Source organism: Molothrus aeneus, chromosome 27 (genome assembly GCF_037042795.1).
Source record: "Molothrus aeneus isolate 106 chromosome 27, BPBGC_Maene_1.0, whole genome shotgun sequence".
Lineage (NCBI taxonomy): Eukaryota > Metazoa > Chordata > Aves > Passeriformes > Icteridae > Molothrus > Molothrus aeneus.
The window spans coordinates 2,188,292-2,469,156 of record NC_089672.1 but is presented as its reverse complement, the minus strand read 5'-3'; the positions used below and the strand labels follow the sequence as shown (position 1 = coordinate 2,469,156).

The following is a 280,865-nucleotide window of genomic DNA, read 5'->3' as shown; positions in this document are numbered from 1 at the left end:
GGTTTTAGCCTGACTGTGGTCCCATCCCTTCATTAAAAGCAGTAATAATAAAAGCTTCAGAGGGGATGGCAGCCAGGGCACAGCCTGGTTTTGCCTGGCAAAAATTGTCACACCAAGTCCCTTGGCTTGGGCAGGGGGGAGCAGCTCATTGCTCCAGCAGCAAGGGAAAAGACAGAATTCCATTTTTACTGAAGTTCTGGAGGTGCAATTGGATTTTTTTCTCTATGAACTTCTGTATCCATCCCATTTTAGAGCAAATGGCTTTCCAGCAAATTCTTTTCCAAAACTGGGGTTACCTGCAGGCACAGATAATGTTGAAGTTTGGGTTTAAGTTTAATATTCAGAGGACATAGGCATGGCCTCTGAAGTGAGGTGATATCTAACATCAAACTAAGTAATTATACAGCCAAGAAATCCTAATTCTCCACTGCTTTTCAGGCTTTATAAATATGTATTTCACACACTACACTTTGCATATTGCATAAACAGCCTTTGCCCGCTCTGTGTTGTTTCAAAATCCATGAGTGTGCAGTTTTTAATGAGTTTTAAAAAAAAAAAAACCTCCTAAAAAGGAGTTTATGCCCATGACAGGCCCGGGTAAATAGCTTTTGTCCTGTTTTATTGATGAGAATTGCAGAAGAGTCATTTAATCATAGAGGCAGATAAAGGTCACTTATCATCTGCTGTGTCCTGGTGATGAGTCCTTGGCTTTGCTGATTTATGACAGTTGGGAGTTGGATGTTAATCTAGAGCATAATTTGGTGGGGATTTTACTGCGTGTATCTTTTTGTTGTCTTTGGGTGCTTTTAGGCTGTGGTTTTTTGGGGGTTTTTCCAGTATTTCCCACACCTATTTGCTGTAGACCATTTCACATGACCAAAAAAGATGTTGCAAGTCCTTGATGGGAAAGACACCATGAGCAGTTTAAGTGTGGAAATGACTCAGGTACAAAGAGACTCTTCTGTCTGTGGTTTCCAGCCTGTTTCCTCATCACATCCAACTTCTCCTCCTCTCCAGCTTCAAGTGGAAATTGCTGAAATATTTTACTGCCCTCCATGCCCTGTTATCTTCCAAGTCAATGTCCTGAAGTGCAGCAACTTGGGTTGAGTCACTTGCCACTCTGGAGCTGGAAATTTGGGAGTGTTATCAGAGCAGCCCTAGCCCAGAATAGCTCCCAGACACAGTGCCAGGGCTGGTGATAAAAGTGAAAATGATGTAACCTGTGTTGGGTAATTCAGATGGGCAGACAGGGCTGGTTCTGTTCAGCTGAAGGAGAAATTTCCACTCTCTGTGTCCACAGCTGCACGAAGAGATGATGGTAGGAAAGGAAAGAACCTGCAAATGGAAATTTCACTGGGCTGGTGTTCTGTAGGGCACAGGAAATCTGTGGCTGAGGTAAAGAAGAAGCAGCAGCCAGCCCATGTCTCACCAAACCTGTGCACCAGAGTTCCTACCCTCAGGGATGTGGTTGGACATGCACAAATTTGGAATATCACAGCTCCAGATACATCTGAATTTGTCCTGGGCCTTTGCTCTTATCCTGATGTTCTTTGTGAGAAATGAATTTGTAGAGAATTTTTAAAGCTTAATAAAAGGTTTACATAGTATGTATTTGTATGTAAACTTTGAGATAAGAAATGTTAACTTGGAAATGTTAGAGAATAAGACAGGCATTGTTGAGAGAGAAATAGAATTAGAAATTCTGAATTATAACACATGAGTGAATATATATATATATATAATATAGTGTGAATTATAATGTCTATATTGCCTCACCCTGCACATGAGACTGAAAATGGAATAAAAGTTTTTAAAACACCTCTCAGTTACCCCATCTATGAATCAGAAAAGGGCATAATCCAACAATTGCCTTGTGAGGACAGCTCTGCCCCTGCTGGCATCTCCCCCTGCCTTACTCATGTGAAATACCTGGAAATGTCAAGGGGAGGCAGAAACATGAAGGCATCACGGAATTATTTAAGTTAGAAAAGACCCTTAAAATCAGCAAAGCCAATGATCTAACACTGCCAGCCCCCACTAAACCTTGTCCCTGAGTGCCATATCTCCACATCTTTTAAACCCCTCCAGGAGTGTGAATACACTTCAGAAAAATTGACTTTAACCACAGAAGTAAAAATCTGTAACATCCCAGCACAGGCAGCCCAGGCACTGCTGTAACTCACCCAGGACCATGGGCTGAAGGCTTTCTGTGTGTTCTCACTGCAGATTTCCCAACAGGAACAAAATGCTGGAGGTTTTGGTCTTCCCCTTGAGGTCCAGGCTGTGTTATCAGCAGAGCTCGAGGCTGCTGAACCTGCAGCCCCCTCCTGTCTCCCGATCTTGTGGCACAAGGAGTGACAATCCAGCCAAGGCAGGCTCACCTGGGAAAGAAAGATACTGGACTTTTAATCAAGTGCTTTTATGTAATAAATTCAGATTCAACCCCATGTGAAGTAATAAGGAAAGAAATTCGTTTCTGTAATGTCTTATTTAGGTACATGGAGATAATGAAATATTTCACTCTATTGCCATAGTTTAAGTTCTGCATTGCATGAGGGATACATGACATAGGATTTAATCAGATATTCTATTATTTTGCAGCATTTTTTCACCAAAGCAGGAAAAGAAAATAATACAGATAGGGAAGAGACAGAGATAACTGCAACTCTAGGTTTAGACAATAAACTCTGTTTCCTATCTTACCTCCACCCCATTGCACTCCTTACATTTCAGTTTACCTTTTCTACACATTTTCATTCGAGTTAACATTACTTTCTGGAGACAAAACCATATCATATAAATATCACAATAACCCAAATGACCTGGAGGGGACACAGGGACACATCCAGGTGGGTTTGGGATGTCTCCAGACAGGGAGACTCCACACCCTCCCTGGGCAGCTTGGTCACCCTCAATGGAAAGAAGTTTTGCTTCATGTTGAGGTGTTTGTCTTGTGTTTTAGTTTGTGCCCATCACAAACTAAATTATTATTTATATATTTATATAGAATTTATGGGATCCTCTCAAGCTTCACCAAGGGAAATATAGTTTGGATATTAGGACAAAAGTTTTTTACAGAAAGGGTGATGAAGCTCTGGAATGGCTGCCCGGGGAGGTGGTGGAGTCCCCATCCCTGGGTGTGTTTAACAAAGCCTGGATGTGGCACTGGGTGCCAGGGTTCAGTTGAGGTGCTGGGGCTTGGTTGGACTCGATGATCTTGGAGGTCTCTTCCAACCCAGTGATTCTGGAATTCTGTGATTCTGTGAATTCTCTGTGAATTCTGTGAATTCTCTGTGAATTCTCTCTCAGCCCTCTCTTCTCTGGGCTAACCAGGCCCAGCTCCCACAGTCTCTCCTCATCACAGAGATGCTCCAGACTCCTCATCCTCTTTCACTGGATCCTCTCCAGTAGCTCCTTGTCTTTCTTGAACCATGGAGCCAGAACTGGACACTGCTCCAGATGTGCCTCACCAGGACCAAGGGCAGGATCACTCCTGCCCTGCTGGCCACACTCCTCCCAATGCCCCCATGGTCTGTCCAGGGCTGTAATTCCCTCCCAGGTGTTTCTCTGCAGAGTTTCTCTCCACTGGCTCACCCCCAGCCTCTCCTAGTCCTGGTTCCTTCCCTTTCCTGGAGCTGCTGGGGCCACCCTGCTCCTGTTCCTCAGCAAACAAGAGCCCAGTGGCTCCACAGGGGTTAATCCTGGCAAACACAGAGCCAGCAAAGGAGCTCTTTGAGCAGAGGCCACCCTGGTGCGTTTGCTATTCCAAGCTCAACAGCTCCCTGCTTGTTTATAAAGGGCTGTGCTGTGTTATCACCAATCAATAACAACTCTGAGCTATCAGCCCCCTCTCCTGCCTGGGGCAGGGGTGTCTGAGGACCACCTGTGCCCATCTCTGCTCTTCACCACCCGTGTGGAACCCTTTGGCCCCAGAACCAGCAGGGGATCGATCAGCAAACAGCACAGGATTTACCTTGGGAGTGATGCAACCTCGGTTTGATGGACAAGGACATGAAACCCAGCTCACCCCAGGTAATCTGTTGGCTCAGGGAATGGCCAAAAATAGATCTGGTGACTCGTGCCTCTTGAGTTAACCTTTGGGCTGTGCCCCTGGAGCTCTCCATGCTTCGCTGGGAATGACATTCCCCTTGTCAGCACAGAGGGCCTGGCTGAGGACCAGGGCAGGCTGGAGTATGAGGGTCAGGAATCTGAATTTTACAGATCTCACCAGCTTCCAGGCTGCTCTCTTCAAAATAAATTCACCATCTGAGTGAGAATTTGAGCCAGGGCCTGGTTGAGGACCAGGCCAGGCTGGAGAATGAGGATCAGGAATCTGAATTTTACAGATCTCACCAGCTTCCAGGCTGCTGTTTTGTCTTGCTCTCCAGAATAAATTCACCATCTGAGTGAGGATGGAGCCACCTCGGAGGGGCTGAGGAGCTGCAGGGAAGGCTCAGAGTGCAGGGAACAGCCAGCACAGCAAGAACTGGAGGTGCCTGGGCCAGAGGACAGGTTGGGGCTCCTGAGGCTGCCCTGGCCCTGCTGTCCTGCTCTGCTGGAGCTGTTTTACAGCTGCAATATCCCCCAGCTGCAGCCTGACCTTCTGGCAGCAGCTGCCCTAATCACATATTCCTTAGGTTTGCTCATCAGCTGGAGTGGTGTGAACCAAACTCTCCCCTCCCTGGGTGAGTGGGAGGAGGCAGAGAAGAATTCACAGGAAAAAAAAAAAAAACAACAATGGCTTGGAATTCTTGGTCTGCACCAGGAAAGTAGCAGGAATAATTCATTTCACAGCTACAGCTGTTTTCCTGACAGGATAAACAAAATCCTGGCTTTTCTGCAGCTTTATCAGCCAGGAACAACTGAGAACAGTTCCATGGATCCACCTGATCATAACCCTTAAAACCACAGTAATAAAGAAATCAATATACAGTGTTATATCCAGCTTAAACAAGCAAGGCCCAGGGAGGGCAGGAGATGGTGGAGCTGCCACCAGACCACAGGTTCTGATAATGAAGGGGGTCTGGACATCACAGGCAGAGCTTGTGCTGGTGGTGCTGCTTAGCTGTGCCCTTGGCTTGTGCTGGATGGAAAAAAAAGCTTTTGGAACACAAACCCTGTGAGGAACAACTGAGGGAGCTGGGGGTGCTCAGCCTGGAGAAAAGGAGACTCAGGGGTGCCCCCATCGCTCTCTGCAGCTCCTGCAAGGTGCCTGTGCTCAGCTGGGGCTGGGCTCTTTCTCCAGGCACTGACAGAACCAGAGCACACAGCCTCAACTGTGCCAAGGGAAATTCAGGTTGGATATTAGGAAAAAAATCTAGGTTGGATATTAGGATGTTGGTGAGATCTTATCCTATAGGTAGGATATTAGGCAAAACCTAATTAGGATATTAGGAAAAAAATATAGGTTGGATATTAGGAAAAATTCATCATTCTTTCAGTTTTTCATGGAAAGGGTGATGAAGTTCAGGAATGGCTGCCCGGGGAGGTGGTGGAGTCCCCATCCCTGGGTGTGTTTAACAAAGCCTGGATGTGGCACTGGGGGCCAGGGCTCAGTTGAGGTGTTGGGGCTGGGCTGGAACACAGTGGAACAGACCATTCCTGGTGTTGGCAACAACCCATTCTCGGGGCTGGGAACAGCCCAATGCCGGTGTCCGGCACAGCCCATTCCCAGTGTCGGGCACAGCCCATTCCCGGTGTCGGGCACAGCCCATTCCCGGTGTCGGGCACAGCCAATCCCGGTGTTGGGCACAGCTCAATGCCGGTGTCCGGCACAGCTCAATCCCGGTGGAACAGCCCATTCCCGGTGTCGGGCACAGCCCAATCCCGGTGTTGGGCACAGCCCAATCCCAGTGGAACAGCCCAATCCCGGTGTCGGGCACAGCCCATTCCCGGTGTCCCGGACACCGCTCCGGGCATTGACCGCGAGTAACCCGCGCCGGGGCGGGGGCGTGGCCTTCCTGTTATCGACAGCCGCCTCCTCCAATCGCGCGGCGATGCGTCTCCCCCTAATGGAGGGGGCGTGGCTTCCTCTCTGCCCACCACCATATTGCCCAATGGGGTGTTTCAAACTGACTGAGTGGGCGGAGCAATCGGTGCTTGGTCACGCCCCCCCGAGGGCGTTAAAGGCGCCGCCCGGCGGCGCGCGGGAGCCGCTGAGGGGCCGCGCGCGCTCCCGCCGGGCCCGCAGGTAACGCGCGGTCCTAAAGCCCGACCCGGCCGGGGCTGAGGGAGGGAGGGAGGGACGGACGGGGGTCCCGGCTCCGCACAGCCCCCCCTGGGTGTCCCCAGCGGCTCCTGATGTGTGGGGATCGCAGCCCGGCAGGTGCTTCTGGTGGTGTCCCGTTTGTGGGTGGGCGGGCGTGCGGACAGCGAGGGGGAAATTCTCGGTGGTTTTGGTTAAATGAACACAGCGTGCGTTGGAGGGGGAGTTTCCCCCAGGAGGTGGTCTGAGGAGAAGGAGTGTCCCTTCCCCTGTGCTGTGCGGGAACCCATCGTGAGGGACCGTGAGGTGACCTGAGAGTTTGGGGTCCTCTGAGGTGTCCTGAGAGGTGGGAATGCTCCAAGAGGTGACTTTGGGATGCTCCACGAAGTGATCCGAAAGTCTGGGATGCTCTAAGGTGTCCTGAGAAGTGGGAAAGCTCTATGAAGTGACCTGAGAGTTTGGGATGCTCTGAGGTGACCTGAAGGATCAGGGATGCTCCACGAGGTGACCTGAGTGTTTGGGGGTGCTCTGAGAGGTGGAAATGCTCTATGAAGTGTCCCGAGAGGTGGGAATCCTTCAAGAGGTGACTTTGGGATGCTCCACGAGGTGACCTGAGAGTTTGGGATGCTCTGAGATGTCCTGAGAGGTGGGAATTTACTCTATGAGGTGACCTGAAAGTTATGCTTTGAGATGTCCTGAAAATTTGGGATGCTCTGAGATGTCCTGAGAGGTGAGAAAATGCTCCTCTATGAAGGAGCTCTATGAAGTGAGCTGAGAACTGGGAATGCTCTGAGAGGTGACTTTGGGATGCTCCATGAGGTGATCTGAAAGTTTGGGATGCTCTGAGATGTCCTGAGAGGTGGGAATTTGCTCTATGAAGTGACTTTGGGGTGCTCCACGAGGCGATCTGAGAGTTTGGGGTGCTCTGAGTGACCCCAGAGCTCGGGACGCTCCTGTGCCAGCTCCCAGCCCTGCTGTGCTCCCAGGGGACACAAAGCCACGTGTGGCAGGAAAACAGGAATACAGAAAATACAGGGCCTTTATAGGAGTACAGGAACACAGAAAGCACAGCCCTGAGCTCTGCTGCTGGGCCTTTCCCCGCTGTGCACATGTGTGGGGAAGCAGTAGCTCAGGGAGGAGGAGCTCGACTGGATGAATTCACCTGAAAGAAACATCCCTGGAGGAGCAAGGAGCCTGCAGTGGAGAGTTCTGAGCTGTCTGCTGACCAAGCCGTGGTCAGTGGGCAGATTGGATGAAAGTTTGACAAGAAAGTCTCACAGATATGTTTGCTTCTTAGCAGAATGATTTTTAAATGTAGAGTCTGATGAAGGAATAGAGGTGGAAGCAAGTTTTGATAGAGAAGAAAAGAATTGCTGAGCCAGTCTTACTGGATAACCAAGGAGGCAAAGGGTGTGTTAGTTAGAAGGGGTTTGTATGGCTTACAGCAAAGGATAAACCTACTTTAAATAAGAAGATGTTTTTACCAAGCAGAAAGAGAGCACAGGCAAACAAGTCAGCAAAGTTGCAAGTAAAAAAAGAGTCGGGTGCCTGTCTGCACTGGTGACAGTCACTCATCATCCCAACAGAGGCTGAAATTACTTTTCCTCCTGCTTTCTCCACTGCAGCATCAGGAGGGCACGGGGCACTGCCCGGCACCTGTGGTCAGTGACAAAACCTTTAGCGCTCAGGAAGCTGCCTCTCCCAAAAACTGAGTTTATCTAAGAGGAAGAAGTGTGAGTCGCTCAGCTTTTGTTTCCTCGCTTAGCGACTCTTTAAAGGAACCAAAAGTGTCGAGTTTCGGTTTTGATGGTGATGTGGCGGTCGCCTGGAGCCGCTCTGGACGGGAGCAGAGCGGATGCGGTGCCTTTACCGCTTAAAAGAAATCCGACACAGGAAGCCGAGTGGGGCCGTGCTGGAAAATGTCAAGTGGCTGATAACGCGCTCGGTAATTTGAATTTGAAGTGGTGTTGTTGGAGCTCTGTGTGTGTTTTAGGTAAAGGTGTGTCCAAAGCCTGTTGGAAAAGGAAACTCCACTCCTACCCCCTTCACTGCCACAAGTTTGCACTTTACTCAGACCTTTATTTTGATTGGTTCCAAAGAAACACCCCATTTCCCCTTCTTCTGGGTCAGGCGCTCCCTCAAAGCAGAAGGAGTTTTTATTTAAATGATTTAAGATGTCAGACAGGCGTAATTAAAAGGGAGGTTTCTTCCCGCAGGTTTTTTGTTTGGGAGCGTGTCCTCCGTGTTCCTGAACACTGTGGTACATCACGGTGTGCTAATTCCTCAGGAAACAACGTGGGGTGGGAACATTTGGCGTCCAAGAGCTACACCGGGCTCTGGAGAACCATGAATGAAATGGTTTGGCTTGGAAAGGACCTTAAAGATCATTCCCTCCTAGCCCTGGGACTTGTGTGTTTCCCAGCGGCTGTGTTTGTAACTCGGCATCAGGGAAGAAAGGGCTGAGCAAAGCTAGGGAGGGTCTGTATATATTGGGAAATATTTCTTCTAACCTGAATTTATTGGCTAAAACGCGTGTCTGCTTTGGGAAGCTGCACAGATTGCACTTCAGCTCAGTGTGAGTGTACCCCGGGTTGGGCACGGTGAGAGCAGAGCTCAGGGATGGGCTCTGCTGGAGGAGATTTTCCCTCTTGGGTGCCTGAAGGTGATGCAGAAAACCTTCCATGGAAATGGAGCTGAGAGGGATGGAACATCTCTGCTGTGAGGGAAGGATGAGAGAGCTGGGATTGTTCAAGCTTTGGGTGACCTTACTGTGGCATTCCAGGACCTGAAGGGAGCCTGCAAGAAAATGAGAGCTAGAGAGACTATTTGAAAGGGTTGGAGTGCCAGGAGCCAGGCAATGGCTCCCAGTGCCAGAGGGCAGGGCTGGATGGGATCTTGGCAATCAGGAATTGTTCCCTGGCAGGGTGGGCAGGCCCTGGCACAGGGTGCCCAGAGCAGCTGGGGCTGCCCCTGCATCCCTGGCAGTGCCCAAGGCCAGGCTGGACAGGGCTGGGAGCACCTGGGACAGTGGGAGGTGTCCCTGCCATGGCAGGGGTGGCACTGGATGGGCTGTGAGGTCCCTTCCAACCCAAACCACTCTGGGATGCCACAATTCCCTGACAGCAGGAGTGAGGACACCTCACCCTTTCCCTTGGAACTTCGTTGCTGCACTAAGGCACAGTTGGCAAGAGAAACTCTGTAATTAGTGCAGAGGCCAAAGCCTCCCTCAGGGGTGCCCTGAACCCCTGGTTGTGGGGTGCTGGGCAGGAAAGAGGGAGCAGCACTGCAAAAGGGGTCAGGAGTGATGGCAGCTGCTGCCTTCCGTCCCTCCTGGGCCACTCTTGGGTTTTCCTTGGGCAAGAGAGGCCCTGGGGACAGCTTGGGGGAGCAAGAGAGGCCCTGGGGACAGCTTGGGGGGCACTGTGGGTGGGTTTGGGCTGCTCTGGGCCGGGCAGGGGAACGAGCTTGAGCTCCGGGTCGAGCAGGGGGAGCAGCTCTGGGCCGGGCAGGGGAACAGCTCCAGGCTGAGGAACGAGCTCTGGGTGGAGAAGGGAGCAGCTCTGGGCCGGGCTGGGGAGGGGGAGCAGCTCCAGGCAGGGGAACCAGTTCTGGGCCGGGCAAGGGGAGCAGCTCCGGGCCAGGCAGGGAACAGCTCCAGGCTGGGGAAACGAGCTCCGGGTTGGGCAGGGAACAGCTCTGGGCAGGGCAGGGGAACCAGGTCCAGGCCAGGGTGGGGAATGAGCTCCGGGCTGGGCAGCTCTGGACTGGGCAGGGGAGCAGCTCCAGGTCGGGGAGGGGAACGAGCTCCGGGCCGGGCAGGGGGTGCAACTCCGGGCCAGGCAGCTCCGGGCTGGGCAGGGAACAACTCTGACCTGGGCAGGGGAACGAGCTCCGGGCCAGGCTGGGGAACGAGCTCCGGGCAGGAGGAACAGCTCCGAGCAGGGGAAGCAGCTCCGGGAAGGGCAGGGAGCAGCTCCGGGCTGGTGAATGGCTGCTCCGAGCACGGGGCTCTGGCTCCGACACCCTCTTCCCCCGCTGCCACTGAACCCCTCTGGAGCTCCAGCCCTCCACGGGGGTGCGGCAGCGCCCGCCGCTCATCCGTGCGCTTCAGAGCTGGGTTTTTCGCAGACATCCCCCTCTCGCTGCTCGTGAATTAAACGATTTCTGGCGTGGTGACTCGCACGCTGTAGCGGAGCGTGGCGTGAGCAGCAACGTGTCCTTGTGCAGATGAGTAAGCGGAAAGGGGGACGTCCCTGAGCCTTCCCCCTCCCGGTAAAGGCAGGAGGCTGCAGCGTGCTCGGTCGCATTTATGACATAAAAGACTTTTTTTATAAAAAGACTTTCCTGTTCCTCGTGGAGGCGAACATGCCCCTCGCATCACACGATTTAAATGTGTCTGTCTAATGCAGGTACAAAATAGCAGCCTAAAATCCACTTTTTAGAGAGATCAAGGATAATGGGATTCCTCTCCAATCAGCTTGAAATCCCTTGAAACAATTAAAGCTCAGCCTGGCGACTCATAAGCACCGAAGGCTTTTGATGAGTGTAAACCTGAAATAAAACCAGCGTTTAGAAAACGATGAAATCCCCCAAAGACAAAGTGCTGAAAGCAGCGCGGGAGCCACCAAAAAAAAAAAAAAAGAAAGAAAGAAAAGAAAAACACAGTTGCACAAGGTTATTTTGATGCAAACAGGCTGAATGTGAGGTGTCCCCCCCCAGAGGGACCCGAAACCCCCGGTGTGCCGAGGCTGGCGGGCGGGTGTGGGGCCAGAGCCTCCTTAAGAGGCGGCGGTGTGGGGTGACGAGCCGCTTCCAATTGCGAGGCAGCAGCACATGACATAAGATGCTCCAGATCTGCCTCCTGGGCGCTAGTTTAAAAATAAAGGATATTACACGTCGGTGCGGAGCGGCTGCGGAGGGGAGGCTGCGGGACCGGCGATGCGCGGTGAGGCCGCAGGGAGATCGGGGGCTGCTATAGCCGAGCTTTTGGGACAGCATTTGGGGCAAAGGGAGCCTGGAATTCAAATGGTTCCGCTCGTGGTGCTCTCGGGGAGCTGTGGGTGCCTGGTTCTGCTGTGGGGTTTTGCAATGCCCACTGGTTTTCCCTGTTGCCCGCTGAATTTCCTGTTGTTTGGTGCAAATGCAGCCTCTTTGGGGTTGCCTGGCTCACGTCAGTGGAGCTGCTTCGCTGTGACGTGGGGCTGTATTTTAATGTTTCCAAGGTGTTTTCTTTCGCAGGGACAGTGCTGTGTGAGTCAGACGCCAGGATGGCACTTGCAGAACCGGTCTCCGTGGCTTATTGCAGTTCAGCTCTTCAAGGCAGCTGCGAGGTGGCAGGGGAAGATGTGCTGCTCAACTCTTCACCCAGGTTGGTCTAATTTAGGATTTTCTTTAGGATTTATTTGTCTATTTAGGATTTTGTTTACCTGTTGTGACCTGTGTGTATAGAATTGTATTCTACCATGCTTACTTTGATTAATTAAAATGATTTTGGAAGAGCCCTGCCTCCGCAGGGAACAGCTCATGTGCAGTACCTACACTGATCTCAAACTCCTGCTGGTAAGAGGCTGCTTGGATTTACAGACTAAAGAGCAGATTAGAGTCTGTATCTCACCACAGCTGGTTAAAACCTCTTTACCTAAATTTTTTGGGGTTGCATTGAGCTACATGTTGTAAGGGGGGAAAAAAAGATGACTTGATTGACTGCAAGGGAAATAGCTGGGGCTTTTCTGCTCATATTACTGGGTCATTTGCATGCTTTGATCATAAAAGCTGGTGGAGAAATGGTGCAGAACTATTGCAACTGAGGATTAATTTGTGCTGAAAAATGTTCTCAGTAATGAGGAGGGAGCATGGAGATGGGAACATCTCATAATTCCTTAGGGGGAAATAAAGAAATTATTTACTCAGCCCTGGTTGCTGGCCTGCAGATTAGTTCAGAGAAGCAGTTCTGCTTTAGAACAAGACATGTGATCAGCCATGTCAGATCCTCCCTGGGCCTTGAACCTCCTCATGTGCCCAAAGCAGTCATGGTTATGTATTCCCTAGAAATTCAGAATAAATGTAGATTAGAGGGAAGAGATTTCCCCTTACCCTGAAATTCACACAGTGCCTGTGCTGGTTGTCTTGTCTCTGGCCTGGTAGAAAGGAAATACAGGTGGGACTTGGTGGCAGCCCTGCCTGGCTGGGGCTGAGGAGTTTGTGTGGGCCCAGAGGAGCTCTGAGCTGTGTGCAGTGTGACTGTGATGGGCAGAATCAGGGCTCCTTTGTGCCCCAGAGCTGCCCCTGCAGTGTTTGGGGTTATTGTGATGTCAGGGCCCTCCTGGAAGAGCCTGGGCTTGGTGCTGCTGTTGAGAAGGGAAAACACCAGCCTGGGGGAACAACACCTGAGTGATGGGCTGAGGCAAAGGGCCTGGTAGGGCCAGGCAGGATGGAAACTTTGGGTCTCTGCAGTGAAACCTTAACTCAGCTAAAACTCAGACATCAATGGTCCTGGCAGGGCATTGCCCAGGGCAGGGAACAAAGCAGCAGCTGCCTGCTTGGAGGGTGGGATTCCCAAATCTCACTGGGTCTGGCCTCCAGCTCCTGCTCTCAAGTGGGACACGAGCCTTGATTGTCCCTTACCCTCCTCATTGGGGCTGTGAGCACTCCAGCTTGGAAGGGTTGGAGTAAGAACAGTTTTGCAAGCAGGCAAGGGGTGCTTCACCAGCTCCTGCAGGGCTGAAAGTGAAAGGACAGCTCAGCTGGGAGGAGTGGCTGGAGCACATGGGGATGAGCCTGTTTCTGTTTCTCCCCAAGCATCTGCTGGGAGCCCTGGTTTTAATGGGAATACCTAAGACCAAGATTTCCTGTTGAACCAATTTCCTGCTCTTTTACAGGAAATCTCTGTGGGTTTCCCTCGGGGTGACTGCAGAGTGTCCCCAGGGCCTCCCCTGTGGTTGGACTCACATATTGCAAACAGGAGATGAGTTCCAGACCCAAGTGTCCCTTCCTGCCCCCCTTCTCCTCCTCCTCCTCCTCCCAGCTGCAGACTCTTTATTCCAGGCACCTGGAGCAGCCTTTAGGAATTAAATGATGGCTGTTTTTAGGATGATGTTTATGCATTCTTCTGCAGCTTGTCTGCAATGAAAGCTGCAATTAGGACAATACTCATGTGTTCAAAACCAGCACAGGCAGAGCTTGCACACTCTGAGGGAGCTGTTCCATTGCTGGGGCCATGCAGGGCAGTGAATTAATAAAATCACCTGCAGAGCATCAGGAATCACTCTGACATCCAAGGACTGGCATTAAGGGATGGAGCAAAGCTGCCTGTGGCAGGCAGCCCTCAGTGTTCTCATCCAGGGATAATTCCTTTTGCCTTGCAGAGCTGCTGAGCCACACAACAGCGAGCCAGGGCAAGATTCCAAGACTGAGGGATATCAGGTGAACTCACTCAGTCCCAAAGGTGAGTGGATGGAAGTTTGGGGACTGTGGGGTGCCTGAAATTATTGTTGCAGTGAGAGAGGGATTTGTCAAACTGTGACAATGGAAGAAGCAGCTCAGGTTGCAGGATGGGTTGTGCAGAAGTGTCTGGAACTCAAGACTTTAAAGCACAGCAGTGCTTCAAGGGTTAAATAGGCAGTGTCAGTGCCTGGTGCTCATCTGCCAGGTACCACTGTCCTGCTTTCAGTCCTCCTTAAAAGAAAAAAAATTAAAAATAGCAGAGTATAAGATGCACAAAACTTTCACCATACCAGTACAGGAGCCTTAGGACAGCAGGGCAGGTTAGAGGGGATGTAAGTGGGAAATGTTTGACAAAACTTGAAAGTCCTCTAGGGCCTTTTAGTCTAAAATACTGGGGTTCACATGGCAAAATGGCCACGAAGAAAAGGTCAAAAAAGGGGTGTGGGAGGAGGTGTAACAATTTGCTTTCGTATGCTTGAGACTTGCATTCCTATTGCTGTTATGGCAGCAGGAAATTTGTAAGTCTGAGCTGCTGAACACTTTCCTTTCAAAGCAGCCTCCCCCTCTCCTGGCTCCAGTATGTGGACAACTCGTCGTGATGGAGAGGTCAAGCTGAGGATGGAAGAGCAGGGCCCTGGCAGCGAGGCCCCAAAGACTGTGCACCAGCTCCTGGAGGAAAGTGTCAGCAAATACAGTGACTATTATGCCCTTGCATCCAAAAAAAATGGCAAATGGATAAAGCTGACGTATAAGATGTACTATGATGAGTGCTGGAAAGCAGCCAAAAGCTTTCTGAAGGTAAGGGTTTGTGGAGTTCTCTTTGGCATATGCACAGAATCCTAAAAACAGCATGGTTGGGGTTGGAGGGATCTTAAAGCCCATCCAGTGCCATCCCCTGCCATGGCAGGGACACCTCCCACTGTCCAAGCCCTGTCCAGCCTGGCCTTGGGCACTGCCCACCCTCCCAGGGAACAATTCCTTCCCAATATCTGATGTAAATCTCTCTTCTTTTAATTTAAAACTGTTCTCCCTCTTCCTACCACTGTGTCAAAGCAAACCAAATGAAACACTGTGTCAAAAAACAAAGTCAAGTTTAATGTTCACTCATTTTAGTGGTGGAGTGGCTGCAGTCAAGTCTATCTTAAATCTGCAAATTCCCTGAGTGCAGATGAATCTTACAGTGACAGGGAAGTACCTGAACATGCTATGGACACCTTGGTATTTCATTTTTTTTGACAGTTGCTTCCACATTTAAGCACGTAAGGAAACATTTCAAGTGAGGTGTTTGAGGTTTATGTTAAACCTGGACACTGCCCCTCCAGAGGCTTGGAAAGGTTCATCTTTCTAAGAAAAAAAGGGATCTTAAAAACCAGACTTAAATGTCCCACATGGCCCAGCCTTTTGCTGCTGCTGCTGGGATTAGGAGACTTGGAGACAGAAACCAGCACTACCTGTTTTTACTGCTGGGATCAAGTCTTACCTCTTCAAGTTAAGGCCAGCCTGGTTTTACTCCTGTGCTGGGATCTTCCACTCTGGGACAAAACCAGAGTCTGGCTGAGGGAGTTAAAGACTGGGACTCCAAGAGCTGGAATTTCATAAGTGTGACTGCCACTGTCTTGGGACCTCTGCTGCTCACAGTGACCCAAGATGTGTTAGAAAGTCTCTTTTCCCAGCCTGGCAGTCAAAGAAGGAGTCAGAGCTCTTCATTTCACAGTCTCAAGGTTGTTTATTGTATCTTATCTATAAAATTTTTTCTTCTGTCCAGCTGAGGTCCACTCAGCAAGACAGAGGCACTCTGGCCACCCCCAGGGCAGGGTTATGTGTTTATACTAAAAACTACGTGTGCAATATTTACCATAACTTCCCAATATCCATCACCTATGTTAGACAGTGAGCTTCTACTCTAAACCAATCTGTGAGTGCCAACATCACAGCAGAAGATGGAGGCCAAGAAGAAGAAGGAGCAAGGCTGGACACACCCAGTTCCCTCCATCTTGCCCCCTGAACCCCCATTCCAAAAACCCCAAAATCTACTTTTCCACCCCATGATAACTTCACTGCTATTCTACCTAAACTGTTGTGGCTGCTGATCTTCATACAAGGTTGGTGATTTGCTCCATGGGTCACAATCAAACCCCCAGGTGTTCTGGGCTCTGTGCCAGGGTCTCTGAGCCCCTGGCAGGGCTCTTGGCAGTCCAGGACAGCCAGGGGGATGTTCTGGGTCCTGACACCACTGGAGCTTGTTGCTCTGGCCATTATTGATATTTGCCATTCCCAGCTTGTCCCAGATGTCCCAGGAGGTGCTGTCTGATGTCACCTCCTCATTCCCAGCCCAAGGAGGTGACTCCCTGCACTGCAGGTTGATATTCCTGTGAGTGAGCCTGGCTTTCCAAGGGCAGAGCTCAGCAAATCCCTGTTTTCCTGCCCTCTTACAGTGAGACAGTGCTGTGAAACTTTCCCTGCTTCCATGCTGGCTCCTGGGGGGTTATTCAGTGTATATATACATTACATATCATTACATTATCAATAGACTGCTAATGTCTGTGTTCATTGTGTAATTAATGGTTTTATCCACGCAGCTCCATGATGTAAATGTCCAGTAAATTGAGTCCAGTATTTTTCCAGCTTTGCATCAGTATGGGGGACATTGCACATATTAGAATTTAAACTGGGTGACAGGACCACAGATAAGATTTATTATGCAGGAAACATCAGCAACAGGATTGACATAAAAGACAAATTTTAATTGCAAAAATATGGCAACAACGTCTTGTAAAGACAGAACTACAGTTCATTTCTGGGCTGTACTGAATGGTGAACGTGTGTTGAGTTTGTCACATTATTTTGGGGAAAAACTGTTATAATCTAATGCTGAGACCACGAGCTGTTCCCTCAGTGCTGTGCCCACAGCAGGATCTCAGATGCTCCCTGAGCTTTGGCCAGAGGAGAGGGCAGGTTCCTGTGATGCCATCTCTTGTTTGCAGCTGGGGCTGGAGCGTTTCCATGGAGTGGGCATCCTGGGATTCAATTCTGCTGAGTGGTTCATTGCTGACATTGGAGCTATCCTTGCAGGGTAAGACTCTTGTTTCTGGCCATGCATTTTGCTTTGGCAGGCAGAGAGTGACTGCAGCATTCACATGAGAAGCAGGTTTTGATTCAAACCCCAGTAAAGCAAACAAAAACACCCCAAATCCCATTGCTTATATTTGGATTTAATGAAGGTAGATAGAAGCTGAACTATTTCATAATGAATTAATGAGACAAAAATGAAATGCTTTTCTTCAGGCAGCTGCTTCTCTCAAAATAAGATGACCAGTAGGTTAATCCAAAAGCATTCTTATGTACACAGTGATTAAGGAAATGCCAGAGAATCCCATGGCTGGATTGTGATATCTGCCTTCCACATGAGATATTTTGCTCCCTTGCTCTGCTCTTGACATTTCCCATGCCCCAGAACAGAATCTTTCCTCTTGGAATTAAGCTTTCCCCTCTTTGTTGTCATTTTATGAGATATTGTTCTTAAAGTTTTCTCTCTGAAATTTTGCCAGCAACTCTGCTTGTCCTCTAACTCTGTTTTGCTTTTCTGTTCTGTTTTTTTCCCTTTTCCAGGGGATTTGCTGTTGGGATCTACACTACAAACTCTCCTGAGGCCTGTCATTATGTAGCAGAGAACTGCAGTGCCAACATCATAGTGGTGGAAAACCATAAACAGCTGCAGAAAATCTTAGAAGTAATTATGTTTTTTAAATGGCTGGGGATTACAGCAACCTGTTGACAGATGTGGGAGGGTAAAATGCTGTGGGAGGGGAGTGCTGGGTCTGAGAGCAGAGATGAATTCCTTGCTGTGCTCCCTGCTCCAGCCAGGTGAGCTGTCACTGGCACTGTGTCTCACAGAGGTTAAGTGGTGCTTTCACTTCTTAAAAACCTCGGGCTTAAAATTAAAGAAGCCCAAATGAACAAGTGAGTGTCCTCTAGGTTATCTGGCACCATCCCAGCTCAAATGAGGACTGTTTCTAGTGAGGCAAACCCATTCTTTAGGGGCACAGATGGGATTCTCTTGGCTTTACATAAAGTGGCAAATCTGAGGAGTGTGCTAAGTGGGGTTACAGAGGCCTGAAAGGGACGAGCAGCATTTGCTCCTCCTCACAAATCTCCCTTCTTACACAGATTGAACACAGACTACCTCATCTGAAGGCCATTGTCCAGTATGGGGAGGAGATCAAAGAGAACAGACCAAAACTGTACTCGGTGAGTCCTGGGTTTCTTCACAGCTTCTGAGCGCTGGTTGTGTTCAGCTGATGGCTGCAAGTACCTGTCACCCTTCAACATCTGGTGGTGACATCCCTGTCCATGGCAGGGCCTTGGAATGAGATGATCTTTAAAGTCCCTGCCAAGCCAAACCAGCCTGGGGTTCTGTGACTGTGATCCCCTGAGCTGTGTTGGCTTTGGTGGAGGTTTCTGCTGTTGTGCAACCTGGATAATCCATGTTGTAAGGGGGCTGTGAGCTTACTGACCATTGCCAGACACCTTGAGCCCCACAGTTACTCCAGGGAGTTGCTACAGAGCTGTAAAGCTGCTGGGGGTGGGTCTGGCTCCTTTCTGCTTCTCCCTGTGTCAGCCAGGAAACACTTTAGGGTGACAGTGTGGGTGTACACAGAGGTCTGGACAGGGAGAACAGCTTCCTTCTCTTTGTGTGTAGCAAAGAGTTGTTGGGAAGGATGGAAGTTTGACAAAAGAAAGTCTCACAGACATGTGTGCTTGGCAGAAAGATTTTTGGATGTAGAATCTGAAGAAGGAATAGAGATGGAAGCAAGTTTTGATATAGAAGAAAAGAATTGCTGAGCCAGTCTCACTGGATAACCAAGGAGGCAAAGGGTGTGTTAGTTAGGAGGGGTTTTTATGATTTAGAGCAAAGGATAAACCCACCTCAAACAAGAAGATGCTTTTACCAAGCAGGAAGATAGCACAGGCAAACAAGGCAGCAAAGCTGCAAGTAGAAAAAAGGTCTCAGAATCTTCCACTGCAAGAAAACTGAAAAACAAGCTTAAACTTAATGTAGCTTAAACTGCAATGTACTAACTTTTAGTGATTGGAGAATTGTAACATGAATATGGTAATTATAGTAGTTATGATAGGCTATAGATAAAAGTTAAGGTATAGATTGGTTCTACTGTATTAAGATGCTCAGCAAAGAAAAGTCTATAATGCATTGTAACCAATAGAAAAGTCTAGAATGCATTGTAACCAATAGAAAAGTCTAGAATGCATTGTAACCTAAACTAAGGGTCTCCAGGCCTGCCTGCAGCTGGAGCTCACAGAGGTGGGCACAGGCTCTGTCACCCACAACCCTGGACTGCTGCAACCTCTTGGATGGACTTTGGAGAGCCACCTGGAGTCCCACATCCCTCATTTTGGCTCTCAAGTGGTGCCCAACATGAGGCACCATTAGTAAGAGGGACTGGTAAGAGCCTGAATGAGGGATGTGGGTCTCCAGGCCTGCCTGCAGCTGGAGCTCACAGCTGTGGGTGCAGCTCTGTCACCCATGATCCTGGACTGCTGGAACCTCTTGGATGGAATAAACTGCATTTTGGGGAGCCACCTAGAGTCCCACATGCCTCATTTAGGCTCTTAGAAAGAGTTCCATTGTTCCTGTGGGTGATCCCTCACAAAGGGGCTGAGCTGTTCTGTTCCCTGCAGTGGAGGCAGTTCCTGGAGCTGGGCAGGGACGTGCCGGACGAGCAGCTCCGCGCGATTGTCGCGACGCAGAAACCCAACCAGTGCTGCACCCTCATCTACACCTCGGGCACCACGGGGCAGCCCAAGGGGGTCATGCTCAGCCACGACAACGTGAGTGCCCAGTGCCACCCCAGGGCTGCTCAGGGAGAGCAGCCTGAGCTGGGAGGGACCCTCAGGTGTTGGGTTTGTGGGGTTCCCAGATGGAGGGAATGATGCATCTGAGTCCATGTTCTTAGAAGAATTAAAATTTATTGTTTTATTGAATTAATTATTTCATATATTAATAAAAATAATTAATCATTAAGATTTAATAATACTATTAATTAACATTTATATTATTTTTATGTAATTTATATAGTTATATATATAACTATATATATAAATATATATTCTATATATAAGACTATATATTATATATAATTATATGATATTATATATATTTATAATTTATATATATTTATATATAAATTATATATATATTTATAATTTATATATATTTATAGTCTTTATAAATTATTTATTTGAATAATTTTCTTTATATATTTATTCTTCATAAATACTTATATTATTTATATAGATATTTATCATATTTTGTTAATAATATTATTGATTAATAATATTCATCTTATTATATTAATTTAATTTATTATTTTATGATACTATATTATATTAAAGAATGCTATACTAAACTATACTAAAGAGTACAGAAAGGATACAGACAGAAGGCTAAAAAGATACTAAAGAAAACTCATGACTCTTAGCTTGGCACTGATTGGCCATTGAGCAAAAACAATTCACATGAAACCAATGAAACAATCACCTGTTGGTAAATAATGTCCAAACCACATTGCAGAGCAGCAAAACACAGGAGAAGCAAATCAGATAATTATTGTTTTCATTTTTCTCTGAGGCTTCCCAGGGGAAAATCCTGGGCAAAGAGATTTTTCAGAAAATATGACAGTGACACACAGGGATGATCAGTGCAGCCCCATCCCTGCCCAGGCACCCCAAGAACCCCACCCTGGGAGCTCCTGGAGCTCTGGCAGCCTTGGCACCATTCCCTGGGGAGCCTGGGCAGTGCCCAGCAGCCTCGGGGGGCAGAACCTTGCCCTGAGCTCCATGCCAAGGCCTGGCCCAGCTCCAGCCCTTGCTGGGCTCCTGTCCCTGTCCCAGAGCAGAGCTCAGCCCCTGCCCCTGTGCCTGCCCTGGGCAGGAGCTGCAGCCCCCAGGAGCCTCCCCTCAGTCTCCTGGGCTCCAGCTGAACCAGCCAAGTGCTGCTGTTGAGATCCCAGGGTGCTGTAGCTGAGCTGGGCTTGTGTGTTCTGTGCTGTCCCTCTCTGAAGCCCCTGTGGTTGCTGTTGCAGCTGACGTGGACGGCGGCGGTGGCCGCGCGCTTCATCATGCTGAGAGATGCCCGGGACAAGCAGGAGGAGGTGGTCAGCTACCTGCCCCTCAGCCACATTGCTGCACAAATGTGTGACATTTGGGCAGCCATGACCCTCGGAGTGCAAGTTTACTTTGCCCAACCAGATGCATTGAAGGTAAAAAAAACTAAGACAATAAACTTCCACTCATCCACTGCTTGAGCTGGGGTGGGTGCTGTCGCCGGCCGGGGGCTCTGTACAAATCACCAACGGGACGGGGCTGTGTGGAACTGCCTGGAGCTGTTTTACTTTCCAGCATCAGCCTCATTCCATGGTGATGACAATGGGAAGATGCCAGCAGCTCACATCCCAGGCAGCAGATGAAGAACTCAATGTTACAGCTCACTTTATAAGTTTTGTGACCAATCACACAAATCAAAAGCACATTGACAGTGGTTCTATCCAACCACTATAAGCACATGTACCTTTGGTTAAACAATGCTTGCTTATTTCAAATACAACATCTGCTTGTGAGCCTTCAAACACAATGCACAGAGCTCCATTATTAAGCTTCAAACTTCCTAATATCTTGCTAGATAAACTTTTCTGTAGCTTAGAGAGTTATTCTAGACAAGTGTTAATACACAGACTATTGTTCTATTTGTCCTTGCTTTTCTACAGTTTAAATAATTTTTCTGCTGACCAATCTCATGGCTGCTGCTTAGTTCTAATCACAGTTCTGCTGTCTCTGAGGCCTGCCTTTTGCAGCTTTCCCCAAACCCTCTGATTTTGTGGATTCCCACAGGTGCTTGAAATAAGGCTGTGTTATCTTGTGGCTCTGTCAGCTTTCCTATCTGGGTGTACTTTGCCCACTGACCAGCTGCCCCTGTTGGTTTGACTGAAGCCTGAGCTTTTGACTCAGTCACAAACTGGGAGAAGCTGACCCAGCACTTCACAACTGGGATCTGCTGAGTTCTTACCTGACACCTGGTGCCACATCAAGAGCTGGTTGAGCAACAGCCTTGTGTTTGCTCTGCCCACGTTGCACCATGGCCCCAGCTAAACCTGAGTCCTGAGTAAAGGCTTCTTGTGTCAGTGCTGGCACTGAAAGCACTGACCCTTGCTCCCTTCACAATTCCCACTGGAATGCCTCAGGGCTTCCCTTCTCTTGGTGCTGCTGCAAAAAACAAACAATTCATCAAAACTCGTGGCAGACTCCCAAGTTTTTGCTTGTGACCAGTACTGACCTGGAGTCTGCAGTGAATCACTTCTAAAAACTGTATTAAATCCTGCTTCTCTCAGGGCAGCTTGGTGGAGACCCTGCGAGAAGTGAGGCCAACTGCTTTTTTGGGAGTTCCTCGTGTCTGGGAAAAAATGGAAGAGAAAATGAAATCTGTGGGCATGAAAGCCTCAGCGCTCCGACGGAAAGTGGCAGCGTGGGCCAAGGGAGTGGGGCTGCAGACCAACCTCAAGAAGATGGATGGGTAATTATGAGCTACATCTCAGGGATGCTGATGAGTTTTTAGGAGAATCTTCCTGCCAAATCAGGGATTTTTTTCCATCCAGGGGTTATATTCCATCCAGGATTCTATCTCATGTGACAACTGTAGTGGTGTTTGCAGGGGTCCCAGAACGAGGGAAGAGATGAGAATGTTGACTGCATGTTTCAGAAGGCTGAGTTATTATTTGATGATATATATTATATTTTAAAAAAATTATGTATTAGAACTATACTAAAAGAATAGAAGAAAAGGATTTCATCAGAAGGCTAGAAAAGGAAAGAAAAGAATGATAAAATTTTGTGACTGCTCACAGCCTTGACACTGGTGGCTGTCATTGCTCATCAAGTAAAAACAGTTTCATGTGCTGGGTAAACAATTCTCAAATCTCATTCCAAAGCAGCAAAACATGGAGAAGCTGAAGCTTCTCAGGAGAAAAGATCCTAATGAAAGGATTTTTCATAAAATACGTCCATGACATTAGACCAGTGCAACTTGGCCTCGAGGGGGAGCAGCAAGGGCTGGAGGGGGAAATAATCCAAGATTTTACTGAATGAACTGAAGCAGGATGAAGATAAAAGGATGAGGGGGAGGAGTTCTGTATTTTTTATGTCCTGGAGTAGGGTGAAGATGAAAGGAGGAAGGGCAGGGGTTGTGAGAGTGTCCCTGTCCTGGTGCAGGTGCTCGGAGGAGCCGGTGAATTTCCGCCTGGCCAGGCAGTTGGTGTACAGGAAGGTGCGCAAGGCCATCGGGCTGGACCGCTGCACCAAGTGCTACACAGGGGCTGCTCCCATCACCAGAGAGACCCTGGAGTTCTTTCTGAGCCTGAACATTCCTGTGCTGGAGCTCTATGGCATGAGTGAGAGCTCTGGGCCCCACACCATCTCCCTACCTCACGCCTTCAAGCTGGGCAGGTGAGCGCCCTCCTGGGAGCAGGGCGGGGGGTTCTGCCTCTGGCACATCCAACTCTGCTGCTGCAGCTCATCCCCACAGCCCTGCTGGCTTTAAAAGGTCACTGGGGAGCCTTGTCACAGGTGATGTGTGAATTTACATGGGCTGGGTTCTGTGGGAGCTGGGGAAGAAGTGAGGGGCTGGTGGGGTGGAGGGAAGGTTGGTAACTCCACCCTATCCTTTGCTTTAATGGCAAATGACTAAAGGGTGCAGGGGGTCTTTGAGCAGCTTGTTCAGTCTGCACAGTGAAAGTTTGCTGCCAAGGACATAAATCTGCTCATTCAAAGCTCAGGTGTTGAGAACAATGAGTGCAAACCAGCAGGTGTGTGAGCACTGATCTCTGCAATAGCAACTCTTTCTGCAGCTGTCCTTACATGAGCAGATGCCTTTAAAGCTCTTTGCCTGGGCTCTTGTGCTAAAAAGCTGCTGGGCTTTGTTCAAACCCTTCAGCTTGAGAGGTGCTGCTGTAACTTCTGCTTGAATTTGGTTTAAAATAAATGAATCCTTGCTCTGTGCTGTGTTTCAGCTGTGGGAAGGAGCTGTCAGGGTGCCACACCCTGATCCATAAACCAGACAAGGATGGCATTGGGGAGATCTGCTTCTCAGGCAGGCATGTCTTCATGGGCTACCTGAACATGGAGGACAAAACCAAAGAAGCCATTGATCAGGATGGCTGGCTGCACTCAGGGGACCTGGGCAAGCACGACAAGGATGGATTCCTCTTCATCACAGGCAGAATTAAAGGTAACACATCCCCTGGCTTTGTCTTGGTGTTGTGCAGCACTGTGGAATCAGTGAGTTGTTGATGAGCCCAGCTGTTCCCTCAGCACTAACCCATGTCCCCAGCTGCCCCATCTTTTAAATCCCTCCAGGAATGGTGGCTCCACCACTGCCCTGCACAGCCTGTTCCAATGCTGTGAAGAAATTTTTCCCAATATCCAGCTTAACGTGGATATTGGGAAAAATCTAAACCTCCTCTGGTACAGGGGACGCTCTGCTGGTTGTGTGGCTGTGACTTGCACAGAAGAATGTTCACATTCTTCTCCTCCTGGAGTTTCCATTGAATGTGGCTGCAGGGTGGGAGGAGAGGGGCAGCCTCGAGCCAGGCTGTGTTTGCAGAGGGAGGGAGAAGCCCTCTGATTTCAGCCCCAGTGCAGTTAGTGCTTTGGGGGCTTGTTTTATCAGCAGCTCCCTCAGTTTCAGGAGCTTTGCAGGGTGGCCTCCAAGGAAAACAGCAGCTTAACACTGTTGTGCAAGTGCCATGGAGCAATGTGGCTCTTGGGACAGAGTTTGAGCAACCCCAGACAAAGCCAAGGTCACTCAAACCTTCAGCCCTCAAGAGAGAGAGGTGCAGCTCTGAGGAACAGGAGGCTGAGCAGGGGGCTCCCCTCTGCTCTGCAGCACACAGAGCAAACTTTCACTTCAATTTCTGATAATTTGGGTGCCAACTTAGGAGCTTTAGAGGCTCAGGGGTCTGTGCCAAGGGGCTCACCTGCATTGCCAGCACCCCTGGAGCACCAGGGCAGCTTTGGCTGGGCTGAGTGTGAGCAGCTCCTGCTCCTCTCTGCAGGCTGCTGCAGTCAGGGATCAGCACTGGGGCTGGAAAAGCCCTTTCAAATGTGCCACATCCCCACATTTTGGAACATTTTTGGGGATGGTCACCCTGTGACTTTCCCAGTCCTGGTGTGCTGCCTTCTCCAGCTCTGCTGACACAGACTCAGTGTTTGATCCAAAGGAGCAGTTGAGTTGTTGCAGATTGTGGGAAGGGGAGAAGCTCCAAGCATTAATCAGGATTTGATTGTTTTCCAGAGCTCATCATCACAGCAGGAGGTGAGAACATTCCTCCTGTTCCAATCGAGGATGCTGTCAAGAATGCTGTTCCCATAATCAGCAATGCCATGCTGGTTGGAGACAAAGCCAAATTCCTTTCTATGCTCCTGACACTAAAGGTAATGGCAAACAGGATGGGGATCCACCACCTGTGCTGCTGAATCTGAGTCATTCCAGGGAGGAAGAGTTACGCATTTTTAGTGCCTTGTGGAGCAGAATTGGCTGCAGCTGAAAGCACAGAGTTGTCACTTGCCCAGAGCATCAGGCCCTGCTGCTCTTCAGGGCAGCTTTTGCTGTGCCACAGAGGGCAGGAAGAAACAGAAGGAAAAGACCCAAAAGTGGGGCTGGACAAGGAAACCCTTCTGCTCTCCTCACCTGTTTCAGTCTCTCCCAGAGCAGTGAGGGAGATAAAAACCTGTCAGGGATTTCTTTGTCAGACTCTGGCTTTAAACTCCACCAGGACACATCTGTGGTGGCCTGTGCTGATTGTCAGAGCGGGAATTGCTCCTTACTGAGACCAGGGCCAGCAGCCTTGGCCTGGGGCAGGAGATCTGAGCCAGGCCCGGGAGTGGCTCTGCTGCTCTTGTCATGGCTGAGTGCTGTGTGTGACTCTGAGACTGCTGCTGCACAGTGTAGGGAAGTAAATTGTGCTCCAGAAAAGGTCTGGAAAGCAGAGATTAACTTTGGACAGCACAGGAGGAATTTGGCAGATGGGCTCCAGAACAGGCAGAGACCTGAGGGGTTTATCTGTGCTTTGTCCCAAGTTTCCATTAGGGTTGGATGAGAGCTGAGGGGCTGCTGGGGCTGCGGTGGGGCAGGGAAGGGACCCCAGAAGGGACCCCAGGAGCTGTGCCAGGGCTGGAGGCTCCTTGGTGCAGAGGGCTCAGGTGCTCAGCACTGCTCAGTTTCCTGCTCTGGTTGGCCTGCAGTGCGTTGTGGATGCAGAAACGGGGGAGCCTGGAGATGACCTCGCTCCAGAAGCTCTGGAATTCTGTCAGAGGCTGGGCAGCAAGGCCACCAAGGTCTCAGAAATCATCAGCAGCAAAGACAAGGCCATCTACACTGCCATCCAGAAAGGGATCTCTGCTGTCAATGAGGGAGCTGTGTCCAATGCCCAGAAGGTTCAGAAGTGGGTCCTGCTGGAGAAGGACTTCTCCCTGTTTGGTGGAGAGCTTGGTGAGTGTCTGGGCTGTGCCCTGTGCCCCTTCCCTGGCACTGAACATCAACACAACCACAACCCCCAATGCACAGAGCTGCCCCTGGCCTTGCCTCCCTGGGGCTTTTCCACTTCTCTGTTTGGGGTGGGATGAACTGGGATGAATTCCCAGTTGTGCCCAGCAGCACTGAGTGGAGCAGCACTTGCCTTGTGCTGTGATGCCTCTCACAGGGTTATGGAATATCCTGAGCTGGAAGGGACCCTCAGGGATCATCACCAGCCACCCCAACAAGCCCACCCTGAGCAGCCCTGAGAGCTCCTGGAGCTCTGGCAGCCTTGGGGCCGTTCCCTGGGGGAATCCCCTGGCTTGGGGCTGGGACCATTCCCCCTGGGTGCTGCTTTGGCTCACAGGGGAAGGGAGGGACATTCCATTAAACCCAAAGAGAAGTTTAGAACTTCTCTTAGGTCACTGTTCCCGTGTTCTGCCTCTCCCTCCAGCCCTGCTGGGTGCTCCCAGTGCTGCCCTCCCCTTTAACCCTTTGCTGGTTCCCCACAGGCCCCACCATGAAGCTGAAGAGGCCGGTGGTGGCTCAGAAATACCGGGACCAAATCGCTCAGTTTTACACGGACACCGAAACCCCCTTGGGGGAGCCCTCGAGCCGGCCATAGAGCCCAGCCCTGAAACCACCCCCAGGACACTCCCAGCTGCCCAGGAGGGATTCCCTGGATCCTGGTGAAATAAAGCAGCTCAGCCTTCAGGCCGTCCCTGGGCCTCGCTTTGCTGTCCGTGTCCTGCAGTGTGGTGAGCGTGGTCCTGCCCATGTTCTCCTGTGTCTTGTGTCCCTTGCTGAGATATCCCAAATATCTCAACTTTGTATTTTTTATTTCCATTTTTATAAGGGCAATATGATGTTTACCTTAAATCCACCTGACATGTTACGTTCTAACCAAAGTTTTCTTTTCTTGAGATGAATGTAAAACAGGAGCTGCAAATCAGGAGCTGCCCTTTCTCTGCTAAGGGAGAAAGGCAGATTTCATTTTCCAGCAGTGTCCTCACTCCCTGCTGCACGTTTCCCTGCATGCTGATGGCATCCTTATAATTTTAAATCTCCTTCCCCACAAACTATTCCTGTCTGAGATGACAAATGCTGTGACTACACACAGCAGTGGAGGTGGAAACTCACATGAACTGGGCTTGTCTGTGCAATATTTTGAGTTTGTTTTACCTTTTTGAGTTATAATGAAGCCATAAATTGTATTGTTGGAGTTGTATCCATGGCTGGTATTCTAAGAAGTGATTTACTCCAGGGATTATTTATAAGGCTGTGTACAAATGTGTGAAATCTGTCTGTGTTTTACAATTCAGGAATGTTGTAGTGTCTGAAGGGGGGAGCCCCAGAGTGGAGGCTGGGTGGGCTGAGCTCTGTAGCTGTGCCTGGGGAGAGGAGATGGGGCTGGGAGCCCAGGCTGCCTCTGCTGGGGCTCTGTGCTCGACCAGCCCCGAGCTGTGGAGGTGCCCAGGGTGGGCACAGCCAGGAGCTCCTGGTGCTCGTTCCAGGCTCTGCAGGCCCAGCAGGTGAAGGATGGCTGGCAATGGCTCAGTGCACACCAGGAACCCTCACCTGAGCAGGGAGAGCAGCCCAGCTCTGGTTCCCGGTGCCATTTCCCTGGTGTTAGAGCAGGGTGGGCTCAGGGGGTGAAACCCAGAACTGTCTCTGCTTTGGGTCAGAGGAATTCCCGTGCCCAAAGGCACCACTGGAACTGCAGCTCCCCCTGTGCCTGTGTGTGCTGAGCTGGCTGCAATTGCTGTGTCCAAGTGAAATAAACTCCTCTGTTTGTGTCTCTGAACTCTCACTCGTTCCTGGCATGGAGCAGGGCTGGGTTTGCCTCAGGCAGGGAGGGCTGAGCTGTGCCCCAGGCTGGAGCTGCTCCCTGGGCAGCCAAGGACAGGGACAGTCCCTCAGGGGAAGGGAGGGGACGGTGCCACCCTTGATCTGTGCTGAGCCCGTGCCAGGGCTCTGTCCTTGTGACAAGGGAGCAGTGGGGACACCTCAAATCCCATGGGAGCTGCCCCAGGCTAAGGCCTGCACCAAGGGCAGGGCCCCCTCACCTGAACAGACAAAGCTCTGATGGATTAAGGGGCACTGGAGTCACCCCATGCCCCTTAAAACAATTCCCTTTTCCTTGGCTTTCCCTGTCCCAGGCCTGAGGGTGTCACCTGTGCCATGAGGGGTTGTGGGAAAGCCCCAGTGCCATCCCTGGGGAAACAACAACTGAAAAACACTTCCAAGTTTTACTTTTCCATCTTACTTTATTTCACTTTTTCTAGAAAATTCCTCCATAGTTCCACAAATTTAACAAAAAGTTTAAAATTCAGGACAAACAATCCTGTAATGTATTACAAACATGAGTTTTTTTGTGTTTTTTCTTTTTAATCTTGCAGTTAAGTCTTGGCTCAGCTGCATTTCTTCCAGCTGAGTGAAGAACTTTTCTCCCAACACAACTTTTAAAATCCTCAGGTGCTGAGGTATTTAATACCTCGGCTCTAGGCAGAAATACAATTAAAAATTCTCTAGAAGTTGAAGTACTTACATTTTTCTTTAGGAGTGCAAACTCATCTTGTCAGTTTTTGATGGCTATTCCCGGCCCCAGGAAAGCAACAACACCCATCTGGCTCCTTTGAGCACTGATTCACCCGTCCCAGGTGCTCCAGGGGAGTCTCAGCATCACCAGAGCCCCTGGGCCAGCAGGGAGGAGCCTCCTGTGAGCAGAGCTGGCTCCAGCACATCCCCAATGGAAAACTGGAACTGGAGCCGCTCTGGGCTCTGCTCGTGGCGAGGCCCCTCCGGGAGGGACGTTTCAACCTCTCTCACCATCAAACACGGTCCAAGATCTGACAAAAAAACTCTTTCTGGATTGTTGCATCAATGCTTGGCTCGTTCTGATGCTCCCACCGCAGCCCACGATCCCACGGGTGGCAGAGTCATTGCACTTCCATGGATCCAGCCTGACCTCAGCCAGCCTCGCTCCCTCAAGCCGGGCTTTGCTGCCAAGCCAGCCTTCCTCTCCTCCCTTGGTGAAACTTTTCTAATGGTAATGTCAGTGACCAAAGCCTCAAGGCTCAACACAGGGCAGAGCAGGAGCCAGGGAAAGGCTCCTGAGCCTCCTGCAGGAGGGAGGAGCCGAATCCTGATTCCACCTCCAACTCGATTCCAACTCAGCAACTCGGGAAGCCCTCGGGCTGCCAGCACCTGCCTGTGCCAGCAGCAGCACCACGAAGGAACAGAGAAAAAAGGAACAGAGTCCTGTCCATTTTCCTTGGAAAAACCATTATGGCTACAAGTCAATTTGGGATTCTTTTTTTTTTTCTTCCTTTTTTTAACAACGCAAGCTACTACACATCCTCGAGGACCTGAAGCAATGCCCACAGCAGCACTGCCCCCTCCTTCCTAGAGTACAATAATCCATCCATGCTCTCAAGAGTGACACAAGAACAAACACTTTATCCACAAGAACCTGTACACGGCATGTTCAGAACAGCGTTCAGCCAGCCTAGAGGGGATCTACACAGGGAACTGCAAGGGGACACAAGATGAGGCCCAAATGTGACCATTCTTGGTTTGCAGTCACCCCTCCTGTGCTCCCCACGCTACCACATACCCCAAAAAACATCAACTCTGTAGAACAACTAAGTACTTGCAAAAACCTTTTAGTAACAAATCAGCATGTGCACACAATGGAGAGGAACTATTGCTGGGGGAACAATCCTACCTCGGGGTTTTCGGGGGGGGGATTATAAACAGTCTAAAAAAATCCATGTGTAAAATACTTCTTATAAAAACCAAACAAAATCCCTATCAATGCTCAGCAGACTTACCAACAAAGTCACTTCCAGGACAGGATGATGCCATGGCAGGCTCAGAACAGCCTCCTGCAGGTGCTGGGAGCTGTGGCCATGGGGTGCTGCCAGGGGCAGGGGCAGGACGGGGGTGGCACCTCCAGGGCCTTGAGGGGCAGCTCTGGAGCTGTGACAGTCTGGAAGTGCTGGGACTGGAGCTGTGGGAGGAGTGGGCAGCACTCAGTGGAGCTGGGGCTCGTCCTGGCCACCCCTGCTGCTCTGGGGATGGGACAATGCCACCAGCCCCAGCCCAGAGTGCCCAGTGTGGGCACAGAGCTGCCTCCCCCTGGCACAGCCCCACAGAGACACGAGGCTGTGACCAGTGTGGGTGTCCTGCTGCCACCTCCCACTCTGCTCCCTGCCCTGAACCTTCTCTGGCCTTTTAATCCAGCCCTGGCATCGTCCAGCAAGAAAGAAAAGAGCTGAGATCACTGGCGTGACAGGGTTTGCACCCGGCATGAGCTTGAACTTCCATATATATATATATATATACAACACATATATATATATATATATATACACACACACACACGACACATGAAAGGTGGTACAAGGACAAAATTAATGGGAATCGGGTCAACATGACCCAACTCAAACAAGCTTATCATCATATTGCCACTTCAGTTGATTAGTTGCAACATTTCCATGATAAAGAAAGGGGGAACCCAAAACAAGGGACAGCAAAGCTGGAGGGGTGCAGCCCTCCCTGAGCAGAGAGGCCCCCACGCCGCCTGTGCCCCATTTGGCAAAAGCTTCCCACAGCCCTTGGGAAACCAGCAATTCCTGGGCAAATACTGAATTTAGGGACCAGGAGTGTAACACAGCTTGGAGGGAGGGCTGGGATTTGCCCATGCCCACCTGGCCAACACTTGGAGGTCAATCCTAGTTTAACTAGAAAGCCAGGGAAGGGCTGCATTAGTGTTTCTGTTTGTGCCTTTTCCTGCACAGGCAGCGGGGTGGGAGAGGGAGGAGGGAACAAACCCAACCCCACTTTGTGTTTTACATCAGCATCTCCCAGGCGTGCCCAAAGACTGAAGCTCTCCCTTGTTTTGGTTTTCCCAAAGTACAGCCACTACTATAGGGGCCACTGTAAGGAGATTCCTCTTTGAGAACACAGAACAAAACCAATCACATGTTTTGGCAAAGTTATCAAACACTGACAAATGGAAAGACCACGGGTGAGCCCCTTCTGGAGCATGGGATGCCTGGAGGTTGCTGTCCAGCTTCCTTACACTACAAATTGTCCACAAGAGGCATTGAACAAACGAGTCAAATCTTATTAAGCGCCTTCCCCTGCCAGAGCCATAAAAAAACAACAGAAAAACACACCCTTAAGATCATAAGACCCAACTAGGCCCTTCTTATACATACAGTACATACATATATATAATATATATATATATAAAATATACAGCTTACAGTTTTGGAGTCCTATTACAGTTAAAGCAGACTGAAAGGAGTGGGACTTTGTTTAGGAGCTCAGATCAACAAACAAGACATCTCCAAAGCCCAGCAGGAGACAGCAGGTTCCAGAGGCCTCCTCAGCGAGCACAGAGGGTCCTGTCCCCACCGGGAGCCAGGTCACCAGACCAGTGGGTGATCCCAGCTGGGATGGAGCTGGGATGCAGCCCCTCTCCTCTGCAGCAGACCAGCAGGAGCCCAGGGAGCCTCCTGTTGTCCCCAGTGTCCCGGCCAGCTCTGTCAAAGCCGCTGTCACCCACGGGGCAGAGCGGGGCAGAGTCCAGGGGAAGGGAACAGCATCCACGCTTCTTCAGAGCTCAGAGATGCCTGGAAAATGTGCTCTTGAAACACAGTTGCTCCAAGGGAAACCAAAAAGGTCGCGCTGTGCAGCCTAAGTGCAGCACGCCTGCTCTGCTGGGGGCCTGGCCCACAAAGCCAGGGCTGGGGACAGGCTCAGCAAGGCGGGCGCTGGTTTGAAGCCTACAAGAAAAGTGCAGCTGGCTGAGCATTCCTAGAGCATGGCTGTTCTCTAAGGCAGTGCTTCTTCGGGTGAGGCAGGAGGATAAGAAGGCCTAGTTCCATGGGGTGGTGTCCTGGTACCAGTGGAGGGGATGTCTGGGTGAAGAGCAGAGCCAGCTTGCCAGGCCCAGCGTCATGTGGCCACGGCCTCCAGGTAGCTCTGCAGCTTGCGGACGGTCGTCTCATCCAGGGAGAAGAGGTCAAAGTCAAAGGTTGTGTTGGTGACGTTGAAATGCCCGGTTTCCTCAATGAGATTCACGATCTGGAGAAGGGGGATGGAGGTAAGTACAGCACAGAGGGTACAGAGCACATCCAAGCTCTCCCATCCCTTGGAGGGGCTCAAAGCAGGAAGGGAATCCTCTTCCCAAAAAAGCAAACCAGCTCCCCCTGCCTGCCTGACCAGCTCAGTCTGGACACTGGTGTGGAATATCCTGAGCTGGGAGGGACCCACAGGGATCATCAGTGCAGCCCCTGTCCCTGCACAGGCACCCCAAGAACCCCACCCTGAGCAGCCCTGGGAGCTCCTGGAGCTGTGGCAGCCTTGGCACCATTCCCTGGGGAGCCTGGGCAGTGCCCAGCAGCCTCGGGGGGCAGAACCTTGCCCTGAGCTCCATGCCAAGGCCTGGCCCAGCTCCAGCCCTTGCTGGGCTCCTGTCCCTGTCCCAGAGCAGAGCTCAGCCCCTGCCCCTCCACGTCCCCCCAGGAGGAAGCTGTCAGTCAGACCAAGCTGTCAGTCAGACCAAGCTGTCAGTCAGACCAAGCTGTCAGTCAGATCAGGAAATCCCACCTTTGGGATTGCTACCAGGATGGCAGAGTGAAGATGCCCACACCACACTCCTGCACCAATTCCAACAAAAACCTTGCATGCACAGCTGATTTTATTTCTCACTGGGTATTTTTGCTTTCAAAGCAAAGCAGAAGCTCTGTGGAAGGGCCTGGCTGAGCCCCTGGACCCCCAGATGCCAGGGCCAGCAGGGCCTGCAGGGTCTGTACCTGCTGGAGCACGTTGCGCTCCCGTAGTGCCATGAGCCGCCTGTGGAGCTCCACCAGCTCATCCGTGTAGGCCTGAAACACAAACAGGGACACATGGAGCTGCCAAAGGGACCTCCCCAGTGAGGATCACAAGAATTTGAGGTCCTTTCAGACATTCTCAAGTTTTCCCTACTTTTTTACTGCCTCCTCCTCCCTCTCAAGTACTGGGGCACCGAGGTCATCCCTTAAATACAAGTGCTCTGAAGGCCTTTTAGTTTTGATTTAATGACAGCCACACCTGTAACCAGCTCCAAGAACTGGGCAGAGCCTTTAAGGATCTCAGTGAGGTGAAGTTCACCTTGGTGACCCCTCACTGTGAGCTCCTCATCAGTGGGTTCTCCTAATTAACTCTAAATTACCTGAAAACATCATGTGCATCAGGGACCAAAACCCAGCAATCTACTGAGCAATGATCTGCATCTATGTAAGGCAAAATTCTTGGAGTGCACTGTATTCCCAGGTGGTTTTATCTAAACCACAACAGGAAATGAAGGATTGCTCACAGGCCCAACATGTTGATTGTTCTTAGGTAAGAGTGGTTTGGTTTTTTTCTTAATTTTAGGTTTCTTTAGGCAACGGGTCTGTATCAACAAAATTGATTCACAGAATCAGTGAATCACAGAATGGACACTGCTCTGCCCTCCCTGGAGGCAAGGAAGGAGGGAATTTCATTGAAAAAACAAAGGTTCCAACTAAACCTGCAAAGCAGAGCATCAAATAATCTTTAATTTAGAAGATGAAAGCCAGATGAAACTGCCTTTTAATGAAGTGGCCCAGCACTGCAGCAGTGACCAGGCCATTGGTTCAGACAAAGGGCAAACAAACACAACAATTTCAGCATTTTGCCTATGAACACCATCTGGGGCTCCAGCTATTTAATGTACACAATTTGTGCAGTGTCACTCTCCAAAACCTGTCCTTTCAACATCTGGTTTTTGTTAAACTCAAGCTTTTACCCTGCTGAGACAGAACAATGAACAGGCTGGGCTGATTCAGGTGGTTTTGTGCACAGTGAGGCCCAACCATCCTGTGAAGCTCAGCTCCTTAATCAGAGAATCCTGGGGTGGCTTGGGTGGGAAGGGACCTCAAAGCCCATCCAGTGCCAGCCCTGCCATGGCAGGGACACCTCCCACTGTCCCAGGCTGCTCCAAGCCCTGTCCAGCCTGGTCAGGAACATTTCCAGGGATTCAGGGCCTGCCCACCCTCCCAGGGAACAATTTCTGCCCCATATCCCATCTAAATTTCATTTTTTCAGTGGAAGCCATTCCCTGTGTCCTGTCCCTCCAGGCCCTCGTGGAAGATCCCTCTCCACAGGACACACCTTGTCATACGTTCCCTTCTTCAGGATCTTCTCTGGCTTGTTACAAGACTCTGGGCTTTTCCTTCCAGATGCCTGAGGGCAAAAGAAACCAACAACAGGACCAAAATGAGCTCAGGAAACATGGGGGTGTCACAGCAGAGAGCTGGAAAGGGAGGAATCACCTGTCAGCTGAGGACAGCAACAGGGAAAATGGGGTGCAAGGAAGAATTCCCAAGGCAGGGAGGTGGGGAGGTGGGGAGCAGGGGAGGAGGGGAGCAGGGGAGGTGGGGAGCAGGAGAGGAGGGGAGCAGGAGAGGAGGGGAGCAGGGGAGCAGGGGTTTCACACCTTGTTGTTTGCTGGGGGCAGCTTCTGCCCAGGAGGTGGCTCCCGGCTGGGCGGGCACGAGTCGGCGCTGTTGTCACTGTCACTGTCACTGAGGCTCAGTCTGAAAAGCCAGCAAGCAGCACAGAATGAGCAGCAGCAGCAGCAGCAAACTCAGCAGCAGCTGCCAGCTGAGCCACACAGAGCTGAGTGAAATTCTCTTCTGTAGCACAGACTGCTGCAGTGGCTGCTGGCAATCCCCAGTGAGCCATTCTTCCCCAGGGAGCTTCAGGTGCCACGTTAGAGCAGCAGTTCAACTCTGCCATTCAAAAGGCCCCTAGAACAGCTAAGCACCACCTCATTTCACAAACAGCAGCTGTTCAGGAATTCCTCCCAGTGTCACAAAGTACCTGCATGAGAGGCTCACTGATACTTCTACAGGCACAAAAAGGATTTTGTGTTGCTGCTGGTGTAACCTCTGAGATTTCCTATTTATTCTCATTCTCTTTTGGCCCTACAGATATGACAGGTATTCTGCCTGTGGTGAACTACACTGGTTATCCCCTAAAGGTCTACAAAAATACCCTTCAAATTCCCTCTGTTATTGTTTCCTTGATGATGACAAGTGCAATAATGGATATTTCTTTGTTTCGGTAACCACCACCAGAATTTCCAATGTGCAGCTGCTCTCTGGGCCAAGCATTTGGGTTCAAATATTCACTGAGACTCCAGGTTTGGGCAGTAACAGCATTTCCTGAGGGAAGAAGGTGAAGTTCAACTCTTTCCAGGGTGTGGAGCAGGAAACAGCTGTCACTGAGTGCAGAGAGTGGAGCAGCCAACACAGGGAGGGCAGAGAGTGACTCCTGAGCCCTGTCAGCCCCAGAGCAGCACACTCTGCCTGGCCCCACAGATGCCCAAGCTCTGCAGATCAAAGGTGTCACACTCCAGCAGCTCTGCAGAGATCTGAGGGTCACAGTTAGTGACTGCTTGAAGGGGCTCAGTCACTGACACCTGCCAGCTCTGCTCAGCACCTCCCAGTGCCTTCTCCTCTTTGTGCTCTGGAGCCAACCCTGCTGCCACCACTGTCACAGACATCTTTGATGGAAAATCCTTTCCTTAGGGCTTTTTCTCCTGAGAAGCTGAGAGGCCTCAGGAACACAATGTAACCAATGGTTATCTGCTGCTGTGGAATGCAACAGGTGCATCTGGGATTGGTCTCGTGTTGGTTGTTTGTAATTAATGGAAAATCACAGCCCAGCTGGCTCAGACAGAGAGCAGAGCCACAAACCTTTGTTATCATTCCTTCCTATTCTATTCTCAGCTGGCCTTCTGATGAAATCCTTTCTTCTATTCTTTTAGTATAGCTTTAATGTAATATATATCATAAAATAATAAATCAGCCTTCTGAAACATGGAGTCAGATCCTCATCTCTTCCCTCATCCTCAGAGCCCTGTGAACACCATCACCCACCACCTCTGTGCTGAGTGACCCCACACATCTGCCCTTTGATTCCTCCCTGCAAATGGTGAGCAGCCTGAAATGCAGAGGGTAAAAAGCAACCCAGCAGCCCCTGCTGTGGATTTGTTACCACCTGGAATCCCGGCTGACAGGGTTTGCTTTGACTGCTGCCTCCTCTCCCGAGGAGCTGTCGTCATCATCCGACTCCTCGGACTGCAGATCCTCCACCATGGAGCGCAGGGGGCCTGGGCACAAGGACAGGAATTCAGCACCAGGGCAGAGCCAGTGCAGATCCACCCAGCCAAACCCAGCCCAGCCCAGCCCAACCCACCACAGCCCCAGCTCAGCCAAACCCAGCCCAGCCAAACCCACCACAGCCCCAGCTCAGCCAAACCCAGCCCAGATCCACCCAGCCAAACCCAGCCCAGCCAAACCCAGCCCAGATCCACCCAGCCAAACCCAGCCCAGCCAAACCCAGCCCAGCCCCAGCCCAGCCCCAGCCCAGCCCCAGCCCAGCCCAACCCATCACAGCCCCAGCCCAGCCAAACCCAGCCCAGATCCACCACAGCCAAACCCAGCCCAGCCAAACCCAGCCCAGCCCCACCACAGCCAAACCCAGCCCAGCCCCACTCAGCCAAACCCAGCCCAGCCAAACCCAGCCCCACCCTGAGCCCTGTGACATGGGACTGGCAAAGGACACCCTGTGCAGGCAGCTGAAGCAGAGCTGACAAACTTTACAGCTCCCTCCCCTCCCAAAGGAGAACAAAAGGACATTTTTCATGCCTGTGGGGTTGATTTAAATGTCACTGGAGACAGCAGCAGCACAGTATTTGCTGCACTTGGAACATTTACTGTGTTGCCAGTTTCCCTCCCTGGGTTATCAGTGGAGGGATCTGAGGAAGGAGCTGTTACACACTGGCAAAGTGATGAATGGCACATTTATAATTTTTAATAAAACATAGATGAGATTGGAGGAGAACTGTTCTGGTGATTCTACAGATCAGGCAGCAGCAAGACATTTATAAACTGAGGCAGAAGCCAAAGCCAAAAGGGAAAGAATCAAATCCAGAGGGATTCCCTACTCATAAATTAGCTGCCAAAAGAAGAAAAATACTTGTCCATGATGTTACAACATTATTGCCTTTTCTTGCTGAAGCATCACAACTCCAACACATGGCTGCATGCAAGAAACTGTATTATTATAGTGCTGGAAAAGCACATTGAATTCTCCTGAGCATTTTAAGGTTACACAAGGAAGGTTTTAACAAACTGTTCTTGCAACACACCTTGACTGTGGTTCTGAGATGGCTCGAAATCAGAGTCAGAGCTGGAGTCGGAGCTGGAGCTGGAGTTGGAAGGGCTGGACTGGACAGACTTAACCCCCCATAAAAGGGAAACAAAAGAAAAAAAAATCTTAATCTTTCCAATCCAGAAAGCCAGAGCACAAAGCAATGTGAGGCAGGAGCATCTGAGCACTGTGCAGCATCCCCCATCACTGAGTACAGTTCTTGGGGTTACAGAAAAAACCAAATGTGAGGTGAATAAAAATAACATTTAGGGAAGTCTGGCAGGATATGGCTCAGCACTCCTGGGAGCAACATCAAACCCCTCCACACCCCGAGGTTCAAACCCCCCAAATGATGATATGGAGCACCTGAAAAACATTTAAATTAAAGCCCTTACTTTGGAGTGTGACAGATGAGCAGCACAGAACCTACAACTACCCAAACCCTCTTAAAAATTGGATTTATTGTACCCACCAAGGTTCCCTTGAACCTCAGACTGATCACTGACCATGGAGCACAGAGTTAAGGAGTGGGTTTGGGTTGGAAAAGACTTTAAAGATTATTTAATTCAAACCACTGTCCCAGGCTGCTCCCAGCCCTGTCCAGCCTGGCCTTGGGCACTGCCAGGGATGCAGGGGCAGCCCCAGCTGCTCTGGGCACCCTGTGCCAGGGCCTGCCCACCCTGCCAGGGAACAATTCCTGATTGCCAAGATCCCATCCAGCCCTGCCCTCTGGCAGTGGGAGCCATTGCCTGGCTCCTGTCCCTGCAGGCCTTATAAACAGGGATATAAAAATAAATAAAACAACAAAAAAACCCCTGCATCTTTCCTGCAGGCTCCTTCAGGCACTGGAAGGACACAATGAGGTCACTCCAACACTTCTCCAATGAACAATCCCAGTTCTCTACCCTTTTCCTCACAGGCATGGAGATGTCTATCTCAGCTAGATCAATGACTCCAAAATTAATTCTAAATTATTATTATATCCTAAACCCAGCTGTTTACACCAGCCTGAGTGATCCACTGGCTCTGTTTAACTGTGAAAACAGAGACCAACTCAACCCTTGTGACCCAACTTGTGTGCCAGCACTTGGCAGAAACAACAGAGGATCCTGTGCAGTAGGAGTGAGTGAAGAGTTAATGAACTACTGGTTCAGCAGCCAGGAAGGAATTTTAGGTAAAATTGGGAAATTTTAATCACAAATCCGATACTGGCAGCAATCACTGCAATACCCTTGGGAACCGCCAGAGGGCAGAAGAGGCCACAGCAACTCCCTCTGCCCCCAAGCAGCTCCTAAATCCCCTAAAATGGGGTTTTTTGCTACTCACACGGGTTCTAGTTTAAAGATTCTCAAAGTACTGTAATATCTTGTCTTTTTAAAAGTAATTCCCTGGAAATCAGCATTTCAGTTTCGCTCTTTTGTTCCTAGGAATCCACTTACTACTCCTGATGCTGAAGAATCACACATAGCCACTGATAAATAATTTGACACAGGAAGGGTTAATACTATAAAAATCTTGAGACAGGCACAAAGAGGCACAATCCCTGCCCTGGGACTGCTGGCCACACTGTCAACCAAACATTGGCAAGATTTTCATTATCTCACTGTAAGATGGGGGGGAAATGTGTCAAAAATGGTATTAGAACCCTTGGGAAGGGTTCAGGAGCAAAGGAGAATCATTTAACAGTTCCAATATCAGGTCTACTGGCACACTGCAGCAGCCCTGGCTGTTTAGGGAGATTCCAGCATGGAAGTGGAGAACAGAGAGAACAGGGTGTGCAGAGGAGCCCTGGCAGTGCCCAGGCCAGGCTGGACAGGGCTGGGAGCAGCCTGGGACAGTGGGAGGTGTCCCTGCCATGGCAGGGGTGGCACTGAATTATAGTTAAGGTCCCTTCCAACCCAACCCATGGTGGGATTTTATCAGTATTTTCAAGCTAATTGAGCACAGCTCTTGCATCTGATCCAGAGCTCCAATCCTACATCCCTCATTCCTGGTAATCTGCAGGTCCTCCCTTAAAATTCCTTAAAAATCCCTTAAAATTAACTTAACAGGAGCTAAGCAGCAGCTGTTGGAGATAACCAATCTCTCCTTTTGCCATTAAGGCCATCAGCTCTTTGAGAGGAGGATGCAGATGGACACACTCAGTGACTGTCACTGGGATGTGACCAAAGCAAAAAGCAACACTGCCTCCCACCCCTGCCTCCCCCTTTTGTCAGCACTGAGGCAGCCAAGCATGAGGCCAGTTCAGGGAACTGCACTTGGTGGGGGAAGGAAAAAAAAAAAAAAGAAGTTAAAAAACCCCAAAAGAATAAAGGCCAAGGAGCTGAAAGAGCAGGAGAAGCTCTGCAGTGTCCCCCTCTGAGCAGGGCTGCTCCTCTGCAGAGATGTCAGCTGGGAGGCACCGTGGAGCTGCAGCCCGGAGCTGTTGCACAATGCCCTGGCTGCAGCAGCAGAGCCGACTGAGGAGTTTCCAGCCCAAACCCTGCTCCACCCCCAGCTGCTCCCTCACTTGAGCGATGTGGCTCCCACGGGGCAGCGCCAGCAGAAACCCTGGGGCAGGAGCCAGGAGCCAGCGCTGGGGACAGGGACAGCCCCCAGGGTGCAGAGGATCAGAGCCTGGGGCTGCTGCCAGGGCACTCTGCAGCTGTGCCTGGGGCTCGGGTTCCACAGGAGCCTCTGCCACCACTCCCTGTCTGTCACACACACTGTCCCCAGCAGCCAGCAGGGGCTAGGCCAGCGAGGACACTGGGGCAGGACACTGGGGCAGGACAATGGGGCAGGACACTGGGGCAGGGGACACTAGGGCAGGGCACAATGGGGCAGGGGACAATGGGGCAGGGGACAATGGGGCAGGACACACAATGGGGCAGGACACACAATGGGGCAGGACACACAATGGGGCAGGGGACACAATGGGGCAGGGGACACAATGGGGCAGGGGACACACTGGGGCAGGAAACAATGGGGCAGGAAACAATGGGGCAGGGCACACACTGGGGCAGGGCACACAATGGGGCAGGGCCACAACGGGGCAGGGCCACAACGGGGCAGGGCCACACTGGGGCAGGGCCACAACGGGGCAGGGCACACACTGGGGCAGGGCCACACTGGGGCAGGGCCACACTGGGGCAGGGCACACAATGGGGCAGGGCACACACTGGGGAAGGGCACACAATGGGGCAGGGCACACACTGGGGAAGGGCACACACTGGGGAAGGGCACACACTGGGGAAGGGCACACAATGGGGCAGGGCACACAATGGGGAAGGGCACACACTGGGGCAGGGTCACAATGGGGCAGGGTCACAATGGGGCAGGGCACACAATGGGGAAGGGCACACACTGGGGAAGGGCACACACTGGGGCAGGGTCACAATGGGGCAGGGCACACACTGGGGAAGGGCACACACTGGGGAAGGGCACACACTGGGGAAGGGCACACAATGGGGCAGGGCACACAATGGGGCAGGGCACAATGGGGCAGGGCACAATGGGGCAGGTGCTCAGCCCCACTGTCACAGGCTGTGGTTCCAGGGACAGCCTGGCAGCACCACCAGCTCACACTGCTGGGACCAGAGGGGATGGGGACACCTCAGGGACAATGAAGGACACTCGGGGATCTGCACAGTCACAGGTGTGCAGGCAGGGGTGTACATCTGGAATTGCAATGTGGGCTTGCTGAGCACTGCTGCACTTTGGTAAAAGGCTGAAAGGACAGAGGAACCGCCTCTTCTTAATGCTCCATGTGGAAATGTATCCATCTGGGAAGTCAGAAAATCCCAGAATGGTTGGGGTGGGGAAGGACCTCAAAGCCCATCCAGTGCCAGCCCTGCCATGGCAGGGACACCTCCCACTGTGCCAGGCTGCTCCCAGCCCCGTCCAGCCTGGCCTTGGGCACTGCCAGGGATGGGACTTCTCTGCAGAGTGGAATTAACACTGCCCAATAAACTCCTCTACTGGGAGTCCTGCAGGAAAAACCCTTCCAGATAAACACAGCAATATTTGTATCACAGTGCTGATGAAATCATAATACAAACTGTCCCTAGAAAATTCATCTTAATAAAATAAACCTTTCTTAAAGTGGTCAGGAGGAACCAGTTCCAGAATTCCCATGACATTATCCTGTGAACCCTATTACAAGATATACGGCTCCTTTTTAACAAATATACAAGTGAGAAGTAGCAAGAGTTTGGATTTGTCTGTTCCTTCTTGCATTTTTTTGCCTTCTTTTGGAAAACATTTTTTAGAAAACAGAGGATGAGGAATGTTCTCAGTTGTAAAAAGGAAAAAATATTTAGACAGCTTTTAAAAATAGTAGTACAAGAACACAATTTGTTTTATGTTTCACAACACAACTTATTTAGATTTAGTGGCATGTGGTTGTATTTTGAGCTTCAGCCAATGGCACATTTCTTACAGGCCACGGCAGGAAGAGGGGCTTTATTTACATTTTAATACCAGGTTTTTTTCATTACCAAAACTGAGATGGTTTCCTTCTTTTCTGGAGTAAGATCCCATTCTAAAACACTGCCATCATGAGCAGGCAGAAAGTGTCCCTGTATCTCTTGTGGCTCTGTAGATGTCACTGCAAGGGATCAATGAGGGACCACAACCTTAAACTCTGACTTTCAGCTGACTGCCTGCAGATAAATCTCAGTAAATCTGTATCTGAAACAGGAGCTAAACCACACAGGAGGAACAACATTTCATATTGACTGGAGTTTCAAAGAAGAATTTTATTTGAGAGGCAACCCAGCCTAAGCATTTACCAATCTGCTGCTCTATCTTCTCTGAGAGATTATTTTTAACATCTTTTCCAGGCAGGGATTTAACACCATCCTTCCACACTCTGGTAAAGAATAAATCCCTACTCACCTCTGACTTGAAAGAAGTTTCATCCTCTGAGTTTGACTCTTCCATTTCCACAGGCTTTTTGATCTCCTTGGCCTCGCTCTCAGATTTTACCTTTTCCACTTTGGCATTCATCTTCTCCTTGGTTTGTTTCTTCTCTGGATATGAGGAAGACGAGGTTCTGGGAGATGTCCCCAGGATATTCTTTACCCCTTTGGAGCTACTCTTTTTTTGTTTTTTGGCACTAGGCTTTGGTGACTCCACATTGGAGGGCCTCTTGCTGGAAGACTTTAACTCCGGCTGTGGCCCCCCCTTGGGAGAGGTGTTCTCCAGTTTGGTCTCCTTCACGGCCAGTTTTGGTTCCTTGAAAGCAGCTTTTGGAGGTGCCTTCTCCTCCTTAGGCAGTTTGTTCTCAGTTGGTTTTCTGGAGGAGTCCTTCAAAGGCTTGTTCTGTTCTCTCTCAAGGTCTTTGGAGGAGTTTTTGCTCTCAGAGTCTTTCCTTGGCCTCTCCCTGTGCTCCTTGGTTACTTTATGTGGCTTGGATGCTTTGCTACTTTCCTTGTTTGCATCCTAAAATTCAGCAACAGAAACATGCAAGCTGGGTATGAAACTGCAGCTCTGCACAGAATGATAAAACACATCCCCATAAATCACATGGCAATGTTTGTTCTGTGCAGAAATCCACCCCCACATGCCCAGGTAAACATCCCCATTTCCCTCAAGCTGCTGCACACAAACTGGCAGTGAGCACTTCAACATTTAGGAAAGGATGAAACATGTTCTGCTTCCTTCCAGGCTCTGTCAAAGGTCTAGAAACATCTCCAGATGTTTAATTCAGGTTTAACCTGAATGCAAACACAGATGCAGCTCTCAGGGCACCCTGGAGGAAGGGAAGCAGGAGAATGTTGTCTCTTTAGCAACTGGCAATTTTCACCAGAGCTCATCTCAGAGCCCTTTATTTCTCTGCTGTATTTTCCAGGGTTTAATTCCTGACCAAAATTAAATCAGCCACTAACAGGTAAGTCATCTTCATTCTGTTTCATAACATCAGAAGGCAGAACTGAAGTGCCAGAGTGTTCAGGGCCCTGAAGAACGTGGCTATCAGAATTGAATTACACTGGGAAATGAACTGTTGTTAATACCTGTGACTGTTCAGGCTGATACAGTGCATGTAATCTGCTCCAAAACACATTGCTTGGGGATTGTTTCCCCCATGCAGGACTATACAAAAATAGCTTCAGTACATAAGGGAAAAAAAGAAAAAAACTTGAGGTTCTTTGGAAGTCTCAGGCCCTGGCTACTGCTGGACACAAACACCCAGTGAAGCGTGTTTGATGTTCTCTCCAGCACTGCCCTGAGGACAGGGAAGGGCTGACTCTCCACTCAGCCTTCCTGCCAAGGGGTGCAGGGCATGGCAGGCAGTGAGAGAGCCCCAGAACCCACCCTCAGCATCAGGGACACAAGCAGAACCAGCAGAGAGGATTTCATCTGCCTTTAAGGACGATCCGATTCACCAAAAATTCCCAGTCTGGCACATTTAATTTTCTTTTCAAAACTTCCCTGGAGAGAAGTCTATCAGATCATGAAAAAGCCTCCTAGAGGCTTGGGAAGTTCCAGACCATTAACTACTGAACTGCAGAGTACAAGGAGGTTCAGAATTAGCAGCAGCCAGGAACAGCTGCTGAACAAGCTCTCAGCAGCCTGGCCTGAAAGACTCCCTCACCTCAGGCTGACCCAAACATGTGCTGCACTGACCTTTGACCCATGGGAGGGTTTGGTCTTCTTGGGATCAGAGAAGGCAGAGAGAGGTATTGTAGGCAGCATTGGATAATCAGGACTTGGCCTTGAAACAGTCTCTGCTCCTTCTGGCATCACCATTACCTGGGAATAAAGAGGAGGGAAATTATGTCTGCACAAAGTCTCACGGACTATTAACTATTAACACATGATTATGTTAAGCCACTTGCTCAATTAACACACCATTCTTCATCTTTGCAATGTTTTTTTCCTTGCCTGCTTAAAGGCCATAAAAAGATATTGTCTATGGAATGCTCAGTTTCAAGGCAACTCCTCAAATACAGAATATTAAACCCACAAAAGTGAAAGGCAGCAATGCAATATCGAGTGTCTTTCCCAAAGGGAATGCCAATATTCTGAGCACAGGCAGGCAATAAAGCTCTGGACAAGAACTGTGTGTTCTGCTGCAAATGCTCTTCCCCTGAAAAAGGCTAGGGAGATAAATCTGGAAAGAATGAGCAAGATTTCCTTGGTTTTAGGAAAAGCTCAATTCACTGTTTCAGGGGAAAAAGGAAAAAAAAAACAAAAACCCAGGGCTTGGGTCTCTGCCTTCACAAAATCTTAACACCAAGCACTGAGCTCCATGGAACAATTCCTTTCTGACCTTCCCTATATTGTCAGGATAATTCTGTGCAAAATTGCCACCAGAGAAAAGGCATCAAAAGTGATTAACAGCTGAAACACCTCAGTACACAAGGACTAAAATACCATACTGTGAATATCCTAGAGAGCAGATGATGTTCCAGCCATCCTAGGGCTGAAATGAGCACCTTCCTCTCTCTGCCCAGTACAGGAAAGCACTGGCACACAGTGAACAGGAATTGTGGAGTGATCAGGGTTGGAAAGGGCCTTAAAACTCATCTTATTCCACCCCCCTGCCATGGGCAGGGACAGCTCCCACTACCCCAGCTTGCTCCAAGCCCTGTCCAACCTGGCCTTGACATCCTCTGGCTCATTAAAAACTTCTTGCACTTTGTGGTTTGCACTGATTTGCCCAGATCCTGCAGTTATTTGAGGGTCATCCTTTAGTCTAGCACTATTCATTACCTTCCCTGGGTTCAGCTCCTGCAGCAACCCATACTCTACTGGGCCTTTTAGAGAATATCTTCTTCCCTCCCCACCCCAGCCTGTTTTCACTCTATATTGTCCAATTTTTCATTAATTTTTTTTATTATCTAAGCCACAAGTAGCTGATGCCAGGTTTAGAGGTCATTTATTGCCCAGGAAGCACCAACTACTAAGTTAAAAAAATCATAATAAGGAATCTCTCTTTCCTTGAGCTCTTCTGTACTGACCCAGCTCCTGGCACCAAGGAAACATCCAGAGCAGATCCCACTTTCCAAAGGGGTTTTCTGCTTTGATATTAATGCTCACATTTAAATTGACAAAAGAAGTGTCACCAATCACACACCAACAAAGGATTTGTTCTGCTGCAAGTGTTGCAGCCCTACAACCACGAGTCAAAACTGGCTGGGTCATCTTTTAAATGAATGCAGAAAACTGCTTGAAGGCTGCTGGCCTTAAAGAAACCTCAGAGCAAAACAAGCCCACTCCTTTCAGGACCCCAAACTGGGCACTTACCCCTCCAGCCCTGATGAGTTTGCGCCTGAATTCCTTGGTGGGGTTGTTGAAAGTCAGTTTCTCACAACGAAGGTGGTTCACAGGTGGGTTCCCCTCCAGATTTAGGAACAGGTCATATGTGAAACAAACCTTTTTGGGCTCCTCCTAAAAACAAGAAAGGCTTTGGGAAACTGGAAGAAGCTTGGCAAGCACACTAAGCCTGGGGATGCGAACAGTCACTCCTGAAAATCCCAAATAAACCACCAAGTGCTGCATTCATGGAGTTTTTCACCATGAGATCAGAGAGCTGGAAATTAAAGTATTTGTGCTTGAGGTTAACATTGCTCATCAGGAAGTCAGGCATGAGGCTTCTCATTGCAAAAGCAATGCATGGACACAGATTTTGACTGAAAATTGTCTGCTTAAAGCTGTTCAAGTCTCCCCAGAAAAGCAGAATCACAAGCTTTATGCACTACTGTTTTCACCAAAATTCAGATCCTATCTCCTTTGGGAAACAACTCTAAGTATCAATATTAAGAAAAGCATAATCCTTTTTGAGAGAAGGAACAACTTCTGAACTCCCAGCATCTCTGCAGGCACCGAGAAAAGATGAAAGGCAATGGGAAAAGGATGGCTTGGTTTGTAAAATCCTTTTCAATATGCATATTGCAGGGGCTGAATGGGAAGATATCCCAGGCTTTTGAACTTTGCAAGGGCACTTTCAGCCAAGCAATCCAGAGTTTGTTTGAGTGCTGGGGGGATCATCTGCGCCTCACTGCCTCTGTTCCACCTGCTGCGTTTGCAGCACAGAATGGAAGAAATCCCCCCTCTTTTTCCCTCCACCTCCAAAATTGCAAATACTCTTCTTGTGTATTACAAATATGGACAGGCAGGACACTGCCTGATGTTTCTTGCAGTTTGAATTTCCAAGCTGGAAATTCAATGTGCTGGGAAGCCCAGCGAGGCCAGCAGTGCCCTGCACATTTCCATCAATGCATCCCACGTGCCTCATTCCCCGTGCAGCACTGAGCAGCTGCACAGCAGTCTTTTCCAGAATTCCCTTCCAGCAGCTCCATTTCCTGGTGTAGTGGCATTGTTGGATGGGAACAGGCACTGCAGGCTCCCAGCTCCAGCCATTAGGTTTGCTGAAAATAGGTTGAAACAGCTTCAGACCACCCCAGTTCCTGCTGTTTGCTGCAGAGGCCATTCCTTGGACAAACTACACCTCTAACAATGCAAAGGGTGGTAGCTACACCTGGTTTACATCAAAATCAGTACCCTGAGCTCATCTAGGGTTTCATCAAGGAGTTGAGGTCTTGGATCCTCACCCTCAAACAGGGGCAGGCATCCATAGACACAGAGAAGAGTCTCAGATAAACGTGCTGCCAACACCAGGTATTCAGACCCTCTTTTGATAAAGTCCTGAGGAATCCACATGCTCCTGAAAGGAGTTTACTAAAACAGATACATGGGAGGAAAAAAGAAAAATCCTTGCAAAATCCAGTGCCCTGTCATTTGCCTGTTTTCCATGCCTGTTCTCATTAACTGAATCATTAGCGAGCTCTGCGTGTGCGCTTGCTGCAGTTCAAACAGCAGCTGCACAGGGTCCCTCAAAGCCTAATAAACTGAAATGAAGGATGAATAGAAATCCAAATGTGGCCTAATAATGGCTTCTAAAATGCTTTCCCTGGTTTACAGCAGAGTAAATAATCTTGGCTCTATCAGCAATCGCAGGCTTTGGTCAGGAGATGTTTTGCCATCCCATTACCAGCTCTGCTTTGTCATTTGCCCATTTGCTTTCCAAGCAGGAGGGAGGCAGCAGATCCCTTTCCCTCTCACCTTGGATATTCCATTTTTTTGGTGCTTTTTTTTTCACAAGCACCAGAATATTTCTCACGTGTCTGTTGAATTTTTTGTAGAATTAAGACACTTTTTTAATGTGATATCCTCCAGCTCAGAGATCACAAGTGCCCTGGGAATGAGCCCCAGCAGAGTGCCCTGATCATTAAAATCTCCTTTGTATCCCCCAGGCCATAAGGAACCCCCCACCCCCCCAGTGAATAGCTGAGATTACAGCACTCCTAAAAGAGCCACCACAAAACTCTCAAAGCAAAAAGCTGCAAATAAACATTCTTTCCTTTACTGCCCTCACTGCCCAGCTAATGATTACAGCTCAGGCCACTCCAAAGCTTAATCCATCCGGTCCTCCCTAAAAGGTTCTTCCCCCCAAACAACCATCAAGGGGAAGAAGGGGGGGAGAAACCCAAGGAAAATCTCTCTCAATTGACCCAGACCTACCCATCCTCTAACTTTAAATAAAAAGGCTGAGTCCACAGTGCCACACTTCAAAGCCTTTCTCAATAACATGTTGGGATCCACACATCCTGCTGCAACTCACAGGAGGTTCTTTCTCACCCTACAAACTTTGTTCAGCCAATCCTACACACCCTTCATCTGCTCCTGCTTCAGCAGCAGCTACACAAACAAGGCAAGCTTTGCTCTTAGAGAATTTCAGCTTCTGATGTCAAACAAACAGAAAAAGTGACAAGGGAAGAGACTTGGCTGCTCCCAAGACCATAAGCTTTTCTAAAGGGCCCTATATCCAAGAAAAGCTTTAAAAAGCGTGGTTCCCAGCTATTTCTAACAATTCCCATTTCTAGATGTGAATTGTTCAGATTCAAATTCAGTGGCTCACTTGGCCATGAAATGGTTAAGCTGGTGCAGGGATGTCTCAGCAAGGCACCTCAAAACCTCATTTTGCATCTGCCCCTTAAATGCAGGATGCCAGAGAAGTAAACTCCAAGTGAGCAGCACAAAGCCAGGGCTTTTATTTGCAGCTGCTGTAAACTTCCCTTCATCCAGTGAATCCCCCAATTCCACCTCCAATCTCCTGAGCTGGGTACATTAGGTTTTATTTTTACTGCTTCCTGTCTGCACCGCCTGCCACTGAGCTGTTATGAGCTCTGAAGCTGCTTTATTTTTCCTTTGAGTTCTGAAGTAATGGGTTAAAGTTCCTTCGGCACTTTTTTGTAAGAGCAGGAATTTTTTAAAGTCTTTTGTTAAAATTTCCTTGTCTTGTTTTTAAGGCAGTGTGTGCCCTTTGCCACTTAACACAAATCAAAAGAATTTCGCTGGTAGCGTGCGCATAAAGCTCATAAATCACTTTTAGAAAGCCATAAACCAAAATTATCTCCAAAAATCTAGCACACCAAGGAAGCAGGCTCATGGTTATTCAATAACTACAACATCTACCACCACTTCCCTTTTGCCATGGATCCAGCCTGACAGGGGCATTGATCCAGAACGTCTGGAGAAATGAAACCCCTGCCCAGGCTGGTCCAACCCGTCTGACTGGTCCTGGAGCAGCTTCCAGACAGGGCATTGGAAAGGGAATAGCCCAAAATTCAGATTTGGAAAGAATCAGCCTTATGTTCCACTCAGGAATCCATGAATCAATCTTCTCTTTTGGGAGATTCTTCAGGGTTAAGCATTTAGGACTTTCCTCCATCAGACACTTGTTACTTAGCTTGAAAATCAGATTTTCCTAATATATATTTTATTATATATATATGTATATAATGAGTACAATAATTATTTGAGTATAAATAATATAGATTAGTGTAAATACATCTCTTTATCTGCTCACTTAATAATCTTCTAACTCTTACAAATACATGACATGAAGCTGGCATGGCTGATAAAGCTTCTGTCTTTGCAAACACAGCCTTGCCACACACTGCAAATATAAAATATAAAATAATATAAAATATAAAGTATAATGTATAATGTATAATGTATAATGTATAAAGTATAATGTATAATGTATAAAGTATAATGTATAAAGTATAATGTATAAAGTATAATGTATAAAGTATAATGTATAAAGTATAATGTATAAAGTATAATGTATAAAGTATAATGTATAAAGTATAATGTATAAAGTATAATGTATAAAGTATAATGTATAAAGTATAATGTATAAAGTATAAATATAAAGTATAAAATATAATGTATAAATATAAAGTATAAAATATAAAGTATAAAATATAAAGTATAAAATATAAAGTATAAAATATAATGTATAAAATATAAAGTATAAATAGATATATGTATGTATTTTCAGCATCTGGAGGTGCCTATGGATGTCCCATATTGAATGGCTACTCAAACACAGCCAGCCCAGGGTTTGGCCCTGCTCAGATAAAAGAATGGGTAAATGAATAATCCAGCCTAATTTCTGACAGAAAAAGGTAAAAGCAAAGATAACAGCAGCAGGACCAAAGGAATTGCTGCAGGTTTGGGAAGGAAGATGGTACAGGACAGAGCTAAAATGTTTCCCTCAAAGGGCAGACCAAAGGACCAGGTTCACTCCTCCTTGCCCAACTTTCAGCAACACTGAGTAAACTCCAACAGGCTGAAGCTGCTCAGCCTCTCCTGAAACCTGTGCACATCCTGCCCAAAATGGCAATTTCAAAAATCAAATGTCTCCTGCAAACACAGGCTCTTCAACCATCCTCAGGAGCAGCTCCCTGGCCAACACTTGCCCCAGCCTTCCCCAGGGGCATTTCCCAGGCCAGTCCCTTCCTGATGGCACAATCCTGACACCAGTTGTAGCTGATCCTGTTTCACCTCCCCTGCCATATGTGCAGCCCACCACCAACGTCTCCGCTGAGTTCCTACTCTGATACACAAATAATTCTCCCCTTTTCCAATATTTCTCTCTATTTGTTTTCTACATCACCTCTACAAAGGTTGCAGAAGGGGTAAAATATGCTTATTTTTCTTTTGAACCACAGTGGAAAAAATCAAACGAATTTCTCAGCTTTCTTTGCTTATCTCCTTCTCACTAATAGGAAAAGCCCAAGTTCCATGTATCCATTATGTAAATCCTGGAAGGCTTTTATCTCTAGCATTAAAATTAGGAGGTAGCATCTTTAAAGAGACTTTAATACAACATCTTATCCATGTTGCATTAATATCATCTGCCTTATATCAGAAGAACATGAAAATCTACTAGACCTTGAGCTTTGTGGGGAGGATTGATCTAATTTGATTAGGATGCAAAAAATGTCACAGGGAATGAATACCAAAGCCAGACCTGTATTACAGCCTCCAGATTACAACGTGTACCACTAGAAGAGATTTATTTGGAGACAACAATGAAAAAAAAAAAAAAAAAGCCTCCAGACTGTTGAAATTGAGGGGGAGAGGGAAGGGGAAGAGCAGGAGAAAAACAGCAACGCATTTGTTGTACCGGGTTTGTATCGATTCGAGCAGCAGAAGCCACTCACAGCAGCCCTCGTTCCAGGAACACAAAGGATTTCAAAACAAAAATAGCACACTAACATTTCCAGTCCAAATGATCTGCTGTCATTAGCCAGCTCGACTTGCAAAAGCTTTATCAATCAACCTGCTGAGCCCCTGCCATTTGTTTTCCAGGATCAGTTACAGCAGCAAAGGCTCTGCCAGTGTTCAAGGAGAGCACGAGTGCTGTGGTTGCTCAGAGCCCCCAGCTGCCCAGGCTCGCTGCAATATTCCCAATTTATATTCTGCAATTCAAATAGCAGAGCTGAGAAAGCGCTGCTCATGGAGGAGCTGGATTGCAGCAGAAGGACAAACACAGGCCAGCAATGCTCACAGAGGATAAGAACAGGCTCTTACACCTTTTTCACACTCTGCTGATGCTTCCCCACCCAACAAAAAGGCACCGAGTCTGCTGCTCCAAACACACACAATGATAACAAAAAGGGAGTTCTCCAACACAAAGAGTCAATGGGCAATTTTATGCCAAGCTGGTTAAAAAAATCCCTGATGAAGTTAATTAAAACAGTTCTTAGTAAAGCTGCTCCTTCCCAGAGCACAGGTTGGTATTTCTTTAGCCAAAGCAAAGAGCACACGGGCTCTGACAGCCAGCATTTGTCATCCCAGTAACAAATCAGAACAGGGAAAGGAAATGGCTAAGAAAGGAGCTTAAACTGTGGAAAAAAACCCATTTCAGCCAACCATGGCAAAGATCAATCTCCACAGCCTGGCTCACTCCCTCTTTAAATCCTTTCTCTTCTCACCTTCACAAAGCTAAACATGCATCAATAAACAAATCCCAAAGCCTCTGCAAGTCTGGCTTCAGCTGAGGACACACATCAACAAAAATGTGTCAGATTGTGAGGAACATATGGCCTCCAAACCCACCCAGCTCCCCTGCCCAGTCACCTCCAAAGAGCCTTTTCACCCCAATCCCAGAACCAATCTATACCATGGACTTGAAGAGAATCACTCAAGGATGAGTCCCCAGTGCTGCAATCAATTCACAATATCTGCTGCACTCCCAGCAGCTGATCCCCACCAGTGTCAACAGGTTACAGCAATCAAAGTGAGAACAAGGTCTTGAAGTAATCAAGACTTTATTTGGTGTTTTAACACCATCTTCTTTCATCCAGGAGAACACAGGCTGTATCCTAAACCTTTGCTATTCCTCCTCCCCTTTCCCTATCTTGTTAATTTTTACTATATCCCAGTCTTTGCACTCCTGTCCTTGTAGAAGTGTTTACCTCTTATATTTCCTTCAACTCCACTTACAGAAAATGATCAGAGCTCTTCAAACTCCCAGATGGCATCATCACTGGGCAGAGGTGGACAGAGGAGCCCAACTGAATATCCTGAGCTGGAAAGGACCCTCAGGGATGATCAGTGCAGCCCCATCCCTGCCCAGGCACCCCAAGAACCCCACCCTGAGCAGCCCTGGGAGCTCCTGGAGCTCTGGCAGCCTTGGCACCATTCCCTGGGGAGCCTGGGCAGTGCCCAGCAGCCTCGGGGGGCAGAACCTTGCCCTGAGCTCCATGCCAAGGCCTGGCCCAGCTCCATCTGTTCCTGAGGTCCTGCTCAGCCCCTCAGCAGCAGCTCCTGAGCTCCCTGCAATCCTAAGTTAATTCATGGCTGAATTTGAAAACACATCTTTGTTCCAATGATGTGCTGGAAGATGGAACCTTTTTCTACCTTTTCCCTCAATCGCTCCTTGGCCCAATTAAATAATGAGAGGTGCTGCCTGAAACTCCTTAATTAGCAATTGGTTAATCAGCTTAAAAATGGAAAAGAACTTCTCCAGCAAACATGCAGCTAAAAAACAGGGCATAAATGAGTGTTTTGAAGATCTGTAGCTTTGAAAACAAGTCTGCAAGTCAACCTGTTCTCCTATTTATTTGTCATGTTTCTAAAGACCAAAATGTCAGAAACAAAGAGCCTTCTCCTAAATTAACAGCTCCTTCCATTGTTTCCAGGGAGAACAGAGCCCACCTATTTCCCTTATTTATAAAAGCCACCTCTCTGCTCAGTGCTGGGGAACAACTCTGCAGTCACGTGTGTGGAGAAACAATGAGGAGTGATGACCCCAGTGGGTGTGAAAGCAAGTTCTAGTCAGAAAAGCTGCCAGCTCCATACTCCACGAGGAACACAGGAATATGAGGGACAGAGGGAAAAAAGCAAACACAGGAATGCAGAAGATGTGAGCACCTCTGAAAAGACAGAAATGAGGGAGACCTGAGGATCTGTGAAAGAAACCATTGGAGAGCTGCAGGGAAAAGGGAAGAGTGGGGAATGGCTGGGTGAGAAGAAAAAGGAAGGGTAGAACTAAACCACAGTTCACCCCCCCCAGGCATTAGAGGTTCCACTTTTAAGGAATCAGCCTGGAGAAGTTCACATTTTTTTGGTCAGGAGTGTAAAGGATCTTGAACCTGACTTAAGCCAACATTTAGTGCAGATGGAGAATTTTCTGCTTCCCATCTAAAACCTCAGAAAAGCCACCAGAAGCAGAACTACTTCAAGCTTTTGAGGTGTTTTTGTTGCACTCCAGTGGTAGTTTGCAGTGTTTGCCAAAAAAGCTGCTTTTATCAACAACATTCACCCCCAGCCCCTCCCTGCCATTCTTCTTGCCAGCCCTTTGGCTTACCCTACCCACCCAAAAAACAACTTGTGAACAAAAAAACACTCCCAGGTTTAGGAGGCCACTCAGTGTTGGGTGGCTCAGTCCCATTATCTTGGCTTATTCCTCCAGCCCATACAGGGGGGTCAGAGCAGTGTGGTAGCCAAGAAGGCAGCCCAAAATGCTGATTATTTCCAGAGTGACACTGCCAGGAGAGCATCCTGGGCTGGACTGGGGACACAAGGGAAGAGCAGACAGATGTTTGTGGCAGGGCCAGGGAAAGGAGGATGGGAAATAAATAGAATGAGGCTGCTCCATGTGTCTGCTGTCAACACACCTGGGGTAAGGGCTGGTGCTCAGGAACTCAGGGGGTGGGAGAGCACAGATTACAGGGATGGGGCTCAACATTTTTGGTTTAGTTTACCTCAGCTCCCTCTTAGGGATCATAAGCAAAACATTAGTTTTTATTTTATGATTTAAGCAGTAATCAAAGCCAGAAACATCCATTATTCATGTTTAACAAAACAATTTAACTGAAACTGAGGTAATATGAACACAAGTGCCCAATTCCCTGTTTTCATAACCTACAGCATGTGACCTCTGTGGTAGACTTAAAGCAAGCAATAAATCCAAATTTTAACTTGCATATACTTGCTGGCAATGCATCTTAAGACTTAAAATATTTAGTGTTTTCTTTCTGGAAGAGCACTGAGTAAGAACAAGGATATCTTTAAGACAGCTCTAAATATTTGTGCTACACATGCAAATGTTTGTCTTGGGCCTCTGCAGATTTCATACCTATACAGTTAAATTTAATAAGCTTGCAAATTCAAAAGCAGATTTTTTAATATATTGAGAATCAACACAGTGTTTACAAATATTTATAGCATCAGTGTCTTATGTTTATTTACTTCCATATGTACATAAAATATTTTAAATGGCTTTAATATCCTCCATGCTAAAGAAGCTACAAGTGGCACAATCTCTGCTCAGAATCTCCAGGACCATCCACTGTCCTGGTATCACCTTTCTATCCAATTCCATTTCTGCCAAAAGCTTTCTTTTGAAGTCTGGCAGGAGCTTCCAACTCCCAGTTAAATTCTATTTATTAGACTAATAAAAAACACACACATAAAACAGTCACATAATTTAGAGTCTTTCTGTCAGGCAGTTTCAGGCTCTGGCACAGCTCAAAACAATTAGAAGACCAGAAATCAGATTCTACCTTGTTTTTGAAGTGCACTTCAATGGGCATAATGAAGCCAGCGTAGCCAGACTCCTCCACCTTGTAGGGGGGCTCCTTGCACACTGAAAGAGAACAAATAAATGTGAGCTTGGAATTCAGCACAACTTTATTTGAGGCAAAAAGAAGCTGCAAGAGGAGAGCTGGGCCTCTGACGACTCAGGGCACAGTTAAACACTGACCTTTGTGGAAAAACCCACACAGAATAAGATGGTGGCCACAGGCTTAGTTAAGAACATGAAATCTGTTCTTGGCTCCTCCCATGGAACGGAAACATAAAACACTCAGAGAGCTCCTTCCCCTCCTGTGCACCCAGATACAATTTCATTTCTGGGCAGGCCCACAACAATGCAAACTGCCAGTCCAAAGTGCCTGGCAAGGAAAGGCCAAGACCCAAAAGGTGGAACAGCACAGAGAGGTAAACTTTACTTTGATGCCCATATTTCTGAATTAAAACACTGCCACACACAAGCAGGTGATTATTTTTTCCTTGAAACACTCCCCAGTGCTCACAGTTGGGTAACAGCCACGCTGCAGGTGAACAAACCTGAAGGGCAGGTGAGCACTGCTATTTATTTCACACACAAGGAAACACGAGGAGGAAGGTGAACCAGTTTGCTGTTCAGGTCAGAGCTGCTTAGTGCAGAAACAGCAATTAGAAAAGTTAATTGCTTTTCAGAAATTAATCTGTATGTCCCTGCCTCAGCTCCCCCTGTCCCGCTATCTGGTGTGGCTTCATGCTCCTGAATTCTTCCTGTTATCCATTCCAGGATATCCAGTTTGAAGGATTCCAGGATCATTTCTTTGGCCATGAAGTAGCAGCACACACACAGCAGCTGCCAGGAGAAACATGAGAGCCACACAGATATTCTCCCTCTCAGGAACCGGATGCACTCGCATATAATTTATGCACTACAATATATGTAAATAAAGTCAATTAGGTAATTAGAGGAATTCAGTGCAAATCTTTTGAGTTTCTCTTAAGAATTCCAAGTAATTAATATGATTAGGAAACAGTACATCAAACCTAAAAGCACACAAATTATTGTCTTTTAATGTAGCTGTATTATCCCCTCCCAGCTCTAAGCACTTCTACCATCATTAAGGTGCTGGAAAGCAGCACTCCAAATACAACTGAGAAAAAAGGGCATCCTTAAAAATAACAAAAACCTCTAGACTTGCTTTAACTTGAATTTCATATAAGAACCCTGTCATTTAGAGGGAAAAAATCCCAAACCAAAGAGCAGTGCCAATATGGCAGCAGGAATCTTAAGCCTATCTGCCAAGCAGCCTTTGTTCCTCTGCCACTCTATTCTGACAAATTCCAAGGGCTCCAAGAGCAATCTGCCAGCAGCACGAGCCCACCTTCAGCACCAGGATCTGCTCCAAGAGGGCACCATCTGAAAAAAAAACCCTTCAAATACACTCAGGACTAGGAGAGGCACTTGCCACAGCACTGAGCTACAACCCAGACACGCCTTGGTCAAAGGCACAGTGGCAGCAGGAGCAAGCTCAAGGAAGCTTGGAAAACTCAGGGACTGGGAGAAAAGAAATACCCTGGAAAGGCAGATGATACAGCAAGTGACTGAGCAAAGGCCATGGTTTTGTACTGCCAGAGGGCAGGGCTGGATGGGAGATTGGCAATCAGGAATTGTTCCCTGGCAGGGTGGGCAGCCCTGGCACAGGGTGGGTGCCCCTGCATCCCTGGCAGTGCCCAAGGCCAGGCTGGACAGGGCTGGGAGCAGCCTGGGATGGTGAAGGTGTCCCTGCCATGGCAGGGGTGGCACTGGATGGGCTTTAGGGCCCTTCCAATCCAAACCATTCCATTATTTTATGTACTACCCCAACACAGTTATTTGTAATAAATGAATTACACTAGAGGACAGGAACTGTAACCCACAGGTTGCATTTTTATTCTATAAATCAGCTTTCAGCTCAGTCCAGCACCTGCTTGTCACACAGCAGTTTTAACAGATCAGTTTGAAGGAGATTTTATCAACACACAGAGCAGAGTCACACCCTTGTGAACGCTGAGCACCTCTCAGTTCCTTTCCACTGTGGACTCCCACAAATCCCCAATGTCACAGGCTGTCCTAAGGCACCCTGAATGTCCTGTTCCTGAAGCAGTATTGTCAAAAATGCCCATTTCAACAATTCTCAGGGGCAGCTTGTCTTTCTTAAAGCACTAATGCTGCAGCTCCAGTTACACAATCCTACACAGAAGTGACTGCACTGCCCCTGAAAAGGGCAATTCCTGCTCCTGCACCTCAACCTCATGAGCTCCTGCTGCCCCATGCCAACAGCAAGGTTCAGTTTGCTACAGAGTCAGAAAGCAAAGTCAGAAAATAACACTCCAACCCAAGCACAATGACTGCACTGGGCTTGCAGGGGGAATGTACAGCAAAGACATCATCACCCCATGGCAGCATTGATTTCTGCTGGGTTAAGGCTGCCTGAACTGGCATCTGAGACTAGAAATTGCAAGAATCTGCAAAACTCTCCATAGCCAGTACACATCTGAGCCCGGTATTAGAGCATCTCTCATGTGCTTCCAGCTTTTGCTGGTGAATTCCAACAAATCAAACCCATCTTTCCCATTGTGTAACATGAATTATCTTCTGCTGTCACTTGTGTCTTGAGAACCTGCACACACTAATGCTTAAATAAGAGGAGAAAGCAGCTCACCTCCTGCCCTTTCAGCAGAAGAAAGGTCCCATTCTCCCTGACCTTCCTCAAACACAGTGGGGAAAGGTTCAAGCTGGAGTGCACGGCAATGGATATTTCTCCTCTTTTTAAGGAGATCTTTCACAGCAAATTGACAGTTCAACACAAGCTCTTTCACACAGATAAAGCAAGCCCAGCCCCTCTGACCTCGCTTGGGTTTTGGGAAGCTCTCGTGCAGCCGGAAGACGACGCGCTCCACGAAGTGCTGGATGTCGCACTGCTCGGGGCCGCGCACGAACACCATCCAGTCATGGGTGAAGCCTTCCGTGGTCGGCTTCTTGCGCAGCTGGGCCCGGTGCCCCAGCTCCAGCTTCACCTGCACCGTGCACTGCGTGGGGACAGAGGCAGGAGAGTCAGCAGAGAGCACAAAACCATCAGCAGAGAGCACAAACCCGTCAGCAGAGAGCACAAACCCGTCAGCAGAGAGCACAAACCCGTCAGCAGAGAGCACAAACCCGTCAGCAGAGAGCACAAACCCATCAGCAGAGAGCACAAACCGCGCTGAATCCCCCCAGGAACTCAGCAGCCCCCCTGTGGGGATCGGCCTCAGGCTGCAAAGCGCTGCTGTGGATGGCAAAGCTGCCACAAAAATAACTGCCAGCACCATTTCATACCTATTTTCTTCCTAATATTAAGATTGCAGAGAAAGCAGCTCTAAAAGAGGGATTGGTTTCTCTGCCTCGCTTATCAGTGAAATTGTCAGCAAAGTCCTAATTGAGGAATCTTTATTTCTAGAAAGTGTCAGAGACAGAACTTGATGTTCACAGCTTACAGAATTCACAGCACTGACAGAAAACTCATCTTGAAACAGGAAAAATCAGATCGTGAATTGGTGGTTTATGATATTCTCTAGAATATATCACTCACCAGAAGAAAATGATGTTTCCTGTATGGTTCTAAATATATTTTATTATCTCACTTTCAAAGACCAAGTTAACATATCTGCTTGCACCATGTCCAACACTGAACTGACCTAATTCTGATTTGCACTCCTGAATCCTACTCTGACCACTGAGTAACAGAGAAGGTGCATTCCACATCAAGCTCAAAGCAGAAAAATCCCATTAAGTGCCTTAAAAACGAAATGAAATTAATGGTGAAAATCCACATAGTATTGCAGACTTCACAGCCAGGAGAAAGGAAATGAATTAAACAGATGTAGCAGAGAAAAGGCAAATGGGATTCAGACACAAGATAAATCAAGGAAATCTTAGAGCCACGTTTGCAGACAGAGAATAACACTCAAGGTACCCAACTTTTGTGCAGATTTGTTACACAAACCACAGCAGCAGCAGTGATTTCAAAATCACTAAATCTACTAAAATCCAGCTTTAGCACAAGGAGGCTCATAGAAAGAGGCTGGTTTTAGTCCCTACCCCATTCTTCACTTCAGGCTTGAAAATAAGTGTCTTGCTCTTCCTAGCAAATCCCAATTACCATTGGGAGAGGCAGCATTATTTGTCATTACCTATATTAAATGTTGACCTGGAGCCAAACCAAGGGCATGTTGGACAATGAGCAGGGAAAGAGAAAGCTCCCTGAGCTCCAGACAAATGTTTAGGGAAAGTATCATCCTTATTTTCCCCCTGACAAACTGCAGCAAGGAGTGTGATCACAATTAATGCTCACTTTGCATCTCCAACCCGAGATTTTTTTCCCAGAGCATGGTGAATACTTGCTGGAAAAGCACAAGTGACTCCATCTCAGCCTTCTTGTCTTTGTAAAAAGCTCTCACAGGAGGTCTGCAGAGCACCAGGCATCAAAGCCTGACCTCCCAAATTGCAGTCCAGTTCCAATTTCAACCATAAGCCTTAACACACTCTTTCAGGCAGTTTAAATCTTTACAGCAAAATACCTCCAGCCACTCAACACATCAATCCTAAGGCGCGGGGACAAACTCATCTCATTAATTCCTTCACCATTATTGCTACAGCATTTCTTTGGGATACCTTCCTCTGCAAGTTCTCTTGGCAGGCCATTTTTTCCCTGTTCTTAAGGCTTATCTACAGCAGCTCCACCTCGTTTCTGCGCTAAGAACCAAGCCCAGGGCCGGCTGCTCTTTCATGTCGCATTAAGGGCTGAGAAGAAAGGCAAGGTGTGCTTCTCTCCGAGCACAGCAATCCCTCCAACGCTGCAAAAGCATTGTGTGGAGCCAGCCTGCCGAAATCCTCAGCTCCCAGCTCCCATCGGAGCGTGCCTGCAGGCCTGCTTTATCTGGGATGCTTCCCACAGCGCTCACATCCCCTGAGCCAGCCTGTGCCGCAGCCTCACGTTATCGATTCCGTAATTACCCTTTAAATCCTGCTACTGTTGCCAGTTACTACCCCTCTCCTGAGAAGTGCAAATGACTGTCAGGCTACAAAATCTGCCTTTCCGAGTTGAAACGGCTGAGAAATTGGAGCTGAGAACCAGATGGGGCTGTGTGGAAGAGACCGAAATTAAACATAAAAGAGAACTGTTTAACTGAGAGCGAAAGTTGTACTTGCTGCACTCCTCACACCCTGCTCCAATTAACAATCGCTGTGAATTAAGCCAGAAGTTGAAACACATTTGAAAATAAGATCTCCCAACATAACCAGCATCCAAAGTTACTCCGCTGAAAATGGAGGGTTTTTTCCCTTTTTTTTTTTTTTTTCCAAGCGTGTCTCTCAACAAAGGGAAATCAGGATCCTATTCAAACAATTTGTAATAATACAAAGGAGCCCGCTTTCAACTTCTCAATAAACATTCTGAAGGCTGCTCTGGTTTTTGTTTGATGTGCTAATTGCCTGAAAGCCATCAGCAGCTCCCATTCCCGCTCCTGCGGGTGATTATCCGGGATAGCGGGGCTGGTTCCGAACCTCAGCCCGGGAGGTACCTGTTACCCTCTCCCCGCACACAAAAGGTTCCCAATCCCCATCACCTCAGGTAAACTTCCCGCACGCATCCTGGAACCCCCCCCCTGGCCCCTAGGGACTCTCCGGGTGGCATTAACCCTTCCCGGTGGCATTAACCCTTCCCGGCGCGGCTCCCGGCAATAATCCCAGGCAGGAATTTGCGGGAAATGCTGCTCACACCCCCCGCCGCGGGCGAGGCTGCAGCGGCCGCCCACGGAGGGGAGAGGGCTGAAACCCCCCCCAGAAGGGTGTGGGGAGGTGTCCCCCCCATTCAATGGGATAAGGACCCCCAAATGCGGGGTGGGAAGGAGGAGTCCCCATCAAATGATGTGCCCCACAAATGGGATTGGGGAGATGATGTACCCTCCCAAAATGGGGGGTGTGGAGGAGGTGTGTCCCCCAAATGTGGATTGGGGAGGAGGTGTGCCCCCCCAAATGGGATTAGGGAGGGGGTGTGCCCCCCCAAATGCTGGGTGGGAAGGATGAGTCCCCATCAAATGAAGGGTGTGATGTGCCCCCCCAAATGGGATTAGGGAGATGATGTACCCCTCCAAATGGGGGGTGTGGAGGAGGTGTGTCCCCCCCAAAATGGGATTGGGAAGGAGGTGTGCCTGTGCTAAAGGTATGGAAAGGAAGAGGTGTGCCCCCCAAATGGGATTAAGGAGACGTGTCCCCCTAAAAGGGGAGTAGGGAGAAGGCGTGCACCCTCCCCAAATGGGGAGTGGGAAGGAGGAGTCCCCATCAAATGATGTGCCCCCCAAAATGGGACTGGGGAGATGATGTACCCCCCGAAATGGGGGGTGTGCAGGAGGTGCGTCCCCCAAATGGGGCGTGGGGAGGAGGTGTGTGTCCCCCAAAATGGGATTGGGAAGGAGGTGTGCCTGTGCAAAAGGTGTGGGAAGGAAGAGCTGTGCCCTCCAAAAGGGGAGTAGGGAGAAGGCGTGCATGCTCCTCAAATAGGGGGTGGGAAGGAGATGTGACTCCCCCCAAAATGGATTGAGGGGATCTGCATCCCCCAAAAGGGTGTGGAAAGGAGAGGTGCCCCCTAAATGGGGGTTGTAGGGAGGAGGTGAGCCCCCACAAAGGGGTGTGAGGAGGACCTGTGCCGCCCAAACGGGATTGGAGAGGAGATGTGTCCCTGCAACAGGGTGTGGGTAGGAGGAGGTGTGCCCCCCAAATGGGACTGACGAGATGTGTCCCCCCCAAAAGCGACTAGGGAGGAGGTGTGCCCCCCCCAAAGAGAATGGGGAGAAGGTGTCCCCTTTAAAGGGTGTGGAGAGGACATGTACCCCCCCAAAATGAGGGGTTGAGAGGAGGTGTGCCCCCCAAAGAGGGTGTGAGGAGCAGATATACCCCCCCAAAGGGGGGCGATGCCACCCAGCCCCCCCTTCCCGAGGACAGAGGTGCCCCCCCCATTCAGGGCCCATTCCCGGGGGTCCCTCCCCTACGTGCCCCCCTCTCTGAGGGGGGGGCGGCACCGCCCCACCCCTCCGGCAGCGCGGCGCGGCCGCTCCCCTCACCTGATTGTCCATGGCTGGGCACAGCAGCGCCGCGGGCCCCGCTCGCTCGCTCCCGCCGCCGCGGCGGTTTCGCTGCCCGGTCGGCGGGGCGGGGGGGGTAGAGAATATCTTCCCCCGCTCAGTCCACGAGCGAAGCCGCTCTGTCCGTCCCCCCCACCCCCCTCCCCACCGCCTCGGCCGCCGCCTGCTCGGTCGCGGCCCCTCACGGCCCCGCCGCCCGCCTCATTGTGTGTCACTCACAGGCAGCGCCAGCCCCGCGCCCGCCCCGCGGAACCGGAAACCGCCTCAGCGCCACAGCGGCCCCCGCGCGCCGCCAATGCCCGCGCGCCGCACGCCGCGGGGCGCGGCCCCGCCCCCTCCTCTTGATGGACAGGCGTATCCACCAATGAGCGGCGGGCGGGATGCGGAGTGGGCGGGCCCGTAGGCGGGGCCGGCGCGGTGGGTCAGGCGGGGGGCGGGAGCGCGGTCCGGCCGCCCCCCCCCCCCCCCCCCCCCCCAGCCCCGTGTGGGGCGATGTGTGGGGCGATGTGGCGGCCGCTCCGCTCCGGCCGCCGTCCCGGTGCTGTCCCCGCTTCTGTTCCCCCCGGTGGTCCTCTTAGTGCACAGCCAACACGGGGAGCAGGTGTGTGGGCCTCGCCGTGTGCTCCCGGCCGCGCCATCCCGCCCCTTCTCCTCCCATCCCGCCCTCGGTCCACGTTTCCCCCGGCGGTGTGTTAATTCCCGACACGAATGAGGTGGGAACAAGGGGGAACGAGGGAAGCCGCAGGTCCCGATAGCCCAGGATGGCCGGGCAGGGCTCGCCTTGTTCTCCGCAGCCTCGCTCCTTCCTGCGCCTTTTTTCTCTCCTTGTCTCCGTCACGTTCCCCTGTCTCATTTTTCCCCTCGTCTTTCTTTTTCCCTCAGCGCTCCCCTTTTACTCCTGCCTATCTCTCGTTTCCCCTCAGTTTCTCTCATTTGCTCTCGATCTCCCCCGTTTTCCCTCACTCCTTTATTCTCCCTTGTTCTCCCTCATTTTTCCTTTGCTCTCTCGTTTCAATTGCCCACCCTCTCATTTCCTTTCAATTTCTTTCCTTTTCCTCTCAGTCTCCCTCATTTCTCCCATCCATCTCCCACATTTTCTTTCAGTTTCCATTTTACTCTTGGTGTTCCTCCTTTTTCTTTCTGTTTTGCTCCTTTCTCTCTTTCACTCTTTTTCCCTTGGTCTCCCTCATTTTCTTTCAGTTTCTCTCATTCCCCCCTCATTCTCGCTCCTTTTCTCCTCAGTCCCCCTCATTTTCTATTTTCCTTGCAGTATCCCATGTTTTCTCTTATTTTCTCCCTCAATCTCTCTTTCAGCTTCTCTCCTTTCCCCCCACTCTCTCTCATTTTCCCTCATTTTTTCTCATTTTCCCCTCATTTTCTTTCCTTTCCCCCCTCAATCTCCCACATTTCCTCTTAAGTTTACATTTCCCCCTTGTCTCGCACATTTCCCCCCCGAAGTCTCCCTCATTTCCCTCAGTTTATCTCCTTTTCCCTTTGGTCTTCCTCATTTTTTCCCCTCAGTCTCCCAGATTTCCCCCCTCAGTCTTCCTCATTTCCTCTCTGTCACCCTCATTCCCCTCATTTTTTCCCCTCAGTCCCCTTCATTTTGCCCCTCAGTTTCCTCTTTTCACTGTCTCTCATTTTCCCCTCACTTTCTCTCCATTTTCCCCTCACTTTCCCTCGTTTTCCTCTCAGTTTCTCTCCTTTTTCCCCTCACTTTCCCTCATTTTCCCCTCAGTTTCTCTCATTTTTCCCCTCACTCTCCCTCATTTCCCCCTCACTTTCTCTCCATTTTCTCCTCACTGTCCCTCATTTTCCTCTCAGTTTCTTTCCTTTTTCTCCCTCATTTTCCCCTCAGTTTCTCTCCTTCTCCCCCTCATTTTCCCTTCAGTTTCTCTCCTTTTTTTCCCTCATTCTCCCTCATTTTCCCCTCACTTTCTCTCCATTTTCCCCTCACTTTCCCTCGTTTTCCTCTCAGTTTCTCTCCTTTTCCCCCTCATTCTCCCTCATTTTCCCCTCACTTTCTCTCCTTTTCCCCCTCATTCTCCCTCATTTTCCCCTCAGTTTTTCTCCTTTCCCCCCTCACTTTCCCTCATTTTCCCCTCAGTTTCTTTCCTTTTTCCCCTCACTCTCGCTCATTTTCCCCTTACTTTTTCTCCTTTTCCCCTCATTCTTCCCCTCAGCCTCCACATTTCCTCTCAGTTCCCATTTCCCCCTCACTTCTCCCCTTTGTCCCTCATTCCCCTGCCGTTCCCTTCCCGCCTTCCTTCCCCCTCTCCTCCCTCTCTCTCCCTCCCGGGGAGAGTTTTATCCATTTTTTTTTTTTCTTTTAGAATTTTAAACGACAACTTACAGCTCTCAATTTTACCAGCCCTAAAACAACTCAGCAAAATCTTTACAAACGCGATTGGTGACCGTTACCGAGCGAACTCGCTCGGAATTTTTCTCCGCGCAACTTTCCCGTTTGAAACAGTTTGTTGATCTCTGCGAGGCAGCCGAAAACCCCCCCGTGTTAGCCAATAACTCTTGTGTGCCGCTGCCTGATCGCCACAGGCAAGGATTAATCGGTTCCCAAATCGTTCTAAAGAGCCACTTTACCTCATCAACCTGAGAGAGGATATTAGCCAAGCAAAATGCTTCATCGCTTCAGTTAACAACAACAACAACAAAAAAAGAGCCTGATTTGGGTTGCTTGAAGTGCTCTGGTTTTAATTTTCCATGTTTCTGTCTGATGCAGTCCCAAGAGACATCTCCTTGGACAGTGCCTTTTCTTCTCCACTGAGAAAGGGCCTCTTTCTCTGGGAGTTCTCATTGATATCTTTAATTGTGGACATTATTCCCATGCACGTGACTCTCGGGTCTAAATCTTTTTATTTTCTACCTCCACATCTTGGCTATTCACTCACAGCCTCATCACAGTCCTTGGTGGTTACGTGCTCCCAGGGCTGAATATTTCCTGGGAATGTCTTCATCTTTCCCAAGTTTGCTCTTGCTCTGCTGAATTTCCACCTTGTGCAAGAGATGTTGTTCAGACACACCAGAACCGTGAGATTTTCCTTGAAAAATTCCCTGTTTCTTCCTCTGAAACATCATTAGAATTTGCTTTTTGTTTTAATTTCCCTCAATGGAAATTTTTCCATGCTTTTATTTTTGCCCAGCCTGGTGTTGATGGTTGTTTTTGTGCTCTCCCTGAGTGCAGGACACAGCTTCCATCCCACTTCTGGTTTGGACATGGGTCACTCCTCCAGCTTTCAGGGGCAGGATCTGAGCAAGAGCTTGGAGACACTTCCAAGATGGGAAACCCAGAGCCAGGTGCCTCAGCTTCTCTAGCAGCCCAATAATTGGGCATTAAACCACATTTTTACTGAACAATTTGGGGTGTCCCATTTGGGGTAAGCACCACCTGGTGCTCCAAGCACTCTCTGCAGCTGGGACAAGCAGTTGGAGCTGGACTTTGCTGATCCCTGTGGATCCCTTCCAGCTCAGGATATTTGATGAAGTGGCGTGAACGGATTCATTTCAAATGTGCTGGGGTGGCTCTTTACATTCAACTGCAAAAACACTCAAGGAGAGAAATTCCTAGAACCAGCCTTTGCTCTGCTAGCAGTTCCCAGCCTGAACTCTTTCCAGCACAAGCACTGATCAAACCCACCCCGATTTTCTTTTCAAGCTCCCCTCAAAAAGAAAAAAAAAAGAAAAAAATCGCAGCCAAGGGTAGAAAATTTGCCAGGCTCTTTGGGAGTTTTGGGGATGCCAGAGCCAGCAGCCATCCAGGCTTCTCCAAACTCCTCATTTTGCAGGGAGATCTCAAGCTAACGAGCTGTCAGCCGAGTGCCTTCGCACCCGAGGCAGCCGTGGGCTGAGCTCCTGGTTCTTTATACCTATTCCAGCAACTTCTGGGCTTTGCAATAAGCGTCTGCAAATCCAATTAGCGTTTTTCTTTGTGGCACTGGATGCTGGCAGAGATCTGCTGTACTGCTGCCATCTACAGTAGGGCCAGTGCCAATGGATAAGAAGCAGCCCTTATTTGCATATTCAAATATGCAAATGAGACACGACAGCTCTCCTTCATTTTTGTTTGGGTGTTTTTTTTTTTTTTAATTTTATTTTCCTTTCCAGAGTCTTGCCTCAAAGATCCTTGTCTCAGACTGAAAGGTGTGTGTTTAATCTGGCTTGGCCTATGGTAGGGGACCATGCCAAGGGCTGGTTCTGTCCCGTGAGAGTTGGGGATGATGGAAAATAAAGTGGAAAAAAGACTTTGCACTGCACTTATCCCTGCCTTGGCCAGGGATGGGAAAGATTTCGGGGGTGTTTTCCCAGGTTCCAGCCCTGGGAAAGGACAACACATTCTTTCTCTCTCCTGCCTGTGCACACTTGGATGCTTGAACGTGGCTGTTCCTGGGGAGTGTGAGCAAAGAGGCAGCAACTGGAGTGCTGAGATCAGGTGAGTCCTGGTGGGTAAATTCCTGCCAGAGCAGGCCACACTCAGGTGTCCCTGCAGCCACCAGACTGGCAGAGCCCACCCAGCTCTTGGGACCATCTGAGCAGCTGATGATCTTTTTCCCTCCTGCCTGTGCACACTTGGGTGCTTGAACATGGCTGTTCCTGGGGAGTGTGAGCAAAGAGGCAGAAACTGGAGTGCTGAGATCAGGTGAGTCCTGGTGGGTAAATTCCTGCCAGAGCAGCCCATGCTCAGTGTCCCTGCAGCCACCAGACTGGCAGGGCCCACCCAGCTCTTGGGATGATCTGAGCAGCAGATGATCTTTCTCCCTCCTTCCTGTGCACACACAGGTGCTTGAACGTGGCTGTTCCTGGGGAATGTGAGCAAAGAGGCAGCAGCTGGGGCACTGAGATCAGGTGAGTCCTGGTGGGTAAAGTCCTGCCAGAGCAGCCCATGCTCAGGTGTCCCTTGTGCCACCAGACTGGCAGGGCCCACCCAGCTCTTGGGATCATCTGAGCAGCTGAAAACAAAACTGCCCCTCGAGGCATCTCTTGCCTCCCCTGGCTCCTTTCTCTGCAGGAACACACTGAGCCCCTCACACACAGCCCCCACCCTCCCCAGCAGCCCCTCCAGACCATCCTCATGCAGCCCAAGGTGCCTGAATTGCTCCTTTTCCAGCAGAAGTTCTCTCCTGTAGGTTTAACATCCCTCACTGTGAGGTGGGCTGTACATCAACTGTACATTGACTGCAAGTCCCTGTCATGGTTTCATATGTCTGTGCTTGTGGCTTGCCCTTCCTGTCTCTGGAGAAACAAGTTTGTTTCACTGTTTTTCATCATTCATTATTATTTTCTCATTACTAATTTAGTTGCAGCCTTCTCTGCTTCCACTCTTGCACTGAAGACCACGACTTCTGTGGTCAGACTGGGCTCTGAGTGGCTTGGACACCAGCCAGAAAACAAGCAAGGCTGATTCCAGCACGGAAAGAATCAGGCAGTGCAGGAAAATTATCATCTTGTAATAGCTCTAAAGGATTTAGAGATTAGGACACAAACCTCACATTTGAGCAGGGTTTGTCTGAGAAAATTCACTCTTCCACTTTGTGCAGTATGCTTGAGTGGAAAGATCCTCAGGTTCTGGATATGTCAGTGACTTCACTGCCTTCTCTGACAGCTGCAAAATGATTACAGTGGCCTTCACCCACTTCTGCAAAGCACCCCCAAGAGCCAAGTGCTCTGTGGTGTTCCCAGGATGAGCAAATCTGCAGCTGAAACCCAGAATTGGTGATATCTAATTAAGAAGGGGCAGAGATCTTTCTCCTGGCGTGGACCAAGGCTTTGCCCACCACAACAACACCTCCTTGTGTGCTGCCTCTGAAAATGTCCTGAACCTGAAGCTGAGGGAGGATTTGGTTTCTCTGGGGGGACCTGGGTGCTGCTCTGCTCTGTGTCTGGCACAGGGTCACCTCAGGGTGACAGGGAGAAGCTGTGAGTGAGGGCTGCAGCCACGCTGGCTCCTGGTTTGTTAATCAACACTGGGATCCCTGCAGGGAATCCTGTTTCAATCAGCTGTGAACCCCAGCAGTGTTTATTCTTCTGAAAAATGATTTTCTTTTGCCTGGTGTCTGCCTTCCCCTTCTGCAGTTCACACTCCACACTGCAGCGTTCACAGAACATATTTAACACTGGTGGAGTGTAGCAAAAGCCCAGATTGTTAATAACCAAAAACTCTGATTGCCAAAAAGATACTCCTAGCAGCTACTAGCTGCATCTGGGAAAAATTACAGACAGCTTGGAAATTCTTTAGCTCCTTATTAATGAAGGACTTTGTAAAAAAAAACCCAACCCACACTGTAATGCAGTTTAGCTTAACTAAGTTCTTTTGTGCCCGAGGAAAATCTAAATTATAGCATGCTATAGCTACTGAAAAACGCAGAAGGATTTAAATGTACAATAACCCCCCGAACCAGAAGGAAGAGGGAAAATTTTCTTAGTAAGTGGGAACACAATGAGAATTTATTTTATTCTTTCTGGGTATTTAGTGCTGGTGAAAAGAGCCAGATGAATAGTCCCAAACACATCACATCCCTTGCAGATGCAACATGGGCAGCACAAGCGTCCTGGAACTGCCCCATCAACGTGACCCAGTTCTGAATGAGCAGCACCAGCTTCTCTGCTGGGGGAGAAAGGAGCCTGTCACTATTCAGCCCCTGACCCCTCTGCTCCAGGCTCTTAATGAAGGGGCCTCATTAACACCAAAGGTGAGCTTGGCATTATAATGGGCTGCTGAAGTGACACCCATCAATCCTTGCCTGCTGGCTATTGAGGTGAGGCCGCCTTCTGTGGGAACCCAGGACATCCCCCTGGCTGTCCTGGACTGCCAAGAGCCCTGCCAGGGGCTCAGAGACCCTGGCACAGAGCCCAGAACACCTGGGGGTTTGATTATGACCCATGGAGCAAATCACCAACCTTGTATGAAGATCAGCAGCCACAACAGTTTAGGTAGAATAACAGTGAAGTTATCATGGGGTGGAAAAGTAGATTTTGGGGTTTTTGGTATGGGGATTCAGGGGGCAAGATGGAGGGAACTGGGTGTGTCCAGCCTTGCTCCTTCTTCTTCTTGGCCTCCATCTTCTGCTGTGATGGTGGCACTTTGGGATTGGTTTAGAGTAGAAGCTCAGTGTCTAACATAGATGATGGGTATTGGAAAATAATTGTAAACATTGTACTTGTAGTTTTTAGTATAAACACATAACCCTGCCCTGGGGGCAGGCAGAGTGCCTGGACTGTCTTGCTGAGCAGATCTCAACAGGACAGGAGAAAGAATTTTACAGATAAGACACAATAAACAACCTTGAGACCGAGAAATGAAGAGCCCTGACTCCTTCTTCGAGTGTCAGGCTGGGGAAAGAGACTTTGGAGCTCTTCTTGGGGTCACTCTGAGAAGAGCTAAAGATCCCAACAGCCTTCCCCTGGTGCTCTGCACACAGGGCTCAGCTTTGGCCAAGTGATGGAACAGCCTGGTGCTGCCAGAGCTGGCCAGACCTGCCACGGGGAGAATCTCACCAGCTGGATTTGTGCCAGGCTGAATACAAACTGCTGGCACCGGGATGGACCCAGGCACCTCATGTGGCCCCTGGAGCAAACACAATTGTGGGACAATGGCAGGGAGGGAGGGAGATTCACTGCTGAAATCCCTGGCTGCTCTGCACAGGGCTGCCAAAGTCTTTGAAAGGTGCCCATGTGCTGGGAGAGAGGCCACCTTGTGACTGGGGACTGTCACCCTCGGCAGGGTAACCCTTCAGGCTACTGAAAAATACCAGATGAGGGAGAAAAAATAGCTTGAAAAATAGTACATGACAGAAGGAGATCAGTAGAGAAGTCTGACCAGCACCACAGTCTAACCAGACCAAAGTCTAACCCTGTTCTGAGCTGTGTTCTGGGCTGAAGAGCCCAAAAAGTGAGTAGGGATTGGCTGTGGCTGCCCCATCCCTGGAAGTGTCCAAATCCAGTTTGGGTGGGGCTTGGAGCAACTTGGGACAGTGGGAGGTGTCCCTGCCCATGGCAGGGATGGCACTGGATGGGCTTTAAAGTCCCTTCCAACCCAAACCATTCCATGATTCTACAAATACAGAGCCAGAACCTCTCCCAAGGCCCTCCCAGAGCTGGCAGTTTCCTGGGGCTCTAAGGTGGCGCTCCAGTGGCTGCATCCTCATGCTTGCCCTGCTTCTGGGCATCCTGAATTCTTCTCATCTTGTGTGGAGCCTTTTCCTCTTGGCACTGGTGTTTCTGCTCTTTCCAGCCCCAGGAATTCAGCCTGGTGGCTTTGAGAGCCACTGGTGTTTTCCAAGGGCAGTGGATCCCCAGCCTGGTGCTGTGTGATGCTCTCTGCACTCAGAGCACATTGTGAGACAAAACCAGAGCTCCTGGAGCTCTTCTTCAGAGCCTGTAGCATTCCAAACCTCAGCCTGGAGAAAAGGAGGCTCAGGGGGAACCTCCTGGTTCTCCACAACTCCCTGACAGGAGAGTGCAGCCATGCAGGGGTTGGGCTCTGCTCTCAGGGAACAAGGAACAGGGCAAAAAACAGCCTCAAGTTTGCCCAGTGGAGGCTGAGGTTGGATATTGGGAAAATTTCCTCACAGAAAGGGTTGTAAAGCATTGGAATGGGCTGCCCAGGGCAGTGGTGGAATCACCATTGCTGGAAGTGTTCAAAAAACTTTGGATTTGACTCCTGGGGACATGGTTTAAGTGGTGGTGCTGCTGGGTTAGTGGCTGGACTCAATGATCTGAGCCATTCGAATAATTCTGGGATTGAATGAAATTATTAAGAATTTCTGATGTTTTTAGTGGGTTCTGGGTCATCTGCTCCCATAATAGATTCCACTAAACTGTTTTTTTCTGGAATGGTGTAAAAAGAGCTTTCACCTGTCTGCACAGCAACTGCAGGAGGGGTTGCCACATATGCAAATGCATGCAAATGACCCCTGCTCTACCTGGCTCAGGTACCGTGCCAGCTCAGATAGTGCCCCACGCTGCAGTGGGGGCTATGCCAACGTGCTGTGACTCAGGGCATTTGGCTGGCACTGCCATGCTGAAATTCAGCCCACTGAAACTTCAGCTTTATCAGTGCCATCGTTACCTGTGAGACAGGAGTGCCCCTGATTGCAGCAAAGCCATTTTTTAGCAGCGTGGCACATCTCAAACACCCCGGAGCTGGATTTTGTTGCATAAAAGCACAGCCAATGCAGTTTCAAGGGAGTCAGGCTGGAATATAAAGTGACAAACACATGTGACAAACCCTGTTTTGACCAACACAGGGAGGATTCAGAGCTGTCACTGTGGAAGCAAAGCTGTAACAAATTCTTTCCCTTTGTTACTCAGCCATCAAATAAACCAGGTAACACCCTCCCATGAGTGGATCCACTGCACTTATAAAGTTATAAACCATCAATATTTAAGCTGGATGAAAGCTACAATCCATTTAGACCCATTTCACACAAGTTTTGGAAGTGCACTCTGCAAACACTGCAGGTGCAGGCTGCTCGGTTTGGGTGCCTGGGCATTTTTATAGGCCAGGAGATCTATTTTAAATCCGTGTGAAATGTGTCACAAAACATCTGACATATGTGGGAAACATATTCCTGCACAGTCTGAGCAGGGTGTGAGGTCGCTGGGGAACAGCTTGAAAACAGCAATCATTTGCATATGGATATAAAGTTTTTTATTTGGTGACACCATCCCAGGGGAAGAGGGGCATGGCCCAGGTCTCTGTAGGTCACAGGCAATGTCAGGGGTGTTGAACTTGTGAGGAGTAAAATTATGAGGGCAAATCCAAACGGCTGAAGTGTTTGTGGCTGGAAATTTTTATTTGATCCTCATAAAAATGTTTTGTGGTGGGTAAGAGGCAGAAAGAAGAAAATTATGGTATTTTTGACCCTTTGCTCTGTGATATTTTAAACACTAAGATTCATAGAATCACACAATGTCCCAAATTGGAAGAGACCCACAAGGACCATGAGTCCAACTCCTGATTCTGCACACACACCCCAAACATCCCACCCTGTGCATCCCTGAGAGAGTTTGGCTCGGAAGGGACCTTAAAGATCATCTGATTCCAAATCTTAATTGGAATTAATCTGTATCTTTGTCTGCCTGTAAGGATGGTAAATGTTATTTAATGTTACATGGGCAAATCGTGAAGCCTGATAGGATGATTCATGATGAACAACACATGCAACTTGTTGCCATTTTTGCTCTGTTTCACAGATTTGGGGCTGATTTCACTTGTCAGTGCTTTGGTGGAAGTTAATACTTGGCAATATTAGGATAGCAAACAGCAAACTCTCACATATATTAATTCCTGCATTTTCACAAGACAGATCTTCATTGATTAATTTTTAAATTGGTCCCAGAAAGCACTTAGTGAGATATTGAAATTTGCACTTTATTGGCATTACATGGCACTATTCCTTGCTCCAGCTCAGCAAAATATATTCTTAAGTGTAAGTGCCATTGATATCAATAGAATTATTCATATTCTTAAAATTAAACATATGCTTAAACATTTCAGGAAGCTGAGACAGCTGGTCTCTTGTTGAAGGCCTATCTAAATAAATGCAGCATCCACAGCAGATTGTGAAATTATAACCCCATGCACAACTTAATGTTGAATATTTCAGCATTTCAGGTAAATCTTTACCTTTTGTAAAATATTGGTGCCAAAGAAGCAAAGTGGGACATTTCAGGACAGTCCAGTTTTATGTTTGAACACATCTGTGAAGAACCTCTGCAAAAATAGGGACAGAAGCAAATGAATGTTCATAGAAAGTGAACCAAAAAAAAAAAGTGCAGACTGACCCTAATTGAAACCACATTTTGAGCTGTAATGGGAAGGCACAGAAAAATTAATCCTGCCATTTTAGGTATTTTGATATTCAAACCACTTTGCCAGACAGAAGGGAGCTGCTTGTTTTTCTTCTGCCAGCAGCAGTGAGAATGTCTTCCCAAGTGGAACCAAACCACAGGGGTTTATAGAAACAGCTGAAGAGATTATTTGATCTTTTGATTAAAACCTCATTTTTTGGTCAGCTGGTTTATTTTCCCAGGTAATGGCTGTGCTTCTCCTTCCCCAAATCTCTGTGATCCCTGGTCAAGCCCAGTCCTGGCTGTGGGTGCAGATCAGACAGAAGGACACCCTGCAAAAACAAAAAGTGACAGAGCATTCCCTGGAATATAGTGACAATATTCCCTGTCAGCTAGTCAGCACCTGATAGCTTCCACCTGCCCAGAACAGCCAGCAATATCTATGAAATCCTGTAATTTATGGTTCATTTTGTCAAAGGAGACAGCAAGGATGTAAGGAAAACAATGAGGAACCAAAAAAAAAAAAAAGGAAATCCTGTGTCAAACCTCCAAAGTTACACTGAGAGTTGAATGGACAGGACTTTTAAAAGTAATAATTCTTGGAGCTTATCTCTTTCCTTCCTGGGTTTCTCAGCCCTTTGTGTTCAAACTTTTGGCTGCAGCCGTGGGAGATTAAAACTAAACATAAAACCAATGTTGGTTTCACCTGACTCTAAGTCAGTCCTGAAGATTGCCAGGCTGGCACTAAAATCCCAGGACTTTGTGACATCCACTCCCTGTTTCAAAACTACCCTGTCCCTTCTCTCTGAGACACTTTACAAATAAAGATCTTTTCCAAAAGGCATAAGTGACACTCCAGTGAAGCAATTTCTTTTCCTGGCACTGCTAAGAGCAGGGACTGAGTTATTATTAATTACTTTTGCATTATTTATGCAGGTTCTTGAATGTGCAATATCTTTTACAGATAAATCACTCTGCCTTGAAAAGTTTCCAGTCTGCCAGCCAAATCCTGGGAATCTGAAACAGCAGGAGGCAACTGGTGCAGCAGAACAGGTAAATGTTAATCCTTGATGCTGCAGGACTGGTGCCTTATCAACGTTTTTCTTTCATTTGTTTTGCAATTCCACCAAACAGACTCAACTGATGCTGTTGTTTCCCAACCTCTTTAATCTGGCATCAGCTGACAGGAGCAGCCTCCATCCTCTTCCTCATTCCCACTCCTTCTCTTGCCTCTCTTTTTTGTGGTTTATGCTGCAGTGGAGAACCAAAGCAGGGACATGATGTGGCAAAATTAAGGAGAGGTTTCTTTTTGGCCAGTCCCAGCCCAGAGGTTTGCAGGTCCTCCTGTCCTGTGCTCAGCTGGTGTCACGCCTGTCACACCCACATGGCCCAGGGAGCCCTCACAGCTCCCCAGGGTGTCAAGAAGGGCCCACTGCAGCCTCTCACCCCCTGAGGAGCTCCTCATTCATAGTTCTGGCCATCCCTTGTCCCCCTGCCAGCTTTTAGGGGTGTTTGTCCGCTCTGCCCCACAGACTGCAGCCGTGCCTCCCTGGCAGGAAGGACAGAGCATCCCCAGCAGCCTGGGGGCATTTTGGAGGTGCAAACCCAGCCTCAGATAACCCTGTGCAGCTCTGGGGATGCCCAGACCACCGTCACAGGCTGCTTTTGGGGCTGCTTTGCTTTCTCAGGCTGCAGCCCTGCTCGGAGCAGGAGGCCCAGCCTCGGGCACTGCAGCCCTTTTAAAGCTGCTTTGTGGGTTTCTTTTCTTTTCTCTCTCTCTTTTTTTTTTTTTTTTTTTTTTTTTTTTTCCCTTCCCGCAGGTTCCCAGGGCTGGGGATTCAGCTTCTGGCCTCATCCAGAAATCCCTGAGGGTTTCAGATCCCCACGAGGCCTCTCAATGTCTTGATCTGCTTGAATAGGCATTTTTAACGCGGCCCCGGCTGTCATCGGGGCCTGTTACAGTCACTCAACTGCAGCAACATTGTTCTCCCGGCAGACACCTCCCTTATTTCCATACTGCACGGGGGGATTTGGCCACTGAGGCCGAGCATCCCACCGGGGCTGCCTGGCCGGAGGTGGCCAATTAGCCCTGCTCGCCCCTGGCCCAGCCCTTCATCCCCCAACCCTTCATCCCTTTCATCCCCCAACCCTTCATCCCCCCAGCCCTTCATCCCCCAGCCCTTCATCCCCCAGCCCTTCATCCCCCAGCCCTTCATCCCCCAGCCCTTCATCCCCAACCCTTCATCCCCCAGCCCTTCATCCCCCAACCCTTCATCCCTTTCATCCCCCAGCCCTTCATCCCCCCAGCCCTTCATCCCCCAGCCCTTCATCCCCCAGCCCTTCATCCCCCCAGCCCTTCATCCCCACAGCCCTTCATCCCCCAACCCTTCATCCCCCAGCCCTTCATCCCCCAATCCTTCATCCCTTTCATCCCCCAGCCCTTCATCCCCACAGCCCTTCATCCCCACAGCCCTTCATCCCCACAGCCCTTCATCCCCCAATCCTTCATCCCTTTCATCCCCCAGCCCTTCATCCCCACAGCCCTTCATCCCCCAACCCTTCATCCCTTTCATCCCCCAGCCCTTCATCCCCCCAGCCCTTCATTCCCCAGCCCTTCATTCCCCAGCCCTTCATTCCCCAGCCCTTCATCCCCCAGCCCTTCATCCCCACAGCCCTTCATCCCCCAGCCCTTCATCCCCCCAGCCCTTCATCCCCTTCATCCCCCAGCCCTTCATCTCCTTCATCCCCCCCAGCCCTTCATCCCCTTCATCCCCCAGCCCTTCATCCCCTTCATCCCCCAGCCCTTCATCCCCACAGCCCTTCATCCCCTTCATCCCCCCTGCCCTTCATCCCCCAGCCCTTCATCCCCTTCATCCCCCAGCCCTTCATCCCCACAGCCCTTCATCCCCTTCATCCCCCCTGCCCTTCATCCCCCAGCCCTTCATCCCCTTCATCCCCTTCATCCCCCAGCCCTTCATCCCCAGCCGCGGGGCTGCTGGCGCCCGTCCATCCCTGCGGCTCCTGCCGGAGGTGAAGGTGACCCCCTTTTCCTGTGCCAGGGGCTCCCTGGCAACGCCGCCTTTCCTTTGGAAGCAGCTCCTCCACCCCCTGACGGGGCTGGGGGCTGTGAAAGCCCCGCTGCACTTTTGAACTTGCTGCCGGCGCGTTCAGGGCCAGCGGCGGCGGCGGCGGGGCCGGGCCCAGCGGGGACCCGGTGCAATTGCCCAGAAGTTATTAATAGGCTGGGGAAGAATGTGATGATGGGCCGGGGAAAGGGTGAGGAAGGGGGAGAGAGGCAGGGAGGGTCAGCGAAAGGGAGACGGGGTGATGAGGGGAGAGGTGGGAGTGGTGGCACGCAGGGGAGACAAAGAGGCAAAGAGACTGGATGGGCACCAGGATGGGCAGCCAGGGGCATGCACAGGCTGGAGATGCGAGGTCCCAGTGCCCTGCACCTTGTGCAGGTGTCTGAGGGGTGGCCGTGCTGCAGGAGGGGTGTCTGACTATCGCTGGCCAGGGGCTCTTTGCAAGTCACAAACGGGACGGGACTGCTGTGGAACTGCCTTGAGCTGTTTGATTTTTCAGCCTCATTACGTGGTTATAACAATGAGAAGATGCCTTTAGCAGCTCTCACATCTCAGGCAGCAGATGCCTTTAGCAGCTTTCCCAAAACCCTCTGATTTTGTGGATTCCCATATCTAAACCCAGAGAACAGAGGGACCAGGCCTGGGAGTCCAGTCCATGGCAAGGTATTTCTCCCCCAGGAAGAAATATTGCTCGGGGTTCATGAGCCAAATTTGCCATCTAGTGGCCCTGGGGACCATTGCAGAGGGAGCCACGAGGCGGCCGCAGCCGTGGCAGAAGGCGCTGCCCCTCACTTTCCCCCCGGAGATAAAATCCAGAGTGCTTCTGCTGTTGCTTTACTCGCCAGAGCCCAAAAATGCTGCCTGGAATGACATTCCCTTGGTGTGGCTGCTTTGCAGGGAGCCACCCTCAGGGACAGTCCCTGCAGGCTGGGCCAGGACCCAGACCCAGCATAAGGCTCAGCCTGGCACTGTGAGCAGCAAGGTTTAGGGAACAGGAGAGTGTCCCATGGCTGAGAGAGCAGCAGCAGGGACAACCTGCAAAGCACAGCAGTGTCCTTCTCTAAGGCTCTACATCTCTGTTCCTGCAAAGGTCATGACAGTTTTATCTCATGTCACAGAATCCCAGAATATCCTGAGCTGGAAGGGACCCTCAGGGATGATCAGTGCAGCCCCATCCCTGCCCAGGCACCCCAAGAACCCCACCCTGAGCAGCCCTGGGAGCTCCTGGAGCTCTGGCAGCCTTGGCACCATTCCCTGGGGAGCCTGGGCAGTGCCCAGCAGCCTCGGGGGGCAGAACCTTGCCCTGAGCTCCATGCCAAGGCCTGGCCCAGCTCCAGCCCTTGCTGGGCTCCTGTCCCTGTCCCAGAGCAGAGCTCAGCCCCTGCCCCTGTGCCTGCCCTGGGCAGGAGCTGCAGCCCCCAGGAGCCTCCCCTCAGTCTCCTGGGCTCCAGCTGAACCAGCCAAGTGCCCTCAGCTGCTCCTCAGCCCTTCCCCAGCTCCGTGTCCCTCCTTTGGCCACTCTCCAACAGCTTTGGCTCCTTCTGATCTCGTGGTGCCCAAAGTGCCCCCAGCACTGGAGGTGAGGCTGCCCCAGGGCAGAGCAGAGTGGGACAATCCCCTCCTTCAGCCAGCTTTGACCATCCTGGCTCCTTGCCTCATCCTGCCCCCACACAGCCCTTCCAGAAAGCAGAGGAGTCTCCAAGTTACCTTTGTGGCCTCTGAGGACTCAGAGGAGGGGAGGAACATGAGCCACTGGGGTTTGAGGAAGGGGAAGAGCCTGGGGCAGGGCACCCCAGGACCTGGGCCAGCAGAGCCTCTTTTGGCTCTCATCCAGGATGTCTCTTTATGAACAGCTCTCCCTCTCTCTCCCTGGGTCAGAGAGAGCTTTGGCCACCCTGTCTGTGGGAGTGACTGGCAGACAAGAGGATGTGGTGCAGTCAGAGGGGAAAAAAAAAGGCTTCAGTATAAGTCAGTGTCCACAGCTTTAATGCACAGCTGTCCTGAGTAAAACCACATACATCAATAAATAGAGTTAATAATAATAATTAGAGCAGCCCCAACAAACCCAGCTGCCACCAGTTTGGCTTCAGTGTTCTCCGCTGTGCCCTTGTCAGCGAGGGGTGCTGGTGCTTGACTAACACAGAGGACACAGAAGCAGCACCGTGTCCCTTCCCCCTCGTGGGGCTGTGCTGGAGGAAACCTCCAGCTCCCTGAACCCCAACCTGGGCAGAGCCTCCCGAGGCACCTGTGGGCTCCCACCTTGCTTCATGCCCAGCATCACGAGGCCTCAGCTGCTCCCTGCCCCTTCCACGCTGCCCCTGCCTGAGGAACAGGAGGAACACAAGCGAGTGTGAGCATCACACACAGCCCGTGCCCAGGGAGGCCTGAGGGCACCCAGCTCTAGCACTGCTTGTGGGGCTCCTCCAGGGTGACATAGGGCACCACAACAGGCCACGAGTCGCTGGGCCAGTATTCCAGCTTGGGCTTGAACGAGGGCATCTCGTAGCTGACGTCGAAGTAGATGACCAGAGGGCAGCAGTACAGCAGGGACAGGGCTATCAGCACGTGCCTGACAAGGAAACCAGAAATGTCTGTTGGCCAGAGGGTCATGGCATGGTCACCCTGAGGCTGCAGCCCCCAAAGGCCCCACCAGGGCTGCAGGGAGTGTTGTGTCCTGCAGGGTTTGTGCCTACAGGGAGATCCTGGCAGGGCTCTGTGAGCTGGGCTGGGGACAATTCCTGGTGCAGCAGGGCTGGGGTGGCAGAGGGGACTCATTCCAACCATTCCTCATTTCCTGGCTGCATTGTCTGTCCCAGCCATCCCAGTGCTTTGTGGGGATGGATCTGGGTGTGCAGCACTTGCAGCCCCACCTGGGCAGGCACTGAAATGTCAGCTCCAAACAAAGCCCTGCCTCTCAGTTTGGCTGCTAAAAGAAGCCTGAGGATGTTGCACTTCACACAGCAGCCTGGGAGCAGCCACAGCCCTTTGAGAGCCCACCTGGAGGGATTTCTGGAACCATTTCACTTGCAAAACAGTGTGGAAGTGGAGAGGGACATTAAACAGTGAATCCTTGGGCTGAGTGAGGAGAAACACCAATAGTGACAGGAAAGGGGGAGAGGGTGGGGAAATAATTTTTCTATTTCTCTGCCATGGACCTTTCAGGCCAGGAAATGTTTGGGCTGGGGTTCCTGGAGCCCTTACCAGAAGCTGTGGAAGTAGGGGAAGTTGATGGCCTGCCAGAGCCAGCAGAGCCAGCGGTCACTGATCCAGCTGGTGATGGCCAGGGCCCACCACATCACCATGACTGCAGCCATCCGGTGAACCCGCTTGTCATTGCACCTGGAGGACACAGGGAGGGACAGGGAGCACAGTAATCATGCTGGGAGGAAAGGGGGCTGTAAAGAGGGCTGGTTCCTGCCTGCACATGCAGCAGTGCAAACCCCAGCAAGCTCCTTCTGGAGAGTATTCCACGGGAACTGGAGAAGTGTGGCTCTGGGGAGAGGATTTCTGACTTTCTGGGGGTGAGGATGATGCTGGGAGATGCCAAAGCACTCCTGTCTTTCTCTCCAGACCCTGGTGGGCTCTTCCAGCCCCACACTAGTTCCCAAAAGCCCCACAAAGGGGAAGGAGCTGCAGAGATGGCAGCCAAGGGGGAGAATCATGGACTCATAGAAGTGTAAAAGTTAGAAAATACCACTAAGATCATCATGTCCAGCTCTTAACCCAGCACCACCTCCATGTTCAGCACAAAACCCTGTTCTCAAATTCCACATCCACAGGGCATTTTTGAAACCTTCCAGGGATGTTTTCAAAAATGCCCTGTGTTTGAAACCTTCCAGGGGTGATGACACCACCACTGTCCCATGGGTTTTTAAAAACTTTCAGGGGTGATGATTCTACCACTGTCCCATGGGTTTTTAAAAACTTTCAGGGGTGATGACTCCACCTCTGTCCCATGGGTTTTTGAAAACCAGGGATGATGATTCTACCACTGTCCCATGGGTTTTTAAAAACTTTCAGGGATGATGATTCTACCACTGTCCCATGGGTTTTTAAAAACTTTCAGGGATGATGATTCTACCACTGTCCCATGGGTTTTTGAAAACTTCCAGGGATGATGATTCCACCACTGTCCCATGGGTTATCCCCATTCTGCATGGCCACCTGTGCCAGGTGCCCTTCCTGTACCCCACTGCCCACTCAGCCTCTGCCTGCTCCCTCCCAAGTACACGTGGCTGGTGAGGACTTGGGCTCAGGTCACTGTTGAGGACGGAGTCACTGCCCAGCAGGAGCACAGCTGGAGCTGCAGGTAACCCCTGACCCCCTCCTTACTTCTTGAGCTCCTTCCAGGTCAGGTACAGCAGGTGGAAGGCGATGCAGTTGAGAGCGTAGGCATTGAGGGTGGGCTTGACAAAAGACATCAGGGTGCTGATGATGGTGGTGATACCAGTCAGCCAGAAGAAATGCCTCCTGAGGGGAATTGGGACAGAGTGTCAGTGCCACCAGGGCTCACAGGATGGGGAAGGTCCTGAGAGGGGCAAAGCTTCTCCAGCACCTCCCTTCTGTCTGCATGTGGCTGACTCAGTGTCTGTGGGGTCCTGGCAGGGAGGGTGAGGTGGCAGCCCCCAGTGGGTCTGTGACAGACCCCGGGCACAGCCCAGAGGCAGCTCCTGCACTTTCCTGGGGTGAGGGTGAGGCACGGGCAGGGAGCTCTGCACAGGGAAGGGCTGTGCAAACACCGCTCTGGGCTCCCTGAGCAACAACACGGCTCAGAGGGGCCTTTCACATGCAAATCCCTTCCCAAGTCCCTCTCTCTCCCCCAGCTGTGTCTCCTCTGTGAACTCCTGGTGACCTCCTGCTCGGCATGGGAAGAGCAGCCTTGGAGCAGGTCCTTGCAAGGAGCTGGGCTGGCTCAGAGGGCTCCAGCCAGGAGGGGACATCCCCTGAGTAAAGCCCTGCTGGGTTCCCACTCTGCTGGTGTCTCAGACATCTTCTATGAAAAATCCTTTCCTTAGGGTTTTTCCTCTTGAGGAGCTGAGAGGCCTCAGGAACAAAATGTAACCAATGGTTATCTGCTGCTGTGGAATGCAACAGGTGCATCTGGGATTGGGCTCATGTGGTTGTTTCTAATTAATGGCCAATCACAGTCAGCTGTCTCAGGCTCTCTGTCCCAGACACAAACCTTTGTTATTCATTCTTTCCTATTCTATTCTCAGCTGGCCTTCTGATGAAATCCTTTCTTCTATTCTTTCAGTATAGTTTTAATGTAATATATATCATAAAATAATAAATGAAGCCTTCTGAAACATGGAGTCAGATCCTCATCCCTTCCCTCATCCTCAGACCCCTGTGAACACCATCACAAGCTGGTCCATGCCCTCCCAGTGGCCCCATCCTTTCTGCTGGGCTCCTCCTTGAAATGAGGGCTGTGACCATCTTGTCCTATGGGAAACCCCCTCAGCCTTGAGGGAAATCTCTCTGTGGATGACAGGGGATGCTGGAACAGATTGACAGCATGAGTAATTGAATGTTAATGTTCAGGAATGTTTCATTTCCTAATTAATTTTGAAATTCTCCATGCAAAGTTTCCTCTGCAGTGACACAAACAGCTCCAGCTGAGAGGAGGATTTTGACTTTTCCTCTGTCAGCACCATAAGGAGGGCCTGATCCTAAAGCCCTTCAGGTACCTCAGAGCTGACCCCTTGCAGGGGAACTGGGGGATCTGTGGGTCACTACACCTCAGTGTCAGTGTCCCATCCCTCCCCTCAGAGCCTGACCATGCCCCTCAGGTCATACCTGGTCTTGATGCACTTGGGGAAGTAAGCCTGTGGGTACCAGAAGGAATAAGCCACAGCCAGTGTCCAGAGGATGGAGAGCTCATCCAGGAGCTGTCCCACGTAGCTCAGGGTCATGTGGAAGTACATGGAGAAGAGACCTGCAAGGAGCAAGGGCACCTTGGGATGACAAAGCTCCATCCTCCTCCCACCAGCCCTGGGAGGTTCTTGGGGGCTGTTCCTGAAGATCCACCATTCCTGAAGATCCACCATTCCCCAAGATTCACCATTCCTGAAGATCCTCCATTCCTGAAGATTCACCATTCCCGAAGATCCACCATTCCCGAAGATCCACCATTCCTCAAGATCCACCATTCCTCAAGATCCACCATTCCCGAAGACCCACCATTCCCAAAGGTCCACCATTCCCAAAGATCCATCATTCCCGAAGATCCACCATTCCTCAAGATCCACCATTCCCGAAGACCCACCATTCCTCAAGACCCACCATTTCTGAAGAGCAGGGTGTGGATTTTGCTGTTCAAGGGGGCTGGACTGAGTCAGTCCAGTCACACCATGGGGATTACAGGGCTGGAAGCTGCACATCCACAGCTGGCAGCAACCATGGGCTGCAGGCTTCAAACACACCTGGCTGCTTGGTTGCCCATCCCAGTTTTCCCTTTGCTTTGGCCACTGAGACCCTCCAAAGGTCTCATGTTGGGTAGTCTGGCAACCTGTCTGAGTTTTCCCACAGTGCTGGCACCCACCTACGAGGATGAGCAGCCCTGAGACAAAGTAGAGGGGCACAGCCTTCTTCTGGCAGTACTGCCTGTTCAGGTACAGCAGGGCAGGGGACAGCAGAAAGAAGCTCACATTGCTGATCTGAAAAACAAGAGGCACACTCAGCTCCTGTGTGACCGTGCTCACAGGGTCTTGTGTTGAAGGAAGAGATGAGGATCTGACTCCACGTTTCAGAAGGCTTGATTTATTATTTTATGATATATATTACACTAAAACTATACTAAAAGAATAGAAGAAAGGTTTCATCAGAAGGCTGGCTAAGCTAAGAATAGAAAGGAATGATAACAAAGGTTTGTGGCTCGGGCTCTCTGTCTGAGACAGCTGGGCTGTGATTGGCCATTAATTAGAAACAACCACATGAGGCCAATCCCAGATGCACCTGTTGCATTCCACAGCAGCAGATAACCATTGTTTACATTTTGTTCCTGAGGCCTCTCAGCTTCTCAGGAGGAGCAATCCTAAAGCAAGGATTTTCCATAAAAGATGTCTGCGACACTCCTGGGCAAGCCCCATCCCACCACGTGGCTCAGTGTCTCTGTGTGTGAGGAGGACCCTGATCTCCAGCAGGAAGCAGGGGTTGTTCTTGGCACAGGCAGAGGGCAGAGGTGTTTCTCCAGAAGCCAGGCTGGAACTGGAAGGGCAGCTCTTGCTGTGGCAGCCAGCAGTGGCTGCAGACACCTCTGCCCTCCCTCAGGGCCAGCAAGCCCAGCGTGAGCTGCTGTGTCCCTTTTGGGTGATGCTGGTTTATCTTCAGCTGCCTGGTGCCTCCAACAACTCCTCTGTTTTCATCCATCTCCCTCTCATGTCAACCCAGACCCTCCAGGAGCTGCCTGGATGGCTCCTGACCCTTCCAGCCACCCTGTGAGGGGTTGGGAGGGTGTGAGGAGCTCAGCCAGCACAGCAAGGCAAGGTCAGCAAAACATCCTGACCTGGGAGTGGGTGTGGTGGGAGCAGCAGGATGAGCAGGACATCAGTAGGTGGGAACAGGCAGGACTGAGGTGACATCCTGTGGTGTCAGGTGTGAAGCCACTTGGCCTGGGGAGGAGAGGTGTTCTGGACACTGGTAATTACATGAGGTCATCAACCTCCTCTAAACACACCTGGCAAATGAACACAGAGGAATGATTCTGCTCTGGTTTCCAACTCTGCAAAATTCCTTCTTTGACCGACTTTGATTAGTCTGGGGAAGAGGGGATGGTGCTGGGGAATAGAGGATGGTGCTGGGGAATAGAGGATGGTGCTGGGTAGGAGGGGATGGTGCTGGAGAGGAGGGGATGGTGCTGAGGATGAGGATGGTGCTGGGGAATAGAGGATGGTGCTGGAGAGGAGGGGATGGAGCTGAGGAAGAAGGGATGGTGATGAGGAAGGGGGATGGTGCTGGGGGGGAGAGGATGGAGCTGGAGAGGAGGGGATGGTGCTGGGCAGGAGGTGATGGTGATGAGGAAGAGGGGATGGTGCTGGGGCTCAGCCTCTTGCTGGGCTGGCTGAAGGTGCCAGTGCTTTGCAGAGAGGAGACGCTGATGGGCAAAATGTGGGAGCTGGGGAGGAGCAATGAGTGCCCAAAGCCTGGACCTGTCTGCTGCGCCAGGCCTGCTCCACTCTGCAGCACAGGGAAGGGAAATCTGAACTCATTTAATTACCCTCTGTGGGTTCCTACCTTGCCTTTTTCACCTGGTTTTGCAAGCTCAGGGAGGGGATGTCAGCGGGAAGCATGGCCTCCCCGGTGAAAATGGTTTTTGCTTATGAAAGGTTGGGATTGTGGTGCTGCATTTACCTGCCAGACAGCTCTTTGGGGCTCTGCAGCCATCTGCTCAAGTGCCATTTGGCAAAGCACCAGCGTGACTTTTATCTCAGCCTCACAATCCTTTTCCTTTCATCTTCCAGCTCCACGCTGACCCAGACCCCACCCATGGAATTTGGCATCCACAGCTGGAGTCTCCCCCCCTCAGCAGCACCAGGTAAACTGCAAAATCGGTGCTGGGATCCCCTGGGATCCCAGTTTATGGTAAAAGGGCTGCAAATCACCAGGACGTTGTCATTTCTCTGGAACACACCCTCTCCTATTCCAGAGGGAAACACAATTCATGCCTAATGTGAGGTCTCTATTCCCTTAAACACCGGAGATTCATCTTGATTTTCACTAAGGCTTCCATGAGACAAGTTGATTCTCCCATTAGCAGCAGTTCTCGGGGCTGAATGGATTTGTTTTCCATAGGTGCTTAGAGCCAAACCCAGGCCAATTCCCACTCCAGCCATGAAAAGAGAAGTGCTGCTCCCACTTGCACCCTCGAGGTCAAATTGTTCGGAAACGACTGAGAAATCAAACCGTGTGTTCAAGCAACAGCCGCGCTTCAAACATTTCTTTTCCCTTGAAATGATTAAGGAGGCTTTTGGAAGGCAAGGAGAGGGAAAACGCTTTGGGGAAAAGGCAGGAGAGTGCAAGTGCCAGCACGAATTCAGTGAGGAAACTGAAGAGAGAGGAGAGCCCCGCATCCCCGAGCACCGGGCATTGCAACAGCGCCATTAATTACATGATAGCTGCGTTATCACTTCATTAACCCGGGACGAGATGTGCAAGATCTGATAGCAGAAGGGAGGGAGAACCGGGGGAACCGTGCCAATAGGGTCAGAAAGATAAACGGGATTCCTTGCAGAGCAGCCAAGCTGGGAGTTTAGGGAACAGCTCCCACCCCCGTGGGGGACACGAGGTTTTCATCACTCTGATTTGTAAATGCTGACTTTCTGTCTTCCCTCTGGGATGTGGCAAGCTCCATCTCAGATGTGGCTGGGAGGGTTCTGCTCCCAGGACAGCCACTGGAAGTTTTCCTGGAGTTTCTGCTCAGGCTGGGAGCCCCTAGCACAGCTTCTGTTTCAACCTCTCTGCTCACACTGGCCAGGAGCAGCAGCTCCCCCTGTCCAGGATGTGGTTTTGGAGCCAAGGTGTGACAGGACATGTGAGAGTCCCCCTGCCTGAGCTCCCACTCCCCAATAAATGTGAGTTATTGCCCCAGGTGCCTCAGCTGAACCCAACTATTTGCTGCTTCTCCTAGGAGAGAAGTGAGGCTGGGATCAGCAACATGGCTCAAACCCTGGTGCATGAACAGGATCATTGGGAAGAGCCCAAATTCTGCAGCTCCAGCCTGAGACAGAGGGACAGAACCTTCACCTGTGACAGGTGAGATCAACCTCTGATGGGGATTGAGGCAGGAGGGGCTGGTTTAAGCACAGCAGCAGAGGCTGCTCCTCACTCACAGAATGCACAGAATGCACAGAATTCACAGAATGCACAGAATTCACAGAATGGATGCTCCAGCCAGGCACTTTCTGCAGTGGAAGGAGATTCCTGGCGGGGAAGGACTCGTGGCAGGGAGCTCATTCTCACTAACAGTGAAGCAGCTTCAGCTGCCAGAGGAGCCCACAGGGCCAGACACAGAAGGGAACAGCTCTGGGGCTCTCCAGGGCTGTGCAGCAAGTTCCTAAAGCCAGGCCTGTGCTGTAGGGGATGAGGCTGCAGGTGCTGACATCACAATGCCTCTGCTTTGGGGTAGAAAGCAGCAGTTTGGGGAGTGCTTGCATCATCCTGGGCACAACTTTCTGGGCAGGCAGGAGAGCCATGGGATTAGTGAGAATGTGAGTGGGCCAGGACACCCCACACACCCTTCTCTGATAGATCTGCACCCTTTATTTCACCACTCCATGGAGCACCCAGGAGTTCTGGGTGTGAGCAGCATCAGAGCTGCTGCAGAGACCCTGCTGGTGTCATTGCCAGCATCTTGGATCAGTCATTTCAGCAAAGAAACCAGGGTAGAAAGACAAATCCCTGACTGATGACCCTCCTGGAGCACAATTCTGCTCTCCCCTGAGCAGCCAGAAGACAATAAATGTCTGGGTCACTGAGTCACTATAAATAGAGTTTTGTGGCTGAACTGCATCCAGCCATGAGCCACCATGTATCATTAGGTACTTCAAGGTACTGTTTACATTCTTTTCTCATACCCCTGGTGCTTATTTCCAATAAAAAGCATCCCAGCCAAGCAGGCCTGAGAGAGTGTGGCTGGCACAGAGCAATCCCCAGCAGCACAGAACAGCTCTGCTCCAGCCCCAGGCAGGCCTGGCAGGAAGACATTGAAGAGGACGCTCTGTGAGCAAACCCTGCTGATTTAGTGAGGCTTGGCTGGGCTCCCAGCTAGTCTAAAACTCCAGAAAATTGACACTGAGGTAAATATTGGTACAATTAATTCAGGGCAGTAACAATTGCAGCAACCTGAATGTGGGGAAAAATGAATGGGGAGATGAAGAGAAGATGCAGGCTGGTAGGATCACAGCTGGGATGGTGCCCTGTCACAGGCATCTTTTATGGAAAATCCTTTCTTTAGGATTTTTCCTCCTGAGAAGCTGAGAGGCCTCAGGAACAAAATGCAAACAATGGTTATCTGCTGCTGTGGAATGCAACAGGTGCATCTGGGATTGGTCTCATGTGGTTGTTCCTAATTAATGGCCAATCACAGCCCAGCTGGCTCGGACTCTGTCCCAGACACAAACCTTTGTTATCATTCTTTGCTATTCTATTCTTCGCAGCCTTCTGATGAAATCCTTTCTTCTATTCTTTTAGTCTAGTTTTAGTGTAATATATATCATAAAATAATAAATCAAGCCTTCTGAAACATGGAGTCACATCCTCATCTCTTCCCTCATCCAAGAACCCCTGTGAGCACTGTCACAGTGCCCTGAGCCCCAGCTGGATCTGCAGGATGCAGGCAGCAGGGATAGCTCCAGATCTCAGCCTGGCCAGATTTCTATAACCCTTTCTATAATCTAGATTTCTACAATTCTTTAGGGCACATCACAAGGAGCCTGATCCTGGGGGGATCCCAGAGCAGGAATGGGGGTCCCTGTGCTGCTGCAGGGGTGAGACCCAGGCAGTGCCAGCCAAGGATGGGACCAAGGCAGTGCCAAACAGGCTGAAGGAGGAACCCAGGCAGTGCCAGCCACGCTGTGCTGGGTGAAGAAGGGTCCCAGGCAGTGCCAAACAGGCTGTGCTGCTCAGGAAGGGCTGATGCCCATGTCAGTGATGTTCCTGCCCACCTTTGGTGCCAAGGTCTGGCCCTGAGCACAGCACAGCGTCAGGGCTGTTGTCAGATGCTCAGATAATGGCAGATTTTAGGGGGGTTTGCTCCTCTGCCACCCCTTGTGTGGGCAGGGGTCGCCAGCCAGCCCAAGCTGACATGGCAGGGTTGGATTCCTGCTGCTCAGGAATCACATCCTAACACAGAATTGTTCCCTTCCTGCACTGGCATTTTGCTGTTCTCCTGAGCCTGGCAGAAAGGACAGCAGTGCAGGGACCATCAAAATCTCTTTCTCTGCTGAGGAAAAGGTGCTCAGTGTCTTACAGAGGAGAACAAGGGCAAGTCCCACCACCGGGAAAAAATCCTGCAGGGTTTGCTTGTCCATATCCCTCCCTATGTCATATAAATACAGACATTGCCCTCTTGCAACATACAATTATATGGATTCTGCCTGGGAATTCAGCATTGAGGGATCTTATTTTCTTTCTTAAAAAAATCTCTTCATTGTATGTTAATATTTGCCTTGGTATTGAAATCAGACCCATTTCTGTTGGCTCTGTTGGACCACTTCATCACACAAATATCACTAAACTTTTTTTATCAGGTTGGAAGTTAAATTCATTAGATCTTCCCTTTTTTTGACCTGCCTCTTCACTGCTGCTCTTGCATCTCTGAGTTGCAAAATTTCAAGTTCTCTCTCTCCCTCAGTATCACATTCCTTCTTATCTGCATTGAGACATGCATTGGAGAGCTTTTCCTCACTGTGCCTGTGAGAATTCAGTGAGAATTCATCCCAACAAGCCCAGTGGTGTGCATTGGGAGCCTGGGATGAGGCTGTGCCTGGCAGGGGCCTCCTCCAGGACTGGGCACCTGGGTGAGATTTTCAGGAGTAGCCACAGAATTTAGAAACCCGTGCCACAAAATGAGCCAGGCAGCTGAGAGTTAATGTTTTATGGGAATTACAGGCCTACAAGAATTAGTCATGCATCTGGCCACACCAGCTGGTGTTCAGCAGAGGAATCAGACACTGAAGTGCTTCTGAAGAGCTCCTGAGATAGTTGTTGGTGTGATAAGGAATCTGAGCCACTTTGTAAGCCTGGTGTCAGTGGTACCTCAGCTCCAAAGACCTGCTTAAAAAATGCTGTCTTGTGTCTCAAACTGGGACAAGAGGCAAATTTACCTCCTGGAAGGAAGGAATTCACACCAAAACCAAAACCTTCTCTCTCAGGCTTTATGCTCTTGGTGGAAATCAGCCCCTCTGCAGTGTTAGCAGCCACTCTCTCCAACCCAGGGGCTTTGGGCACTTCCAGCTGCATTTAGAATGGTTTGGGTTGGCAGGGACCTTAAAGATCACCCCCTTCCACCCCTTGCCATGGGCAGGGATATGTTCCACTCACACAGGTTGCTCCAAGCCCTGAAATCTGAGATGCTGATGTGAGTGTTGAGTGATTTCTCCATCTCCTTGCTCATTTCCCTGCTCTGCGCCTCTGAGCCCATGCAGCAGCAAACAGCACAAAACACCCAGCTGGGTGCCACAGGGAAGCAGGGTCTGGTCTGGACTGGCAGATCTTTCTTTGCTGAGTGCCCCAAAGGGCAGTGAGCACACACAGCCCCCTCCTCTGAGACCCTGGAGCCTGCAGGACTCGGGCTGGGGAATTATCGTTATTACAGGTAATTTATTAAAAACAGGAAATGCTTTAAAAAAAAAAAAAGAGGAAGAGCCATTTCCATGAGAACAAGATCTTCTAGTGTTAGGCAGCAATTGCCAAAAGCTGTAAACAAGGCCTGTGGAAGGCTGTAAATCCACATGCCTCACACCCCTGGGAGCTCTTTAATTGCTCTGAGGGAGCAGGACATGCTCGGAGAAGCTGCTTATCTCCAGCCCTCTGCAGGCAGATATGGATGCTCCAGCCAAGGCACTGGCACTGGAGGCAGCCTGGGTGATAAAGGATCACAGGAGGTGAAACTGGCTCATGCTCTGAGCCGAGTTCCGTGTTCCCAACCTGCCTGACACGGTTCATGGAAGTGCTGCCTCTCATTTTGCCACTCCTGTACATTTAGCTGGAATATGTGAGCCCTGTGTGGGACTTAGCCCGGCTGGCAGCAGAGCTGCAGGACTGGTATAACAGGATCTCACAGATCTGGGCTGTGAGGGAGCTCTGCCAGAGTTTTCTCACTGGGAATCAACCCCACACACACAACACAGAAATGCCCCTGACCCCAGCAGGTTTCAGGGAGCAACCATTGCAAGCAACAAAACTCCCCTGATTCACCTGAAGCTCAGAGCACACTCCCCACACCAGCACCCTCCAGCACCAGGAAGTTCAAAGGAGCGAGGAGGAGGAAAGAAAGCAGGGATGTCCCATGCTGTGTGGGTCCCCAAAGCAGCTCCTGGGTGCCTGGAAGCAGCCCCAGCCTCCCCAGGGCACTCACGGTGTTGTAGTACTCAGCGATCACCGCCGAGCGCACGAAGTTGCTCTCGCACCAATCCACCTCGGCACTCTGGTAGGAAAAAATGCTCGGCATCCTCAGCACCCTGGGGAAAAGGAGAGGAGCAGGTCAGTGGTGGGCACAGGGGAGGACAGGGCTGCACACCCAAAGGGGACCCTGCTCCTCACACGTGTGGCTGCAGCACAGCGCCTTACCCAGCTACCAAGGGCTCATCTTCTCCCCAACACACATCTTACTGCTCAGCAGTTCCTATTTCCCCTCGATGCAGGAGCTGCAAATTGCCCCAGAAAATGCTCTTGGACTCTGAGGATAGTCAGCAATCCATGGCATTAACATCTCTTGCCAGGTGCTGTTGCTGTCACAGGACTCTTCCCCATTTCAGCCCAGTCCTGGTCACCTCATCTTCTCCCTTCTCCTCACTTTCTTTATGACTCAGACCTTCCTGCCAGGAAGACTTCCCTGTGCTCTGTGAGTTACCTCTGGGGAGTGGACAGCCCTGAGAGGTTGGTGCTCATTGGCTCTGTTCTCCACTGCTGCTCCTCAGCATCTTCCCAAGGGCTGGAACTCGGCTTGTGGGAGCTCAGGCCTGGAGCACCAGCACAGACCCTGGGCATTGCTGGAGTCCTGGGGCACTGGGAGCACTGGGAGGTGCCTCTTTCCTCTGAATTGGGTTGCACTCGGGGTGCACTCCCAGGCAAAGTCCACCCTGGTTTACCAGTGAAGGGGTTGGAGTTTGACACCTCCAGCGGGTTCTCCACTGCCAGCCCCAGCCTCTGGCAGCACTGCAGCTACAAATGGGACTCCAAACAAAAACAAAGTCTCACCTTCTGCCTGTTTTCCCCCCCATGTTAAAGACTTTCCTGTCCTCGTTGTTTCTCAGCACTTTCATTAATTTGAAAAAGCAGTTCTGATCTTATTTTCATCAGAAGTTTCCTATTTGCTATATTTTTTTTTTGATCCTTGAGACTTTAGAGCTGTTATTGAAGACAGGTGCCAACCTTAGAGGCATCTGGAAGCACCCCCAAACCCATGGTATCTGGATTTTTGGTACAAAACAGAGACAGGAATTCCCTGGAGCTGAGCAGTTCAGTCCCTGGATGCTGTGTGGGACTAACCCAGCCAGCTGTGCTGCTCCAGCCCTGCAGAGTGAGCAGGTTTGGGGTGACACCAGGCAGGTGACACTGCCTCAGTGGCATCTCTAAGCTCCTGAGACACTGGTGGCAAACAGCTTTTCTTTGAAAACCTTTCCAGCTCTAATGCAGGGAAGGGAAGTTTGTTTCAAACCCTCTCATCAGTCGATGATGTCCTTGAGGAGAAACTCCCCATTTGCAGCAGGGTGAGCTGAGCCACCACTGTGTCCACTGGGTGTGCAGCAGGGTGAGGCTCCCACAGCTGCCTCTGCCTCCCTTCCCAAGCAGTTCAAAGGGAGGGAACACAGGAGTGGAACACAAACGAGCTCTTCTGCAGCTCCTGCTCCGACCAGACCGACCGACTCGAGGCTGAGCTCCACTCTAACCATGGCCTCTCCTTAATCCAGGCTGGCTGCTCCCCAGAGCAGCTGAGATCACAGCCACAGGAGGCCAAGAGGTGGCAGGCAGAACGGTTTGAGGGCTGACTCTTCCCTCTGCTGGGTTTCCATGTGCTCCTTCACACCCCAGGGACTCTCTCCTCATCCCTCATCGCTTCTACAGCAATGCAAGGTGAAAAAACAACTGGAGCCAGGATGACAAATCCCAGCTCATGGATAAAGGGATGTCAGTAGAGAGGTGGTGAAGGGATGGAGAGGCAGAAGAAGGAGAAGAAGGAGGAGAAGGAGAAGCAGAAAAATGGGAGCAGTGATGGAGTGCCCAGCACTGGCTGCTGGTGTCTCCTCCCAGCCTGGCTTACCTGTGATCCCTGGATGGACCAGCACTGCTTCCACACGCTCTGGGAGCTCCAAGGTTTCCAGCAAAGCTGGAGCAGCAACCTGTCCTGCCTCTCTAGCTCCGGAGGAATGCCCACAGTGTGAGCTCACCGCCAGCAGCCGCCGGAAAATCCCCTCTCTCTGTCCCTAGGGAAAGAGTTGGGATGGGACAGGAGTCATGTGCACCCTCCAGGCAAAGCTGGGTCCCCACAGGAAACATTTTGGCTGGAGGGGTTTATATCCGTGCCCCCAGATGGGCAGGGGCAGGGAGGCAGGGCAGGGAAGCGTGAGCTGGAAGGGTTGGAGGAGCAGGGGTGGAAATGCAGCCTGAAATCATCCCAGTGCCCCCGGGCAGGCTCCCTGCGCAGGCGCACGCACCTGGACCTGGCCCTGCTTCTCCCAGGGGAGGGAACATCCACAGAACATCCACACAAACTGCCCTGCACAAGGACAAAACCCAGGGCAAGGGTTTCCACCAGAAAGTGTGGAGCGAGGTGGTGCTGCCTATTTCAGGATTTAAATTCAAGCTGCTTCTCAGCTTCATCCCCAAATGCTGTTTTATTATTATCAAAAAGAAGGTTGTTATCAGATCTCACTTCTTCTAGCAGGTTTATTTTGTTGTTTAGTTAAAGAACTATCAGAACAGGACACCTTTGGGTGACTGCTTTGCAAATATTTTCCTCCTGGACCTCATTCAGGCGTTCAAGAAATTTGGCAGCAATTAAACTTTTCCCCCCCAAAACAACATTTTTTCCCTCCGTGTAGAGCTGAAAGAAGTATGTTGTTTTCTTAAACATGAAACTTATTATTTGGCCACTGCTTCCTGGTGGAGACACCACAGGCAGGGTGAGACCAAGCTCTGAGGTGTCCCTGTCCTTGTCCCTGCTCCTGTCCCTGTTCCTGTCCTCGTCCCTGTGCTTTCTGAAGAGTAGGGATCAAGCCTTTGCCATGGGGAGAAGCTCTTTGGGAATTTCAGCCATTTATTTTGCTGCTCCTATGAAAAAGAGCATCCCTGGGAGCCCTGGGCTGTGCCAGGGCTTACAAAAGCCTCACAAATCCACCTGGCTTTGGAAATGAGGGTAATTAGCACAGCAGCAGCAGCAGCTGGTGTTGCACCATGGTGGAGCCTCCGTTACCTGTCACCAAGGCCAGGCTTAGTGTCCTTCTAGGACAAGCTTGGAGCAGAGGATCCGAGGGGATCCCACAGAGCTGCCCCCACCCCTGGATGGTGAAGGGATCTGGGATGGATCTGCTTTTTCTTCACTTGGAACTCTCAATGGACTCTGCAGGCACCGAGCTCCCAGGCTGAAAGGAGCTCCCCAGTTCCTCAGGGAATCTTCTCACAGACATCTTTTATGCAAAATCCTTTCTTTAGGATTTTTCCTCCTGAGGAGCTGAGAGGCTTCAAGAATAAAATGTAAACCATTGATTATCTGCTGCTGTGGAATGCAACAGGTGGATCTGTGATTGGCCCATGTTGGACGTTTCTAATTAATGGCCAATCACAGCCCAGCTGGCTCGGACAGAAAATCTGAGACAGACCCTTTGTTATCATTCTTTTCTATTCTATTCTTAGCCAGCCTTCTGATGAAACCTTTCTTCTATTCTTTTAGTATAGTTTTAATGTGATATATATAATAAAATAATAAATCAAGCCTTCTGAAACATGGAGTCAGATCCTCGTCTCTTCCCTCATCCAAGAACCCCTGTGAACACGGTCACAGAATCTCAGTGAGAAACAAGTGCTGCCTTGCCCATCCCACTGGGAAGGTGGCAGAGATGGATTTGGGAAGGAGATCCCACACAGGTGATGCCTGGTCTGTGTGAACATCTTTGAAAAGAATGAGTTTTCCCACCCCAAAACCTCTGGGGTGAGTGAAGCATCCAAGCATCCCTGCTACATCCTGTGCCAGCAGTGGGTAAATAACTGGGGAGGGTGTCATGGCTCTGCACCTCCCCTGATTATCAAGAACTAGGTCATAAAGGGAGCTTGGTTTCCTGCTGAGTCCTCACTCCACACTCCTGCTAATGTTTACATCCTCCTGCCTGTGGTCAGCAGGGCCTGGGATGCTGAGGATGCTGAGGATGCTGAGGATGCTGAGGATGATGAGGATGATGAGGGTGGGCTGGGGACAGGAGGGTGCCCAGGGAGCACAGGGTGAAACTTCTGGGCCTTGTGAGAGTAACACAGAGACCCCACAGTGCTGGCTCTGCTGAGGCCCCACCTCAAACCCTGGGGGGAGATTTGGGCTCCTCGTGACAAGAAGGACCTGGAATGTGTCCAGAGAATGGAACAGAGCTGGGGAAGGGTCTGGAGCACCAGGAGGGGCTGAGAGAGCTGGGAAGGGGCTCAGCCTGGAGCAAAGGAGGCTCAGGGGGGACCTTGTGGCTCTGCACAGCTCCTGCCAGGAGGGGACAGCTGGGTGGGGGGGTCAGGCTCTGCTCTCTGGCAACAATCAACAAGAGGAAACAGCCTCAAGTTGCTCCAGGGGAGGTTTAGATTGGAAATTAGAGGCTTTTTCTTCACAGAAAGATTGTAAAGCATTGTAATGGGCTGCCCAGGGCAGTGATGGAGTCACCATCCCTGGGGGTGCTCAAAAGTAGCGTGGATGTGGCACTTGGGGACATGGGGCAGTGATGAACTCAGTGGCAGCGCTGGGCTGAGGGTTGGGCTTGAGCATCTTAAAGGTTTTTCCAGCCTTAAGGACTCTGAGACTCTAAACCTCCCTGTATGTGAAAATTCTTCCTTTTAAAGCTTCCCTGGAGTCCTCACTCCTTGCTGGGCCCTGCTGCCTCCCCCTCACCTGGCTCCTCTCCTGTGCTCAGCTCTGTGCAGCTCAGTGACACAGGGACTGTCCTGTCCCCTCAGCTGCTCCTTTCCTGCTCCTGGGCCTCATCCAAGCCCCACATCCCAGGGTTTAACCTGGGCAGCCTCATCCAAGCCCCACATCCCAGGGTTTAACCTGGGCAGCCTCATCCCAGTGAGACAGAGTAGAGGAGGCTGTGCAGGTTAAGCCCTGTCCTGTGTCACAAAGCCTGGCACACGGCCTGGTTGTGTCCCACAATTTACTAAAGATTCTATTTGCAGTTGGTGACTACTTAAAGATCACATCTTACTAGTGATGGTCTGCATTTTGTTTTATTTTCTGTAGAAATCTGTTTTATTTTTTTATCATATTGGACAGTAATTAAGGGTTTTTTTCTGCTTTCTTGGATTTCTTTCAAGATCTTTAGTAGGTCTTGGTGCTTAATTAATTGTTGTGGAGTTTTTGGCTATCTCTGCAAAACACCAGCTCCTTTTCCTCTCTGTCCCCCCTGGGGCAGGCTCTGGGTACCAAGGTTCTCACTGGGACAGCTGAGAGCAGGCAGTGGAACCACAGAATCCAGAGGGTTTGGGTTGGGAGGGACATGAAAACCCAACCAGTGCCACCCCCTGTGCACCTTCCACTCTCCCAGGGTGTCCCAAGCCTTGTCCAAGCTGAGGGATGGGGCAGGAGCTTCACAGGAGCTGGACCAGCTCAGGGCCCAGCTGGCAGCTGACCATTTAATATAATATATATATATGTAAAAATATATATATAAAAATATTTTATATATATATATAAAATATATAATATAATAATAAATATATATATTTATTTTTATATATAATATAATACATATTTATATAATATAAATTAAATATTTAATCCATTTAAATATCAGGATATTGAATCAATTTAATTTTATTGCTGTGTGCCCCCAAGCCATGCTGGGCAGGCAGTTCTGCTGCTGCTGCTGCCAAAAACTGGGACAAGGGGACTCTGGCAGATGAGTTTGGGAAAATCCAGTTGCTTAACTCAAGGCTGGTCCTACCTGCTCCATCCTGTGGCACTTTGGATTGAGATTTCCACCCGAACTGCTGCTGCTGCTGAGGAGGGATTTTTTTAAGAGATACCAACTACAGCCACTGTGGTTCAGGGCCACGTGTGTTTATTTATTCCTTGGCTGCTGTGGGCAGAGGGGCAGCAGGAGCAGGGCGGGGAGGATGAGGCTGGGAGTGCTGGCATCCCACATTCCCACTGCTGTTGGCTCAGCAGAGTGAGTCAGAGCCCCGGGGTGGATGGAGACAAATGACTTCGCTCCATCCTCAGAGGGCGAGTCAGGAAGGGAATTCGGGCATTTGGGCTCCTTGCTGCCCTGCTGCAGCACTCTGTCCATGCCCAGGGAGGCCCTGGAGCTGCCTGGACAGGCTCCATCCCACTGCCATCCTCAGCTTTTGCTGCTTCAAATCCAGAGCTGCAATTTCCTGCTTCCAGGTACAAAACCACAGGCAGGCAACCTGGGAGCTTTGCTAATGCTGAACAGTCAGATAATCCCTCTCCTTGCTGGCTCCAAAGGGCAGGAATCTGTCCTCTGCCTGGCTGTGGGAAGCTGTTTCACAAATTGTGGTCAGGATGAAATAACAAGAGCAGCAGGAGAGGTGCTGCTGCTGGATGTGCCAAATGGGAACATTTGCCTCTTTGGCTGCCTCAGAGCCCCTCAGGAGCAATGTCCCCACTCCTTTCCCTTCTGCAGAGCTGCAAATATCTCTGTGCTTCCTCACCAGGCTCCAGGCAACCAAAATCCAGCAGCAGCAGGAGCAGCAAAGGCAGGAGCACCCCACGCCAGGTGTGGCTTTGGAGCCTCCAGTGCCTGAAACACCTGCTGGGCGCAACCCCTTGTGCAAGTCAGCCTCCACAAGCCTTGTCAGGCCCCACAGCGCTGCTCTCAGGGCCCAGGAGAGATTCCCCAGCCATCCCTCAGCACTGAGCAATGTCCCTGAGCAATCCTGCACTGCAGGCAGGATGCCATACCAGGCAGCCCAGGAGGCTTTGTCAATCTGAGCACCCCGGGCTTGTTTTGAAATCCTGGCGGGTTTCAAAGCAAATGCCATAATTGCTGATGGTGACAGTGAGAACAGGAGTGATTAAAGGACATTCTCCCAGTGCTGTCATCTGTCACATGTGCCTCCAGCACTGTGAGGTGTGAGGAGAGGCTGGGCCTTGTGTAACTCCCTGGGAGCTGCTGGGCCTGCAGGGGCTGAGCACAGCCCTGCCCCACTCTGCTCCTCTTGGAGAATAAAATCTCTAAATCAGGAGATTTAATCAAGAATCACCTTATTCTTGGCCATGCACAGCCCTGCCCCACTCTGCTCCTCTTGGAGAATAAAATCTCTAAATCAGGAGATTTAATCAAGAATCACCTTATTCTTGGCCATGCACAGCCCTGCCCCACTCTGCTCCTCTTGGAGAATAAAATCTCTAAATCAGGAGATTTAATCAAGAATCACCTTATTCTTGGCCATGCACAGCCCTGCCCCACTCTGCTCTTCTTGGAGAATAAAATCTCTAAATCAGGAGATTTAATCAAGAATCACCTTATTCTTGGCCATGCACAGCCCTGCCCCACTCTGCTCCTCTTGGAGAATAAAATCTCTAAATCAGGAGATTTAATCAAGAATCACCTTATTCTTGGCCATGCACAGCACAGCCTGGGCTTTCTCAGCCACTGGGCTGCCTGGAGTCCCAGAAGGTTTTGGGTTTAGCAGCCACAGATTTTTGGAGTCCCAGAAGGTTTTGGGTTTAGCAGCCACAGATTTTTGGAGTCCCAGAAGGTTTTGGGTTTAGCTTGCCCAGGGATGCTCTCATTCCAATGTTTCTCCTGCAAAAAAAACAGGATATCAGAACAAACTCTGTGAATTAGGGGCAAGTGTAGCTCTGACTGAGCAGTGCTGAGGGAGGCTCCTCTCACCAAACCTAACCCCTGCAGCCAGGAACTTCTCACCTTTATTACATAAAATCCTCAAAGAGTTTGAGTTGGAGGAACCTTGCAGCCCATCTCATCCCCATGGGCAGGGACACCTACCCCAGGCTGCTCCTGGCCTTGAGCCCTTCCAGGATGGGACATTTTCTGGAATGTTGTTTTAGGGTGATGTTATGATGCTTGTATCCCCATTCATGTGTTCTGTTTATGCTGGATGTTATCTTCTGTGCCTTTAAGAGTGGCTCTGAAGAGTGAAAGTTTTGTTTGGGTTTTCTTATCAGCCTGGTGGGACACAGAGGCAGGGCAGTACATGGTGCTGCTTTTGCTTTTCTGCTTTTGCTTTTTTGCTTTTGCTTTTCGCTTTGCTCTCTCGCTCTTGCTTCTGCTCATTCATTAGTTTAGCTAAACAGTCCAAATTTCTTCCTGGACTGTTTCTCCTTTCCTCTTATGAACCAACTTGAGCCTGCTCTGGACTGGGACCTGAAAACACCGAGAGTTTGCCCCTTGTGGCTGCAGCAGCTGCCCCAGCGCCGGAGGGACTGAGAACAGAGCGACCACCCCTGAGAGAGACTTTCTGAATTTGTCATCTTTGTCAGAGCAGTGTCACCCAGTCTCGGGTTGCTGTTTGATAATTGCTGTCCCAGATGTGCAGGATGTCTCTGCTTCAGCCTGCACAACTGAAGAACGAGTCTGGACTCTTCACTTTTTGGTCTTGAAGTTGTTTATTAATTCTTATCTATAAAATTTTCTTTCTGCCCAGCTGAGATCTGCTCAGCAGGGCAGCCACAGGCACTCTGACCACCCCTGAGGGGGTGTTGTCTTTTTATACTACAAACTACGTATAACATATTTACACTTAATTCCCAATACCTATCACCCATGTTAGACAGTGCATTTCTATTCTAAACCAATCCCAAAGTGCCAACGTCACTGCAGAAAATGGGGAACAAGAAGAAGAAAGAAGAAGAAAGGCTGGACACACCCAAGTTCCTCCATCTTGTCCCCATAACCCCCATACCAAAAATCCTAAAATCTACATTTTCACCCTGTGATCATTTTATTATTGTACTATTCAAACCTGTGTGACTTTCATGTCCTCATACAAAGCTGGCAACTTGCTCCAGGGGTCACAATCAAACCCACAGGTGTTCTGGGCTGTGTGCCAGGGTCTCTGAGCCCCCTGATGGGGTTCTCGGCAGCTCTGGACATCCAGAGGGATGTGCTGAGTTCCAACAATCCAGTATTGTTCATTCTGTGTGCTGGGGGGTGCTGTGCCTGTTAAATAAACAAGTTCTTTTCACTTGTCTCCGAAGAATTCTTCCTGAACCAGTTAAAGAAAGAGCAGTGTAAATTTGCTTACTAGAAAAGCCCCCCCACTTTAGAGATTCTCCACCAAATTTGCCCTAAACCAAGACAAATGTTAGCTCTGAAGAGATGTGAAAAAATGCAAGGGGATGCAGAGAAAGTTCCTTTTTGATGCCAGCAAGGGGGGCTATTTACACACACGAACGAGATGGGGCTGCTATGGAAAGTGTTTCAAGCTGTTTGTTTTTCAGCATCACTCTCATTACATGATTATGGCAATGGGAAGATGCCAGCAGCTCACATTTCAGGCAGCAGGCTAAAAAACTTAATGTTACAACTCACTTTATAAGCTTCTTGACCAATTACACAAAGCAGAAGCATATTGACAGCAGTTCTATCCAATCACCAGAAGCACACGTGCCTTTGGTGAAAACAATGCTTTCCCCAAAACCCTCTAATTTTCCCTCTAATTTTGTAAATTCCCACACCTTTTTGCTCGGGCTGAGCCTGCAGCTCCCCACCCCAGCTGGCAGCAGCTCAGAGCAGGAGCTGTGCTGTCCCACGCTGCAATCCCAGAGTGGTGCAAAGATCTGGCAGGAGACCCCGGTGGTTTGTGCAAGTTCTGGGAGAGGTTTGGTAGCAGAGCCTCAGCAAGCAGCCCTGGGAACCAGAGACTTCTTCGGTCAGGGCTGTGTCTGAGCTCTCAAGGAGGAGCCCCCAGCCCCTCTGTGCTCCCTGCTCTGCTGGGCAGAGGGCAGGAGCTGCTGCCTCTGCTTCAGGAGGGGATTTGGAGCCCGAGGAAGGCAGACACAGGTTTGCCTCCTGCCCCATCTTCTGGTGGTCAGTGATTTAGTACTTCCTTAGCTGGAGGTCCTGGGCCATCCTCTATCCTGTCAGGATAGGCCAGTCCTGCCCACGCTTATCTGAGCCTTTTAAAGATTATTTTTGTGGTCATACTCTACAGCAGCAAGGTTGTGTTTAATTAGGTGCTGGCTGGAAAAGCACCTCCTCTTAGAATGCTGGATTGGTTTGGATTGGAAATGACCCAAAAAAGCTTCCAGTTCCATCCTCCTGCCATGGCAGGGACCCTTTCCACTGTCCCAGGCTGCTCCAGGCCCTGTCCAGCCTGGCCTTGGACAGAGATCCAGGGTCAGTCACAACCCCTGATACCCTGTGCAACTTGTGCCAAGGCCTCACCACCCTCACAGGGAAGGATTTTCCCCCAATATCCCATCTAACCCTGCCCTGTGGCAGTGTAAAACCAGTGTTCCCTTGCCTATCTGCTGCCTGACTGGGAGCCCTTCCCTCCTGGAATGGGAAATCCCAAGAAGTGTTCCCTGTTCCCATCTTCCAGGCCCCCCAGTGCATCCCCTGAGCCTCCCTGTCACAGACATCTTTTATGGAAAATCCTTTCCTTAGGATTTTTCTTCCTGAGAAGCTGAGAGACCTCAGGAACAAAATGTAACCAATGGTTATCTGCTGCTGTGGAATGCAACAGGTGCATCTGTGATTGGTCTCATGTGGTTGTTTCTAATTAATGGCCAATCACAGCCCAGCTGGCTCGGACTCTCTGTCCCAGACACAAACCTTTGTCATGATTTTCCTTTTCTATTCTTAGCCAGCCTTCTGATGAAATCCTTTCTTCTATTCTTTTAGTATAGTTTTAATATGATATATATTATAAAATAATAAATCAAGCCTTTTGAAACATGGAGTCAGATCCTCATCTCTTCCCTCATCCTCAGACCCCTGTGAACACGGTCACACCTCCCCATCCCACCCTGCTCACTCCCAGTGCACATCCCTGAGCCTTGGGGAGTTTCCCATCTCTGTTCAGAGCAGCACATCCCATCCCAGCTGCTTTCCAGCTCTGTCTCCCTACACAAATAAAGGAAGGTGGATATTTGGGACTCTCTCCTTTTTGGATACACAAGATTGGTGTGAGTGCCTTGAGGGCACAGAGGGGCTGCTGGGACAGGGACATGGTGACACCTTGAGGAGCCACTGGAAAAACCTCTTGGGAGAGTTTGTCACCCAAAGTGGCAAAGCCTGAGGAGGGCAGGGGGGTGCAGGAATGTCCCTGGACATTTCCCCTTTGTGCACATTCCATAGGAAGGTCCTGATGCCTTTTCCAGGTTTGAGCTTTTCTATTTTTCAGGTTCTGTGCTGCTTTAGTCTGTGGGTCTGGGTTCACATGAGGGGATGCTGAGCTCTGTGCACAGAGCAGGGAGACAAAACAATTCCTGCTCCAGCTGGGGACCAAGGACAAATGATCCAAATCTCAGCCCCAAGAGCACAAACAACGTGGGCTGGAGAGAGAAAAACAAGGATGGGACTGCATGGGCTGGGGCTGGAACTGGACAATGAACTCCAAGATGCAAATGGAGCAGAACTGATCAGAGTGAGAGACCCTGTGACTGGTTGTGCATTTTGTGACCATTTTGGTTCATCTTGGGTGCAGCTCTGGCTGGGCTCTTGTGCTGCCCAGGGTGGATCCATTGAGGCCTCCTAATAAATCCCTGCTTTATTCTTTAGCTCTGTCCAGTCTCTGCTCTAGGTCAGCCCTCACAAGGCACCACTCCAGAGACACTGGGGATCACCAAACAGGAATCACAGAGTCCTGGGCTTGGAAAAGCCCTCTCAGGCCATCAAGTCCAACCACCAACCCAGCACTGGCAAGGCCACTGGTGAACCTTGTCCCCAAGTGCCACCTCCACAGGTTTTTTGAACCTCCACAGGTTTTTTGAACACTTTCAGCCATGGTGACTCCATCACTTCCCAGAACAACCTGGACACCTTTTCCATGAAGGAACTCTTCCTAATACCCAATTTGAACTTCCCCTGGTACAATTTGATGGGCCAACAGGTGGAGATGGGCCAGACTCTGTGGAGATGATGTTTGGGAGCACTCCTTTTGCTGAACATCCACCCTGGCCTGCAGAAATGTTTCCTTCCTTTGTTTAATAACTTCCCAATTCCTCCCTACCTTGTAAATCTTTTAATTCCTGCCTCTCCCTGCGGGAACTAAAACCCATCTCCAACTAATAAAACAAATTAACCTTGTCCCCAAGGGCCACCTCCACAGGTTTTTTGAACCTCCACAGGTTTTTTGAACACTTTCAGCCACAACAACTCCACCACTTCCCAGGACAGCTTGTTCCAGTGCTGGGACACCCTTTCCACAAAGGAACTTTTCCTAATACCCAATTTGAACTTCCCCTGGTACAATTTGATGGGCCACCAGGTGTCTGATGGGCCAAACTCTGTGGAGAAGGTGTTTGGGAGCACTCCTTTTCCTGAACATCCACCCTTGCCCTGCAGAAATGTTTCCTTCCTCCATTTAATAACTTCCCAATTCTTCACTACCTTGTTACTCTTTTAATTCCTGCCTCTCCCTGCAGGAACTAAAACCCATCTCCAGCTAATAAAACCAACTAATCCCAAGAGTTTGAGTCTTCAGGCAACTCCTAGGTGAAGCTGAAGGACTCAAAATAACCCCTGGCTGCTGCAACTCCCTTGATTTCCCGCTTGCATCAGGATGGAGTTTGGCACCACAACAGCTCCAGGGTGTGAAATCGGCCCTGAGGAGGATGTGCCCACCCCATGCCAGCTCTGGAGGGTTACAGGGGAGACTGCAGAAGGTGCAGGAGGGAGCCTGGAGCTGTTTCCCAAGCCCAGCTGGACCCTGAGCAGCTCCTGCCTGCCAGGAATTCTCCCACACCCTGGGAGGGAAGGCAAGAGCCTTGCACAAGGCTGGTGACAGAGGAGGAGGAGGAGGAGGAGGCTGCTCTGGCCTCCAGGCTGAGCCTGTGCCTATCTCCCCTGTTGTTGAGACTGGGAAACTGGAATGGGAGCTGGGAGAGGGAGCCATCCCACCCACAGTGTGCCTCTCCCTGTGCTGCTCTTTCCCAGAGACAGAGGTTTCCCAAATCTTATTTTCATGTCCTGAACTCTCAGTGCAGGCAGGGAGCAGAGCACAGCAGCCCCCTCGTGCTCTGGGACCAGGGAGGTGATGAGGAGGAGCTCCAGCTCGCCCAGGGATGCTCTCACTCCAATGTTTCTCCTGCAAAAAACAAGATATTAGCACAAAATCTGTGAGTTAGGGGCAGTGCTGTGGGAGTGTCTCGGTTTGGAAAGACAGGAGTCTGCTAAGGAAGGCAGAAGCCTCCCCTGAAATGGAGAATGTGAACCCTCCACACCCCTCCAAATTGCTATAAATTTTAAATTAAGGGGGCTCTCAGGCAAAAAATATGGGAGCAGGAAATAACAGTTCTTTAATAGGGAAGGAAAAATAAAAGGATAAAATAAACAATGCAGCAAACTAAAACAACACTGCCAGAGTCAGAACCCAACCTGACACCCTGTGGGTCAGGGTGTTGGCAGCAGGGCCATTGGAATTGTGGCTCAGCCCTCCTGCAGTGTCAGGGGTGGCTCTGCTGGAGCAGGGATCCTGCAGAAGGGTGGAATCTTCCTCTGAAGATCCAGTGGCAGAGGCAGCTGCTGTTCCTCTGGGAAATCCAGTGGAGAAGCTGTGCTGGTGTTCCAAAATCTCCAGATTATATCCAGGCAGGAATGTTTGAAATCTCTAGATTATATCCAGTTAGGAATGCTCCCTCTGGGCTCTCATCTCCCAGTGGGATGCTGTAGTTCTTATCAGCCATGCAGGGACATTCCATGGCTGTTATCAGCAGTGTCCCCTCCCCAGGGAGGTGTGAATGTGGTCACTCAAAGAGAGAGATAAGGCAAACTGCCCACTTGACAAAGGTAATCTGCCATACAGATGGTAATGGAAAGCATCTTGCATTGCAATCTTCAACAACAGGGAGCAAACACAGAAATCCTGATTTTTTCCTCCCTGTTCGCAGAAATTCTCCAGACAAGTGCAAGCCCAGGCCAGAGAAGGGCAGGACCTCAGGGTTCAGCTGTCCTTGGCCGTGCTGAGCTGAAATGTCACGAGCTGGCTGAGATGCAGCAGGAGCACAGCTCAGGTGGCAGCAAAGTGGTGCAGGACAGGACAGGGTGATGCGAGTGCTGCTTCAAACCCCATTTGAGAGCTGTAAACCCCAAAGTGGGGACATTGAGGATCCTACAGACAGAGAGCTCCTGCCTGTTTGCTTGAATGTGCCATAATCCTGGACTGAGGTGCTCTTTGGGGTCCCTGGAAATGCCATCCCAGCAGCTGCAGCATTCTTTAACCCTAATCAGGGGTTAAAGAGGCACCTGGAATCCATTTCCCACCTGTGTGAGCTCCTTGGGACGGGGATTTCTCTGTGTTGTTTCCTTTACAGGGGATCCAGAGCCCCTTGGCAGGAATTGCCATTGTGCTTGTTCCTGCTGTTACTGTCTGGCTGAGCTGAGGGACATTGCAAAATCAGTAATTAATTATTAACTAATCGTTGCAAGTCTTGCAAACGGCCTGGAAGGTTCTGGGGGAACAGGAGGTTTCTCTGTGTTGGTTCCTGTACAGGGGATCCAGAGCCCCTTGGCAGTGCCACCAGGAATTGCCATTGTGCTTGTTCCTGGTGTTACTGCTGGGTCTGAGGGACGTTATAAAATCAGTAATTAATTATTAACTAATTGTTGTAAGTCTTGCAAACGGCCTGGGAGGTGCTGGGGGCAGCTGGAGGTGACAACTCCGTGTGCAGGTGAGGTGGGGACAGTGCTCTATCAGTGCCCCTGGGCTGGCACTGCTCAGGTCCTGGGGACAGTTTGGGCTCCTCATGACAAGGAGGACACTGAGCGGCTGGAGAGTGTCCAGGGAAGGGTCTGGAGCACCAGGAGAGGCTCAGGGAGCTGGGAAGGGGCTGAGCCTGGAGCAAAGGAGGCTCAGGGGGGACCTTGTGGCTCTGCACAGCTCCTGACAGGAGGGGACAGCCCAGGGGTCGGGCTGTGCTCCCGGGAACAGGGACAGGAGCAGAGGGAACAGCTCAGGTTGGGCGAAAAGGGATTGGGGTATGGGGAAAAGGGGATTGGGGTACGGGGAAAAGGGATTGGGGTACAGGAAAGGGGATTGGGGTATAGGAATTGGAGTACGGCTAAAGGGGATTAGGGTACAGAAATTGGGGTACAGAAATGGGGTTGGGGCATGGGGAAAGGGATTGGGGTTTGGGAAAAGGGATTGGGGTACGGGGGAAAGGGGATTGGGGTACGGGGAGGGGGATTAGGGTACGGGGAAATGGGATTGGGGTATGGGAATTGGGGTACGGCTAAAGGGGATTGGGGTATGGAAATTGGGGTACAGGAAATGGGGTTGGGGTATGGGGAAAGGGATTGGGGTATGGGAATTGGAGATTGGGGTACGGGGAGAGGGATTGGGGTACGGGAAAAGGGATTGGGGTAGAGAAAAGGCATTGGGGTATGGGAAAGGGGATTGGGGGGCAGGGAAAAGGGATTGAGGTATGGGGAAAGGAGATTGGGATACAGGGCAATCCAGGTACAGGACAATCCCATCCCACCTCTGCCATGGCAGGGACACCTTCCACTGTCCCAGGGGAGGGTCAGGTTGGAAATGGGAAAATCCCTTCCCAGGAAGGCTGGGCAGGCACTGGCACAGCTGCCAGGGCAGTGCTGGAGCCCCCAAGCCTGGAGATGCTCAAAAGCAGCGTGGAGAGGGGAATTGGGGTGCTGGGAAAGGGGGAATTGAGGTACATGGGGAAAAGGGGATCTGGGGATGGTGGCACTTGGGCACAGGGCCTGGTGGTGACCGTGGTGGTGCTGGGTTAATGGTTGGACTCTACAGCTCCTGTTTGGGGACACTGGTGCCACCCAAACCCTTGGGGCGCCTCCGCCTCGTCCCGAGTCACAAAAAGGCACCTGAAGGTTGCACATCCCACACTGGCAGTCCCCAACTGTCTCCACCTGTCCCACTTATTTCACCTGTCCCACCTGTCCCTCACTTGTCTGCCCTGTCCTCCACCTGTCCCACCTGTCCCCACCTGTCCCCACCTGTCCCCACCTGTCTCCCCTGTCCCCACCTGTCCCACCTGTCCCGCCTGTCCCCACCTGTCCCCACCTGTCCCCACCTGTCCCACCTGTCCCCACCTGTCCCCACCTGTCTCCCCTGTCCCAGGTGCATCTCCAGGACCCTCCCATGTCCCAGCAGTGCCCAGTGCTGGATGCCACCTTTGGGGAGGCTGGCGCTGCCCGCTGGGCACACGTCAGTGCTGGGGAGTTTGGGGGTGCCTGGGTGGGTTTGGACGGATTTTAGGGGATCCTGATGGAGTTTTGGGGTGTCCTGAGAGGATTTTGGGGGTCCTGATGGGATTTTGAGGGGTCCTGGGGGGGGGTTTTAGTTTCCCTTGGGTCGGGACCACCCGTGCTCAGACCCCTCCTGCACCCCAATTCCCGCACCCCAATTCCCCCGGGACCCCCGGGATCCCCGGGACCCCCCCAGGGCCCGGGGCCCCTCCATGGCCGGGCTGGTGCTGCCCCCTGCGGGTGACGGGGCCGCGGTGCAGGCGGAGAGCGGGAAACGGGATTGGGGTGCAGGGAAAAGGGATTGGAGTATGGGGAAAGGGATTGGGGTACGGGAAATTGTTTTGGGGTACGGGAAAGGGAATTGGGGTACAGGAGAAGGGATTGGGGTACGTGAATTGGGGGTTGGGGTACGGGAAACGGGATTGGGGTACGGGAAAGGGATTGGGGTATGGGAGAAGGGATTGGGGTACAGGAAATGGGATTTGGGTACAGGGAAAGGGGATTGGGGTATGGGAAAGGGATTGGGGTATGGGAAAGGGATTGGGGTATGGGAGAAGGGATTTGGGTACAGGAAATGGGATTTGGGTACAGGGAAAGGGGATTGGGGTATGGGAAAGGGGATTGGGGTATGGGAGAGGGATTGGGGTACCGGAAAATCCAGGTACAGGACAATCCCATTCCACCCCTGCCATGGCAGGGACACCTCCCACTGTCCCAGGCTGCTCCCAGCCCTGTCCAGCCTGGCCTTGGGCACTGCCAGGGATGCAGGGGCAGCCCCAGCTGCTCTGGGCACCCTGTGCCAGGGCCTGCCCACCCTGCCAGGGAACAATTCCTGATTGCCAAGATCCCATCCAGCCCTGCCCTCTGGCACTGGGAGCCATTGCCTGGCTCCTGTCCCTGCAGGCCTTGTCCCCAGTCCCTCTGCAGCTCTCCTGGAGCCCCTTCAGGCCCTGCCAGGGGCTCTGGGGTGTCCCTGGAGCCTCCTCTGGTCCAGGTGAGCACCCCCAGATCTCCTGAAGGACACAGAACCCCTGGGGGATCCTTGTGGCTGATTTTAGCACTGGAGAGCTGTGCTGGGCAGCTCCTTGTGGCACAGCCAGGGCTCCCCAGGGACTCTGAGGAGCCACCGGGCCAGGAGTGAAGCAGTTAAACTCCGTATAAAACACAGCCCGGTGATGTTGTGTTGTATAACAGACAGATAATACGGTTTTTTTTCCCCAGCATCTGTGCTCCAGCTTGCCTGAAAAGCTGCAGACCTGAATTTCAACCCCTGTCAGCAGTTCCAGTCCAGCCTCGCAGCGCTGTCACTGCAGTAAATTACCGGCTTGGGTTAATCTGCCCGAGCACAGAGAACCGAGATCCCTGCAAATGCATCTCCCAGACATCCCCTGCGAGCTGCAGCTTTAAAACCCATCCGGGGGTGTGGGAGCATTGGGGGTGAACGGTGGGGATGGACGGAGATGAGAGATCTCTGCAGCCAGGTCATGGAAATTGCATTTATTGCAAAGGGCCTGGGTGCAGGGCCCTGCTGGGAGCTGCAGCCACAACTCGGAGCAGGCCTGAGAGAAGGCAAGAGCTGGTAAAGAGATGAGTAGGAAGAGTAAAGAAGGAAAAGAGAGAGTAAAAGAGGATGAGATTGCTGTTACAATACATTAAATCTTCTTCTGGTCGTGGAACTTGGGGTTTATTGCAAAGGGCCTGGGTGCAGGGCCCTGCTGGGAGCTGCCAGGCACAGCTCAGAGCAGGACTGAGAGAAGAGAGGGGCAGAGAGGATGAGAGGGTGAGAGAGTAAAAGGCAAGAGAGCAAAGTTCCCGTTACAATACAATAAATCATCTTCTGTGTTGAATATTCTAATTCTCACTAACCAATCTAGTACAAGATACAAATCCTGTAGCATTTCCATACAGCCTATAAGAATCATTACATTACCATACCGTGTTACATTTTAAACCCTAAAAACTCCTCTTTGGGCCCCTTCTGCCAAGCTAGCAGGGTCTGCTCTGACCCTTGGAGCTGTCTGCAAGCAGAGGGTGTTGTTCCATCAAAAGGGGATCACCTTCAGCTGGCCATGCCATTGTTTTCCCGTTGTTCAGTAACTCAGGGATCTCAAAGCTTGCTTTCATTTCAATCTCGCTTATAGTTTCTATATTCTCAAAATCTTTTGCCAGACAATCATATTTATACGGCTTTCCTGTTTCATCTTCCCCAACACGGGGGAAGCAGAGCCGGGGTTTTATTGGAAGGCAAAGAGAAAAGCTCAGCTCCCGAGGGAGCGCGGCCCAGGGGAGGGGAGATAAAGCCACCCCGGCCCGGGGAGGGGGGGACAGGCCATTGTTCGCTACAAAGGACAGGAAACGAGCCTCAAAGGGGACATGAAAGAACCTTCAAACAAATGCAGATCAGCGAGCGGGGATGGCTCCGAGCATCTCCCGCCTGCGCTGCTGCGGGGCTCGGGGCGGGGACCGGGGACACCTCGGGTGCTGGACCTGCCTTTCCCCCAGGATGGAGCCCTAAAGGGTCGGAGGAGCCTGGGATCACCCCGAGCCACCCATTGTGGCCGGGCTCGATGGTTGTAGAATCGTCACATCAATTAATGGTTTGGGACGGGAGGGACTTTAAAGTGCCACCCCTGCCATGGCAGGGACACCTTCCACTGTCCCAAACTGCTCCAAGCCCTGTCCAGCCTGGCCTTGGCCTCACCGTTAGACTCGTTGGTCTTAAAGCTCCTTTCCAACCTAAAAATTTCCATGGTTCCACCCCCATTCCCTTTCAAATCCTTTCATTCCCTCGAGGTGTGACTGAGCTGGGCAGGACACTCAGAGCTTGTCCTGATTCCAGGCTTGGGCTGCTCTCCTGCTCCTTCAGTGCCCCCAAAACTCATCCCATCCCCAAAACTCATCCCATCCATCCATCCATCCATCCATCCATCCATCCATCCATCCATCCATCCATCCATCCATCCCAAAGATGATCCCATCCATCATCCATCCATCCATCCCCCCATCCATCCATCCATCCATCCATCCATCCATCCATCCATCCATCCATCCATCCATCCATCCATCATCCATCCATCCATCCATCCATCCATCCATCCATCCATCCATCCATCATCCATCCATCCATCATCCATCCATCATCCATCCATCCATCCATCCATCCATCCATCCATCCATCCATCCATCCATCCATCATCCATCCATCCATCCATCATCCATCCATCCATCCATCCATCCATCCATCCATCCATCCATCCATCCATCCATCCTCCATCCACCCCAAATCTCCTCCATCCCCTCTGCCCAGCTCCACACAGCCCCAGACCTGGGTGGGTTTGGGGTCTCCTTAGGGCCCCCAAGGAGGGGGAGCTGCCTCGGTGCCTCTCTCTGGCTGGAGAACCCGAGCTGTGCTCAGCCAGAGCAGTCACAGAGGTGCCAAAAATGCGTTCAAGGCGATTTTTCTCCTCTTTCAGGGCAGATAGCCCTTATCAGCTCTGACAAAGCCTGGGTTTGGTCCCTTTGGAGCTGAGCCCCTGTGCTGGACGTTTTGCTCCTCCCAGTGACAGCAGGCTGGTGGCCCACAAAGCCATTTCCTGCCCTACAAGGCAGGCTGGTGGCCCTGTGCCAGAGGGGACAATGAGGGACAGTGGGGCCTGGCCTGGGAGCCCTCGTGTTCCTGTTTACTTGGATCAGAAACATTTCCCTGGCTCCTTTCTCAGCGACTTGGGGTGCAGGGACAGGCAGCAGCGCCCAAATTCTGCAGTAATGTGGGGTCCCTGGCACTGGTGGCTCTGTGTCATCAGTGGGGACCTTCCCCAGCCCTGCAGAGGGGTCCCACCAGCTCTGTCACCCCCTGGAGGGACAGCGGGGCTGAGGTCACCTCCTGGGCCAGGGGCAGTGACAGCCCTGCCTGCCCTGTCCCTGTGAGGCCAGCAGCGTTCCAGGAGGGACAGCCGGGCTCCGAGTGGCCCTGTCACACAGGGAAGGGACAAACAGGGAGGGAGGTCCCGCTGTTATCTCGTCCTTCCTGCAGCCAGAGCCCGACACACACCCTGCCCTTATCAGCCCTGCCCGCGGGCAGGGAGGGGCTGGGACAGCGACAGGGACGGGGACAGGGGCCCGGAAGGGGGACAGGAAGGTGGCAATGGGGACAGGAACGTGGCACTGGGGACAGGAACATGGCACTAGGGACAGGAATGTGGCCCTAGGAATGGGAATGTGGCACTGGGGACAGGAACATGGCTCTGGGGATGGGAATGTGGCAGGGGACAAGAACATGGCAGTGGGGACAACAAAGTGGCACTGGGGACAGGAATGTGGCCCTAGGAATGGGAACGTGGCACTGGGGACAGGAACATGGCACTGGGGATGGAAATGTGGCACTGGGGACAGAAAAATGAACTGGGGATGGGAAAATGGCCCTGGGGGTGGGAATGTGGCACTGGGGACACCAAAGTGGCACTGAGGACAGAAACATGGCCCTGGGGATGGGAAAGTGACACTGGGGGCAGGAAGGTGGCCCTAGGAATGAGAACATGGCCCTGGAGATGGGAATGTGGCATTGGGGACAGAAAAGTGGCACTGGGGACAGGAACATGGCACTGGGGATGGGAAAGTGGCCCTAGGAATGGGAATATGGCAGTGGGGACAAGAACATGGCACTGGGGACAGAAAAGTGGCACTGAGGACAGGAAAATGGAATCAGAGAATTGCTGAGGTTGGAAAAGCCCTCTGGGATGATCGAGTCCAACCATGACCCCACACTGCCAAGGCCACCACTAACCCACGTCCCCAAGTGCCACATCCACGTGTGGCTTGACCGCCCCAGGGATGGTGACCCCAGCCCTGCCCTGGGCAGCTGTGCCAGGGCCTGACCCCCCTTCCTGTGAAGGAATTTAAGGAATTTCTCCTGATCTCCACTCCAAACCTCCCCTGGAGCAGCTTGAGGCCTTTCCTCTTGTGCCTTGGACTCAGGAGAAGAACCCAACACCCAGCTGGGTCACCCCAGGAAGTTGCCAGAGGCACCTGGGGGTGGGAGCAGGAGCTGGAGAAGGGATTGTGGTGCCTGGGGGTGGGAACAGCCCCTGGGGACTGGGACATGGTGCCTGGAGGTGGGAATGTGGCTCTGGAGACTGGAAACACCACGCCTGGGGATGGGGACGCAGTGCTTGAGGATGGGAACGTGGCTCTGGAGATGGAACCATGGCTCTGGAGAAGGAACCATGGAATCTGGGAATGGGAATGTGGCTCTGGAGAAAGAATCCTGGTTCTTGATGACAGGAACATGGTATCTGGAGATGGAACCACGGAATCTGGGAATGGGAATGTGGCTCTGGAGATTGGAACACAATGCCTGGGGATGGTAGCACGGTGCTTGAGGATGGGAACATGGCTCTGGAGATGGAACCATGGTATCTTGAGATGGGAACATAGAATCTGGGAATGGGAATGTGGCTCTGGAGAAGGAATCCTGGTTCCTGAAGATGGGAACATGCTCTGGAGATGGAACCATGGTTTCTGGGAATGGGAATGTGGCTCTGGAGATTGGAACACAACGCCTGGGGATGGGAATGCAGTGCTTGAGGATGGGAACACGGCTCTGGAGATGGAACCATGACTCTGGAGATGGAACCATGGTATCTGGGAATGGGAATGTGGCTCTGGAGAAGGAATCCTGGTTCTTGATGATGGGAACACAGCACTGGAGACCGGAACACATTGCCTGAGGATATGAATGTAGCTCCGGAGACTGGAACACTCTGCTGAAGACTGGAACGCGGCACCTGAGGACCGGAACGTGCCACTGCAGCTGGCAGCAGTGTCTGGGGACACGAACATGCCTGCGGAACGCGGTGAGCCGGTGGGCAGCGCCCGGTGAGCGCTCGGGGCCGGCTCCGTGCGGAGCCGGGACTCGAACCCGGGTCCTTGGGGACGGTCTGTGTGTATGTGCGGGGCGCTGCCGGCAGGGGGCGCTGTCGCAGGGCTGCGGCGCGCGCGCCTTTGTTGCCGTTGGCGCCTCTTCCTGCGCCGGGCGGCGGCGGCGCGCGCGCGGGCGGGGGCGGGAGCGGGAGCGCGGCGGGGCCGGGAGCGGCGGCACCGGGAACGGCGGCACCGGGAGCGGCACCGGGAGCGCAAGCGCGGCTCGGGCTCGGCGGAGCGGAGGGAGCATGGAGATGGAGAAGCGCTTGACGCTGGAGCTGCGCAACAAGAAGCCGAGCGAGGTGCGGCGGGGGAGCGCGGGGCGGCACGTGCTGCGGGCGGGATGAGGGGTTGGCGGCAGGGGGAAGGCTGGCGGTGGCGGAGCGGCCCGCGGGGGTCCCGCACGGCGGGGACCGGGCGGGTTTGGCGGGGTGGGGACGGGGCGGTTGTGGCGGGAGCGCTCCCGCCGGGCCCGCAGCCCCGGCATGGCGGCGCGCACGTGCGCGGCGGGGCCCGCCCGCACCGGGGCCGCGCTGGAGGCGGCGGTGGCGGTGGCGGGGCCCGGCCCGGCCCGCGGAGGGGGCAGCGGGGAGCAGCGGGACGGGCAGCGGGCCGGGCCGGGCCCCGCCGCGCCGCAGCCAGCGGGCCCGGGGAACGGGGCGGCCCCGCGCGGCCATGGCGGCTCGGCCATGTTAGCGGGGCCCCGCCGGGCCCGGAGCGGCTCCCGCGGGCTCCTCCGCCCGGCGAAGGGCTCGGGGGCTGCGGGGATGAACCTTTGGGTGCCGCCGGGGCCGCCCGTTCCCCTCCGCTGGCGGCCGCGGGGCCGGGCCCAGCGCTCCGCACCCGCCCCGGGGCCGCCTCATTCCCGGGGCCGCCTCATCCCCGGGTCTCGTCCGGCCGCCCCTTCACGGATCTTCCCTTTTCCTCGGGTCTCCCCTGATCTCCCCTTTCCTCGGATCTCCCCTTTTCCCCCGGTCACCCCCCTCACTTTTCCCTTGATCTCCCCGCTCTCTTTTCCCCGGATCTCCCCGTTCCCCTTTCCCCTGGATCTCTCCTTTTCCCCTGGATCTCCTTGTTCCCCTGGATCTCTCCTTTTCCCCGGCTCTCCCTTTTCCCTGGATCTCCCCATTCCCTGTTCCCTGGATCTCCCCTTTTCCCCGGATCTCCCCGGTCTCTTTTCCCCTGGATCTCTCATTTTCCCCGTATCTCCTTTTTCCCTGCATCTCCCCATTCCCTGTTCCCCGGCTCTCCCCGCTCTCTTTTCCCTGGATCTCCCTCTTTCCCGGCTCTCCCCTTTTCCCGGGCCGCTCCGCCGGGCCGTGCCCGGTCCCTCCCTGGCCCCGGGGACACTCGGTGGTGCCGTGGCACCGAGCACGGGGGGGAACGGGCGGCGAGCGGGGCTTTGGGTGGAGATTAAAGCGGCTCCGTGCAGGGCCAGGGGATTTGCAGGAGCAGAACGGCTGAGCAGGAGGAGCTGCGGGCGCCAGGAGCTGCAGAGCCAGCGGGGTCAGGGCTGGGTGTCCCTGCGTGTCCCGGGACCTGCTGAGTGTCCTGGGACCTCAGAAAGGGCCCGGCCTGGGGTAAAGCTGGGCTTGGCTGGGTTAGGCTCTGCTGGGGCTGCCCCTGCATCCCTGGCAGTGCCCAAGGCCAGGCTGGACAGGGCTTGGAGCAGCCTGGGACAGTGGAAGGTGTCCCTGCCATGGCACTGGATGGGCTTTGATGTCCCCTCCAACCCAAACCATTCCGGAATTCCATGATGACCTGCTGGAGTTCAGGCTCACCTCTGTGCCCACACCTCACAGCAGCAGCCACCCAGGCCTGGCCTTTGCCACCTTTCCCCTCACCACAGTGACAGTCCCACTTTGGTTGGGGCACATCAGTTTTCTGACGTGTTGGGGAGCAAAACAAACTCTGCTCCAAAACTTCGGAGAGCCTCACCTCAAACCCCCGAGCAGCGATGCCACTTGAGGAGTTTGAGGTGATAATTCATTCTGAGCTTGTGCTGTGCAGGTGGCAGAGATGGCCCTCAGCCCCAGGCTCTCTCTCTGGGAAGGCAGAGTGTTTAAAATGACTCTGGGAGCTGGCTGGTGTGAGCAGGAGAGGGAAAATGGGAGCGCTGCGAAGGAGGGATTTGGAGAGCGCCACAAGCCTTCTGGCCAAGGCTCATTTTTGCATCTTGCTGTCAAGAATGTGTGGGGTGAAAGCAGGTTTTGGGAGTGGTTTGTGAGAGCTGGGGCTGCATCTGGGGAGACAGGGGTGTTTCCCTCCAGGACAGTTCTGTGCTGGTGCTTGGTGGTCCTGGTGGCACGGGGGGGTTGATTCCTTCGTGTGCTGAACCTCCTGGAGGCTCCTGGATGTGGAATCCATGCTGGGCACAATGTTTGGTGCCATCAGTGGTCTTGTGTCACCAGCCTGAGGCTGGGCTCGTGTGCTGAGCCCTGCCCAGGCACCTGTGTCACCTCACTGTCACTGTCACAGCGAGGTCAGTCCTGTGGGGACAGGTTTCCTGGCACCCCAGGGGTGTGGGGGGACAAAGTGGGAGGGGACAAACCCAGCTGACCTCGTTTGGCCCCTCGTTAGCAGAGCCTGAAGCTGACTCTGAAAGCTTTATTGATGCGCAGGGAGCTTTGGGATGTGACCTCGTGGTTCCAAACCCCTGGAGGTGGGGACTTGGTGGGGACAGCAGCAGTGTGTTGGTGGCTTGTGCTTAGAGGCTGAAACCCCAACCACGGTGAGGGACTGTCACCAAAAGTTGTTTGGTTTTAAGGTCCTCAATTTGAGTGAGGAGGACCTGGAGGTTCAGTGCTCTGGGTGTGTTGGTGATGTCACCTCGAGGCCAGGGGGACGGTGGCAGCTGTGGTGCCAGCTCTGGGTGTCCCTGTGCAGGTGAAGGAGCTGGTCCTGGACAACTGTCGCTCAGAGGATGGCAAGGTGGTCGGCCTCTCCTCAGACTTTGAGAACCTGGAGTTCCTCAGCATGATCAACATCAACCTGCTGTCCGTGTCCAACCTCCCCAAACTCAACAAGCTCCGGAAGGTGAGTCAGGACTCTGCTGCCATCTCCAGCAGCCCTTGGCCTTGTGCTGCCCCTGGTGGCTGTTGGTTTTTCTGTATTTGCCAGAAAATATCTTGAATTTTGCTCCTTGTGTGCTGAGCAAGTGAGAGGGGTCGGTTTTAACATGCAACAAAACCCTTCTGAGCTCTTCAGGTGTTTAGTGCCCTTCCTGTCTTGCTTTTCTGCTCTTGGGCTGCTGTCAGAACGTTCATGACCCCATAAATATTTTGGATTTTGCAGCACTTACCAGCATGGGGGTGGCTGGCAGAGCTGTGCCCCTGCAGGAAAGGGTTTTTAAGGGCAAACTTGACCTGCTGCTCTGTGAGCTGAAATTTGGGTGCTCGTTGTAGCCCAGTTCTCAGTGCAATTTCCTTCCCTGTATCACGAGCTGAAACACTTGGTGACCATGTGATATTCCCTCCCTTCAGCTGGAGCTGAGTGATAATAGGATTTCTGGTGGCCTTGAAGTTCTAGCAGAGAAAACTCCCAACCTGACACACTTGAACCTAAGTGGCAACAAGATCAAAGACATCAATACCCTGGAGCCCTTGGTGAGTGGAGGCTGTGCTGGAATCCCAGGGATGGCTTTTCCTTTGGGGATTGGGTCTGTGCAGCAGGAATCCAACGTCTTGGTCACTGTTCCAACAGCACTTCGTGGTTCTGATGGGAACAGATTTGATCCCAGTTTGAGGCTGGGCCAGTAGTTAATGGCTCCTCAGTCTGGAAAAGCAGCAGCCAGTTGCTAAAAGAAGCGTGAAATGGGGCTGGATGAGTAAAACTGTGGATGCTCAGTGCCCAGCTGAGAAGGGACCGGGAAAGGGTCGGAGGCAGTTGGAGGTAGGTGGCACCTGGGGTGTCATGGAATGAGGTAACTGGACAGCACTGAGGGCATCTGTCCCATCAGCCTGAAGGTTCTGCTGTGCCAGCACTGCAGGGCTCCCATTCCCATTCCCACAGTGGTCAGTGAGGCTGGAAAAGGCCTCTGAGGCTCCACCTGAGCTGCCCCAGGAATGCTGTGAGGGACAGGTCTGACACAGGGCATGTGTCTCACTGGCTGTTTTGTCCATCCATTCCCTCCAGAAGGAATTTGGGATTGTTTTGCTCCTCCTTTCCTTGGCATGGTGCCCGCTGTGACAGCCTGAGCTGGGCTGTGCCAAGGGCACCCAGGCTGCAGCTCTCCCTGAGCTCTGCCTGATCTTTTGAGCAGGATGAGTCCAGCTCAGCTGCTCCTGAGCTTGCTGGGCCTGCTCAGAAGCAAGAAAGATTTGCAAATACACAGAGAGTTTGTTCCAGAAAGGGAAGCCAGGACAGAGGAGCTGGACAGAGATTTCTTGTGCCAACAGTGAGAGGAGCAGTGACTCCTCTCCATCTGAGGAGCATTTGTGGCAGAACCACTCTGTGCTGGACCTGGGCAGTGCCCCAACCACCCTTCCTTGCCTTCTTGATCTTCAGACAGCACTGTAAATAACCTTAACAAATGGATTTTTTGCAGAAAAAGTTGCCAAACCTCCACAGTCTGGACCTGTTCAACTGTGAGGTGACGATGCTCATCAACTACCGGGAGAGCGTGTTCGCCCTCCTGCCCCAGCTCACCTACCTGGATGGCTTTGATGCTGATGAGCAGGAAGCCCCTGACTCAGACCCTGAAGCAGATGGGGATGCACTGGAAGATGATTATGAGAATGGGGAAGGTGAGGGTTTTTTCTCCTCCTGGTTTTCCTGCTTGGTAACGACCCCTTTTGCACTTTAGGGTGGGTTCCAGCAATGGGGTTGGCACTGCAGGAGGGGCTCTGTGGGTCTTTACCCTTTCTTCCTCCCCCAGCCCACTCCTGGGAGGGAGTGGGACATGTTGGGAGGTGACAGGGCTTGTTGGGAGGTGACAGGGCTTGTTGGGAGGTGACAGGGCTTGGTGCTGTCCCTCCTCATCCTCTGTGACCCCTGCCTGCTGCTCACACAGCACTGAGGGGTGAGAGGTGCCTGGGTTTGGGAACTGGGGCACTTCCCTCCCTCCCCCTTTTTGGTAGAAGGTGAGGAAGAGGAGGATGACGAGGAGGAAGATGATTTGGATGAAGAAGTCATTGATGACGAGGAAGATGAAGACGATGATCTGGAAGGTGAAGAGGAGGAGGATGGAGTAGATGATGAGGTGAGGCTGTCACCAGGTCGCACGTGTGTCCCTTGTGTGGTGACCCAGGTGTCACAGGAGCCTCTGTGGGGGCAGATCTCAGGAGTTTGCCATCCATTCTGGCTTCTCCCTGCCCTCTGGGCTGCTGAGAGCCACAAACTGCAGGGAGTTTCCAGTTCAGCCCTGGCCTGGCACTTCCATGGCTCTGAGTGATGGATCATGCAGCTCCATCCCTGGCATGTGAGGAGCTCTTGGAGATCCAGAGCTTCTCCTGCCACCCTCAGGCTTCAGAGGGGAGCAGGACTGGGATTAGTGCTCAGGGAATTGGGGTTCTTGCTACAAACCCTCTTGTTTTCACTCCAGGAGGAAGATGAGGAGGAGGATGGTGAGGAGGATGAAGAAGATGAAGCTGAAGAGGGTGAGTTGAGTCCTAACAATCCAATTTCTTGCAGAGCTCCTTCAACAGTCAAATATTTGGTGTTTTTGGAGCTTCCTCAGCCTCAGTGCTGTTGTTGCTGCAGCTTTTCTGCCCGAGCTGGTGCTGAGCAGTGTCATCATCACCCAGGGTCACACAGGGAGGGAAAGGGATGAAATTCCAGCCATGCTGGGTAATTCTGGGAAATGTGAGAGGTCAGCTGCTCAGAAAAGCACTTCTGGGAACTGATGGGCCATGCAGGAGCAGGGCTTCTGTCCCAGGAGGGTCTGAGGGAATCTCTTGGGGGCACATTCCTCTCTCAGATCTGAGCTTGGGGCCAGGCTCCTCTGGCTGTACAAACAAACACCCAGATGAAAGCTGGCAGAATATTGTGGCTGGTGTGAATTCAAATAATCTTGGATGAATCATGGAATTGTTAAAGTTGGGAAATCCCTCTAATACTGAGTCCAACACCACCATGTTCAGCTCTGACCCCTGTCCCCAAGTGCCACATCCACATTTTTTTGAGCAGTTCCAGGGATGGTGATTCCTGGGCAGCCTGTGCCAATGCCTGACCTCCTTCTCCTTGAAGGAATTTTTCCCAATATCCCATTTAAGCCTCACCTGGTGCAACTTGAGGCCATTTCCTCTTACCCTGTCTTACCTTGTTACCTGGGACAAGACTGGCTGTCCCCTCCTGGCAGGAGCTGTGCAGAGCCACAAGGGCCCCCCTGAGCCTCCTTTGCTCCAGGCTGAGCCCCTTCCCAGCTCCCTCAGCCTCTCCTGGTGCTCCAGACCCTTCCTCATCTCCATTCCTTTATCTGGACATGCTCCAGCCTCTCAATGTCCTCCTTGGAGTGAGGGTCCCAAACCTGCCCCAGGATTTGAGGCCTCAACAGTGCCTGAGCTTGGTTAGGAGTCCCTGATTTCTGCAGATGCTGTGGTTTTGAGGGTGCTCAACAACAGCAACAAAAAAATCCCATTTTCAGCTGTTGTACAGGATGCTTGGAGGGCAGAGAAAGTTGTTGGTGTCTCATGTGAGCCCAGGCTTTTGCAGGAGGGGCAGGGCAGGCTGGATCTGCTCCCAAATGGTGCCAGTCTGTCCCATGGATGTGCTCCCAAATGGTGCCAGTCTGTCCCGGGGATCTGCTCCCAAATGGTGCCAGTCTGTCCCGTGGTTCTGCTCCCAAATGGTGCCAGTCTGTCCCGGGGATCTGCTCCCAAATGGTGCCAGTCTGTCCCATGGATGTGCTCCCAAATGGTGCCAGGCTGTCCAGGGGATCTGCTCCCAAATGGTGCCAGTCTGTCCCATGGTTCTGCTCCCAAATGGTGCCAGTCTGTCCCATGGTTCTGCTCCCAAATGGTGCCAGGCTGTCCAGGGGATCTGCTCCCAAATGGTGCCAGTCTGTCCCGGGGATCTGCTCCCAAATGGTGCCAGTCTGTCCCATGGTTCTGCTCCCAAATGGTGCCAGTCTGTCCCGGGGATCTGCTCCCAAATGGTGCCAGTCTGTCCCATGGATGTGCTCCCAAATGGTGCCAGTCTGTCCCATGGATCTGCTCCCAAATGGTGCCAGTCTGTCCCATGGTTCTGCTCCCAAATGGTGCCAGTCTGTCCCGGGGATCTGCTCCCAAATGGTGCCAGTCTGTCCCGGGGATCTGCTCCCAAATGGTGCCAGGCTGTCCAGGGGATCTGCTCCCAAATGGTGCCAGTCTGTCCCGGGGATCTGCTCCCAAATGGTGCCAGTCTGTCCCCTGCCAGCTCAGCTGCTGTCCCTGGGCTGGGCTGGAGAGTGAATCCCCCCTCTCTTTGCAGACCACCCGTGTGGGCAGAAGAGAAAACGAAGTCTAGAGGATGAAGGAGAGGAAGATGCAGAGGACGAAGAGGATGATGAGGATGACTGATGCCAGCGAGCCAATCAGTTTTACAGACTCTGACTGTGCTTGTCTTAACCTCCCCGTTGTGTCTGTGTGAGACTGTAAATCCCTGTCTCCCACTCCTCCTCCTCCCCCTTTGTAATGGCTGCAGCGTCCACAATATATTTTTTTAAGATTTAGAATACTGTAGGCATTCAGGGGAATCTTCCATACAAGGCTCACTTTTTTTTCTCACAACTATCATGACCAAAGGCTTTTCTCTGTTCGGTGGTTTGTGCAGCAGCTTAAAAAAAAAAAAAAAAAAAGGCAAAAAAAAAGCAAAAAAAAAAAGCCAAAAAAAAAAGAGGAAAAAAAAAAATCTCCTCCTTAGGGTATCTGTGTGTCCCAAATCAGCTGTGCCACACTGGACCCAGAGCTCCAGCTGTCACCCTGCCAGCACAGAAGGCCTTTGCCACCCTCGTGCCCTCAGCCCAGGGCTCTGAAGACGCTTTTTGAGCCACCTCGGGTGCAAAATCTGGTTCATCTGCGTGGACTCACAAGGATCCTGAGGGTGTCTCAGATCTGAAATCATGGTGATGTGATCTCTGGACATGCTTGAAGATGCTTTAGTGCTGGGGATGGGGGTGCCTGGGGTTTTGGGGGAGGGAGGGAGGGGCTGCTTGCATGACCTGGTACCTCTGCGATGCACCTTGCAGTAACCCTGCACTTGCTTTCCTATTTTTATTTTATAAACTGGAACTGGCCACTCAAGAACCATCCCTTGGGCTGTCCCAGGTGAGGGGGGTTCCTGTGGCTGTGCCTGTGCTGTGGGAGCCCTGCAGCAGCTTTGGGAAGGGATAGGGAATGCAGGTGAGGGGGTACTGCTCCTCCAGCCCTCATTTCACTCTGCACAGCCCTGTGCAGCCACCACCATCACTGTGATCCATGCTCCTGCAGACCGTGTTAGCCTGGAAATTCTCAGGGTCCTTCTGCCAGCCAGTGCCACCTCTGCACGGGCCCCTGGTGCCAGCCTGGCCTGGGCATCCTCCTCTTCCTCCTCCTCCTCCTCCTGCGTTCCCAGCAGGGAACAGAGCTCCAGCCTCGTGTCCCCACTGTGGGGGTGGCACCCTTTGGTGGCTGGAGGGAGATTTGGGGGAGCCAGGCAGGTTCATGCAGCATTCCCAACCCCATTGCCACCTTCCCTGCCATCCCAGAGGCGTCCAACCAGCGCATCCCTGGGGAGAAGGGAGGGAGGGAGGGACAGACAGAGGGACAGCCCGGGGGTGCAGACAAGCACTGGCACTTTGTGGCATTCCCACTGGGGGCTCCGTGTGTCCCCGGGGCCGAGGCTCCAGCCCTCCTCTCCCCTCCTGGGGGTGTGTTCAGCAGCACATCCCCCCCTCCCTGCCTCGCTTTGCTGGTGTCTCTTGCATTGTACAGTCGCTGTGACCATTCGGAGAAGAACTAATCCTGTAAAATGCAAACTGAGTAACTTATAAATGTTTTAAGGAATTTAAAAAAAAAAGAAAAAAAAAAGTCAGAGCAGCAGTTACTTCTAATTTTTTTTTCCCTGCATTTTTAGCAGATTGTATGGATTTTATATTAGCCTAGTAACTGTCAGGTTTTGATTGGTCAGACTAGTCCCAGAAATAAGGATCTCCAGCCCTTTTGTATCTTTTGTTACAAAATTTGGATAAAACTTTAATAAAGACTTCAGTTTTTAAAAATCCATTGCTATGGAGCTTGTCTTGGCTGCCTCTGCCTTGGGACCAGCCAGGAATGCTCGGAGTGGGGGCTCTGGGGCAGGTTTGGGTTTGTGCTGGGAGCAGGGACTGTCCCCTGTCCCCAGCAGGGCTGGGTTGGGCTCAGCCTGGGCTGGCAGGGACAGAGGGGGGCTCTGCTGTGGGGTCTGCAGCACCCCCTGGGCCAGTGCTGCCCTTTGGGGGGGCCTGGGACAGCCTGGGAAGGGTCTCCCTCCTGCCTTTGGGGTGGCACTGCCCTGGAGGAGCAGGGCACTCACCTGTGCCAGCTGGGCACGGGGGCTGAGCTGTGCCCCCTGCCCCTCTTTGGGACCTCGGGGTCCCTCCCTTTGGGGTGCTCTGTGACCCCATGGCTCTGATGAGCTGCCACTGTCAGCTCTGAGCAGCTCAGGGACACTTCAGGGTGTCCATCAGGGCCTGAGGGGACTGGGATGGACTGGGGAGGGCACGGTGCCAGCTCAGGGGGGGCTGCAGGAGAGAGCCCCGGGGCATCCCAGGTGCTGCTCATCCTGTGGGGGATGGCAGCAGGAGGAAGGAAGGGGTGGCAGGAAGAAGAAGAGGAAGGGATGGAAGGAGAAGGGAAGGGAAGAGAAGGGAAGGGAAGGGAAGGGAAGGGAAGGGAAGGGAAGGGAAGGGAAGGGAAGGGAAGGATGGCAGCAGGAGGAAGAAGGGATGGCAGGAGGAAGAAGAGGAAGGGATGGAAGGGAAGGGAAGGGAAGGGAAGGGAAGGGAAGGGAAGGGAAGGGAAGGGAAGGGAAGGGAAGGATGGCAGCAGGAGGAAGAAGGGATGGCAGGAGGAAGGGATGGCAGCAGGATGAAGGGATGGGAGCAGGACAAAGGAAGGGATGGAAGGAGGAGGAAGAAGGGATGGCAGGAGGAAGGAGGAAGGGATGGCAGCAGGAGAAAGGAAGGGATGGCAGCAGGAGGAGGGGATAGCAGCAGCAGGAGGAGGGGATAGCAGCAGCAGGAGGAAGGGATGGCAGCAGGAGGAAGGGATGGCAGCAGGAGGAGGGGATGGCAGCAGCAGCAGGAAGGGATGGCAGCAGGAGGAAGGGATGGCAGCAGGAGGAGGGGATGGCAGCAGCAGCAGGAAGGGATGGCAGCAGGAGGAAGGGATGGCAGCAGGAGGAGGGGATGGCAGCAGCAGCAGGAGGGGATGCCCACCCCGCCCAGGTGGCCACTGAGCCTTTCCGAGCCTCTGCCGGTGTTTGTGGCCCCTCCCAGCGCTGGCAGCAGAGCAGGGCTCCCCTCGTCGGGAGCAGAGCAGGGGCTGCCGGCTCTTCCCTCGCTCCCAGCCCTCGCTCCCAGCCGCGGGCACCGGCAGGTCCCAGCACGCCTCCCCTCAAACCAGTTTGCAGCAAACTTTTCACCCCGCTGGGCTGGGCTGGCAGAGCGGGGCTGGGGGAGCCCCAGGCTGCTCCCACGGGGGGTGCAGCCCCCCAGGCTGGCACCTGGGCCCGAGCCCCTCCCAGTGGCTCTTCTGTGCCATTCTGTGCCCTCCGTGTGCGGCAGGGCTGGGACAGGCACGGGGGCTGCCCGGGGCCGGGGGTCCCACCCTGCTCTGTTGTTGGGGTGCAGCTGGCAGAGGCTACAGCCCTGAGTGATCTGGGATGGGCTGGCAGGGGGCAGGGGCAGCACAGGGCGGCCCTTCCTCTTCCTCAGACCTTCCCCAGACCTTCCCCTTCCCCCTCCTCAGACCTTCCCCTTCCTCAGACCTCCCCCCTTTCCTCTTTCCCAAACTCTTCCCTTTCCCCTTCACGAATTCTTCCCTTTCCCCTTTCCTAAACTCTCCTCTTTCCCCTTTCTCAAACTCTTTCCCCCCTTCCCAAACTCCTTCCCCTTTCCCAAACTCTTCCCTTTCTCCTTCCTCTTTTCCCAAACTCTTCCCTTTCTCCTTCTCCCTTTCCCAAACTCTTCACTTTCTCCCCTTCCCAAACTCTTCCCTTTCTCCCTTCCCAAACTCTTTCCCCTTTCCCAAACTCCTTCCCCTTTCTCAGACTCTCCCCTTTCTCCTTCCCAAGCCAGCCCCTGGCAGTGCCAGCCCAGGAGCACGGTCTCACACCCCCTGTGTCCCCATGTCCCCCTCCTTTGGTTTTTTTTGGGGGCTCCTCAGTGCCAGCCCCGCTCCCCCTGCCCCACGGGGACTGACAGAGCCTCTCCCGGCTGCCACTCCTGTACAATTCCCATTTATTTTTCTGAGATCTCATTCCAGAGAAGTCCACTAACTCCTGAGAACCTACCGGGCTCCCTGCAGAGCCCCCGGGGCTGAAGCAACAAAACCTTTCAGGGGGAGGGAGAAACAGCGGCTCCGGCTGCTGGAGAGCTCCCGAAAATGCAAAGCAAGGGGAGAGGAAATTCCAGGGGAAACATCGGCCCCTCTGCTGCTCCTGTCCCAGCTCAGGGCTGTGCTGTGCCCCTGCCCGGCTCAGGGGAGGTGCAGGAGTCCCTTGGGAGCCGAGGGCATCAGAGCTGGGAGTACAGGGAGTTCTCCATCTCCGGCGGCAGCTTGGCGTGGAACGGGGCCAGCCCCACCCCGAAATCTGCAGGGAGAGGGAAGAGAATGTCAGCACCTCGTGGGGAGGGGGGCACGGACCCCCAGGGGCATTGCAGGGGTTGGGGGGCACAGGGAGGGCATTGGGAGGGCACACAGAGACCCCCAGGGGCATTGCAGGGGTTGGGGGGCACAGGGAGGGCATTGGGAGGGCACACAGAGACCCCCAGGGGCATTGCAGGGGTTGGGGGGCACACAGACCCCAGGGGCACTGAGGGGCTGGGGGGCATGGAGAGGGCACAGGGAGGGCACACAGACACCCCTAGGGGGATTGCAGGGGCTGGGGGGCACTGGGAGGGCACACAGAGCCCAGGGGCATTGCAGGGTTTGGGGGGTGCAGAGAGGGCACAGAGACACCCCCAGGGGCATTGAGGGGCTGGGGGCACAGGGAAGGCACAGACACCTCCAGGGGCATTGAGGGGCTGGGGGGCACTGGGAGGGCACACAGAGACCCCCAAGGACATTGCAGGGGCTGGGGGCACTGGGAGGGCACACAAACCCCTCCCGGGCACTGCTGCAGGTTGGGGAAGCAGGGACTGGAACCCGGCCAGGCTGTGCCAGGCCAGAGGGAGCAGGATGTGCCCTATCCCTGCCACCCCCGGGGGCATCCCGTGCCCTATCCCTGCGGATCCCTGCCACCCCCGGGGGCATCCCGGCAGCCGGGGAGGGTCCCTCCCGTACCCATCTCTGCCTCCAGGCGCCCGGCCGGGGGGTTCTTGCGGTGGTCCTCGGTGTGCAGGGTCATCTCGTCGCGGGAGGCGGTGGAGAAGGGGCACTGCGTGCAGCTGTAGCGGCCCCGCGTGTGCTCCCAGACGATGCGGCTGGCGGAGGAGTGCCCTGCAAGGACGGGCGGGCAGGGAAGCACAGGGATCGCCCCGAGCCGGGGGCCGTGGGGGCTGGAGCCCTTCCCAAGGGAAGAACCCCGAATGTTGGGAGCAAAGGGCCGGGCTGGTCAGGGCACGGCGGGTTCTGGGGGCACTGGGGGCACTGGAGCTGCTGCTGCCCCTCCTCCTGCTGCTTCTGCCCTCGGGGCCAGGCTGGGGGGTTTTGGGGGGGTGCAGCCGGTAACCCCCCCTGCCTCGGAGCCGCATCCCCTGTCCGCGGGGCTCCCGAAAGGAGGGAGCCCGCCCTCCCCCTCTGCCCTGCGGGGAGCACCGCGGTGCCCCTGGGGCATCTCCCGTCCCCTGCGCCCCCCCGCCGCCCCCCAAACCCCCCAGTGACAGAAAGCAGCCCCCACCCAGCAGGTGCCAAACTAACCTGGAGTCACTCCTGAGCCAAAGCATGGGAGGAGTGGGCTGACACTCACACCTGCGGAGGGAATCGAGGCCCGAGACAAGCATTAGGTCTTCCCCTCCCTTGGGGGGGGGGACTCGTGGGAGGGCAGCCCTGGCCCGGCCCCCCCAGCACGCCGGGGAGCAGCAGGGCTGGTTGGGACAATTTGGAGGAGAATTTGGAAGCGTTTTTTGGTGCTTTTGCTCAATCGAACATCACACAGGGGATGGCACGGGCGGGACGGGGCTTTTTGTTTGGGGTGGGGGGGATGGCCGGGCCGGAGGGGATGGAGGGGCCGGATCCTCTGGTCCTGCTCGGGGAGCTGCTGCTGCTGGTCAAGGCGGGAGCAGAAGAAGGTTTGTCCCGCACGGCTCCGTGCTCTCACCTTGGCTTTTCTTCCAGACGGCGTTGGAGACGCTGGGGGGGCCGTGGCCCGGCAGGAAGGGCCGCAGGCGGTGCTGAGCCGGGGGCTGCGCCAGCCCGTAGGGCGAGGGGGGCACGTAGGACAGGAACGGCCCCGGCACCGAGGACGGGGCTGGCCCCGAGAAGCGAGTCAAGGACGAGGGCCCGAACAGGGCGGGCTCCAGCAGCGGGAAGGGGTGCGGGGCCCCCGGGAGCAGCGGCTCCAGCGAGCCGGGCAGCGCCGCCGGGGCTGAGTCCGCGCCCGCCGCCGGCGCTTCCTTCTCCGGGGGCCGCAGCGCGCTCGGCGGCTTGGGCAGCGCCTCGGGGGGCTTGGCCGGGGGCTCCTTGTCCGGGCTGGAGGGAGCGGGGGGCAGCACCGGCCGGGGGGGCGGCGCGGGGCCGCTGGCGCTGTCCGAGCAGACGTGGAGGTGCTTGAAGAGCGAGCGGTGCGTGCGGAAGCGCAGCAGGCAGTTCTCACACCTGGGGTCAAAAAGAGCCGTGAGAGGGACCAGGAGGGGATAATGGGCATGTGGGGATGGTTCTTGAACAACATGACATGTCTGTGACACCGAGCAGACGTGAGGTGCTTGAAGAGCGAGCGGTGGCGTGCGGAAGCGCAGCAGGCAGTTCTCACACCTGGGGTGGGGAGAGAGCTGTGAGAGTGACTGGGAATCGATAATGGGCATGTGGGGACGGTTCCTGAACAAAATGACATTGGCTCAGTGTCACAGACATGTGACACCGAGCAGATGTGCAGGTGCTTGAAGAGCGAGCGGTGCGTGCAGAAGCGCAGCAGGCAGTTCTCACACCTGGGGTGGGGAGAGAGCCATGAGAGTGACCAGGAGGGGATGATGGGCATTGGGGATGGTTCTTGCACAAAATGACATTGGCTTGGTGCCACAGACATGTGACGCCGAGCAGATGTGCAGGTGCTTGAAGAGGTGCAGGCAGTTCTCACACCTGCAGTCAAAAAGAGCAGTGAGAGTGACTGGGAATCGATGATGGGCATTGGGGATGGTTCTTGCACAAAATGACATTGGCCTGGTGCCACAGACATGTGACATCAAGCAGACATGCAGGTGCTTGAAGAGGTGCAGGCAGTTCTCACACCTGGGGTCAAAAAGAGCCGTGAGGGTGACTTGTGGCAGCTCAGTTGCTTTTTAATCTTAGCTTGGATAATTCTCTTGGATAGCATGTGACCACTCTTTACGCTGTTATAAAGTTAATTTGGGTCTCCTGTATGACGGCGATGGCTGGCACAGGATTTACCAACCCTAGATTTGCTATGGCTAAGTCAAGTTTACGCTCATTGCTTAACAGTAACTACTGCTGAGTACCCATGGGGGTGTGGCAATTGCAAGGCGTTTTGGGCTATGGTCATGGTGAGCCTGATACCCACTCCTATCTACCCAATTGAGGTGTCCAGGGCATCTACACTGGAGTGTGGATACTTGCATGTGTATACCTAGCAAAAACTAACAGTAAGTTAGTTATTGCATGGGCATGTGGGGATGGTTCTTCCCCAAAATGACATTGGCTCTGTGTCACAGACATTGTCCTGCACCCCTCTGACCTGAGCTGGGCTTGCAGAATCAAAGTTGTTGCTACTCCTGGTGTAACTCAGAGATCTGTTGGGGTCCATGTTTATGACATGAGTTGTTGATATTAATATTTTTTGTTATGAGGAAACATTAGAGTAAAAATAATGTATGTAGTGACAAGAAAGAAATTGATTATTAAAGAAATTGATAATAATAATAATATCAAAGAAATTGATAAAAATAATAATATCAAAGAAATTGATAATACTTAGGAATTAAGTAGATTATATACTTAATTAATAGATATTAAATTATATCATTATTAAGTTCTATACCATTGAATTGTTATTTTAGAGTTTGTAATAGTTGTTAAATTTTAAATTAGTAGAGAATTTTAATTTAAATTTAGTAAATTTAGGAATTTTAGTAAATCAATCACATGCAGGTGCTTGAAGAGTGAGCGGTGCGTGCGGAAGCGCAGCAGGCAGTTCTCACACCTGGGGTCAAAAAGAGCCATGAGAGTGACCAGGAGGGGATGATGGGCATGTGGGGATGGTTCTTGCACAAAATGACATTGGCTCGGTGTCACAGACATCTTTTATGGAAAATCCTTTCCTTAGGATTTTTTCTCCTGAGAAGCTGAGAGGCCTCAGGAACAAAATGTAAACAATGGTTATCTGCTGCTGTGGAATGCAACAGGTGGATCTGGGATTGGTCTCATGTAGTTGTTTCTAATTAATGGCCAATCATTAATTTTAATAATAATAATAATAATAATAATAATAATAATAATAATAATAATAATAATAATAATAATAATAATAATAATAATAATAATAATAATAAATTAATGTCCAGACTGTCTTGGTCAGTCACAAGCCTTTGTTATAATTCCTTTTCTATTCCTTGCAAGCCTTCTGATGAAATCCTTTCTTCTATTCTTTTAGTATAGTTTTAATATAATATATATCATAAAATAATAAATGAAGCCTTCTGAAACATGGAGTCAGATCCTCATCTCTTCCCTCAGCCTGAGACCCCTGCAAACGCCACCACAGCTCGGCACGAGGCTCCCATGTGGATAAGCCCGGGGCTGGTCCCAGAGCTGTCACTGTCCCTTCCTGCCTCTCCCACCCCAGCATGGTCCCCAAAGCCCCCAAACATCCCCCCAGGTATCACCAGGATCCTGCTCGTGTCCAGCCCACAGCAACTGCAGCCAAAATCTGCCCAAAACTGGGGGAAATTCCTCCCCAGGAATTGGAGGAACCGAGGAATTCCTCCAAGGATCCTCCAAGGGGATCCCCTGCAAGGCACAGGGATTGCTGGAGCTGCTCCTGCTCCCAGGGCTGGGGGGCTCACTGGGAGCTCCCCTCAAAATCCCAAAGGGTTTTCCAAGCCAGGAGGAGCAGCAGGTCCCACTGAGTGACTGGGAGTTGATGATGGGCACATGGGGACAGTTCTTGCCCAAAATTACATTGGCTTGGCATGAGGCTCCCATATGGATAAGCCGAACTGGAATTCCCAGTGAAAATCATCTGGAAAACCCCCCAGTCTGGGAGACTTCTCTGTAGTGTCTTAATGTTGGAGTGAGAGAGAAAATGGTGATACTAATGCTAATAAAAAATAAGCAATGATGAAAATATGGACAAAATGGTAAAATAAAAAGGATAAAAGAGTAAAAATATTTATAATAATGCTGATAATGCTGATATTGATAATAATGACAATAATAACAATAATATCAGTGCTGGGGCTGTGCAGTGAGCACTGGGTGATGCTTCCCCAGGAGCTCAGTAACTCCTTGGTGATAATGCTGATATTGATAATAATGACAATAATAACAACAACAATATCAGTGCTGGGGAGGTGAAGTGAGCACTGGGTGATGCTTCCCCAGGGGCTCAGTAACTCCTTGGGAGATCTCCCTGGGGATCAGCTCTGCTGGCCAGGTGTCCCCAGAGAGGACAGGAGGGGACAGGGAGCATCAGGACTCACTTGAAGTAGCGGTTGGGTTTGTAGTGCACCTTCATGTGGGCCATCAGGTCCTGCATGCTGGGGAAGGTCTCACTGCAGCCCAGGGTGGGGCACTGGAAGGTTTTGCCTGCAGAGAGGAATTCGGGGAGAGATTCAGCACCAGCCCAGGGGGGACAGCCTGGCCAGAAAGGCTGCGGCACCTCCCTGCTGCCCCCACCACAAGCCCTGCCTCACTCTGAGCCCTGCTCTGCCCCCTCCCAGCCAAAAAAGGGCCCGTGGCGTGTCCTGGCCTTACCCTCCAGGGACTGCGTGGGTCTGTAGTGGACCTTCAGGTGGTCCATCAGCTCCTGCATGCTGGGGAAGGCCAGTTTGCAGCCGTAACTCGAGCACTGGTAGTGTTTCCCTGCAAGGACACAGATCCGTCAGTCTCGTCCCTGGCCCGGATGTCGCTGTCCCCTCCCCGGGGCGGGGCTGGCCTCACCTGGGACAGGTCTGCGCTTCAGCGGCCGCAGCTCCGGGGCCGGGGTCCCTCCGCTGCCCGCCACCGGCATCGGGGCACCGGGCAGGGCTGGGTCACTGCAGCCTGCGGGGAGAGGCTGGGAGGCTCGGACCTGGCAAAGCAGAGCTCTGCTCTCCCCATCCCTCGGCCCTGCCACACCACCCCTCTGCTCTCCCCATCCCTCGGCCCTGACAAACCAGAGCTCTGCCCTTTCCATCCCTCGGATCTGGCAAAGCAGAGCTCTGCTCTCCCCATCCCTCGGCCCTGCCACACCATCCCTCTGCTCTCCCCATCCCTCGGCCCTGCCACACCATCCCTCTGCTCTCCCCATCCCTCGGCCCTGCCACACCATCCCTCTGCTCTCCCCATCCCTCGGCCCTGCCACACCATCCCTCTGCTCTCCCCATCCCTCGGCCCTGCCACACCACCCCTCTGCTCTCCCCATCCCTCGGCCCTGACAAACCAGAGCTCTGCCCTTTCCATCCCTCGGCTCTGCCAAACCAGAGCTCTGCCCTTTCCATCCCTCAGACCTGACAAACCAGAGCTCTGCCCTTTCCATCCCTCGGCTCTGCCAAACCAGAGCTCTGCCCTTTCCATCCCTCAGACCTGACAAACCAGAGCTCTGCTCTCCCCATCCCTCGGCCCTGCCAAACCAGAGCTCTGCCCTCTCCATCCCTCAGACCTGGCAAATCAGAGCTCTGCCCTCCCCATCCCTCAGCTCTGCCAAGCCACCCCTCTGCCCTCCTCATCCCTTGGACCTGCCAAACCACCCCTCTCTGCCCTCTCCATCCCTCAGCTCTGCCAAACAATCCCTTTGCCCTCCCCATCCTTTGGCCCTGCCAAACCATCCCTCTCTGCCCTCTCCATGCCTTGGCCCTGCCAAACCACCCCTGCCAAACCATCCCTCTCTGCCCTCCCCACCCCTCTGCCCTCCCCATCCCTCTGCCCTGCCAAATCCCCCCTGTGCCCTCCCTATCCCTTCAGGACAGGGAAATGGGGCCGGGGGTCTGGCTGGAGAGCCGGAGCCCCCCAGAATGTGAGGGCTGGGAGGGGCTGTGCTGGTGCAGGTGAAGCCTGATGGTGGCTGGATCACGCTGGGTGATGCCACCTGCGCACCCAGGCACGCCCTGGCACACCTGGGCACATCCCCGTGGGCGGAGTTCACCCAAAGGGACCTCCCAGCCACAGGAGCAAAGGTTTCCCCTGCTCCTGCCCCCCTGAGGGCACTCACCTGCCCCCTCCGTGCCGAATTTCCCCCGCAGGGAGAAGGTGGCCACAGGCTCGTCCTTCTCCGTCTTCATGGCCTGGCCGGAGCTGGGCACGGGCACAGGGACAGGGACAGGGCGGCTCCTCCCGGCGGGGCTGCACCGGGAGCAGGAGGGAGGTCAGAGCCCAGCCCGGGGCCACAGTGACTCCCTCTTCCTCCTTCTCCTTCTCCTTCTCCTTCTCCTTCTCCTTCTCCTTCTCCTTCTCCTCCTTCTCCCCCTCTCTTCATCCTCCTCTCCTATTCTTCTTTTCCCTCCTCCTCCTCGGTGCCCCATGGTTGTGGGACTGACCCTCCCACCCGGAGCTGATCCCAGAGCTGTCATTGTCCCTTCCTGCCTCTCCCACCCCAGCATGGTCCCCAAAGCCCCCAAACATCCCCCCAGGCATCACCAGGATCCTGCTCGTGTCCAGCCCACAGCAACTGTAGTCAAAATTTCCCCCAAAGTGGGGGGATTCCTCCAAGGGGATCCTCTGCAAGGCACAGGGATTGCTGGAGCTGCTCCTGCTCCCAGGGCTGGGGGGCTCACTGGGAGCTCCCCTCAAAATCCCAAAGGGTTTTCCAAGCCAGGAGGAGCAGCAGGTCCCACTGAGTGACTGGGAGTTGATGATGGGCACATGGGGACAGTTCTTGCCCAAAATTACATTGGCTTGGCATAAGGGTCCCACATGGATGAGCCAAACTGGAATTCCCAGTGAAAATCATCTGGAAAACCCCCTCAGTCTGGGAGATTTCTCTGTAGTGTCTTAATGTTGGAGTGAGAGAGAAAATGGTGATAATAATGCTAATAAAAAATAAGCAATGATGAAAATATGGACGAAGTGGTAAAATAAAAAGGAGAAAAGAGTAAAAATATTTATAATAATGCTGATATTGATAATAATGACAACAATAACAACAATAATATCAGTGCTGGGGAGGTGAAGTGAGCACTGGGTGATGCTTCTCCAGGAGCTCAGTAACTCCTTGGTGATAATGCTGATATTGATAATAATGACAATAATAACAACAATAATATCAGTGCTGGGGCTGTGAAATGAGCACTGGCAGATGCTTCCCAGGAGCTCAGTAACTCCTTGGGAGATCTCCCTGGGGATCAGCTCTGCTGGCTGGGCCACCCCATCCTTCCCATTAACATCTGCTCCAGAGGCATTTCCCCAGCTTTTGGCTCTGAGGGCTCTGGCCCAGAGGGGCTCAGCCTGGCTCAGCAGCTGCTCCTGCAGCACCCAGCACACTGGGATCACAGCCCAGCAGGAAATAAATCAGGGAGGGGGAAAAAATCCACGTGGGATTATTCCTATGGCTGCCCCTGGGCTCCTGCCTTTGTCTGGGGGTTGTGGGGCCTTTTTTTGTTGTTGTTTTCTCAGCTCAGCAGCCTCAGGATGGAATCAGCCAGCCATGGAGGGGGGTTGGCCATGGAAAAGGGAATCTGGGGCAGGGCTGGGGCTGCTCATGGCCCAGGAGGGGAAATTCAGCCCTGGATGGAAGGGATGCTCCATCTCCATCCTCCATCCCTGCAGGACATGGGGAAAACATGGAAAGCTCCCAGCAGCTTTGATGGAGCTTTGTTTATCAGGTGGAAATGAGGGGTTTGGTGGGAAAAAGGATCTTGGGAATCTTCTTTTTGGGGGAGACAATGCTGGAAAGATCAAGGCAGGGCTGTGCCTGCCTGCCCAGCCCCTGGGCAATGTCCCTGTGGCACTGTCACATTTTGGTGTCCAACCCTGAAGTGTCAGAGCTGGAACCACCGGTGCTGGAGAGTGCAGTGAAGCAAAATTCCTGCTGCCTGCTGGAAATGCCCCTCTGGATCAAAGCTGGGTGGCCCAGCCTGGGCTCAGCACCCCTGGCAGAGCCCTGGGACTGACAGGCTCCAGATGAGCCCAAAGGGAGCAGGGCCATGGCATTGAGAGCTCAGGGGCAGCACAGGGAAGTTTCCCCAAGAAATCAGGAAAATTCTTCCCCACCAGCACTGCAGCAGGGACAGGAGCTCCTGGAGCTCCAAGGTCAAAGCCAGCAGTGCCTTGGGGTGTTGGAACCTCCGTCCTGTCCCTCTGGGATCACAGATGCCACATGGAGAGTGGCACTCCCTGTTGCAGCATCCCAGTGATGCCTTGTAAGCTGATTTTTTTTTTCTCTGGAAAAGCTGGGAAACCTCTTGAGCAGATTGTGTGAGGGCAGGCAGGATGGATACTTGGCCTATGGCCCCAGTGTTTCCCCACAGGTGACATGGCAGAGGACACGGTGGCAGAACTGTGGCATCACCCTGTGCCCAGCCAGGTTTTTGGAGAGCAGGTGGCACCTGGATCATCTTGCTGTCATTTGTCACCTCCCATGGCATGCTGGCCAATGCTCCCCCTGCTCCAGGACTGTCTGTTCTGCAGCCTGAGTGTGACACCCTGGCCCAGGTGCTGCTGAGCTGCCACTGTCCCCATCCCCAGTGACCTCCTCTGGTCACCAGAGATGTGACTGACCCAAAAACGTGACTGCCCCACAGGTGTGACTGCCCCAGAGATGTGACTGCCCCAAAGATGTGACTGATACAGAGATGTGACTGGTCCAGAGATGCGACTGTCCCAAAAATGTGACTGCCCCACAGGTGTGACTGCCCCAGAGACTGACTGTCCTAGAGATGTCACTGATCCAGAGATGTGACTGCCCCAGAAATGTGACTGTCCAGAATCGTGACTGCCCCAGAGGTGTCACCCCCCTGGTGACACAATTCCTCCAGAGACAGCCCCCCCCAGAAATATGGCTCCCCCCAAGATGTGACCACCAGTGCAAAGCTGCCCTGGAACCCCAAACCCAGCCACCACTGTTGCTGTCATTATCCCCATTATTATTATTATTTCCTGCCACCCCAAAAAGCTGCTGGCACAAAACTCCCTCATCCCAACCCCTGTGGGGTGAACAGGGACCCCAAAAACCCTTCCAGGGGCTGCCAGCCATGAGGGTGGGCAGGATGTTTGCAGCTGCCCATGACCCCGAGCAGGCTGTGCTGCTGATTCAGTGAATAATTAACACAGCTCATCCCCCTCAAACCACCCGGGGGCTTTATCCATACCCCGAGGCTTTGCTCATCCCACCCCGCGAGGATAAATGGGACAAATAATCGGATTTGAGCATCTCTGAGGCCCGAGGATGAGGAGGCTGCCCCCAAACGCGGCTCCTCGGCGCAGGAGATGAGACAAAGGCTCGGAACAAGAGGCTCATGTGATCGCGCAGCCGGCGAGCGCCGGGGGAGGCTCCGCTCCTGCCAGGGCCACCAGCCCCGACTAAAACACACCCTGAGGGTTCTCCTGGAGCTTCAGATAGCGCGGGGAGCCCTCACAGAGCTGGGGGGTGATGGGGGGGATGCTCCGGGTGTCCCAGGCAAGGTGGGTGGCCCAATCCGGGCTGGGGCAGAGCTGCTGTTGGGGTGCCACTCCTCCCTGGGGGGGTTCCCTGCTTTCCAATCAGGATCTGCCTGCAGAGCCTGAGGAGTCCACCCCAAACCCCGGGTGGGCATCCAGAGGGGTGAATGCTGAGCCCCGTGCTGGCCTTGGTGTCACATCCACGGGGCAGCTCAGCCCAGGCCTCTCTTCCCTCCAAAGAGAGGGTCCCCACTGTCCCCCAGATCACTCCAAGCCCTGCTGCCATCTCCCCACATCCCCACACCACCCCGGTGCCCACCTTTACCTGCCCACGGGAAAAACCCCACTTTGCCTTCAGGAGCCACCTGGGGATGTTGGAGCTCCCTCCCTGAGCCTGGACAAAGCTGAGCCCAGCTCCAGGCGAGCTCACCCCATGGCCAAGGCCAGGAGCCCGGGCTCTGACAGCCACAGAGCGGCTCCAGGAGCTGTGGGAGGATGGAGGGAGCACGGCCAGGTTCCGGCAGGTGCATCCCGGGATGTGAGAAGGTCCTGCTGCTCCCACAGGCCACACACCTGTCAGGACCCAGGGCTAGTGGCTCCCTGTCAGCCCCACAAGTGGCAACCCCAGGGTAGCCCCCATGGCCACTGGTTTTGGGGCTGGTAGCCCCCCCATGGGCCACACACCCAAGACTACAACCCAGGGGGCAGTGACACCCACGGCCACCACCCCATGGGCAGTGGCACCGTGATCCGGAGCCCCTGCGAGCAGCGGCCCCGGGGCTGGGGCAGGTCCCGGCTCCCTGCAAAGCCCCGGTACCCCGGGCCCTGCTCCGGTACCGCTGCTGTCCCCGGTGCAGCTCCAGCTCCGGGGCCGGTCCATCGTCTGGTACCGCTACAGCCCCGGTGCTGGTTCATCCCCGGAACCGGTACAGCCCCGGTACCGCTACAGCCCCGGTGCTGGTTCATCCCCGGAACCGGTACAGCCCCGGTACCGATCGAGCTCCGGTGCCAGCACACCCCTGGCCCGGTACATCCCCCGGTGCCAGTGCTCCCTTCCCGGTGTCAGCACCCCACCGGTGCCGGGGTACCCTCGACACCGGTATATCCCCGATACCGGTACAGTCTCGATACGGGTACATCCCCGCTACCGGCACCTCTCCGGTGCTGATACGGTCCCGGTGCCGGTACATCCCCGCTACCGGCACCTCTCCGGTGCCGATACGGTCCCGATGCCGGTACAGCCCCGGTGCCGGTAAAGCTCCCGCTGACCCCGCACCCCCTGTGCCAGTCCATCCCCGGTGCCGGTCCATTCCCCGATCCCGGTCCTCCCCCGGTCCCTCCCGGTCCCTCCCGGCCGTACCGGGGCTGCGGCGGGGCCGGCGCCGTCCGGGTCGCGCATCAGCGGCGGGGCGGCCGCGGGGCCATTTTCTGTGCGGAGCTGTCGCGAGAGCGGGGGGAGGAGGAGGAGGAGGAGGATGACGGGGGGGAGGAAGGAACGTGCGGAAGGGCGGGCTGGGGCCTCGGGGGGGGGACCCGGCTCCGCCCCGCCCCGTTCCCCCCCTTCCCCAGCTGCTTTTCCCGGGAGATTCTCCGCACCCCGCATCCCAGCGTCTGCTCCAGCATCCCGGAGGTTTTGGAGCATCCCAGGGGTTTTGGAGCATCCCGAGGGTTTTGGAGCATTCCAGGGGTTTTGGAGCATCCCAGAGTGTTGGAGCATCCTGGGGTTTTTGGAGCATCCCGGGGTTTTTGGAAGATTCCAGGGGGTTTGGAGGATTCCAGGCGTTTTGGAGCATCCCGGAGTGTTGGAGCATCCCAGGGCTTTTGGAGCACATCCCGGAGTTTTGGAGCATCCTGGAGGTTTTGGAGTATCCTGGGGGTTTTGGAGGATTCCAGGGGTTTGGGAGGATCCCGGGGGTTTTGTATTATCCCAGAGTTTTGGAGGATTCCAGGAGTTTTGTAACATCCTGGGGATTTTGGAGTATCCTGATGGTGTTGGAGCATTCTGGGATTTTTGGAGCATCCTGGGGTATTTGGAGCATCCCGGGGTTTTTGGAGGATTCCAGGGGGATTGGAGGATTCCAGGGGTTTTGGAGGATTCTGGCATTTTGGAGCATCCTGGGAGTTTTGGAGATTCCAGGGGTTTTGGAGCACATCCTGGGCTTTTGGAGCATCCCAGGGTTTTGGAGTATCCCAGGGTTTTTTGGAGCATCCCGGGGTTTTGGAGCATTATGGAGGTTTTGGAGAATCCCAGGGCCCTTGGAGCATCCTGGGGTCTGGGATCATGTCAGGGGCTCAGAGCATCCCAGGGCCTTGAGTCTCCTGAAGGCCTTGAAGCATCCCAGGGCTTTTGGAACATCCTGGAGCCTCCAGGGAGTCTGCTGAGTGCCCCAGGAGCTTTGGAACATTCCAGGGCTGATGGAGCATCCTGAGGCTTTGGGAAATTATGGGGGGGCTTTGGAGCATCTGGGACTCCTCAGAGCCTCCTGGGGCTTTGCAGAGTCCGGGGGGCTCCAGAGCATCCTGGGCTGCTCAGACCCTGAGTCCTGGGGGAAGTGCTGGAGCTCTTGGAGCATCCCAGGGCCCTCTGAGCACCCCGGGCTCCTGGGAACACCCCAGATTTTTAGGAGCACCCCTGATTTTTCGGAGCACCCTGGATTTTTAGGAGCACCCCAAGCTCCTGGGAAACACCCCAAGCTCCTGGGAACACCCTGCATTTTTGGGAGCACCCCAGACTCATGGGAGCACCCCGGATTTTTGGGAGCACCCCAGGCTCCTGTGATCACCCCGGATTTTTGGGAGCACCCTGGACTCTTGGGAACACCCTTGATTTTAGAGAACATCCCGGATTTTCGGGAGCACCCCTCCAGCTCATGTGTGCCCCGAGGAGTAGCCCAGGCCCCTCCAGGATCCTCACAGCAACAGAAGCCCCTGAGAGACGCCCAAACCCCCGGGAACCCCTTTGGAGCACCTGGAGCCCTCTGGAGCAGCCCAGGGGTGCCTGAGCTGGCCCAGCTCCCACATTCCTGCAAGGCTGAGCAGGGACACCCCCCTGACAGCACCCACTGCCCCCCATTCCCCATTCCCCAGCCCCAGGAAGGGCAGGAAGGAGTTTCCCAAATCCCCAGATTTTCCAAAGCCAATATTTTTCATTAAAATAAAATCAGACACCTCCCTCTTGCACTCTGCAGTGCAAGGACTCCTAAAAAGCTGTGATTTAAAGGGAAAATCATCCCGAGGAGTACAGGGGCTGAAAAACCCATAATAGGGGGAGGGGGGACCCACAATTCCCAGATGGGGCTGTGAGGAGTTTGCAATTCCATGGGGAACTTCCCACCCCAGTGGGGATCTGCCTGCTGTTAATCCCTCCCTGAAGGACAAAGGGTGTCCTGAACACCGCTGGACCCCAAATGGGTTGGGGAGGAAGGTCTGTGTGACAGGGGAGCAGCTCCAGTGCTTGGGAGGGAGGGAGGAAGAGGAGGGCTGGGCTCTGGGATCAGGGAGGAAGAGGAGGGCTGGGCTCTGGGATCAGGGAGGAAGAGGAGGGCTGGGCTGTGGGATCAGGCCAGGCTCTGTGGGATCAGGAGGAAGAGGAGGGCTGGGCTGTGGGATCAGGCCGGACTCTGCGAGATTAGGCTGGGCTCCGTAGGATCAGGAAAGGAGGAAGAGGAGGGCTGGGCTGTGGGATCAGGGAGGAAAAGGAGTGCTGGGCTCTGTAGGATCAGGCTGGGCTCTGTAGGATCAGGAGGAAGAGGAGGGCCGGGCTGTGGGATCAGGGAGGAAGAGGAGGGCCGCGGCCTGTGGGATCAAGGAGGGAGGAAGAGGAGGGCTTGGCTCTGTGGGATCAGCCTGCCGTCACTTCCTCTGGCGCAGGCCTGGCGGGGAGGCCGGACATGGGGCCGGACATGGGGCCGGACATGAGGCGGACATGGGCCGGACATGGGCCGGACATGGGGCCGGACATGAGGGCGGACATTGGGGCCGGACATGGGGTGGGCATGGGCCGGACATGGGCCGGACATGGGGCCGAACATGAGGGCGGACATTGGGGCCGGACATGAGGCGGACATGGGCCGGACATGGGCCGGACATGGGGCCGGACATGAGGGCGGACATTGGGGCCGGACATGGGGTGGGCATGGGGTGGACATGGGGCGGACATGAGGGCGGACATTGGGGCCGGACATGAGGCGGACATGGGGCCGGACATGAGGCGGACATTGGGGCCGGACATGAGGCGGACATTCCAGCCCTGTTCCTCCCTCTCCCGGCTGAACCCTCCTGGGGCAGCCCCGGGTGGGGCTCAGCCCCCAGCCCACAGCCCAGCCCGGCTGCGCCCCTGCCACAGAGGGTCGTGGCTGCCACACCGAGCGTCCCTCAGGGATGAGACCCCACAAGCTGCCCCCGAGCACCGCCAGGAAAGGCAGTGACAGCTCTGAGGGCTTTGCCTGAGGGATCCTCGGAGCTGTTCCTGTGCCGAGCCAGGCACGGCAGCACCGCACTGCACCTGCTTTGCCGGCTGTGTGAGGGATCCAGAGCCACAGCGGAGCCTGGAAATGCCTAAACTGGAGCCTGGCAGAGCTGGTTGATGTATTCAGCATTTTCTGGAGGGTTCATGGTGGGAGGAACGGGGCCGCCTCTGATCTGTGCCTGCCCACGTCACAGCTTTTGTCACACAGCCACAGTGGGTGAAATACAACCCCCAAACTCAAAATGTGAGTCAGCTTTCCTGAGTCTTCTTATTTATGGACAAAAAAATTATGAACAATTCTATTGATATCACAAAGAAGTTTTAAAGTCCCTGGGTACTAACAAGCAGCCAAGAGCCTGTCCTTGCTGCAAGGTGCCCCCACTGAAGGGGCTGTGGGATCCAGCCCCTGGCACCGGCATAGTCTGGGGGGCTCTGAGGAAACGCTCATTCCGTGCCAGTATCGGTGGGAAAACTTCACTGTTTGGAAGTTTTTGTAAAGTTTTGAACTTGGTAGGAAAACTTCACGGTTTGGAAGTTTTTGTGAAGTTTTGAACTTGGTAGGAAAACTTCAGGTGCCCTTGGGCCCAGCCTCTGGAGGTGCGGTGGGAGGATGGTGACCTCCTCCTTTTCCTCCAGCTCAGATCCTCTGCACATAATTCCCAGGGAAAAGCCCTTCTTTGCCGTGCAGGTGGCCTTTCCACCAGCCAGAAGCATCTGGGGAGGGAGAAGACAATCAATCAATCAGCTGTGCTGCCAGCAGGGCAGGGAGAGGAGGCGGGCAGGGCAGGAGCCTGGTACCTTCCATCAGGATGTCAATGACATCCCCCACGTTGAAGCTGAGCTCGTCCACGTCCTGCCCGATGTACTGGTACAGGGCCCGGCAGCGCGGCCCCTCCGCCCTGGGCTGCGGCTTGGGGCGCCGGGCTGGGGGCGGCCGCTGGCCCACGCTGCGGCGGCGCTGCACCCTGTGGGCGGGAGGGATGGGGTCTGCACCGGCAGGGCACCGGGATGGCATGTGCTGCTTCCCCTGCACCCACACAGCCATGGGATGGCATGTGCTGCTGTCCCTGCCCACCCTGCACCCACACAGCCATGGGATGGCATGTGCTGCTGCCCTCTGCACCCACACACCCATGGGATGGCGTGTGCTGCTGCCCCCTGCACCCACACACCCATGGGATGGCATGTGCTGCTTCCCCTGCACCCACACACCCGTGGGAGGGCATGTGCTGCTGCCCCCTGCACCCACACACCCATGGGATGGCATGTGCTGCTTCCCCTGCACCCACACACCCGTGGGATGGCATGTGCTGCTGCCCCCTGCACCCACACACCCGTGGGAGGGCATGTGCTGCTGCCCCCTGCACCCACACAGCCATGGGATGGCATGTGCTGCTGCCCCTGCCCACCCTGCACCCACACACCCGTGGGAGGGCATGTGCTGCTGCCCCCTGCACCCACACAGCCATGGGATGGCATGTGCTGGGGCAGGATGAGCTGCCCACCCTGCTGCCCCACACCAGTGGGATGCTCCATGCCTGCAGGTGGATTCTCCCAGTTCAGGGATTGGGGGAACTGGGGCAGGATGAGCTGCACCCTCTTGCCCATCCTCAGGTGCTCTCTGCCTGCAGCTGGGTGGTCCCAGTTCAGGGACTGGGAGGACTGGGGCAGGATGAGCTGCCCACCCTGCTGTTCCCCACCCATGGGATGCTCTGTGCGTGCTCTCCCAGTGCAGGGACTGGGAGGACTGGGATGCACAAGAGCCTGGGAGATGTGTCCTGCCAGCAAAGCCAGGGCGCATCCCCTGTCACCGAGGAGGGGACACATCTGGTCCCCTCCTTAGAGGGAAAGCATCTTGCAGTGCTGGTAGCAGTGCGAGAGGAGGATGGGGCAGGGACAGGGACGTGGGACAGGACCTACCCGGCCACGCCCTGGTCGGGCACGTTGAGGAAGTCCATGTTGTGCTCGGATGGGGGCCGTGCCTTGGGCTGGTGGCCGGCGCTGCGGGCGGGAAGCGCCGCGGCCGGGGGGCCCCGCGTCTGCTTCTGGGGCATCCTGTAGGTGTCCCTCTGTGCCCGGCCATCCCCGCGGGGGATCTGGGGACCCCCGTTCCTGCAGGCTCCTGGAACGGCCCATCCCAGGAGGGTGCATTACAGGGGGGCCATGCACAGCCTGCACCCCCTGTATCCCCCACCCCGTACCCCCTCCTCACCTCTGGGTGCTGATGGGGCACTTCGGGAAGGTGCGGGACACCTGCTGCCACCTCTGCCCTGTGCTGCTCCCTTCCTTGTGGGCTCTGGGGGGACACAAGCCCCCCGTTACGTGACAGTCCTCACAGCCAGCTGTAGGGGCTGTCCCCCCATTTGAACCCTGTTCCCCGAAGGTCCCATCACCAGAGCAGAAATGGGGGAGACACAAACCCCACAGGGTACACCCAGCTCACCCCAATGCTCCCAGGCCTCCAGCTGTGCCCTGTGACCCCAGTGCTCCTGTGTCCCCCCTCTGCCACCCCCCAGTGCCCGGGCACTCACTGGCATTCCTGGGGAGCCCATCCCCGATGCTGACCGTAAGGGTTTTGCCTCCAGCTTTGAGGGCGGCCACGTCGCCCTGTCCTCTGACGAAGGTGACGTTGCGGGTGCCACCGCCGCCCCAGCCCTCCTTCTTCACCCGAAACTGTAGTCTGGGGGCAAGACAAGCCATGAGGCTGCGGTGACAGGACCCTGTCCTGCTTTGTCACCTCTCCTGGCCTCTATCCTTACGTGTCCTTGAAGGAGAGGGGCAGCTTGGAGCGGGTGATCTCCTCGAAGCGTTTGCACAGGAGACTGATCAGCTCCGTCTTGAAGATGGACTCCAAGAAGTTGTCGGCATCATTCTCATGGAGGATGAAGAAGTCGTCCTGCCTGGTGCTGGAGGAGCAACCAGGGGTGTCAACCCCACCAAGGCTGGTTCCACCTGGGCTGGGGGGGATTTGGAGACCCCACAGGGCTTGGGTCCACCCCAAGGAAATTTGAAGGGCGATTTGGAAAACTCCCTGGCTTCCCAAAGCACCCATGGGGAGCCCCCTCCTCAGGGCTGCATGAGGGACTGGGGAGCAGCAGGGCATGGAGAGAGGGGAAGGCCAGCCATGGGGAGAGCCCCTGGTGAGGGACACACCTCAGCGAGACGCCGCTCACTGCCTGCAGCTCCACCTTCTTCTTGAGCACCTCCTTGATCTGCCCCTTCTCAGGCCCCTTCTTCACCTTCTCCCGCCCGATCAGGTAGAAGTACTTGGGGGTGAGAATGAAATCCCGCTTGATGGGCTGGGAAAGGGCAGGAGAAAGGGGGTGAGGGGGCATTGCTGGCGGGGCACAAACCCCACAAACACACATCCCACCTGAGGGAAGCCACCAAGAGCTGCAGCAGCCCCAGGTGTGTCCCTGCACCTTGAACCTCCGGTCGTATTTGGTGACGGAGTCGGCGAAGTCGATGCGCTCCCGCTTGGCCAGGAACTGCCGCAGCTCCGGCCGCTCCTCCATGCCCAGGTAATCCCCCACGAAATTCCTGTTGATGCTGTTCCTGCGCCTCTCTTTGAAGTTGTAGAGGATGCTGGCAGCTGGGAGGGACCCCAAAGAGGTGCACGTCTGACATGGCTCTGTGCTGGTAGCTCAGAGCCCCCCCAAAACGTGACACGAGTCATGGCAGCAAGAAATGGGGCTTGTTTTATGCCACGGGAGGAATCCCAGCTGCTTGAGCTTGGCTGGTTTTGAAACCCATTAACTGCCTTCAAAAAACCTCGTGCTGTGGGAGGGAGGGATGGACCCTGCTGTTTTCTGGGTTTTCCTCCTTGATTTTTCCTGCTTGCTTGGGAGGGTAGGAAAACTTATGATGGGGTCAGTGACTTGTCCCATCCTTTTGCCATTGTGGGAATCAGCCTCTTCCCACAAACACCAGCTCACCCCAGTTACTCCCCTCCATCCCTGTGCAGGCCATGAAATGCAGAGTGAGACAGCACAAGGCTCCCAGGGCTGGAAATAGGAGCAGGAAATCCGTGCTCTCCTTTCAGACTGGGGAAAAATTCCCAACAACTCACAGGCCGGTTCCTCCATCACCTAATCATGTTAGTGCCATGATTAGGAGCCAGGCTGCTGCTCTCACAGCTGGGCTGTCCTAGTGTAAAAGCACCCTAAAAGGGCTGCTGGGGTGGCACTGTCCCCGTCCTTGTCCAGCCTTACCCTCCTCTCTCATCTGCTCGTATTTGCGGATGGCCACGTGCCGGCGCCAGGCCTTCTGGATCACCCGGGCAAAGCTGTCAAATTTCCTCTCCCGCATCTCCTCGAGCAGGAAGAGCTGCGAGGGACAGGCAGTGCTGAGCCAGGACACCCCAAAAACCCCTCCCCAGTGATGCCCAGCCACGGGCAGTGCCCCCCAGGAGTCAGGGCCACCCACCGACTCGGGGTTCTTGACGAACACCTTGCTCCTGCCCATCTGGTACTGGTCTGGGTCCATGTTGACCGAACGCAGGAGGTGCTGCACCCCTTGGCGCTCATCCCCGCGCCACGACGGCCACGTCTCGGGGGTGAGGATGGCATAGCTGTGGGGACAGAGCAGGCTCACAGAATCCTACAATAGTTCAGGTTGGGAGGGACCTTAAAGCCCATCCAGTCTTGCCATGGCAGGGACACCTTCCACTGTCCCAGGCTGCTCCAAGCCCTGTCCAACCTGGCCTTGGACACTGCCCTGCTGTGGGCATCCTGTGCCAGGCCTTCCCCACCCTCCCAGGGAACAATCCCTTCCCAATATCCCATCCATCCCTGCCCTCTGGCAGTGGAAGCCATTCCCTATGTCCTGTCCCTCCATGCCTTGTCCCAAATCCCTCTGCTGCTCCTTTTAGTCCCTGCAAAGGGGTCTAAGGTCTTGCCCAAGCCTTCTCTTCTCCAGGTTGAACACCCCCAACTCTCTTCACCTGCAAAGCTGTGCCAGGGCCTCCCACACCCTCCTCTCCTCCTGAGGAGGTGCTGTGGGCTCTGCCAGCCCCGTGCCAGTGGCCACTCACCGTTGCAGGAACTTGTGGAAGAGGCGGCGGTAGGCGAACCCTGCCCGGCGCACCCGGATGTTCTCCTTCAGCCCCAGGTACTCAACCTGGTGCTTCACCCTGTGCAGCAGGGAGGGACAATGTGGGATGATGACAGGTTAGGAGGGCACCTAAAGGTGCACCTAAAGAGGACAATGTGTCCCCACTTGTGCTCCCTGGGTTAGTGGACAGCTCAGAAGAACCAGCACAGGGCTGCAGTTTTTGGAGGAAAGCTGGTCCTGGCCACATCTCTATGGCTGGGTCCCATTCCTGGGCTCTGTGGGCTCCCTGTTACCTGCTCTCCTCCCAATCCCGGGGTTTCTTGGTCTCATTGGGTTTGATGCAGCGGATGTAGTGTGGGGTGCACTTCATGAGCGTGTTCACCAGGTCATTGGCCTGTTTCTGGTGCAAGGATTGACCTCTGTAGCATCAAAGGGGGTGGTGGGAGCACTGCCCCTGCCACCTCCCCAGAGGCAACTGCTGCTCTGCAGCCCACAGGACACACCTTGATTTTGGAGCCTGCCGTAGTCGGCCGTCCCTTTTTGTCAGAATCAAGTTTTTCTGGGAAAAGCATCCGGATGAAACCACTGGAAGGGAGGGGACAGTCCCCAGGTGAGAGCTGCCAGCATGGCCTGGGCTGAGGCCAGCTGGGAAATCCTTTACAGGAGGGCTGAGTGCCATGTTCCTGACCACCCCCAGGAGCTGGAGCAGGAGCAGGAGCAGGAGCAGGGGCACGGGCAGGAGCAGGGGCAGGGGCAGGGGCAGGGGCAGGAGCAGGGGCAGGGGCAGGAGCAGGGGCAGGGGCAGGGGCAGGAGCAGAGCTGGTGGATGACCCTGCTCTGCCCAACCCTGCAACCCTGGGATGTCCCTGATGCCCATGGAGCCATGCAGGACTGAGCACCCCAACCCACAAAGGCAGGACCAGCCTTTCAGATCTGCATGTTGAGGACTCTGCCCTCTTCCCCAGCCCTTTTGGGGTGCCCCAGCACTGCCAGACTCACTATTCACTGCTCTGCATGAGCTCAATCAGGTCGGTGAAAAGCACGTCCCGGTTGCGCTCGCAGAAGCCGTTCACATCGTAGGACACCTGAGGACAGGAGGGGACCTCAGCTGCGGTGGGTGGGGCTGTGGGGTGTAGGGTGGGGGCTTTGGGGTGCCCTACCCACCTTGCCAGCATAGTGGTGGATGACAAAGCCCGAGCTCCAGCTGTTGAAGTGCTCGTGGGTGCCCACGGCTGCCTGCAGCTTCTGCAGCAGGGTCTGGTCGGCGCCCTCACCCGTGGCGTGCATGGTGGCACACACATCATCCAGCACACTCATGATCCCAGGAGGGTTCTGCCACAAGGAAAGGGGAGCCATGGGTGTGGCAGGGCCCAATCCTGCACCTGGTCACAGCTGCTTCATGCTGAGCCACAGCTTAGTGCTGGTGCCCTCACATGGGTGCTGGAAGTGTCCAAGACCAGGCTGGACAGGGCTTGGAACACCCTGGGATAGTGGGACAAGATGATCTTTATGGTTCCTCCTAACCCAAACCAGTCTGGGATTCTTTGCTGCTTGGCACCTCAACAACCCATGCAGCCCCTGTCCCTGGGTGCCTCTGCTCCCCAAAAAGCCTCCCCAGCAGAGGGGACCCCACTCACCAGCTTGTTCTCTATCAGGTCACACACCACCTTGTTGTTGAAGTACTGGATCTGCGTCCACTTGATCCCCTCCTGCACATATTCCTCCTGGGGAAGCACAGGGAGAGCTGGGTGGTCCCCGAGCCCCTGGGATGTGCTGCAGACTCCCTGTTCCAGCTGTGGTGCTGGGGAGGAGGAGGGTGCAGGAATTGGGGTGCTGGCACAGCCCCACAGCCCAGAGCCCCATACCTGCTCTGCCTTCAGGGTCAGCTCGATGAAGATCTGCTGCAGCTTCTCGTTCACAAAGTTAATGCAGAATTGCTCAAAGCCATTTTTCTGCATGAAAGATGGAAGAGAAAATGGTGCTGAGTTGTCCTTTGCTCACAGAAACACAGAATCACGGAATAATGAGGTTGGAAGAGACCTCTAAGATCATGGAGTCCAACCTATGCCCTAACACCTCAACCAGACTATAGCACCAAGTGCCATGTCCAGTCTTTATTTTTAAACACATCCAGAGATGGTGATTCCACCACCTCCCTGGCAAGAGCATTCCAGTACTTTATTATTCTTTTGGTGAAAAATTTCTTCCTAATATCCAACCTATACCTTCCCTGATGTAGCTTGAGGTGGTGTCCTCTGGTTCTGTCAGTGCTGCCCAGTGGAAGAGACCAACCCCACCTGTCTCCAACCTCCCTTCAGGAAGGTGTAGAGAGCAATAAGGTCACCTCCTCTTCTCCAGGCTAAACAACCCCAGCTCCTTCAGCTCCTCTGCCTCATCATGGGGACCCCAACCAGCAGTGCTTGGGTGCTACTCCAGGCACCCTTCTCAGGGCCACCTGACCCAGGTGCTGTCCTTGCTGTGGGAGCAGGGCAGGACATTCCCAGCCACACACACCTGGAATATCTCAAAGCCGTAGATGTCCAGCACCCCGACGCTGTACTCCTCATTCGGCTTCTGCATGGCCCTGTTGATGGACTGTGGGGACAGAGGGGACAAACTGGCTGCAGGGCGGTGGGCTTGGCCATTCCTGGGGCAGGGGGTCACCATCCCCTCTGAGGCCCACACACCTCCACCAGGAAGTCGAAGACACGGGCGTAGAGCCCCTTGGCCAGCGCGTCCCGCGTGTAGGCCGCCTGCTCCACGTTGAGGGTGACGGTGATGGACTCGGAGCGGCCGCCCCACTTGCTGTCCATTTTCCTGCTGGTGACCTTCTCGTTGAGGCGCTCCTGGTCGACCCCCAGCAGGTAGGCAGGGAAGGCCAGGGCTGGGCAGAGTGGGGCTGGTCAGGGCTGTGTTGTCCCCACCTGGCTCTGGCCATGGTCGAAACCCTCGGCCCCATCCAAGTGTGAAGGACAGCAGTGGGACAATGACAGGGAAAAGTGACACCTGTCCCAAAGCAACATCTGGCATCTGTCCCCTGGCTAATCACGCTCTGGCTGAGCCATTTACTTGCTGCCTCAAGTAAAGTTCGTAGTGAGTTGCAAGCTCATTGATGTGCATTGGTTATGTACCGGAGCCTTAGGCAGAGGCCTGTTGGTTAGGGCATTTAGCTGTTACCTACAGTATCATGGGATCAAAGCCCATCTGTCTAGTAAATTGGAAGGTCCTAGCTTAATTAAAGCACCTGAGTTGCATTTAGGGGATGCAGGGTAATGGCCTGTGGACTTTAGCAGAAACTAGAGGGTTTAACTCTTGTTTAAGGCTTTGAAGGCCTTCGGTTTAGGTCATCCTAAGTTTCATAGATAATGGTAAGGATTATAGGGGAGATAGGAAGGAGGATGATGGACATGGTGGTTAAGATAGCAATTACAATGCCTGGTGCTGGTGCTGCTTCCCTCCTCTGCCAGGGGATTTGTCACACAGCCAGCTTGCCACTCATTCCCGAGGCTCCCCCCAGCTGTCCCCTGCAGCCCCATGGCTACTCACAGTCAGCATTCTCCACCCGGGCGTAGTTGCCCTCCTCCCTGAAGCTGATGTTGCCCAGGTGCAGGATCCCTGCCACGATCTGCAGCACCAGCTGCTGGTCCTCACCACGGATGCCAATGACCTGCATGGCATTCTGGGGGTGCACAGACCCCGTGAGCCCCCACCCGGCCCCAGAGCTTTTGGGGACTCCCCTCCCTCCCAGGCACTCACCATGGTCTCATGGAAGTCGCTGCGGTCATCTGTGCCCTCCACCTGGTAAGTGTCTGTCTGGTTCAGGTAGAAGTAATAATCTGGGCTCATGATGCCCAAATTCTGCCTCTGCTCTTGGGATGCGCCTTGGATGAGCTGGGAGGGGACAGGGGGCTGTGGTCAGCCAGCTCCTGGTCCCCCCTTGCAGCCCTGGTGGCTCCAGGCCACCCCCATACTGTCACCATGATATTTTCTGAATAATCCTTTTGCCAGGATTTTTCTCTTGAGAAGCTGAGGGGCCTCAGAAATGAAATGTAAACAATGATTATCTGCTGCTGTGGAATGCAACAGGTGGGTCTGTGATTGGTCTCATGTGGTTGTTTTTAATTAATGGCCAATCACAGTCCAGCTGCCTCGGACTCTCTGGCCAGTCACAAGATTTTATTATCATTCCATTCCTTTCTATTCCTTGCCAGCCTTCTGATGAAATCCTTTCTTCTATTCTATAGTATAGTTTTAATATATAATTTTCTTTTAATATCATATAAATCATAAAATAATAAATCAGCCTTCTGAAACATGGAGTCAAGGTTCTCATCTCTTCCCTCATCCTGGGACCCCTGAGACCACCACCACATTTGGTGACCCCAAGTGAAGAAAAATTCCACATTTGGTGACCCCGAGTGAAGAAAAATTCCACCCCATACCTGGTAGTAGATGTGGAAATTCCGCTCGCACTCGTTCTGGCTCACCACGCGCGACTTCTCCAGCAGGAAGTTGGAGATCTTGCCCCCATCAGGTTCTCCGCCCCGGCTGAACTGGATCTCAAAGTATTTCCCCTGCTCCAGCACAGATCCTGCTCAGAGCTGTGGCCCTGCCTCAGGGGTTCCTCATTCCCCCCAAGCCCTTCCCCACCACAGCAGGAGCTTTGTGGGGTGTGCAAACCCTGGCTGAAGGCTTCATGGTTTATGTGGAGACCTCATTGCCCCCTCAACTGCCCAAAAGGAGGTTGGAGCCCCATGGGGTCGGTCTCTTTTCCCAGGTAACAGGAAACAGGGTCAGAGGAAATGACCTCACATTGCCCCAGTGGAGGTTTAGATTGGATATGGGGAAAAATTCCTCCACTGAAAGGGTGGTCAGGCACTGGAACAGGCTGTGCTGGAGTCACCATCCCTGGAGGGATTGAAAAGCTGGATGTGGCACCTGGGGACACTCAAGGCAGTGTTGGGGGAATGGCTGGAGTTGATCTAAAGGTCAGCCTTGAACCCAACTGGTTCAATGATTCTGCTACAGCGCTGCCCCCTGCACCTGCCCCGGTGTCACAGACATCTTTTATGGAAAATCCTTTCCTTAGGATTTTTCCTCCTGAGAAGCTGAGAGGCCTCAGGAACAAAATGTAACCAATGATTATCTGCTGCTGTGGAATGCAACAGGTGGGTCTGTGATTGGTCTCATGTGGTTGTTTCTAATTAATGGCCAATCACAGCCCAGCTGCCTTGGACTCTGTCTGAGCCACAAGCCTTTGTTATCATTCTTTCTTATTCTATTCTTAGCCAGCCTTCTGATGAAACCTTTTCTTCTATTATTTTAGTATAGTTTTAATATAATATATATAATAAAATAATAAATCAGCCTTCTGAACCATGGAATCAGATCCTCATCTCTTCCCTCATCCTCAGACCCCTGTGAACGCGGTCACACCCTGGCACTTACGAAGCGGCTGGAATTGTTGTTCCGGACAGTTTTGGCATTTCCAAAGGCTTCCAGCAGCGGGTTGGACTGCAGGATGATGTCCTTCACATGCTGGGGACAGAGGAGGGCAGGGCTCAGCCCTGCTGTGTCCCACTCCAGGCCTGGGGACACACCTGAGCCTTTGTGTCCCCAGTCCTGGAGCGGCTGCTCCGTGTGCCACCACTGGCCCCCATCAGGGGGATTTTGGGGACCAGGGTGGTGGGGATCAGTTGGGGGGTGAAATGATGAGTGGCAGGGGGAACAACAGACCCACCTGGACTTTCTCCCCACCGCCAGACACTTTGGAGATGTAGCCCATGATGTATTTTGCTGCCACCGTTTTCCCAGCTCCGCTTTCTCCGCTGTGCAAAGGGCAAAGCAGAGCAGATGTGAAACCCACCAGAGCCACCCATCCCTTGGGGGGGCTTTGGGGTGGGTCCTGGAGCAGGACCAGAGGATGACAGTGAATTCTGGGGACTGTGCCATCCCCACAGTGGGTCTGTGGGGAATCTGGGATGGGGCTGCCCAGGGGGATCAGTGTGAGCAGAGCGTGGCTCGGTGAGGAGATGTTGAATTTGTTGTCACCGGGTTTAGAAGTGGAGGAGGGGGACTTGGGAGCCTCAGAGGGAAGTCTCCAGCCTTGCCCCACATCCTGACCATTTCCCTTGCAACACTGCCCTGCAGAGCTGCATTGCACAAGGCTCTGGGGCTCTGTCCCTGCCTGGGACACCCCTGGTCACAGCCTTGCCTGGTGCTTGTGGCCCAGAGGGTCCCTCCAGACACCCCAGAGCCCAGGAGCCAACTCTCCAGCTGGGAAACCCTGGGCTGGGGTGAAGGGCTGGTGGGGACAGGTGTCCCCAGGGGCAGTGCCAGGCCGGGTGTGGCCCAGTGTCCCCCAGTACCTGATGATGACACACTGGTTCTCCCCGTCGATCAGCATGTTCCGGTACATGTTGTCAGTCAGGGCGTAGATGTGGGGGGGATTTTCATACTGGGCCTAGCCAGGGGACAGGGACAGCAGGGCTGAGCACAGGGCAGCCCCCAGCTCCCCTCCCCAAATCCCCTTCACTGCCCACAGGGGAACCAGCCCCTTCACAGTGACCCTAAACAAGGGACAAGGACAGCAGGGCTGAGCACAGAGCTCCCGAAACCCCCTCACTCTGCCCATGTAGGATCAGCCCCTTCATACTGACCCTAAACAAGGGACAAGGACAGCAGGGTTGGGCTCAGAGCAACCCCCAAATCCCCATTTTCCCCTCACTCTGCCCATATGGGAGCCACTCTTCACACTGACCCTAAACAAGGGATAAGGACAGCAGGGCTGAGCACAGAGCAACCAACAAATCCCCAAATCCCCCTCACTCTGCCCATGTGGGAACCAGCCCCTTCACAGTGACTCTAAACAAGGGACAAGGACAGCAGTGCTGGGCACAGAGCTCCCCAAATCCCTCTCACTCTGCCCACGTGGGGATCAGCCTCTTCCCACAAACACCAGCTCATCAGCAGCGAGTCTGGTGATTTTTAACCCCCCCTCCTCCTTGGGAAGGGCTGGGGCAGAGCCACTCCAGCTGCATTTTACCATCTTTGGGTTTCTTTCTGTGCATTTCTGAGCTGAATTCCCCAGGATTTGCTGCAGGGAGCACTGACCCCTGCAGCAGCCGAGGGGCTGTGCAGCATGGGGACCCTCAGGGGACGCCCCTGGGGGATGTTTTGCACAGATTTAACCCCCGATTGCCCGCGGGGCAGCCTCACCGCGCCCTGGTACAGCTCGATCTCGCGGTCGGTGAAATACGGCATCTGCTTGAAGGGGTTCACAGAGATCAGCACGGGCCCGATGTAGGTCTGGGCAGCAGGTCAAGGGCCATGTGTCCCTTCTTGTGTCCTCCCTTCCCAGTGCCCAGTCCCACCCCGGGGGCAGGAAGGTGGTTATGGGGTCCCTGGCACGTCCAGGGATGGCACAAGGGGGCATTTCCAGCCTGGCACAGGCAGAGCTGCCCTGCTGCCCTGACTTGGGGCACTCCCAGAGCTCCCTCAGCCCCTGCAGTGTGATGGGTGCAGGAGCATCCCCTCAGCTCCCTGCTCTGGCTGGGGATCGGCTCTAAAACCTCTCCAGCATCCCTGGAATTCGCTCTCTGCTCACCCTCCATCTGTGGCTTTTCCAGCAGGAGCCCACCTGATTTTACATCCAGGGAAACTGAGGCACGGAGAGGAGAGGAATCACAGCTCCTGCCTTTCCCTGCCCACCCTGCTGCCTTTTCTGCAGCATCCCCGAGTCACTCAGTGCATGGAAAAGCAGGGAATTGCAGCAGGACAGGGGTGAGCCCCTGGCTGGGTGAGGAGATGGAGGGTGGGGATGGAGCAGGTGGGGTTATCCAAGCCTTTGATATCCTATTTGTGTCCCAAACAGGGGGAGGGTGGCCAGAGGGCAGGAGGAGGGAGCTTTTCTGGGAAATGCAAAAGCTTGGGATGTTGAGTCATGACTGGACAGAGCCCTGCGCGCAGCAGCACAGCAAAAAAGGAAGGGAGAGGCTGCATGGGGTATTGTTCCCCTCCAAAAAAACCAAATCAAAAACCCCAAAAAAGCCAACCCCACACGCATGCAAAGCCCCAGGGCTGCGGGGGGAGGTGGCTGAGTCACAGCTGGGACAGCATCTCCTTGTAAGGACAGGGCCACATCCCCACATCCAGGGGTGTGGGCACAGCCTCAGCCCTGCTGCCAGCCCTGCTGTGCCCTGTGTGCCCCTTGGGCTCTGCTGTGCCCTGTGTGCTCTGTGTGCCCCTCAGGGCTCTGCTCCTTGTCCCCAGCAGTGACAGCCACCCCAGGGCACTGAGCTGGACACGTCCCCAGGCAGGTGTGGGGTGAGCAGGGCTTGGGGACACATCCCTGTCCTCCTGCAGAGCTGTGGTGCCCGGCAGTGCCAGCTGGGCTGCAGCAGCTCAGTGTCCCCTGTGCTGGCATCACTGGGGACCAGGGGTGGCACCTCCTCCCCTGGAGGGATCCAACCCTGCTCCATCCAGGGTTTGCCTGGATTTGGGGGGTTCAGAGCAGCCAGGACACGCTGGGGGCGTCGCTGGGGGTGGGTGACAGCAGCAAGGGACAATGTCACTGCTTGGGTGGCAGGAACACACCAGGAGCAGGGGGAGGGGATGCTGAGGGGCTTTGTGGCTACAAAGGAAGGAGCAAAGTGGGTCCTGCAGCATGGCAGGAGGGGGGGTTTGGTTGTTGTGTCTGTGCCAGGCACAGCTCAGCTTGGGAACTGTGACATTCCCACAGATCTGTCCCCACAGGGCACGGACACGCTGTCCCATGTCCTGACAAAGCCTTGGAGCCCATCCCTGCCGCTCCCTGTGCCTGGCCCCGCCGCCTGGGGAAGGATACAAAGATGAAATCATCCATGAAACGCTTCTTGAGGTTCTCCACGATGGCCTCCTCGGAGATCTTGGACAGCAGCACCATGTCATCCACGCCGCTCTGCTTGACATTGTGGCTCTGCCAGTGGAAGCGCTCCTTGCTGCCCTGAGGGGACAACGGGGACACAGCGGCTGTGCCAGGGCCACCTCGGGCCACCAGGGCTGGCTCTGACCCCCCCGAGCTGCCCCCAGCCCTGCCTGGCTCAGCCCTCACCCCAAACTGGGGTTTGACCCAGCAGATCCCAAAATTCAGAGCACTGGGGCTTGTCCCAGCCCCCTGGAGCCCTCCTCAGCTCCTGGCACCCTCAGAGGAGCAGACAGGACCTGCCCCAGCCCCTGCTCCTCACCAGGGTAATGAAGGACTTTTGTTGAGGCACAGACTGATTATGAGACAGAGCAAGGCAGGGGAAGGGTGGTGGTGGCATCCTCTGCACCCCCACATCCTCCTTGCAGCCTGTGTTCCTCTTCCTCCTGCCCAGGGAGATGCCAGCAGCCTCTGCCCAGCTCTGTGCCCAGCTCTGTCCCCAGCTTGTCACAGGCATCTTTGATGGAAAATCCTTTCCTTAGGGCTTTTCCTCCTGAGAAGCTGAGAGGCCTCAGGAACAAAATGTAACCAATGGTTATCTGCTGCTGTGGAATGCAACAGGTGCATCTGGGACTGGTCTCATGTGGTTGCTTCTAATTAATGGCCAATCACAGTCAGCTGGCTCAGACTCTCTGTCCGAGCCACAAGCCTTTTGTTATTCATTCTTTCTTATTCTATTCTTAGCCAGCCTTCTGATGAAATCCTTTCTCCTATTCTTTTAGTATAGTTTTAATGTAATATATATCATAAAATAATAAATCAAGCCTCCTGAAACATGGAATCAGATCCTCATCTCTTCCCTCATCCTCAGAGCCCTGTGAACACGGTCACACCAGCTCTGTCCCCAGCTCTGTCCCCAGCTCTGTCCCCAGCCCCGTTCCCCGGGGGCTGGGCTGTGATTTCAGCCTCGTGGGGTAAACAAGGGAGCTGTGAGAGGGGGAATTCATCGTGCAAAACCACCCAGAGGGCTCCCCTTGGCCTCGATGTCCCCACAGACCGGCTGGGCACAGCTGTGGTGGCCGCTGGCCCCTGCAGGAGGGGACAGGGACCAGGCTGAGGCCCCTCCTTCCCCACCCCCGCGGTTCCTCTTTCAGCCCCCAGGCTCCTGTCACTGATTTCACTTCTCCCCCATCAGCCCTGGCCTCTTGCTCTCTCCATTTCCCTTTTCTTCTGCTCTTCCCCTTTTGCTTGATTTCCCTGCAGGCTCTCAAGATTTCAAGGCCCTGCATCCCCACACCTTTGCAGTCTCTGATTGTCACCAGGTGTCCCCAGCCCCCCTCAGACACCTGGGGTGTCTGTCACTGGGCTCTGCAGCCCCAAGCATCCCCTATGGGCCCCTCTCCAAACCCCAAATTCCAGCCAAGCCCATGCAGCTGCTGAAGGGGCTTTTTGGTGTTGTCCCACCACCTTTTTTGGGGTCATCTCAAGGGGCTCAGGGGGTCCAGGGCTGCTCTTGCAGCCTGAAATCACCCAGGGAGCTTCTCCTCTTCCTTTTCAAGGCCTTTTTCTTGCCTTCATCCTAATATCCCCTAGGAAATGCAGCTGGAAAAGCACAGGCAGGCTCAGGCAGCCTCTCCAGGTCACTGTGGTGTCACCCAGGGAACTGCAGGGACCCCAGGAGCTGCCCAGCTTCACCCCAGCCCCTGGGCTTCAGCAGGAGAAAAGTGCCAAGAGCCCCTGGGCAGCCAAAGCACTCAGTGCCCTGTCCCCAGCACCCCAATGCTGCTGGCACAGGCACCCAGGGCTGCTGCTCGAGGCCAAATGAAGGCAAAAGGAGAATTTCCTGCACCAAGAGCTCACAGGTTTTGAGCTGACACCCAGAGATTCTCTGTCAGCTGCTCAGAGGTGTCAGTGGTGAGTGTGTCTTCACCTCCTCTTCCTCTGAGGCTTTTCTGGCTCTTCTGTGGCACCTGGTGCAGCCCAGCTGGGAGGAAAGCACCAGCTCAGAGCTGGTAAATGAGGGGTTTGCCATGATCTGCAGAGCTCTGGGTGTTCCTGCCTGCTTTCCCTGAGCCTCTCATGGGGTTTGCAGGGCCAGGGTTCACTAAAAAATCAGAGTAAAGTCAGGATGAAGGGGAATTAGGATCCCTTAAAGCTCTGGTGTTGCCCCAGCTCGGTACCCAGAGAGCTGCCATGGGACAGAGGTGACATCTGCAGCTGCAGGTGACATCCCTGTGGGGAGTGGGAGCACCAGTTAATTTGCTTCCAGAGGTTTGGGGCAGCAGTTTCTCCATCCCCTGCTCTGTCCAGTCCTTTGCTCTAGGGAAGGGCACCTGCCCCAAGCCATTCCATCCTCCTGCCAAGCAGGAGAAGTTTTTGTCCCCCCTCCACCTTCCAGGTGCCCTTTGCAGCCCCTGTGCTCGAGGGACTTTGCTCCAAAGGGGGCAGGTGACACACGAGGAGCCCCTCAGTGCTCCAAAGGGGGCAGGTGACACACGAGGAGCCCCTCAGTGCTCCAAAGGGGGCAGGTGACACACGAGGAGCCCCTCAGAGCTCCAAAGGGGGCAGGTGACACACGAGGAGCCCCTCAGAGCTCCAAAGGGGGCAGGTGACACACGAGGAGCCCCTCAGTGCTCCAAAGGGGGCAGGTGACACACGAGGAGCCCCTCAGTGCTCCAAAGGGGGCAGGTGACACACGAGGAGCCCCTCAGTGCTCCAAAGGGGGCAGGTGACACACGAGGAGCCCCTCAGTGCTCCAAAGGGGGCAGGTGACACACGAGGAGCCCCTCAGTGCTCCAAAGGGGGCAGGTGACACACGAGGAGCCCCTCAGCACCCCCAGCTGTGGGATGGGCACTGTCCCCACCCCTGTGCCTGGGGCCAGGATGCTCCTGACTCTCAGATAGGATCTCTGGGCAGGGAGGGGAGCAGCCCTTTCTGTGGCAGCACTTTGAAAACATCATGTTTTCTTCAAAGCTGTGGGTTAAACCACGGAACAACCCTACAAGCCTGAGCAAGGAGCAGATGCAGCCCAAGGCGGCACCTTTTGAGTCAAGACAGCCCAAGCCCAGGAGCGTTTGTCAAAAACCTCCAAAACCACCGGAAGGCTGAATGGAGCAGCAGGTTTGTCACACCACTGTCACAGGCAGGGCTGGGGTGTGGATGGGGCTGGCAGGGGTCAGGGCCATGGCTGCAGAGTCCTTTGGTCCTCCAGGAAGCCACAGAACATCTTCAGGTTCTGTGGAGGGGGGGACGGTGGAAGCGTCCTTGGGCACAGCATCTGAGCAGCCTCTCAGAGGTGACAGCCACAAGCGTGGGTGGCAGGAGGTTCAGTTTCAGCCTGGTCACTGTCCCCTTCCTGTCTGGGTGGAAATAGCTGGGACACATCTGCCCGAGGATGCAGGAAGCAGAGCTGAGAGCTGTGGCAGCTCCTCACCCCCAGTTCTGAGCATCTTCCTAATTCTGAGCCCTTTCACCTTCCTCTTCTGCCTCCACAGCAACTTCCACAAGTGGCTGTTGCCCTCCCTGCAGCCCCTGTCCCCTGACCATGGGGACCAGCACCCAGAGGGTCCCTCTTAGCCTGGGGGATGCGGCTGCCACCCCCACCCCACCCTCTGCCCCAGTGGGGACACAAATTCATCCTGTGGGTACCACAGCAGCGACAGCAGCACCCAAACCTCTGTGTGGCAGCACACACCCATCCCCTGCTGCTCCCCACCCTGTCCTGGGGGTCACCAACCCCTGTGTCCCACCCATGGCCTCTCTGAGCCCTGTCCCCAAGCTGGGGAGCACTGTCCCCTCCCTGGCAGGGACATGGGGCAGCTCCAGGGCTGAGGTGGCAGCGGTAGGAGGTGACAGCCTGAAGGGCCCGAGGGGAGCAGGGTGGGGCCCTGCTGGCACTCACCATGGTGTCCCTGTGTCCCTCCCAGACAGATGCTCTTGGCTCCTGTCACCAACAGCCCGGGGCCATCCTGGAGCACTCGGATTTTGTCTTTCTGCTGTTACCAAGATTGTCACGAGTAGTCTTCCCTCCCACTTCCTCATTTTGCACCCTTCGTTCGTGGGGGGTGGGGAGGACAGTAGCAGCTTTGCTACCAGGGACTTGGGGGTGGCCCTGCCCGGGGTGTCCCCACCTCTGCAGCTGCTGCTGGGTGAGACAGGATGCAGGACAGAGCCCAGCAGGGATGCTCAGAGCCTCGGTGACCTCTCCCCTCACCCTGCTGGATGTCACCTGTCCAGCAGTGGCCAGTCAGTTCTTGGAGATGGTTTTAGGAATGAGATGCTTTTGGTTGCATATTTTTCGTTGTTGTTTTTTTGGGGCTTTTTTCCCCCCCTCCACTTGAGATGCAGAGAAAAGTGAGGTTACTACAGGAAACTGAGGTCCTGAGACAGTTCTTGGCCACCCTGTCCCTGGCAGAGTTACAGGATGGTTTGGGTTAAAAGGGACCTTGAAGCCCATCCAGTGCCACCCCTGCCATGGCAGGGACAACTCCCACTGTCCCAGGCTGCTCCCAGCCCTGTCCAGCCTGGCCTTGGGCACTGCCAGGGATCCAGGGGCAGCCCCAGCTGCTCTGGGAAATCCATTCCAGGGATGGATTCCACAATTCCTGATTGCCAAGATCCCATCCAGCCCTGCCCTCTGGCAGTGGGAGCCATTGCCTGGCTCCTGTCCCTGCAGGCCTTGTCCCCAGTCCCTCTGCAGCTCTCCTGGAGCCCCTTCAGGCCCTGCCAGGGGCTCGGAGGTGTCCCTGGAGCCTTCTCTTGTCCAGGTGAGCACCCCCAGCTGTGCCAGGCTGGCTCCAGAGCAGAGGGGCTCCAGCCCTTGCAGCATCTCCGTGCCTCCTCTGGCCTGGCTCCAGCAGCTCCACGTCCTCCTGCTGCTGGTGCCCAGGGCTGGGGCAGCTCTGCAGGTGGGGTCTCACCTGAGCACAGGGGCACAGGGGCAGAATCCCCCCCCCCCCCGCTGGCCCAGCCCAGCATCACCAACATGGGGAGGGTCTCTGTGCCATGGGGGAAATTCTTCCTCCACATCCTAAAGCAGCTCTGGGTGAATCCCCACCTCTCCCACTGCTCTGCTTCCCAAGGAAAACCCTCCCCTGCTTCCAAACCCCTCTATTTGGGGTGGGTTGTGGTGCTGAGAGTGCCCAACCCTGTCACAGACATCTTTTATGCAAAATCCTTTCCGTAGAATTTTTCTTCCTGAGAAGCTGAGGCCTCAGGAACAAAATGTAACCAATGATTATCTGCTGCTGTGGAATGCAACAGGTGCATCTGGGATTGGCCCATGTTGGATGTTTGTAATTAATGGCCAATCACAGCCCAGCTGGCTCAGACAGAGACCCGAGCCACAAACCTTTGTTATCATTCTTTCCTATTCTATTCTTAGCCAGCCTTCTGATGAAATCCTTTCTTCTATTCTTTTAGTATAGTTTTAATGTAATATATATCATAAAATAATAAATCAAGCCTTCTGAAACATGGAGTCAGATCCTCATCTCTTCCCCAATCCAAAAACTCCTGTGAACACGGTCACACAACCCCAACCCCAGGCTGGAGGAACACAAGTGGGAGCAGAGGCTGTGCCCCGGATCGTAGCTACTCCTTTATTATAATTCATGCCTTACGTCGCTCCTCCTCAGAGTTAGTATGTTAAACATTGGTCAGTAGGATATATATCGATATAAAAATGGTGAAAACACCCCCTCCCCTCACCCAAAACCATCAGAACTGGAGCATGGCACCAGGAAGGAAGAGAAACGAGGTTTGCTGAGCACCAGAGAAGCTGCGATCGGCCGAGGAGCAGGTGGACACAAAAATGGAGCTGGGAGAGGAACACACGGGGGCTTTTCTGGGGGAGAAGGGGACTGTCCCCTCCCTGCACCACAGGGATGGCCCCAAGGGAACAAAACACGGCTCTGGACAAAGCTTTCCCATCGCTGTGATGTGGAAAGTCCTGAAAATAATCGTCATCATTACAATTACAATGCCAACAAAAAGCTTTGGAGAGTTGAAGTCAGGTCTCCTCCACAGGCTGCCCGTGAAGGAGTTGGCCCAGGTTTGGCCACCAGGTGACCTGGAGGAATTTCAAACCTGCTCTTTTCCCATCTCTGGAGGCCTCCTGTGGGCAGAGGGGTGGGTGGCACTGGGACTGGCACCTCGAGGCCACAGCCACACGTGGCCAGGCTGCCTTTGGAGGCAAAGCACCTTTTGGAGGCAAAGCACCTTTGGAAGTCAAGCACCTTTGGAAGAGAGGCTGAGGCTGTCTCTGGGGTGCCAGGCCCTGGGGACACTGTGCCAGGCCCATTCTTGTCCTGCACCCTCCTGTGCTTCTCTCCCTGAGCCTGGCACAGCCTCGATGCCCATGCAGGGACTGCAGCCCCCAGCATGCCTCTGCCCCCAGCTCAGGGGTAAAATCTGGTCCTAAAAGTGACAAGGGCAAACAGGGGAACAGCCCAATCCAAGCTGGTGGCTATGGGAGTTTAGAGAACCCTCTCCCAGTTGAACTGAGGGTGTCACCCTCAGCTCACGGGGTGACCTGATCCCAGTCCTGAGGTGACAGGGTGCAAACCAAGGGACAAAATCCCTGCTCCAGCCCCACTCCCCACAGCAGCTCCTCTTCACCCATCACCCAGGAGCCACAAGCCACGCTGGCCACCCCAGGCACCTGAACCCTCCTCCCTGGCTCCCCTGGGGTCCCGAGGGAAGGGCAGCAGCCCCTGGAGTGCCCAAGCCCCGCGATGGTGCCCTGGGGACACAGAGCAGGATGAGGCAGGAGCGGGGAGAGCGGTGCCGCCTCCCCCAGCGGGACCTGGCTCCGCTACTAATAAATAACAACGTCAGAATTTCAAGTAAAGTCCCTGCTCTGCCCAGCTCCCCCCTCTCCCAGTGCTCATCCAGCTGGGGCTGCAGTGGTTGAACTGGGATCCTGCCTCTGTCAAGCTCGGGGGGCCAAGGGGGTCTGTGGGGGACGGGTTTAGGTGACGCCCGTGGGAGCGTGACCGGAGTCTGTGCGGGAGCCAGAAGAGGTTCCCTGGGAGGGCAGGGCCCTCCAGTGAAGCTTTGGCCTTCCAGTTTTGCCACGGGGGTCCCGCTGTGTCCCGCTGTGTCCTAGTGGCCCTGGCAAGTTTTACAGCACATCTGTCGGAAGTAGGTCCGGCTGCAGAACTTGAACTTGAGGACCAGCGGGCAGTAGGCCACCTTGTTCACATCCTTGCACTCTGCAGGGGACACAGAGGGGGGAGCAGGGTCACAGACATGCAGCCACATTTCTCTTCACAGAGAAAAGCAAGGCACAGTTCTGCCCAAGAATATTTCTGGGTTTCACGTTCTCTGAACCTCAGAGAAAGGAAAAACAATTCTTATCATTTGCTGTGCCTGTGTTTGTGCCAAAGTGTCACAGACATCTTTTATGAAAAATCTGTTTTTTAAGATTTTTCCTCTTGAGAAGCTGAGGACTCAGGAACAAAATGTAAACATTGATTATCTGCTGCTGTGGAATGCAACAGGTGCATCTTTGATTGGCCTCATGTTAGATGTTTCTAGTTAATGGCCAATCACAGCCTAGCTAGCTCAGACAGAGTCCAAGACAGAGCCTTTGTTATAATTCTTTTCTATTCTATTCTTAGCTAGCCTTCTGAAGAAATCCTTTCTTCTATTCTTTTAGTATAGTTTTAATGTAATATATATCATAAAATAATAAATCAAGCCTTCTGAAACATGGAGTCAGATCCTTGTCTCTTCCCTCAACCTGAGACCCCTTGTGAACACCATCACACCAAAGCAGAATGTAATATGGAGATGGTTTACCCAAAGTGGTGGTGTTTTGGTTCCTTGGCCTGTCAGGGCCAAGTGTGTGTGTGTGTCATGACAAGTCATGAGATTCTGTGCAGTTGTGTGCAGAGTTGAGTGCTTGGCAGATTCAGTTTAGATGTAATGTAATATACTATAGAATAATGTGGTATAATAAAGTAATTAATTAGCCTTCTGATAAGATGGAGTCAGATGCATCATTTCTCTCCCCTTTGTCGTGGGTTCCCTGCAAGTTTGAAAAGTGGTGACCCCGACGTGATGAGAACGTGCAGCCTTCTGCTCTGGAGTCAGATGCATCATTTTCTGTCCCTTTGTTGGAGGTTCCCTGAAAATTCGATAGAGCCAGGCTGAGAAGATCCTGGGGGAGGCTTTGTCAGGGAGCTGAAGATGCAGCTGTGATGAAGAAACTGCTGAGGACCTCACCTAATGAAAATCTGTCTTTGCCAGGGTGCAGTTCCTGCATGTGGCACTCACATTCTCTGAGCACAGAGACATAATTCTCTCTCCCAGGATTTTTCCTTGGAAGGCAGTGAGAAGCACAGAGAGAAGAGGAGAAAACAATTCTTATCCCTATTCACTGCTCCTGTTGTTTTGCACCTGTGGAATGGGTTATGGAGATTGTTTACCCAAAGTGATTTGTCAATTGGATTCTGCTGAGGATTGTTTTGTTTCCTTGGCCAGTTGGGTCAAAGCTGTGTCCTGACTGTCTCAGACAGTCACGGTGTTTTCTTTAGTATCTTTGTAGTATAGTATCCTTTTAGTATGTAGTATAGTATAGTATAGTATAGTATAATATAGTATAGTATAGTATAATATAATATAATGTAATATAGTATAAATGTAATGTAATGTAATGTAATGTAATTTAATGTAATATAGCAATTGTTCAGCCTTCTGAATCATGGAGTCAGAGCACATGATTCCCTGGCTGGGGGATTGCCTGTTTCTACAACACCTGCATTTCTCAAGATGGAGTTCCTTCATTTCTCGGGGTCATGGCACACCAGGTTGGCCTGGGACCACTCAGAGGGGACCAGAGCCACAGAATGGCCACATTTTCAACAGAATGATTTGGGTTGGAAGGGACCTTAAAGCCCACCCAGTGCCACCCTCTGCCATGGGCAGAAACACCTCCCACTATCCCAAGGTGCTCCAAACCTCATCCAACCCAGCCTTGGACACTTCCAGGAGGGGGTCTCCTACTCTGGAGCCCAAATCTAGCTTCCATGTCCCTGTCCCCAGTGGGACACGTGTCCCCTCTGCAGAGACCCCACCTGTACTCCTGGCACTACACCCCATGGACCAAGTGCTCTGTGCTGTGGGAGGGGGGTGAGCTCTGATGCTGGGCACCTTTGGGGGGACATGTGGGACCCCCCCTGTGCTGTGTTTGGGCCTCTGGGGTCTCAACATGGCCCCACCCCACACTCTGCCATGTGGGAGTTGTGTCAGGCAGTGCCAGGGCAAAGAACCTGGGTGCCATCTTCAGCTGGGCCAGAGGTATGGGTGGAAGGACCTTAAAGATTAAATTTTTCACCATCTGTCATGGTCAGGGACCATCTCCCACTGTCCCAGGCTGCTCCAAGCCCTGTCTAGCCTGGCCTTGGGCACTGCCAGGGATGCAGGGGCAGCCCCAGCTGCTCTGGCCCACCCTGCCAGGGAAGGATTCCTGCCCAATATCCCATTCTCCCTAAATTTTATAAATGTTGGTCTATTAGCATATTGGAGTTCATTGTCCAATTCCAGCCCCCGCCCATACAGTCCCAACCTTCTTGTTTTTCTCTCTTCAGCCCATGTTGTTTGTGCTCTTGGGCCTGAGACTTGGATCATTTGTCCTTGGTCCCCAGCTGGAGAAGCCTGGTCTTGGACACTTCCAGGGATGGCATCTCCCCACCCCAGAGCCCAGCTGGTGCTGTGCTGGCTCCAATGTCCCTGTCCCCAGTGGGACACATGTCCCCTCTGCATCGCCCCTCACCTTCAGGGTTGTCTGTGGGCCCCGACTCGCACTTGGTCTCGCACTGCTGCATCCCAGGGGGCTGCAGGGCCTCCACGCACTCCATGGACGGCTGCCCGGTGTGGGCCAGGCACTGGACGGATCTCCTCTGCTGGCCCAGGCCACACTGGGCAGAGCACTGTGGGGACAGCACAAGGGAACTGCCAGGGCCACCAGCAAGGTGACAGGAGCAGGCACAGACAGGGGTTAGGGGGTGCAAAGGGTGCTGGAGGGGGTTGTTCCTTCCCTTCTTGGCATGAGTGAGTGATGTGGCCCTGCATCCCAAAAAAGCTTGGTTTGATTCTGCAGGGCTCAGGGAGGATCCTACATCCAGCCCTAAATCCCTGGCCTTTCCCAAACCTCCTGCACCCCAACATCACCCTGCAGCTCGAGGGGTGCTCAGGGTAGGGAGTGTGGCTTCAGCTCCCTTCACAGAGAGCAGCAGGCACAATTTCCCAAAGATTTGTCCTGGGAAATGCAGCAAGAAACCTCAAAGAAGAGAAAACAATTCTTATCTCCACTGGCTGCTCCTGTTTTTGCACATGTGGAATGTGTTATGGGGATTGTTTACCAAAAGTGATTTAGTTAATTGGACAATAGTAAAAGTTGTTCTGAGTGATTAGCCAATCATCCAAAGCTGTGTCCTGGCTGTCTCAGACAGTCATGGGTTTTTCTTTAGTATAGTATCTGTTTAGTATAGTTTTAATATAGTATTACTGCAATATAGTATAGTTTTAATAAAACAATTGTATAGTTTTAATATACAAGTAAGAATATATATACATATATATATACAAGTAAGTATATATATAGTATATATAGTATATATATAGTTTTAATAAAACAATTGTATAGTTTTAATATAGTATTACAGTAATATAGTATAGTTTTAATAATACAATTTTTTCTGAATCATAGAGTCAGATGCTAATCATTCTCTGCATCAGGGGCTCCCTGAATTTGATACTGGGAGAACTGCCAGGGTCACCCCACTGGGCTATGGGGGGACCAGCAGTGGCCCTGCTTGGCAATAGGACCAGCCCACCGCTGCTGACACCCAGCCACCCATGGGGACCCTTCAATGACTTCTGTGGGGTCCTGCCAGGCCTGGGACACCCCCAGGGTCACCACAAACGAGCCAAAAAAGGGGGAAAAAACACTGCCATGGGTCCCTGGATAGTTGTGGTGGCCACCCAGGCTCCTGCTGGCCCATGAAGGTCAGGATTTGAAGGGCTGGGGAGGCTCCTCCTGCCATCCCCCCGTGGGGAGGGCTGTCCCTACCTCTCCCCACTCGCCGGTGACCCAGCGGGGTGGGGGGCAGCGCCGCAGGTTGCACCGCATGCTGGTGGGGGGCTTGGTGGCCTCGTGGCACTGGGAGGTGGGCAGGGTGACGCTGTGGTCGCCGCTCTTGCACAGCACAATGCGGTGGCGGAAGCCGGGCCCGCAGCTCGGGGTGCACTGCAGGGACAGGGGACACGGTCAGGGAGGGGACAGAGGCAGCTCTGGTTCCTCCCCTTGCTGCTCCCACCTCTCCTGGCTCCTGAGATACCACATTGTCACACTCGATAGTGTCACAGTGATTGGCACTGTGCTCCTGGAGCAGCGCCCTCAGGGAGGGGAGAGACTGTGTCAATCACAGAATCAGAACATCCTGAGCTGGATCCCACAGGGATCATTGATCCAGCCCCTGTCCCTGCACAGCCACCCCAAGAACCCCACCCTGAGCAGCCCTGGGAGCTCCTGGAGCTCTGGCAGCCTTGGCACCATTCCCTGGGGAGCCTGGGCAGTGCCCAGCAGCCTCGGGGGGCAGAACCTTGCCCTGAGCTCCATGCCAAGGCCTGGCCCAGCTCCAGCCCTTGCTGGGCTCCTGTCCCTGTCCCAGAGCAGAGCTCAGCCCCTGCCCCTGTGCCTGCCCTGGGCAGGAGCTGCAGCCCCTGAGGAGCTCCCTGCAACTGCTGCTACAACCAGCCCCAGCACCCTGTAATAAGGGGAAGGCTTAGATGCAACTGCCAACCCCCCTAAAACAAAGCACGACCCTAAAAATAAAACAAATTCTATCATAAATTCCTACTCGGCCTCTCTCCGAGATCTATGGCCTGAAAAACCATTGTTACAAAATTTAACTACAGGAATGCCAAGTGCCCTCAGCTGAATGAGCCAAGTGCCCCCAGCTGCTCCTCAGCCCCTTCCCCAGCTCCGTGTCCCTCCTTTGGGCACTCGCCTCCGACCAGTCCAGGGCCACCCACTCAGGAGGACACGTTTGGTTGTTGCAGGGTTCCAGCATCTTGGGCCGTGGCTGGCTGCAGGAGGCATCATCCAGGGTTTTCTCCTCGCTGGCAGAGATCTTCCTCTTGCAGAAGACGCTGCGGGTCCGGACGCCCTCGTTGCAGCTGCGGCTGCACTCGGACCAGTTCCCAATGGCCCAGCTGGGGATGGGGAACAGCAGAGCTGGGTTGGGCTGGGCTGGGCTGGTCCCCAGAGCCCTGCACTTGGCCCTGGCCCTTCTGCAGCCACAGCCTCCCAGGCAGCTCTGGCTGAAGCACTGAGTCCCTGCGCATCTTCCCCTTCAGGAGAGGAGCCAGGGAAGGGCTGGCACAATTCCTCACTGAATATCTGGGACACAGAGGAGAAACCCCCACCCCATTCCTCAGCAGAGCTGCAGTGTCACCAGTGGGGGCTGTGACTTGGGGATGGCAGCCAGGGGGGAATTTCACTCTCTGCTACCCATGTCTTCCTCCCTGGCTCCCTGCCTGTGCTCCAGGTATTTTGGATTAAGTCTTTTTTCTTTTGACTTAGAGATGGGGTAACTGAGAGGTGTTTTAAAAAATTAAATTAAAAATTTTAATTTTAAATTTTTAAATTTTCATTTTAAAATTTAAATTAAAAAAATTAATTTTAAAATTTATATTTAAAATTTTAATTTTAAAATTTTAAAATTTAATTTTAAAAACTAAATGCATATTTTTAATATAAATTTTAAATTTAAAAATCTAATTTTAAATTAATTTAATTGTAATTTTTTTCTATTTTTAGTGTCATGTGAAGGGTAAGACAATATAGATGCTATAATTTATGCTATTATAATTAGAAGTGAACTATTTCTTAATTATAATATGTTTAAGTGTTTCTTGGCTTATCAGTTTTTCTAGACTATGTTGTAAATGCTTTAAAGCTATTATCTAAAATGTAGTTAATATCATTAATAATAATAAATATATTATTATACTAATAATATTATCTAATAATATTAGATAATATTAGTATAATTAGTATTATATTAGTATATTAGTATAATTAGTATACTATTAGCATCATAGTATATTATAATATACTAATATAATAATATTAGATAATTAAAAATTAGAAATATTATTTTCTAATAATAATACTAATACTATTATAAAAATTATTTAATAAAACTAATATTAATATCTAAAATTATCTAGAGCAATTATGATCTAACATTACTCTCCGTGGGTCTATCTTTCATAGTTCTATTTCTCCAAAGAAATTTTGATCTCCTAAATCAACATTTCTTATCTCAAAATTTACGTACAAATCTGTACTATATAAACTTTCCGTTAAAGTTCAACAGAAAAAAATAAATAACAACAACAACATAAGAATAACAACAACAACAACAACAATAATAACAATTCCTCATTTCCCATGTTGTTACTCACGCAGGGGGACAGGGCTCGGTGTTGCAGCTCCTCTGTCGCTCGGGCACTTTGGTGTCAGCGCTGCAGAAGTGGTTGGGGACAGTTGAGCCATCAGAGAGCTTCCTGCACACCACAGACTGGATCTGGCTGCCTGCCCAGGGAGAAGAGGGAAGGGGGAAAGGGAGGCTGAGGCTGTGATGCCTCAGGTTGGAGCTTTTCTATGTTTCAGGTTCTGTGCTGCTTTAGTGTGTGGGTCTGAGCCTTATATCAGGGGATGGTGAGCTCTGTGCACAGAGCAGGGAGACAAAGCAATTCCTGCTCCAGCTGGGGACCAAGGACAAATGATCCAAATCTCAGCCCCAAGAGCACAAACAACGTGGGCTGGAGAGAGAAAAACAAGGATGGGACTGCATGGGCTGGGGCTGGAATTGGAGAATTAACTCCAATATGCTAATAGACCAACATTTATAAAAGTGAGAATGGGATATTGGCAATCAGGAATTGTTCCCTGGCAGGGTGGGCAGGCCCTGGCACAGGGTGCCCAGAGCAGCTGGGGCTGCCCCTGCATCCCTGGCAGTGCCCAAGGCCAGGCTGGACAGGGCTGGGAGCAGCTGGGACAGTGGGAGGTGTCCCTGACCATGACAGATGGTGAAAAATTTAATCTTTAAGGTCCTTCCACCCATACCTGCGGCCCAGCTGAAGATGGTACCCATGTTCTTTGCCCTGGCACAACTCCCACATGCCTGTGTCTGAGGTGGGGCTGTGTAAAGGCCTCAGAGGTCCAAACACAGCACGGGGGGTGTCCCACATGTCCCCCCAAAGGTGCCCAGCACCAGAGCTCACCCCCTGCACACAGCACAGAGCACTTGGTCCATGGGGTGTAGTGCCAGGAGTAGAGGCTGGAGCCATCCCTGCCCACGGGAGCGTTGAACTTGTAGCGGATCCCCTGCAGCTCTGTCCTCACCAGCACCTGCAGGAAAGGCACCCCCAGGACATCAGTGCCACCACAGTGACCACCCAGCTGGCATCCCACAGCCTCTCTAGCAGGCTGGAATATTCCCCTGTCCCCTTCAGCCCCTCCCAGTGCTGGCAGGGCAGCCACCAGTGCTGACAGTGATGCTCGATCAGAGAATGAGCTCCCAGGCACTCAAGGGTGGAATCATCCCAAAACCTGACAGATTAGGGCAGCAGACCTGAGAATTAGGGAGGGAGGTGTGGGAGTGCCCAGTGGATAAAGGACTGGCCCCCCAAGGAAGGGACTGTGGGCTCCTGTCCCACCTGGGGTGACTCTTTCAAGGCTGGATGTGGCACTCAGTGACACAGTCTGGCTGACAAGGTGGTGTCAGGTCACAGCTTGGTCTCAAGCGGCTTTTCCAAGCTAATTCTGTGATTTACTGTGTGAATTCAGCCCAATTTACCTCTGCTCCCTGTGTCCCTTTACCCCCAACAGCCACACCAGGGGCTGATCAGCTCCAACCCCCAGGCAGCCACAGCAAGATGGGTCTCAGACATCTTTTATGGAAAATCCTTTCCTTAGGATTTTTCCTCCTGAGAAGCTGAGAGGCCTCAGGAACAAAATGTAACCAATGGTTATCTGCTGCTGTGGAATGCAACAGGTGCATCTGGGATTGGTCTCATGTGGTTGTTTCTAATTAATGGCCAATCACAGCCCAGTTGGTTCGGACTCTGTCTGAGCCACGAGCCTTTGTTATTCATTCTTTCTTTTTCTATTTTTAGCTAGCCTTCTGATGAAATCCTTTCCTCTATACTTTTAGTATAGTTTTAATGTAATATATATAATAAAATAATAAATCAAGCCTTCTGAACCATGGAGTCAGATCCTCGTCCCTTCCCTCATCCTCAGACCCCTGTGAACAAGGTCACATTAATCCTTCCAGCCCAACGTAGGCCCACACCAGGAGGGGTATGAAGGTACCAACCATGACAAAGAGGGTGATGTTGGTGGGTCCCAAAGCCTCCAGCGACTCGGGCTCCTCAGGGGACCTCCTGTAGTGGAAGGTGGTGCCGGCGATGTCGAAGCGCCGGGGGGGATCGATGGAGAGCTTCCCGTTGATGAAATATTCCCCACTGTCCCCTCGCAGCGCTGCCAGCACAGGGGAGGGGGCTCAGCACAAAGCTCAGGGCACCTGGGCCAGCCTCAGCCAGGTGCTGCTCACCTGCAGGGCTCAGAGCATCGCTAAAGGACACCAGGGAGGGCACAGGGGCACCGATGGGCCCGAGGTGCCTCCCCAGCACCTCCCTGGCCACGCAGCCAGGCTCAAACCCAGCTGTACACGCTGGGTCGGTGTGGGAATCCACAAAATCAGAGGGTTTTGGGAAAGCTGCAAAAGGCAGGCCTCAGAGACAGCAGAACTGTGATTAGAGCTAAGCAGTACTGTCGCAGACATCTTTTATGGAAAATCCTTTCCTTAGGATTTTTTCCTCCTGAGAAGCTGAGAGGCCTCAGGAACAAAATGTAAACAATGATTATCTGCTGCTGTGGAATGCAACAGGTGCATCTGGGATTGGCCCATGTTGGATGTTTGTAATTAATGGCCAGTCACAGCCCAGCTGGCTCGGAGAGAGAGTCCGGGACAGCTGCCTTTGTTATCATTCTTTTCTATTCTATTCTTAGCTAGCTTTCTGGTGAAACCTTTTCTTCTATTCTTTTAGTAAAGTTTTAATGTAATATATATCATAAAATAATAAATCAAGCCTTCTGAAACATGGAGTCAGATCCTCATCTCTTCCCTCATCCAAAAACCCCTGTGAACACGGGCACACAGCAGCCATGAGATAGATCAGCAGAAAAATTATGTAAAAAGTACAAAAGTAAGGACAAATAGAACAATGGTCTGTGTATTAACACTTGTCTGGTATAACTCCCTAAGCTACAGAAAAGTTTATCTAGCAAGATATTAGGAAGTTTGAAGCTTAATAATGGAGCTCTCTGTTTGAAGGCTTACAAGCAAGTATTGTATTTGAAATAAGCAAGCATTGTTTAACCAAAGGTACGTGTGCTTATAGTGCTTGATTAGAACTACTGTCAATGTGCTTTCGCTTTGTGTGATTGGTCAAAAAACTTATAAAGTGAGCTGTAACATTAAGTTTTTGGTCTGCTGGTGGCATCTTCCCATTGTCATAACCATGGAATGAGGCTGATGCTGAAAAATAAAACAGCTCAGGGCAGTTCCCCAGCAGTCCCATCCCGCTGGTGATTTGTACATGGATCCTGGCCGGCGATGGTCGGGGCTGCGGGAGCTGCTGGGGCCCGGAGCAGGGCTGTGGTTGCCCGGCAGAGTCGCTAGAGGGGGATCGGAGCGTTCGCTCCTGCTCCTGCCTTCCCTCCGCTCCACCGAGCTCCGGGCACCGCTGCCCTGCTCGGGACGCGGGGGATGCTGCGCGCTGCGGGGGCTGGAGGATGCTCCCTCCATCGGGGATGCTCGGAGGGATGCCAGAGTGTCAAACACTGTCCTGAGAGCGCAGGAATGCAGAAAGGAGCCCCCACACACCGGGCAGGGAGGGATGGAGCCAGGAGAACCCTGCTGGCACCCGGCAGCCTCCAGGGAGAGCAGCCTGCCCTGCCCCACACCGCTCGGGGGACAGGGAGGAAAAAAGGGGAAAGAAAATCCTCGTGGTGAAAGCAGGGCTGAGCAAGGCTGGGAAACCAAGCCCGAGGAAAATGTGAGCGTTTTTAATGCCCAGGATGGCAGAGGGGAGATGGCAGGAGCTGAGGGAGGTGGGGTTTGCTCAGGGTTGTGGTGCTAACACAGGACAGGGACACTGGGGGACACACACAGCCCTGCTGCCTTCTCCTGCCCCAAATCCCAGCCTGGGAACCCCAAATCCCCACTCCCAGCTGCAGTGGGAAGTGCTCCCTGCATTTCCCTGTTAATCCCAGGCTGGGGATCCAGCCCCAGCCCCAGCTCACCCAGGTAGTTGATGGAGAGGTTCAGCTCCCGGATGTCGATGTGCACAGAACCCTTGGGGATCTGGATCACCTCCTCATAACCTGTGGGACAAGCAGGTGAGCAGCATTTTCAGCCTCCAATCCCAGAGCCAGAGCTGCCCTGGGCTGGATGGGAGTGTGAGCCAACCCCTTACCCATGGGGAAACGATGGAAAAAGCATTTGGGGCACCAGAATGGAGCAGGTTTGCACTGGGGGCTCCTGTGGTGGGACTGGGATCAACCCTGGGGAGCAGGGAAGGGGCTTGGAGCTCTGTGTCAGAGATTTGGGCACCACTGGAGGCTGGGGCACTATAGGGATGTGCCCCTTGTTGAGGGAGTGACAGAACTATTCTTTGTCCCCTTGAAAAGGAAAAAAGCCCAGAAGTTTCTCTCCTGGATTAGGTGAAAAGACACCTCATAGGATTTGGGGGACTTCCCTTCAAATTTAAGGACAGCCAATTGGACAGAAGCCAAAAAGTCCCACCTGAGTAACTTACTAGAAAAAGAAGAGAACAAAAACCAATGGCTTTTGTGAGGTGTTTTACTAGGGGCAAGAACCTCTTGCACCTGGCTGGGTTTTTCTCTGTAAAGAGTTTTGTTATTTTGCCTTTTATTAAAACTTTTCTGTTTCCCACACTACCACAGAAGCCATCCTACTGATTTTATGCCTTCTAAGGTAGCTGAGCTATTTTTCAGGGATATCCCACATTTCAAGGAACAGGGAACAGCAACCACGCTCTAAACACTTTTAGTTTCCAACCCTACCACAGAAACCTGTTGATTTTATGCCTTCTAAGGTAGCTGAGCTATCTTGGGTGTTATATAGATCTCCAAGAGCTGATGAGACCTGGCTCAAGGAGATATTTCAGGGATATCCCATATTTCAGGGAACAGGTAACAGCCACCACCCTCTAAACACTTTTTGTTTCCAACCCTACCACAGAAACCTGTTGATTTTATAATTTCTAAGGTAGCTGAGCTATCTTGGGTGTTATATAGATCTCCAAGAGCTTATGAGACTCGAGGAGACCCCTATTTCAGGGAACAGGGAACAGCAACCACTCTCTAAAGCAACACTTTTTGTTTCCAACACTACCACAGAAGCCATCCTACTGACTTTACACCTTCTAAGGTAGCTGAGCTATCTTGGGTGTGAAATAGATCTCCAAAAGCTGATGAGACCTGGCTCAAAGTGTCTCCTGTTTCATAGCACAGCTTGGCTGGTGGACGGGAGGGATTTGCTGCCTGGTGCTACCCCTTGGGACTGAACTCTGGGGTTTGTCCCTGCCTGTCCCCAGGGGCAGGTGAGGAGGAGGAGGAGGGGCTGGAGGGTGAGCAGGCTGTTTGTTCCCTACCTCCCTCGGGCAGGGAGTGGTTGAAGACGCCCTCGATGGTCTCGCAGGAGCTGCCATCGCCCCCGCACACCCGGCACTTGTCCTCCTTGGAGTCGGAGCCCAGCACCCGGTCACAGCCCACGTGCTGTGGGGAGGAGCAGCAGCAATGAGCCAGCCCAGAGGGACCCTGCTGTCCCCTCAGTGTCACAGACATCTTTTATGGAAAACCCTTTCCTTAGGATTTTTCCTCCTGAGAAGCTGAGAGGCCTCAGGAACAAAATGTAAACATTGATTATCTGCTGCTGTGGAATGCAACAGGTGCAACTGTGATTGGCCCATGTTGGATGTTTCTAATTAATGGCCAATCACAGCCCAGCTGGCTCAGACTCTCTGTCCAAGCCACAAACCTTTGTTATCATTCCTTCTTATTCTATTCTTAGCCAGCCTTCTGATGAAATCCTTTCTTCTATTCTTTTAGTATAGTTTTAATGTCATATATATAATAAAATAATAAATCAAGCCTTCTGAAACATGGAGTCAGATCCCCATCTCTTCCCCAATCCAAAAACCCCTGTGAACACGGTCACACAATTCCCCTTTGTTCCACTGCCCCATGGAGAAAAACAGATCCCAGAGATGCAGGAAGGGAGGCAGACAGACACACAGCCTGTCTGTCTGTCTGTCTGCCTGCTGGGGGATGTTGGCCACTCCCACAGAGCTTTCTTATAATTAACTTTTACAGCTCCCCCCAGATCCCATTGCAAGGGAAACATCAAAGGGGCGGCGGCTGCACAGGCCGGGAGTGCAGGGATCCATCTGTGAGGCAGGGAGTGCAGAGAGGATGGGAATGTTCCTGCTCCCACTGAGTCTCCAGGCAGAGAAACCATGGAATTATGGAATGGTTTGGGCTGGAAGGGACCTCAAAGCCCATCCAGTGCCATGGCAGGGACACCTCCCACTGTCCCAGGCTGCTCCCAGCCCTGTCCAGCCTGGCCTTGGGCACTGCCAGGGATGCAGGGGCAGCCCCAGCTGCTCTGGGCACCCTGTGCCAGGGCCTGCCCACCCTGCCAGGGAACAATTCCTGATTGCCAAGATCCCATCCAGCCCTGCCCTCTGGCACTGGGAGCCATTGCCTGGCTCCTGTCCCTGCAGGCCTTGTCCCCAGTCCCTCTGCAGCTCTCCTGGAGCCCCTTCAGGCCCTGCCAGGGGCTCTGGGGTGTCCCTGGAGCCTCCTCTGGTCCAGGTGAGCAGCCCCAGCTCTCTTAACCCTCCACCCATCCCAGGTCTGTGTGAGCAGTTTGAGGGCAGCGCTTGCCTGCCCTGGGGTCTGTCCCTGTCCCCTCTGCCCAGAGATCTGTCCTTACCCCCCTGCCCAGGGGTCTCTGTCCCTGTCCCCCATCCTGGGGGTCTGTCCTTGTCCTCTCTGCCCATGGTTCTGCCCTTGTCCCCCCATTCCTGGGTGTCTGTCCTTGTCCCCTCTGTCCAGGGGTTCTGTCCTTGTCCCCCTGACCTGGGTTCTGTCCCTGGCCCCCATCCTGGGGGTTTTTCCCTGTCCCCCCTGCCCAGAGCGTCTGTCCTTGTTTCCCCTGCCCTGGAAGTCTGTCCTTGTCCTCTCTGCTTGGGGGTCTGTCCCTGTCCCCCATTCCCAGGGCTCTGTCCCTGTCCCCTCTGCCCAGAGATCTGTCCTTGCCCCCCCATCCTGGGGTCTATCCTTGCCCCCCCATCCTAGGGTCTGTCATGTATCCCCATTTCAGGGGTCTGTCCTTGTCCCCTCTACCCTGGGGGCTCTGTCCCTGCCCCCCATTCCCAGAGATCTGTCCCTGTCCCCGGTGCTCTGGGGGTCTGTCCTTATCCCCCCATTCCCAGGGCTCTGTCCCTGTCCCCTATCCCGGGAGTCTGCCCTTGTCCCCTCTGCTTTGGGTCTGTGTTTGCTTCCCTGTCTTGGGGTCTGTTTCTGTCCCCTCTGCCCAGAGTTCTGTCCTTGTCACCCTGCCTGGGGATTTGTCCTTGTCCCTCATCTCCAGAGCTCTGTCCTTGTCCCTCATTCCCAGGGCTCTGTCCCTGTTCCATCTGCCCCAGGCTCTGTCCATGTCCCCCATCCTGGGGTCTGTCCATGTCCCCTCTGCCCAGAGTTCTGTCCTTGTCACCCTGCCTGGGGTTTTGTCCCTGTCCCCCATTTCCAGAGCTCTGTCCTTGTCCCCTCTGCCTGGGGGTCTGTCCCTGTCCCCCCTGCCCAGAGATCTGTCCATGTCCCCCATCCCAGGGCTCTGTCCTTGTCCCCCCTGCCCCGGGCTCTGTCCTTATCCCCTCTGCTTGGGGCTCTGTCCCTGTCCCCCCTGTTTTGGGTCTGTCCTTGTCCCCCATTCCCGAGTCTGTCCCTGTCTCCCCCATCCCAGGGCTCTGTCCTTGTCCCCCATCCCAGGGCTCTGTCCCTGTCCCCTCTGCCCAGAGCTCTGTCCTTGTCCCCTCTGCCTGGGGTTTTGTCCCTGTCCCCCATTTCCAGAGCTCTGTCCTTGTCCCCTCTGCTTGGGGCTCTGTCCCTGTCCCCCCTGTTTTGGGTCTGTCCCTGTCCCCCCATCCCAGGGCCCTGTCCCTGTCCCACCTTGCACTCCCCGTTGACGCAGATGTCATTGGAGTCCTGCCTGCAGGGGGTTCCATCCACCACGGCCGCCGCTCTCTCCGTGTAGAAGTTGAAGCCCTCGGCCAGGCAGTTGAGGGAGCACGCCTTGACACCCCCTGGGGAAGGAGCACAGCTTCAAACGGGTCCAAAAGTGTTGCAGTCAGGGAGAAAAATCACAGGGGCTTCATAAAATCATCTTAAAATCAAGCTGCTCTCCTGGAATCAGCAGAAATATCATAAAATGTTCATCAAATCAAACCTGCTCTCCTGTAATCAGTGGAAATATCATAAAGGCTTCATAAAATGAAACCTACACTCCTGGAATCAGTAGAAATATCATAAAATGCTCATAAAATCTTCATAAAATAAAACCTGCTCTCCTGGAATCAGTAGAAATATCATAAAATGTTCATCAAATCAAGCCTACCCTACTGGAATCAGTAGAAATACCATAAAATCTTTATCAAATCAAACCTGCTCTCCTGTAATCAGTGGAAATATCATAAAGGCTTCATAAAATCCTCATAAAATCAAGCCTGCTCTCCTGGAATCAGCAGAAATATCATAAAATCTTCATAAAATAAAACCTGCTCTCCTGGAATCAGTAGAAATAGCATAAAAGCTTCATAAAATCTTCATAAAAATCAAGCCTGGTCTCCTGTAATCAGTGGAAATATCATAAAGGCTTCATAAAATCCTCATAAAATCAAGCCTGCTCTCCTGGAATCAGTAGAAATATCATAAAATGTTCATCAAATCAAGCCTGCTCTCCTGGAATCAGTGGAAATATCATAAAGGCTTCCTAAAATCTTCATAAAATTAAATCAGCTCTCCTGGAATCAGCAGAAATATCATAAAGTGTTCATAAAATAAAACCTGCTCTCCTGAAATCAGTAGAAATATCATTAAATGTTCATCAAATCAAGCCCACTCTACTGGAATCAGGAGAAATAGAATAAAAGCTTCATAAAATCTTCATAAAATTAAATCAGCTCTCCTGGAATCAGCAGAAATATCATAAAGTGTTCATAAAATAAAACCTGCTCTCCTGAAATCAGTAGAAATATCATAAAATCTTCATAAAATCATCAAACCAAACCTGCTCTCCTGGAATCAGCGGCAAAGCCAGCACTTTGCAAGTTCCCATGTGAAAGCAATCCTGGCATGAGCATTTTGTTAATATAAAAATCTATTCCTGGGTGACAAACAACCAGAACCTGTATAAACTGTTTTTAGACAGAAAAATGAAAACTATCGCTCACAAACAGCTTTTCCTGCAGGTACACACCAGGGTTTGAGTGACCAATCAATATAAAATAACTTATTACTAATCAATAAATTGGCAAGAAAGCTACTGACCAATTGGAGCCACACAGAATAAAATGGTATAAAATGGTAAAATGGTATAAAAAGGAGAATAAAGAATTTATCCATTTATGAATAAAGAATGGGGTTTTTTCCACTCTGAAGAAAATGGGATCTGTGGGGTTTATTCCCATAAGAAAGGATGTGGAAAACCAGGGGGATGCCCCTGGAGGGGGGAGACAGGCCCTTGAGCTGGACACAGGCCCTGGATGTGACAGGGAAGGGAACAAAGTGATTTGTTCTTATCTGGGTCACTCCTGGCACTTACAGGTTGTAAAACCCTTCTGCCTGCTTTACCAGCAGGGAAACTGAGGCAGCAGCTCCTGAGGAACCTTTCCAAGGTTTTCTTTTCAGCTGCCAGAGCAGAAGAACAAAGTTACTGAGGCAGAGAAACCCTTCCTTCCTGCCTGAGGTGAATCCTTCCCAGCAAAGGTGATGAGGATGAAGGAGAAGGATCTTCAAGCCACAGCTGAAATTTCTGTATTTTCCTATATTTTCACCCAAATATCTGGATGAAGTGCCTGGAGCAGGATGTGCCTCCAGCCGAGCATTCCCTGCCTGCTGCCATGGGATTTTCTCAGACCCTGTTGTGGCTTGAGGATGAAGGAGAAGGATCTTCAAGCCACAGCTGAAATTTCTGTATTTTCCTATATTTTCACCCAGATATCCAGATGAAGTGCCTGGAGCAGGATGTGGCTCCAGCAGGGCACTCCCTGCCTGCTGCCCCTGGATTTTCTCAGCCCCTGGTGTGGCTTGTGGCGTTTGCTGCCTTTATTGAGCATCCCAGGAGCCTGAGCTGTGCCAGCTCCCTCCTGGAGGCAGCACCCAGCTCCTGATCCCTGTGCCAGAGCTGGGGAAGCACCTTGGATGGCAGGAATGGGAATGTGCAAAAGGGAAACTCGATACAGAACATCAAAGGGGTGAAAGGAGGGGAGGGGAGGGGGCCCAGCTGTGCCAGAGCAGCTGGAGGGAAGGAAGAGCAAAGCTGGGAGAGGGAGGAGCAGGAGGAGACACGAGAGGGGAATTCAGCAGCTTGGAGGCATTTTCTGGAGCAGGATGCCTGGGCAAGCCCCTGGAGAAGCAGCTGCTGAGCAGGGGGAGCTCAGCAAAACTGCTGTGCCAAGCTGCTCCACGTGGGATGAGTGCAAATGGTCCTGCAGTTTGTCCTGTCTCGGGGTTTCTCATTAAAACTGGAGCATTTTCGTTCAATTTTGCCTGTGTGCTATTTGGAAAGTGCCTAAAAATTGGAGGGTTAGGGTCTGCAAATGAGCCATTAAAGAAAGACATGTAAAGCTTTGCTCAACCTCATCTTAGGATGTTGGCTTTTCTATTTTTCATCAATTTGTAACCCTGCAGTTCTTTAGTGTGTAACCCCAAACTCCATGTACAGTGTGAGCTGCTGCTTTCCCATTTGGGGCAGACACAGCAATTCCTCTCCAGGCTTGGGAATCAATCCCCTGCCCCAACTGAGAGCAGGGGATGCCCTTGGGGAGCAGGCACTGGGCTCCTGTGCCAAGCTGCTCCACGTGGGATGAGTGCAAATGGTCCTGCAGTTTGTCCTGTCTCGGGGTTTCTCATTAAAACTGGAGCATTTTCGTTCAATTTTGCCTGTGTGCTGTTTGGAAAGTGCCTAGAAATTGGAGGGTTAGGGTCTGCAAATGAGCTATTCTAAAAATTAAAGACATAGAAAGTTTTGCTCAACCTCATCTTAGGATTTTAGCTTTTCTATTTTTCATCTATTTGTAACCCTGCAGTTCTTTAGTGTGTAACTCCAAACTCCACACCCAGTGGGAGCTGCTGCTTTCCCATTTGGGGCAGCCACAGCAATTCCTCTCCAGGCCTGGCAATCAAGGACAGCTCACTGCCTCAGGGCCCAGAAATGGAAACAAAAATGAGCTGGGGAGAGCAAACTTGGGGTAAATGACTCCATTACCTGAAGCTGTAATTGGGAGGTTAACTCCCAATATGCAAATGGACCCAAATATCCAGAGGAAGTTCCCTCAGAGGGAACAATCCCTTCCCAATATCCCATCTATCCCTGCATTCTGTCAGTGGAAGCCATTCCCTGTGTCCTGTCCTTCAAGGCCTTGCTAAAATTCTCTTTAGTTCCAGTCCCCTTTAGGCACTGGACACAAACCAGGTCTCCCCAATTCTGAGAGAGAGCCCAAGCTTGTCCAAAGTTGTTCCTTGACTTTCCCCACTCCATGGTTCCTCCCTGGGCCACTTTCTTTTCTCCTTTTCTTTTCTTTCTTTTCTTTTCTTTTCTTTTCTTTTCTTTTCTTTTCTTTTCTTTTCTTTTCTTTTCTTTTCTTTTCTTTTCTTTTCTTTTCTTTTCTTTTCTTTTCTTTTCTTTTCTTTTCTCTTTTCTTTCCTCTTTCCTTTTCTTTTCTTTCCTCTTTCCCCTTTCCTTTCCTTTCTTTTCCTTTCCTTTCCTTTCCTTTCCTTTCCTTTCCTTTCCTTTCCTTTCCTTTCCTTTCCTTTCCTTTCCTTTCCTTTCCTTTCCTTTCCTTTCCTTTCCTTTCCTTTCCTTTCCTTTCCTTTCCTTTCCTTTCCTTTCCTTTCCTTTCCTTTCCTTTCCTTTCCTTTCCTTTCCTCTCCTCTTTTCCTCTCCTCTCCTCTCTTTGAATAAACAAAATGAAAATGCTCCTCATGACCATTGCTCACAGCCACTTTGGGAAGAGGAGATGAAGCTCCCAAATCCCTTCAAAACAAGGTCAGCCCTGCCAGCCTCCCCCCAGGGCAGAGGTCTCATCACTCATTTTGTGGCAGAGGAAGCTGCAGCACAGAGAGAGGAAGGGGCTCTTTATGAAAGCCAAAAATCCCTGTCAGGGTCAGATGATGCCTCAAGGTGATGTTCAGCTGGCCAGCCCAGCCCTGGGCCATGCCTGGGGAGGAGAGAGGCCTGAGCCAGGGTTGTTTTCCACCTTGGCACCCACTGGGGTCTCGGGGTGACTTCACAGCCTCCCAATTTTATTACATTTTTATTGATCCATGCCCTGCAGCCTCAGCACAGCTGCTCCAGCTGCAGGAGCTGGGCTTGTTTGCACAGCTGGGAAGGATTTCCCCAGCCCAGTTCATTAACTCCACCGAGGAGATGAGCTGTTCCTCCTCATTATTGAGAGATTTGTGCCACAGAGGCTCCTCCAGAGCCTTCTGCAGGACCCAGGGCTGACCTCAGGAAAGGGAAGTGCTGCTTTTTGAAGGATCCACCAGATCCCACCCCTTCTCCTGCTCAGGAAGCTCTCCCTGCCTGCTCTGTCTCCTCCCCATTGAGTACCTATTTTAGGTTGGAAACGGGGCTGTGTGTTCTGTTCCCACCTGTCAGAGCTGGGGCAGTTCTCTGCTGTTCTTGGGGCAGTTTTTTCTTTATCTCTCCCACACCAACCCTCCCTCCAGGAGATCTCTGCTGTCCATGGCCACTGAGTGTCCCTGCAGGGCTGATCCAATTCCATCATCCCATGGGAAGATGCTACGCCCAGGGGAGGAGCCAAGCATTCCTACCTGGATCCAATGTGAGCCTGGCACAGCCCAGCAGCCTTTGCCCAGTGCATTCCCAGAGGAGCAGCTTCTGCTGCCCTGCATGGCCAGAGGGAGCCCAGGCCCATCTCCAGCAGCCCTGGAGCTGCAGAGGAAAACTCCCCCCTTGTGCAGGATCCCTGCTCCAGCAGAGCCACAGCTGGCACTGCAGGAGGGCTGAGCCCCCATGGGATGGGGCTGTGCCACCCCCTGACACACAGGGGACAGGGCATGGTCTGACTCTGGCAGTGGTTTGTTTGTTTTTTTGTGCTATTGCATTTGTATTTTTAATTTTCTTAGTAAAGAACTGTTATTCCTATTCCCATATCTTTGCCTGAGAGCCCCTTAATTTCAAAATTATGATAATTCAGAGAGAGGGGGCTTGCATTTTCCATTTCAGTGGAGGCTCCTTCCTTCCTTAACAGACTCCTGTCTGTTCAAACCCAGGCATTTTCCCCATATATCCCAAATTCTCGTGGTTTCTCCCTTCCCTGTTTCCTCATTGGTTGTGCTATCCCTGGTGTCCAGCCCCATCTTCCCTGTAGGCCAATGCCCTTTTTCCTGCCCTTTGTGCCATCCCTGTGCCCTCAGACCATTGTGCAGAGCACCTGGCCAGGTCTTTGTCCCTGATCCCTTTGGCGTGGTGGATGCCATAAACCTTTGCTGGAATACATCATAAAAACCCTTCCTGCTCTTCCTCTGCTGAGCTGTCTGTGGTGTGTGTGTGCATGGACCTGAAATGGCTGCTCTCACAGAATCACAGAATTCCAGAATCACTGGGATGGGAGAGACCTCCAAGACCATCGAGTCCAACCCAGCCCCAGCACCTCAACTGAGCCCTGGCACCCAGTGCCACATCCAGGCTTTGTTAAACACACCCAGGGATGGGGACTCCACCACCTCCCCGGGCAGAACATTCCAGAGCTTTATCACCCTTTCTGTAAAAAACTTTTTCCTGATATCCAAACTATATTTTTTTCCTATTATCCAACCTGTATTTCCCTTGGCACAGTTGAGGCTGTGTGCTCTGGTTCTGTCAGTTCCTGGAGAAAGAGCCCAGCCCCAGCTGAGCACAGGCACCTTTCAGGAGCTGCAGAGAGTGATGAGGGCACCCCTGAGTCTCCTTTTCTCCAGGCTGAGCACCCCCAGCTCCCTCAGCTGTTCCTCACAGGGTTTGTGTTCCCAGCCCCTCTCCAGCCTTGTAGCCCTCCTTTGGACACATTTAAGAATCTCAAGGTCCTTCCTAAACTGAGGGGCCAGAACTGGACACAGCACTCAAGGTGTGCCCTCACCAGTGCCTGGTACAGGGGCAGAGTGACCTCCCTGCTCCTGCTGGCCACACCATTCCTGAGCCAGGCCAGGAGCCATTGGCCTTCTTGGCCACCAGGGCACTCTGCTGGCTCATGTTGTTGACCAGTGCTGCCAGGTCCCTTTTAGCCAGGGCACTGTCCAGCCACGCCATCCCCAGCCTATAGCACTGCTGTCACAGACACATTTTCTGAAAAATCCTTTCGTTAGGATCTTTTCTCCTGGGAAGCTGGGAAGTTTCAGCTTCTCCACGTTTTGCTGCTTTGGAATGAGATTTGGAGAATTGTTTACCCAGCATGTGAATTGTTTTTACTTGATGTTCAATGACAGCCAGCTGTGTCGAGGCTGTGAGCAGTCACAGGATTTCCTGTCCTCTCCTCTCCTCTCCTGTCCTCTCCTCTCCTCGAAATTTCCTTTCCTTTCCTGAAATTTCCTGTCCTTGCCTTTCCTTGAAAATTGCCTTTCCTGAAATTGCCTTTCCTTTCCTGAAATTTCTTTTCCTGAAATTTCCTTTCCTTGAAACTTCCTTTCCTTTCCTTTCCTTGAAATTTCCTAGAAATTTCCTTTCCTTTCCTTGAAACTTCCTTGAATTTCCTAGAAATTTCCTTTCCTTTCCTTGAAATTTCCTTTCCTTGGAATTTCCCTGAAATTTCCTTTCCTTTCCTTGAAATTTCCTTTCCTTGAAATTTCCTATGAAATCCTTTTATTCTATTCTTTAGTATCGTTTTAATAGATAATTTTCTTTTAATATCATATATATCATAAAACAATCAATCAGCCCTCTGAATCATGGAGTCAAGATTCTCCTCTCTTCCCTCACCTCCCTGCAAGCACCACCACACCCTGCCTGACTCCCAGTACGGAGCTTTGGAAGCCTTCAGGCTTCTGAAGGAGCCCCTTTGAGGGGGTTTCAGCATTTCTGCCGCCCTGCCCGGTGGCAGCAGAGGATGTCAGCCCCAGCAGCCCCAGCTCACCTCCCCGGTAGGTTTTCCAGGTGTAGTACTTCCCTCGGAAGGGCACGCTGTCGAACTCGGCGCACTGCAGCTCTCGGAAATCCTGCGAGCCCGGTGGGCAGTCCTGTGGGCACAGCCATGGTCAGCGTGGGGCTGGGGGGCACAGCTGGGCATGGCCACCAGCCCCTGGGGACAGGGACACCAGCTCTGACACTGGGGCACGGCCACCAGCCCCTGGGGACAGGGACACCAGCTCTGACACTGGGGCACGGCCACCAGCCCCTGGGGACAGGGACACCAGCTCTGACACTGGGGCACGGCCACCAGCCCCTGGGGACAGGGACACCAGCTCTGACACTGGGGCACGGCCACCAGCCCCTGGGGACAGGGACACCAGCTCTGACACTGGGGCACGGCCACCAGCCCTCAGGGACAGGGACACCAGCCCTAAAAATGGGACACTGCCACCAGCTCTGACATCAGGGCACTGCCACCAGCCCTCGGGGACAGGGACACCAGCCCTGACATCAGGGCACTGCCACCAGCCCTCAGGGACAGGGACATCAGCCCTAAAAATGGGACACTGCCACCAGTTCTAGACAATGGGCACTGCCACCAGCTCCTCAGGGACAAGGGACACCAGCTCTAAAAATGGGGCACTGCCACCAGCCCCTGGGGACAGGGACACCAACTCTGACATCAGGGCACTGCCACCAGTTCTAGGCAATGGGGCACGGCCACCAGCCCTCAGGGACAGGGATACCAGCCCTGACAACAGGGCACTGCCACCAGCTCCTCAGGGACCCCAGCCCCTTGGGGACAGGGACACCAGCCCTGACACTTGGGCACTGCCACCAGCCCCTGGGGACAGGGACACCAGCTCTGACAGTGGGGCACTGCCACCAGCCCCTGGGGACAGGGACACCAGCCCTAAAAATGGGGCACTGCCACCAGCCCATTAGGGACAGGGACACCAGCCCTGACACTGGTGGCAGGACAGTCCCTCCTGCAAAGCCAGGCACGATTTGAAGTCCAAGAGCACGAGGAGGGGCCCCAGGAGCTCTGCCTGATCTGTGACCCTGGGGAGCAATCCCCCAAACCCAGGGAAGCAACAGGACCCGTCTGCTTCCCTCTCCAGCAGCCCGTGGGTGTTAAAGCTGCAATCCCCAGGTCCCAAGCTCCTCTGAGCATCCCCTCAGCGCAGTTTTTCCTGTAAATCTTTGAGGTGTAACCCCCAGCCCCGGGAAGCAGAGTCTGACCCAGCCTCACCTGAGCAGCTGTGCAGGAGCAGCCTGGGAGAAGCAGAGCTGGAATTCTCTCTCTCCCCTCCTTTCCCTCCTTATCTTTGGGCCCCTCTGGATCCCGGAGCCCCGCAGGTCCGTGCAGCCCCCCCGCCCCCGGAGCCGGCTCCCACACCTGCCTGGTCCTGCCTGGAATTCCCCATTGCGGGATCGCTGCCGGCTCACCCCGCCCTGCCCCTGCCCTGCCTCCTCCTCCTCTTCCTCCCACGGCTGCACAGAGCACCCCGCACCTGGGAGGAGAGGGCTCATCCCACCTGGACAGAGCTCATTCAACCCGGAGAGGGCTCAACCCAAACTAGAGAGGGGTCATCCCACCTGGAGAGGGCTCAACCCAATCCGGACAGGGCTCATCCCACCCGGACAGGGCTATTCCCAGTTGGAGAAGGCCCATCCCACCTAGACAGAGCTCATCCCAATCTGGACAGGGCTCATCCCATTTGGAGAGGGCTCAACCCAATCTGGACAGGGCTCATCCTACTGGGAGAGGGCTCATCCCACTGAGACACAGCTCGTCCCAACTGGAGAGGGTTCATTTCACCTGGACAGGGCTCATCCGACCCGGACAGGGCTGATGCCAACTACAGAGGGCTCATCCCAGCCAGAGAGGGCTGATCCCAGTTGGAGAAGGTTCATCCCATCTGGACTGGGCTCGTTCAACCCAGACAGGGCTCATCCCACTGAGACAGGGCACATTGAGTCCCAGCAGGGTTCATCCTAACTGGAAAGGGCTCATCCCACCTGCACAGGGCTGATCCCATTTGGAGAGGGCTCAACCCAATCCTGACAGGGCTCATTCAACCAGAGAGGGCTCAAGCCAGTCTGGACAGGGCTGATTCCATTTGGACATGGTTCATCCCAACCCAGACAGGGCTCATTCAACTTGGAAAGGGCTGATCCCAATCAGAGAGGGCTCATCCACCCTGGACAGAGCTCATCCCAACTGGAGAGGGCTCATTCAACCCCGACAGGGCTCATCCCACCTGGACAGGGCTGATCCCATTTGGAGAGGGCTCAACCCAGTCCCGACAGGGCTCATTCAACCTGGAGAGGGCTCCACCCCATCTGGACAGGGCTCATCCCAATCAGACAGGGCTCATCCCACCCCAGACAGGGCTGATCCCAACCTGGACAGGGCTGATCCCATTTGGAGAGGGCTGATCCCAACCCAGACAGGGCAGATCCCAACCCAGACAGGGCAGATCCCATTTGGAGAGGGCTGATCCCACCAGACAGGGCTGATCCCCCTCCTCCATCCCTCCCAGCCCCTCTGCCCCCACTCACATCAGTGTTGCAGGAGCGGTAGCGTTTCCTCTCTCCCAGGCAGTACTTCCCTCCGATGGTGGGCCTGCCAAAGAGGAAGGAGGTTTGTGAGACTGTGACATAGATAGATAAGAAGACTCTCACATGGTTTGTGAGACTGTGACACAGATAAGAGCTAACAAACATCTGAGTCCCAAGAAGAAATACCATCCCATGATTTAATCCCGACCTTGGCAAAAAGAAGTTACAACTCTCCATCCATCCAGCCTCTGCTCTAGCTCAGCCTTCCCAAGGCATCACAGGCACCTGGATGTGCCTCCCCATGGACACCAAGGGTTGGGGACACGGCAGGGCTGCAGTGACAGGGCCACCCCCACGTGTGGATGCCATGGGACAGAGAGAGAGAAACGGCGAGCGTTTCTCACAGCGGCTTGGGAGAAGTTTTAGGGAGCTGGAAAGATGTGATAACCTGTTGACTCTAAACAATTTGCAGGTGCTGTTTTTCTACTTTATTTTTCTGTTCCTCTCAAGTGTAGGAGCATTGGGGGGTAGTATGGTCAGGACAGATGGAGACGAGAGATCTCTGCAGCCAGGTCGTGGAACTTGGGGTTTATTGCAAAGGGCCTGGGTGCAGGGCCCTGCTGGGAGCTGCCAGGCACAGCTCAGAGCAGGCCCCAGAGAAGAGAGGGACAGAGAGGATGAGAGGGTAAGAGAGTAAAAGGGTAAGAGAGCGAGGTTCCCGTTACAATACAATAAATCTTCTTCTGTGTTGAATGTTCTGATTCTCACTAACCAATCTAGTACAAGATACAAATCCTATAGCATTTCCATACAGCCTATAAGAATCACTACATTACCATACTGTGCTACATTTTAAACCCTAAAAACTCCTCTTTGGGCCCCTTCTGCCAAGCTGTAGGGTCTGCTCTGACCCTTGGAGCTGTCTGCAAGCAGAGGGTGTTGTTTCATCAAAAGGGGATCACCTTCAGCTGGCCATGCCATTGTTTTCTCGTTGTTCAGTAACTGAGGGATCTCAAAGCTTGCTTTCATTTCAATTTCGCTTACAGTTTCTATATTCTCAAAATCTTTTGCCAGGCAATCATATTTATAAGGCTTTCCTGTTTCATCTTCCCCAACACTCAAGGACAGTGCGCGAGAAAGATGTTTCTGTAAGTTAGCCAATAGAATAGAATCCATCGTACCACTCTATGAAAACCACGTGTTTCTTTTGAATAAACCCTTCTTTGCCCTTTCTACCATCCTGCCTCTCTCCTGCCCCAACCCTGGCACACGAGTGACCCCCACGTACCTGGGGCTGTCGCAGTGGCGCACGGACGAGGAGACGCCGCCGCCGCACGTCCGGCTGCACTCGCCCCACGATGACCACGAGCCCCAGGCTCCGTCCACGCCCTCCGGCCGCGTCCCGAAGGGCACACACTCCCTCTTGTAGCACCACTGCGGGGACACAGAGCTTGGGATACCTCGGCAATGGGGGTGTCAGAACTCAGCACATCCCTCCGGGTGTCCAGAGTTGCCGAGAACCCTGACGGGGGGCTCGGAGACCCTGGCACAGCCCAGAGCACCTGGGGATTTGATTGTGACCCCTGGAGCAAGTTGCCAACTTTGTATGAGGACCTGAAAGTCACAGAAGTTTAAACAATGTAATAATAAAATTATCACAGGGTGAAAATGTAGATTTTAGGATTTTTGGTATGGGGGTTATGGGGACAAGATGGAGGAACTTGAGCGTGTCCAGCCTTTCTTCTGCTTCTTGTTCTCCATTTTCTGCAGTGACGTTGGCACTTTGGGATTGGTTTAGAGTAGAAATGCACTGTCTAACATGGGTGATAGGTATTGGGAATTAAGTGTAAATATGTTATATGTAGTTTGTAGTATAAAAAGACAACACCACCTTGGGGGTGGTCAGAGTGCCTGTGGCTGCCCTGCTGAGCAGATCTCAGCTGGGCAGAAAGAAAATTTTATAGATAAGAATTAATAAACAACTTCAAGACCGAAAACTGAAGAGCTCTGACTCGTTCTTCAGACGTGGGGGCTGAAACAGAGACATCCTGCACATCTCAGGGGGGAATCTTCCTGCCAGAGCCTCCATGGAGCCAGCACAGGGCTGGGATCTGCTTTGGTCCTGAGGAATCTGAGCTGGGAGCTGCAGCGGCCTCAGAGCCAAATTCTCCAAGGCAAAGAGTGCTCGCCTCTCCTTGGGGTCAGTGGGATCAGTGTCCCCAGCCCCTGTGGCACCATCCAGGCAGGCACTGGCAAGGGGTCACATCCCAAATGTTGCCCAGAGCAGCTGTGGCTGCCCCTGGATCCCTGGAAGTGTCCAAGGCCAGGTTGGACACTGGGGCTTGGAGCACCCTGGGCTATGGAAGGTGTCTCTGCCCATGGGTGAGGTTTAAGGTCCCTCCCAACCCAAACCAGTCTGGGATTCTCCTCTAAAGAGGTCCTGGGTTCCCATCTCACATCTTATAAAAGCCCTCGGCAGAGTTCCAGGTGATCTTGGACCGGAGCTGCTGCTGCTGGGCAGGGCCAGGATCCCTGGGGGACATGGCCACAACCACTGCCAGGACAGAGTGAGTTTTGTTTGTACTGAGAGCTCAGGTTGTGGTTTGTGCATCCAAAATGTCCAGATCAGCAAAGAGCTCGAGTTCAAATAAAGTTTAAATTGTAATAATCAGCGTTGTTGTGTCATCATTCTGCTGAGGATCCTTAAAGAATCCCGTCCCTGTCCTACTGGGAGACAGATGCTCATGGAAATTTGCCTATGAAATATTTCCCTCAGGCCTGGCACGTGTCCCACAGCCCCTGGAGTCCCCAGCCATGGGAGGGTGGGACGGTGCCAGAGCCGCCCGGGCGCGGTGCCGGACACGGAGCCCTGGGGGCTGAGATAATCCCAGGAAGGAAGAAAGCTCTGTGTGCTCCTTCCAGGGGCTGGGAACCCACCCTGGAGCTGCTGGCACAGCCTCTCCCTGCTCCTCCCGAGCCAGCTCTGCATGGGCAGCCGGGAAAAATGCACGGTGGCTTCCCAGGAATCCCAACTCACGATCCCTGGGAGCACCAGAGCCTCTCCAAAGGGGGATCCCATGTGGAGGAGATACTCCACAATATTCCCACAGCCTGGGAATAGCTCTAATAAACCCTGGGGGCCCTTCCCTTCCCTTCCCTTCCCTTCCCTTCCCTTCCCTTCCCTTCCCTTCCCTTCCCTTCCCTTCCCTTCCCTTCCCTTCCCTTCCCTTCCCTTCCCTTCCCTTCCCTTCCCTTCCCTTCCCTTCCCTTCCCTTCCCTTCCCTTCCCTTCCCTTCCCTTCCCTTCCCTCTGAAGAGCCCTGGTTAAAAAGCAGTTACGAAGCTGGGGGAAAGGATTGATTAAAAGTGAGAAAAACTGGGAAAAAGGAGGAAAAAATGCCACTGTGGGTTCTTGGGGTAAGTCAGGTGAAGCCATAACAACCACAGGAGATGGATTAATTTAAAAAAGAAGGATCTGGGAGGAGGAAATACCCAGAGGTTTGGGATGTGGGCACAGCAGAGTTTGGCTCAGCCTTCCCCCACACTGGCTGACAGAGCACAGGAATTTTCTCTCTCCTTTAATATTTCATACTTTAAATTCCCCGATCTTTCTGTCTGCTCTCCCCAGGGCAAAGGGAGAAGCCAGGGAAGACCTTGGAGAGCTGCTCCAGCCAAGGGCTGAGGTCTGGGGCTCACCCCAGCAGCTCCAGCTGGGAACAATACAGAAACTTAATATAAAAGCATATTCTTCTTAATATAAAAATGCATTCTTCCACCCAAGGTCATCAAATCACTTCCAAATAATGAATGGATCCAAAAGGATAAGCACAGGGAGGTAACTGGGGGTTCAAAGGGAGCCAGAATCCTCACAGGGAGCCAGAATCCTCACAGGGAGCAGCTCCCACAAATCCTGGGGGCTGTGACTGCTTCATTTCCCTTCCCTCAAGGCTTTTGAAACAGCCTGATGAAAAAGCAGCCACAAAGTGGGGGAAAAGAGATATTGAAAAGTGGGAAAAGCTGTGAAAAAGCCATGACTAGGAGGGAAAAAATGCCATAGTCCCTGTGAGTGTGCAGCAGGAGGGATAAGCAGCCCCAGGAGCTGTCTGCTGCTCTCTGCCCCAGTTCCCTGCAGAACTAAAATGAAAATAATCGTGGATTTGTCAGAGCCATGGTCTCCCCTGCACCCCAGCTCCTCCAGCTTCCTAAGGATTTGAAATGTTTCTTGGGAATTACTTTTCTTCTAGTGGAATGGGGGATGTCCCAGCCCTGATTCTCCATTGTCCCAGCGTGCAAAGGCTCTTTGTCTGAGCGTGCATTCACTTTGTACTGGGGAAAATGGGTGTAGGAGGAGCAGGGAGTGAAGCAATCAAGGCAAAATTCATGGTCAGGGAATATCCTGCCCTCCCCTCCCAGCTGAGGGTAAAAATCCAAGGTTTCATCATAGCCAGTTTTTCCCAAGTTCCTCTGAAAGCAAAAATCTGGCAAAAGTGGGGGGAAAAACCAAAAAATCCCTTTTCTCAGACCAGCCAGGAGATCCCAGGAGATCCCAGCAGACCTGAGGACAAGGTGTTCATTTAAGGACATGGCATTCCATGAGATCCTACTCCTCCTGAAACAATCCATGGAAAACTTGCTGCTTTTCAGGAGCAGCGTGCCCTGTCTGAGGTTTTCCAGGAAACGTTCAACAGGTTCACAGTGTCAGTGACAGAAACTGTCCTGGGATGGGCAGCAGAGCCTGAGCTGCCACAGCTGCTTGAGGTCACCTTGCTGTGCCTCAGGGGTGGCACCAAGGAGGACTTTGCTGGAGCAGGGATTTCCCATTCCATATTCCATATTCCACATTTCACTTTTCACATTCCACATTCCATATATCACTTTCCATATTCCACTTTCCACATTCCATATTTCATACTCCACATTCCACTTTCCATATTCCATATTCCATATTTCACATTCCACATTCCATATTCCATATATCACATTCCACATTCCACTTTCCACATTTCATACTCCACATTCCACTTTCCATATTCCACATTCCACTTTCCACATTCCACATATCACATTCCATATTCCACTTTCTACATTCCACTTTCCAATTTCCATATTCCACATATGATATTCCATAGTCCACTTTCCACATTCCACTTTCCACATTCCATATATCACATTCCACATTCCACATTCCACTTTCCACATTCCAGCCCTGCACAAGCTGAGCTTTGAGCTGGACCCTGGGGTGATTTCTGGGCTCCTTGGCCCATCCCAGCCTCCCTCCAGGGCAGCTCTGCCCTCTGGGGTCAGGGCTGGGTGGGCTGCTGGGCGCTCCTAAACCAACCTCACGCCCCCAGCATGAACAATAATCCCTTTTTTTGCTGGAAAAGGACCCCATCCCTTCCCTGCCAGCTGCTGCAGTGCCCAGGGCTGCCTTACCCCCTTGTCGATGGTGTTGGTTTGGCAGATGGTGCCCTCAGCTGCGGGGATGCTGTTGGTGATGCAGCGGTTGCTTTTGCTCAGACACCACAGCTCGCTGCACACTTCCTGCAGAGGGGGAGATTGGAGGGCACACAGGGAGAAGGGGAGAGACAGAGAAACAAAACCCAGATTAGGATTGGCTTGTGCCAGGGAGGCACCAGCTGGGTGGGACATGGGGACACTGAGTGTCTTCAGCATGGTGGGGACAGCATGAGATCAAACCCTGCCAGCTGCAGCCACCCCAGGGCCACTGAGAGCTGTCCCCTGTCCCCTGCTCTGCACTTGCAAACCAAGCACAAGCACCTAAGCAAACGACGTGGAGGAAAAAATTAAGCTAGAAACGAATTTCAAAGGATGAGCTTACAGAAAAGACTAGATACTTCAGAAAAATAGAACTAAAAAAAATACATTGTAGTAAGACCCACAGAGAGTAATTTAAAATAATTAGCTTTAAAGTATTTACAATATAGTGTAGCAAAAACTGATAAGCCAAGAAATGATTATAATATATTGTAATTAAGAAATAGTTAGCTTCTGATAGTAATAGCATAAATTATAATATAAATTACAATATAATATAATATATAAATTATATATAATAAATTATAATATAACATGCTATATTAAGTTATAATTATAATATAATAAATTATAATATAACATGCTATATTAAGTTATATATTATATATAATAGAATATAGATTATATAGTTTATATATGATTTATTTATCTAGAATAGATATTGTTTTATATATTATATATTAAATATAACAGATTATTAATATACTATAATATACCATGATATATTATACTATACTATAATATAATATTTATTTTTATATTATTAATATATATTTATATTAAATATAAATTATCTATATCATCTCACCCTTCATGAGACTAAAAATAGAATAAAAGTTTTTTAAATGCCAATAAGTTATCCCATCTCTAAGTCAAAAAAAACCCCTAATCCAACAGAACAATCAAACCACAGAAAACACAGCTTCAAACCAATATCAACACCTTACAAGATTTACAACAGCTTTTAAGAGAAATCAATTAAATCACATCTGTTTTAAAAATTACAAATAATGAACTTACTCCACTTTTTAACTGATTAAGAGGGGACTGTAACATCAAATCTCCTAAAACTTTAACATTTAAAGCTCAAAAATCCCTCCTGGCTGTGGAAGTTCCCTGGGCTCAGGTGGCAGAGCTCACTCCAGCCAGCCCATGCCACCTCTCCTTGGTGTCACCTTGGTGGCACCTGAGCCAATCCCACTGTCCTTGTCTGTGCTGGGGTTTTTACAAACAGGATGGGACTGCTGGGATAAAATAAATAAATACAACTTCCTGGAGTTTTATTGTGGTGTAAGATAAGATGGTGAAGGGTTTATAATGAAACTCCCACAGACACAGGAGGGTTTGATCTGCAGCCTTGGAAGAAGCTTGGATTGATATAAAAATACAATACACAGGCATTAAGCAGAAAAATCATAAACTTATGTTCTTATAGTTGTAAGTAAGAATATGCTTTAAGTGAGAAATTTTATTGATAAGATGGTGAAGGGTTTATAATGTAGGGAACTGTATTGATAAGATGGTGAAGGGTTTATAATGAAATTTCCACAAACACAGGAGGGTTTGATCTGCAGCCTTGGAAAACGATTGCATTGATGTAAAAATACAATACACAGACATTAAGCAGAAATAAATAAGAGTTGCAAGTAAGAATAAGGTTTAAGTAAGTGAGAAATTATTGGTAAGATGGTGAAGGGTTTATAATGTAGGAAATTGTATTGATAATAGGGTGAAGGGTTTATAATGAAACTTCCACAGACATGGAAGGATTTGATCTGCAGCCTTGGAAGAAACTTGCATTGATGTAAAAATACAATACACAGATATTAAGCAGAAAAATCATAAACTTATGTTCCTATAGTTGCAAGTAAGAATATGCTTCAAGTAAGTGAGAAACTATTGGTAAGATGGTGAAGGGTTTATAATGTAGGAAACTGCATTGATAAGATGGTGAAGGGTTTATAGGGGTGTGGTTGTATAGAATAAGTTAAGAGTTTAGAAGTGATAATAGAAGCAAATGTGTGCAAATGAGATAGAAGCCATTGGACAAAAGTATCCACAGTGCAGTAGAAGAAAGGTGATAGGTTAGAAAAGCAAAATAAGTTCTGTGGCAACTGTCTATTGGTTTAGAAAGTTTTATATTGTCTTGTAATGAAACTGCTTAGAGCTATGGCTGCTCTAAAATCTCACAGCCTCTGAGCCTGATGTTCATCTGAGCAATAAATCATTCTTGGCTTGAAAATAGCCTCATCCCTTCATTTCTAAGGGTGCCAATGACAGATGTGGGCAGCAGGGACAGCCCCACGGAGCTCTCCTTGCCCCATGCCCCCTCCTCCAGCCCTGGAACCGATAGTAAAGCAGGAAGGCTCTCTACCCCGTATTTACACTGGCGGGATTTGACGCCGTACTGGAAGCGGCACTGCTCGTCGGCATCGTAGGCCTGGCCCGGGGCCACCGTGGGGTAGATGAAATCCTGCTTGGGAGGAGCGTTGTTCAGGCACAATCCCATCCCCGAGCTGGAAACACAGAGGGACAATCAGAGCTGAGAAAGGGTGAGGGGAGAGAGAGAAGCTGAGGTGGGGGATCAGCAGCTGTTACTCCCGGCTTTGCTAGGCTGAGCTTTGTCGCAGACATCTTTTATGGAAAATCCTTTCCTTGGGATTTTTCCTCCTGAGAAGCTGAGAGGCCTCAGGAACAAAATGTAAACATTGGTTATCTGCTGCTGTGGAATGCAACAGGTGCATCTGTGATTGGTCTCATGTGGTTGTTTCTAATTAATGGCCAATCACAGTCAGCTGGCTCAGACAGAGAGCCGAGCCACAAACCTTGTTATCATTCCTTCCTCTTCTATTCTTAGCCAGCCTTCTGATGAAACCTTTTCTTCTACTCTTTCAGTATAGTTTTAATGTAATATATATCATAAAATAATAAATGAAGCCTTCTGAAACATGGAGTCAGCTCCTCATCTCTTCCCTCATCCTCAGACCCCTGTGAACGCTGTCACAGAGCTTGGCTGCTTGAGGGGATAAATCTGGGTCTGCTCTGGGTGGGGGAAAGTGCTCTGAAATCCTTCCCAGGCTGGGAAGCACATCCTGGTTCTGAGGTAACTCTGGAAGTGTTGATCTGAGGGTTCATAGAAACCAGGAGTATCCTGAGCTGGAAGGCACCTGCAGGAATCATCTCCACTTACAGAAAATGATCAGAGCTCTTAAAATTCCCAGATGGCATCATCACTGGGCAGAGGTGGACAGAGGAGCCCAACTGAATATCCTGAGCTGGGAGGGACCCTCAGGGATGATCAGTGCAGCCCCATCCCTGCCCAGCCACCCCAAGAACCCCACCCTGAGCAGCCCTGGGAGCTCCTGGAGCTCTGGCAGCCTTGGCACCATTCCCTGGGGAGCCTGGGCAGTGCCCAGCAGCCTCGGGGGGAAGAACCTTGCCCTGAGCTCCATGCCAAGGCCTGGCCCAGCTTCAGCCATTCTGCAGGCTGTTGCCAGTCCCTGGTTGTCCCTGTGGTGAGTGCAGGCAGGTGTGCCCAGGCAGGTGTGCCCAGGCAGGTGTGCCCAGCACCCTCAGGTGGGCACTGGGTGGGCAGAGAGGCTGCTCCCCCACCCACCTGTGAAGCCCCAGCCCCCCTCTCCAAGCCTGACCTCCTGCTTGCCAGAGCTTTGTTAGGAACATCCAAATTTGTCCAGAAATGCTTTTCCCTCCCCTTTCCTCACTGCTCTCTGAGCTCCCCCTATTTCACAGCCGCTGTCACCACCCCCAGCCCCAAATCCTGCTCACACCAGGTCCCACTGGAGGCTCCTGGAGCTGGGGGAGCACGAGGAGTGGGGATGTGTAGCAGGCAAAGGCCCCTGGCATTCAGCAGCCTAAGAGAGGAGATGCCAGGCCATGGAGAATGGGCTAGAAGCCCCTCTCCCACCTTCAGACCCTTCCTTATCTCTCTGTAACCCCATGGATCACTTTCCTTTAACCCTTACTTATCTCTCTCTGTCCCTATAGGTCACTTTCCTTTAACCCTTGCCATTGGACAATTTCTGATCCCCCTGTACCCTATATCAAGAGCTGTTTTAGCCCAGCTCTGACAGAAGAGCTGTCACTGGGACCCTTCACACAAGAATCAATAAAGACATCGCTGTGGAACCCCACACAGCCTTCTCCCCTCTCTCCGTGTCTGCCTGCCTGTGGCACCTTGCAAAGGGCTGAAATCGCAATGAGCTGATAATCACTAAAGAGCTGATAATCACTGAAAAGCTGATCTCACTTAAGCTTGCTAAGGTTGCCTGCAGCTGAGAACTGCTTGGGAGCTCTGTCCTGAACAGGACTGTGCTCTCCAGGACTCTGCAACCAGCTGGGGACAACCCAAAACCCAGCAAAAGTCACCTTAGGGATGAGCTCTCCATTCTCCTGCAGGAGATTGGGGTCAGCAGAGGATGGGGCTGTGCCCTGCATGGCCAGTGGGCACCAGAGTGGGGGACAGACCTTCCCGATCTGGGATTTGCTGCTGAGCCATGAATTTTGCTGGACAGAGGGTGTCAAACCCCAAAATATTCCTCTAACTACCCTCGAGGACTCGAGACCCTAGGAAAAAGCTCAAAAACTTTAGCACAAAGTTAAAGACACCCATGCCTTTGATTTTAACTCATAAAAAACAATTACCAACTTTGTACAAAAAGTTACAAGCCACAAAAGTTTGAATAAAATGATAGTGAGTTTATCACAAAGTGAAAAAGTAAAATTTAAAAGTTTGTAAAGTAAAAAGTTCAAAAGGCAAAATAGAAGAATCTAAGTGTGTCCTGTCTTTCTCCTTCTTCTTCTTGTCCTCCATCTTCTGCTGAATTAATAACACTTTTAAATTAGTTTAGAGTAGAAGCAAACTGTCTTACATAAGTGATAAATATTAGAAAATTATTGTAAATAAAGTACAATTAAGTTTTAGTATAAAAAGATAACACTGCTCCAAGGGCGGTCAGGGTGCCTCAACCCAACCTGCTGAACAAACCTCTGCAAGTCCAAAAAAGTATGTATAAGATAAAAAAAAATAAACAACCTTAAAAACCAAAGCCAAAGCCTGCCCACCCTCCCAACAAAGAAATTCCTCCTAATATCCAATCTAAACTGCTCTCTTGCAGTTTCCATCCATCCCCTTTTCCCTGTCCCTTCTCCTGAATCCTAAAAGTGCTTTGTCAGAAAAAGAAAACCAAAATCTTTGCCCTGCTTTGCTCATTCACACTGAAAACTCCTCCTCACTGCCTGGAGAAATCACCTGCACCACGCGGACCCAATCCTGTCCCCACCACAACAATTCCTGCTGGATTTCAGAACCAGCCAAATGCCTCCAGGGGGGGACTGATCTATTTGTGAAGTTTCTGGATGTGGGAATAATAAATAAATAAAAAAATAAATAACGATATATTATATATATACAATACATAATAAATAATAGAATAAATAAATAAAGCTCTCCCAGCCACATCATAAATGTGTTTAGATGTTCAACAGGTAGGAAAAACATGGGGAAGTCTAAAGGAAGGAAAGAATGTGACTGTGGGAGACAAGACAGAAGGTTCTGGGAGGGGTTTGGGGCTTTGCTTTGGCTTTACCCCCTCCTCACAAGAGACTGGGGGAGGCTGGAGGGAGGGCAGGGAGGGGTGGATTCCTTACTCCAGGAAGCTGGTGATGTAATCCCTGCTGCAGGTGGACCACACGAAGGGGTTGGTCTTCATGGTGATGTGGGCAGCCATCAGCTTGGCCGTCTCCTGCCCCCGCGAGCCGCAGCTGTTGCCGACCCCATCGTGGTTCATGCCAAACCTGGAGAGCACCACAGCACACACCGGGGCAAAATTACTTCCTCCATTTATTAAAAAAAGCTACTCAAACGAATGTTTTATACAATTTAATGACAGCTCTCAAGGACACTCAAACTGTTTCGAGTAAAAAAAGTGATTTTTTTCAATTGTTTAAATTCCTCGTGTTGGATCTTTAATGTATCTTATGACTGATAGTCTAGTGACAAACTCAACTTCCTTTATGAAATAGGTGTTTCTCAACAAGGAAATAAAGTTTGCAGATTTTTTTTCCCCTAAGCCCCAGTTATTGGAAAAATTCATCCAGCTGGGGTTGGACATATCTGGATGGTCCACAGGAAGGGTTTTCAGCCTGTGAAAAACACCTTCACTCTCCTGTGAAAATCTAAAAAGTTTAATAAAGGAAGGGTTTTCAGCCTGTGAAAAATGTGTTCACCTGGCTGTGAAAATTTAAGTTTAATAAAGGACAATAGGAGACAAGGACCATAGAGCAAAGGTTATTACTTGAGTTATTATAAAGTTATTACTCAGCCAAGAGCACCCCGTTATCTTTGGGGACACCCCTTAAATACCTTTTACATTATATCAGCCCTTTGCATATTCATAGACCTTTATGCATAGTAAACTTTTCCCCAAATGAATTTACATGTTCCAAGAACTGATTAGCTTGGCTCCTCCTTGGGTCCACCTTTTAGAGCATGAAGATTCCTTGGTTGTGATTTTAGTCCTTTGTTATCGCCTCCAGTTTTTGGCCCTCACTGCCTTCAGTCAGTGAGTGCTGATGGTTGGCAGATCTGTACAGGTGTCTTCATTATATTTTTATTGGATGTTGTCCCATCCAAGCAGGCATTTTAACACAAGCACACTTACATCAGCTATTTCACTGAGCTTAATTAACAACAGAAATCAAAACTATATCTTTATAACAAAGTTACTTTAGCATCACACATATAGAAGCCATTTTAATATTTGTGAAAAGACAGTAATATATAACATATTATATATTATATATTATATATTATATATTATACATTATATATTATATATTATATATTATATATTATATATTATATATTATATATTATATATTATATAATATTGGAAAGATTATATAATATATTACATATATTATATGGATATATTATATAATATAATCAATAATTATATATTATATAATATTTAATATATTATACAATACATTATATAATACATTATATAATACATATATATAATATATAATATAGTAATATATAATATAATCTATAATACATTATAATATAATTAAATATATAATTATATATTTAATTTACATATAATATATTATAATATAATATAATATAATTATGTATAATATATATAATACAATATATAATATGTAAATATTATATATTATGTAATATATAATAATTAATAATCATACAATGTATTATATAATATTAGACATATAATATTGTATGTATATATAATATAATCCATAATTTATTATAGATTATATGTATTTATAACAAGGCCCTGGTGGCAGGGCCAGAGCAGCAGGGGCTGCTGGCTGCTGCACTCACGTGTGGCCGATCTCGTGGGCGATGGTGAAGGCCGTGGCCAGCCCGATGTCCTCGTTGATGCTGCAGCTCCTCTCCCGCTCACACATCCCCCCCACGGGGGCCAGGCCTGGGGAGGGGACAGAGCTGTCACACAGGGCCACCTCAGGGCGGCTGAGGGGACCTGGGAGTGTTTGGGGGCTGCCTGGTGAGCTTCATGCTCTGTAGCACTGAGCAGTTGTGGCCACAGCTCTCTCTTCACTGCAGCAGGCACAACTTTCCCAAGGATTTTCCCCGGGGAAGGCAGTGAGAAGCTCAGAGAAAGAAGAGAAAACAATTCTTATCTCTACTTGCTGCTCCTGTTGTTTGGCACATGTGGAATGTGTTATGGAGATTGTTCACCCAAAGTGATTTGTTAATTGGACACCAGTGAAGGTTGTTTTATTCCTTGACCAATTGGATCCACTGTCTGGAGACAGTCACAGGTTTTTCTTTAGTATTCTTTGGTATAGTATCTCTTTAGTATTTAATTTAGTACAGTATCAGTGTACATCTCTTTAGTATGTAATTCAGTATAGTATTGGTGTAATACAGTATAGCTTAATAAGGCAATGTTCAGCTTTCTGTGAATACGTCCATTTAATAATAAATAAAATAATGTCCATTTACTTCAAATCATTGAAGTAAATGGACATTATTTCCCAGCTGGGGGATCACCTATTTCTACTAAAAGCAGATGTTCCTTCTCACCATTGCACTTTGGGATGAACTCGTGGCTCTTGCAGGACATGGTCACTCAGCACTGATGGTGAATTAACAGTGACAGGCTCAGAAATGCTAAAAATCCTCTGAATTTTGTATCCAAATGGTGCAAAGGGGAGCAGTCCTTGGCACAGCCCTGGTGGGGGAATCTCAGATGGGCTGAACCAGCTCTAGGGCATCCAAACCTGGCCAGGGAGAGCTGAGCCAGCCAGGATCCAACCTTGGTTCTGCCTGGCACCCACCAGGAATCCAGCATGGCTCATTTGGAGGACTGGGTGATGCTGAAATTCCCCCTGAATTGTGACAGCAAATTCCCTCTGCACAAACTGTGCCCCGGGCCAGGGGAGGGCCTGGCTGTGCCAGGGGAATGATTTGAGCCATCCCAGCACCTCCAGCCTCAGGTCAGAGATCCACCAGCTCTCCCCATGGTGATGCAGAGCAGAAATCCCTCCCTGCCTGCCCGATCTAGACCAGGATGAGACAAGGGAGGAGCTGCAGCCAGACAAGGCTGCAGGGTCTGGCTGTGACAATAAAAACTCCCTTTGCAGTCATCACAAAACTGTTGGATTTCTCCCTGCTCAGCCAGGAACTCCAGCAGGCCACGGATAAGCCTAAAAATGTGAGTGATTCTTAATCAGCAGGCTGGAGCTGGAGCTGAAGCTGGAGGAGTTCCAGGGCCCAGCAGAGCTCAGGGCTGCTGGTTTAGTGCTCACGGAAGGGAAGGGACAGGGGGCTGGAAAGAACTGGTCTGGTGCTGGGGCAGGAGCTGCACCTTTACTGGGAAGGGATGGAACAGGTGGGAAAGGATGGGACAGGTGGGATGGGGATGGCACAGCTGGAAAGGGGAATGGAACAGGTGGGAAAGGGGAATGGAACAGGTAGGAATGGATGGAAAATGTGGGAAAGGGATGGCGCAAGTGGGAAAGGGAATGGAACAGGTGGAAAGGGATCGCACAGGTGGGAAAGGGGAATGGAACAGTTGGGAAAGGGGGTGGCACAGGGGGGAAAGGGGGTGACACAGGTGGGAATGGATGGAAAATGTGGGAAAGGGACGGCACAGGTGGGAAAGAGAATGGCACAGCTGGAAAGGGGAATGGAAAAGGTGGAAAGAGAATGGCACACCTAGAAAGGTCATGGAACAGCTGGAAAGGGGAATGGAACAGGTAGGAATGGATGGAACAGGTGGGAAAGGGGAATGGAAGAGGTGGAAAGGGCTGGCACAGGTGGGATGGGGATGGCACAGGTAGAAAGGGATGGCACAGGTGGGAATGGATGGAACGGCTGGAAAGGGAATGGAACAGGTGAGAAAGGAGAATGGAAGAGCTGGGATGGGGATGGCACTGGCACAGCCCATCCTCATCACATTCCCAAAGTTCTGTGTGCTGCTGGGGGCTGCTGAGGGGGTGCCAGATTTCCACTCACCCAGGGTGCCACAGGGCTTGTTCTTGTAGATGCAAATGTCGTAGCTGTGAAGGAGAGAAGGCAGCGTTAAGGACACTTCTGATTTTGGGGGTTGTCATTTTGCCCATGTGCTCACATCCCAACCACTCCAAACCAGCCCCTGGAACATTTCTGGGATGGAAATACCAATGGTGACAGATAGGACAAACCTCATTTTGCCCAGGCTGAGATTCACTGAGGGTTTTAATGACAGAGCTGAGCCAGGTCAGAGGTTTGGTTTTGATGAAATGTGGTGGTAGAGCATGAACAGGGAAGAGAATGGAGCTGGAAAAGGGTCTGGAGCTCGAGGAGGGGCTGAGAGAGCTGGGAAGGGGCTCAGCCTGGAGCAAAGGAGGCTCGGGGGGGACCCTGTGGCTCTGCACAGCTCCTGACAGGAGGGGACAGCCGGGCTGTGCTCCAGGGAACAGGGACAGGAGAGAAAACAGCATCAAGCTGTGCCAGGGGAGGTTTAGATCAGATTTTAGGGAAAATTTCTTCATGGAAAGGATTATCAGGCATTGGAATGGGCTGCTCAGGGCAGTGGTGGAGTCCCCACTCCTGGAGGTGTTAAAAACATGAGCAGATGTGGCACTTCAGGATGTGGTTAGTGGGCAAGGGGATTTGGTCAAAGGTTGGACTTGATGATCTTGGAGGCCTTTTCCAACCTTAATGATTCCATAAATCAGCAGGGACAAGGTTATTCCAGACCTGGAGCTCTTTGGGTTTGGGTGGGTCCAGCTCTGCTCCCCAGCACTCTGGGGCACAGGGGGAAGAGGACAGGGCCAAACTCTGCTCTGTCAACTCGGGTCTATTGCAGGAAATTGCATCAAGCAACCAGAGAAACACAGAATCCCAGCATGGTTTGAGTAGGAAAAGACTTTAAAAATAATTTCACTCCACCCTCTGCCACGGCAGGGACACCTTCCACTACCCCAGGGTGCTCCAAGCCCTGTCCGGGCTGGCCTTGGGCACTGCCAGGGATGGGCATATGAAATTCTGATTAAAAACAAAATAAAAATAAAGAAAACATTTCAGTTTGAAAACATGTTCCATTTCAAATCTCACTGCGATTTCATGAAAATGCTGAAGTGATTTTTTAATATCTATTTTTTCTCTAGTTCAGTTCTTTACTGAGAATTTTCCAAACAAATCCAATCTGGGTTGATTCAAGGTAACTCTTCCCTCTGCTCCTGACCTCAACTTCCAGCCATTGCATGAAGGAATCCTCTGTTTGTACCAGGAAAGGTAAAACAAGAAGAGCAAAAACCTCCTCCAGATGGAAACACAGCAACCTCAAAATGGGAGGAGGTGGCAGCTCCAAATGAGACCAGTTTGGGTTAGAGAGGGAATATTCTCATTTCCTTGCAAAGGTCAACATTTGGGGTTTGCCAATCTTGGCTGAAAGGGGCCAGGCTGAGAGCGGGGTAGGGTGGGGTCAGCTGGGGACCAGGGGGCAACTGGGCTGGGCTGTGCCACCCTGGAGACAGGTTGGGGTGGCACCGAGGATTGTGACCCCAGAGTGGGTTTGGGGACACCCACGGGGTGAAGGTTGAGGATTGTGACCCCAGAGTGGGTCTGGGGACACCAACAGGGTGGGTAGGACTGAAGATTGTGACCCCAGAGAAGGTTTAGGGACACCCATGGGGTGGGGGTTGAGGATTGTGACCCCAGAGAAGGTTTAGGGACACCCATGGGGTGGGGGTTGAGGATTGTGACCCCAGAGCGGGTTTGGGGACACCAGGCAGGATCCCCCAGCACCGCTCCCCCCACTGACCCCTCAGGGATGAGGGTGGGCGGTGAGGAGCGGCAGCACACAAAGGGTTAAGTGCGACACATTCCCGGGGATGGCTCCTGTCCCTTTGGCCCCTGGAAGTGCCCAAACCTCTCCCCTCCTCTCGGCAGGAAACCGAGCAGAGTGCAAAACATTTGTTGCTTTCTTTTGAGCGAATGCCTTTAAACCCTTTCGAGGCTCTGCTTTGACACGTCCCTGCAGGAGGAAAAAAAGCCCCGAGCTCAGCAAGATCTTATCGGGACACCGGGAATTTATTGGGGCCGGGGCCGGATGCGCCGGGCGCTGTCCAGGCTCAGCAGCGGCTCCGGGCTGGCTCGAACATCTGGAGGGAGGACGGAGAGCCCGGAGCCGGCGTTTGCATCCCAAACGTGTGGAGGGAGGGCAGGAAAAAGCTGCAGCCCCCTCGGGAGGGGGAAAATCTGGGGCTGAGGGGCCCTTTTGTCACTCCTCTGTGGGGTCTCATCAGTGGGGGATTCCAGGCTCACGCTGGAGCAGGAGAGCAGCACATGGATAAAGGAAGCAGCTCCCACCTGGAGGCTCCCCTCTCCAGCACTTTCATTTCCTGAATTTCTTTCTCTGAAGGAGAGGGGGAAAAGCACAAAATAATGTTGGATTTGCCTTTGGCCTCTCCCGGGGTGTTTTGTCTCTGTCCAAGCAGGGATTTGTGGGCACTGGAGGGACAATCCTGGACACAGGCAGCAGCACTTGGGGAGCTCAGCACTCCCTGTGCCCTTCATCCCTGCAGCATCCTGTGGCCTTCCAGCTGCTCTGCCATTCCTTCCACTGTCCCTGTCATCCTCTGTGTCCTCCTTCCTTCCATCCATCCATCATCCATCCATCCATCCATCCATCCATCCATCCATCCATCCATCCATCCATCCATCCATCATCCATCCATCCATCCACCCATCCATCCATCCATCCCTCATCCATCCATCATCCATCCATCCATCCATCATCCATCCATCCATCCACCCATCCATCCATCCATCCCTCATCCATCCATCATCCATCCATCCATCCATCATCCATCCATCCATCCATCCATCCATCCATCCATCCATCCATCCATCCCTCCATCCATCCATCATCCATCCATCCCTCCATCCATCCCTCCATCCATCCATCATCCATCCATCCATCCATCCATCCATCCATCCATCCATCCATCCATCCACCCATCCACCATCAATCCATCCATCCATCCATCCATCCATCCATCCATCCATCCATCCATCCATCCATCCATCCATCCCTCCATCCCTCCATCCATCCATCCATCCATCCATCCATCCATCCATCCATCCATCCATCCATCCATCCACCCATCCACCATCAATCCATCCATCATCCAATCCATTCATCATCCATCCATCCATCCATCCATCATCCATCCATCCATCCATCCATCCATCCATCCATCCATCCATCCCTCATCCATCCATCCATCCATCCATCCATCCATCCATCCATCCATCCATCCATCCATCCATCCCTCATCTATCCATCCCTCATCCATCCATCCATCATCCATCCCTCATCCATCCATCCATCATCCATCCATCCATCCATGTGAGCAAAGACCAAGGGAAGACTGGAGGGTGACAACAAACTGGGCTGGAGATTGATAACAAACTGGAATGCAGGGTGATAAACTGGAGTGGAAATTGATAACAAACTGGAGTGGAGATTGATAAGCTGAACTGGAGGGCGATAACAATCTGAACTGCAATAAACTGCACCCATGGAGACTCAGGAAGCCTTGGATGACCTTGGAGCCCGGGACAGCTGCCACCCCCAGGGGACAGTGCCACCCCAGGGCACAGGGCTCACCGGGTGATCAGCACGGCGGTGTCGTGGTTGGCGATGCCGTTCTCTGGGATGGCGTTCCCGTTGCCGTTCCTGTTCACGATGGATTTCTGCCACTTGCAGAAGCTGTCCAGGGATTTCCCGGCATGGTGGTTGATCTCCAGCGTGGGCTGGAATGGAAGCAATGGCAGAGTTTGTTCCCAGGGAAGCTCTGGGGGGAAGGCACTGCCCATTCCGTGCCAGCAGAGCACTGACACCACTGCAGAGAGCCCCAGTTCCTCATGGAGGCCATGGGAAAGCAGGAAAAGTGGGACTTTGTCAGTCTTAACTTCTTTTTGCCAGGGTTGGGATTAAATCATGGGATGGTATTTCTTGTTTAGATTCAGATGTTTATTAGTTTAGTGTATTAGACTATGTCACAGTCTCACAAACCCTGAGCTCTACAGCACTTCACTCTAACAAACTAAAAATGGAGCCCCATCTCTCTCTATACAAGGCCTTTTAAGGATAAACTGCCCGATTAAGAAATGACACTTAAAATATTTTTACTTTTAACACAATAACCAACCACCCATGGCTCATAATGTGGACTTTTTTATCCAATTACACAAAACCACCCAAACCCATGAAGGTGAAGAAGAAGAAGGAGGAGGAGAAGAAGAAGAAGAAGAAGAAGAAGAAGAAGGTGGAGAAGAAGGTGGAGAAGGAGAAGGTGAAGAAGAAGGAGGAGCAGCCTCTGCCCTAAAACCTCCATCTTGCTTTATCTATATTACTACATTCTAAAACCTTCCACTCTAAGTTTCCCACCCTGTGGTATCACACACTTCTATTCAAACTCCACACCCACAATCCCAGCTCTGTCATTCCATTTTGGAAGCTTCTCCACGGCCTCAGGTCAGTGCAGTGTTCTCTTGGGGGTCAGTGCCTGGCAGCACAGAAAATCTGAAATTCTCAGCAGCCAGGGCTCCAACATCACTTTAGGAGAACCAAAGCTGCTTAAACCTCCCTAAAGTGACTTTATAATGGAAAAATTCAGATTCCCAGAGGTCTGCTCAGCCCAGTCCTCAGGGGGCATTGGGAGGATGTGCACTGGGGGCAATTCCTGGGACTGACATCCAGTGGGGACACAGAGCTCCTGAAGGGAAGTGCAGACCCAGGACAGGCTCAGCAAAGCCCAGCTTACCTGATCCTCGGTGAGCAGGATCAGCCTGGTGACCAGGATATTGACAATATTGCCCAGACTCGAGTCCTGGAAAAGTTTGGCAACCTGACCTCCAAGAAACAAGAAAAGAGGAGTCTTAAAAATGAGCTCTGTGGCCAGGCGAGCTGGGGAGGGCTGGGCACTGCTGTGGGGGGGGTCTAAACCCAACATTTTTGGGAAGCAGGGATGGGAATGGGACCCCACACCACCACTTGAGTATCAGAATCCCCTAGACCACAATCAGGGCTCTCTGTCCAAGAGCAGGGAAGCCAAAATCCCTCAGCTCAGGTGGGGCAGCCACCACTGCTGGCATTTCCAAAATCGCTGTTATAAATAAAAAATCTGCCAATTTTTTTGGGGGAAAAAAAGGGTTGCAGAACCAGTTAAACCAGTTGCTGCCAAGGTGAAGTTCTACCTGTTTGTTATCGTAATCACGGTTGTTCTTGTTAATTGCTCCTTTTGTATCGGTATAGCCCTGCCTGGGGCTAAGTTGTCCTTCTCCCCGGATGGTGAGAGGAGGGGACATGGGGGGGGGCATCAGAGAGAATGCAAAACTGCCTCAAGACCAGCATGCCATGGGAAGATACCCACCAAACTTACCCAAAAGACCCCAAAAACAACGAGCCAGTACAGAATTAAGAGATCAGAGTGATGTCTGGACGTGAGGAACAAAGTACTGAGTGTGCAGAGATGCTGAGAACCTTTGCTGCCCCTCACCCTGAGCAAAGACCTCAGCTGGACCCAAGACCCGGGCCTGGAAAACTTGGAAGGTGAAAAATACGAGGTAGAAATTAATTGGTCTGGTAAGGATGGGACCCTCAGCTCTGTCCTTTAGTGGACAAAGCTGCACATTTCTCCTCCTCCAAGTCACTCTGGAAGCAGCAACGGAGACTGAGGAGCCTCCCAACTTTGCGCTGATCACTTTTAATAAAGTCATTTAATAGGAGAAAAAGTCTCCTGCTCTGTTTATTTCAGGGCAGCCCCCACTGCTGGCGTTTCCAAAATCCCCAAAAATCCCCACTGCAGCCCCGGGGCTGGAGCTTTGCTGAGGGAAGGGCACAGCATCCCTCGGGGAGATCGGGAAGGCCACAGCATCCCCCAGGAAAGGTTCGGAGCAGATGAAACCGGGATTGTTTGGAAAATCTGGCGTCGGGGCTTTAGAAATGCAAAGCGTGAAAAGCGATCCTGCGGAGGACGGGACAAAGAGCCGTCACAGAGGGGCTTTCAGAGGGTTGATGGATGACTTCCAAACCCATCTCACCTCACAGGAGGATCCAGCACGGCCAATTCAGGCTGTTAATGCATCCAGCCTGGTACCCTGCTGCCAGCAGAGCCCCACACCACAACCAGAGCTCAGGGGGGATTTCTGAGCCCCTCTCTCTGCTCAGCCCCCAAGCGTGAGAGCTGCCCGTCCTTCTGCTTTCCCATGTGGTTCTCAGCTTGCCCGGCCGCATTTGCAATGCTAATTTCAGCGGAGAGATGCTGCTCTAAGAAAGGCTTTTGTTCTCCGAGCCCGGGGTCAGACAGGCCAGGGTTTACCTCTGCAGGGCCGGGGTCCCACCGGGGTCCCTCTGCTCAGCAGCAGCAGCCTGGCAGGATTTTGGACCCCAAAACCTTGCTCTGAGTTTGGGCAGAATCCACTGCCAGCAGCTTGTCAGGATTTTGGACCCCAAAGCCTTTGTGAAAAATGCATGTATTTTATGATTGGCTTTTTGCAAATATTCAAATGAATATTATATGTGTTGTGTTAGAAAGTGATGCTGTATTAATTCTCTTAAGTAGTGTGGTAAATATAGTTGTAGGTTATAACAAAATGTTAAAATAGAAACGATGCAATGTAGGATACTTTTTTAAAAGAAAGGACTTGCAGCGAGATAGCAGCCACAGGACACCTGAATCTTTCAGAGAAAGAGAATTTATTGCTCCATTATCAGAAGAAATGAACTTCTTCCTGCCTCGAAGGCGCTGTTAGGATTCAGAGGAAGAAGCTGATGATGACCAGACAGAATCCTGTGTTTGAATGGAATTTATGCATCATGTGCGAGGTGCAGGAATATGCAACAGGCTGTTGTTTTTAAGGGTTAATCCTTTGTTAACTGTGTCCTTTTTGGGGCTTGTGCTGCCCAGAAAAAGGTACCTGGACTGTCCATAACTCTTTGTATTTATTGTCTCATATTGTCCTAATTCAATTTGTCCAAATTGTTATTACTCTAATTGTATTACTATTTTTTTATAACCATTGTATTACTATTAAAATTTTAAAAACAAGTGATTGGCATTTTTCACACCTTGCTCTGAGCCAGGGGAGAAGCCACTGCCAGCCTGGAACAGATCCCATTTCCCCATCCTGCTTCATGCTGGAAAATCTCCTTTTCCCAACATGGATTTTGAGGTTGAGAGGAATGATAGATTTGTCTTTACAAACAAACTGTGGTGCTGCTGGTAGATGAAACCAGCACTGAGAGGTAAAAGAAACAATGGGAAGGATTCCACTGACTGATGAATGGAAAAAATATTTACCTTCACAAACAAACTGTAGATTTGCTGATAAATGAAATTGGATATTGAAAGATGAAAGAAACAATGGGGAAAACCCCTAAATTCCACAAGAATTAAAAAATAAAAGGGAGGGCTATACATTAGGGGGGAATGTTTGGTATCAGGTGTTCTGGGAAGTCTGAACCTCTCAAGTACCTCAGAAATGGGGAAAACCCCCTAAATTCCACAAGAATTAAAAATTTAAAAGGAAGGTTATACATTATGGGGGAATCTTTGGTATCAGGTGTATTGGGAAGTCTGAACCTCTCAAGTACCTCAGCCAATGGGGAAAACCCCCTAAATTCCATAAGAATTTAAAATTTAAAAGGAAGGTTATACATTAGAGGGGAATGTTTAGTATAAGGTGTTCTGGGAAGTCTGAACCTCTCAGGTACCTCAGAAATGGGGAAAGAGAGAAGGGAAATGGGGATAAAAAGGTGGCTGCACCTCTAAAACTTTGAGAGGCCCCATGGCCTCTCCCTTTAATCAAATAAAGCAAAAAGGACTCCTCTGTCTCCTTTTTGGACACAAACCTCTGACGTTTGTGGATTCATTTTCCGTTTGTGGGATCATTTTCCTGACAGGGTGATGAACAGGAATTCTCCCCCAGCCCTCGAGGCTCCTGGTGTGGGTGTAACACTTACAATATTCATGATGGCCAGGATGTACTGCTCGATGTCCCTGCGGCCGTGGTAGCCCACCATCATCTTGTCAGCCACCACCAGGGTCTCCACATAGCGCTCGGTGCTCACCGACCTCTTCAGGGGCAGCTGGCCCCGCTGGCTGTGGTTGCCCGAGGGCTTCAGCGGGGAGGGTTTCAGTGTCCGGAGCCACCAGTGCCTCCCCTTCCAGGGCTTCTCGTCTGGGGAGGGAATGGGATGGTTGTGATGCCCTTGGGATGGTTGTGATGCCCTTGGGATGATTGGGATGACCTCGGGATGGCTGGGATGCCCTTGGGATGGTTGTGATGCCCTCAGGATGGTTGTGATGCCCTTGGGATGATTGGGATGACCTCGGGATGGCTGGGATGCCCCCAGGATGGTGGGGATGCCCTTGGGATGGTTGGGATGCCCTTGGGATGGTTGGGATGCCCTTGAGATGGTTGGGATGCCCTCGGGATGGTTGTGATGCCCTCGGGATGGTTGTGATGCCCTCGGGATGGTTGGGATGCCCTTGGGATGGTTGGGATGCCCTCGGGATGGTTGTGATGCCCTCGGGATGGTTGGGATGCCCTTGGGATGGTTGGGATGACCTCGGGCACAGCTGCTGGTTCCCAGTACAAAGCTGCTCTGTCCCAGTCCCTCCCAGTGCCCCCCAGTTGCTCCCAGTCCCTCCCAGTCTCCTCCAGTCACTCCCAGTCCTCCCAGTCGCTCCCAGTCCCCCCCCAGTCGCTCCCAGTTCCTCCTAGTACAAAGCCATTCTGTCCCAGTCCCTCCCAGTCCCCCTCAGTCCCCCTCAGTCATTCCCAGTCCCTCCCAGTACAAAGCCCCTCTGTCCCAGTCCCTCCCAGTCCCTCCCAGTCTGTCCCAGTCCCTCCCAGTGGGGGAGGCCATGGAGGAGCTCTCAAGCTGCCCCAGGGGCAGTTCAGGCAGGAGGTCGGAGAAGATTCTTCACTGGAGGAGTCACTGGGCAGTGGAGCTGTGTGCCCAGGGAGGGGTGGGGTCACCCACCCTGGAGGGGCTTGGAGAGGCCTGGAGGTGGCACCAAGTGCCAGGGCTCAGCTTGGACTGGGTGACCCTAAAGGGCTTCTCCAACATCATTAACTCTGTGATTTCTGGGTGGAGCCAGAAAATGTCCCAAATGCAGTCCTGGACTGTCCCCAGGCTCCTGCCAGCCCTGCTGGCCTCTCCCCCGCCCTCCTGCGTCCTCCTGTCCCCTCCTGTCCCCTCCTGTCCCCTCCTGTCCCCTCCTACCCCCCCCCTTTTTTTTTTTAATAACCTATCTTTCCATAAATCATTCTATAGGGTGCACGGTCCCAAAAAGCATAATATAAATCTGCTTGACAATTCAAATCAAAAACCAAAAGAAGCAAGATGACCAAACAAGGCTCCTTTAGCTATGCACACACATCCTGAAGATCAAGTTAAAAATGAAAAGGAGATTACCAATTTTTAATTACAATTATTCAACCAGGTGGGTAGTTTCTCTAATGAACATTTCTATGAAAACAGAACAACTGGGTGCCCAGCCCACCCCAGCCCCAAACCCCTCTGGGCTGCACAGTCCTGCCCTTTTTTTTTTTTTTTTTTTAGGTTTTAGCCATAACCTGAAAATGAAGCCCTTGCAGATCCTTTCCTCCTTCCTTTTCCTGGAAATTCCTCTTTCCTTTTCCCTGCCAGGACCTGGATTTTGGACTTGGCTTTTCCACCACAGAAAGAGCTGCAATCTCTTTCTGTGGTGGAAAAGAGCAGCAGCAGCTTTGTGGGACTTCGCTTCAAGTGCTGCTGAGCTGAGCCTGGGGGTGTCCCCAGCAGAGCCATCAGCTCCAAATTCCCCACCTGGAGACCACCAGAGGACAGGGGAGGTCCTGGGAGATCCTTTGGATCCTGCCTGCAGATCCAGCAGATCCAGCTGGATCCTTTCCCCTGCTCTGAGGTTCATCACATCCAGTCACGGGGCAGACCTCAGGCAGCCCCAAAACCTCAGGCAGCCCCAAAACCTCCCAGCTCCAGCTCCTGCAGGGATCCAGGGCAGCTCCTGGGGGTGTTCAGCGCCCAGGAATGCTGGGCAGGGCAGGACAGGACATGTCCAGCCACAGGGTGGCCTTGCTGGAGCTGTTGTGCTGTGGTTGTTCTAAACTTTGGCTCCCCCTGCACATCTCTGCTTTCCAAGAAGCAATTAGGAGAGGGCTGAATTATTTCTGGAAGCTGGGGAATGTGGCAAAGAGTCAGCAGGAGGGGAGTCTGCATCCAGAGTGGCTTTGGGAGATGGGTGGGCAGGGGCAGGGAAGCACAGGGTGGCTCCAGAGGTGTTGGTGGCTCTGGGGACACGCACAGAAGGTGACAGTGCCTCCTCATCTGGCCAAGTGTCACTGCTGGGGCAGTGAGGGATGGACACCCTGAAGTGACACTCAAACAGGGTGTCAGTCCCTCCCAGTCCCCCCAGTCCCTCCCAGTCCCTGGCAGGATTTTTGACCCCAAAACCTTGCTCTGAGCCTGGAGAGAAGCCAGGAGCAGTCAGGGCCAGCTCTGCTCCGCTCCCACAAACTGATCCATGAAAAGTGCAGGGATGGCATCTCCCCTCAGCCCTACAGAGCCTCTCTGAACTGAGGGAGGGCCATCCTGCAGCATTTTGGGGAGATGGTGAAACTCTGCCTGCTCTCAAGGAATTCCAGCCAGGCTCTGGGCCAGACTGGTGGGAAGGGCAAGGACCTGGAGGTCTCATGGGCTGGTATTTGTGGGTCCTTTTGGAGGTCAAGGCCCTGTAGGTGCAGCAATGGGGCTGATGTGCTGTCACCATTGCCCCTAAACATCCCCCAGAGCCCCCTGTGATGAGCCAGGCCCCACATCCCCCCCTCCAAGGGCCTTTTCCACCTGGTCCCCATCAGCAGCAGAGTTATCCCAACATGGACACAAACCCCAAAGCCAAGGCTGTGCTGAGCACACGTGAGCTGTGATTTCCCAATCCTCTGCAAATTGGCCAAATCTGGGAGGATTCTTCTGAAGAAAAACAAGAGGTTTTGTTTTTTTTTTTCCTCTCCTGTTCCATGCTCTATTTACAAATTGTCAAGCCCTGCTGCAAGAAGAGGACTGGAGCTTCCCAAAGCCCAGGCCACCAGAAAAAGGGTGAAAGCAAACCCAAGAAAATCTCAAATTCAGGAGGTAAATTTGGTTCTTTGCCATGTGCAGCAGAGTGGGTCTATTCCGCCAGGATTTTCCCAGGGGGTTTTGGGCTGGATTTGAGGAGGAGGAGGTGGTGGGGGCACCTACCCATCACTCCACAGGCTGCATCCATGTGAGGGTACTGCAGGGACGAGCGCTTGTACACCACGTGGGGGCTGCCCTTGCCCTCTGCCCCCGTGCTGACGTTGGCTCCAGGGCTCAGGGGCTCGATGAAATATTCCTCCTCATCTGCCACGATCACCCCGTGCTGCAGGAGGGAACAGAGGGTGTGCAAGAGGTTTTACTACAGCCACTTCTGGGAGCCAGAGAGGAGTTTGATCACAGGATCCATGTTTACCCCTGAAAGAATTTCCTACCAAGGTTGCTGACATAGAAACCAAGAAAGAAAGAAGGATAAATAGGAGAAACCTGCAATTATTCCAATAAACACTTTGTCTCTCATCACCAATAAGTGTAAAGTTATGAGCCTTGTAAGAATGTATAAAAAGCATAAATGCTAGAATAAAACCAGGTTTGAAGCCTTCTGAAAACGGAATGTGCTGCTTTGTATTGTTTCTGTCTCAACTACAACAAGAGGGGAGGCAATAGCAGAGGTGCACAAAGAACCTGGTGGCTTCTCACAGTGAGGTTTTTGCTGATTGACCCCAGATGAGCTTTGTAAAAATGTATAAAAAGCATGAATGCTATAATAAAAAGAGGTTTGAAGCCCTCTGAAAATGGAATGTGTTGCTTTGTATTGTCTCCATCTCAATTATGACAAGAGGGGAGGCAGAGGTGCACAGAGAACCTGGTGGCTTCTCATGGTGAGGTTTTTGCTGATTAACCCCAAATTTCTGGGGACTGGCAGAAGCTGAGGAGGAATCCTGCACAAACACTGAACTACAGGAAGCCACAGAGCAGAGGAAAACCCAGCCAGATGGTGGTGGATGCCTTGGGACATCTGTGTTCACTAAAGTCCTCTGGAAATCACAGCCTTGCCTTATGAATGCTGAGTTATGAATGAGCTGTTTCCTATTCCGCCCACTTGGTCTCTGAGGGATCCCTGTGGGATCCCAAAAACCCCTTCAAACACAGCAGCACTCAGCTCTGAGCTCAGCCTCCCCCTCAAAAAAAAAACCAAAAAGCAGCTCAGGACCATCCCCAGCAGCTGGGAACTCGGAGCTGCAGGGAGGGGTAAATCCCCAGAGGCTTTGGGAAACACCCCAAATGTTTAAAATCCAAAGGCTGCTTAAGCAGAGGCCACCAGCAGAGCCAAACCCCTTCTCTGGAGCCTGGATGGGGCATCCCAGCCGCTTGTACACCTCAGATTGGCCACTTGAGTGAGATCATCTCGGGTTTGCTCCCTGATTTGCTTTGGTTTTTTATTCTTTGATTGATTGAGTCTCAGCTGTGAGCCCAGGCTTTGCTGGTCATCACCAAACCCAGCAGGTTCTTGCAGGGTGCCCCCTCTCCACCCTCACAGCAACATTCCCTCTGCATGAAAGTCTGAGCAGCACCAGAAGTTTCTGGGAGCCCAGCACCAGCTCCATCCCAGCTCCTGGCACTGAGTTTCTCCAAGGAATGTGGTGGCCACATCAAGGAATGTGGTGTCCCATCAGCTGAACTCCACCAGCATGCAGAAATGTGCCTGGCATGGCTCAAACATGATCCCAAAAGTCCAACACAGCTCTGGGTGCAGACACACCCCTGCCCTGCCACCAGTGGTGTCCTTTGGATGTGACAGGGCTTGTCTGTCACCGTCACATTTTCTGAAAAATCTCTTTGCCCAGGATTTTGCTCCTGGGAAGCTGAGAAGTCTCAGAGAAAAATGAAAACAATATCACCTGACTTGCTTCTCCTGTGTTTTGCTGCTCTGGAATGTGGTTTGGACATTGTTTACCAACAGGTGATTGTTTCATTGGTTTCATGAGAATTGTTTTTACTTAATGGCCAATCACCATCCAACTGTGTCAGGGCTCTGGAGAGAACACGAGTTTTTCATTATTATCTTTTAGCCTTCTGTAAGTATCCTTTCTCTATTCTTTAGTACAGTTTAGTTTATATGTATATAAACAATATATATATTTATATATATATAAACTATATATATATATATATAGTTTACTTTAATATTCTTTTATATAGTATAGATCATAAAATAATAAATTACCCTTCAAGAACATGGAGTCAGATTCATCATTTCCTCCCTTTGATGGGGGTCCCAGAAAATCCCACACTCGTCCAGCTCCCTCTGTGCCCCAGGGACAGGAGTCCTGCCCTGCCAGGTTGAGCACCAGGGAATTCTGTCCCCATGGAGGTACCCCCTGGAACAGCTTCTGTGCTGGCTGTAGGTGCGAGAACCTCTCTGGGGGAATGTCACTCCCTGCCAGGCTGTCACTGTCCCCTCCCTGGGGACTGTCACTGTCACAGACATCTTTTATGGAAGATCCTTTCCTTAGGATTTTTCCTCCTGAGAAGCTGAGAGGCCTCAGGAACAAAATGTAAACATTGGTTATCTGCTGCTGTGGAATGCAACAGGTGCATCTGGGATTGGTCTCATGTGGTTGTTTTTAATTAATAGCTAATCACAGCCCAGCTGGCTCAGACAGAGAGTCTGAGCCGCAAACTTTTATTATTCTTTCTTATTCTATTCTTAGCCAGCCTTCTGATGAAATCCTTCCTTCTATTCTTTCAGTATAGTTTTAATGTAATATATATCATAAAATAATAAATGAAGCCTTCTGAAACATGGAGTCAGATCCTCATCTCTTCCCTCATCCTGACCCCTGTGAACACCTTCACATGTCACTCCCTGCCAGGCTGTCCCTGTCCCCTCTCTGGGCACTGTCCCTGCCAGGCTTTCCCTGTCCCCTCCCCTGCCAGGCTGTCCCTGTCCCCTCTCTGGGCACTGTCCCTGCCAGGCTTTCCCTGTGCCCTCCCCTGCCAGGCTGTCCCTGTCCCCTCTCTGTCCGAGCTCAATGGCTCACTGTGTGAGCAGTCCCCGAGTGCCGGGGGATTTCCTCCTGCCCCGGGCTCTGCTGCTCTTGGCTCGGCTCCACCTTTCCAAGCACAAGTGAGGTACTGTGATGTCCCCGAGGCCAGGGGAGCCCGGCAGAGCCAGCTGGAAAAGCTTTGTGGGATTTGGGGAAGGAGGTCACCCCCAGCCCGGGGGCAGAGCAAGTCCTGCCCCAAATCCATCCTGCTGCCAAATCCATCCTGCTGCCAAAGGGATGCCCTCACTCCAGCCTCTACAGAGGCTCCATGCCTGCCTGGCACCTTTGTTTTGCAGAGATAACCAAAAACTCTACAACTTTGTGAAAGTTGTGAAGCTGGTATGTTTATTACAGTGCTGGATGCATGTGGAGATCACTCTCCTTAAAAGACATGTGTACTTCTGGGAATTCAGGTCTCTTTTTATCCCCCTCTCAAATACATACGTATACAATTTCACAATAGGTTCATACATATTCATTTTTATGAATTTCGTGTGACATTTGCTGCTAGTTCTTCTTTATCAGAAAGAATTCCTAGGTCAGGTTGAGCTGCTCTTACAGCAGTCTCTGCCTCTCTCTATCACCCTTTGTCTCTGCCCCCTTATCTCTGTCCTTCACTGAAGCAGTTTCTCTGAGCCTAGGCTTTGCAGTCAGGCTACATAGCTATGTTTTCTAACCACAGACTCAAAGATGTACATTTCACCTAAATCAAAATGGATTTCTACTTTAGAGAATTTCTACTCTGTCTCACCTTCCAGCAGCGAGGCTTGGATGTCACAGGAGCCTGGGAATTGTCCCGTCTCTGACCCCAAGGATTGAGCTGTGAGGGCTGGACATGGGCATGACTCAGGGCTGGTGAAGGGGGTGGTGAGAGGTCCTGAGAGAGCTCTGTGGTTTGTGGGGGAGCTGAATATCCTGTGTGTGATTCACACAGGTCAGCTGCAGAGCGACGAGGGTCTGCACTGTCAGCTCATACCACACTTGGCAGAGTCATAGCCTCAGCTTGGGGCCAGAGCTGTGTGACTGAGGGGTCATCTGGGTCCATTCCTCCTCATCTGGGTCTGTTCCTCTCCATCTGGGTCTGTTCCCTCCATCTGGGTCCATCCCTCCTCACCTGGGTCTGTTCCTCTCCATCTAGGTCCATCCTCCTCATCTGGTTCCATTCTCCCCATGTGGGTCCATCCTCCTCATTTGTGTCCATCATCCTCATCTGGGTCTATCCTCTTCATCTGGGTCCATTCCTTCCTATCTGGGCCCATTCCCCCTCATCTGGATCTGTTCCTCCTCATCTGGGTCTGTTCCTCCCCATCTGGGTCCATCCCCCTCATCTGGATCCATTCTCCCCATCTGGGTCCATTACTCGCCATCTGGATCTGTTCCTTCCCATCTGGATCTGTTCCTCCCCATCTGGATCCATCCTCCCCATCTGGATCCATCCTCCTCATTTGGGACCATCCTCCCTATCTGTGTCCATCCTCCTCACCTGTGTCCATCCTCCTCACCTGGGTCCATCCTCCTCCTCCTCGCCTCCTCACCTGTCCTGTGAGGCAGTGACAGCCAGGAGGAGCAGATCCCCGTGGGGCGATCACCAAACCCACCAGGTTCTTGCAGGGACCCTCCTCTCCACCCTCACAGCAACATTCCCTTTGCCTGAAAGGTCTGAGCAACACCGGAAGTTTCTGGGAGCCCAGCACCAGCTCCATCCCAGCTCCTGGCACTGAGTTTCTCCAAGGAATGTGGTGCCTGGGTCCCTCCAGGCACTCCTGCTCATGCTGGGCTCAGGGGGCTCCCCAGGAAAGCTGCCCCTGAATCCCTGGGAGTGTCCAAGGCCAGGCTGGACAGAGCTTGGAGCACTCTGGGACAGTGGGAGGTGTCCCTGCCCATGGCAGGGGGTGTAATGAGATGAATTTTAGGGTCCTTCCCAACCCAAACTATTCTGGGATTATCTGATGAAGATTTGGCCTTTTGGCTGTTCCTCTGACGCAAAGTGGTTCAAAACCAAACCTTGCAGGCATGGGAATTCCTGAGGATGTGGGAGTTGGAGAGCAGGAGGATGGCCTGGAGCTCATTACTGTGTTCACAGTCATCCCTTTCCCTCCTCCTTGGGCTCAGCTCAGGTCCCATTTTGTGCCCAGCTCAGGTCCCAGTTTGTGCCCAGTCACCACCACAGCTCCCAGGTGTCCGTGCAGCATCACCTGTGCAAAGGTGGGGCAGTGCAGTGCCCCCCCAGCAGGAACCTGCACCTGGGGCCCTCTCCTGTCCCTTCCAGGATGGGTGATGCCCTCCTGGAGCAGAGCCTGCTGGGGATGAGGGATAGCACGAGTGGATCAGCAGCTCCTGGTCACCCAGGGCACTGCAAAACATCTCTCATGGCAAATCCAGCCCCCTCTCTACCTAAAAACCTCCAGCTATAAACATTCCAGACCTAGCTAAAAACATTCCTCTCTTCCTAAAAACCTCCACCTCTAGCTAAAAACATTCCAGACTCCTCCTGCCCAAATCCAGCTGAAAACATTCCTGACTCCTCTTGCTCCTATCCGCAGCCCCACTGTCCTCACTGACCCCGAAGCCTTCCTCCCCCATCCTCGCTGTGTCCATCACTCTGGAGGGCAGAAGGACAGAGTTCAGGCAGAGGAGAAATTGTTGGATGACCCTCTGTCCCTCTCTGTGCCTGGCTGCATTCTCCTCCTGACAGCCCTTGGTGCCTCTCCAGAGCTAAACATGGCCTGGGGATGGAATTCTCCCAGTTCCAAGGGCTGCTGGGCCAGTTCAGCCTTTGTGAGCACCACAAAATTCCCTGGGACTGGAGCAGAGCTCCCATGTCCAAACAAAGGGCTCTGGAAGCTTTTGTGCAGCTCAGGAGTTTTGTGCAGCTCAGGAGTTTTGTGCAGCTCGGGTTGTTGGCTGTGAGCTGGAAACTTTAGACTCTGTGATATAATGAGTCAGATTCTCATTTTCTGTTAATAACCCACAGCACTGTTCTGGCAGGGTCACCCAGCAATAAATCAAATGGGAATTCATTCCCCTTTGGAAGCTCTTCCACGCTGCCAGAATGCTGCAAGGAGGTGGGGCTGGAATATGAACCTGGAATATGAACCAGAAATATGAACCTGGCCCAAAGAGGCTTTTTCTACCCCTCCAAGGGAGCCATCAGGCCTGGGATCCACTCACGGGATATGTTTGCTCCATCCCTCCATCTGGCAGCTCAGGGAATGTGCTGTGTGAGCCAGAAATATCAGAAAATCACAGCAAAATAGGGATGGAAGCCCTCAGTCTATTCCCAGGGCTGGGAGAGCTAATGAATCATACCTGAAGGGTTTTTGAGAGGCTTTTGTCTGGCCTGTTCCTAAAGATCTTCCAAGGTCTCGCTCCCTCCAAGCAATCTAGTCCAGAGCTCAGCTGTTCTTGCACTGATGTCCACCACTAAGATTCCTTGATGATATTTAGGACTGGGATGTTCAATTTGAGCTGTCAGGACTTGGAAAATCAACATTCCCACCCTCCTTCCTGCAGCCTTGCTGGTTTTGAGGAAATGCCACCATGCCCCCTTCTTGATGTTCCATTTTTCCTATTGAAAAACTGATTTTTTCAGAGTTTTTTCCCCCTCAGAAGCAGCATTTTTTAACTCCTGAAACATGGACAGAACACCTGGGATCCCCAGGAGTGCATCTGCAGCTGGAAAGATCTGGATGCACTTGTGGCCCTGTGAAATCCCTGCCCTCCCTCACTTCTTCCTCACCAGCACAGCAAAACATTCTTGGTTGCTGCTGTTGGAAAATCCTGGTGAGAGCCAGGTCTGGGTATCCCCAGAGAGCAAGGATTGTCCCATTCCAACCAAAATCAATGGGAAAATGCCCAGAAACTGGACTGGAAGTGACACAGAGATCAGCAGACATCAGGAACCCCCATGGATGTCTGAGGGATGTCTGCACCTCTGCTGATCACAATGCCAATGTGGATTATTAAATATAAAATATAAATATTAAATATAAATTATATTAAATATAAAATAAATATGTATAAAACATATAATAGATATAATATAAATTTTATAAAAATTTACTATATTCTATATAATATATTGTATTTATATATAATTTATATTAAAAATCTATTTATATTGACATATTACTATTATACTATTTATAAAATTTATACATATGTTTGGTATACTTTATACATCTAGAATATTATATAAAATATTTTAAACTTATATTATATATAATATATAAAATAATATAAAATATATATAAAAATAATATATTTATATATTTATATATATAAAAATATAAAATAAAGTATAATATAATATATGAGAAATATATAAATATAGTATAATATAATAAATTATCTATAATAAATATATAATATAAAATTTGTATATTATATATCATATATAATATATAGAATATATAATATACAATTTAAATAAAATACAAATATAATGTGTATATATATAAATATATATAAATATATAATATATATACTAATAAAATATAATATAGAAATATAGAAATATAGAAATATAGAAATATAGAAATAAGTGGGGTTTAAAAAATATATTAAATATAAAGCTTGCCACCAACCCCAAGCTTTTCCCACCGCATGGATCCACCTGCTGCAGGACCAAAGCATCTGGCAGTGCCCCCATCAAGCCAAGCCAAGGCAGACTCACCAGCCCGTTGCAGTTGCTGATGGCCACCTTGGAGCTGAGGTACTGGTCCTGCAGGTGCCCGGCGTAGTGGCAGTCCTCGTGGAAGTCGTGCTGCCAGTCCATTCCGTCCCGCTTCCAGTACTCCACGGTGAAGTGCTCAGCCAGCAGGTTGGAGTGCAGGGTGAGGTTGAGCAGGAACTGGGTGTGGTGGGCAGAGACTTTGTAGAAGACCTGCTGCTCCGAGGGCTCGTAGGGCAGCGAGCGCCGCGGCCGCGGCTTCAGCTGGCGGCGCATGTCGAAGGTGAGGAAATCGCCGTTCTGGTCCACTTGGATGGGGAAGGCGATCTCATAGTGATCCAAGCTGGAGAGGAATTCCTCTGGGGAGGGAAGGACATGCATGGGAATGGCAGCCTGCAAGGGGAGTTGGACACCCAGCAATGCCAGCCCGAGTGCAGTGCAGGTGGAGGGTCGTGGTCCTGCCACAGCATTCCAAAAATTGGGATCCCAAGGCTCTGCCCAGACTGCAGGATCCTGGGTGTCCTGGATTGACAAGGAAATTGTGTTCTATTTGCCATCTGGATGGCAGTTGTCTCTGTTCAGTGGGCAGTTTTTCCTTATCTGTTCCACACCCACTCCTCCCTCAGGGCAGACACCTGCTGATAACAGCCATTGAATGTCCCTGCATGGCTGATGAGAACTACAGCATCCCATTGGGAGATGGGAGCCCAGAGGGAGGAGCCAAGCATTCCTGCCTGGATATAATCTGGAGATCCTGGAACACCAGCACAGCTTCTGCACTGGATTCCCCACTGGATTCCCCAGAGGAACAGCAGCTGCCTCTGCCACTGGATCTTCAGAGGAAGATTCCACCCTTCTGCAGGATCCCTGCTCCAGCAGAGCCACCCCTGACACTGCAGGAGGGCTGAGCCACAATTCCAATGGCCCTGCTGCCAACACCCTGACCCACAGGGTGTCAGGCTGGGTTCTGACTCTGGCAGTGTTGGTTTAGTTCACTGCATTGTTTATTTTATCCTTTTATTTTCTTCCCTATTAAAGAACTGTTATTCCCTGCTCCCATATCTTTGCCTGAGAGCCCCTTAATTTAAAATTTATAGGAATTTGGAGGGAGGGGGTTTACATTTCCCATTTCAGGGAGGCTCCTGCCTTCCTTAGCATACACCTGGCTTTCCAAACCAAGACACAGCCTCCAAAGGGAGTTGGCCACCCAGCAATGCCAGCCTGAGTGCAGTGCAGGTGGAGGGTCATGGTCCTGCCACAGCATTCCAAGAACTGGGATCCCAAGGCTCTGCCCAGCCTGCAGGATCCTGGGAAATTCCCCAAACGCTGCAGCCTGCAGAGCCTTAGGATAGCAGTTTTTGGAATGTAGCTTTTTCCTCTGCAGGTGATGGAGAGGAAGAGCCTGACCCAAAGGGCTCTTCAGGACACCCCAGTTGTGCCTCTGGACCTGGAGTATCCCAAATCCTTTCATCTCCACTGGGCAGAGGGAATCCCAGTTTTGCAGAGTCCAGCTCTGAGCTTTGGAGGGTTATTTTAACCTGGATCTTTCCAGGGACAGACCCAGCACTGAAGTCTCTTCAAAAGGAGGCAGAAGGAGCCTTGGGGTGACAATGACTCAGGGGAAAATTTTATTTAATTTTCTCCCTGTGGATTCCTCAGGACATCTGCAGCTGCCACAGGGAGCTGCTGGCTCTGAGAACACAAAACAACAGCACCGCCCCAACCACCCCTGCAGTCAGAGCTGCAGGGGCACGGAGTCCTTGAAATGCCAATCTTGACATCAAAATAAGAGAGAGGGAAACCAGAATTCCTCCAGTGGTGCTGAAAATGAGCGGGAGGAGAAGTCAGACATCCCAATTCCCCAGCCAGGTCTCTGCCTGTGACCCCAGCCTGCCTTCCCAGCTCCCTGGATTGGTTTTTATCACCTCAGCCTGGCTTAGCAGCTCCTCTTGGGGCCCTTGAGCTGAGCCTGTGTGGTGGCACCCAGGCTGTGCTGTGACAAGGTCACTGTCCCCAGCCCCTCCACCTGTGCTGGCACAGCTCTGCAGGCTGCCAAACAAACTGGCACCCTGTAACCTCAGCAGAAACTCCTCCTTTTCAAAGGAAAATGTCCCAGGGACCGCGAGATTGGATCTGAGCAGAGATCTGGTGCTGGAGCCCTGGCTGCTGAGAATTTCAGATTTTCTGTGCTGCCAGGCACTGAGCCCCAAGAGAACACTGCACTGACCTGAGGCCGTGGAGAAGCTTCCAAAATGGAATGACAGAGCTGGGATTGTGGGTGTGGAGATTGAATAGAAGTGTGTGATACCACAGGGTGGGAAACTTAGAGTGGAAGGTTTTAGAATACAGTAATATATATAAAGCAAGATGGAGGTTTTAGGGTGGAGGCTGGTCCTTCTTCTTCACCTTCTTCTTCACCTCTTCCTCCTCTTCTTCCTCCTCCTCCTTCTTCTTTCTTCTTCTTCTTCGTCAGCTTCTTTTCCTCCTCCTCCTTCATCTTCTCCTCCATGGGTTTGGGTGGTTTTGTGTAATTGGATAAAAAAGTCCACGTTATGAGCCATGGGTGGTTGGTTATTGGGTTAAAAGTAAAAATAATTTAGGTGTCATTTCTTAATTGGACAGTTTATCCTTAGAAGGCCTTGTAGAGAGAGAGATGGGGCTCCATTTTTAGTTTGTTAGAGTGAAGTGCTGTAGAGCTCAGGGTTTGTGAGACTGTGACATAGATAAGAACTGATAAACATCTGAGTCTGAACAAGAAACACTGTCTTGAGTGCTTTCAATCTCGACCCTGACAGAGGCAGAAAAGAAGCAAAGGAACTGACAATCTGGCTCTGTTTGACAGCCCTCAGCCCCAGAGACTGGAGCTGAAAATGGGAAATATCCATGTGCTGGACCAGGACAGCTCCTCCCCACTGAGTGTCCTCTTGAACCCCTCGTGCCTGGAGGGCTTGAGCCTCCTGAGCTTTCATTGGAGGAGATTTTCCCTCTGCTCCCTCTGGAAAAGTCTTTCTGTGCTTTTTGCATCCCACTTGTTGTTGTTTCCTAAGCAAGCAGGAGGGGCCTGGCTGCTCCAGGGTGGCTGAATTTTGCCAGCCCCCACCTTCAGAGTTTTCCCAGCCATCAGAAACTCAGCCAGCTCCAAACTGCACTCTCACCACAGGGCAGCACTGGAAAGTTTCCTTTTCCTCTGTTTTCCAGTGTGGGAGCCTGACAGAGTGGTTTCCTTGGCCACCAGGAATGGGACAGCCTTTCCACCCTCTGGGATTAGGGCTGAGCTCCCATCCTTCCCAGCCATAAACACTCCTGGCACCTCTGAGTTGCCAGAATTAGTTATTAGGGTTCTAAATTCCCATGCTCCAGCTTTTCCTCCATCCCAGCACCTCCCTGTGATGGGGCTGGGCAAACAAGGGTGACTTTTTGCACTCAGAAATTACTTCAGGCTTGGAAAAATTTGCTGTTGGAAGTGTTTTGTTTTCCTTTTTGCCTCTTTGCAATCCACGTGGGCTTGAAAAAGAGTGAATCAGAGGGTGTTTTGTGCTCACTGTGGCTACAAAGCACCTGGGACTGGGGGCTGGAGGCTCTGATCCTGACCTGAAAAGCACTTCCAGGAGGAAGAAGTGGCTCACAGGATGATGTGGCTCCCTGATCACCTACTGAGAACTTTGTTTCTTTCCTATAACCAATGCACAATGTGTATGTTAAGTGAATGTAAATATCTTGAAAACATATAAAAGCAACATGTTGCTGTAATAAAACTCTTGCACCCTTCTGATGGAGTCGTGGTACTTTGTGCTGTGTCGTGCTGTATAATGACACCGTCCCATCCCATCCCATGGATCCCATCCCATCTCATGGATCCCATCCCATCCCATGGATCCCATCCCATCTCATGGATCCCATCCCATCCCATCCCACCCCACCCCATCCCTACCTTGTGACTGGAAGGGGAAGCCAGGGAAGGTGCCCCCGGCCAGGCCGAGGGTGAGGGTCCAGGTGAGGAGCCTCCAAGCTGTGGCCATGGTCAGCGCCGCTCGTGTCGGAGCAGGGAGATCTGTGCCGGCTGGGAGGGCGCTGTCCCCACATGTCTCTCCCTCGGCCACCCCTTATGTCCAGAGAGGAGTCCCGGGTCCCTCCGCAGGCATCCTTGGCTGCTCCGTGCTCTCCTGAGGCTGGCGGGGGGTGGCAGTGCCAGGCCAGCACCGCGGGGTCAGCACGGGCTCGTCCCCAGCCCCGGCATCGCCCCTGTGGGGGAGTGTCACAGACATTTTATGAAAAACCCTTTCCTTAAGATTTTTTCTCCTGAGAAGCTGAGAGGCCTCAGGAACAAATTGTAAACAACAGTTATCTGCTGCTGTGGAATGCAACAGGTGGATCTGGGATTGTGGTCTCATGTGGTTGTTTCTAATTAATGGCCAATCACAGCCCAGCTGGCTCGGACTCTCTGTCTGAGCCACAAGCCTTTGTTATTCATTCCTTTTTTTTGCTATTCTTAGCCAGCCTTCTGATGAAATCCTTTCTTCTATTCTTTTAGTATAGTTTTACTATAATATATATCATAAAATAATAAATCAAGCCTTCTGAAACATGGAGTCAGCTCCTCGTCTCTTCCCTCATCCTCAGACCCCTGTGAACGCTGTCACAGGGAAGAGAGGCATGAGTGAAGGGATGGAGGAGAAGGACTCGAGGCAGGCAGGGGAATGAGGAAAGCGAGATCCTGGAGAAGGCAGGAGTGGGATGGAAGGAGAGGAAAAGAGGAGAAAAGGATGGGAAGGGTTTGAGGGTGGATTATCCCCATCAGCTCTTTACTGCACTCCCAGAATTCTCCCAGCTGGTACCTGCGGAAAGGAGCTCAGGATCAATGGGAATCCTTTATCCTGTGGCAGCACCCTCTGGGAAAAGCAGCCCAAAGAGTGCCCTGGGTCACCTGATCCCTTAAGAGAGCAGGAAATAACAGCACTGGCAGGGGCGTGGTGAGCAGCAACCCAGAAATCCTCTCTGGGGCTTCCTTGATTTCAAACACACTTTAAGGACCGTCACCGCACTGAGGGAAGAGCACTCGCTCTAAAAGTGTACTGGCTGAACCTAAAAAAGTGATGGAAAACAAAGAACCCATTCAGGAAACTCACCCTCAACCCTATCCACAAATGGATCCCGAGATTCCAATCACATTTATTCTTTAAAACGCTCTGCTAATTGCTCCGGTGAAAGATTCCTGGCTCGCAGAGAATTTCCACTGAGTCTGAGGCGATTACAACAAACTCGAGTCGTGCTGGGGACTTGCACAAAGCCACAAAGCCTGTGGGGTTTTCTTCTTGCCCACCCACTCCATGAGTATGGGATGAGTGCAGCACATCCCAGAGAATCCCAAATATCCCAGCGGTGACGCTGCAGGGCATTGCAGGGTTTTGCAGCAGCCAAACCCAAACCTCCCTGCAGGGGTGGCAGATCCCACGGGCTGGAGCAGGGCTGGGAAAGGCAGGATGAGCTCCCCGGGATGAGCTCCCAGGAACGGCAGAATGAGCTCCCCGGGAACGGCAGGATGAGATCCTTGGGAATGGCCGGATGAGCTCCCTGGAAAGGCAGGATGAGATCCCTGGAAAAGATGGGATGAGCTCCCCAGGAATGGCCAGATGAGCTCCCCGGGAAAGGCAGGATGAGATGATGAGATTCCCAGGAAAGGCAGGATGAGAACCCCGGGAAAGGCAGGAAGAGCTCCTGGAAAAGTGGGATGAGCTTCCCGTGAAAGGCGGGATGAGCTCCCAGGAAAAGCAGGATGAACTCCCCAGGATGATCTTGGGAAAGGCAGGATGAGCTCCCCAGCAATGGCAGGATGATTTCCCGGGAATGGCAGGATGAGCTCCCCATGAAAGGCAGGATGAGCTCCCTGGGAATGTGGGATGAGCTCCCGAGCATGGGAAGAGGCTGGAGATGGGAGGAGGGTGCCTTTTGCAAAGGTGTCAGCAGCCAGGGCCTGTGTGTGGTCCTCATCCAGTAGGGAAACGCTTAACCCCTGCCTTGCTGTGCTCTGGGCTGGTTTAAACAGCCCAGGGCAGGGAAGCTGGGTCCTCCTGGGATCTGCCCTGCTCCCCTCCGTGTCCTTATGGGAATCTGAATCCCTGAAAGTGAATTTCTGCTCCTGTTTTCCCATCTTTACTGTGCCATGAATGGTATTTGTGCTGCAGGAATGACACCCAGCACAGCCCAGAGGTGGTGTAGGGGAAGTACGAGGGGAAATCCAGGAGATGATTCCTGCCCCAAATTTATCATGGAAATTGCAGACTGGTTTGGGTTGGGAAGGACCTTACAGCTCAACTCATTCCACAGAGGCAGGGACACCTTCCACTGTCCCAGGGTGCTCCAAGCCCCATCCAGCCTGGCCTGGGACACTTCCAGGGATCCAGGGGCAGCCACAGCTGCTCTGGGCAACCTCACAGAGAAGGATTTCTTCCTAAAATCTCATCTGAATCTCCCCTCCTTCAGCTTAAAGCCATTAACCTAAATTAATGGGTTTTTTTCCCTACTAGTCAGAAAGAGTGGGAGATGAAACACGCAGCTTTAAACACAATTCAGAGTTGCACAATTTAAAGATTAAAATAGATTAAGATTTTTCACTGCTTATTTACAGTTAAGAATGGCCAAAGATCCTCAGTGAGTCCTCAGCCTGGACTCCCCGGTCCAGAAAGAAAATTTTATAGTTAAGAATTAATAAACAACCTCAGGACCAAAAAGTGAAGAGTCCAGACTCATTCTTCAGTTGTGCAGGCCAAAGCAGAGACATCCTGCACATCTTGGGGCAGCAATTACCAACAGCAACCTGAGATGGGGGGAAGAGGGTTGGGGCAGGAATTCTGCCCTGTTCCACCCCAAAAAGAGAGGATGCTGAGATCTGGTGACAGCATCCCCTGGGGTGCCACAGCAAGGGCAGAGCCAGGGCCAGGCAAAGCACGTGGGGGCTGTGGGAATTGGACTGGAAAAGGGAGAAGTTGCAAGCAAAGCTCTCTCCTAAAGCATTTTTCAGCATGAAAAATCTCCCAAAGCTCGAGATTCCAGCTTTTCTTTCTTGTCATGGCTCCAAAACCCACGGAGCCCAGCTGAAGTGTTGTCAAAGATTGCAAGGCAAGATGTTTTCCATTACCATCTGTATGGCAGATTACCTTTGTCAAGTGGGCAGTTTGCCTTATCTCTCTCTCTGAGTGACCACAATCACTCCTCCCTGGGGAGGGGACATCTGCTGATAACAGCCATTGAATGTCCCTGCATGGCTGATAAGAACTACAGCATCCCAGTGGGAGATGTGAGCCCAGAGGGAGGAGCCAAGCATTCCTACCCAGATATAATCCAGAGGTTTGGAGACACCAGCACGGCTTTCTCCACTGGATTGCCCAGAGGAACAGCAGCTGCCTCTTGCCCTGGATCTTCAGAGGCAGAACCCATCCTTCTCTACAGGACCCCCTTGCTCCAGCAGAACCACACCTGACACTGCAGGAGGGCTGAGCCACAATTCCAATGGGACTGCTGCCAACAGCCTGACCCACAGGGTGTCAGGTTGGGTTCTGACTCTGGCAGTGTTGGTTTAGTTCACTGCATTGTTTATTTTATCTTTTTTTTTTTTTCCCTATTAAAGAACTGTTATTTCCTGCTCCCATATTTTTTGCCTGAGAGCCCCCTTAATTTCAAATTTATAGCAATTTGGAGAAGTGGGGAGGGTTTACATTCTCCATTTCAGGGGAAGCTCCTGCCTTCCTTAGCAGACTCCCGTCTTTCCAAACCAAGACAAGTGTATTTTCTCCTGGGCTTCACACGACTGATTTCCCCTGTTTTCCAGCTGTCAAACCCTTTTCCTCCAGGCTTCCCATCCTCCCCCCTCCTCTCTATGACCCTCCCCTGCCCTTCCCAGCCGCTCAGCATCCCCCGGAACCGCAGCCGGGAAGGAGCCCCAGTGCCAGGAGCCCGCAGCCTTGACCTTGGGGGAAGGAGACGCGTTGGGAGCAGCGCAAGGCAGGAATTACAACTGCAAAAAATTCCTGCAGGCTGAGCTGGGGGAAGGGCCAGCTGTGATCCCTCCCTGCAGGCAGCAGGGAAAACACGGCCCCTGCCCGGTGGGGCTTCATTCCCAGAGCCCGAGGAGCGGGAGGAGCACCTGGGGGAAGGTGTTCTCCTCACGGGTGGATCCTTGTACCTCTCCCCATGGGTAGATCCAGCTCTGAGGAGCAGGAGGAAGGTGTTCTTCCCATGGGTGAATCCCTGTTCCTCTCCCCAAGGGTAGATCCAGCTCTGAGGAGCACTGGGAGGAAGGTGTTCTCCTCCCAGGTGAGTCCTGCTCCTATGGGTGGATCAGGCTCTAAGGAGCAGGAGGAGCACCTGGAGGAAGGTGTTCTCCAGACAGGTGAATCCTTGCTCCTCTCCCCATGGGTGAACCCGGTTCTGAGGAGCAGAAGGAGCAGGAGGAACATGTTCTCCCCACAGGTGGATCCTGCTCCTCTCCCCATGGGCGGATCAGGCTCCAAGGAGCACCCAGGGGATGGTGTTCTCCTCACAGATGATTCCTGCCCCTTTCCCCACAGGTGGATCACGCTCTGAGGAGCATCAGAAGGAAGGTGTTCTCCTCACGGGTGAATCCTGCTCCTCTCCCCATGAGCGGATCCAGCTCCCAGGAGCAGGAGAAGCACCCGAAGGAAGGCCCAGGAGCCTGAGGAACTCTGGTGCTTCCATCCCTACCAAGTTTTCCATAACCTCACTGTGCAGCTCGCAGGATGATCCTGAGGATCGCAGAGCCCCGGTGGGGCACAGGGGTGCCACGGGCCGGGCTGGACAGCTCAGGGACAGCTCAGGGACAGCTTGGGTGTTGGGGAAGATGAAACAGGAAAGCCGTATAAATATGATTGTCTGGCAAAAGATTTTGAGAATATAGAAACTATAAGTGAGATTGAAATGAAAGCAAGCTTTGGGATCCCTCAGTTACTGAACAACGAGAAAACAATGGCATGGCCAGCTGAAGGTGATCCCCTTTTGATGGAACAACACCCTCTGCTTGCAGACAGCTCCAAGGGTCAGAGCAGACCCTGCCAGCTTGGCAGAAGGGGCCCAAAGAGGAGTTTTTAGGGTTTAAAATGTAACACAGTATGGTAATGTAGTGATTCTTATAGGCTGTATGGAAATGCTATAGGATTTGTATCTTGTACTAGATTGGTTAGTGAGAATCAGAATATTCAACACAGAAGATGATTTATTGTATTGGAATGGGAACTTTGCTCTCTTGCCTTTTACTCTCTCACCCTCTCATCCTCTCTGCCCCTCTCTTCTCTCGGGCCTGCTCTGAGCTGTGCCTGGCAGCTCCCAGCAGGGCCCTGCACCCAGGCCCTTTGCAATAAACCCCAGTTCCAAGACCAGAAGAAGATTTATTGTATTGTAACAGTAACCTCACCCTCTGATCCTCTCTTTTACTCTCTCATTCTCTCTTTACCACTCTCTTTATCTCTCTCTCCCACTTTGGGGCCTGCTCTGAGCTGTGCCTGGCAGCTCCCAGCAGGGCCCTGCACCCAGGCCCTTTGCAATAAACCCCAAGTTCCACGACCTGGCTGCAGAGATCTCTCATCTCTGTCTGTCTCAACCGTCCTATCCCTGACACTCCTACACTTGGGGACAGCTTGGGGACACAGCGTGACCTCTCCAGTCTCGTGCCTCCCTCGCTTGGGCCGCTTCCGATCTGCTCCTTCCCAAGGAATTCGCTGTCCTTGGCAGCCTCGGCTCGGGCTGACGCTCCCAGCTCCCGGTGCCAAGGGTGGCTTTGGCCCAGTGAACCCGAATGACACCAAGGGGACAACGCCACCACACCGGGGGACAACGCCACCACAGCGGGCAGCTCAGCTCCTGCCACCCCAAACACCGCCGGGAAGGAAGGGGCTGGGAAAGGGGTGAAATTCCAGCTGGGATGGAGCAAGGAGAGAGAGAAGAGAGAAGAAGGAGCGGGGCAGATGAGAGCTGCTCCCAGCTGCAGACAGAACTCCCCGGCTGCTGGGCCGGCTCCAGCAGCGCAGGGGAAGGTAATAGGAAGCAGATGGGCGATGCTCGGGGCCAAGAGGAAGGTTCAAGGTGCCTCCTAGTGCAGGGAAGAGGAATTTAACTGCTTTTAAAGATGCAGGACCCAGCGGCTTCCAGGTTTCTCATCCAACTTTTGCAAATTATGAGCTCAGGTGTCCCTTTCCCTTATTTTTCCCCTTTTTTTTTTTTTTTTTCTGAGGGAGAAATAAATACAAACACAGATTTCTGCTTCCAGCCTGCCCCGGGGGGAGGAAATGCTTTTAGTGCACCCCCTGCCAGGCCTTCCACTGACATCTTTCAGACGTGGGAGAATTGAGAGCTCTGGGAGCAGTGGAGAAATGAGAGCAGCACCCCAGTGGGAGCACTGGGAACAGTGGGAAGAGTGAGAAAGCAGTGGGAAAACAGTGGGAGCAGGACCCCACAGCTGCACCACCCCAACAGCATTTCTGGGCTGTGTTATTTTAAGGAATGAAAGCCTCAAGGTTCTTTTATTCTTGTGTAAAACGGGGAATTGACACCACCCTATAACCATATTGGGATTATCTTAGTGCCACATCTCACAGCTTGGTCCCTTTTTGGCCCCAGGTGCCCCCTGACCCTCCCAAGGGGCTGCTCAGCCCCACAGCAGCCCTGGCAGCCCCTACAAACAGCACCACAGGGGTTTCTGCTCCTCCAGCTGCTCCAGCCTGGGAGTTGTTCCACCAGGTCAAGGTTTATCTCTGGGGGAAGAGCTCTGAGCCCCAGGCTGGCCCCACAGGCCTCATTTTCTATGGAATCCAACTTAAACACAGCAGGGATTGCAGGGGATTAGCATTTGGGCTCAGGGGCTGTGCCAGGGCAGACAGGGCACTTGGCAGCAGCAGCAGCAGCAGGGTTTTCAGGCTTTCTTGAAAAAAGGACCCACATGGGTCCCCTGCTACCCATGGTGGGCTCTCTCCTGCTGCCCTCCAGGACACACAACAGCCCCTGAGTGCCTGTAGCTCCTGGGTGCTGCTCCTAAAGTCACCAGAAGAACAGTGCCCCTGTCACCTGCCATCACTGCTCTGTGCAGGTGATGCCTCAGGTTTGAGCTTTTCTATGTTTCAGGTTCTGTGCTGCTTTAGTCTGTGGGTCTGGGTTCACATGAGGGGATGGGGAGCTCTGTGCACAGAGCAGGGAGACAAAACAATTCCTGCTCCAGCTGGGGACCAAGGACAAATGATCCAAATCTCAGCCCCAAGAGCACAAACAACGTGGGCTGGAGAGAGAAAAACAAGGATGGGGCTGCAATTGGACAATGAACTCCAATATGCAAATGGAGCAGAACTGATCAGAGTGAGAGACCCTGTGACCTGTTGTGCATTTTGGGACCATTTTGGTTCATCTTGGCTGTAACCCTGGCAGGGCTCTTGTGCTGCCCAAGGTGGATCCATTGAGGCCTTTTAATAAATCCCTGCTTTATTCTTTAACTCCATCTAGTCTCTGTTCTAGCTCAGCCTTCACAAGGCATCAAAGGCCACAGGTTTTGCCTGTAAAACCTCAGCTGGAATCAACTTTCACCCTTCCAATGAAGACATTTTTCCTCATATCCAATCTGAACATCTCCTGGGGCAATTTGAGGCTGTGTCCCATTGGTTGTTCCCTGGGAGCAGAGACCAACCCCCCCAGCTGTCCCCTCCTGTCAGAGAGCTGTGCAGAGCCAGAAGGTCCTGCCTGAACCCCCTTTTCTCCAGGCTGAGCCCCTTCCCAGCTCCCTCAGCTGTTCCTGGTGCTCTAGAATTATCAAATCAAAGATTATGGAACATCCTGAGCTGGGAGGAACCCTCAGGGATGATCAGCCCAGCCCCTGTCCCTGCACAGGCATCCCAAGAACCCCACCCTGAGCAGCCCTGGGAGCTCCTGGAGCTCTGGCAGCCTTGGCACCATTCCCTGGGGAGCCTGGGCAGTGCCCAGCAGCCTCGGGGGGCAGAACCTTGCCCTGAGCTCCATGCCAAGGCCCGGCCCAGCTCCAGCCCTTGCTGGGCTCCTGTCCCTGTCCCAGAGCAGAGCTCAGCCCCTGCCCCTGTGCCTGCCCTGGGCAGGAGCTGCAGCCCCCAGGAGCCTCCCCTCAGTCTCCTGGGCTCCAGCTGAACCAGCCAAGTGCCCTCAGCTGCTCCTCAGCCCTTCCCCAGCTCCGTGTCCCTCCTTTGGCCACTCTCCAACAGCTTTGGCTCCTTCTGATCTCGTGGAGCCCAAAGTGCCCCCAGCACTGGAGGTGAGGCTGCTCCAGGGCAGAGCAGAGTGGGACAATCCCTCCCTGGGCCAACCAGTGATGTTCAAACCCTTCTCATCATCTCTCCATCCCTGCTCCTCCTCACCCCTCTCTCTGCACACCCCAGAGCCTGGCAGGGGCAGGTCCTGCTGCATTTCTGTGTTTTCTGGTGGGGTCTCAGCCCCTGCATCCCCGGGGCTCTGGGCGTTCCCTGCATGCTCAGGCACCTCCCAGCTCCCAGCTGGCAGCTCCGGGCAGGTCCCTGCATGTTCCCGGGGATGGAGCACACAGCCCCGCTCCCCCTGCAGGGCAGAGCACGTGGGGGATGCAAAACTGTCCCAGAGACCTCCCCGGCTTCCAGCAGGAGAACGTCCTGATAGTCCCGACAAAATATTTGGCCGGGCTGCCAAGTGGAAAACATGCTGAGCTGCAGATGGCAGAAGTCTTCCCTGCAGTCATCTTGCCAGCACGACAGGACTTCCACTGGGAAGTCATTTCTCAGCTCTAGGGCAGAACCAGGGGTTAAACCCACAGAAATCAGTATTTTTTTTTGCTGCCAGGAGCATCTGCAAGCTGCGAGAAAAGGGTTAAAGTTACAGGTCTGCAGGACACAAAATAAGAACTTGAGCCATAATCTGCTTTGCTGCTCCAAGTGTGGCCTCTCTGAGGCCACGGCGAGTGAGGAATTAGAAACATGGAGTTATCCCTGTTCCCAGAACACTGCAGCCTCCAGCCCCGGGGTGGCTCCTGCCTGCACAGCCACCCTTGGGCTGCCCTGCAACCCCTCTGCTGGCCCTGCCACCAATCCCAGCTGGGGCAATGCCACCTCTGCTGTCCCTTCCCTGCTGACCCCCAGGATGCTCAGTGCAGCCCCCCTCTCCTTTTGAGGGCTGATTCACCTCCCCTCGATAGCTTTCTTTGCACACCCCAGTGACTGTGGCTCCCATTTCAGCTTCCCAGGAGGGGAAGTGCCATTTTCACACCGTTAAAATCAGATCCAGCCCCATCCAAAGGCGCTCCCCAGCAATGAGGGAAATGCAGACCGGCACTGCCAGTGTGACCCTGAGAGCTGAGGGCTCTGGGGTCTCTGTGTTGTGTTGTGATTTCAGGGTGTACCCCAGAACCTCGGGTCCCTCTCTTGATAATTCCCTCCCAGGTGTGTCAGTCACCTCTCCTTTCCCCTCCCAGCACTGTCTGTCAGTCCTGGAATTCCAGAAGGGATTGGCAGATCCAAAGGATGCCCTCTACCCCCGGGGGCATTGGGCCATCCAGGTGTCCTTTGTCCCTTTGTCCCTCCCCTCCTGTCCCTGCTTGGTGGCTCCCTGCCCCTTCCCTGCCCCTCTCCCCGGGGTTCAAAGGAGCAGCAGCCACGGGCTCAGGGAGTTCTGTTGGAGCTGGTGCTGCATTCAGAGGCCAGAATAAAGCTCTGGATCCAAACCCTCCAGCAGAAGCGACTCCTTTCCTTCACCATCCCCTTAAAGCTTCTCCACAGAGGGAAACCTGAGGAGCAGCCACTGTTATGGGGGGAAGCTCCATCCCAGCACCACCAGAGCTCCTGCAGGCCTGGACTTGTCTGCAGTGCCCAGCTGCAGCACCCAGGCAGCCAAAAGTGTCCCTGGGGTGAAACACCACAGATGCCACTATTTGGTTCAGCAGCAAGAGCCAGACAAGCTCAGGCACATCCTGTCTGCAGTATTGGTAATATTCCAATATCTCTGTCCCCCTGCCAGCACCCCAGTGCCAGCCTGGGTGCCAGGGGCACACTCTCCCTGCCTTTGGAGCACCAGCTCCCTCATCCAGGCTCTCTGTGGTGCTCCACAGCCAGCCCTGGCTGGGCACACCCTGCATCCCTTTGTACAGCAGCTTCACGGGGCTTTGGGCTCACTCCAGCACTGTGTGGGAGGAGGATTGGTTTTTGATTTTTTTTTTTTCCCAAAAACACAATAATTATTTTACAGTCAAATCTATTCAGTGCAATCCTGGTGAGGAAAGAGCTGAACCCCCCGCCTCGCTCCTCTCCAAAATCTTTAATTTTGCCAGCAAAGGGGCAAAAGGAGCTTGTGGCAAAGCCAGGGCAGGGGGAGGAGAGCTGGGAGCAGCGACCTCGCTCTGACACCGCCTGCTTGGCTCTCTGGAAATCCTATCCCTGTGTTACATAAGGACCTGGCCCTATCTGGAACGCCGGGGTCATTGCACTTCTCCAAGTGTGGTAAAATGCTCGGAGGTCCTCAGCAGGAAAGCAGGAGGGAAGTGCCAGCTCTGATCCTTGGGACAGGAGCTGGGCCCGGGGCAGGGCTGGAGCTGCCAGGGCAGTGCCACAACTGCAGCCTGGGGGAAGCCGGGCACTGAGAGTCCCTGCACTCCCATCCTGGGACTGCTCCTGCTTTCGGGAGAGGACTCCACCAGGCAGGTCCACTCTCAGACGGGACTTATGCAATAGTTTGGAGCCTCTCCATGTGACCCAGACTTGCTGGCGCTCTGCCACCGCTCTCCTCGCTGGCTGCAGCCAGGCACAGAGCGGCGGGATTAGAGAGAGGCCGGGCTCGGCAGTCATTAACGGCATTAACCCGGTGCCAGTCATTAACGGCGTGCCAGTCATTAACAACGGCATTAACCCACTGCCGGGCATTAGCAACGGCGTGTTAGTCATTAACCGAGTGCCAGTCATTAACGGTGCATCCCCGACCACACAGGGACACAAATGTCCCATGAGTGAAGGGACACTCGTGCCACCCACATGCACCCAGGGCACAGCTGCAGCTGCTTGGGTGCAAGGGGATGGGGATAGACGGAGTTTTAATGTGGATTAAAGGCTATTTGCACATGGATACATGTTATCTGCATGTGATGACATGTTATCTGCATGAGGATACATGCTATCTGCATGGGGATACATGTTATCTACATGGGGATAGATATTATCTGGGCATGGATACACGTTATCTGCATGTGATAACATTATCAGCATGAGGATACACGTTATCTGCATGGGAATACGTGTTATCTACATAGGGATAGATATTATCTGCACATGGATAACACATCATCTGCATGATGATGGAATAGATCTTATGGAACAGATCATGGAATAGATCTTATAGAATAGATAATGGAATAGATCTTACGGCATAGATCATTGAACACATCTTATCTGCGTGTGCACAGACATTATCTGGGCATGGATACTCATTATCTTCATGTGATAACTTGTTATCAGCATGAGGATACATGCTGTCTGCATGGAATAGATCTTATCTGCAGGGGCACAGACATTATCTGGGCATGGATACACGTTATCTGCATGTGATAATGTGTTATCAGCATGAAGATACATGCTATCTGCATGGGAATACACGTTATCTGCATGGGGATAGATGTTATCTGCACACACTACCTGCAGACAGGTCTGGTGCCCACCCCCCTGTGCCCTGCCATCCATGGAATACAGATATTCCATGCACAAATGCCATTTTTCTACCCTGCATCTCCGTGGTCACCTCTGCCCCCATGAAATACTCCTTCTGTGCGGGGTTCAGCACAGCCAGGAGAGAATCCAGACCTCCTGGGCCTGTGCACAGGCAGCTCTCCCCGTGCTCCTGCTGCTCCTCCCGGCACGGAGCAGCACCAGGGCTCTGCCAGGAAGGGGCTCCGGGAAAGGCCGGGAGCGCTCACACCTCGGAGCGGGCAGGGAAGCAGAGGCAGACCCGGCCACCTCTGCCCTGGCAGGGCTGGTTCATCCCCATCCCGGGACTGCTGGTTCCTCTCCATCCCTGCAGACCTGGCTCCTCCCTCCATCCCAGCAGGGCTGGTTCTCATCTCTCCATCCCAGTATGGCTGGCTCATCCCCATCCCAGCGTGGCTGGTTCTTATCTCTATCCTGGCCCTGCTGGTTCATCCCCATGCAGGGACTGCTGGCTTCTCTCTCCATCCTGGCAGGGCTGTTTCCTCTCCATCCTGGCACTGCTGGCTCCTCTCTCCATGCCGGCACTGCTGGCTTCTCTTTCCACCCTGGTACTGCTGGCTCATCTCCATCCCGGCACTGCTGGCTCTCATCCCCATCCCGGCAGGACTGGCTCTGCTCTCATTCCATCCCGGCACTGCTGGCTCTGCTCTCATCTCCATCCCGGCACTGCTGGCTCCTCTACATCCCGGCAGGGCTGGCTCATCCCCATCCCGGCACTGTTGGCTCTGCTCTCATCCCCATCCCGGCACTGCTGGCTCCTCTCCATCCTGGCAGGGCTGGTTCTTATCCCCATCCCGGCAGCGCTGGCTCCCGCAGCTCCCCTCCAGCCGTGCCGTGCTTACACAACCCAACCCCGCGGGGCACCGAGCCCTGGGCTTGCATAAAGACAAACAGCCTCGTGTGCCAGCAGCAAGCTGGGCTCACCTGCACAACCAGCCCGGCCCACTCCAGGAAGGAGCTGCTCATGCTGTGAGCCCCAGCTGAGGCAGAGTTATGTGGTTGGTGCAGCTCCAGCTCCCAAGCAGCTGTCACAGCTCTCACACTGAGCGTCACACCCAAAATTTGGCTCTTTGTCAGCCAGGCTGCAGGACAGGGCCATACCCCAGTCACAGAATGGTTTGGGTTAAAAGGGATCCTAAAGCTCATTTAGTTCCATTCCCCTGCCATGGCAGGGACACCTCCCACTGTCCCAGGCTGCTCTAAGCCCTGTCCAGCCTGGCCTTGGGCACTGCCAGGGATGCAGGGGCAGCCCCAGCTGCTCTGGGCACCCTGTGCCAGGGCCTGCCCACCCTGCCAGGGAACAAAGACATGTTTGGTTATCAGGCTGGATGTGCCTCAGGGGAGGGCACAGTCCCCCTAGAGCCCCTGTCACCAGGTGCCACATCTTGTGCACCCACAGCCTCAGGCTGGAGCTGGAGAGACAGGAGAACTCTGCTGAGCTTCCCAAGAAAAGCCTCTGAGGTGACTCCTGCTGCCCAGCAGAGCTGGGAGAAGCACTGAGGGACCTGTAGGGCTCAGCAGCTCTTTCTGTCACTGTCACAGCACAGCCTGATCCAGCACTGCCCCAGCAATGGCCCAGCCCTGCCCAGGGGGGTGGATCCACAGCACGGCCCAGCTCCAGCTCCCCTCGGGCTGAGCTGATCCTGCCCGGCTGAATTAAAGAATAAGTGATGTTGGAAGGGTCACGAGGAGGTGTCTGGTCCCATCCCACTCCCAGAACTGAGTTCCCTTTGTGTCAGATCAGGACCTCAGAGCCCAGCCTGTCCCAGAGGGGCACAGGAGGAAATGCAGGGGGCTGTGGAGTGGGACCCTAAAGCAGCAAAGCCAATTTGGACCTGCCTGTCCTCCCAGGAAAGCAGAACCAGTCAGAGAAGGGATGGCACAGAGAAAGTGTCCTTCAAGAGCAGGAAAAACCAGGGAGGGATTTGGTGACAGCGAAGGTAACAAGGCCATGGGATCACCCCCAGGGTCCCCTCAGTGCAGGGCCGTGACCATGGCAGAGACACCCACAGCCCCCAGGACAGCTCACCCTGATACCCTGGGTTTTAGGCTTTTCTGTTCTGTTTTGGTCTGCAGTTTTAGCTTTATATTAAGGCCATATATATATATAGAGATATATATATATCTATATATCTATATATATATATCCTATAACCTATATATATCCTATATATATCCTATATCCTATATATATCCCATATATATATATCCTACATCCTCTATATATATCCTATAAATATATATATGTCCTATATCCTATATATATCTTATATATATAATCCTATATCCTATATCATATATATATCCTATAAATATATACCTATATGTCCTATATCCTATATTTATCCCATATATATATATCCTACATCCTCTATATATATCCTATAAATATATATATGTCCTATATATATATGTCCTATCTTATATATATCCTATAATATATACATATATGTCCTATATCTTATATATATCCTATATATATAGGATATATATTAGATATATGTAGGATATAGGATTTATACTAGGATCTCTTCACAGGGTGGTGAAGACAAAACAATCCTATTCCAGCTGGAGACTCAAGGACAATCCCTTCAAACTCAGGCTCAAAGCACAAACAAAGTGAAAAGAGGAGGGTGGGCAAGCAAGCAGGGAGGATGAAACTTCATCATTTGAAGCTGTTAATTGGACAATTAACAATACAATTGTTGTTAACTGGACAATGAACAATTGAACAATAGTTAACTCCTGTATGCAAATGGACTAAAACTTATAAAAATGTGAGATCTGGTGGCCAAGCCCTTTTTGTTTCCATTTTGGAGCCATCTGGGCAGAGCCACGACTGTGGCTGTGGCACTGCCAGGGTGTGGCCTTGGAAGGCATTTCAATAAAATATCCATTTTATCCCTCTGAACTCCATCCAGCCTCTGTTCCAGCTCCTCAAGGCATCACCCCCATGCAAGGGGAGCCCTGCAGGAGCAGGGATGCCCCGTGTGGGATGAAGCCTTGCAGAACTCTTCAGCTGTGGGATCCCTTGCAGACCTGCAGATTGTGTCCTGGCTCCTTGGGAGCTCCAGGAGATCTGCTGGGCAGAGATTTTGGGCCCTTTTCCCCTCCCTGCAGGTTCTTTACTCAGGGAAATGTGGCCCAGATGCAGTTCCTTCCTCCATGACCAGGGAATAAAGAGTTCCTAACCCTGAGAGGACTGAACTCATCCTCTGCATTTACATTTTGGTCAAAGCCACTTCCCAGCAAGGTCACAAATCCCACAGGAGGAGGCCAGGACTTCACCTGCCAGTTTAGCTCATTTGGGACCAACATTTAGGAGTGTTTGAGTTCAGAAAGATTTGCAGGACAGCACAGGAATAGATTAATTGTAAGTAATTCTTCCTTTTAAATTAAGCAATAATATAAGAGTAGGAAACACAATATTCATAATTGTGATAAACAGAAGTGTAAAGCTGAGGGTGTCCCATCCCTGGAAGCGTCCAAGGCCAGGTTGGACAGGGTTTGGAGGAATCTGGTGCAGTGGAAGGTGTCCCTGCCCAAGGCAGGGGTGGGACTGGATGAGCTTTAAGGTTCCTTCCAACCCAAACCATTCCATGATTCCATGAAAGACTCTGAGTTGTCAGACATGGAACGTCCCAAGCATTTCCCAGCCTGGGAGGATGCAGAGGGTGAGAGAGGAGGAGCAATGGAGCAGCTGGATGGACACCCTGCACTGATGTTGCTCCACTGAGGTCAGACAGAGCTAAAACATTCCAGCAGTTTCCCAGTGGAGACTCTCCCAACCCTTCAGCTGCCTGCAGACTTCACTGAAGGCCCTCTCAGTAACCAAGATGGGAAAGTTGGCTTGGATGGTGTCCCTTTAAACCTCCCTCAGTGCTGGAAAGCAGGGCTGCATCCAGGCTGGTGGTTTTCCATGTGTCTGTGTCCTCCATGGGGTCCGACCTGCTCACAGATTCCTGGGAAATGTTTGTAACTCCTCGCCCTGCAAACATTTCCTACAGTGGTGGGGTCAGGCAAAGACCTCTCTGCCTTGGGTGTCTTCAGCACATCTGAGCTGACATCCCCCAGCCAGCTGCTTCTGAAAACGTGATGGGTTTGGTGCCAGTCCTGTTTGTTCTAAGCTCATCTTGTGTTAACCCAAGTTCGAGGCAGGGCAGGACGTGACAAACACATCCTGCACTGCTCCCAGCTCAGGAGGAACTCATTGCTGGAAACTTGGCAAGAAAAGTGGGGTTTGGAGTCGGGGGTTTCAGATAAGCTGGAGATAAGGGAATCATGGAACGATCCTGTGCTGAGGACCCTCCATGGAGCTGCTCCTTGGGGAAGAAGAGCCCGGGCTGTCCCTGCACCAGGATTCCATGGAAGGGTGAGAACAGCAGCTCCTCCCCACTCATCCCTGGGTGGCCTGGAGCCATGGGTGATAAGAGAGCCTCTCATGTTTCAGGTTGGAGGAACAGACACTGTTTATGTTGAGCAGCACCACCTTCCTCCCCTCGGGGGCTCCTCTTCAGCCTCTCGGCGGCTGCTCAGGCCCGGCTTATCGGGGCCTCCCGGTGCCAAAGGAAACAGCTCGGCCCCCCCAGCCTCATCCGGGCAGAGCTGATTTGCAGGAGATGACAGCACCTTTCCCATTCCCCGCGTGGGGAATGCGGCTGGAGCCGCCCCAGAGAGGCGCCGGGAGGTTTTTGGGATGTCGGGAGGAGGAGGAGGAGGAGGGGAGCAGAGGATGCTGCCCTGGGGCAAAGCAGGAGCGGTGGGAGGCTGAGGATGGAGCAACTGGAGCACTCAGCACGTTCCATATATGGAGAAACTTCGGGAACAACCTCCCCAGGACTGCGGGGAGCCTCACTGATGGAGGCATTTTGGAGCAGTCCCTGCAAGGCTGGTCCCAGCTCAGGGAACATCCCAGAGCTGGGAATCACCTGGATGTCCCACAGAACGATTCCCCTTGCACCTTAGGGAACTCCCCAAAGCCTCCCTGCCGTGCCCAGCATCCCACCCTGGCACCACTGGGTGCTGCTAGGGAGGATAAAACCGAGCACGACCAGAAACAGAGCTCTGCTGGTCTCCAGCACTGGGGACGTTGGCAGGGATTGCAGCAGGAACACAAATGTCCCCTGAGGTTTGCATCTCTACCACGAAAGAAGTCCCCAGAAATGGGCCTCGCTGTGAAACTGTACATTTACCTGCCCCCAGCACAGCTCCACGCTTCCCTCTTGGTTGGTTCTTCCCCTCTGGAAGATATTTGCCAAGGTTATTTTATAAACTCCTTTCTATTTATAGCCCAGCTCCTTCAGCTCTAATGAGATAATCTTCTGGCATCTCACCACCACTAATATTTACTTTGATGTTTAAAATAACATCTTCTGAGGGATTGATTAAAAAAAAAAACCAATAAAAAACCACCTTTAAAACATAATCAAAGCAAAGAAAGAACTGAGAAGAGCAGTGGGGCCGAGCTCCTGGGGATGCACATGGAGTCTGTGACACTGCAACTTTTTCAGGGCAGACTCTTTATAATCCTCTGAGCACATCAGGAGGGGGAGAGGCATTGGCAGCTCCTGAAGATGGAGAGAGAGACAGGGAAGGAGGGAGAGGGAGCGCGGGCTGTGTTTATTCTCAGGAATGAAGGCAGCAAGGAACGTTTCATTCTGCAGCAGGGCTTGGAGCTGCTGCTCTCTGTAATTGAGAGCTTGGCCCCGGGCAGCTCAGCAGAGCAGATTTGGGGTTTAGAGAGGCAAACATTCGATCCTGGGGTTAATTCAATTAAAAAGAAGGGCTGGGGGAGGCGAGGGAGGCAGCAGCAGAGCCCGGCTCCCGCTGCCTGCAGCCACTTTGAAACACAAGCCTGCGTTTTTATGGAAACTCTGAATGTTGGAGAAGGGTGAACATGGTTTTCATTCTCATAAATGTTTTTCCAGCGTGCAAGGCTCTCTGGGCTCATTCCTTCTCCAGGGAGATGGTTCTGATTTCAAAGAACTTTCGCATTCCCTCCACCCCAGACCACCCCACTCCAACCTCAAAGAGCCTCTTCTGGAAAAATTATTTTAAAGAGTGTTTTACCTTTTCGAGTGCTTTCCCTTCTTTCTTCTTTTTTTTTCCCCCCTTTTAATTCCTTCAGCTTCTCTCTCTTTTTTTTTTTTTCCTCTTCTTTTTCCCAGCAGCAGCCAAAAGCTCCTCTCTCCCCCTCAGCCCTGCGTGTGTCAGAAAGTTTCCAGGCTGAGGGTTTGTGTCGCCTTCCTTAAGAAACTTCTTCTGTCAGACCCAGGCAGAGCTGGAGTTGGAGGCTTTGCTAAAAAGTCTCCTTTCAGGAAGTGAGGAGTAATAAGAGAGCAGCTCGGAGGCAGCACATGGATAGGAGCTGCTCGAGAGAAAAAAAAAAAAAAAAAAAAAAAAGAAGAAAGGAGAAGAAGAAGAAGAAGAAAAAAAAAACTTTGCTCAGGAATTTTGCCAGGATTATCCAAGAGAAAAAAAAAAAAAAAAAGAAAATAAAAAAAAAAGAAAATCCCCAAACCCACAAGGCTGGAAAAGTCCCGCCCTGGCTGCTGACATCAGTGCGGAAGGCAGGTCTTGGCTGAAGCGGTATAAAACTACTCAGCCTTTCTGTGGAGGAGCAGGGAGGGAGCTTGGGGCAGCCCTGGAGGCGATGCTGGGGCTCCCCTGTGGATAAAACATCCCAGGAACAGCCAGAAAGGACAGAGACCGTGCTGGCAGTGCCACACAGAGCAGATAAAGCAAAGCCTGCCTTGGTTTTGGTTTGGTATTTTTTCCCCCCCCAAACAACAAACAACACCCCCATCGCGCATTTTAACCAGAGCTTTCCCAGTGCTGTTAAAAACTCAGGGAGAGTGTGAGGAAAGGGCCTGAAAGGCTCCACAGCAATGGCAGGGACTGGCTGGGAATCGACAGAAAGCCCTCAAGAACTCGCCAGTGTTTTCAGAAGTCCCTTCCCTCTGCAGTTACATCATTCCTGCCCCGCTGGCTGCGGGGATTGCGCTGCTCTCCTGCCCTCTGCCACCGTGGAGGGTCCCACTGAGGGACAAATCCCCCTCCAGAGCAAAGAAGAGCCCCTGGGAATAACCAAAACAACCAAACTCTGCTCGTTTCCAAACAAGCCCCTGGCAGGACACCTCAACAATAAAAGGCAGGAGCTCATTTCCTCCTTCCTTCTGAAGGCGGCTCTGGGATTTCAAAGCTGAATTCGTGAGCCTTGGTGGAGAGAGAATTACCTGGCAGTGCTGCAAACGCTGGAAAAATGAGCCTTTTCCGAGCTGCCTTCCCTGGGAAGAGAGAGGGGCCCTGGGGAAGGACACAGGGGAAGGATGGAAGCACCAGGGTGAGGATGGACCCCCAGCCTGAGCCCTTGGTGGGGACAGAGCACCCCCAAAACCACCCTGGCAGTGCCTTTTGCTCCAGGAGGATTTGAATGAAGAGTAAAGAGGTGAAAAGTTGGCAGGGGAACATGTAACATATAAAAAATATAATATATATACACATATATATATATAAACACACATATATATATTAAAATATATATAGATAAAAATATATAAAAATATATATACATATATATTAAAGTATATATTAAAAATGAATCAAATATATATTAAATATTATATATATACCCATACGTACACACACATATATTAAAATATATACCAAAATATAAATCAAATATATATTGAATATAAAATAAAATAAAAATTTAAACATATAGTAAATATATATTAACGATTATATTAAAATATGCTAAAATAGAAATTAAATTTGTAGATTAAATATGAAATAAATTAAATTAAACATTAAATCTATAGTAAATAAATGTATTTAATATTATATTAAATATAGATTAAAAATATTATATATGTATTAAAGCAAACTCCCTGAACCTGAGGCTCCAGGAGGGGATCAAAGGGAAACTCTGGGATAGCAGGACAGGATTTGCATCCCTGGGCAGTTGGTGTGGATGCCAAGTGCAGGACAGCACTTGTGTGGCAGCCTCGTGTCCTGCCCTGACCCTTGCGGGCACAGCCGGTGCCAAAGCCACGGGACACAGCCCTGGGCAGCCAGAGCTCCTGGCCACGGTCCCCGGTGCCACCCAGGCCGCCCCAGCTGCCACCAGACCGTGAGATGGGCATGGAGAAAGAAAAAAGCCTCAAAGACCTGGCCAGCCCCGTGTCCTGATGGGATGCTGGCCCAAAAAAACCAGAAGGGATAAAGGAAAAAGCAAGAAACTGTGGTATTTTTGTGGTGGATGCCCCTAAATCCTCTGCTGTAAGCAAAGCAGGATGAACCTGACCTGGAGCTGGACCAGCCCTAATTCATGTTCTGCCATAAATTTGTTTTTTGGAGCCCTCTGATCTCCCCTCCAGGGATGGAGCAGCAGCAGGAGATGCCCAGGAGGGACCTCCTGAGTCCCCCTGAGCTGCCTGGAAGGTTTGCTGATCCAAATAGCCCAGAAAAACCAGGGAAAACATCCTTTGCTCCCAGGAGGAGCTGGCTGAGGCTGGGAGATCACAGCCCCCAGCTCCACTCCAGCCACTCTCCCTGTGCAGACTGGAAAGGGCTGGCTCTGCACTGGAAAAAAAAGAGTTCAAAAGGGACTGGGATTGATTGCTGGGCTGGATTTTGGGCCAGTTCCCTGGCTGGGTGGACAGAGTGGTTTCCTTCCTCCCCAGGCCACGCTGGCCATTGTCTGAGCCCCCAGAGCACACCCAGAAAAGAGCAACTGAACAAAATATTTGGGGTTTAATTGAATGGTGCTGCTGCTGGCCAAGGAAAAATTAATTGCTGCAAGTGTGGCCTGGTGCCATTCCAGGGGTGTTCTGTCTGCTGGGGCTTGTCTCAAACACACTCAGTGTGGAATAAACAGGGATAGAGGGGCAGATTTCCTTCCCCAGAGAGTGGCTCTGTTCTGCCAGACCCTTTGGAAAACTTGTTTTTCCCTGATTCACAGAGTTTCCAGTCCCTCCTGGGTGGTAAATACAGAGTCAGACACTCCTGATTTACAAGGCAAATTCCCCCAGCTCTGTACCCCAAGGCAGCAGTGCTCTGAGCACCCTCAGATTTGTACCAGACCAGCTCCAAAAATGGGCTTCACTCCAGTTCTGACCTGTCTCTGAGGAGAGGATGGAGCAGCAAAACCCTGTCAAGCCAAGACCTCCATCCCCTGCACAAATCCTGGAAAACAGGGAATGCTAAAACAACCAGAGGCTCACAGCAAAGAGGAGGGGGTGATAAACCTCCTAAAAGTTTCTATTCTAAAAGAATATTTCTATTCTAAAGAAACTTTCAGTCCCTGATGTTGCTAGAAAGTTTATTTTTCAGATTAGTTCGGTAGAAATATCTGATACCTGAAAAATCTGAAAATCTGCCTGAAAAAATGGTTTCATGGGGCAACCAACAACCCCCCCATTAAATCTCCAAAATCACCCGGCTGCTTCCTCTCCCTAGGAAGAGGAGACGAGGCTGAATTTGCAGCAGAGGTTGGAAATCCTGGCCGTGCGGGGGATGGAGAGATGGAGAGGAGCCGGGAGCAGCCCGGTGCCACTGCACCCTCCTGTGGCTGCACGGAGCGGCCGGGGCCGCCCGGAGGACGAAACAGTGGCGGGAGGATGGGAACACCACGGGATGATGGAAACAACAGTAGGATCCTGGAACCCCTTGGGGTGATGGAAACCGAAACCCCTCAGGATGATAGAAACACTTCCAGGATGATGGAAACCCTGCCAGGATCCTGGAACCCCTTGGGGTGATGGAAACACCTCAGGATGATGGAAACACCTCAGGATGATGGAAACCCTCCTAGGATCCTGAAGCCCCTTGGGGTGATGGAAACCCCTCAGGATGATAGAAACACTTCCAGGATGATGGAAACCCTGCCAGGATCCTGGAACCCCTTGGGGTGATGGAAACCCCTCAGGATAATGGAAACACCTCAGGATGATGGAAACCCCACGGAAAGATGGGAGCCCCACAGGATCCTGAAACTCCTGGGGATGATGGAAACACTTCCAGGATGATAGAAACACCTCAGGATGATGGAAACACCTCAGGATGATGGAAACCCCAGGGAAAGATGAAAGCCCCACAGGATCCTGAAACTCCTTGGGATGATGAAACCTTGGTGGGATGATGGAAACACTTCCAGGATGATGGAAACGCCTTGGGATGATGGAAACACCTTGGGATGATGGAAACCACCCAGGATGATGGAAGCCTCGCAGCTCCATCATCCCTACAGGATCCTGAAACCCCTTGGGTTGATGGAAACAACAGTGGGGTGATGGGAACACTTCCAGGATGATGGGAACACTTCCAGCATCATGGAAACCCAGCCAGGATCCTGAAACCCCTTGGGGTGATGGAAACAATGGTGGGATGATGGAAACCCCTCGGGATGATGGAAATGCCTTGGGATGATGGAAACCCCTCGGGATGATAGAAACACCTCAAGATGATTGGAAACATCCCAGGATGATGGAAACACCTCGGGATGATGGAAACCACCCGGGATGATGGAAGCCCCACAGCTCCATCATCCCCACAGGATCCTGAAACCCCTTGGGATGATGGAAACAACAGTGGGGTGATGGGAACAGTTCCAGGATGCTGCAAACCCTACTGGGATGATGGAAACCCTGCCAGGATCCTGAAAACCCATGGGATGATGGAACTCCTTGGCGTGATGGAAATCCCAGTGCGATGCTGGAAACACTTCTGGGGTGATGAAAGCTCCCTCAGGATGAGGGACTGAACCCTCCCAGGATGATGGAAACTCCATTGGGATGCTGCAAACCCTGACGGGATAATGGAAACCCCAGGAGGATGATGGAAACACTTCCAGGGTGATGGAAACCCCCTCAGGATCGTGGATACCCTACTGGAATGATGGATTGAACACCTCAGGATGATGGAAACCCCGGTGGGATGCTACAGACCCTACTGGGATGATGGAAACCCCGGGGGAATTGATGGAAACACTTCCAGGGTGATGGAAACATTTCCAGGATCATGGAAACCCCACTGGAATGATGGACTGAACCCCTCAGGATGATGGAACCCACCCAGGATGCTGGAAACGCCCCAGGATGATGGCCTGAACCCCAGAGAAGCACAAAAGCCGACACTTCCTGGCCGATTTGGCATTTCCTGGCAGTGCTGGATGGTGCCCAACGTGTCCAACCTGCACCACACCAAGGCCAGGGCTTGTCTGAAGGCTTGAAAAGGCTGCAGACTCTGTCCTGGTTGCCATTAGGACACACATGGAATGCTGCTGAGGCCTGACGGGGTAATTCTGTGTAAGCATTTTGTACATAAAATGAAATATTCTCCCTGCCTTGCTATGTCTGAACTGCAGGGCCTGGGCAGAGTTCCCAGCTCTGGCTCTACATCACAGCCTGGCCCCAAGTCCGTGCTGGGACAAGCTCCTTGGCCACAGACTCACCCTTTTTATGGCTGTTCAGCACCCAACACAACAAAGCTCCATTCAGCCCTTCAGCTACTGCAGCAATAAACAAAGTGCTGGGCTTTGTTTGCAGCCCAGAGGCTGCAGGTTGAGAACCTGCAAGTGAAACAAGCTGGAAACAAATGGGTTTGTTTTTCCACTGGGGCACAGACATGTAAACTAATTGCCCAACAGTAAAGCCAGGCTTAATTAGTCCCAGGTGTTAAATAAAATAGGGTTGGTGTTTCCCAAAAGTGTAACTCTGGCTTGAAGGAGGCGCAGGCTTTGAGAGCAGAGCCATCAGAAGGGATTATTGAGATCCTTGTCCTTGATCCCAGAATTCTGGGGGGATTTTGGGGCAAAGGACAAATATTCAGGTGGGTTTTGCTGAGGGCACTGCAGTGGGGTGCTGCATTTTCACCTCAGGATCTCACCTTGTCCTTGGAAAAAGCTTTGCTGTGGATTTTTGGAAAAACTCCATGTGAAATTTAAAACAAAGGGCTCCTGGGGGAACATTCCATGGGGCTGAGGGATGCTCAGGGGCACCTTGTACTCTGCCAATTCAACCTATTCCCAATTTTTTAAATTCCAATCAGTCCTGAACATCATTAAACTCATCCTGTTTAATCAGGGCCTTAGTCCTGACTTCTACAGTACAATTTTCTGCCAGCAAAAGTTAAGAAACTTTGGGATTGTCCACCCATCTCCTTGGGACATCTCTTTGCATTCAGCAGGAATCAGTCATGGATGGGGCTGATCCAGAGGGAGGTTTCCCTGCCCATGGGGGGGTTGGAAAGATGGGATTTAAGGTTCCTTTCCAACCCAGAGCATTCCATGATCCCGTGGTGCCACAGCCTTGTCCCTGTACCCAACAATTCCAGGATGGGTGGCAGCGAGCTGGGGATGAAACACGGAGATTTTTCCTCCTGGAAAGGGAGGCCTGGCCCTGAGGAGCAGCTGGAAATCCTGCAAAACATCAACACCCTGTGGTGGCACTGGAGGTGGAATGTCCCCAGCTCAATGACAACGTTCTGGCCACTCTGGCACCACAAAGAGCCGATCACTGATCAGAAACAGAGAGGAGAACCAGGCCAGGAGAGGCTCCTTGGGCTCCTGAGCCTGCCCTGGCCCATCACAAACCACAGCTCCCAAGCAGCCCCTCCCAGAGGCCTTTCTCAGTAGCTCCTGGCTTGGATGTGGAAAATCCAAAGAAATTCAGTTTTCCTTACTCCTCTGGCTGGCAGGAGGGGGCAGCCAGGGGGGTCAGACTCTGCTGCCAGGACAGGGACAGGATGGAGGAAATGGCCTCAAGCTCCTCCATGAGGAATTTGGAGGACACCAGGAGGAATTTCTCCATGGAAAGGGTGGTCAGGAATCAAGAGGGGCTGCCCAGGGAGGTTTGGAGTGCCCATCCCTGGAGGTGCCCAAGGAAGGCCTGGAGGTGGCACTCAGAGCTCTGGGCTGGGGACAAGGTGGGCATTGGCCACAGGATGGACTCGATGACCTCAGAGGGCTTTACCAGCCCAGCTGACTCTGTCATCCTGTGGCAAAGACACTCATGCACAGAGATTCCCTTTCCCACCAACATCTGCTCAGTGGGAACTGTTCAAGGAGAGAACTTTGCTCCCAAAGCAACATCTCCCCTGAAACATCCATTTAAATAACAACAGCTCCTCACCAGCTCCCTCTGACCCCTTCCCTCCCACAGCAGACCCCTGCCCTGACACCGGGAAGATCTCAGAGCTCTTTCACTCTTCAGAGCTGCACAGCTTTTGTTTGCTCCCCTTTCCTTTCCTGTGCAACAAGGAAATAGGGTCACATTTCAGAGAAACCCAGCCAGCGGTGGTTTGCGAATGCCAGAGCTCTCGCTGGATGCTGCGGCCTCTTCTTTCCCAAAACTGACACAACCCTCACTCCACAGAGATTCTTTTCCTTCTTTTTTCCCTTCCTGCTCCCCAGCTGCTGTAGGGAAGCCCCCAAAGCTCCTCGGCAGAGCAGGTAAGAGGCACTTTTTGTTCGCTGCTGTTGTTTGGGGTGGCGGGCGCATCATGGCTGCTTTGTTCCCTGCCTGGTGGCTTTCTGCAGCACCAGGGCGTTCAGAGGGGGATCCTGTGAAATGTTGGTGTTGAGATTCCAGATTGATTCCTCATTCAACCTTGGTTTTCCTACTGATCACTCTATTGGAAAAAAAACGGGGTTGAGTTGGGGCCATCACGTTGTTTTTGAAGCTGAGGGGGTTTAGATGGGTCAGAAGACAACGAGATGATGGCTTGTGCTCCAGCACCCCTGGCCAGCCTTTCCCTTCCTTTTACCTCTGAACATGGCATCAAAACTCTGGAAGTTTCTCCTTACATTTCCTGTGAGCCTCGGTGGCAACGTGGGAGGTTTAGGATCTCAGTGGCAACGTGAGGAGATTTACGATCTCAGTGGAACTGTGAGGAGATTTAGGATCTCATTGGAACAATGAGGAGATTTAGGATCTCAGTGTCAATGTGGAAAGGCTTAGGATCTCACTGGCAATGTGAAAAGATTCAGGATCTCAGTGATACTGTGGGAAGGTTTAGGATCCCAGTGGCAATGTGAGGAGATTTAGGATCTCAGTGTCAATGTGGAAAGGTTTAGGATCTCAGTGGCTGTGGGAAGGTTTAGGATCTCAGGGACACTGTGAGGAGATTTAGGATCTCAGTGGCACTGTGGGAAGGTTTAGGATCTCAATGGCTGTGGGAAGGTTTAGGATCTCAGTGGCAAGGTGAGGAGATTTAGGATCTCAGTGGAACTGTGAGGAGATTTAGGATCTCAGTGGCTGTGGGAAGGTTTAGATCTCAGTGGCAATGTGAGAGATTTAGGATTTCAGAGGCAATGCGGGAAGGTTTAGGGAACCTGGCACCTGCTGGACAATGCTCCAAACACTCCAGAAGAACTTCAGGGATTTGCTGCTGGCCATCATGGCAATGAACAGACTGGAATCCAGAGGCAAACTCACTTTTATTTTCTTGGGTTTCTTCAGCATCTCCTCTGTTGATACCCAGTGAGGACAGGCACAGTTCCAAGCACAGTCTGGGGTGGTAGGGAATAACCTGGGACAAAGGAAACTTGGGTTTGAACCTCAAAAAAACCTTCCCTATCCATTAGACTTGGAATAAACCCCACAGGAACACCAGGGAAAGCCATCCCAGGGAAGAACTGGAGGAGGGATCTGGCTCCTCGCTGGCAGGGGATGAACAAAATGGATCTTCCTGATTTATTTATGGTTCTGCTGATTTCAATCCCTCACCCTCCTTTTTCCTCTTGGGAAGAGGGACCCAATTTTTCAATTCTCTGAAAACTTTGCTTATGTTGCTGGGAATAGGATTTCCTAAACAAATGTGGGTGCTGCCACGGCAGGATTTAGAATTTGCACATATTAATACACAACTTAAAAAGTTAATTCCCATTAGGGAAGAGGATTTCTTGGAAACTCCCAGATAACCGGGACAATTCATAGTCTCTGTGTAAAGCACCCAGCTCCATGAAAAGCAGAAATTATGGGAATTCCCAGGTTCCCTCCATGCTCTAAACCCACCCAACCAAGCACAGAGAACTTGGCTTGAGCAGCCAAGGTCAGGAAGGACAAAGGTGTCGGTTAAGCCGAGCTTTTCCTCTCACAAACCCCAAGCAGGTGGGACTGGAGGCACAAAAACAGAGAGGCTGAAGGAAAAGAGTGGCACTGAAAGGGTTTTTTTCACCTCTGACAACATTTGGGGTTGAGTTGGGTAACGAGCAGGGAGCAGCTCCTTGTGGGGCAAAGCAGGAAGTTCTGGAGGGTTGGAAATACTCAAAAATACAAATAATTGTTATCAGGTGATTGGAAGGCTGACACATTTTGTTTAGTGCTTGATTTCCTGGGAATCTCTGTGGATTCCTGGGGAGAATTAGGTGGTAACTGCATGTGGATGGGTTGGGAATTAAAGCCATGGAATCCCAGAATGGTTTGGGTTGGAAGGGACCTCAAAGCCCATCCAGTGCCACCCCTGCCATGGCAGGGACACCTCCCACTGTCCCAGGCTGCTCCAGGCCCTGTCCAGCCTGGCCTTGGGCACTGCCAGGGATGCAGGGGCAGCCCCAGCTGCTCTGGGCACCCTGTGCCAGGGCCTGCCCACCCTGCCAGGGAACAATTCCTGATTGCCAAGATCCCATCCAGCCCTGCCCTCTGGCAGTGGGAGCCATTGCCTGGCTCCTGTCCCTGCAGGCCTTGTCCCCAGTCCCTCTGCAGCTCTCCTGGAGCCCCTTCAGGCCCTGCCAGGGGCTCGGAGGTGTCCCTGGAGCCTTCTCTTGTCCAGGTGAACATCACCAATGTTTAATGCTGGCTAATATAATACAGACTGTAAGTACACACACCTAAAGCATAGACATAGGTACAATAAATACATTAATACAATAAATACATTTAATAAAATGAAATATTATAATAGAATATTTAATATCATTAAATATAGACATAGATACAATAAATACATTAATATTTATATAAATGAGACATAATAATAGAATATGTAATATCATTAAATATAGACATAGATACAAGAAATGCATTAATATTTAATATAATGAAACATAGTAATAGAATATTTATTATAATTAAATACAAGCTTGAAGTGTAACCCTTGCTCTTAGTGCTTAGTGCAGGAATGTGCATTTTTAAACACAGCTTTGATCCCTGCATGTGCTGATTTGGCCTTGCAATATCCCAGAGGTGCCAGGAAAGGCTCTGCTGGGTGTGGAATTGAATGGGCACAGCCCAGAGAGAGCCCAGAGCATGGGACAGATCCCAGGGGGCCATGGGGACCATGGGCAGCTTCCACCAACTCCACACAGAGCCAGGAATCAAATTCCAGCCCCAGTGAGGGAGGCAGCAAGGATAAAACATGAACCAGTCTGAAATAACTCGATTTCCCCGCATCTCATCCAAATCATTGCAACAAAACCCCTTTGCTGTTGTAATTAAAAATAAACAAAATGCCCTGGGCAGATCTAACCCTTTATTTCTGCCTCAGAAAATCTTGGCTCAGCTTTATACTTAGAAAATAAGGATCCCAAGCTGCCTGTGAGTGGAGCATTTCCACACTCAGGGAATGTGGGAACAAATTCCATTGTCCCTCACAAATCAGTGCTCACATGCAGGGGTGTCCTGACCCCTCAGAGCTGATGTCCAACACTTTCACTTCCCAGTTGTCTTCATTTTCCTCCTCAGAATTTCCTCCTCAGAATTTCCTCTTCAGGAATTTCCTCTTCAGGAATTTCCTCTGGCCGCCCTCTAATCAAGCCCAGTTAGATTTTCTGTTTGCTGCCCAGAACACAGATTAATAAAGGAATGGGCTCTGTCTGCTTTGCAATAACGTTCCAGCAATGCTCAGGCAAAGCTGGAGCTCCCAGTCCCATGGAGACCCTTCCAGAGCATCACCCACCACCAGGACATTCCACACGTGGCATTTTGGGCCTTCAGCTGGATCCTGCAGAATTCTTTTCCTTGTTGCACTTTCAGTTTCAGCCTTACGTTCATCTTTCTTCTTTTAAAACTCCAACCAGAGCATCTGATGCTCAATAAACTTTCCTGCTCCTAAATTTCCTGCTGGCATGGAGCTCAGGGCAAGGTTCTTCCCCCCGAGGCTGCTGGGCACAGCCCAGGCTCCCCAGGGAATGGTGCCAAGGCTGCCACAGCTCCAGGAGCGTTTGGACACAGAATTCACAGAATTCCAGAATCACTGGATTGGAAGAGACCTCCAAGAGCATTGAGTCCAGCCCAGCCCCAACACCTCAACTGAACCCTGGCACCCAGTGCTACATCCAGGCTTTGTTAAACACACCCAGGGATGGGGACTCCACCACCTCCCTGGGCAGAACATTCCAGAGCTTTATCTCCCTTTCTGTAAAAAACTTTTTCCTAATATCCAACCTAATATCCTAATTAGGTTTTTCCTAATATCCTACCTATAGGATAGGATCTCACCAACTTCCTAATATCCAACCTAGATTTTTTTCCTATTATCCAACCTGAATTTCCCTTGGCACAGTTGAGGCTGTGTGCTCTGGTTCTGTCAGTGCCTGGAGAAAGAGCCCAGCCCCAGCTGAGCACAGGCACCTTTCAGGAGCTGCAGAGAGTGATGAGGGCACCCCTGAGTCTCCTTTTCTTCAGGCTGAGCACCCCCAGCTCCCTCAGTTGTTCCTCACAGGGTTTGTGTTCCCAGCCCCTCACTGACAGAGCCCTCAGGGGTGCTCAGGGTGGGGTTTGGGGTGTCTGTGCAGGGGCAGGGGCTGGATTTGATCCCTGAGGGTCCCTCCCAGCTCAGGATACTCTGGGATGCTCAGAAACCCCTCTGTAGCAAGAGTTAAACCCCGAAGCGGAACCTTGAGCCTCCCAGTCCATCCACCTGGAGCTTTGGCAAGGCCTGGAGTGGATGGGCTGGAGGAAATGGGACACTCTGGATTCTGCCCAGGCCTGGGGTGGGCAGCACTGGATGAGCAAAACTGCAGAGCAGGAATCACTGAGCAGCAAAAAGCAGCAAAATCACCAGCTCTGGGGTAACTTTTTCCACCAAGTACATCACGAGTACTCCAGCACCTGCAGAAAATAAGTGAAGCCTCCAAACCTTCTTTCATGACGATTTCACCAAGCCAGGCACTCTCTCCCAGCACTTCAGGGATGTTTCTGCATGTCAGGAATCAACTGGACAGGAAACACAGGCAGATCTGGAAGAGACCCCGGCCCCAGCATCTCTCATTGACTCCAACCCCGAGCTCAGATCTCACAGAAAATCCTTCTGCCTTCAAGGTGCCCAGCACAGCCACACTTTGCCCAGGTTCTCTCTTATTCTGGCCTCAAAAACACCAAGGGCTGAGTATTTTAAACCTTAAAAAGGTTTAAAATTTTAACAGACTTTAAAAGTCTCTTACAAAACCAACTGATTTGTGCCTCTGAAAAGTTTCTAACACTCCCCCAGCCATAGCCTGTGAAGTCACTTAGATGTGACAGGCTGAGCCAGGGAAGAACAGATTATTCAGGTTTTTGGCTCTCCTGCTCTCCATCTCGCCAGAAAACTCCCAGTGTTGGTCTCTGAAGCTGAGTGAACCCTTCTAATTTCATTTTGGAAAGGTGCAGTCAGCACTGAGCACCCTGCAGCAGATCACACCCAAATCTGATGCTGAGATCTGCAGGGCAAGTGGAAAGTGCTGGGTTTTTTTCAGTGAAAATCACAACTTTTTTTCCTGTCAGATGTTTGTGCAGATCCAGCAGATGATCTGTGAACACATCCATGTCTGGTTTGCCCCTCAGTTTTTATCTGGGCTCCTGATCTTTCGCGCACAGAGGCAGAGGTGGGAGCACCCCCAGAAATAAAATATTACAGCCAATAAACTTTGTTTGATTAATGCAGTTCTAGGGTGAGACTGAGCATTAACCAGTGGGAGAGCATCTCCCAGTTTCTGTGTCAGATGTTCAAGGTCCTGCTGTCACCACCAGTACAGAGGGGGGTGGATGGAGGAGGGTCCTGCCAGAACCAAACTGGGCAAACTGGGCACGGACCCCATAGCTGGGGCTGAGCTGGGAAAGCATCCAGAAAATCCTGCAAATCCTGCAAATCCTGCTGATGGGTTTCTCTTGGAGACAGATTTTATGAGCTCTCAGAGAACCCATCACACCTGAGACAGCCCAGCTACCTCAATGGCATCAAATTAGCAGCATGGCTTCTGAGGTAGTGTTGGAAACAGAAAAAGGCTTAATGAAAGGCAAAATAACAAAGCTCTTACAGAGAAAAACTGAGCTGGGGGTGAGAGGTTCTTGCTCCTGCTAAAACACCCCACAAAAGCAATTATTTCCTTTGTTCTCTTCTTTTTCTAGTGAATTACCCAGGTGGAACCTCTTGGCCTCTGTCCAGTGGACAGCCCCAGGTCGGAGGTGCAGTCCCAGAGGTCCTATGAGGTGTCTTTGTACCAAACTGGGAGAGAAACTTGTGGGCTTTTTGCCTTTTTAAGCAGATAAAGAATAATTTAGTCACTCTGTGAACAGGGGGCACATTCCCACATCCTGTCCCAAGGAGCATTATTTGGATGTGGAGGCAGACAAGAGTGTGGAGAGAAAAACCCCACAGCCACAGCAGGGCAGGGTGAGGGATGCCGGAGGGATGAGCAGAAGGTTCAGGGGTGCTCAGTGCTGTCTGCACCTCCCCAAAATCCACTCCCATGGCTTAAACCAGGCCTTTCTGGGCACTCAGCTGGGCCCAAGCAGGGCAGGACAGGCCCAGCTCAGCTGCCATTCCCTGGCATGTGGAGGGATTTCCACCCTGGAAAGTGCTGAATAAAAGCTGCTGGCCCTGTGAAGAGGCTGTGGGGGAAATAACTCTGCTCTCAGTGCCCCAAAACACAGCCAGGAACATCCCCCACAGCTGAGAGGGACCTCCAGCACCAATCCCCACTCCTCTGAGCACAGGGAAATTGTGGCCAGTGAAATTTGTGCCCATGTCTTGGGTTTTTGTGGTTGGGATGACCCCTGAGGTATTAGAAAGTCTTTTTTTTCCTCAGCCTTATGACTGAAGAAGAAGTCGAGATTTGTTGGTTTTCCTTTTCAAGGTTGTTTATTTTCTCTTATCTATTCTATTCTTTCTCTGACCTGCTGAGATCTGTCCAGCAGGTTGGGTTGTGGCACACTGACCGCCCTTGGGGTGGTGCTGGCTTTTTATACTAAGAACTACGTGTACTTTATTTACAATAGTTGGCTTTTTATACTAAGAACTACGTGTACTTTATTTACAATAGTTTTCCAATACCTATCACCTATGTTAGACAGTCTGTCTCTACTCTAAACCAATCTAAAAGTGCCTCCACCACAGCAGAAGATGGAGAATAAGAACAGAACATGCCCAGATTCCTCCATCTTGCCTCTTGAACCCCCATTCTAAATCCCCAAAATTCTACTTTTGCACCCTGTGAGAAATTAATTTTCATTCTACTCAAACTCTTGTGACTTCTAAATCTTCACACAAAGTTGTTAATTGTTTCTATGGGTTAAAATCGAAGGCACAGAGGAATGTCCTGGGTTCCAACATCCACGGGCGCCCCTTGTCCCCCAGGTCCAGTTTGAGGGGGAGCAGAACATGAGGGCCCCAAAGGTTTTCTGTGGGGCAGCATTTCCTCTCCTCTGCTCCTTCTTGTGTCCTTTCCAAGAGGGAAATGCTGGGTTTTGCCTGCTCTGGGGTGTTCAGCTGCAAGGTCACCTCAGAGATATTTTTCCTGGGTGGAAAAGTGGAGGCAGAGTTAAAAAGAGCCCATGTGGGAACAGCATGAGCACGGGCAGTTATTGATTAATGCAACCTCCCCTTGAGAGCACAGGAAGGACAAACACCAGGAACTCACCAGACCATGGAGAATGAGTTGTTTTTGCACCTCAGTCCTGATCACTGAATTATAAAAATGTGCCAGAGAGTATTTACTGCTGTGCACAGGGAGGGTTTCACTCTCCTTTCACACAAAAATGCCACAAAATCCTCCTGTGCTCGGTGGTTTTCAGTTTTCCACAAAAGACTGACAGAACTAGAAATCACATTGGCCCCAGAAAGAAACTGGAAGCAGGATTTTCCCTAATGGAACTCAGGATTGCAGGAATCAGCGATGGGAAAATCCTGTGAGCTCATAACTGGGGGTTCTTCCTGCCTGGGGAGGATTGTTCCCATTTCCTGATCCTGTGCTGAGGGCCTGCCAATGGCACTTCCAGGCTCCTCCTGCCCCACATCCTGATGAATCTTCTTGCTTGGAAATGTTTCTTGATACCCAGACTTCCTTTCCACTGATTAATTCCTTCTGCCTTATCCCTGTTCCATTTTATGAGCACATCCAAACCAGTTTTTCCTCTCTGAAGGAAACTTGTGCTCCTCAGATGCTTCTCCCTTGCTCTCAGATGTTCCCCCATCACTCTTGGCCAACAATTAATGTTTGTCTCCCTCCCCCAGGGCTGAGCCCATCAATCAGCCCAACCAGGCCCTTCATCTCTTCCACTGCTCTTTCCTGAACTTGTCACATTTCCAACACTTTGAGGCTCAAATCATCCCCCAGAATAATTCATTTCAACCTCACCAACGTGCTGGGATCATGGGACTGAGCCCCAGGGGTGGTATTTATTTTATTCCTTAATTTTCAAACCGCAGGGAATGTTTAGGTCTGGTCTGTGCAGTCTGAGCTCCTCGTGGTGTGTCTGAGGAGCAGTGAGGGCTCCTCCAGCCCTTCCTCACCTGGCAGCAGCTTTCACCCTCTGTGCCCACAGGAATATTCTGACTATAAAGATGAACCCAACACGTTCATTTTGTGGTGTTGGGAGCAGCTGGTGGCCCCTTCACCTGAGATTTCAGACTGTGACTCACAGACAGCAGAGCCCCTGGCACTGCAGGCACAGAGAATTCACTTTGGTCTCTCAGCCAAATCCAGAGCTGCATATTTCTGTATTTTTTATATTTCTGTGTTTTTATATTTCTAACCTGCCCAAAGCCCCTCCAGCAGGGCTACAGGAGGTTGTGTCCCTATTCCAGGCACTCCTGGAGCACAGGAGCTGCTGTGCCCCACCGGAAGGTGAGGATGAAGCAGCTCCAACATCTGCTGCAGATGTTCAGAGACCAAAGTGGTCTGGGGGAGCTGGAATTTCCACCTGGCTATTGTATCTGCAGGGAATGTCCTGATGAAGGCAGGAATGATGAATCTGATTCCATATTCTCAGAAGGCTCATTTATTACTTGATAATACTATATTATATTAAAGAATTCTATATTATACTAAAAAATACTATATAGAATATGGAATACTAAGAATACAAAGAATACAAAGAATACAATGAATACAATATTATATTATATTATATTATATTATATTATATTATATTATATTATATTATATTATATTATATTATATTATATTATATTATATTATATTATATTATATTATATTATATTATATTATATTATATTATATTATATTATATTATACTAAAGAATACAGACAGGAAACTTACACAATGTTAAAAAGATAATAATGAAAATTTGTGACTCTTTCCATAGTTCCTGACACAACTTGGCCCCAGTTGGCCAAAAAAGTCAAAACAACTCACACCAGAATCCAATGGAACAATTACCTGTGGGTAAACCATCTCCAAACACATTCCACATGAGCACAACACAGGAGAAGCAAATGAGATAAGAATTGTTTTCCTTTTTCTCTGAGGCTTCTCAGCTCCCCAGGAGAAAACTCCTGGGTAAAGGAATTTTTTCAGAGAATGTGGATGCCACCCCCTTTCCAGTGCAGTTTTGGGGCAGGTCAGGGCTCAGGGAAACCTTTGTGCAGTCCAAGCTGAGGTGACCAACGTGTGGCACTGACACAGCAGCAGCACAACGAGCTCAGTGCTGGTTTGAGTGGCAGCTGCTGGGTTTGGGATGGATAATGGGTGAATTCCTTATTCAGAGGGTGGGGAGGGCCTGGCACAGGGTGCCCAGAACAGCTGTTGCTGCCTTTGGATCCCTGGAAGTGTCCCAGGCCAGGCTGGACAGGGCTTGGAGCAGCCTGGGATGGTGGAAGGTTGTTGGATGATGCCCTTTTCTGAACCAGAGATGGGGCAACTGAGAGGCATTTTAAAAACTCAAAAAAATGTTTAAAAACCCCATAATCCAACAGAAGGTGTCCCTGCCATGGCAGGGATGGGATGGGATGGAATTTAAGGTCCTTCCCAACCCAAAGCATTCCAGGATTCCCTGAGCTCACAGCCTGGGAGGGCCAGACCCAGGGACAGCTCTTTTTTTTATTAATTAATGGTCCCTTTCTTTAATTAATTTTGATTAATGGTCCCTTTCAAGGTGGTTTTTGCTGTGTGTGAGCAGCTGCCTTGGTTTTAGACAGTTTTTAAGAGCTGGACATTCTAAAATGACTCCCATTAAAATTTTAACCCATTCCTTTAAGGTCCCTCCAACCCAAACCATTCCATGGTTCTGTGACCCCCTGTTCCAATCCTCCTCTCCAGGAGGGACCTGTGAGGGTGGCTCCAGTGGAGAACTGCGAACCAGAAATGCCACAAAGTTCCACATCTGCACAGAGATGCTGCCCAGAGTGAGAATTCCTTGAAAACCCACCTTGGGATGCAGAGAGAGGAGAAGGGAGGTGGTTTTGGGCAGGACCATCCATGTCTGGCAGCACCCAGAGCCAGAGCAGAGGCTGTGCTCAGCAGGGAGGTGTCACTCAGGGGGACACAACAACCATTTCAAAGTATAAGTAAATTACTTATACTTGGAAGTAAATTGGAAGTAAATTAAAGAAGAATTTAATAAGAATTAAAATTAAATTTTAGCAAATTTAAGTAAAATTAAATGAAGGCAGAGTTACTGGAGGAAGGAAACCCAGGCATGCTGATAACTTCACACATGTATCACCTTTATTTTCAAACAGCAGAGGCAAGGCAAGAGCACAGCTGTTCATGCACCAAAGCCACTGTCACTTGTGGTTGGAAATCGAGCTGTGAGCCCCTGCAGCACCTGAAGCAGGGAGAGGGGTAGGGGAGAGAAGGATCTGGTGCTCAGGGCAGTTTAAAACCTGCTCAGCACCTTCAGGAGGACCCAAACCAGTGCAGGTCGGGGTAAATTTATTTTCAGTGCTCTCAAAGCCCTCTGTGCCCCCTCTCCTACACCCTGCTCAAGGCTGTGCTACCTGCAGGAGTAAGGAAGTAGTAAAGGAATGGGCTCAGCCACAATTCCCTCACATAAAAATCTCATTTAATCTTCCTGCAGTCTGACACTCCCCAAATCCTCTGCCCTGGCAGGATCAATCTCCACGCCCCTGATGTTGCGTATAAGTTGTAATTTCAGCAAAAGGTGAATGCAGGGAGGCCAGGGAGAAGCAAAGGAAAAACCAGAGTCCTTCTCCTCCAACTTGTGCGCAAACTGCTGCAGTTTCCTGCTCGATCCCAAAGCCAGAGGAGCTGCAGCATTTTTGACTGCTCTCCATTTGTTGTCAACACCTTGGTGGCAGGGACGAGCTCTGTGCTCCTGCAGCCCCAGGACAAAGCTCCTGGCATCATTTGCTGAGAGCCAGGGCTGAGCTCTCAGCCCACAGGAGCACAGGGGGATGCCAGGCAGGAAAGAGGGGGGTTCTGCAAGGGCCTAAATGAGGGGTGTGGGACCCCAGGCAGCTCTCCAAAATGCAGTTTATTGTATCTAAGATGTTACAGCAGTCCAGGGTGGTGGGTGACAGAGCTTGTGCCTACAGTGGCAGCTCCAGCTGCAGACAGGCCTGGAGACCCTTAGTTTAGGTTACAATGCATTCTAGACTTTTCTATTGGTTACAATGCATTATAGATTCTTCTTTGCTGAGCATTTTAATACAGTAGAACCAATCTATACCTTAACTATTATCCATAGCCTATCATAACTACTATAATTACCATATTCATGTTACTGTTCTCCAATCATTTAAAGTCAGTACATTACAGTTTCAGCTAGAAGTTGTTTTTCAGTTTTCTTGCAGTGGAAGATTCTGAGACCTTTTTTCTACTTGCAGCTTTGCTGACTTGTTTGCCTGTGCTCTCTTCCTGCTTGGTAAAAGCATCTTGTTTCAGGTGAGTTTATCCTTTGCTCTAAGCCATAAAAACCCCTTCTAACTAACACACCCTTTGCCTTCTTGGTTATCCAGTAAGACTGGCTCAGCAATTCTTTTCTTCTCTATCAAAACTTTCATTTCTATTCCTTCACCAGACTCAACATTTAAAAATCTTTCTGCTAAGCACACATATCTGTGAGACTTTCTTGTCAAACTTCCATCTGTCCCAACAGGGTTGTGTTTAACTCTGTGCCCCAGCCCCTCATTAAAAACTGTTCAGGATCAATGGCTCTGGAGCCAGGAGTGTTTCCAGTGGCCCCACAAAGGCTCGGCAGGGTGTTTTCACAGCTCAGTCCACAGCCAGCAGAGGAGGCCAGGCTGCCTGAGGACAGCACAGTGACATGGTTTTACACAGAAATGTCCCAGCAGTGCCGCCCTGGGCCCAGCATCCTCCTGCTCTCTCCTGCTCCAGGGGGAAGCTGCTCACCAGGGACATTTGGCTTGGGAGAAGATGCTTCCACAAACCAGTGGCAGCTCCAAGAAGGGCTTCTGTCCCTGCTCTAACCACTTGGAGTCTTGGGCAGCACAAGAGCCCAGCCAGGGCTGAGCCCAAGATGAACCAAAATGGTCCCAAAATGCACGACCAGGCACGGGGTCTCTCATTTTTATATTTCTGGTCCATATGCATATTGGAGTTCACTGTCCAGTTCCAGCCCCAGCCCATGCAGTCCCATCCTTCTTGTTTTTCTCTCTCCAGCCCACGGTGTTTGTGCTCTTGGGGCTGAGATTTGGATCATTTGTCCTTGGTCCCCAGCTGGAGCAGGAATTGTTTTGTCTCCCTGCTCTGTGCACAGAGCTCACCATGCCCTCATGTGAAGCCCAGACCCACAGACTAAAACAGCCCAGAATGTGAAAAATATAAAAGCCAAACCTGAGACATCACCCTCATCTGGTGGCTGTGACCTCACAGAAATTCCTATCCCAGCCCCTGTGGGGAGGCACCTGAGAAAACCCAGAGGAAGCAGAGTGACACCAAAAAGAAGCTTTCTGGGAACCAAGAAATTGCTTTCTGGGAACCAAAACCCTCCTTTCTGCAGTGCCAGCCGTTAGAGAAGCCCAGCCTGAAGGGAGCAGGCACAGAGGTGTCCCCAGCAGCCCCAGGGCAGGTGGCCCTGTCCCTCTCCTGCAGCAAATTGCTTCCTCCTGTTAACAAATAACCCTGTGCAGGATCAGGAGAGCCCAGGCCTTTGGAGCTATCTGAGGGCACCAAACCTGCCTGGCTGGGATCTTCCACAGGTCCCTCATGGGGAGGAGGCTTGGAACAGGGAGTCACAGAACCATGGAATGGTTTGGCTTGGAGGGACTTGAAAGGAATGGGTTAAAATGATAAGGGAAATAATTTTAGAATGTCCAGCTCTTAAAATCGTCTATATTATATTATATTATATTATATTATATTATATTATATTATATTATATTATATTATATTATATTATATTATATTATATTATATTATATTACATTACATTACATTACATTCTCACAAGCACTTGAACAGAACCATCCCCTGTCCTTTGGAGCTCCACTAACACTGGGATGGGTGTCTGGAAAGGATTTAAGAAAGGGGTAGAGGGACATGAGGTGTCTGAAAAAGGATTTAGAAGGGGATAGAGGGACATGAGGTGTCTGAAAAAGGATTTAGAAAGGGATAGAGGGACATGAGGTGTCTGAAAAAGGATTTATGAGGGGGTAGAGGGACACTGAGCTCCCCAGGACCAGCTTTTCCCTGCTCCTGTCACTGCCAGGAGCCTTCCCTCATTGTCAGGTCCCTCCACAGGCCTTGCCAGTGCCAAATGGGGCCAAATGGCTCCCACATTTCACTTCAGAGGGGGAGGAGGACATCAGGGAGGATTTCTTCATGGGAAAGGTGTCAAGCACTGGAACAGGCTGCCCTGGGAAGCAGTGAAACACCTTGGAGGTGCTCAATAAACAACTGGACATGGCACTCAGAGCTGGGGTTTGGGTCAAAGGTTCGAGGTCTTTTCCACCCTTGGTGATTTTTTCTGGAGCTTTTCTGCATCAGGCAGCGCTGGGTGTGAAAAACGCCAATCACTTGTTTTTAAAATTTTAAAAGTTTAATAGTAATAAAATGGTTATAAAAATAGTAATACAATTAGAGTAATAATCATTTGGACAAATTAAATTAGGACAATATGAGACAATAAAGACAAAGAGTTATGGACAGTCTGGGTACCTTTTTCTGGGCAGCACAAGCCCAAAAAAGGACACAGTTAACAGAGGATTAACCCTTAAAAACAATAACCTGTTGCATATTCATACACTTCATACATGATGCATAAATTCCATTCAAATACAGGATTCTGTCTGGTCATCATCAACTTCTTCCTCTGAATTCTAACAGCACCTTCAAGGCAGGAAGAAGTTCATTTCTTCTGATAATGGAGCTATAAATTCTCTTTCTCTGAAAGATTCAGGTGTCCTGGGGCTGCTCTCTGGAGCGAGTGCCTCATTCCTTTCTTAAAAAAATCCCACTAACATAGTTCTTATTTTAACTACAAAATAAATAACTACAAAAGTTACCTTTTAATTACAAGACTACATTTATTACTAAAATGTTAATACAGCACTACTAATCAATACATCAAAATACATATGGTAAATATCTGCCTAGAGCCATACAATGTGCACTTTTCACACTGGGGCACTGAGGACTCAGCTTGTTCAAGGGCAGCGAGAGCAGACCAGGTCCTCGGTGGGAATCAGGGAGGTTTTCCCTGCAGATTTACTGTAAACTCACCCATTTCAGGCAGCTGTGAGTCAGTGAGCTCCCTGAGCAGGGGAGCAGATCGTTATCTGCACCCAGCCCGTGTTTGTGAGCACAAACACAGACAGGCTCTCACAAACTCCCACACAGCTCAAGTGTTCATCAAGAGCTGAGCAGCTTTGGCTTTAATTAGCAGCCAGCAGGGAGGGCAGAACGGCAGCTCCAGCCAGGAATGTGAGTGCTCCTAAAGGTTGGGAAGAGCTGCCATGGAGTGCATAAATAATTAAACGTTAGTAATTAGTAGAATGCAGCCAGGTCAAGGCAAAGTGAAGTTTTTCAGGTTTTTTCTTTGAACTAAGGAACATTGCATTGAATCAAAGTTATTTCAAGTTGAATCAAAGTTATTTCAATTTAAATCAAAATTATTGCAAGTTTTCTGTTTAAGATTTTAAACAATCTTATTTTTTTAAGATTAAAATTTTCAAGATTTAAAAAACAAACAAAAACCCAAGAATCCTCCTGGAATCAGCTCCTCAGTTCCTCCTCTTACACAGTCCCAACCAGTCCTGGGATGAACAATCTGCAAAAGCAACTTGGACACTGAAGGTGTTTTCCAGCCTCTTTCTTGTCTTCAGCCACCAGTCAGAAACAAGAGAATGAAATGCAGGGAAGGGCTGGGGACAGGCAGGAGGTCCCTGGCTGTGCCATCACCTCTGCAGCAAACAGCACCACAACAAAGTGCATTTATTCTGGCATTAAATGCAGGTGGGTCCAGGTGAGGCACCGCCAGAAGCAGCTTTGTGGCCATTTGGCATCAGGAGGGGACAAGGAGGCAGCAGAGCCTGGGGGAGCTCAGGGCAGAGCTGGTGCCCCACACCCACCCGGTGCCTCCACCCGTGGTGCTGCTGCAGCATGGGCAATCCCAAACCTGGGCTGTCCCCTGTCCATCAGGAATGACCCTGGAGCAATCCCAAACATGGGCTGTTCCCCATCCATTGGGAATGACCCCAGAGCAATCCCAAATTTGGGCTGTCCCCCTGTCCATCAGCAATCCCAAACCCAGGCTGAGGTGGGCTGTCCATCAGGATCCCACTCTGGAGCAATCCCAAACCTGGTCCATCCCTGTGCCCATCAGAAATCCCAAACCCTGGGCTGTTCCCTGCCCAGCAAGAATGACCCCAGAGCAATTCCAAACCTGGACTGTCCCCCATCCATAGAGAATGACCCCAGAGCAATTCCAAACCTGGGCTGTTCCCCATCCATTGGGAATGACCCCAGGACAATCCCAAATCCACCCTGTCCCCCTGCCCATCAGGAATGACCCCAGAGCAATCCCAAACCCGGGCAGTGCCCCTGTCCATCAGCAATCCCAAACCCAGGCTGAGGTGGGCTGTCCATCAGGAACCCACTCTGGAGCAATCCCAAACCCTGGGCTGTTCCCTGCCCAGCAAGAATGACCCCAGAGCAATTCCAAACCTGGGCTGTCCCCCTGTCCATTGGGAATGACCCCAGAGCAATCCCAGACCTGGGCTGTCCCCCTGCCCAGAGCAATCCCAAACCCAGGCTGAGGTGGGCTGTCCATCAGGAATGACCCCGGAGCAATCCCAAACCCAGGCTGTCCCGCTGTCCATCAGGAACCCACCCTGTCCCCCTGTCCATCAGGAATGACCCCAGAACAATCCCAAATCCACCCTGTCCCTTGAGCATCAGCAATCCCAAATCCAGGCTGTGCCCCTGTCAATCAGGAACCCACTCTGGAGCAATCCCAAACCTGGGCTGTCTCCCTGCCCATCAGCAATCCCAAACCTGGTCCATCCCCGTGCCCATCAGAAGCTTCTCCACAGGACACCCCAGCCCTGAGGAGCAGCAGAAGGAACCCCTGGAGCAGTTCAGAGCCCCCAGGCCCCATCCCAGGCTGAATTCCCCTCTCAGCCATCCCCAGGCACATTTTCCTGGCACTTCCCAGTTAAACTCCATTTAGGGATTTGTTAAAACCACCCCACACTGGCAACACAAACCACCCCCAAAGAACAGAAGCCCCCCCAGACTCCCCTTTTTCCCTCTCCAGGCTGGTTCCCCATCACAATTCCCATCCTTTAGCCCTTCCCCACCTGCTCCCCTCCAGGCAGGTCCCTGCTCCCCCCCAGACTGTCCCAGCCACCCCATTGTGGCTGCGTTAGCAGGGATCATTGGTGGTGTGTGGGATCATTGCTGCCAGGACAAGGAGACACAAAACATGGTCCTAACAGGATGCTGAACCTTCCAGTGCTGCCTCCAGTTTCACCAGTACAACCCCCTGCTCTCGGGAACTGGTCTGGATTTGCATCAAGTGCTGTTCTGGGAAATTATAAAATCAAACCAGTTCCTGTTGGTTCTTGTCTGATATGAGTAAAAACGAGTGGCCAGCTATAAATAGATGTGATTGAGTGACATCTCCAGGGCTTCCTGCCTGCCTTTCTTGTGTTGTGGGGCACAGACCCGACTGATTTCATGTGGGAGTTGTTTTTTTGGGCGCATCTTCACATCATCACAGCAACTTGCCAATGTGGCCATCACCAGAGGAAGCCCTGGGCTTCCAGCCCTGCCTGGAGAAAAGGAGACTCAGGGGTGCCCTCATCACTCTCTGCAGCTCCTGCAAGGTGCCTGTGCTCAGCTGGGGCTGGGCTCTTTCTCCAGGCACTGACAGAACCAGAGCACACAGCCTCAACTGTGCCAAGGGAAATACAGGTTGGATTTAGGAAAAAAATATAGGTTGGACATTAGGAAAAAATATAGGTTGGATATTAGAAAAAAAATATAGATTGGATATTAGGAAGTTGGTGAGATCCTATCCTATAGGCAGGATATTAGGAAAAACCTAATTAGGATATTAGGAAAAAAAAATAGGTTGGATATTAGGAAAAATTTATCATTCTTTCAGTTTTTCACACAAAGGGTGATGAAGTTCTGGAATGGCTGCCCGGGGAGGTGGTGGAGTCCCCATCCCTGGGTGTGTTTAACAAAGCCTGGATGTGGCACTGGGTGCCAGGGTTCAGTTGAGGTGCTGGGGCTGCTATGGACTCGATGATCTTGGAGGTCTCTTCCAACCCAGTGATTCCAAAATTCTGTGAATTCTGTGAATTCTGTACCCAACCTGTGGGATCATCCAAACCCAAGGGAACACCCAGCACCTGCAGCCCCAGGGACACAGATGAAACTGGAAAAATGAATAATAATTGAATATGAATAATGGTGGAGGGTCCCTTGCACAGGTTCTTTCAGGTGCTGGTCCATGAAATTGGTTCTCATTTTTGGCTGCATTTGGCAGCGTGGGAGAACAAAGTTGAAGGTGATTTGTGCAGGTCTGTTGAGGTTGGTCAGGGTTGCTCAGGTCCATGCAGAGCTGGTGCCAAGGAACAGAGTTTGGAAGAGGAATTAGAGGAGACCCTGAGCTGGTGTGTGGGCAATAAAACCAGCCAGAACAAATACTTAAAAGCAACAGCTTTAGAGGGATTATAAATCTTCCTGTTCCAATCTGCTCTCAGGCTTCAGGGGGTGACTTTCCCTTGTGTCTCAGGACTGGGAAGGTTTTACTCAGCAGAGTAATTTCCTACCAGGGTTGATCTGTGGCAGCAAGGCTTAGGTGGCACTGCCTGACCCAGCCTCTGAGCCCTGGGTCCCTCTCCTGTCTCTGTGAGGGTTTCTTCACTCCCAGCTCTGTGTTTGGTGAGGGAAAACATCCTGTTTATAACAGAGCACCCTGTGTGGGCAGCTGGAAATTCTGTGAGGACTCACATCATCAATAACTTTTGCCCTCTCACTTTCACCTGGCTGAGCTGCTGACACAGGCTCCACTTGCTGTGATGTTCTGCTCCTGGACTTTCCAGAGAAGGGATTCAGCAGGTTTGGGTGCAGATGTCATGGCTGTTTTTCCCAGTGCAAAGCAGCAGCTCACACAGCAGGCCACTGACGTCCCTCTGCCCACTCAGTATTTCCTGTTCCTCAAGAACATGACTCATGAACCCGATTGCAGCTAAACCCAAGAGCTGCAGTCCTCACTGCTCATCTCCTCCAGCCCATTTTCCTGGAGTTATCCTCCTGGGAGCAGGGTGAGCTCAGGCAGAGCTGGCAGCCAGCTGGTCTCAGGAGCTGAACCTGGGGAACCAGCTCTGGGAACCAGTCTGGGCTTTGATGTCTGGAGGCACCACAGGATTAGGATGCTTGGCTTTGGTCCCAAGCACCAACTCCAGTTTGGGTTTGAGCCTCAGGGGGTTCCCGTTCACCTGCACGTTCCAGACTGGCAGCTGTGCCAAGACCCCCACTTTGCTCCATTTGGTGAATTTGGTGACAGGGCCTTCACAATTTGGGCTGATTTGAGCTGTGCCTGGGATGGTTTCTGCTGGTCTCTCACCCTGGCTGTGAACCACTGACGCTTCCTGTTGTGGTTTCCTGCCTCAGCTGAGACACCTCCTCTCTGCTCCCCCTTCCTGTTCTCATCAGGGCCATTTCAGAGCTTCATGGGGACAACAAATAGGTAGAGGAGGCTCTGGTGGCCATAAATCCAGCTCCTGGCAGCCCTTTGCTGCTGAGGGCTGAGCAGGGCAGGGTGCATGGGCAGAACGGTTCCTCCTGAGCCCTTCCAACACAGAGATCCAGCCAAGCCCTCCCCAGCTCCAGAGATGTCAGGGGATGGCAGGAGGGCCCTGTGCTGCTGGGAGGGATGAACCAGGCTGGCATGAGCCAGAGCAGGGCTGACAACCAGGGCAGGGCTGACCACATGCCCAGGCACAGCTCTGGGCACTGCCTGGGAGCAGAGACCACAGCAGCGGGCTCAGCCCATGGGGAAACAACTTCTCCCACCATGGCCAGAAGAGTAAAATTGGGAAGAATCAGGGCAAACACCCAACGTCCTGCTCCAAAATCTGGTGTTTCTTTGCTCCTTACATGAGTGACGTGTTTGCAGGAGGCGCAGGTGGAGAAAATCTCTCCGATCTTTTTGGGGGCATCGTCTGCGCAGGAGCAACCCCAAAGTTCAGGCTCCAGGGAACAAATGAGACCCTTTGGTCACGATAATGTTTCCACTGATCACAGCAAACTGGGCTCTGTCAACACCCTCTGGGTGGGATTTTAGGTGATTCAAGATAGAGATACAAGCCCTGTACAGAGACAAGCCCTAAACCTCTTCGGCACCAGGGGCTCTGCAGGAACTTGGTCAACGAAGGGCCCTCTCTGCCAAAGGGATCGGAGCATCAGGAACCAGCCAGAGCCAGGTATTGTAGGGAAAAATTCCACAGATTGTTTAAAAAACAATTCAAGGAAGGTTTCTTCTTGTTTCTGCTGACTGATGGTTGATGTCTACCCAGAAGCACTTGGGTTTCTCTCCTTTCGCTGTGCTTGGTGCAGTTGTTTATCTAAATGTTGTTTTAGACATTTCATATCCATCTCATGTTTTAATCTCAATGCATTTAAGGTTTTGGCCTTCTAGACTTTCATGGCAAAACTCATTTATTCTGAGAGGCCAAAGAATTTCCTTTTATTGTGAGCAGGGCTGGAGAGAAAATGGTAGGAAGTCAAGGCTAAAAACATCAGGATGGATTTAAGGAGCACATTTTTAATAGTGAAGGTAATCAAGGACTGGAGGAACTAACTGTAGGATTTGGGGCATTTTCTCTTGCTTGGGATCTTTAAATCAGGTTCAGATGGTTTCTCTATTCCTTGGCATCTATAAATCAAGATCAAGTGGATTCTCTGTTGCTTGGGATCTTTAAGTCAAGATGAGGTGGATTTTTATTTACACTTCCCAGCTCCAGTAAGGGCAGAATAGAGGGATGTGGGATGCTGTGAGATTGAAATGACCCCACAGAAAGCCAGCAGGAGAACCTCTAGACAGGGAAGTCTGAAACCCAATTAAAACATTTTGCAAAATGATGCTTCAGGGACCAATTTTCCCTGCCAGGTCGGGCCCCAGCAGTGGATTGTCACAGCAGGTATTGCTCAGAAGTGTCTTGAAAAAAATCACCTTGGGGGAACAGCACATCTGTGCTCAATGCTGAGTGATTTCAGCTCCTCTGTGATCCGGGTGATGCAGAAAGAGAGACGGGGTCTTGGTATGAGAGAGCCTTTATTGAGCTCCTTCCTCAAAAGGATCCAGGAACAAAGAAACACTGCATTGGTGAAAGCAGGGTTTATATAGGGCTCTCAAGGGGTGGGACAGAGCACCAGGGCCAATGGGGTGAGGGCACAGGGGTGGAGGGAGTGGGAAGGGCCAATGGGATACATTGAATCTGCATATCACAGCAAGGCACGCTGGGAGAAGCCTTTTGGTTGTAGGAGTGTTGTGGGGTCGGAATGGTTGGGATGGACAGAGATGAGAGATCTCTGAAGCCAGGTCATGGAACTTGGGGTTTATTGCAAAGGGCCTGGGTGCAGGGCCCTGCTGGGAGCTGCCAGGCACAGCTCAGAGCAGGACTGAGAGAAGAGAGGGGCAGAGAGGATGAGAGGGTAAGAGAGGCAAGAGTGTGAGAGTAAAAGGGGTAAGAGCTAAGAGAGTAAAGTTGCTGTTACAATACGATAAATCATCTTCTGTGTTGAATATTCTGATTCTCACTAACCAATCTAGTACAATGTACAAATCCTATAGCATTTCCATACAGCCTATAAGAATCATTACATTACCATACTGTGCTACATAAAAACTCCTCTTTGGGCCCCTTCTGCCAAGCTGGCAGGGTCTGCTCAGACCCTTGGGCCTGTCTGCAAGCAGAGGGTGTTGTTCCATCAAAAGGGGATCACCTTCAGCTGGCCATGCCATTGTTTTCCCGTTGTTCAGTGACTAAGGGATCCCAAAGCTTGCTTTTATTTCAATCTCACTTATAGTTTCTATATTCTCAAAATCTTTTGCCAGACAATCATATTTATAAGGCTTTCCTGTTTCATCTTCCCCAACATTTGCTTATAACTTGAAGGCTTTTCCCTCCAGGGGAGTGCTGTCACCTTCCTCCCTGTTGGCCCAGCAGCCTCCACAGCGCGTGATCCATCGAGCGGAGGGGGAGATGCCGGACGCCGCCGCCCACCTGCCCTTCTACTACGGCAGCATCGCGCGCTCGGAGGCCGAGGAGCACCTGAAGCTGGGCGGGATGGCGGACGGGCTGTTCCTGCTGCGGCAGTGCCTGCGCAGCCTGGGCGGCTACGTGCTCTCCATGGTGCGTGTGACCGTGTTCACAGGGGCTCTTGGGTGAGGGAAGAGATGAGGATCTGACTCCGTGTTTCAGAAGGCTTGATTTATTATTTTGTGATATATATTACATTAAAACTATACTAAAAGAATAGAAGAAAGGATTTCATCAGAAGGCTGGGTAAGAATAGAATAGGAAGGAATGATAACAAAGGTTTGTGGCTCTGCTCTCTGTCTGAGCCAGCTGGGCTGTGATTGGCCATTAATTATAAACATCCAACATGGGCCAATCCCAGATGCACCTGTTGCATTCCACAGCAGCAGATAACCATTGTTTACATTTTGTTCCTGAGGCCTCTCAGCTTCTCAGGAGGAAAAATCCTAAGGAAAGGATTTTCCATAAAAGCTGTCTGTGACAGGTGTGTGACCTGCAGTTCTACCACTACCCCATCGAGCGCCAGCTCAACGGCACCTACGCCATCCTGGGGGGCAAGGCGCACTGCGGCCCCGAGGAGCTCTGCGAGTTCTACTCCAAGGACGCCGACGGGCTCTGCTGCCCCCTGCGCAAGCCCTGCAACCGCCCCAGCGGGGTGGAGCCCCAGCCCGGTGTCTTTGACAGCATGAGGGACAACATGGTGCGGGAATACGTGCGGCAGACCTGGAAACTGGAGGTACTGGGGCTTTCGAGGGGTGGGGTGGCGTGGATTTTTTTTTTTTTTTTTGCTTTGTTTTTCTTTTTTTTGCTTTTCTTTTTTTGGTTCTCTTGCATTTTGCCAGGGTCAGGACTAATTGCGCAAGACAGTGTTTCTTGTTTATCAGTTCTTATCTATGTCACAGTCCCACAAACCCTGAGTTCTACAGCATTCTACAGTTTCACTCTAACAAACTAAAAAATGGAGCCCCATCTCTCTCTCTACAAGGCCTTCTAAGGATAAACTGTCCAATTAAGAAATGACACCTAAATTGTTTTTACTTTTAACCAATAACCAACTACCCATGCCCACAATGTGGACTTTTTTATCCAATTACACAAAACCACCCAAACCCGTGGAGAAGAAGGACCAGGCTCCACCCCAAAACCTCTATCTTGCTTTATATATATTACTATATCCTAAAACCTTCAACTCTAAGTTTCCCACCCTGTGATATCACACACTTCTGTTCAATCTCCACTCCCACAATCCCAGCTCTATCATTCCATTTTGGAAGCTTCTCCACGGCCTCAGGTCAGATCCAGTGTTCTCTTGGGGGTCAGTGCCTGGCAGCACAGAAAGTTTAAAATTCTCAGCAGCCAGGGCTCCAACAGGGTGGGAAGCTGTGATGCCTTTGGTGCTGTTGTGTCCCATTTGCAGCACAGCAGAGTAAGGTTCCTCTCCTTGGAGGGTGCTGGCACTGTGAGGGGTCTGAATTCTGCTCTTTCCCAGTTTCTTCTCCACACGCTGGTCTAAACATCTTCCCAAGCCTTCAGACCCATCCTTGGAACAGCAGGAGCTCACTTTGCAGGCCTTTCCCCAAGTGTCCTTCTCCTCTGCAGCCCATGGGATGCTCCCTGCCCTAGACCAGAGCTCTGATCCCAAAGCCCAACAAACCCATCCCAAAGCCCAACAAACCCATCCCAAAGCACAACAAACCCATCCCAGAACTAAACAAACTCATCCCAAGACCCAATGACTCATCCCAGAACTAAACAAACCCATCCCAAACCCCAACAAACCCATCCCAAACCCCAACAAACCATCCCAGATCTAAACAAACCCATCCCAAACCCCAACAAACCCATCCCAAAACCCAACCACAGAGCTCCAGAGACACATAAAGACGTGACTCCCATGCCATGGATGTGTCCCTGGCGCTGCTGGCAGCAGATTCTCCATCCCAATCCTGGGATTGGCTCATTTGGTCAGAGCGTGGTGCTAATAATGCCAAGCTTTTGGGTTCCATCTCCATATGGGCCCATTTACTTAATAATTGGACTTGATGATCCTTGTAGGTCCCTTCCAACTCAGAATATTCTGTGATATCTGGGAGCATCTCTCCATATGTGAGGTGCCTATGCCTCCAAACATTGTGCTGAAGATGAAATGAAACCAGACTTAGACTTTTGCTCTGGTCTTTTGCACTATTTGGAGTAGAATTTTTGCCTCTCTGGAGGGTTATTTTTTTTTGCCACTGAAGATTTTACCCATGAAACCAAGGCAAGGGGTGCTGGATCAGGTCTGTGAATTATTTAGATTTAAAAATAGCCACAAACAAATTCCTGCATTTTATTGCAGACTGGAATATTTACAATATAAAAAAATCATATAAATCAAAATATATAAATCAAAATTCTGAATGGTTCCACTGGCAGCCATGAACTTCATTTCTTTCTGCCTGCTGCTACCTTGGCTCCTCAAACATTTCCAGGGGTTATTTTGCTGTTTCCTTGGAAGGGGCTGCCCAGGGAGGTTTGGAGTCCCCATCCCTGGAGGTGTCCAAGGAAGGCCTGGACGTGGCACTCAGTGCTCTGGGCTGGAGACAACCTGGGGATGGGGCACAGCTTGGCCTTGATTACCTTGGAGGTTTTTCCAACCTAAATCATTCTGGGATTTTATATTTTCTTTTAAGTCCTCAGAGAAATATGGCTCAGGCAGTGCCCTTATGGAGCCTTTCTATAGAAGCTTCCTGAATTTGGCCTATTTACACCAAATGTGTTTGACAGAATGAGGTATTTTTTAGGGTGAACGAGCTGTTCTGTAGGGTTTCTATAGCCGATTGAGGTGTTCTGTGCTAAAATGAGGTATTTTGTTGCAGAATTCTCTCCCAGAACCGGGGATTCTGTAGGGTTTCCCCCAGAGCAGATGGGTGGCCACCTACAGATAGCACAAAGGACATCGCCACCTCCTGGCAAAGGGACAGGAACGGTTTGACACCGGCGTGAGCCCGGGGAAAGGAGCTCAGGGTCCCTCCCCTGTGGTTGCCAGAGTGCACCGACCTTGCCAGGTCCTGTGGGTGGTGGGCAGCCAGGAGGGCAGGGGCACCAGAAAGGTTGTGCTCTCAAGAAAATCAAGGAGAGGTGGAATATCCTGAGCCGGAAGAGACCCAAAAGATTATCCAGTGCAGCCCCTGTCCCTGCACAGCCACCCCAAGAACCCCACCCTGAGCACCCCTGGGAGCTCTGTCAGTGAGGGGCTGGGAACACAAACCCTGTGAGGAACAACTGAGGGAGCTGGGGGTGCTCAGCCTGGAGAAAAGGAGACTCAGGGGTGCCCTCATCACTCTCTGCAGCTCCTGAAAGGTGCCTGTGCTCAGCTGGGACTGGGCTCTTTCTCCAGGAACTGACAGAACCAGAGCACACAGCCTCAAGCTGCACCAAGGGAAATTTAGGTTGGATTTAGGAAAAAAATACAGGTTGGGTATCAGGAAAACGTTTTTTACAGAAAGGGTGATGAAGCTCTGGAATGTCTGCCCGGGGAGGTGGTGGAGTCCCCATCCCTGGGTGTGTTTAACAAAGCCTGGATGTGGCACTGAGTGCCAGGGTTCAGTTGAGGTGCTGGGGCTGGGTTGGACTCGATGATCTTGGAGGTCTCTCCCAACCCAGTGATTCCAAAATTCTGTGAATTTTGTGAATTCTGTGTCCAAAGGCTCCTGGAGCTCTGGCAGCCTTGGCACCATTCCCTGGGGAGCCTGGGCAGTGCCCAGCAGCCTCGGGGGGCAGAACCTTGCCCTGAGCTCCATGCCAAGGCCTGGCCCAGCTCCAGCCCTTGCTGGGCTCCTGTCCCTGTCCCAGAGCAGAGCTCAGCCCCTGCCCCTGTGCCTGCCCTGGGCAGGAGCTGCAGCCCCCAGGAGCCTCCCCTCAGTCTCCTGGGCTCCAGCTGAACCAGCCAAGTGCCCTCAGCTGCTCCTCAGCCCTTCCCCAGCTCCGTGTCCCTCCTTTGGCCACTCTCCAACAGCTTTGGCTCCTTCTGATCTCGTGGTGCCCAAAGTGCCCCCAGCACTGGAGTGAGGCTGCCCCAGGGCAGAGCAGAGTGGGACAATCCCTCCCTGGGCCTGGTGCCCCCAGCACTGGGGGGCCCTTTGGGCTGCCAAGACACAGATCCAACTTGCCACTAGCCAGGAACACAAGGCTGAATGACACCCCACAAGCCCAGCATTAAGATTCCCCACAGAAACATGATGCCTTCTCTTTTCCCTCACCAAAGTCAAAGGACTTCAGCTGGATTTAAAGGATTAAGTCAGTTGAGATAAGCCAGGAATTCTGCTCTGCAGCAGAACAGAATTCAGCTGCTGTTGGGTCTCAATTAATCACAAGACTTCCCAAGTTTCTGTGTCATGTACCCCCAATGAGCTGTGCTGAAGCCATCAGCAGAGCAGCAGGATGGCAGGAGGTCTCTTTTCCTGCTCTTTTCCAGGGAGATGCCCTAGAACAGGCCATCATCAGCCAGGCTCCCCAGGTGGAGAAGCTGGTGGCCACCACAGCCCACGAGAGGATGCCCTGGTACCATGGCAACATCAGCCGGGAGGAAGCGGAACGGAGACTCTACTCGGGGGCACAGCCTGATGGGAAATTCCTGTGAGTATTCAACCCCTGGAGGATGCTGGCACCCCTGTGTTGTAGTGTGGTTTTAGGTTTATAATGGTTTTGTCTTTGTATCCCCTCATTTTCCCCAAATGGTTTACCCCAGATTGTGTCCCCTCCCTCTACCTGTGTAATCCCTTTGCTGAGAGCATCCCCAAATCCCCACCCTGGCTCTCTGTCAGTCATTCAGCATCCCATCCCCCCCATCTAGAACTTTCTGTCCAGGACCTCGAGTGATCAGCCAGAGGCCAGGGGTCACCCTCCAAGTGTTACCCCAAATCCTGTCCTAAATGTCCATTCCCAGTATCCATCCCTTAGGGTCACTCATTGGTCAGTAAATGTTTTCTACTTTGGGTTTCCACCTCCCTTTCAATGTAACCTTGGCACCTCTGAGGTTGTAAGGGCTCCTCCAGAGCTCCCAGAACAAACCTTGGATTAACCCTGCTAAGAGTCGACCCCTTCATCTTCTGCCATTGTTCCAGCGTCTCCTCTGCTGCAGGGGATCAGCCTGGCTGCCTCTGGCACCCTCAGGGCTCAGCCTGGCTGCCTTTGGCACCCTCAGGGACCAGCCTGGCTGCCTTTGGTACCCCCAGGATCAGCCTGGCTGCCTTTGGTACCCCCGGGGCATGGGACAGTGCCCTCCCTGCTGTCCCCCATGTTGGGGCTGGCCAGGGTCCCCTCAGTGGCACTCAGAGAGATCAGAACACCCCTGAATTTCTGACCATTTCCCACCCCCACTGCCCTGCTGTCACTGGCTTCACGTGACAGAGGAGGTGTAGCTGAATTTTCTCAGAGTGGTTACAGATATTTCAAAGGTGGGCTGTGCCCCAAATCTCTTCTTCCTCACACGGGGCACCACTATGTGGACTCTTTGGGGTGTTTTTATTGTTAAGGTGGGGATTAAGTGTGTGAGATGGTTTTTTGTTTGGACTTAGATGTTTATTAGTTCTTAACTGTATTGTAATTTCATAAAAAATATAGTTTAGGAAAAAAAATTTCACCGAAAGAATAGTAAAGCACTGGAATGCTCTTGCCAGGGAGGTGGTGGAATCACCATCTCTGGGTGTGTTTAAAAAAACGCTGGACATGGCACTTGGTGTTATAGTCTGGTTGACGTGTTAGGGCATAGGTTGGACTTAATGATCTTAGAGGTCTCTTCCAACCTCATTATTCTGGGATTCTGTAAATTGAGTTTTATAGTACTTAACTCTAACAAGCTAAAAATGGAGCCCCATCTCTCTCTACAAGGTCTTTTAAGGATCAACTGTTTAATTAAAAAATGACACTTGAATTATTTTTACTTTTAACTCAATAACTAACTACTCATGACTTGTAGTGTGGACTTTTTTATTTAATAACATAATACTACTCATACTCGTGAAGAAGGATTAACTTCTGCTTTAAACTGTCTATCTTGCTTTATATATATTACTGTATTCTAAAACCTTCAACTCTAAGTTTTCCACCCTATGATATCTCACACTTCTATTCAAACTCCACACCCACAATCCCAGATTGTATTATATATATTATATTATATATAAAAATTATATATATTATATATTATATAGAAAAATATAGAATATAATATATTATATATTATTTATTATATATATTATAATATACAATATACAATATCTTATATATTATATATATACTTTTTATTATAATTTTATACAGGGATGCAGGGGCACCTCTTCATGTACCCGTGTCCACTCACCACTGACAATCCTCAGAGAGAAACCAAGAGCTGCTTTTAATAATTTATTAATCATTTCTCTTCCTGCCAGGCTGAGAGAAAAAAAGGAGAACCGTGCCTACGCCCTGTCCCTCGTCTATGGCAAGACCGTGTATCACTACCGGGTGGATCACGATAAATCTGGGAAATATTCCATTCCTGAGGGCACCAAATTCGACACACTCTGGCAGGTAACAAGAAATTGAGACACCTTTTCCTTGCTTTGAAGTGTTACCAAGTCCCTCAAAATCATCAGGATAAATAAACCCCTCTAATGCCATTTTTTTTAGTGTCAGCAAGTCAGGAGTTATTTTATTCCTGGCCATGGGTTGTGTGCATGGCTGACAAAATTCTGGCCTCCACACAGACCCTGATCCAAAACATTGTTACTTGATTGGACATTGATATTTATAAAAAAGTATATAAAATATAAATATTTATTTATAGTCATATAATATATTTATAATATTTATATATTATATATTTATAAATATATATCTAATATAGAAAATATATTTATATAAAAGTGTTTTATTTTTATAATTATTTCTACAGAAAAATAAATGAATGTTTATTGCTTCTAAATGACATCATAATACTACACTTTTGGTTTGATCCCCGTTACTTAATAGTTAATAATCATCACCACTGATCCTCAGGGGTCTCTTCTAACTCAGAATATTCCATGATTCTCTGCTAATTCTCTTTCATCAATTAGTATTCTATCCTCTATTGGTTATTAATTTCTCTTTTTCTGCTAATTAGACCATATTTTAAATATTTTTAAAACTAAAAAAGATTTTTTTTCTTTTTTTTTTTCTTTAGCAGGGAGTCTCCAATGCTTAAACTGATTTTTTTTTAGTCTCTTTTTTTCTTCTGGTTTCTCCAAAGTCTCCTTATGGTCCATAAATTCTGCATTCCAGATGTCCAACCTCAATCCATCTTCCTCTCCCAGGCTTTGTTCACTGGGGTATATCAGAGTTAGTTTATCAAAACTTAAAATTCTAGTAATTTTCCCCAGCTGTGCTCCTGCAAAAGTAGCTCATGACAACCTTGTTCCATGCTGGCTGGGAGTAATTGAAGAGTAACACAATAATTATAATTTACACATAAATTGGTTGGGGTTAATTAATTAAAACAAGTCATTTACGAGTTAAACCATTAACTAAAATTAAGCAGGGGGTGGATGCCAGAGCTTCCTCCTGGGTAGGGCTGTCTGAGGGACAACAACCCCATTTTGCTGAATTTTCTGAATTCCCAGGGATGTTTTCACTTGGAATGTTATTGAAAACAAAGATTTTGGGGCATTTTTATGGCGACAGAGCCATGCCAGGCTCTTGATTGCTTCTGAAACTTGAGCCAGGCAGGAGGGGAAGAGAAAGCCTGGTGTCCCTGGGCTGGGCTGGTTGTCCCCAGGCTGAGTGATGTCCCCTCTGTGCTGGATCCAGGGGTGCTGCCATTAAAAACTGCCTGGGATCCACGGAACAAACCCTGCAGCTCCTCTGGGAAAAAGGATCTGCTTTCTCTCAGGATTCATCCCATACATCAGGGCCTAAACCCCTTCCTGGCTGGCCCAACAATGCCACTGCCTTCCACGTGCCCTGCTCAGACTGCAGATTTTGTCTTTCCTTGGGCCTTATTGAATTTCCAAGTTCTTCCCAGCTCTGGTAGATATCCAGGGATACAATCACACCCTGGGACACCCCTAAGTGCACACAGAAATAGTCTGGTGCCTGCCTGCTGTAAGTCTGAGAGGAATCATTGTCCTAAGCCACAAAAGTTGTTGTTGTTGTTGTTGTTGTTATTATTAATAATAATAATATAGAAGATATAATATAGATAATAATATACATAATTACATATATTGTCAATATAAAATTAAATATATACTATATAATAATATAACATATGATTATATTATTATATAATAATATAATAATATTATATTTATATTATATATTATATATAATAATATATAAAATGTACAACATAAGAATATAATCTATTTTACATCTTAAATATATATAATTAAATTATATTAAATTCTATATAATTCTATTAATATTACTAAATTATATTAATATTATAATATGTAAGCAAATATTATATACAATATATAAATATATACTTATATATTATAACATTAATATACACTATATACTAATTAGTATATATTATATATATTATAGTATATATAATATAATATATAATATATAATATTATATATCATATATCATATAATGATTTTTTTCTCCTTACAATAATCTTTTTCCTCTCATCCCTTTGCCAGTTGGTGGAATACTTAAAACTCAAACCAGACGGGCTGATTTTCTACCTGAGGGAAGCCTGCCCCAACCCCAACATGCCAGGTGAGCTGACACCTCCCAGTGCCACCCCTGGCCTTGGTTTACCACCACCTTGGGGCAGTTGGAGCAGTGCCAGCCCAAATTTCCCTTCCTTCCCGGGGCCACTTTAGCTCCATGTGTCACAAATGACACTGGAGACCCTGCCCTGTCCTGGGGCACAGCTCAGTCTCTACCCATGGGGTGCTCCAGTGCTGCCACTTTCCCTGACAAAATTTGGGAATAACAGCCACATCCAGACCCATTTCTGCACCTTTTTAGGCTAAAGCTGGGGAAATTTTCCTTTGGGGGTTGGAGGGGATGTGATCAGACCCACAGGGTCCTTCAAGGAGCAATGCTCTGGCCCTGCTTGGAGCAAACTCCTGATAACAAACTCCTGATAGCAAACAGTTGATAACAAACTGCTGATAACAAATTCCTGATAACAAATCCTCCCTCTTGTTTTGCAGCCTCTGCAGCACCAGTTCCACCCACACACCCCTCCGTGAGCGTGAGTTTGGGGGAGGCTTTGTTTCATTGGGAACTCAGTGGTTTTAATATTGCTGCATTTCAAGCCTGGCTGATCAAACCCTGCTCTTCAAACCCTGCTTTTGTCTAAAAGCTCAGCAACTGCACTGGACTTTATTAAGCCCAGCTGGGATGTTGTTCCCTTTCCAGCTTGGATGGGGGTGGGGAATAGCTGGGCACAGCCCTTGGTCGAGCTGAGAAGGGTTTCCATTCATCCAGAGCTCCTTGCCACATGTGGGGCTGTCCTTGGGGACCCCTCCATCCCTGCCCTGCTGGGATTCTGGGAATGCTCAGCCCTGCTGCTCCCACTGGCCCCCAGCCAGGGCTTTGTGCTCGCCCTGCCCTGGGGAATGTCCCTGCTCAGCCCCTGAGTGCTGGGCTGGGCTGAAAGCAGTGGGTTTGGGGAGCCCAGGGGTCTGAGCGAGGCCTGGGGCTCACCCATCACCTCACCCACAGTGGCTCCAGGGTGGTGGCTCTCCCAGGTGTTGGAGAGTGGCCAAAGGAGGGACACGGAGCTGGGGAAGGGCTGAGGAGCAGCTGAGGGCACTTGGCTGGTTCAGCTGGAGCCCAGGAGACTGAGGGGAGGCTCCTCGGGGGCTCTTCCCAGCTCTGGTAGACACAGTTCTTCCCAAGCTCTTCTTCCAGCTCTGGGATTCTGTGGCTCTGGCATTCTAAGCTGTGCCCCCCTGTGGCTCTCTGCTCTGGGGACAGTGGCTGCACAGTGTCCCTGTGTGCTCACAAGGCCACTTTTCCTGGGCTGGCTGTGACCTGGGCTGCCTCCAGGCCTCCCTCCCTGTAGGAGTGTCAGGGTAGGACGGTCAGGACAGACAGAGATGAGAGATCTCTGCAGCCAGGTCATGGAAATTGCATTCATTGCAAAGGGCCTGGGTGCAGGGCCCTGCTGGGAGCTGCAGCCACAACTCGGAGCAGGCCTGAGAGAAGGCAAGAGCTGGTAAAGAGATGAGTAGGAAGAGTAAAGAAGGAAAAGAGAGAGTAAAAGAGGATGAGATTCCTGTTACAATACATTAAATCTTCTTCTGGTTGTGGAACTTGGGGTTTATTGCAAAGGGCCTGGGTGCAGGGCCCTGCTGGGAGCTGCCAGGCACAGCTCAGAGCAGGACTGAGAGAAGAGAGGGGCAGAGAGGGTGAGAGGGTAAGAGAGTAAGGGAGTAAAAGCATAAGAGACTAAAAGGGTAAGAGCATAGAAAAGTAAGAGGGCAAAGTTCCCGTTACAATACAATAAATCATCTTCTGTGTTGAATATTCTGATTCTCACTAACCAATCTAGTACAAGATACAAATCCTACAGCATTTCCATACAGCCTCTAAGAATCACTACATTACCATACTGTGTTACATTTTAAACCCTAAAAACTCCTCTTTGGGCCCCTTCTGCCAAGCTGGCAGGGTCTGCTCGGACCCTTGGAGCTGTCTGCAGGCAGAGGGTGTTGTTTGATCAAAAGGGGATCACCTTCAGCCAGCCACACCATTGTTTTCCCGTTGTTCAGTAACTGAGGGATCTCAAAGCTTGCTTTAATTTCAATCTCATTTATAGTTTCTATATTCTCAAAATCTTTTGCCAGACAATCATATTCCTAAGGCTTTCCTGTTTCATCTTCCCCAACACCTCCCCTTCCTGGCTCACTGCAATCTGTGAGTCCTGGCTGGGATGGGGACAGCAGAGGGGACAGAGAGCCCTGACCTTGCACAGCCCTGGGGGAGGGTGCTGTGCTCAGGGTCCCTGGCACCAATCCTTGCTGGAACTGGACTGGAATGTTGGCTCCAGACCACTCCAGTCTCACCTTTCAGAGGGATCACCAGCTGGGGCTGTGTTGGGGTGCACTTTCCCTGTCCCTTTCCCTTCCATTTGCAACGGAAGCAATTTCTCCTTTATCCACTTTCTCCTCATTTCTTTTCCAGAGAAACCTGGGCCCTCTCAATGCAGATGGATACACCCCAGACCCTGTTGGTGAGCACTTCCAGAGCCCTCTCCTCCTCACAGGGGACAGGAATGGGGATGTTCCAGGAGCCCAGGGGGTCCCTGGAGCCCTGCTACAAAGCCCCTTTCTTACCAAAGCACCCAGCAGCACCCCAGACATTTCAGGGCCCTGCACCCACACTGGGCTGCCAGGAAATCAAGCCCTATCCCATTCCTTGCCTTGCCCAGGAAGTGAACCCCTGTCCTATCCCCATTTTTCACTAAAAGTGACATTTTTTCACTCAAATTTACTTTTTTTCACTAAAATTTACACTTTTCAGTGGATTCAGCTGAATTTCAGTGGGGTAAAGCCCTGCCCAGGGCTGGCAGGGCAGATATGTGGAGTGGGAATGCTCAGACCCCTCTCCCCATCCCAACTCTTTCAGCAACCAGTACTATTAATGCAGGAAAACCCCCAGCCAGAGGAATAATATGCAATGACTCCAAGATTCAGAAGGCTGAACAATTGCTGTATTATTATATTATATTATATATTACATTACATTATATTACATTATATTATATATTACATTACATTATATTATATTATATTATACATACTATACTAATACTATACTAAACTATACAACTAAAAAAAAATCCCATGACCCCTACCAGACAGTGATGACACAGCTTTGACCTAATTGGTCAATCAATCCAAATCATCACCAGAGTCCAATTAACAAATCACTCGGGGTAAACAAGCTCCATAACACATTCCACATGTGCCAAACAACAGGAGCAGCAAATAGAGATAAGAATTGTTTTTTTCTTCTTTCTCTGAGCTTTCTCACTGCCTTCCCCAGGAGAAACCCTGGGAAGGTTGTGCCTGCTGCTCTCTCTGAAGAGACAGGACTGGGAGGGGCCCTGGGTTGTGAAAGGAAGGGAGATGCCCAGGAGGGACCAGAAATGCTGGAGGTGGAGGTGAATTGGCCAAAAGAGCAGAGAAACCCTTCCCAATCCGTGAGGGACAGTGGGATGGGGAAGGGCAGGTTTATAACCAAGTGCTCCTCTTGGGAAGGGATAGGAAAATCCCGGCTGCTGCCCATGGACACCAGCGTGTACGAGAGCCCCTACAGTGACCCTGAGGAGCTGAAGGACAAGAAGCTGTTCCTGAAGAGGGACCACCTGATGATTGATGAGGTGGAGCTGGGCGCAGGAAATTTTGGCTGTGTCAAGAAGGGAGTTTACAAAATGAGGAAGTGAGTGAGGGTGCTGGGGAAGGAAGGGGGAGGAGAGGGACCTGGCTGGGCTTGAGGTGTCCCCAGCTGTCCTGTTGGTCACTACATGGGCCCCAAAGTGACAATGGAGGGGATTAGAAATTATCTGGAAGGTCAGGGGTGGTGGATCTGATGGTTGAGGCACCAGCACTGGAAGTGTTCAGAAGATGAGCAGGTTTTGTGGTGGGGTTTAGTGAGGATGGTGGTGTTCAGCCAGGGGTTGGACTTGAT

At 51.5% G+C, this 280,865-nt stretch overlaps 8 protein-coding genes across 15 annotated transcripts in view; 3 read left to right on the top strand and 5 right to left on the bottom strand.

Moving 5' to 3' along the window:
* Positions 1 to 6,166: 6,166 nt before the first annotated feature.
* ACSBG2 (acyl-CoA synthetase bubblegum family member 2) lies at positions 6,167 to 28,032 on the top strand. 3 transcript variants are annotated; one of them, XM_066566362.1, is made up of 15 exons: positions 6,167 to 6,190; positions 11,444 to 11,573; positions 13,570 to 13,649; positions 14,202 to 14,446; positions 16,633 to 16,721; positions 17,258 to 17,378; positions 17,816 to 17,896; positions 19,346 to 19,495; positions 20,749 to 20,925; positions 22,051 to 22,232; positions 22,928 to 23,161; positions 23,725 to 23,942; positions 25,008 to 25,147; positions 25,958 to 26,204; positions 26,741 to 28,032. In XM_066566362.1, the coding sequence occupies exons 2-15, from the start codon at positions 11,473 to 11,475 to the stop codon at positions 26,851 to 26,853; spliced, it is 2,178 nt and encodes a 725-aa protein (XP_066422459.1). In that variant the 5' UTR covers positions 6,167 to 6,190; positions 11,444 to 11,472; the 3' UTR covers positions 26,854 to 28,032. The 3 variants fall into 3 exon arrangements, with proteins under 3 accessions (XP_066422459.1, XP_066422458.1, XP_066422457.1); XM_066566361.1 differs by lacking the exon at positions 6,167 to 6,190 and adding an exon at positions 11,057 to 11,150 and having other exon boundaries at positions 14,205 to 14,446; XM_066566360.1 differs by lacking the exon at positions 6,167 to 6,190 and adding an exon at positions 11,057 to 11,150.
* Positions 28,033 to 28,475: 443 nt separating this feature from the next.
* MLLT1 (MLLT1 super elongation complex subunit) lies at positions 28,476 to 62,079 on the bottom strand. The gene is made up of 12 exons (XM_066566279.1): positions 61,950 to 62,079; positions 57,701 to 57,881; positions 54,812 to 54,894; positions 45,693 to 45,836; positions 44,070 to 44,195; positions 42,339 to 42,884; positions 37,462 to 37,549; positions 36,309 to 36,420; positions 34,741 to 34,840; positions 34,416 to 34,487; positions 33,056 to 33,127; positions 28,476 to 32,324 (listed from the first exon to the last, which is right to left on the bottom strand). The coding sequence occupies exons 1-12, from the start codon at positions 61,959 to 61,961 to the stop codon at positions 32,196 to 32,198; spliced, it is 1,665 nt and encodes a 554-aa protein (XP_066422376.1). The 5' UTR covers positions 61,962 to 62,079; the 3' UTR covers positions 28,476 to 32,195.
* Positions 62,080 to 78,256: 16,177 nt separating this feature from the next.
* ACER1 (alkaline ceramidase 1) lies at positions 78,257 to 90,023 on the bottom strand. The gene is made up of 6 exons (XM_066566544.1): positions 89,931 to 90,023; positions 82,398 to 82,512; positions 81,653 to 81,791; positions 80,189 to 80,326; positions 79,058 to 79,195; positions 78,257 to 78,425 (listed from the first exon to the last, which is right to left on the bottom strand). The coding sequence occupies exons 1-6, from the start codon at positions 90,021 to 90,023 to the stop codon at positions 78,257 to 78,259; spliced, it is 792 nt and encodes a 263-aa protein (XP_066422641.1).
* Positions 90,024 to 112,208: 22,185 nt separating this feature from the next.
* On the top strand, positions 112,209 to 121,233 carry LOC136566799 (acidic leucine-rich nuclear phosphoprotein 32 family member B). 2 transcript variants are annotated; one of them, XM_066566102.1, is made up of 7 exons: positions 112,209 to 112,358; positions 114,943 to 115,092; positions 115,539 to 115,661; positions 116,603 to 116,801; positions 117,138 to 117,256; positions 117,599 to 117,653; positions 119,464 to 121,233. In XM_066566102.1, the coding sequence occupies exons 1-7, from the start codon at positions 112,305 to 112,307 to the stop codon at positions 119,550 to 119,552; spliced, it is 789 nt and encodes a 262-aa protein (XP_066422199.1). In that variant the 5' UTR covers positions 112,209 to 112,304; the 3' UTR covers positions 119,553 to 121,233. The 2 variants fall into 2 exon arrangements, with proteins under 2 accessions (XP_066422199.1, XP_066422198.1); XM_066566101.1 differs by having other exon boundaries at positions 117,135 to 117,256.
* A 2,201-nt stretch (positions 121,234 to 123,434) lies between these two features.
* ZNF414 (zinc finger protein 414) lies at positions 123,435 to 135,581 on the bottom strand. Of its 3 annotated transcripts, XM_066566098.1 has the most exons (9): positions 135,478 to 135,581; positions 130,735 to 130,865; positions 129,486 to 129,587; positions 129,300 to 129,407; positions 129,026 to 129,131; positions 125,473 to 125,969; positions 125,073 to 125,123; positions 124,497 to 124,652; positions 123,435 to 123,804 (listed from the first exon to the last, which is right to left on the bottom strand). In XM_066566098.1, the coding sequence occupies exons 2-9, from the start codon at positions 130,802 to 130,804 to the stop codon at positions 123,728 to 123,730; spliced, it is 1,167 nt and encodes a 388-aa protein (XP_066422195.1). In that variant the 5' UTR covers positions 130,805 to 130,865; positions 135,478 to 135,581; the 3' UTR covers positions 123,435 to 123,727. The 3 variants fall into 3 exon arrangements, with proteins under 3 accessions (XP_066422195.1, XP_066422196.1, XP_066422197.1); XM_066566099.1 differs by lacking the exon at positions 125,073 to 125,123; XM_066566100.1 differs by lacking the exon at positions 135,478 to 135,581 and having other exon boundaries at positions 129,486 to 129,615; positions 130,735 to 130,826.
* Positions 135,582 to 138,828: 3,247 nt separating this feature from the next.
* On the bottom strand, positions 138,829 to 156,546 carry MYO1F (myosin IF). Its single transcript, XM_066566228.1, has 28 exons — positions 156,442 to 156,546; positions 152,483 to 152,620; positions 150,856 to 150,945; positions 150,006 to 150,100; positions 149,378 to 149,465; positions 149,086 to 149,175; positions 148,080 to 148,211; positions 147,394 to 147,528; positions 147,184 to 147,316; positions 146,325 to 146,521; positions 146,152 to 146,232; positions 145,503 to 145,589; positions 145,275 to 145,361; positions 144,802 to 144,969; positions 144,637 to 144,722; positions 144,141 to 144,222; positions 143,931 to 144,037; positions 143,618 to 143,716; positions 143,011 to 143,155; positions 142,797 to 142,911; positions 142,008 to 142,177; positions 141,739 to 141,884; positions 141,345 to 141,491; positions 141,117 to 141,265; positions 140,798 to 140,881; positions 140,506 to 140,707; positions 139,384 to 139,550; positions 138,829 to 139,299 (listed from the first exon to the last, which is right to left on the bottom strand). The coding sequence occupies exons 1-28, from the start codon at positions 156,442 to 156,444 to the stop codon at positions 139,223 to 139,225; spliced, it is 3,300 nt and encodes a 1,099-aa protein (XP_066422325.1). The 5' UTR covers positions 156,445 to 156,546; the 3' UTR covers positions 138,829 to 139,222.
* A 1,582-nt stretch (positions 156,547 to 158,128) lies between these two features.
* On the bottom strand, positions 158,129 to 221,574 carry ADAMTS10 (ADAM metallopeptidase with thrombospondin type 1 motif 10). The gene is made up of 24 exons (XM_066566198.1): positions 221,485 to 221,574; positions 217,557 to 217,912; positions 209,997 to 210,156; positions 206,712 to 206,929; positions 203,512 to 203,595; positions 202,353 to 202,498; positions 198,710 to 198,753; positions 196,550 to 196,655; positions 194,848 to 194,994; positions 191,555 to 191,696; positions 189,058 to 189,165; positions 184,914 to 185,059; positions 183,626 to 183,689; positions 181,065 to 181,167; positions 173,884 to 174,017; positions 171,303 to 171,426; positions 169,930 to 170,010; positions 167,939 to 168,102; positions 166,842 to 166,968; positions 166,020 to 166,149; positions 164,558 to 164,762; positions 163,618 to 163,794; positions 162,319 to 162,475; positions 158,129 to 159,754 (listed from the first exon to the last, which is right to left on the bottom strand). The coding sequence occupies exons 1-24, from the start codon at positions 221,570 to 221,572 to the stop codon at positions 159,645 to 159,647; spliced, it is 3,321 nt and encodes a 1,106-aa protein (XP_066422295.1). The 5' UTR covers positions 221,573 to 221,574; the 3' UTR covers positions 158,129 to 159,644.
* Positions 221,575 to 268,148: 46,574 nt separating this feature from the next.
* The window catches only part of ZAP70 (zeta chain of T cell receptor associated protein kinase 70), an 18,582-nt gene continuing 5,865 nt past the window's right edge, over positions 268,149 to 280,865 (top strand). Inside the window, exons 1-8 of one of the 3 annotated variants that reach the window (XM_066566322.1) lie at positions 268,149 to 268,298; positions 268,690 to 268,941; positions 272,662 to 272,822; positions 274,619 to 274,757; positions 276,857 to 276,935; positions 277,379 to 277,419; positions 279,357 to 279,405; positions 280,436 to 280,616. In XM_066566322.1, the coding sequence (XP_066422419.1) occupies positions 268,149 to 268,298; positions 268,690 to 268,941; positions 272,662 to 272,822; positions 274,619 to 274,757; positions 276,857 to 276,935; positions 277,379 to 277,419; positions 279,357 to 279,405; positions 280,436 to 280,616 (1,052 nt within the window). Of the gene's footprint in view, positions 268,299 to 268,689; positions 268,942 to 272,661; positions 272,823 to 274,618; positions 274,758 to 276,856; positions 277,002 to 277,378; positions 277,420 to 279,315; positions 279,406 to 280,419; positions 280,617 to 280,865 lie in introns of all 3 variants that reach the window. The other 2 variants (XM_066566320.1, XM_066566321.1) reach the window with 2 other exon arrangements.

Bases quoted from the DNA above. Each gene is read 5' to 3' on its own strand.
- MLLT1 (XM_066566279.1), bottom strand. The intron at 54,895-57,700 runs GTCAGAGGGGCT...GTTCTCTTTCAG, and splicing joins CTTCCCAAAACCCAAGCGAG to TGTGCAAGGAGCCCCCCTAC. The intron at 42,885-44,069 runs GTCAGTGCAGCA...GCTGAATTTTAG, and splicing joins AACCCTCCCATGGGTCAAAG to GATGCAAACAAGGAAAGTAG.
- ACSBG2 (XM_066566360.1), top strand. The intron at 22,233-22,927 runs GTAATTATGAGC...GTCCTGGTGCAG, and splicing joins AACCTCAAGAAGATGGATGG to GTGCTCGGAGGAGCCGGTGA. The intron at 25,148-25,957 runs GTAATGGCAAAC...GTTGGCCTGCAG, and splicing joins CTATGCTCCTGACACTAAAG to TGCGTTGTGGATGCAGAAAC.
- LOC136566799 (XM_066566101.1), top strand. From the start codon at position 112,305: ATGGAGATGGAGAAGCGCTTGACGCTGGAGCTGCGCAACAAGAAGCCG. The intron at 112,359-114,942 runs GTGCGGCGGGGG...GTCCCTGTGCAG, and splicing joins GCAACAAGAAGCCGAGCGAG to GTGAAGGAGCTGGTCCTGGA. The intron at 116,802-117,134 runs GTGAGGGTTTTT...CCTTTTTGGTAG, and splicing joins TGATTATGAGAATGGGGAAG to AAGGTGAGGAAGAGGAGGAT.
- ACER1 (XM_066566544.1), bottom strand. From the start codon at position 90,023: ATGCCGAGCATTTTTTCCTACCAGAGTGCCGAGGTGGATTGGTGCGAG. The intron at 82,513-89,930 runs GTGAGTGCCCTG...CTTGTTTTTCAG, and splicing joins TCGCTGAGTACTACAACACC to ATCAGCAATGTGAGCTTCTT. The intron at 78,426-79,057 runs GTAAGGGCTCCA...TTTCCTTGTCAG, and splicing joins CCCTACTTCCACAGCTTCTG to GCACGTGCTGATAGCCCTGT.
- MYO1F (XM_066566228.1), bottom strand. The intron at 147,317-147,393 runs GTGAGTGCCTGG...GTGCACCCCCAG, and splicing joins GCGACTTCCATGAGACCATG to AATGCCATGCAGGTCATTGG. The intron at 144,723-144,801 runs GTGGGTAGGGCA...TCCTGTCCTCAG, and splicing joins TCCACCACTATGCTGGCAAG to GTGTCCTACGATGTGAACGG.
- ZNF414 (XM_066566098.1), bottom strand. From the start codon at position 130,804: ATGAAGACGGAGAAGGACGAGCCTGTGGCCACCTTCTCCCTGCGGGGG. The intron at 129,588-130,734 runs GTGAGTGCCCTC...CTCTCCCCGCAG, and splicing joins ATTCGGCACGGAGGGGGCAG to GCTGCAGTGACCCAGCCCTG. The intron at 124,653-125,072 runs GTTAGTTTGGCA...CCGTCCTTGCAG, and splicing joins TGGCTCAGGAGTGACTCCAG to GGCACTCCTCCGCCAGCCGC.
- ADAMTS10 (XM_066566198.1), bottom strand. From the start codon at position 221,572: ATGGCCACAGCTTGGAGGCTCCTCACCTGGACCCTCACCCTCGGCCTG. The intron at 210,157-217,556 runs GTGAGTCTGCCT...TCCCTCCTGCAG, and splicing joins TCAGCAACTGCAACGGGCTG to CACGGGGTGATCGTGGCAGA. The intron at 171,427-173,883 runs GTGGGACAGGGA...TCCTCCCCACAG, and splicing joins GCGTCAACGGGGAGTGCAAG to CACGTGGGCTGTGACCGGGT.